Source organism: Anomaloglossus baeobatrachus, chromosome 5, assembly GCF_048569485.1.
Source record: "Anomaloglossus baeobatrachus isolate aAnoBae1 chromosome 5, aAnoBae1.hap1, whole genome shotgun sequence".
NCBI lineage: Eukaryota > Metazoa > Chordata > Amphibia > Anura > Aromobatidae > Anomaloglossus > Anomaloglossus baeobatrachus.
In genome coordinates, this window is record NC_134357.1 from 554,788,655 (window position 1) to 555,049,775 (window position 261,121).

The 261,121-nt window shown below is 45.4% G+C and overlaps 2 protein-coding genes across 2 annotated transcripts; one reads left to right on the plus strand and one right to left on the minus strand.

The window, feature by feature from the left end:
• Positions 1 to 30,883: 30,883 nt before the first annotated feature.
• LOC142312987 (uncharacterized) lies at positions 30,884 to 190,443 on the minus strand. The gene is given in 4 exon segments (XM_075351976.1): positions 30,884 to 31,729; positions 176,672 to 177,552; positions 190,070 to 190,160; positions 190,358 to 190,443. Coding segments are annotated over 2 exon segments (1,419 nt in total). The 5' UTR covers positions 177,245 to 177,552; positions 190,070 to 190,160; positions 190,358 to 190,443.
• Positions 78,862 to 152,710, plus strand: LOC142310567 (uncharacterized). The gene is made up of 4 exons (XM_075348087.1): positions 78,862 to 78,867; positions 79,271 to 79,361; positions 86,653 to 87,713; positions 148,839 to 152,710. Exons 1-4 carry the CDS (start codon positions 78,862 to 78,864, stop codon positions 149,898 to 149,900), a joined length of 2,220 nt encoding a protein of 739 aa, XP_075204202.1. The 3' UTR covers positions 149,901 to 152,710.
• Positions 190,444 to 261,121: the final 70,678 nt, after the last annotated feature.

Here is a 261,121-nt window from a genome sequence, read left to right on the forward strand (position 1 = left end):
GAGTGAGAAATGAGAGAGAAGAGAGAGAGTGAGAGAGAGAGATGAGAGAGAGTGAGAAATGAGAGAGAGAGGAAAGAGAGTGAGAGAGAGAGATGAGAGCGAGAGATAGAGAGAGAGAGAGATGAGAGAGACATGAGAGAGAGATGAGAGAGAGATGAGAGAGTGAGAGAGAGATGAGATGAGAGAGATAAGAGAGAGAGATGAGTGAGAGAGTTAGATGAGTGAGAGAGAAAGAGAGAGAGATGAGAGAGAGAGATGAGAAAGAGTGAGAAATGAGAGAGAGAGGAGAGAGATTAGAGAGAGATGAGAGAGTGAGAGAGAGTGAGAAATGAGAGAGGAGAGAGAGTGAGAGAGAGATGACAGAGAGAGATGAGAGAGATGAGTGAGAGAGTGAGAGAGAGAGATGAGATGAGAGAGATATGAGAGAGATGAGAGAGATAAGAGAGAGAGTGAGAGAGAGATGAGAGAGAGATGAGAGAGTGTGAGAGAGAGAGATGAGAGAGAGAGATGAGACAGAGAGTGAGAGATAGAGATGAGAGAGATGAGACAGAGAGTGAGAGAGATAGAGATGAGAGAGATGAGACAGAGAGTGAGAGAGATAGATATGAGAGAGAGAGATGAGAGAGATAGATAATGGATATATAGATAGATAAAAAAGGATAGATAGATAGAAAGACAGGCAGACTGATGTCACACACATATATAATGTCCCACCCCCCTGCATATTCTAAGCTGGCACTCTTTAGTGACTTTCATGTGGCACTAAAGGGTGCCTAGCCTTGTATTTAGCCCAAAAAAAAAATAAATAAAAAAAAGCGACGTGAGGTCTCCCCCATTTTTGATAGCCAGCTAGAGAGAGTGAGATGAGTTAGAAAGAAAGAGAGAGTGAGAGAGAGATGAGAGAGATGAGAGTGAGAGAGAGAGAGAGAGAGAGAGATGAGAGAGATGAGAGAGAGAGAGAGATGAGAGAGAGAGAGACGAAGAGATGAAACTCCGCTTCCTACTGGGGGAAGAGGAATCAATAGTGGAGTTCGCTGCCCAATATGTCACCATATGTCTTAAACTGAGAGGAACATAAGGCCCCTAAAAGGACGTTCAGAGCCCAAATTGTGCCCCTAACTCCCTATAACCCTGATCCCCTCCCACCACACTTACTGTATTTCTCTTGCTTTGGCAACACTAATTGTATTTTGGTCCTGCCAATAAAGCATATTTGAATTTGAATTTGAGATGAGAGAGATGGAGAGATGAGAGAGATGGAGAGATGAGAGAGATGAGAGAGATTAGAGAGAGAGAGATGAGAGAGATGAGAGAGAGAGATGAGAGAGAGAGATGAGAGAGAGAGATGAGAGAGAGAGAGATGAGAGAGAGAGATATGAGAGAGAGTTGAGAGATGAGAGAGAGATAGATAATGGATAGATAGATAGATAAAAAATGATATAGATAGATAGATAGATAGAAAGGCAGACTGATGTCACACACATATATAATGTCCCACCCCCCTGCATATTCTAAGCTGGCACTCTTTAGTGACTTTCATGTGGCACTAAAGGGTGCCTAGCCTTGTATTTAGCAAAAAAAAAAAATAATTAAAAAAAAAAAAAGCGACGTGGGGTTCCCCCCCCATTTTTGATAGCCAGCTAGGGTAAAGCAGACGGCTGTAGCCTGGAGACCACAGCTGGCAGCTTTACCTTGGTTGGTGATCCAATTTGGAGGGCCCCCAGGCTCTTTTTTATAATTCTTTATAAATAAATAATAAAAAAAAATGGGGTTCCCCCTGAATTGGTTCACCAGCCAAGGTAAAGCGGACAGCTGTGGTCTGGTATTCTCAGGGTGGGAAGGTCCATAATTATTGGCCCTTCCCAGTCTAAAAATATCAGGCCGCAGCCGCCCTAGTAGTGGCGCATCCATTAGATGCGCCAATCCTGGCGCTTCACCCCAGCTCATCCCGTTACCCTGATGCGGTGGCAAAGGGGTTAATAAATGGGGTTGATACCAGATGTGTAATGTCACCTGACATCAAGCCCAGCAGTTGATGATGTCATGGCGTCTATCAGATACCCGACATCACCAACTGTCAGTAATAAAAGAAAAGTAGAAAAAAAAATAGACGACAAAAAAAAAAATATTTGAAAAAACCCTCCCCAAAACATTTATTGTAAAGAAGAAAAAAATCTCCTGTAATCCATTTTGTAAGTCCCACGACGACTCTGGACCTTCTAGAATATGGGGGGCATGCTCAGGAACATGTCCCCCATTTTCTAGGAGTGCAGACCCTCCATGTGAGGAGTGTGGGTGCAAAGAATCTGCACCCACACTCCCCGAGTCACAGCAGCGGTGTGCGTGCAGCCAGCGCAGCTCCACAGCCGTTCTCAGTGAACACAGGAAGCTGAGCTGACAGCCGCGCTCTGCGCATGCGCATACCGTGTATTGTGAAAGAGGAGGGACGCGGGGGATCAGCGCTGCAAAAAAGGTAAAAACAGCGGGTGAACGCCGTTAAAGACCGGGAGGGTATGGGGGGGGACTTAGCTGGACCCGGGGAGTAGTTTTCTGTCGCATGTGTCATGGCACATGCGACAGAAATCAGAGGAAGAGGGTGAATGGGGGCGGCGCGTTAGTGTGCGTCCTGTCACCTTGGATGAATCAGGAGGGGGCAGAAATGCAGTGAGGCACCTTCTAGAGGCTGTGTCCATACTGTTTCTGCCTTTTCCCATCCATTTCAGCCTTTTCCTCAGTCACTACAGGTCACCCACGGGTCCAACATAAAATTATTCGAGTTTCCCATAGACTTGCATTGGGCGTCGGATATTCGCGAATACTCGAATAGCTGTGAGGTATTCGGCGGATATTCGGTGGAGCGAATAATAGGGTATTTGATCATCCCTAGTTACGATCCATCCTGCGTAGGTCGCAGCGGTGTAACCTGGGTTTGAAAACCGGCCCGGTATGTAGAAACAAAGGTTTAGAACCGATTAAATGTATACAATGCATCAACACCAGAAGAAAAAGACATTGCACATATCCACACAACCTGATTATACAATTCAACACCTTTATTTAGTACACTTATACACAGTAAAAACAATTAAAACGTGAATAAACTACAAAACCTGGCACCCACAGATATTGTAATAGAATAAACTTACAAACATGCAGTTTAAATATATGCTGCAGAAGTAAAAGAGGCCCGCAGCCACCTAAATACTCATTAAACAACTCCGTATATGCATTATAATGCGTGTAGAAGGTCACATATATAAACAACAACAGTACGGGTGTTGTAGATAATACAGGTTCTATATAACACAAGGGGCTGTAGCAATATGTATATGCTGTATGGCCTCTAGGGGCCTCTAGGGGTCTCTCTTCTTGTATGTGTTTACAAGCAAGTGGGAACTCGCTGGTACTGCAGACAGAGTGCAGGCAGCAGGGAGAGATGTAATGGCTGCCAATACCACCTAATAAATAGCCTGAAGATCTCCACTGAGTGTGATTACTGAGAGACACAACAGAACATGGTGGCAGCTGGGCACAGAACCTTCATGTGACACCTGCAAATCCTCAGAGCTTGTGTGAGACTGGGACTGTACAGAACATCATAGCAACTGTGAGTACAGATTTCCTGTCATTATACAAGATGGAGACTGGTCTGAAGCCCCCTCATAAACTGGATGTCTCATCATGTAATCTATCCCAGACATGGAGACACTGGAAAGAGGAGTTTACTCTGTATGTGGATCTGACAGTGGCCCCCAGTGATGACAAACGTAAAGTAAAGCCGTTTTATTACTTAATTGGGGAAAAAGGCAGAGAACTAGCTCAGACCTTACTGCCAGACACAGACCGCCTCGTCCTAGCAGACATTGTGGAGGCATTTGATAAGCACTGTGACCCCAAGAGAAATGAGACTGTGGAGAGATACAAGTTTTTCACAAGACAGCAGGCGGATGGTGAAAATGTGGACAGATATGTGACAGAGCTGAGGACACTGGCTGCAACATGTGGCTTTGGGGAAATCAGGGATAGCCTCATAAGAGACAGAATTGTATGTGGCATTATGGATACTCGCCTCAGAGAACGTTTACTCAGAGACGAAGAGCTGACCTTAGAGAGATCCATGCAAATCTGCAGGGCTGCAGAGCTGACAAAGCGCAGCCTGAAGATGATGGCAGGCACCAGTGATAATAATGATGATGATGAGGTATATGCAGTGTCTATGAAAGGAAAGACAAGACCAAGCTCCCCTATAAGCACGATCCACTGCAAATATTGTGGTAAGAGACATGAGAGAGACAAGACCAAGTGTGCAGCATATGGCGAAACCTGCAGGTTATGTGGCAAGAAGAATCATTTCTCAGCTGTCTGCAGGCTGGGAACAGGCAAACAGCATGGACAGGTCCACACTGTGACACCAGACACTGACCATGCAGAGGACATTACATGGCTACAGCTGCGACCTGCAACAGAGAATGTCAATGTAATCAGGCAGCCAGTAGTCAAGGATGCCAAGCAGCTCTATGCAACCTTCCTGTTGGATGAGAAGCCCATTAGATTTCAGCTGGATTGTGGAGCAAGCTGCAATGTAATTTCAAGTGCTCTGCTGAACAAACAGGTTTCCATTGAGCCAACGGACAAGGTACTGGTGATGTACAACAAAAGTGTTCTGAAACCTATGGGGACAGACATGTAAGCTCAAAATACGGAACCCATGTAACAGGAAAAGTTACAGAGCTGAATTTGCAGGGCAGGTCAGTGAGGCTGCACTGAATGCACCCTGACTGCCGAGCCCGGTATGTAAGAGGTTAAAATCCCACTCCCATGCCCGAACCCTGCCCCCTTTATGGTGTCCAATCCCACTATTCTCCTCACTATTGGATCCCCTATATAATCCCCCTTAGGCTATGTGCGCACTTACCGGATTTTGCCGCTGATTTTTCGCGGATTTGCTGCATGTTTCGCTGCAGAAAATGTTCATAACATCTCTGCAGTGAATCACCAGCAAATCCTATGGAGAAAAAAAATCCTGTGCGCACTGGGCGGAATTTGACAGCTGCATGTTTTGCTGCGGGAATCCCGCAGCAAAAACAAGTGCATGTCACTTCTTTTCCGCACATCGCTGCGGGATTTCACTCCATTGACTCCAATGTAATCGTGAAATCCCGCAGGGAATAACGCAGGCAGCAAATTCTGTGCGGTTCACTGCGTTTTCCTGCGTTATTCCCTGCGGTATTTCGCGGTTTACCTCCGGTAATGTACATCGCCTGTCTGCGGTTTTGCAGGGAAGTGATGTCATTACAGGAAGAGGAAGCCGTGCAGAGAGTAAACACACACATATCAGACACACACAGACATCACAGACATAGAACACAGACACAGACACATAGAACACACATAGAAAGAAAACGGAAATATAGAAAAAAAAGAACGTGGGCTCCGCTGCATATTTACCTTCCAGCCGAGGTAAGCACACAGCGGCGGCTCGGTATTCTCAGGCTGGGGAGGGAGAGGGGCAGGGGTAATGTCCCCCGCCTCACTCCCCCTCCGGCAGCCGAGAATATCAGCCGCAGCTGCCCCGGCACTGTCGCATACATTATGCGGCAGCACCGGCGTGTCCTCGGCTCTTCTTGCCACCGTGTAGCAGTGGCAGCAAGGTAATACAAGGGGTTAATGGTGATGGGGGACCACCGCCATTAACTCCAGGCTTGATCATGGCAGCGTCTATGTGACAGCTGACATGATCAACCCGTAAGTAAAGTGAAAAACACAGACACCAAAAAAATCCTTTATTTTAAATAAAACAAACAAGCCTCGTTCACCATTTTATTAACCCCTCCCAAACAAAGCTCCGACGTAATCCACAGGGTCCTGCATAATCCACAGCTCCGGCTCCGATGTCCTGCACTGCTTCCATCCAGCCGCGACTGTCACAGACACAGGCTGAATGCAGCAGACAGCAGAGGTAATTACCGGTCATTTCCCACGGCCGGTAATGTGAACTCACTGCCGACCGTGGGAAATGCAGCGATCTGTCAAATATCTATCTCTCTATCTATCCCTCTGTCTGTCTATCTATCTATCCCTCTATCTATCCTTCTGTCTATCTACTATCAGAATTAAATGACTTTTTTTTTTTTTTCAATGTGCTTTATTGCATTGAATGCAATAAAGCACATCCCAACCCGCACGCGGCAAAACCGCGGCAATACCGCGAATAATACCGCGGTAAAACCGCAGCAAACCGCGGCAAACCGCATGCGGTTTTCGGGTGCGGTTTCCCGCGGTTTTTTACCGCGGGTGCGGTAATCTTTGAGGGCATGCGGAATTTTCTCAAGGAAATTTCATTTCCCAGTGCGCACAGAGCCTAACTTCCTGGATTCGGCCTCTCCTCATCCTGAGACCTGGACACTGCTGTGCTGCTGGCAAACCGGACACAGTTTGCTGCTGTCCCACCCTCCCTCCCCTTTATTGTATGTTATATTGTTTTAAGTCACAGCGGTCAGTGGTTGAAAATGGTGGCTGTTAAGCGAAGGCTGATTGCACCGGGAGTCCGGCCTGGCATTACGCCTGGTTTGAAATGGTATATCCGGTTGGATAATTACAATTTAGGGCTCCGCCACACATCCGTGAAACACGTGCGTGTTTGGTCCGTTTCCGTGTATACTGGAGACACGGCCAAACGTGCACCAATGTTACTATATCTCAGCGGTTACACTTGCGTTTTTGGTTATGTCCGTTAGTCCGTCTCCGTGATGCGTTTTGTGGGCCGTGTCTCACGCCAGCATGTCCGTTTTATTCACGCAACACGCAGCACGGACCCAATGAAAGTCAATGGGTCTGTGCGCACGTCCGAGTGACACGGACGCATCTCTGTTTGTTCCCTGTATGTTTTGTGCTTTTTTCATGTGATGTCAGTCTTTTTTCTTTTTATGTTTCGTTCTCTCCCTCAGTCCGTCGGTCGGTCTCTATGTCTGTCGGTCGGTCTCTCTGTCTTATCTGTCCCTCTAGCTGTCTGTCGGTCAGTTCCCCCCCTCTCTCATACTTACCATTCCCCGATCTCCGGCGCGGCGCTGCACGGCTGTTATAAAAACTCCGGCGGCTTTTTCTCTTTTGAAAAAGCCGGCCGCCCATTAATCAATCTCGTATTCCCTGCTTTACCCGCCCACCGGCGGCTGTGATTGGTTGCAGTGAGACACGCCCACCACGCTGAGTGACAGGTGTCACACTGCACCCAATCACAGCAGCCGGTGGGCGTGTCTATACTGTGCAGTAAAATAAATAAATAAATAATTTAAAAAAACGGCGTGCGATCCCCCCCCATTTTAATACCAGCCAGATAAAGCCATACGGCTGAAGGCTGGTATTCTCAGGATGGGGAGCTCCACGTTATGGGGGGCCCCCCACCCTAACAATATCAGTCAGCAGCCGCCCAGAATTGCCGCATACATTATATGCGACAGTTCTGGGGCTGTACCCGGCTCTTCCCGATTTACCCTGGTGCGTTGGCAAATCGGGGTAATAAGGAGTTATTGGCAGCCCATAGCTGCCAATAAGTCCTAGATTAATCATGTCAGGCGTCTATGAGACACCCTCCATGATTAATCTGTAAATTACAGTAAATAAACACACACCCGAAAAATCCTTTATTAGAAATAAAAAACACAAACAAATTCCCTCATTACCAATTTATTAACCCCGACAAACCCTCCATGTCCGGCGGAATCCACGGTCCTCCAGCGTCGCATCCAGCTCTGCTGCATGGAGGTGACAGGAGCTGCAGAAGACACCGCCGCTCCGGTCACCTCCACGCAGCTAATGAGATGAGTAGCGCGATCAGCTGCTGTCACTGAGGTTACCCGCGGTGGCCGCGAGTTACCGGACTAACAGCAGCTGATCGCGCTACTCATCTCATTAGCTGCGTGGAGGTGACCGGAGCGGCGGTGTCTTCTGCTGCTCCTGTCACCTGCATGCAGCAGAGCTGGACGCGACGCTGGAGGACCGTGGATTCCGCTGGACATGGAGGGTTTGTCGGGGTTAATAAATTGGTAATGAGGGAATTTGTTTGTGTTTTTTATTTCTAATAAAGGATTTTTCGGGTGTGTGTTTATTTACTGTAATTTACAGATTAATCATGGAGGGTGTCTCATAGACGCCTGACATGATTAATCTAGGACTTATTGGCAGCTATGGGCTGCCAATAACTCCTTATTACCCCGATTTGCCAACGCACCAGGGTAAATCGGGAAGAGCCGGGTACAGCCCCAGAACTGTCGCATATAATGTATGCGGCAATTCTGGGCAGCTGCTGACTGATATTGTTAGGGTGGGGGGCCCCCCATAACGTGGAGCTCCCCATCCTGAGAATACCAGCCTTCAGCCGTATGGCTTTATCTGGCTGGTATTAAAATGGGGGGGGACCGCACGCCGTTTTTTTTAATTATTTATTTATTTATTTTACTGCACAGTATAGACACGCCCACCGGCTGCTGTGATTGGGTGCAGTGTGACACCTGTCACTCAGCGTGGTGGGCGTGTCTCACTGCAACCAATCACAGCCGCCGGTGGGCGGGTAAAGCAGGGAATACGAGATTGATTAATGGGCGGCCGGCTTTTTCAAAAGAGAAAAAGCCGCCGGAACAGTGTGAACGCCGTGCAGGGCCGGGGATCGGGGAACGGTGAGTATGAGAGAGGGGGGACACTTCAGTCACTCGGGGGATTAGTGGTCACTGGTGAATCCTTCACAGGTGACCGCTAATCAGTACACGGCACAAAGACAGAGCCGCGGCATGACTATGAAGTCGGGTGAAGTTCACCCGAGTTCATTCTCATCCCGCTACTCTGTCTTCCGACATGTAGTAACGACATTTTGCATCACACACGTACATTTCACACGGACAACACATACACATGTCAGTTATTTCACTCACGCACACACGGACATTCCACACGCACATACGGCTAGCATACGGGATACACACGCAGGCCACACATACCATAAAAACGGACATAAAAAACGGAAAACGGACCTGAAAAACGACCCGTTTTACACGGACGTGGTTTTCACGGATGTGTGGCGGAGCCCTTAAGCTGTGACCGACCCCAACCCAACAAAAGATGAGAGTTTGTATAAATATTTGATTATCTCTCCAATAAAGTTGATTTGGTTTACTACAATTGTGTGTTTTGTTTGGGCATGGGACATTGGTTCAGTGGTGGGGTCTCGGCAGTCTACCGTGCTGCATGGTGGGAACCATGTACCAATACTGGGAGTAAAAGCAGTGCAGGCAATGGACTTAATAAAAGTACAGTCTCAGAACATTATGTCTGTTGAGGTTTCCCAGGATATACCAAATCCCAAAGTTAATGCAGAGCGCAATTTGGACTTTCAAAAAATAAAAATGGAGTATGAGGATTTATTTGAAGGTGATGGATGTTTTGAAGGTAAATACAGGCTAGAAATTGATAAAACCGTGCAGCCTACCAGATTACCTACAAGAAGGGTGCCTGTAGCTTTAATGCAACCACTGAAAGTAGAGCTACAAGATTTACAGAAAAGAGGCACGATAGAACCAGTCCAGAAGAGTACAGATTGGATCAGCAGTTTGGTCATAGTGCAGAAACCATCAGGCAAGTTAAGAATATGCATTGATCCGAAGCCACTCAACAAGGCGCTGAAAAGAAATCATTACTTGATGCCAACATTGGACGATGTTCTCCCAGATCTATCAAAGGCTAAAATATTTTCTGTATGTGATGTCAAAAATGGATTCTGGCATGTGGAACTGACTGAAGAATCAAGTTTATTGACAACATTTTCTTCACCATTTGGACGCTATAAATGGCTGAGACTGCCCATGGGACTAAAACCTGCTCTGGAGATGTTCCAGCAGAAATTGATGCAGGCTTTGGAAGGACTTCCTGGTGTAAAAACAATAGCAAATGATATCCTTATAGTGGGAGAAGGCAAAGATATGGAATCTGCAACCTAGGCTGTCAGGTAGGACAGGTGACTTCAGGTACCTGGTCCACCAGAAAATCCGGCGACGCAGAAGCAATATAGAGCCTGGGCCACTGTTACTGAGGGGGCCCTAATACCGGTTCGCGATGCCCGCCACACGGAATAGAGACTGAGCAAACAAAAGAGGGACGCTGTGAAGGTCCAAGCCACAGTGACTTACACCTGCACATAGAAGGAGGCTGATACAACCATGCAGAGAGAAACCCCTGCTGCTTCCAGGCTGACCGGGCCACTGACTCTGGACTAATGCGGGCTTTACACGTTACAATCTATCGTGCGATTGCACGAGCGATCATACCCGCCCCAGTCGTTTGTGCGTCACGGGAAAATCGCTGCCCGTGTCGCACAAAGTCGTTATACCGCCATCACACGTACTTACCTGCTGAGCGACCTCGCTGTAGGCAGCGAACATCCTCTTCCTGAAAGGGGGAGGGACGTTCGGCGTCACAGCAACGTCACACAGCCGCCGGCCAATAGAAGCGGAGGGGCGGAGATGAGCGGGACATAAACATCCCGCCCACCTCCTTCCTTCCGCATAGCCGGCGGGTGCCGCGGGATGCAGGTAAGCTGTGTTCATCGTCCCCGGATTGTCACAAGGAGCGATGTGTGCTCTCCCGGGTACAATGAACAACTGGTGCCATGTTAAACAATTTTTTAAAACTTAGCGACGAGTACACGACTCACGATTTGTGAGCGATTCTGCGTTGCTCGGAGGTGTCACACGAGACGACGTCGTGAACGATGCCGGATGTGCGTCACAAAAACCGTGACCCCGACGATGCATCGCACGATAGCTCGTCTCGTGTAAAGTCCGCCTATCCCTGACACCGGTTAAAGGAAACTTCAACCTGTGTCGTCCAGTCCTTGTCGTCGCCCCCAGCCCTGCACCCCCAACGTTCTACCACGATTACAGCCCTGGGGTCTAGCTTCACCTGCGGGAAGCTATACTACCCTAGCTGCAATGACATCTGCCCCAGAGGACAGCAATAGCAGCGGCGGCCGTTACCTGGCTGCATACCGCAGGTGGCGTCACGACCACTTCATTCCCATCCCCTCCTGGAGGAGGAAAGTCAAAGGATGTGACTGCAGCGGAGGAGGCTAAGAATCCTGTCGCCACTGCAACCGGTGACACTCTCCAGGATCCATCCCCTATCCTTTCCCCTTTGCTGTACACCTTGGAACCGGGCCACACCACCAGTGACGTTGTAGACGATCTGCATCGCCGGCCCGGCAACGAGTGACAAAGGTATGGACTTAAACACTCCTATCCCTTTAAGCCCCGTGGGGTGCTACACATACAGCGAATCTGCCGGAAATGACGTACTCAGGCCGGAGGATCATGGGAACTGGGGTGTGAGCTGTCCTGGCACACAAATGCACTCCAAGAATCAAGAGAAACGGATGTGTTGTAAAGTGGAACGCAAACTGCATTCCAGAACGCACTCCAGGTTTCATAAACTCGGAAATATGATGAGATGGAATGCAAGTGCCCTCCAAAGCACTCCACTGACGTCAGTGAGAACACTGGCCGGGGATTACACTGTTGTATTTTTTACTTTAGGATATATGGGCATTATCCCTTCCATACATTAATTGGTATTCTTTTGCGCTCCCACAAGTTAATATATAAGGACAACCTGGAATTGTGGAATTATTCTTGAGGTACATATGTCTTTTATTATGAGTATACCTCCAATATATTCTGAAATTTTATGGTGGGTAATATTACCTATAATTTAATAATGCTTGGCCTTTCTATAAAATGGGATGTTTACCCTTGGGCATTGTTGTATTTTTTCACTCTAGGACATGTGGATATTATCCCTTCCATACAGCAATTGTATCCTTAGGGCGGCTTTGCACGTTGCGACATCGGTGGGGTCAAATCGAAAGTGACACACATCCGGCGTCACTTTCAACATCGTACTGTGTAAATGCTAGATGATACGATGAACGAGCGCAAAAACATCGTTATCGTATCATCGTTGCATTCACCGACATTTCCATAATGCCGGTGCCGCGACAGGTACGATGCAGTTCCTCGTTCCAGCAGGCAGCATACATCGCTGTGTATGAAGCCGTAGGAGCGAGGAACATCTCCTTACCTGCCGCCGGTGGCTATGCGAAAGGACGGAGGTGGGCGGGATGTTTACATCCTGCTCATCTCCGCCCCTCCGCCGCTATTGGCCGCCTGCCGTGTGACGTCGCTATGACGCCGCACAACCCGCCCCCTTAGGAAGGAGGCGGGTCGCTGGCCAGAGCGACGGTCGCAGGGCAGGTGAGTGCATGTGAAGCTGGCGTAGCGATAATTTTCGCTACGCCAGCTATCACACGATATCGTACCTGCGACGGGGGCGCGGACTATCGCGTGCGACATCGCAGCATCGGCTTGCGATGTCGCAACGTGCAAAGCCCGCCTTAGTGTGCCCCCACAATCCAGTAAATAGAGACAACTCGGCGTGAGAATATTTATTCCTGAGGTATATATACTTTTTATTATGAATACATCCTATATATATTTTGGCTCATTTTGAATGTTAAAATATATATATATATATATATATATATATATATATATATATATATACACACAAATGATCTATATTCTATCTAAGTTACTAGAATCTCCTCTTGCAGGTCCAATTTTGGAATCCTTTCTATTGGTCGTGTGAAGCCTTTATTTGCTGAGGTATATGTATTTATATTCTCTTACGGGTATATGTTATTGCTATTTTTTGGCTCATTTTTGAATGCCTATACAAATGGTTTGTTTCATTATTCTAGGCCTTCAGAGTCTTCCATTTACTGGTCCATTTTTTGAGCTCCCTTTGCTGATCCTCTTAAGCCTTTCTATTGGCTGTTCACTTTGAAAGTATAGTGACACATTATTTTTTGTTGTGAGTGGTAATTTACTTTTAATATAGTACTGTGTTAACCACTGCCTTAGTTCCATATGGACTGAAAAATATTCTTGTATGTATTTTACAGGTGACAAACAATGGGTCTACTTCCTAAAAAATTCCTCTGATGATCCCCCACTGTAATTGGTCTAGGATGGGGTGAAATGTGTCAGGATGGCGGAGAGGTTTCGGGATAATAGAACACTTCTCGGCTTTGACCTCTGAATTGATACAGGTATGAGTTAATTATGTATACAGTGGAACCTTGGTTAACGAGAACAATCCGTTCAGCAAAGCATGATTTCCCATAGGAAATCATTGGAATGCAGACAATTCCTTCCACAACTTGTTAAATGTCCCATTCATGTCCCCTATTGTGTCATTCCACACACGTACAAACACGTACAAACATGCACAAACACACACAAACACACACAAATACACACAAACACACACACAAGCATGCACGCACACGCACATATTATGCTCACCTTCTGTTATCTTCCGTTCCATCGCTGGTCTCCTGGGACTTGCTGTTCTCCGGTATGGGCTGTGTATCGGGTTACCATAACGACGAGGGAGGAACTTCCGCACCCAAAGCGCTGACGTCAAAGGCAGGAGACGCTTGCCTCTGATTGGCAGCGTACTGCCTTTGAGTAGCGTCTGACAGCGGAACTTCCTGCTTCGTTGCTATGGTTGCTGAATGCCGATACACAGCCTGGAGTGGACCGGCGAACTACAGGACCCAGGAGGCCGGCGATGGAACTGAAGGTACACATATTATGCTCACCTTACCTTCCGTTCCTTCGCCGGCCTCCTGGGTCTTGTAGTTCACGGCGAGGACGTCGCAATGAGCCGGCGGACTACAAGAACCATGAGGCCAGCGGTGGAACGGAAGGTAAGGTGAGCATAATACTGTATGTGCATGCGTGTGTTTTTGTGTGTGTTTGTGCGTGCTTGTGTGTGTTTGTGTGGACTGCACGAGCGGGTTAGAGCACGGTAGATGCACGGAACCGGAAGTGTGTGCGGTGAGGATTTTGCTCGTACAGCAAAGCTTTCTCGTAAACCGGGTTTCAAATTTACAGAAAGCGTTGCTTGTTAAGCGAAATTCTCGTTAAGTGGGTTACTCGTTAAGCGAGGTTCCACTGTAATTCTCTTTTCCTGCATGCCTCACCTGTCTGCTGCACCGATGCCCGTAACCACTGTGCCCAACTGGACCTTCAGCATGGAGAATCCACCTCAGCAGGTGAGCCTAACAATAATCATGCTGCCTGAACCACGGCCCCAATGACACAGAGCTTGGATGCACATTTGCAGCCAGGGAAGTTCTTCTCTAGAACATGGAGATGTTTAATAGTAAAGCGGGCTTTACACACTACGATATTGCTAGCAATTGCTAGCGATATTGAGCGTGTAAGCACCCGCCCCCATCGCACATGCGATATCGTGTGATTGCTGCCGCAGCGAACATTATCGCTACGGCAGCGTCACACGCACTTACCTGGTCGTCGTCGTCGCTGTGACTGCCGAACAATCCCTCCATCAAGGGGGAGGGACGTTCGGCATCACAGCGACATCACCACAACGTCACTAAGCGGCCAGCCAATCAAAGCGGAGGGGCGGAGATGAGCGGGACGTAAACATCCCGCCCACCTTCTTCCTTCCGCATTGCGGCCGGCGGCAGGTAAGGAGACGTTCCTCGCTCCTGCGGTGTCACACATAGCGATGTGTGCTGCCGCAGGAGCGACGAACCACATCGATAATCAACCATTACCGATTTTTGGTTTTGGGACGACCTCTCCATGGTGAACGATTTTCACCCTATTTGAGGTCGCTTAAGGTCGCTGGTAAGTGTCACACGCTGCGATATCGTTAATGACGACAGATGTGCGTCACTAACAACGTGACCCCGACGATAAAACATTAACGATATCGTAGCGTATAAAGGCCCTTTACTGTGATGCCCTGGACTAGCCAAGTAGTCACAGATAGCCCCATGCACTACACCCATCCCCAAATAAGGTGTCAGCAGCCAACCTAATAAACCCTGGTTACCTCCCTCTGGGTTTGATGTCCACACCATGGGGGCGGAGCCTGGTGGTTGGCCACGACCCCCCCCCAGGAGTTCGCATGCCCAGAGGCAGGAAAAACAGTTTGAAAGCAGATTAGTTCTGGAGGAGGAGAGGAGTAGTAGCGAGAAGGAGTTGTGAGGAGTAAAATCTGTCTGTGCCGTGGGTAGGAGCCCGGGCACTGTGACCAGGAGGCAGACGGTGGTGGCCGTCTACAGGAACCAGGAAGACAGTCCTGGTGGAACCGTAGGTAGCCGGGACAGGGTAGTGGCCCGCCAGTACCGAACAGGGGAACTAGCTGGAAACCGGAGCACAGTGGGGGTACTCAGACCCTGAAACGCGGTCCCGAATCTATCGGACCCCGTTAATTAACTGATTGAGGTCTGGACTTGAGGTCCTTTCCCACCCAAAGTCCCTAAAGAAGGCAACAGCCCACCGATTCCGGATAACGGCCACCGCCAAAGGCCAAGAGATCCAACGGGCCAGCGCCTGCGGGCAAAGGGCTCTCCCGACGTACACGCCGGGGAGCGGGACTTCCTTCGCTGAAGCGCGGTTGTCCAAAATCTACAAAAAGGTGCAGGAGAAGACGGACACCACCGACCGTTTGGGGACCGAAGCGACCGGCTGCGGGCACCGACTATCCACCGTTTGGTTTACCAGAGACTCCTATGTGTTTGTCCGAGTGAGTACTACTGGGCCCGTGGGCCGTTCACCCACACTGCACCACATCAACCGGGTCCCGGGGCCACAATCCCCTGCCCACGGAGGGATCAACATCCCAAGCTGACCCCCAACATCTTCCCCGGAGTGCACAGTAACCGGCAGCGGTGGTGCTACATTCACCACAACCCATGGGTGCGCGTCACGAACGCTAAATCTAATCCAAACACCCCACTCGACACGCCAGGCCCCTTTAAAGAGCGACGTGAACCCCGGTCCGGAGACGCTCGAGCCACCGACACACGAGCCCGGATCCGAGCGGCTCGGCAGCAGTCAAGCGCGGGGCGGTACATAACCATAGTTCGTATAGATGAAGAGGGATCATAGGGATAGAGGAGATTAGTCTGTTGCGGTCCCCATATATCTTACCGCCTCTCTCCAGACTTTCAGGTCTCCCAGTTTGGGATCTGTCAGCCAAAAAGAGAGGCATGTAGAAACCAGCCAGGGCAGCACAGAACTACTCGTGTCCCCCCTGTGGTCAAAGGCTCAATTCTTCAAACTCTATTTTTTTTTTCTCAGAGACAGTGGAGCATATACAGTTAGGTCCAGAAATATTTGGACAGTGACACAATTTTTGCGAGTTGGGCTCTGCATGCCACCACATTGGATTTGAAATGAAACCTCTACAACAGAATTCAAGTGCAGATTGTAATGTTTAATTTGAAGGTTTGAACAAAAATATCTGATAGAAATTGTAGGAATTGTACACATTTCTTTACAAACACTCCACATTTTAGGAGGTCAAAAGTAATTGGACAAATAAACCAAACCCAAACAAAATATTTTTATTTTCAATATTTTGTTGCGAATCCTTTGGAGGCAATCACTGCCTTAAGTCTGGAACCCATGGACATCACCAAACGCTGGGTTTCCTCCTTCTTAATGCTTTACCAGGCCTTTACAGCCGCAGCCTTCAGGTCTTGCTTGTTTGTGGGTCTTTCCGTCTTAAGTCTGGATTTGAGCAAGTGAAATGCATGCTCAATTGGGTTAAGATCTGGTGATTGACTTGGCCATTGCAGAATGTTCCATTTTTTAGCACTCATAAACTCCTGGGTAGCTTTGGCTGTATGCTTGGGGTCATTGTCCATCTGTACTATGAAGCGCCGTCCGATCAACTTTGCGGCATTTGGCTGAATCTGGGCTGAAAGTATATCCCGGTACACTTCAGAATTCATCCGGCTACTCTTGTCTGCTGTTATGTCATCAATAAACACAAGTGACCCAGTGCCATTGAAAGCCATGCATGCCCATGCCATCATGTTGCCTCCACCATGTTTTACAGAGGATGTGGTGTGCCTTGGATCATGTGCCGTTCCCTTTCTTCTCCAAACTTTTTTCTTCCCATCATTCTGGTACAGGTTGATCTTTGTCTCATCTGTCCATAGAATACTTTTCCAGAACTGAGCTGGCTTCATGAGGTGTTTTTCAGCAAATGTAACTCTGGCCTGTCTATTTTTGGAATTGATGAATGGTTTGCATCTAGATGTGAACCCTTTGTATTTACTTTCATGGAGTTTTCTCTTTACTGTTGACTTAGAGACAGATACACCTACTTCACTGAGAGTGTTCTAGACTTCAGTTGATGTTGTGAACGGGTTCTTCTTCACCAAAGAAAGTATGCGGCGATCATCCACCACTGTTGTCATCCGTGGACGCCCAGGCCTTTTTGAGTTCCCAAGCTCACCAGTCAATTCCTTTTTTCTCAGAATGTACCCGACTGTTGATTTTGCTACTCCAAGCATGTCTGCTATCTCTCTGATGGATTTTTTTTTTTTTTCAGCCTCAGGATGTTCTGCTTCACCTCAATTGAGAGTTCCTTAGACCGCATGTTGTCTGGTCACAGCAACAGCTTCCAAATGCAAAACCACACACCTGTAATAAACCCCAGACCTTTTAACTACTTCATTGATTACAGGTTAACGAGGGAGACGCCTTCAGAGTTAATTGCAGCCCTTAGAGTCCCTTGTCCAATTACTTTTGGTCCCTTGAAAAAGAGGAGGCTATGTATTACAGCTATGATTCCTAAACCCTTTCTCCGATTTGGATGTGAAAACTCTCATATTGCAGCTGGGAGTGTGCACTTTCAGCCCATATTATATATATAATTGTATTTCTGAACATGTTTTTGTAAACAGCTAAAATAACAAAACTTGTCACTGTCCAAATATTTCTGGCCCTGACTGTATGTGAAAGAAATAACTATCCACAATTGTGCAGCCAGACTCTGATTCACATTTCCCGGGGTTTGGGTAAAGCCGGCGTCACACGGTACGATATATCGGGCAATATGTCGACGGGGTCACGTCGTAAGTGACGCACATCCGGCATCGTTTGATATATCGTAGCGTGTGACATGTACGAGCAACGGTGAACGAGCAAAAATACTCACCTTATCGTTGTTCTTGACACGTCGCTCATTTTCAAAAAGTCGTTTCTTCTTCTATGCCTCGGTTGTTCATTGTTCCTGGGGCAGCACACATCGCTCCGTGTGACACCCCGGGAACGATGAACACAGCTTACCTGCGTCCCGCCGGCAATGCGACAGGAAGGAGGTGGGCGGGATGTTTACGTCCCTCTCATCTCCGCCCCTCCGCTTCTATTGGCCAGCCACTGTGTGACGTCGCTGTGATGCCGAATGTCCCTCCCACTTTAGGAAGTGGATGTTCGCCGCCCACAGCGAGGTCGTCCGGCAGGTAAGTACGTGTGACAGGGGTTTTAAACGACTTTGTGCACCACGGGCAACTAATTGCCCGTGACGCACAAACGACGGGGGCGATAAATTGTCCCGTGTGACGCCGGCTTATCATGTATGTCGGGACAGGTTACGTGTGACTTGTTCCAAACATCAATCCCTGAAAAAAAGAACCTATCAACATTATTATACTATCAATGAAAGTCAAATCAAATGAAAGTCAGTGTATTGATATAAATTGATTGATGCATTGGTAATAGTTATTCTGCCCACACTGCGTCTCGCAGGGATGTTGCCAGCACTTTGTCTACTATTCCAACAACTACATTGAGTATTTCTTCTCTTGCAAAAATTTGAAAAGAAATCATCCTATGTCAAGAAGTGTAAATTCTCTAGGCACGGGTCTGCATTATCCAAATCAGAGCAGTGTACACATTCTATATTGGTTGTTACTTCAACACATTTATGGCATTTACACCAATCTATCCTTCCAATTCCAGACTCTGCACCTTCAGGTGGTAAACACCACAAAACTCAAATATTCTCTTAATAGAGGGTTCAGAGAAAGTAAGGTTGACTCAACGAATTTGGGTTGTATTTTAAACATAACTGGGGTCAGTAGGGGCCAGAAAACTACCAGCCTGACCACCACCAGCATGCTTAGAAATACAGTGCCTACAAGTAGTATTCAACCCCCTGCAGATTTAGCAGGTTTACACATTCGGAATTAACTTGGCATTGTGACATTTGGACTGTAGATCAGCCTGGAAGTGTGAAATGCACTGCAGCAAAAAAGAATGTTATGTTGCTCAGTTAAATTTTAATAAATTTTCAACATAAAAGTGTGGGTCAATTATTATTCAACCCCTAGGTTTAATATTTTGTGGAATAACCCTTGTTTGCAATTACAGCTAATAATCGTCTTTTATAAGACCTGATCAGGCTGGCAAAGGTCTCTGGAGTTATCTTGGCCCACTCCTCCATGCAGATCTTCTCCAAGTTATCTAGGTTCTTTGGGTGTCTCATGTGGACTTTAATCTTGAGCTCCTTCCACAAGTTTTCAATTGGGTTAAGGTCAGGAGACTGACTAGGCCACTGCAACACCTTGATTTTTTCCCTCTTGAACCAGGCCTTGGTTTTCTTGGCTGTGTGCTTTGGGTCGTTGTCTTGTTGGAAGATGAAATGACAACCCATCTTAAGATCCTTGATGGAGGAGCGGAGGTTCTTGGCCAAAATCTCCAGGTAGGCCGTGCTATCCATCTTCCCATGGATGCGGACCAGATGGCCAGGCCCCTTGGCTGAGAAACAGCCCCACAGCATAATGCTGCCACCACCATGCTTGACTGTAGGGATGGTATTCTTGGGGTCGTATGCAGTGCCATCCAGTCTCCAAACGTCACGTGTGTGGTTGGCACCAAAGATCTCGATCTTGGTCTCATCAGACCAGAGAACCTTGAACCAGTCTGTCTCAGAGTCCTCCAAGTGATCATGAGCAAACTGTAGACGAGCCTTGACATGATGCTTTGAAAGTAAAGGTACCTTACGGGCTCGTCTGGAACGGAGACCATTGCGGTGGAGTACGTTACTTATGGTATTGACTGAAACCAATGTCCCCACTGCCATGAGATCTTCCCGGAGCTCCTTCCTTGTTGTCCTTGGGTTAGCCTTGACTCTTCGGACAAGCCTGGCCTCGGCACGGGTGGCAACTTTCAAAGGCTGTCCAGGCCGTGGAAGGCTAACAGTAGTTCCATAAGCCTTCTACTTCCGGATGATGCTCCCAACAGTGGAGACAGGTAGGCCCAACTCCTTGGAAAGGGTTTTGTACCCCTTGCCAGCCTTGTGACCCTCCACGATCTTGTCTCTGATGGCCTTGGAATGCTCCTTTGTCTTTCCCATGTTGACCAAGTATGAGTGCTGTTCACAAGTTTGGGGAGGGTCTTAATTAGTCAGAAAAGGCTGGAAAAAGAGATAATTAATCCATACCTGTGAAGCTCATTGTTCTTTGTGCCTGAAATACTTCTTAATACTTTAGGGGAACCAAACAGAATTCTTGTGGTTTGAGGGGTTGAATAATAAATGACCCTCTGAATAAACTTTTCACAATTTAAAAAAAAAAAAAAAAGAAATAACATTCTTTTTTGCTGCAGTGCATTTCACACTTCCAGGCTGATCTACAGTCCAAATGTCACAATGCCAAGTTAATTCCGAATGTGTAAACCTGCTAAATCTGCAGGGGGTTGAATACTTCTTGTAGGCACTGTATGTCACCACATGTCCTTGCGCTCCACTGCACTGCATCCCTGGTTCCCCTGCCGGCCAGAAGCAATCAGTATTACTGGATGTGGTGAGTGTGTGCGATCTGATATGTGTGGGTGTGCGTGATCTGATGCGTGCGTGTGTGACGCCCTGGCAAAACCAGGTAGTAATGCATAGGCCCCCGCATAACACCTTCCCTCACCTAGGTAATACACAGCTGACCTGAAACCCTAGTCGCCCCCCCCTTAGGGCAAAACAGGCACCCCAGTGGGTGGGACCAGGCGTTTAGAGAGCGCCCACCTAGGGGTCTAGACAGCTCGGGGCGGGAAAACAGAGAGATTAAGTCTGGAGTTCAAGTTGAGAGGAGTGGAGGCTGGGGGCTAGGTGTAGCCCCAGCAGGAGGAGAAGCTCAAGTTGAACAGTGCCAGTGTCGGAGCCCTGGTACTCTGGCTAGGTGGCAGACGGTGGTCTCCGTCAGCAGGAGACGGGAAGACGGCTCGGTAGATCCGAGGAGGACCGGAGCAGGGTTGGAGCCCGCCGGTACCAACACCGGAGACCCTTGACCGGAAACCGTGCACAGAGGGGGTACTCGGATCCTGAAGCCAAGACCGAAACCAGCGGCCTAGCTAATTTACCGATTGAGGGCAGGATTACAGGTCTTGTCCCAACAAAGTCCCTAAAGCAGACAACCACCCACCGAGAGGGATAGGGCAATCGCCAGGGCCAATAGATCCCATGGGTCAGCGTCAGCGGGCACCTGCTCCTTAGGCCCACAACCAGCCAGGAGCGGACTACTGAGTTCCAGACCAGGCAGTCCACAACACACAAAAACAGTGCAGAGGAAAGGACAGTGACCACCAGCCCGGGTGGGGGACCAGAGTACAACCGGCCGCGGCGGCCGACCACAAGCACCTTGGTTTACCAAAAGACTCGTGGGATTGATTGAATTGTGAGTAACCAACTATTCCCTGGTGCATCTGGGCATCCAAGCCCCTGCCATTGCCATACCCTGCACAGAGACACTGGGCTCCGGGGCAACCATCCCTACCCACAGAGGGGTTAACATCCGGCTGCCATTACACCTCGCCCGGGTATCCCACAACAGCAGCGGTGGTGTCCCACTTCACCACACACCGTGGGTGGCGTCACAGACATTCTACAATCAACCCCGTACAAATACGTCCCCCTTTTATTCGGAGTGTCCGCGCGACCCCCGGGTCCGGGGCATTCCTCGAGCCGTACCGTAGGCCCCGGATCCGAGCAGTGCTGGCTGCTGGTGCGGCACACGTGTGCGATCTGATGTGTGTGGGTATGCTTTCCACCGCAGGTCCTCCCGATTGGTATCTGGTGAGTATGATTGTGGGGTCTTATGTCTTTTGGGAGTGTCCGCTGTCTATAATGAAGTGTCCTGCAGTATTCTTTAACTTTTTTAGCTGCATGGACACTTCATTATTGAACTGCGACTAGGGCTTATTTTCATTATAGGGCTTATATTTAAGCCTTAGCCACAAAGGCTGAAACTTCCTGCTAGGGTTTATTTTTGGGGAAACACGATAATTATACATCTGACCCTTTTACATTAAATAGCCCATTACTTCTTATTATACACAGTGGCTTAGTGGTTAGCACTGCAGTCTTGCAGCGCTGGGGTCCTGGGTTCAAATCCCACCAAGGACAATATCTGCAAGAAGTTTATATGTTCTCCCCGTGTTTGCGTGGGTTTCCTCCAGGTAGTCCGGCTTCTTCTTAGCCACAGGCTGACGAGCCACAAAGGACACTTTAAAACTACTGTGCCAGGAGGCAGGTCACGGACCACCAGGCAGTGCTGCAGGGGACGGGACCCGGACGAGCTCCCTCCAGAGGGCAGCGGCACCCAGAGACTTGGTTTACCCTGTTGTCAGCGTTTGCTTTACTGCTGAGTGAGTACCAGATTAACCCCTGCAACCAGTGAACCTGCGCTCCCCTCTGCACCCCATACCACTATCCAGAGCCCCGGGGCCTTCCCCTACCCGTGGTAACATCATATTGCTGCCCCACTCCATCACCCTGGGTACTCACAATGGCAGCCGTGGTACTCACAATTACCGTACACCACGGGTGGCGTCACAAACTATTTCTTCCCTGTAAATACCCCCCTTCCTTATTCGGGTGTGACTCTAATGCAGGCTTTACACATTACAATCTATCGTGCACGATCACGAGCGATCGTAACCGCCCACGTCGTTTATGCGTCACGGGCAATTGATTGCCCGTGGTGCACAATGTCGTAAACCCCCTGTCACACGCACTTACCTCCCGTGCGACGTTGCTGAGGGTGGCGAACATCCACTTCCTGAAGTGGGAGGGATGTTCGGTGTCAGAGCGACGTCACATGGCGGCCGGCCAATAAAGGTGGAGGGGCGGAGATGAGTGGGATGTAAACATCCCGCCCACCTCCTTCCTTCCACATAGCCGGCGGGAGCCACAGGACGCAGGTAAGCGATGTTCATCGCTCCCGTGGTGTCACACGGAGCGACGTGTGCTGTCACGGGAACGATGAACAACCGGCGCCATGTTTCATAAACAATTTTATGAAACCTAGTGATGAGTAGACGACTCACGATTTGTGAGCGATACTGCATCGCTAAGAGGTGTCACACAGGCTGACGTCGCAAGCGATGCCGGATTTGCGTCACAAAAACTGTGACCCCGATGATCTATCGCACGATAGATCGTCTCGTGTAAAGCAGGCATTAGCCCCCGGGTCCGGAGACCCTCGAGCCACGAGTTGCGACGTCCGGATCCGAGCGGTTCGACCGCTGCTGGGGCGTTACAGATGTATGTAAAGCGCTGCGGAATATATTAGCCTACAGTGCTGGCCAAAAGTATTGGCACCCCTGCAATTCTGTCAGATAATACTCAGTTTCTTCTTGAAAATGATTGCAATCACAAATTCTTTGGTATTATTATCTTCATTTATTTTGCAATGAAAAAACACAGAAGAGAATGAAACAAAAATCTAATCATTGATCATTTCATACAAAACTCCAAAAATGGGCAAGACAAAAGTATTGGCACCCTTAGCCTAAGGGCGGCTTTGCACACTACGACATCGCAGGTGCGATGTCGGTGGGGTCAAATCGAAAGTGACGCACATCCGGCGTCACTTGCGATGTCGTAGTGTGTAAATCCTAGATGATACGATGAACGAGCGCAAAAGCGTCGTTATCGTATCATCGCTGCAGCCTCCGACATTTCCATAATGCCGGTGCAGCGACAGGTGCGATGTTGTTCCTCGCTCCTGCGGCAGCACACATCGCTGTGTGTGAAGCCGCAGGAGCGAGGAACTTCAACTTACCTGCCGCCGGCTGCAATGAGAAGGACGGAGGTGGGCGGGATGTTTACATCCTGCTCATCTCCGCCCCTCCGCTTCAATTGGCTGCCTGCCGTGTGACGTCACTGTGACGCCGCACGACCCGCCCCCTAAGGAAGGAGGCGGGTCGCCGGCCAGAGGGACGTCGCACGGCAGGTATGTGTGTGTAAAGCTGCCGTAGCGATAATAATCGCTACGGCAGCTTTCACTATATATCGAACGTGCGACGGGGGCGGGACTATCGCTGCAGCATCGGTAACACATTGTTACCGATGTTGCAACGTGCAAAGCCCGCCTAAGGCTGGCTTTGCACGTTGCGACATCGCAAGCCAATGCTGCGATGTCGCACGCGATAGTCCCCGCCCCCGTCGCAGGTGCGATATCATGTGATAGCTGGCATAGCGAAAATTATCGCTACGCCAGCTTCACATGCACCCACCCGCCCTGCGACCGTCGCTCTGGCCGGCGACCCGCCTCCTTCCTAAGGGGGCGGGTCGTGCGGCGTCATAGCGACGTCACACGGCAGGCGGCCAATAGCAGCGGAGGGGCGGAGATGAGCAGGATGTAAACATCCCGCCCACCTCCTTCCTTCCGCATATCCTACGGAAGCTGCAGTGACGCCGTCAGGAGATGTTCCTCGCTCCTGCGGCTTCACACACAGCGATGTGTGCTGCCGCAGGAACGAGGAACAACATCGGACCGTCGCGTCAGCGTAATTATGGATTACGCCGATGCTGCACCGATGATACGATTACGACGATTTTGCGCTCGTTAATCGTATCATCTAGGCTTTACACAGTACGATGTCGCATGCGATGCCGGATGTGCGTCACTTTCAATTTGACCCCACCGACATCGCACCTGCGATGTCGTAGTGTGCAAAGCCCGCCTAATACTTGGTTGCACAACCTTTAGCCAAAATAACTGCGAACAACCGCTTCCGGTAACCATCAATGAGTTTCTTACAATGCTCTGCAGGAATTTTAGACCATTCTTCTTTGGCAAACTGCTCCAGGTCCCTGAGATTTGAAGGGTGCCTTCTCTAAACTGCGATTTTGAGATCTCTCCACAGGTGTTCTATGGGATTCAGGTCTGGACTCATTGCTGGCCACTTTAGTAGTCTCCAGTGCTTTCTCTTAAACCATTTTCTAGTGCTTTTTGAAGTGTGCTTTGGGTCATTGTCCTGCTGGAAGACCCATGACCTCTGAGGGAGACCCAGCTTTCTCACACTGGGCCCTACATTATGCTGAAAAATTTGTTGGCAGTCTTTAGACTTCATAATGCCATGCACACGGTCAAGCAGTCCAGTGCCAGAGGCAGCAAAGCAACCCCAAAACATCAGGGAACCTCTGCCATGTTTGACTGTAGGGACCGTGTTCTTTTCTCTGAATGCCTCTTTTTTTTCCTGTAAACTCTATGTTGATGGATTTTCCCCAAAAGCTCTACTTTTGTCTCATCTGACCAAAGAACATTCTTCCAAAACGTTTTAGGCTTTCTCAGGTAAGTTTTGGCAAACTCCAGCTTGGCTTTTTTCTGTCTCGGGGTAAGAAGTGGGGTTTTCCTGGGTATCCTACAATACAGTCCTTTTTCATTCAGACACCGACAGATAGTACGGGTTGACACTGTTGTACCCTCGGACTGCAGGGCAGCTTGAACTTGTTTGGATGTTAGTCGAGGTTCTTTATCCACCATCCGCACAATCTTGCGTTGAAATCTCTTGTCAATTTTTCTTTTCCTTCCACATCTTGGGAGGTTAGCCACAGTGCCATGGGCTTTAAACTTCTTGATGACACTGCGCACCGTAGACACAGGAACTTTCAGGTCTTTGGAGATGGACTTGTAGCCTTGAGATTGCTCATGCTTCCTCACAATTTGGATTCTCAAGTCCTCAGACAGTTCTTTGGTCTTCTTTCTTTTCTCCATGCTCAATGTGGTACACACAAGGACACAGGACAGAGGTTGAGTCAACTTTAATCCATGTCAACTGGCTGCAAGTGTGATTTAGTTATTGCCAACACCTGTTAGGTGCCACAGGTAAGTTACAGGTGCTGTTAATTACACAAATTAGAGAAGCATCACATGATTTTTCAAACGATGCCAATACTTTTGTCCACCCCCTTTTTTATGTTTGGTGGGAAATTATATCCAATTTGGCTTTTTGACATATATTTTTTTTTTTTCATTGAAAACAAATTAAATGAAGATAATAACACCAAAGAATTTGTGATTGCAATCATTTTCAGGAAGAAACTGAGTATTATCTGACAGAATTGCAGGGGTGCCAATACTTTTGACTAGCACTGTATATAAAAATAAAGATTTTATTTATTTTTTACTGTAAACATGTGGATTGCTGCTAGGGTGCAGTTCACTTTCTAACACCAGATACTTTTTCACTGCAACCTTACCATTTAGCTGCTATCTACACTATATTCCTCATACTTGTACTATCTTCCTCACACATATAGTGAAATATTTATTATCTATACTGTGACAAGGTGACCGACCTGATTGTGAATGGTCGGTATGTACCACAGAAGTAGTGTGATTCTGGAACTCCATGCTGGTACTTGTAGTGCCACAGACATTTTCTATAGTTTTAAATGGGCCAGGATTACGGATGGCTAAGAGATGGGTGGGACTGGCCATCCACATACCCCTGCCTATGGGTGTGTCTGACACATGTGTTAATTAGCTTGTTTGGCACATAGAGTCAGAGCGTGTCTCAGAAGCAGATGAGTTGCCCACCGCAGCGGTTGCCTCCGGGACGCCACGGGGACGGCTCTTGGGGATACCTCTGGCATCAGGTATGTCAGATTGCTTACTTTTGGTGTCGTGACGCCACTCTCGGTTTTGCGGTCAGGGTGATGCGGGACCGCCACTGCAGTTTAACGAACGTCTGGGGCTGAAGGTATCTGCAGTTAGATGGTGCGACCTCCCGAGAGTGAGGCTGGCCCCAGGGGCTCGGGTGTAGGTGTCTGGAGCCACAGGTCGCAGAAATAACATAGTCTCAGGCAGGGATGTCTTTCAAGCTGTTTACTCACAGTTTCTGGTAGAGTGAGGCAACCCGGGCGACACTGTGATGGACTAGAGGGAACCAGGTATCCGTTAGGCTGAGGTAGGGGTGACTGCTGACTCTCCTTCCTAGCACTTCTGTTTGTTTCGGACAACCCCTGACATTTAAGTACCGTGGGATTCATCCAGGGAAGTCGCAGCTGCCTTTTCTCCCTTTTTGACCCGTCTGCTGGCAGCGTGGACCAAGGACAAGATGGCTCCAGGCTCTATCTTCCTTATGGGCCCCCTCGTTGCTGCTGATGCTCGGGTTCTTTGTTGGTTGGTGTGCAACCTCTGGTTCACCCCACCTGCAGGATTTAGCAGACCATTAAATGGATATCTGGCTCTAGGGACCTGTTCCCCGTGATTGTTTTCATCACCAGGAGTTCTTATACTCGACTCCGTACTTCTCTCTCTATTTGGGCATCTTTCAGAGCAACTGTGTTGTAATGCTCTTCCCCGCCAGCAGCCACTGCACGTGCAGGGTCTGACCAGTGCTCCGCTCCTCAGCGTCCACACTTCAGACTCGGCTGCTCCACTCCTACTCCTCTGACTGCCACTGCACTAACTGCTCCCAGCTTCACTACAACACCACACTGAGATCTAGGGGCCACACCCCCTCCTGGGTCTGCCCAGGGGTCCCCCTAATGTGTGTGCATGACCTGGTTAAAGTATGCCTGTGTGTACACACCCCACTCAGCCTTTGGGATTACCTGTTTGTACTGACCCAGCATGGGTGCAGTACTCAGTGTTGCCTGACCATGTCAGGGGCGCCACACAGCCAGTGTGGAGAGGCTGCTTATCTGCCAACAGAGGTATTGAAGCCTCTCTAAAGGAAACGCCCCCAGAGAGAGTGAGGGTTCGCTACAGCTGACTGGGGGTCAGTGGGAACCTCTTGTGAAAAGCCTTGATACTGGTCTGACCCTGAAGTGCCAAATTTGGAAATGTGAATGTTGCTTTCCTGCACTGAACTGCTGTTTGTTTCCTATACCTGTGGCATGCTTTATGAGGTGTGAATAAAGGAACCTGGACGTTTTTTTTTATATACAACTGTGCTCCTGTGTGCTACCTTGGAGACCAGCAAAGCGAGTGAGTAACCCCCTAATGATGCCGAGTGTGAACCGTGTGCAACATTTTAATGTTAGGGTGAACGCTTAACCAGAGATCACTTTTGCCTACTGCCTGGACTAATTGGTGTGGATCGAGTGCATGCTTGAAAAATATCAGACACAAAGTCGGATATTCTACTTTCCTCGGTCAGAGGTGGCTTAGAACTGCCTGATTTATTCAAGAGCATGCCTTTATATAACCTAGGAAAGGGGCATGGTCAGCTCTACAGTGAGCATACTTGGATGTGTCCATTGGTCAGTGGGTTGAACAGTGTGTTAGTCCATGAGCTGATTGGTGGGCGTCATCGTAGGCGGGTCTATGACGTCATTGGATGAATCCATGGTGATGGTGATGGGAGGGACGTCATCTGGTGGATCCATGCTGATGGTAGGGTCTGTGATGTCATCGGGGGCCATATTGGGTTCCTCTGAAGACTGACTGGCTTATGTATATGGAATTGATTTAATTGAACACACTTCTCACAGTGCTCTATGTCCAGAGGTTAATTAAGTATTTCATCTTATGGCTCTCCTCAACAACAATACCTACTATTTACATTGTATACGTGTGATATATTGAGCGGACAGGTTGAGTATCATTTATTGTTCCTTCACTATTGTTTCTAGTAGTTTCTCTTTAGGCCCCTTTCAGATTGCGTTTTGCCATACGTCCACAGGTCCCGTCGGAGCATCCATCCGGACCGCCCCTCCCCCACTCTGCTAAGCGTGCTCCGGACGCATGCGCCCCACAGGGCCATTCACTGCTATGGAGCGCACTGCGTTAGCGTGTGCTCTGTTTTGTGCCATTTTGTGCAAATATACGTTTCTGCAGACGGACACCCGAACGTAGACCATCTACATCACAAAACAGAGCACACGCTAACGCAGTGCGCTCCATAGCAGTGAATGGCCATGTCGGGCGCATGCGTCCGGAGCACGCTTAGCAGAGTGGGGGAGGGGCGGTCCGGAGGGGCGGATGCTCCGACGGGACCTGTGGACGTATGGCAAAACTCAATCTGAAAGGGGCCTTAGTGATTGGATGGTTTGGGACATTTATTTGTATACTGTGAATATTTATGGTGGTCGCTTCCTATCAGGAATCACTGTTTATATTTTATTATATGTTGGAAATAAAAGTTGTATATTATCACATAATTTGCCTATATCTCTTCTTAATTCCTTCATTCAGGCTGGTGGACTGTGTTTCAGTTTCTGCTCATGACGTTGCTCTACACAATATTTCTTGAAGACTTGTGAAGATAATAGAAAACAATGGGCAGAGAAGACTTTTTTTTTTTAAAACATATTTTATTTGATGAAAAAAATGCCAATGTAACATCTGACACTCACCATCAGAATAGTCTATGGTCCATAGTCATTCTTTCTCATATAATATAACCTCATTTTTCACAGCCGTTTTTTTTTTACAACAATTTTTAATAACCAGAACCAAACATTTTTCTACCCCTCCCCCACCCACAGCGCCAACAGATTCCTCTATCACCTCCTCAGAAGACATTGTAATGCTGCATCACCTCCCATATCAGCCCAACAAGGAATAACCGTGTGAGGTGGGACCACCGCCATCCTGCTCGCCTCAGAAGAGGAACTCCAAAAGGCCGACAGCTGAGGAGACCAAACTGTCCTTCACGTGAAGAGTTCCAGCTAAAAGGAAGAGAACTTCCAACAGACTCCACAAATGAAGAAACGTGTAAACTTAATAACAACAACAAGTACACTACACAGAAAATGATAAATTCACAGATCTGACCTACAACATTGACAAACATTGGTCCGAGTGTAGTGTGAGATTTGTTGGCATTGGACTCCTCTGGATAAGACGCCAGTGTGAGCAAGCCCTTAATAGTAAAACATTAATGAGCACTCTGCAGAGCACATATTTACACACAACACTGAGGCATGGACAGTATACAGACACTAGCTCTGCTACATAAGCACATTTACATACAGCTCTGCTACATATACATTTATATACACACACTGTGTACACATCGCCCCATTTTGAAGTTCCTTACAGGGTATGTGATTGACTCTATGACCTGAAAAGTCCTGGAGCTCGTGCGGTGGTAGGTTCTTCAGCTGCTCTCTCAGGACGTGCAGCCTCTGTGCGGGTACCGGCAGCTTCCTCGCCTGCTCTGCATCGATTACATCGATCAGTGTGGAGCAGGAGGAGAGAGTAGTTCTCTCAGTGATCGGGAAAGACACTGTCTCATCATTCTCCTCCATCACAGGAAGCTGCCTCCAGACTATAAGAGGCACTCACTTATTAGTAAGGGGATTTTCTTGTTAAAAGTGCGTCTTATAGTCCAAAAAATATTGCACGTTCCAAAGTAATTTCCCTTGCTCATTTAATTATACGACTGTCTATTATGTGATTTTTGTACAATCTGTCAATAAAATATATTTCTCCTCGTGTGAGTTATTATTGATGGTCAAGAAAATATGATTTTGTTGTTATTTATTTTTCACATTCTAGGTTTGATAATGGCTTTTCCCTGTGGGGGATTCTTTATGTTTAAGAAGGTTCCAGTTCTGTTTACAACATTTCCCACATTCTAAACATGAAAAAGGCTTCTACCCTGTGTGAGTTCTTTGGTGATAAAGAAGAGTTGATCTATGTGCAATACATTTACCACATTCTACACATAAAAAAAGGCTTCTCTCCTGTGTGAGTTCTTAAATATACAACAAGATTTTATTTCAGAGTATAATATTGTTCACATTCTGAACATGAATATGGTTTTTCCCAAGTATGAATTCTCTCGTGTTTTATAAGATCTGATTTCTGGCTAAAATATTTCTCACATTCTGAACATGAAAATGGCTTCTCTCCTGCGTGACTTCTTTGGTGTATAACAAAATGTGATTTATATACAAAGCACTTTTCACATTCTGAACATGAAAATGGCTTCTCCCCTGTATGAGTACTTTGATATGTAACAAGATGTGATTTCTGGTTAAAACATTTCTAACATTCTGAATATGAAAAAGGCTTCTACCCTGTGTGAGTTTTTTGGTGATAAAGAAGAGATGATCTATGTGCAAAACATTTTCCACATTCTACACATAAAAAAGGCTTAATTCCGGTGTGAGTTCTTAAGTGTGCAACAAGATTTGATTTCAGAGTATAACATTTTTCACATTCTGAACATGAATATGGTTTCTCCCCAGTATGAATTCTCTCATGTTTTATAAGATCTGATTTCTGGCTAAAACATTTCCCACATTCTGAACATGAACATGGCTTCTCTCCTGTGTGAAATCTTTGATGTCTAATAAGATTTGATTTGGTGTTAAAATATTTCCCACATTCTGAACATGAAAACGGCTTCTCCCCTGTGTGAGTTCTTTGGTGTATAACAAAATGTGATTTATATGCAAAGCGTTTCCCAAATTCTGAACATGAAAATGGCTTCTCCCCTGTATGAGTACTTTGATGTATAACAAGATGTGATTTCTGGTAAAAACATTTCCCACATTCTGAACATGAATACGGCTTCTTCCCTGTGTGAGTTCTCTGATGTTTTACAAGGTTTGATTTCTGATTAAAATATTTCTTACATTTGGAACAAGAAAATCTCTTCTCCTTTTTATTATTTTTTTATGTTTAACAAATGATGTTTTGAGGGGCAAACTATTTCCATTTTTTGATCGTGAAATTGGCTTCTTTCCTTTAAGAGCAGTTAGTTTTCTAGTGCCTCTTTTATTTCTCTTAGAAATCTGTAATGATTCAGAAGACAGGACCCGTTTCACAGGTTCAGATGATAGATCTTTGCTGTGAATGGATGGTGGTATATCTGGAATAATGGCATTCGCTTTAATTGTATCCTGTGTGATCTCAAGGTCAGTGGATTTATAAATTGAAGATGTCAGTTCTCCCTCTGATGTCATAGTATAGTCATCTGCTAAGAATAAAATCTGTTATTTTTTCATAAAAATGCTTAAAATTAATATTAATATTTTTTAACATTTCTACTTAAAATGTCCATAGAAACAGCAAGTTATGTAGTAAAATAGAATTATTCACTAAGACAATGACAGCTCACGGTCTATGGTGGAAGGTGGAAGGTCTCTAACATCTACCAGCTCTATGATGTCATCATGGAAGAGGATCCAGCAGCTTCTGTGATGTTCCAGTGAACTCCATGACCAAGAAAATTAAGGCAGTACTTGAAAATAATGGTGACCACACAAAATATTATCATTTTCAGCACAATGTGGCCATTTCACTTAGGGGTGTACTCACTTTTGTTGGCAGCAGTTTTGACTGTAATGGCTGTGTGTTGAGTTTATACAACACACCATATTTACTCTGTTATACAAGCTGTACACTGACTACTCTACATTGTATCAAAGTGTCAGATCTTCAGTGTTGTCCACTGAAAATATATAATGAACTATTTACGGGACTTTCTCCTGCTCTGCTTTTCTGCCGTTCTGTCACATTTAGGCTTCTGCAAATGTTGTGTCACGTCTCCTTTGGGATCTGCTCCAGCGACGTCTGCTTCTGTCACCAGACGCGGTCTTATTCATTCTGCCGGTCGAGCTGGTGATGGAGATGTTAGAACCTGAAGCTACAGGCGACGCAGGCTCTGTCCAGTCACTAAGATTAGGGTGGCTGGGATATGTAGTACAATCCATGGGTGTGTGTGCAGTCCAGCTGAGGTGCTCAGCTCTGGTATTATTGTGGTATGTATCCACCTTCACAAAAGATGCTCCGACATATGTTTTCACATTCTATTTATTTTTTACATCTGTCAGGAAAAACACAGGAGCAAACTCTGATCATATGTTTTCACATTCTATTTATTTTTTACATCTGTCAGGAAAAACACAGTAGCAAACTCTGAACACTACCTTAGGCCCGTTTCACACGTCAGTGAAAAACAGTGACGTTTTCACTGGCGTGTAAAACACGCACATGTCCCTGCGTGTGCCGTGATTCACGGCACACGTGGGTTGTCTAAGTGCAATCCGGGCTCCGTTCTCCGTGGCCCGTGATTGCTCTTAGAAAACAACTCACCTGTGCGTGCTCCCGCTGTCCATGGTGCTGATCCGCCGGCGGTGACTCCCGCAGCAGCTGCTTCCGGGTCGGCTGTGTCACGCATAATGAATATGCGTGGCAATAATGAGCCGGCTCAGAAGCAGCAGGGAGAACGGGCTGCAGAGGACATCGCTGGACGCCGGGTGAGTAAAAATGATTTTTATTTTAAAAGCACGTTTTTTTCTGGCACGTGTTTCACGGACCACACCACTGCGTGGTCCGTGGAACATCAGTGATGCCAGAAAAAAATGGACATGTCTCCGTGCGGCAATCACGCACACGCGGGTACGCCGCACGGAGACATGTGCAGTGAAAAATCACTGACGTGTGAGCAGACCCATTGATTAGAATGGGTCTGCATATGTCAGTGATTCTGGTACGTTTTAAAAAAAGCACAAACGTCCCAGAATCACTGACGTGTGAAAGGGGCCTTACACCAATGGAAACTGTCGAGAAATTTCTGCAATTATTTCACAAAATGGCGCGTTTAAATAAAGCTTCTTCCACCAGTACTCGGCCAAATGTCCTGACAACAAATTTTGGGATGTGCCACGCATCTTTCTCAGTATTTCCATCTTCACATGACCCCAATGCGCTTCAATGCGCTGAGTATTAGCACCAGTTATCGGATCAACGAAATTCTGCTCATGATTGACGGTTTGATGCGCATAATTGAACATGGGCCAGTTATTTATATTTCGATAAGCGGCCCACTGATCAGAGATGATCCTAGAACCAGGCACAATGTGACGCTGAATAACAGGTCTCAACGTTGCTTCGTTACGGCGAAGGACGTGAAACATGCGTAATTCTTGCTCGCCATTTGCATGCTTCCAGACCATACCGAAGATCCATGGACCAACGATGCGGTTTCCAAAATTCTGGCGAGATGGAGGAGCGCGATTTCCAAGTAGCAACCTTCCATGGTTATATTTTCTACGGCCTCTCATGAGATTTTCATCTATTCATCTATTTGAATAATTTCGCCAGGACCACCCATTGGCTGTGCGTCGTTCATCGCACGATGGCAAACTTCTTGGATGTAATTTCTCCAGTCGACAATGGTACCCGCCTGTAAAACGACTCCTTGAAGCATCGACTTTGTTTGTGCCAATGATAATTTTTTGGTCCAAAAATACAGAATTGCTAGCGCAACTTTAATCGAAATTTTGGTGTGCGACTTCCTATCCATAGCCAAAGTAGCAAAGAAAGAGCGCAATTCATTTGCTTGACAAGCGCCTCGTATTTCGCCACCAACCAATGCATTCTTTGCTGCTCTCCATTTCTTGCACTTGTTGCAACGAAATCCTTCGTAATCCTTTTGGCGCATGTGTCGCGGGCGGGGGGTGCGCTGCTTGACCGCGCTTGCGGCTCGGGTCCGGCTGCTGCTGGCTGCTTGGTGGCTTCAGCGGTGGGCCGGATCCGGGGACTCGAGCAGCGCTTCTCGCCCGTGAGTGAAAGGGGATGATTTGGTTTGGGGGATATAGTCCGTGACGCCACACACGGTTTGTGGTGAGGTTGGGACACCACCGCTGCTCTGGATGGGGATCCCGGGAGCGATGACGGGGGAGCAGCTGAGATGTTTCTCTTCCCTCCGTGGGTAGGGGGGTTGGTGGTCCCGGGGCCCGGTGATGTTGATTGGCGTGTGATTAGCGGGGCTTGGCGGGGTTCAGGGTCGCGGGGCAGCGCAGTGCCAGACGGCACGGAGGTACTCACTCAGCCAGTAACGTACACGGAGTCTCTGGTAAAACAAACGGCTGGATGGATGGGTCCCACAGGCGGCTGCGGTGTTTTTCCCCTGACCCCAGTTTGGTAGTGTAAGTCCTTTCCTGCACCTTCTTGTACGCTCCTCCTGTGCTCCGGTTTCCAGCTGGCTCCCCGGTTCGGTACCGGTGGGCCAGCGCCCAACCCCGGCTACCTATGGTTCCACCAAGACTGTCTTCCCGGCTCCCGCAGACGGCCACTACCGTCTGCCTGACTGCTACATGAGGGTCCTAGGCTCCAACCTAGGCCCCAGTCTGCGTCTGCCTCTCTGCAGACCTCCTCTCCCTTTCTCTGCCTGGACTTGTCTTCATTGTTTCCTGCCTCAGACCAGCTAGACTCCTCGGTAGGCGTGTCTATCTGCTTAACTCCGCCCACCTGGTGTGTCTGTCTGAACCCGAGGGAAGAAATCTGGTCTCACTGGGGAGGACTGCTGTGAACTGCTGGGGGTGGGGGTGTGTGTTGTTACCTGTGACGACCTGGCTAGTCCAGGGCGCCACACATGTATTTAGTTTTTTGGTTGATGTTTCCAGTGCAGCCAGGCATTCCGAGCATGCATTGTGGTTGTTGTTGTTGTTGTTGTTGTTGCTGCTGCCGTTGAAGCTGTTGCTGGGACAGAAGCAAACCATTTTGGCGCGCAAATTCTGAAGCCTGCTCTTCTGTCGAAATCAGAGCGCAAAATTCGAAAATATTCGGATCTTGTAGAGTCATATTTGGATCAAACTGACTGCTCTTAGGTTACTGGAGCATGTCAGAGTATCTTTTGTGGAGGTGGATACATGCCACAATAAGGCTCTGTGCGCACTGGGAAATGGAATTTTCTTGAGAAAATTCCGCATCCTCTCAAAGATTACCGCACCCGCGGTAAAAAACCACGGGAAACCGCACCCGAAAACCGCATGCGGTTTGCCGCGGTTTGCCGCGGCTTTACCGCGGTATTATTCACGGTATTGCCGCGGTTTTGCCGCGTGCGGGTTGGGATGTGCTTTATTGCATTCAATGCAATAAAGCACATTGAAGAAGAAAAAAAAAAATACATTTAATTCTGATAGTAGATAGACAGAAGAATAGATAGAGGGATAGATAGATAGATAGATAGACAGATAGAGGGATAGATAGATAGATAGATAGATAGAGGGATAGATAGACAGACAGAGGGATAGATAGATAGATGACAGATCGCTACATTTCCCACGATCGGCAGTGAGTTCACATTACCGGCCGTGGGAAATGACCGATAATTACCTCTGCTGTCTGCTGCATTCAGCCTGTGTCTGTGACAGTCGCGGCTGGATGTCAGCAGTGCAGGACGCCGGAGCCGGAGCTGTGGATGTCGGAGCGGTGGATTACGCCGGAGCTTTGGTGCGGGAGGGGTTAATAAAATGGTGAACGAGGCTTGTTGGTTTTATTTAAAATAAAGGATTTTTCGGTGTCTGTGTTTTTTTCACTTTACTTACGGGTTGATCATGTCAGCTGTCACATAGACGCTGCCATGATCAAGCCTGGGGTTAATGGCGGTGGTCCCCCATCACCATTAACCCCTTGTATTACCTTGTCACCACTGCTACACGGTGGCAAGAAGAGCCGAGGACACGCCGGCAGTGCCGCATAATGGATGCGACAGTGCCGGGGCAGCTGCGGCTGATATTCTCGGCTGCCGGAGGGGGAGTGAGGCGGGGGACATTACCCCTGCCCCTCTCCCTCCCCAGCCTGAGGATACCGGGCCGCCGCTGTGTGCTTACCTCGGCTGGAAGGTGAATATGCAGCGGAGCCCACGTTCTTTTTTTTCTATATTTCCGTTTTCTTTCTATGTGTGTTCTATGTGTCTGTGTCTATGTGTTCTATGTCTGTGATGTGTTCTATGTCTGTGATGTGTGTGTGTTTACTCTGCACGACTTCCTGTTCCTGTAATGACATCACTTCCCTGCAAAACCGCAAGCAAGTGATGTACATTACCGGAGGTAAACCGCAAAATACCGCAGGGAATAACGCAGGAAAACGCAGTGAACCGCACAGATTTTGCTGCCTGCGTTATTCCCTGCGGGATTTCATGATTAACATTGAGTCAATGGAGTGAAATCCCGCAGCGATGTGCGGAAAAGAAGTGACATGCACTTGTTTTTGCTGCGGGATTTCCGCAGCAAAACATGCAGCTGTCAAATTCCGCCCAGTGCGCACAGGATTTTTTTTCTCCATAGGATTTGCTGGTGATTCACTGCAGAGATGTTATGAACATTTTCTGCAGCGAAACATGCAGCAAATCCGCGGCAAAATCCGCGAAAAATCCGGTAAGTGCGCACATAGCCTAATACCCTCAGCTCTCTGCTTCAGCCAATTGGAAAGCACCACACACTACTAATCCTCGAAGTATATTGCTGGAAGCTGCCATATACAGCCTTGTTCTCCTCTGGTTCAGTCCTCTGTGCTCATCTCCTTTGTTTCCTATTCTCTTCCCAACCTGTTTACTGACTACTCTTGATTTCTATTTTCTCTGCCTCCTGGTTCTGACCCGGCTACCTGACTATTCTTCTTGCCATCTCGCACCACAGAACAGCAGCTAACTCTGTGGCCCCAGCCTAGGGGGCCCTGTGTAAGTCCAGACTCATGTATAGGGGTTAAAGGGTGAAGGGTAAGGCAACTACTGGGATCTGGAAAGCAGAATAGATAGTCCCAAGTCTGTTTGTGATTGCCATGTTTTGAGCTGCCAAGTGACCACAAACACTCCCTTCGTAACTATCTACCTGTAAACTAGCTTTTTACTACAACATCTGCGTTCCAATAACTAAATGCTGCTCCTTCCTTTCTGATCTTGGCCATGTGCCCAGACATTACTGTACAGCCGAATAACTGGTATTGTCAGATTCAGGAGAAATTGGAAAATAACTTGCAAGTTCTATTTGTTTCTCATTACCCTTTGTGAAAGTGAAAACATTGGGTTTAAATCAAAATTATATTGAAAAATATATATATTCTTTTTGCATTCCACTTTGTGTTAAGGGTGCTTTACACGCTACAATATATCTTACGATGTGTTGGCGGGGTCACGTCGTAAGTGACGCACATCCGGCATCATAAGTTACATTGTAGCATGTAACAGCTACTTGCGATTGAAAGGGAAAACGTTCATCGCATGCACGTCGTTCAATTCCTAAAAATTGAACGTCAGGTTGTTCATCGTACCCGGGGTAGCACACATCGCAGTGTGTGACACCCCGGGAACGATGAACAGATCTTATCTGCGTCCTGCGGCTCCCGCCGGCAATGCGCAAGGAAGGAGGTGGGCGGGATGTTTACATCCCGCTCATCTCCGCCCCTCCGCTTCTATTGGCCGGCTTCTGCGTGACGTCGATGTGACACCGAACGTCCCTCCCACTCCAGGAAGTGGATGTTCGCCGCCCACAACGAGGTCGTATGGACGGGTAAGTACGTGTGACGGGGGTTACTCGTTTGTGCGACACGTTCAACAAATTGAACGTGCCACACATACGATGGGGGCGGATACGATCGCATACGATATCGTATGCTAGATCGTATGGTGTAAAGCAGGCTTTAATTCCTGAATGGGGTTTTTGATACTATAAAGAGAGCAAATTCCTAAAATTTAGAATCAAAGAAAATTTAAATGTGATTTGTTATCCAAAAAATAGGTTTTGTAAATGTAATTGAACATACGCTTCAGTTCAAAAGTTTAAGGTCACTTTGATATTTCCTTATTTTTGAAAGAAAAGCACTTTTTTTTTTTTTCAATGAAGCTAACATTAAATTAAACAGAAATACACTATACATTGTTAATGTGGTAAGTGACTATTCTAGCTTCAAACATCTGTTTTTTAATGCAATATCTACATAGGTGTATAGAGTCCCATTTCCAACAACTACCACTCCAGTGTTCTAATGGTACATTGTGTTTGTGTTTGTGTTAGAAGGCTAATGAATGTTTAGAAATATCTTGAAAATCCTTGTGCAAGTATGTTAGCACAGCTGAAAATAGTTTTGCTAATTAGAGAAGCTATAAAACTGACCTTCCTTTGAGCTAGTTGAGAATCTGGAGCATTACATTTGTTGGTTCCATTAAACTCTCAAAATGGCCAGAAAAAGAAAATTTTCATGTGAATCTCGACAGTCTATTCTTGTTCTTAGAAATGAAGGATATTCCATGCGAGAAATTGCCAAGAAACTGAAGATTTCCTTCAACACTGTGTACTAATCCCTTCAGAGGAGAGCACAAACAGGCTCTAACCAGAATAGAAAGAGAAGTGGAAGGCACAACTGAGCAACAAGACAAGTACATTAGAGTCTCTAGTAACCGCAAAACACCAGTGTCAACATCTACAGTGAAGAGGCGACTCCGGGATGCTGGCCTCCAGAGCAGAGTGGCAAAGAAAAAGCCATATCTGAGACTAGCTAATAAAAAGAAAAGATTAATATGGGCAAAAGAACACAAACTTTGGACAGAGGAAGATTGGAAAAAAGTGTTATGGACAGACAAATCGAAGTTTGAAGTGTTTGGATCACACAAAAGAACATTTGTGAGATGCAGAACAACTGAAAAGATGCTGGAGGAGTGGCTGACGCCATCTGTCAAGCATGGTGGAGGTAATGTGATGGTCTGGGGTTGCTTTGGTGCTGGTAAACTGGAAGATTTGTACAAGGTAAAAGGGATTTTGAAGAAGGAAAGCTATCACTCCATTCTGCAACGCCATGCCATATCCTGTGGACAGCGCTTTATTGGAGCCAATTTCATCCTACAGCAGGACAATGACCAACAGCACACCTTCAAACTATGCATGAACTACTTAGGGAATAAGCTGGCAGCTGGTATTCTATCTGTAATGGAGTGGCCAGCTCAGTCACCAGATCGCAACCCTATTGAGCTGTTGTGGGAGCAGCTTGACCGTATGGTACGCAAAAAGTGCCCATCAAGCCAATCCAACTTGTGGAAGAGGCTTCTGGAAGCATGGGGTGAAATATCTCCAGATTACCGTAGCAAATTAACAGCTAGAATGCCAAAGGTCTGCAAAGCTGGAATTGCTGCAAAAGAGCATTCTGTGACGAAAGCAAAGTGTGAAGGAGAAAATTATTATTTCAAATAAAAATCATTATTTCTAACCTAGTCAATGTCTGAACTATATATTTTCTATTCATTATGCAACTCATTTGGTAAATAAAAGTATGATTTTTCATGGAAAAGACAAAATTGTCTGGGTGACCCCAAACTTTTGAACTGTAGTGTATATTTACTTGTTTCTAAAGCGGGCTTTACACGCAACTACATCGCTAACGAGATGTCAGTGGGGTCACGGAATTCGTGACGCACATCCGGCCTCATAAGCGATGTCGTTGCGTGTGAAACGCAGGAACGACTGTTAACGATCAAAATGACTCACCTAATCGTTGATCGTTGACACGTTGTTCCTTTACCGAATATCGTTGCTGTTAGAGGACGCAGGTTGTTTGTCGTTCCTGCGGCAGCACACATCGCTATGTGTGACACCGGAGAAACGAGGAACATCACCGTACCTGCGGCCGCCCGCAATGAGGAATGAAGGAGGTGGGCGGGATGTTCCGCCCGCTCATCTCCGCCCCTCCGCTTCTATTGGGCGGCCGCTTAGTGACGCCGCTGTGATGCCAAATGAACCGCCCCCTTAGAAAGGAGGCGGTTCGCCGGCCACAGCGACGTCGCTAGGCAGGTATGTGTGACGGGTCCTAGCGATGTTTTGCGCCACGGGCAGCGATTTGCCCGTGACGCACAACCGACCGGGGCGAGTGCTTTCACCAGCAACATCGCTAGCGATGTCGCTGTGTGTAAAGCCCGCTTAACGTTTAAGCCTTGTATCATCCAACAAAAAAAAAAATAAAATAAAAGGATATTGAAAAAAATAAAAGGGGATGTTGGAAAAATGCTGCCGACCTAAAGTAGGAATAATAATAATAATATTTATTCACTTATATAGCGCCATTAATTCCACAGCGCTTTACATATATCAGCAACCCATTGGGGTTCACAAACTAAATCCACCATCAGTCTTTGTGCGGGAGGAAACTGGAGAACCAGGAGGAAAGCCACAAAAACACAGGGAGAACATACAAACTCCTTGCAGTTGTTGTCCTTGGTGGGATTTGAAACCATGACCCCAGCGCAGCGAGCACTGAGCACCACATAGTGCTAACCACTGAGCCACTGTGCCCCCCTGTAAGGTAAATGTTATTTATTAACTATTTTGTGTGGTTTCTCTTTTAAGAACATAAAACTTTAAAGTTTGCAAAGTACAACCTAAAATTCCCAGGAACATAAAGTACAATGTGTCACAGAAAAAATATCTCAGAATCATTGGAATCAGAAGAAGCCTCCAAAGTTCTCATCTCATTAGGAATTGAAAAACTGGGTGCAGTAAGTGGTTAAATCAGAGCATTTTGGGCTCTAACTACTGTAATCAATAATTGTGAGTATAGACAATAACAAATCCACTGGACATTAAATATTGTCGATCATAAAAGCAAAGTTTCATCAAAAAGACTGGTCCTGGTGTTGTAGGGACCAATTTATCACATTCAGGAGCACAAAATACAGAGAAGGAAGATTGATCTTATATGATGCCAGGATTTTAGGAAGGAAACAGCGTCATCATCCTCCGATATCTATTACAGGCCATCATATTATTATTCTACAAGTGATTTTCTAACATCCGCACTTTCTACATACGTTGCCATATGACTTTGTAGTTTACAGACCTGGGCAGCTGTGAGTACGTGACTTCTAACTCCAACAGAAGGACCTCCAATGCCCAAAGTAATGGGGACAGATTCAGTGCATTGGTTTAGTGGCAGAATGGAGACCACTTGATTGTGATATGGCCGAACTACACCACCGATAAAGCAGCCACAGACAGTGAATGAGAAGAATCTGTGACTTCTCTGCATTTAGTGGTCACTACTCACCTGGGCGGTTATCTGTAGGAATCTCCTCTTTACTCCGCTCATCACCCCTCACATCTGTCTCTGTAGTATTAATATGGGGCAGATCTTCCCCCTGAAACAAATATAGTTAAAGACACAGACAGATGGAGAAGTCACATCTATGATCAGCTCTAATCCTGCCATCTTCACCGCTCTCATTACACAAGTGTAAAACATAAATAACAATATCCATATGGATTAGAATGCATAAGCCCCACTTAACAGTTGTGCAAAGGGAAGGGCGAAAAGTATACTCCGTACAAAACTACATGAACAGGAAAAATGGAGTAATGATGCTCAAAAAATATTTTTATTTAAAGTACTGTGGCAGATTAAAAACACATATGATCAGAAAAGTGCAAGGAAGAACAAAAAGAAATATCCTACTGACAAAAAATGTAATACACCAATGCATAAGTTCACTTAAACAGGGTATTGCAATAAACCCATATAGAAATATTATAGTGCATAGATGATATTGAAAAAATTCCAAAGGTGCCTATGTAAATCTATAGAATAAGAGTTAACTTATGTTTTGAATGGCCAAAGTGCCCATAATAAACATACCAGTATGATATAACAAAGGATCAACAGGCAGGATCAACAGGCACCAGTGTCAGCATGGATATAACCCAAAGGATTCCCCAACGTACGTTTCACATCAGTTTGGTGACAACCAGCTTCATCAGGGAGAAGTTCAAGACCGTGGTATCAGGATGTGCTGTGTGCTGCTTTTAAATCCGCCGGCGAACACGTGATGCAGACCACCTGATTGGTATTAGAGTGGCATATGATTGTCTAGCTACCGCATCCCTACACTGTTATAGCGGCGCATACCACTAGGCCATTTTCATTGTCCAATAATTGTGTAAAATGTCTCGACATCAGCCATGACAAAGTACAGATCATCCTCCACAATGACACCGTCAATCCTATTTAGGACGTCCGTTGTGTCCTTGACAAACGAGGGCAATGTTTCAACCAATGGTTTCAAGTGAAAGTCAATGAATTTACAGATGGGATCACAAAGATCCTCGATGCCAGACATGATAGGACACCCGGGTGGATTGAAGTCGTTTTTGTGGATTTTGGGAAGAAAGTAGAAAGTTGGAGTACCTGACAGTAAAACCTTCAACCATTTTTTTTTCATCATTCATGGCCTTATTAAGGATCCTTTCTAACTCAATAAATGGCTAGCGGATAATTTGGTATAGGTTAGGCTGCTGTTATTTCTTCTATAGTTACTTAATTTTTTATGTCACAATATATTTTTTAATATCGGCGCTGTTGGTAATTCCAATTTATGCATACTCACCTAAGTCTTTAGCTTTGCTGTGATCTTTTTGCTCTGCTGTTTGTGCGCATTCCCTGGCCACTGTCTCTGGCGTCCATAGGGTTCCTGTGCATGCGCGGGTGTCATGGATAATCCATGACGCCTGCGCATGCGTGGAGCACCCGGATCGCCGGATGTGTGGCACAGGACGGCGGTGACCGTGTACGCATTAGCCGCTATAACAGTGTGGGGGTGCGGTGGCTACACAATCATAAGCCGCTCTAATATCAATCAGGTGTTCTGCATCATGTGTTCGGCGGCGGATTTAAAAGCCGCACATAGCACATCCTGATACCATGGTCTTCCTCTTCCCCCTAAACAAATCCAGTCCTTTGGATATAACCCAAAGGACTGGATTCCCCATGTACGTTTCACCAAAACTGATGTGAAACGTACGTTGGGTTATAATAGCAAAAATATTATATCTTTGCAAACCCACAGAAGAATGGAGAATATTACTTAGCAACAAGGTTTGAAATACAAAAATCTCCTAGGAGACACTAATATAAAACTTCACCAGTGACCCTGTTCACTTTTATTAAGGTCTTAAATAAATGTTAAGTTTTATATTAGTGTCTCCTAGGAGATTTTTGTATTTCAAACCTTGCTGCTAATAGAAACGTACGTTGGGGAATCCAGTCCTCTGGGTTATATCCATGCTGACACTGATGCCTGTTGATCCTTTGTTATATCATACTGGTATGTTAATTATGGGCACTTTGCCTCTTCAAAACTATTAACTATTTATCTATTGATTTGCACAGGCACCTTTGAAATTTTTTCTATATCATCTATGCACTTTAATCTTTCTATATGGGCTTATTGCAATACCCTGTTTATGTGAACTAAAGCATTGGTGTATAACATGTTTTGTCAGTAGTATATTTCTCTTTGTTCTTCCTTGCTCTTTTCTAATCATGTGTTTTTAATCTGCCACAGTACTTTAAATAAAAATATTTTTTGAGCATCATTACTCTTTCTTTCCCGTTCATGTAAGTACAAAACATATAATATTGGTGGATAAAACAAGACTGAGCACAAGACCTTCACAGCCGTCTACACATCATAGGGAGATTTCATGTCACCTTCTCTCCATCTACCTGATGATCCTGAGGAACATTGGGAGTTTCTCCTAAACTATCCTGTGGAAGAAGAGGACCAGGATATCTCTCTGGTGTTGTCCTCTTACTGGATAGAACTGGAGGAAACACATAAAGGGACTGAATTCATTCCTTACATACAGATAATTATAGGCTGTGTATTTAGTCCTGTCTTTTACCTGGTGATGTGAGGGGCTGGGGAACCTCCTCCGTGGAGAAATAGACGGTGACGTCCTGACACCTTATAGGAACCTGACACATACAATGATACCGTCACCCTCGATCCCTTCATAGCATTACTGTATAATGTCCCAGCATTCCCAGCAGTGTCACCTCTTCAGTCAGCAGCTCAATCATCTTGTAGGTGAGTTGTTGGATCTTCTGGTCATTGATGTCCTGATGTATCAGGGGGTGAGGTGGCGGCCCTGTGATTGGGCTCAGGGGTTTTCCCCATCCCTCAGACACAGGGGTTTGACAGCGCTCACTAGAGGTCTTCTTCACTACTGTGTAATCCTGGTTATGGAGAGACACAGTGATAAATCTCACTCCAGACATTTCCAGAGTCCTCACCTCTCCAGTTCTGTCCATCTGTTATTACCATAGATAAGAATGATGTAATGTGACGTCATCAGAATCTCTCACCTCTCCAATAAGCTGGAAGAGGATTTCTAAGGTGAGGTGTAATATCCTCTCCGCCATCTTGTCCCTGTACATATCCATCCTTCACAGGGCAATCAGAATTCTCTTCTATAGAAGATATCCACTGAAAGGATCCGATATTGTAGGGATCTGAATGGGGAGAAGATGACGATGTAACATCATATAGAATCTGCTGTAATAATGAGGATAAAAACAGATGAGGAGAGAGAATTTGTAGATCAGAGGTCTCAACTCTCAAACACGTGGCCTGAGGGCCGCATGCAGCTTGCAGACACCTAAGCTGGGTTTACACACTGCAACATCTCAAACGACATCGCTGTAACGTCACCGGTTTTGTGACGTAACAGCGATGTTGTTTGCGATGTTGCAGTGTGTGAAACCTATCAGCGACCCGGCCCCTGGTGTGAAGTTGCTGGAAGTTGCTGATCACTACAAGTCGTTCAGGACCATTCCTAGGTCCTTTGTTTCCAGCTGTGCAGCATGCATCCGTGTGTTTGAACCCTTTACAACGACATCACTAGCAACTTCGAACCCGGCCCGTAGGCGTGCTATAGCGTTCCCTTTCCCGCCCCCTTACCTCCGATTGGTGGTCGCTGTAGCGTTATGATTGGTGGCTTTGCGTGAATAGAAGGCAACTTATTTCTGCTCTGTAGAACAACCTCGCTGGTCTTTGGGGACGTGCGGTGACTCCACACTGGTTTATCTATCAATACAGCTTCTCTACAATACTCAACTCCATCTACAAGGTACATCGTTACTGGGTCTCAAATATGTATGAATTTTTTTAGCGATTCCTTTTTTTCCCCCTTTCACATTTGAGGTCTCTGTAGCGATTCCGTTGTTGCTACTTAAACAGGCTGCCAAATCATTTGAGGTCTCTGTAGCGATTCCGTTGTTACTACTTTATAGGAATCTGCGATCAGGCTGCCAAATCATTTGAGGTCTCTGTAGCGATTCCGTTGTTACTACTTTATAGGAATCTGCGATCAGGCTGCCAAATCATTTGAGGTCTCTATAGCGATTCCGTTGTTACTACTTTATAGGAATCTGCGATCAGGCTGCCAAATCATTTGAGGTCTCTGTAGCGTTTCCTTTGTTACTACTTTATAGGAATCTGCGATCAGGCTGCCAAATCATTTGAGGTCTCTGTAGCGATTCCGTTGTTACTACTTAAAACTACTTAATTAACTTTGCGATTATGCTTAATTAACTGTACATTTAGTATGGTCGGCCATTTTCTGCCACGTCCTACAAACACTAGTGCGGTTTGACTTTTTTTTTTGGTACTATGAAAAGGAAATGGAGGCCTACTGTGCATTCCCTTTAGCGTGGGCGGACATTGTAGCATGGGCGGCCATTTTCTGCCTAGCATTTGAGCGTGCTGGTCTGCGATATTATACAGTCAATATATATTACGGTAAGCATCATTTTTTTAGCGATCACATTCAGATTTTTGTAGCGAACGCATTCTGATTTTTGTAGCAATCACATTCTCATTTTTATAGAGTTTCCATTTTATTTTAGGACATGTGCAATCCATAACTCCTATTCTGTATTGTTGTCATGCTTCTACACTGGCTACCAAATGGAGGGCTTGCCTTCTATCTGTGCAAACACCCATACTGGAGGTCCGTGCAGTATCTGATCTCAACATGGAATACAGTTGTCATTGACATTTAACATGTACATGTGTAATGATTTTGTTGCAACTTCTCTCATCTTTACATTGTATTTTTGCAGTTTGCACATCATGACCGATGCAGAGCGTGCTGTTGTTGCTGCATTGCTGATGGAAGAATCACGGCGACAAGATAATGCAAGGATGCTTGAGAGGCGTTCCAAACTAAAACGTCGCATGTGGACCAGAGAGTGGTTGCTGAAGAGGTCCGAAATATCCCACATCCAACTTCTGCGACAGCTTCATGGCAAGGATCCTCAAGATTTCCGAAACTATCTGCGGATGACAGAGGAGTCCTTCAAAATGTTGCTGGAAATGGTTACGCCACTCATTCAGCGGAAAGATACACTGATGCGTGCTGCTGTCCCTGTAAACGAAAGATTGGCAGTCACGCTGAGATTCCTAGCCACTGGCCGCTCACTGCAGGACCTGCATTTTTCAGCAGCAGTATCAAAATCCCTTCTGAGCGGTCTAATTCCAGAGACATGCAGAGCCATTGTTGAAAGTCTACGTTCCTACGTACGGTTTCCAAAAACACAGGATGAATGGAAAAAAATTGCTTCTGATTTTGAACAAACTTGGCAGTTCCTGAACTGCGGTGGGGCATTGGACGGGAAACATGTGCGCATCACCCAACCCCACAACTCCGGATCCTATTTCTATAACTATAAAGGATATTTTAGCATCATCCTGATGGCCCTTGTTAACGCCAACTACGAATTCATAAATGTTGATGTTGGCATGAACGGGAGGGTTTCCGATGGTGGTGTTTTGGAGCACACACGTTTTGGAGAGCGATTGCTGAACGGTGACCTGAACTTGCCTCCAAACTCTCATCTTACTGGCAACCTTAATTTTGTTTTTATCGGCGATGAAGCCTTCCCGCTTCTTCCAAATCTAATCAAACCATTCCCCCAGAAAACTCTTACGAATGAAAGACATATTTATAATTATCGTTTATCAAGGGCGCGACGTGTTGTAGAAAATGCCTTTGGTATTATGGCAAATCGCTTTAGAGTGTTCCACACGTCTATTAACTTGAAGCTAGAGTCAATAGACTCTGTTGTGCTGGCGTGTTGCACAACTTTCTACGCCAGCGCGATACTGTTGCGTACAGTCCACCTGGCTTTGGGGACTCTGTGAATACAGCCAATGGGGCAGTGGAGCCCGGTGAATGGCGTCAAGACACTGCTGCTATTGCAGACCTGCAAACATTTGCACACGGCAGAAACACGCATGATGCGAAGACCTGCCGTGAAAAGTACTGTGAATATTTTAACGGTCCAGGTGCTGTTACTTGGCAGCAGCAGATATTATAGTTTGCGAAGCAGATGTTAGAGTTGCCTACTGATACCCTACTTTTTATTTTCTGTATTGATACGTGCAATAAAAAATTTTTTTTATTTTACCACTGCTTTTTTGTCATTGTTTCTCTACTAAGCAGTTTGTAAATATGTATACACATGCGTGTTCAGCTCCATAAATATATATACACCGACACGCATATACATCCGTGTACTCTTATGTAAACATTCATTCATGTAAAAATACATATTTATATGAATATGTATATGCACACACAGAAACCAAAACAGATATATATTATACATTACATTACATTATATATCCCCTGGACAGTCAAGATCATTGAAAAAAAAAACAAACCTTGTTGCCACTCTACAGTCTTGATGTCCTCCCGTTTTAGTAGGGAGGGGGTGAGTGGGGTCTGATTGGCTGGTGTGTGTTTGTGTGTGGGAACCTCCCCAAGGGAGAGTGAAATCAGCATCAAAAACATGGATGCAGACCTCTGTGACACCCTGGTTTTGCCAGGGCGGCACAGTGTTCTTTGTGCTGCCAACTACTGCTCAGGGTGATGTATATACCCCATACTCTTATGGGATGTATATGACGCAGCCTCTCCTGGGATGTATATGCCTCAGTGTTTACTGTGATGTATGTGCCCCAGCTTCTCCTGTGATGTGTATGCCCCCAGCCTCTCCAGACCAAGACAAACATGGAAAAGTAGTTGTGAGAATCAAAATGATCAATATCACCGAACATCACAGTCTCTCCAGCCACCACTTTGGGGGTGAGTTTTTTAATTATTTTGCCAAATATAGCCTGGTCGTGTTCAAGTTGATAATTTGGTGTGGCCCTCGTTGGTTGGTAGAAAATTCCAAATGGCCCCCGGCAGTAAAAAGGTTCCCAAACCCTGTTTGAAAGTTTTGTCCAAAAATGTAAACAACAGCGAAAATAAACTAGAAAGATTTATGTGAAATACAAAACAAAAAAAAACATTTAAATCACAAACAGATTCACATTTAGTGGTGTTGTTGTTGGGCTGCCAAAAACTGCGTTAGCATCTCCCCATGACGCCGGACGGCTTCGGACAAACGCCGGTGGGAGTCCACCAGGTCCTGTACTGTGGGGATTTCTGTGGAGGGAATGGGAAAAGTTAACCATCCTTGTTCCAACATCGAACTGACAGGTATATGTTTTTTGTTGACCACTTACGGTTCTGGGGTTCATCACCTTCTTCCTCTGAGGCGCTGACGGCCCAACCCGATCCTGTGGCTAAGGAACACAAAACAATTATTAGTACACGACAGCCAACCATTATTTTAACATAACATCCATGTATCCTTTACAACTTGTAGGGACACCATGTTATGTGCATAAATTACAGGAAGGGTAGCCTGCACAAAACTCACCAACTGATGCGGGGGAGAAGTATGGGGAGACAGGGTACACGGTGGCGATGGGGTTGAAGGAAGAGATGGGGTTGCAGCAGGTGATGGGGTTGGAGAAGGAGAGGGTGTCCCAGCAGGTGCAGCAGGCGGAGGTGGTGGATCTGCAGCAGGAGATGGTGGAGCCGGCGGAGATGGTGGATCCGCAGCAGGAGATGGTGGAGCAGGCGGAGATGGTGGATCCGCAGCAGGAGATGGTGGAGATGGTGGAGCTGCCTGTGCAGCTGGAGGTGGTCCTAGGTATAGGAGAAAACTTTTATTGAGCGCATAACTCCAGGCCACCATGGCTTACGCCTACTTTACACCATACAATTCTGCATACGATATCGTATGTGATGTGACACGCCCCCATCTTATGTGCGACAACTGAAATTTGTTGACCGTGTCGCACCTATGCTTTGTTCCTGTCACAAGTACTTACCCTTCTATACGACCATCCATACGTAAGAAGCGGGACGCAGGTAAGTTGCAGTTCATCATTCCCGGGGTGTCACACACTGCGATGTGTGCTGCCTCGGGAACATTGAACAACCAGACGTTCAATTTTTAGTAATTGAACGACGTGTATGCGATGAACGGTTATTCGTTTAATCGTAATCGCATGTAGGTTTTACACACTACAATATCTCTAACGATGCCGGATGTGAATCACTTACAACGTGACCCCGCCGACACATCGGTAGATATATTGTAGCATGTAAAGCCCGTGTAAAGCCTGCTTTTTTACGTATGTTTGACAAACCTTTTTCTTGGGGTACCAGACACATGGGGACCACTTGCCTCAAAGCAGCAGACATGCTGCATTCATTGGAAAAACAAGGCACAAAAATCAATCACTTAAATTCTTCTATTTTATTCTGTTCTGTAAATAGTATAACATATGGCTTGTACTCAAGGCTTCTAATGTCACTCTGATATGCACCGAGATAACAATGATAATCAGGTCAATGGACAATACTCCAAACGCGATTACACAGCATGGTTTATTGTGAAATGGTTTTTGCAAAGACTGATCAAATGCTAATATATGCAAAGAGAAAATGATCCCATTATACCCCAGGAGCATTGAAATTTTTAGGTATCTGAAATTTACCTATGATCAAGTTTGCATACCATACCTTTTACAAAGGATAATTAGCTCTTTTTCGCCACCTTGACCCTCTGATATGCACGCTAGATATCTTGGTATAATGTTATTATTTTCTTTACTCAAGGCTACTAATGTCACTCTGATATGCACCGAGATAACAATGATAATCAGGTCTATGGACAATACTCCAAACGCGATTACACAGCATGGTTTATTGTGAAATGGTTTTTGCAAAGACTGATCAAATGCTAATATATGCAAAGAGATATTCAGCACCCATGTGTTCTATTTTTTTTGTTTTACTGATTTTTTTCAATACCTTTCATTTTTCCACCAGACAGAACTTTTCAGATTTTTCAGTCAATGTTCCCATATGTTTTCTGCGGGAACCTCACACCACTTTTTATTGCTGTAAGCTGCGTCCAACACCATTAAAGGGGGCTTTACACACTACGACATCGCAAATATAAGTCGATGGCATCACGGAATTCTTGACGCACATCCGGCCGCATTAGCGATGCCGTCTGTTGCGTGTGACTCCGATGAGCGATTTTGCATCGTTGCAAAAACGTGCAAAAACGCTAATCGGCGACATGGGGGTCCATTCTTAAAAATCGTTAATGCAGCAGTAACGAAGTTGTTCCTCGTTCCTGCGGCAGCACACATCGCTGCGTGTGACGCTACAGGAACGAGGAAGCTCCCCTTCCATGCCTCCCGGCCACATTGCGTAAGGAAGGAGGTGAGCGGGATGTTATGTCCCGCTCATCTCCGCCCCTCCGCTGCTATTGGGCGGCGGTTCAGTGACGTGGCTGTGACGCCGCACGGACCGCCCCCTTAGAAAGGAGGCGGTTCGCCGGTCACAGCGACGTCGCCGGACAGGTAAGTATAGGTGACGGCTCTGGGCGATGTTGTGCGGCACGGGCAGCGATTTGCCCGTGTCGCACAACAGATGGGGGCGGGTACCCACACTAGCGATATCGGGACCGATATCGCAGTGTGTAAAGTAACCTGTAGGCCAGGGGTGAGCAATTAATGTTCCCATGGGGCCGCATGAGAAATTGGTATGGTTTTAGAGGGCCGGACTAATATAATTAACTCAGTTTTACCCAATACTGTATATAGCATATATACTATCCCTTCATACACAAACAGTAAGTTACGGACTGTGTGACCCCTCGTGGCCCTGCACGCACACATATCCTTTTTTTTCTCTGGCAGCACAGGTGTCACACGGATCGCACACTGATGTGATCTGTGTGACATCAGTGTGACAAATACCAGAGAAAACACGGGTCTTTTTAATAAAAAGATTTTCTATATTTACCTCTCTCCAGCGCTGCTGTCTCTGGCTCTGCTGCCTCCCGCTCCTTATCGCTGGTAATTATACTCACTGAATATTCACTGCAGTGAGCAGCTGGAAGCAGGGACAGTGCTGGGGACCGCATCGCTGGGTGAGTATACAGGTGTGTGTGTATGTTGAGAACCTGGAAGCCGGAGCATCTCGGGGACTCGTCACAGTTCCCAATGAACTCTGATGAACCCATGAAGCTGTAGCGTGGGTGTCGCAGGATGGTCATCAAAGTTCATTGGAAACTCTGATGACCTCCTGGAGGCCACTGTGCTTGCAGAATACTCACCTGTCCCTGCGGTGATGCCCTCAACGGTGCTGTGCCCGGTGCTGTCATCGCGATGCTCTGGCTTCCAGGTCCTGAGTGCGGTGAATAATCAATGAATGAGCAGTGGTCAGGAGCGGGAGGCAGCAGAGCTGAAGAAAGCAGGTAAATATGGAAAATCTTTTTATTTCACAGACTCGTGTTTTCGCCGGTACCTGACACATGTATGCAAACAGGTACCGGAGAAACATAATCAGGCCCTGTAATGGCGGTATGGCGCTGCAGGGGGCGGGGAGAGAGCACGTGGTACCACTCGCAGTTACGGGCTTTTCTCTCTGCACGCACGCACACATACATACACACACGCTATAGACATATATACACAAACAATCCCCATATACTACATCCCTATACCCCCATATACACCTGTAATATACATAACTACACCCCTATATACACCTGTAATATACATCACTACACCCCTATATACACCTGTAATATACATCACTACACCCCTATATACACCTGTAATATACATCACTACACCCCTATATACACCTGTAATATACATCACTACACCCCTATATACACCTGTAATATACATCACTACACCCGGGCTCCCGCTGACATCCTTCTTCTCTTGTACGGCTCCCCGCTGAGCTGCCTCCTCTCTCCGTACGGGGTCCGGCTGCTGCATCTTCTTCTCCTGCCGGGGCGTGAACTTTTCAAATGACACACACGCGCGACGTACTGACGACATCAGGGCGCGTGCGTGTGTGTCACAGAGAAAGTGCCGGCAGGAAACAGAGGACAGATTCCTGCGTTCCGCTGCTGCACTGTGCGGTGCTGCAGTATCTGTCCTCTGTTCCCTGTCGGCACGCAGCGTGTGATGAGGGCAATCTGACCTCGGGCCGCCCGGAGCCTGGAGCTCTGGACAACAGGTCAGATTGCCCTCATCAGTGACCGGCCATCAAGGATGCCCGGAGCCAGGCGGGCCGGTCACAGAGAGTAGGCGGGCCGGATGTGGCCCGCGGGCCGCCCCTTGCCCAGGTCTGCTCTAGGCCATAAAAGGTGATCCTACAATATATTTTTGGGGATATTATATTTAACATGTTTACTAAATGGTAACACCGATGTTTCGATCCATGATCCATGAACCATAAAGTCATGGGTTGTTCATGGGTAAACTAAACTGAACTGGAGCAAAGCCACTAAACAACACTCACCATGACGCCTCTCGATGTCTGCGCGGATGCTGGCGATGAGATCACTGCACTTATAGCGCAGGTCCGCCAGTTTCTTCCTGATTTGGGTTGTGGATCGCTCCACCCCAAATCTACGGGCCAGGCCTCTGCTAATTTGCCTCAGCACAGCCTGCTTGTGAAGCATGGGATGTTCATGCTGTGCTTCACAAAAGTAATCTTTTTTGATCATCATCCTAATAACATAATTAACCTCCACAGGCCCCCATGGAGAACTGCGCCTCCTGGCCGCCATGTTCCCGCCTCTGACAGAACATGTACGCCGCCCAACAGACTTCAAAGGCGACGTGATAACGTCATCACGTCACGTTCTGAACAACGTCGCAGTAGCGATCCCGCTAGTGGTCTCGCTGTTAACGAGCCGCTCGAACCGCGTCACAGTAGCGTTCCTGTTCGTGAAACGAGCGGTCTGAATAAAGCTAGCACAGAGTCAAAGTAGCGTTCCCGTCTGCGATCCCGGCTGTAACCGAGTCAGACAGCAAAAGGCATATAATAGCACTTAAATCATTGATTTATGTTTGTGTTTTGGATTTTTGTGTTAGAAGGACTAGTCTTTTTCGGCCGGCGACGCTACTGCGTTCCCGGCAGACGGAGACGCGGCTAGCTGACAATGAGACCGCTAGCGTGATCGCTACTGAGACGCTGTTCATAATGTGACGTGATGACGTTTCTCCCGTCGTCTTTGAAGTCTGGTGGGCGGCGTGGATGTTTTGCTATTCTCAGAGGCGGGAACATGGCGGCAAGGAGGCGCTCTTCTCCCTGGGGGTCTGTGGAGGTTCACTATCTAGTGAAAATGGTGGTAAAACATGATTACCATTGTGAGGCCCCCCGTGAGCATCCCATACTGCATAAGCAGGCAGTGCTGGAGAAGATCAGCCGAGGCCTGTCCCGTCGATTTGGGCTGGAGCGGTCCACAACCCAAATCAGAAAGAAGGTGGCGGACCTGCGCTACAGGTCAAGTGATCTGTTTGCCAGCATCCGGGCAGACATCATGAGGCGTCGTGGTGAGTTTTGTTTTGCGGCTGTGGCCTGGTTTGGTTTTGTTAACCCCTAAACAACACCAGACTTTGTGGTTCATGGATCATGGTCATGGATCTGGTTTGCTTAATCGCCAACTCCTGCCGTGTGCATGACGTGTTGATCCATATAGATCTAATTTAGTTTCAACAATTAACATGTGTAGTCGCGGTTGTTTAGGGTGCTACCCACGACTATTAACCCCTTAAATTTCATTCAGACAAAATCTGGCAGCAAGAGCTATATGCGCCTCGCCATTACGGTAACTTCCCCCGGCCCAAAAAACAATTTATATAACATTTTTAAAAAACAATTTATATAACTTACCTTACGGTCGTGCTACGGTGGAATAGGGTCATGGAGGCGTGTACGTTGTTCAGGTCCGTCGGCGCCTCTTTCAGCCATCTTCGTCCTCCTATTCCACCGCAGCGCGACGGCTAGGACAGTTAGATAAAGTATTTTTTATGTTGTCACAGCGGCCAGGGCTCTTATATACAGCATGTTAGAATGCAGTATATAATGGCAGTATATAATGGCCTTAGGGGTACTTTGCACGCTGCGACATCGCAAGCTGATGCCGCGATGCCGAGCGCGATAGTCCACGCCCCCCTCGCAGCTGCGATATCCTTGTGATAGCTGCCGTAGCAAACATTATAGCTACGGCACCTTCACATGGACTCACCTGTCCTGGGACGTCGCTCAGGTCGGTTACCCGCCTCCTTATTAAGGGTGCGGGTCGTACGGCCTCACTGCGACGTCACATGGCAGGCTGCCAAGAGGACCGGAGGGGCGTAGATGAGCGGGATGTAAACATCCCGACGACCTTTTTCCTTCCGCATATCCTACGGGAGCCGCGGTGACGCCGATAGTAAATTTTCATCGCTCTTGCAGCTTCACACACAGCGATGTGTGCTGCCGCAGGAACGATGAACAACATCGGACCGTCGCGTCAGCGTAATTATGGATTACGCCAACGCTACAACGATGATACGATTACGATGCTTTATGCGCTCGTTAATCGTATCATCTAGGCTTCACACACTACCATGTCTTAAAATCTGAAAAGTTATGTCTGTTTAAAAAATGAAAGGGAAACTAATTTAACTTGTCGCACATACGATGGGGGCATGTCACATCGCATACGATATTGTATGCAGAATTGTATGGTGTAAAGCGGGCTTAAGCCGTGGAGGCCTGGAGTTATCCGCTCAATAGAAGTTTTCTCCTATACCTAGGACCACCCCCAGCTGCACCACCACCGCAACCGGCTCCACCATCTCCTGGTCCGGCATCTGCTGCGTCTACCCCACCTCCACCTGCTGCACCATCTCCTGCAGAGGCACCCTCTCCTTCTCCTCAACCATCCCCTGCTGCAAACCCATCTCCACAATCTACCCCATCGCCCAATGTGGCCTTCTCCCCCGCATCACTTGGTGAGTTTGATGCAGGCTACCCTTGCTGTAATTTAAGCACATAACATGATGTGCATACAAGTTGGAAAGGATACATGGGTGTTAAAATGATGGAGGGCTCTCATGTAATATTAATTGATGTGTGTTCCCTAGCCTCAGGATCTGGTTGGGTCGTCAGCCCCTCCGAGGATGAAGCGGATGAACCCCAAAACCGTAAGTGGTAAACAACAAACACTTACCGGTCAGTTCGATGTTTGAACAAGCCTGGTTAACTTTTACCATTCCCTCCACAGAAATCCCCACACTACAGGACCTGATGGAGTCACAAATGCAGTTGCTGGCATCACATCGGCGTTTGTCGCAAGCCATCCGCCAACATGGCGATTTGTTAAACAAGTTTGTGGCAACCCAACCACAGGGCCACTAAATTTCATATTATTTGTTCTAAACAGTTTTTGTTTTTTTTATTACACATAAATCTTTCAAGTTTATATTGGGTGTTGTGTCAATTTTTTGAAAAACCTTTCAAACAGGGGTGTCACAGAGGTCTGCATCCATGTTTTTGGTGCAGATCTCACTCTCCCTTTTGGCTCGAGCTGGGTTCGCCGAACGGAGCTCCCGTTCGAGTTCGGTTCGTCAAACGTTCAACGAACCGAACTCGAACTGCATAGGAAACAATGGCAGCAAACACAAACACAGAAAAACACCTAGAAAACACCCTGAAAGGTGTCCAAAAGGTGACAAACAACTCACAACACAACACAAACACATGGGAAAGCACTACCTACAACAAGACCCTCGGATTGTACGAATTCGAAGTAATGCTAACTACTGGGTTGCCACACTGTTAGATCCCCGGTACAAGACAAATTATGGCGAAATAATTCCTGCCATAGAAAGGGACGCACGTATACAGGAGTGTCTGCAGAAGGCGGTACGGATTCTTAGATCTGCTTTTCCAGTAAACACCAGTGCTGCACAGAGTGAATCTCAATGCTTTGTCATGGATAGAAGGAAATGGGCTTTTACTTGTCCACATCTGAGGGACCGAGGGCTGGCTGCTGTGCTGACCACGAACCGCGCTCAACTCTAGTGGGAAGAGGACCTTAGAAAGAGCAGAGTTTGAGCTGTAGTCAGTCTGCAGGAGGAGAGAAGTCTGGAAGCAGCCCTTGTGTGGGGCTGGGGAGAGTGGTAGTCAGAGCCTCAGGAATAGGCCAGCCGCTTGGGGTACCCGAAGTGGACTGGGAGAGGGGAGTGGCCACCCTGGTGCCAGCTGTCGGGACCGAGTCCGGACCAGTGTGCAAAGGAGACACAGACCTCGTGCAGGAAAAGAGCACCTGAATTACACAGCAGCCGTCCGTTGGCACCAGTTACCAGCAACTTGGTTAATTCCTGGACTCGTGTCAGTTATTGGTTTATACTGTGCGTATAGTGGATCAGTCCTATATACAGTATATAAGGCCTCAGTCCTATATACAGTATATAAGGCCTCAGTCCTATATACAGTATATAAGGCCTCAGTCCGATATACTGTATAGAAGGGCTCAGTCCTATATACAGTATATAAGGGCTTTTTGAAGGTATGTGAAATAACGTGTGAATTTATATACACTATTGTCTGAAGTCCTTATTCACCCCCAAAAAAACATCTTTCATCACTCTCAACCATTATTTAATTCATGCCCACAGGCCACAATTTTGAAACAAAATAAAATGTTTTATTTATAACAAAACACATATGGTAAAAATACAATCAATAAAGTAAAAAAACAAAACAAAAAAAAAAAAACAAAAAACAACAACATATCAAAAGAAGTATGAAAACCAGAAAATTTACAATACAGCTACAACTCTTGGTAGTAGCTGTCTGAGTTTCCATATTGTTGGCTGGGCGTTGAGCATAACAAGGAAGAGCTTGGAAAGTGTGGAAACTGTGGGGGGCCAGGATGCGAAGGTGGCGGAGGCTGCATTATATGCATGGGTGTGCTGTTGCTGTACTGTGGGTACTGAGAATACATATTTTGCGGAATGCTGTCAGTTACAATGGAAGTGTCTTTTAGTTTTCCTGCTGCTGCTTTTGCCAGTGCATCAAGGACGATCCTTTCCAGGTGGTTCCTTTGCGTCTCTTCGAGCTTGGACATTCTCTCGTCCATAAGTTTGGCAAAGCAGCCTACAGTGGGGCTGTTCGGCACACTTAATATTTTGTTGGCCAAACCTATGAGATCTGGAGATGGTGGCTGGCCAGCCTTTCGTTTACGCGATGCTATAAGGCGTTGAGGTAATGGACATGGTGGAGCTTGGTCAGGAGTGTCCTCGCTGGAAATTTGCGTGCTGGCTATGTCACTAATTTCAGAAGTACTTGTGGACAATTCCTCTACCGCATCTTGCATATGCTCCTGCGTGAACAGAAAATTCATGTTAACGCCAAACCAAAATATTACTTCACATCTTTCAACACCAACCCACCACAGAAATGTGTTTGCATTGGATATCATGAGCAGCATTCACAAGGGTACACGTGCACTGGAAATCAATGGTAGGCTGGGATTAGTTCTACGGGATTTGAAATTGTAGTATAACGGGATATGGAATACTACTCGTACGGGCTATGAAATGGCATTTAACGCTTTGATAACTGAGTGGGCAGAAACTAGTGAAGGGGTATACTTTTAGTAAGTGAAAGGGATAACTTTAGGAATATGCATAATTTATCATTGAAACCCATAGTTCAAAATCTTCTAGTAAAGTTAACCATATACCTACAAACTTTTTTTTGAATTAGTTTGAAATGCTGTTTCAAGGTCTAAAATAAGGTACTTACATCACCCGCAAGGGGCAAACTCCCCGTGTCAGGGTTTTCATCCATGAGGTCTTCCATTCTCCGTGGTAGCTCTTGGTCTCTGGTGAAGGAAAGGAGCTCATAGTACCACAACGTTGGTGTATAAACGTCCTCCGTTCCGGTACCAGACTTAATTGACTGCTCCACCCTTTTTAGCTCTCTCCTATAAACTGTACGTAGAGCTTGAATTTTTCGTTTCACCAAATTTTCATCAACGGGGGTATCAGGCTGGTGTAGCTTAAACAAGGCTACAAGCTTCTCATAGGCCTCTTTTTTTTTATCTCGATTTGTATAATCGGCCGATTTTATCCTCCAAAGACAAGGTAGTGAGCGATATAGCTCTATAAGTTCTCTGGTAAATTCCTGAGAAGAGGGCATCTGAAAAAAATAACAATAAACATTGAGAACGGAACATATTTATTACATTTTCCAAAAGTGCAGAAAATGCCCATGGCCGCCCACGCTAAAGGGAATGTACAGTAAAGTCAAGGCCTCCATTTCCTTTTCATAGTACCAAAAAAACAAGTCAAACCGCACTAGTGTTTGTAGGACGTGGCAGAAAATGGCCGCCCATGCTAAAATGGCCGCCCATGCTAAATGTACAGTAAATTAAGCATAATCGCAGAGTTAAGTAGAAACAACGGAATCGCTACAGAGACCTCAAATGATTTTGCAGCCTGATCGCAGATTCCTATAAAGTAGTAATAACGGAATCGCTACAGAGACCTCAAATGATTTGGCAGCATGATCACAGATTCCTATAAAGTAGTAATAACGGAATCGCTACAGAGACCTCAAATGATTTGGCAGCATGATCACAGATTCCTATAAAGTAGTAATAACGGAATCGCTACAGAGACCTCAAATGATTTGGCAGCCTGATCGCAGATTCCTATAAAGTAGTAATAATGGAATCGTTACAGAGACCTCAAATGATTTGGCAGCATGATCGCAGATTTCTATTAAGTAGCAACAACGGAATCGCTATAGAGACCTCAGATGAGAAAGGGGAAAAATAGGAATCGCTAAAAAAATTCATACATATTTGAGATCCTGTTGCTTACCTTGTAGATGGAGTTGAGTATTGTATAGAAGCTGTATTGATGCTATATAGATAAACCAGTGTGGAGTCACTGCATACAGAACTCTACAAAGATCCGCTTAGCAATGAGAAGCTCAGGACCAAGCTCAGGAGAACGCCCTAGCGTTAACCAATCGGAGCTGAGGGGGGCGTGTAAAAAGGACTCCACCACGCTGTTACGGGGGGCTGTCTGATAATAACCGAAAGGAGTATCAGACAGTCAGGGTCCACCGTGCAAAGACTTTGCTGCAGACTATGGCAGAGTGCAATACCTCTGTTAACTCACAGAAGGATATAATAAGAAAGTAAAGCAATTCCTCCCTTACTTGGAGGGTGTGTGGAATGATCTCTGTTAATAATCACAGAGACAAAGGCAATGTGTGCGAAATGGCACCTACCTAGGTCCGCTCTTCTAGTGGTGCAAAAGAGACGAACAGCAGCGTAAGCCGCACAAAGCTCCTACCTGCGTTCGCTCCACTAGTGTGCGAGGACACGAACCACTAGATATGGCACCTGCCTAGGTCCGCTCTTCTAGTGGTGCAAAAGAGACGAACAGCAGCGTAAGCCGCACAAAGCTCCTACCTCTGTTCGCTCCCCTAGTGTGCGAGGATACGAACAACTGCCAGACGCAGTATAAGGAACGTTACCCTAGCGGCAACGTCCACCTACGAGTACAATCACAAGGCCCAGCCAGACCATGTGCCTCAGGCACCTGCCTATGTCCGCTCCCCTAAGAGGTAAGGATACGGACAGCAGCCGAAGCTGTAAGGTATAAGAACGCTACCCTGCCGGTAGCGCTCACCTAGCATAGACAGAGGAATGCCTAGAGGAACGCGCACAGAGCGTCTACTCATATGCATGAACCAAGAGGACTGAGCACCATGCGGCGTGTGTCAGGGTCTTATATAGACTCTGTGCCTCATCCAAGATGGAGGACACCAGAGCCAATCCGCTTCCAGAACGACAGGAGTGACGTCATGCTGGCCTATCACCGAGCAAGACGTCACAAGCACATGACCAGCGACCAATCGGCATAGAAGGTGTCAGAGACATGTGACCTCGTGTCAGCGATGATGTCACCCGCACATGTGCAATGGCTCCAAGATTGGACTTAGTCTCCGGCGCTCGCACATGTGCAGTAGCAAGAAATCTGGACTTAGTCTCCAGCGCTCGCACATGTGCAGTAGCAAGAAATCTGGACTTAGTCTCCAGCGCTCGCACATGTGCAGTAGCAAGAAATCTGGACATAGTCTCCAGTGCTCGCAGCAACCGTAACACACGCCTACACATAGTTGGGAGTCGTCAAGTACCTGCTGTGTGACACGTCCCCTAACGACCAGCGAAGTTGCTCAGCAGGTCTGTATCGCTGCTAAGTTGTTGGCCAGGTTTGCCTGTTTGACAGCTCACCAGCGACTTAGCAGAGACTTAGGGAGGTCGCTGTTACGTCACCAAACCGGTGACGTTACAGCGATGTCCTTTGCGATGTTGCAGTGTGTAAACCCAGCTTTAGACCCCGTGAGGATTATTATTATTATTTATTTATAGAGCACCATTAATTCCATGGTGCTGTACATGAGAAGGGGTTACATACAGAATACATATACAAGTTACAGTAGACAGACTAGTACAGAGGGAAGAGGGCCCTGCCCTTGCGGGCTTACATTCTAAAGGATTTTGGGCAGGAGACAGTAGGTGGGGTGTAGGTGGGGAGGCAGATCCGCATGGTGGTGGGGCGGCAGCTCCGCACGGTGGTGGGGCAGCAGCTCCGCACGGTGGTCAGGCGGCAGCTCCGCACGGTGGTGAAGCAGTGAGGTCATTATAGGCTATAGGCAATTCTGAACAGATGAGTTTTTAGATTCCGTTTGAAGCTTGCAAGGGTAGCAGATAGTCTGACGTGTTGAGGCAGCGAGTTCCAGAAGACTAGGGATGCTCGGGTGAAGTCTTGGAGTCGGTTGCATGAGGAGCGAATGAGAGGGGAGGAGAAAAAGAGATCTTGGGAGGACCGGAGGTGACGTCTTGAAGTGTAGTGGAAGATTAGTTCAGAGATATACGAAGGAGACAGATTATGGACGGCTTTGTAGGTCAGTGTTAGTAGTTTGAATTGGGTACGGTGGAAGATTGGGAGCCAGTGGAGGGACTTGCAGAGAAGAGAAGCGGGGTGGTATTGAGGCGAGAGGTGGATCAGTCAGGCAGCAGAATTAAGAATGGACTGGAGAGGGGGCGAGCGTGTTAGCAGGGAGGCCACAGAGGAGGATGTTGCAGTAATCGAGACGGGAGATTATGAGGGCAAGCACTAGCATTGTTGTAGATTGCGAATTGAGGAAAGGATGGATTCTAGAAATATTTTTGAGTTGAAGATGGCAGTAGGTGGTTAATGATTGGATGTGTGGTATGATGGACAATGCAGAGTCAAAGGTCACTCCGAGGCACCGAACTTTGGGTACTGGCGAGAGTGCGGTGTTATTTATTGTAATAGATAGATCAGGTGGAGAGTGTAGGTGAGATGGAGGAAAGATGATTAGTTCAGTTTTGGCCACATTGAGCTTTAGGAAGCGAGAGGAGAAAAAGGAAGATATAGCAGATAGACACTCCGGGATTCTGGACAGCAGAGATGTGACATCTGGGCCAGAGAGGTAGATCCGAGTGTCATCGGCATATAGGTGGTACTGGAAGCCATGGGACTTTATGAGTTGTCCCAGGCCAAATGTATAGATAGAAAAAAGTAAGGGTCCCGGAACAGAGCCTTGAGGGATGCCAACAGAGAGAGGCTGGGATGAAGAGGTTGTGTGGAAGTGGGAGACACTAAAAGTGCGGTTGGAAAAGTATGAAGAGATCCAAGAGAGGGCAAGATCTCTGACACCAAGGGAACAGAGGATCTGTAATAGGAGGGAGTGGTTGACAGTGTCAAAGGCTGAGGACAGGTCTAGAAGTAGGAGTATGAAGAAGTACTTGCTAGCTTTGGTAGTAAGTCATTTGTGATTTTAGTCAGGGCAGTTTCAGTAGAATGATGTGGACGGAAGCCGGACTGTAGGTTGTCAAAGAGAGAGTTAGATGAGAGGTGGGAGGAAAATCCAGCATTGACATGCTGTTCTAGGAGTTTTGAGGTGAACGGGAGTAGTGATATGGGGCGATAGCTGATAGTAGAGGTTGGGTCGAGGGAAGGTTTCTTTAGCATAGATGTGAAGGGAAGAAGGAAAGGTACCAGTCGTTAAAGATAGGTTGAAAAGATAGGTTAAGGCAGGAATAAGGATAATGGTGAGGTTAAGGAGGAAGTGGGATGGGATGCGGTCAAGTGCGCAGGTACTGAGGTGCGCTTTTGAGAGAAGACGTGCAAGCTTCCTTCGGTGATGGTGGGGAGCAAGTTTATGGGGGAGGGGCAGTGGCCAGTTATATGAAGGGGTTGTGGTGGCTGAGCAGAGAAGACTTGCCTTATTTGGTGGATTTTTTCTTTGAAATAACTGGTAAAGTCTTCTGCAGAAATGAGGGAAGTTGGAGGGGGCAGTGGTGGGTGAAGGAGGGAGTTGAAAGTATTGAATAACTGTTTGGGGTTGTGTGTTTAAGAGGATATAAGATTTCTGAAGTATTCCTGTTTAGCGGAGGTGAGGGCTGAACGAAATGTGTGAATTGCATTTTTGAATGTGGTGAAGTCTTCCTGGGAGTGCGTTTTCTTCCACCACCGCTCTGCAGCCGTAGACACTTGCCGAAGTTTTTTAGTGAGGCTGTTGTGTCAGGGCTGTCTATTGATTCATCTCACAATGCCATGCAAAAGGGAAGCGACTGAATCAATAGCTGATGTGAGAGTGGTGTTGTAGAAAGTGGTGGCACTGTTTGTGTTGTGGAGTGACGATATGGAGGACAGCGGTAGGATACAGTCAAAGAGGGTGTGCATGTTGAGGTGTGCAAGGTTTCTGCGGGGGTGTGCTAGGTGCTAGACAAGGGGGGGGGGCAGGTGAGGAGGACAGGGCTGAAAAGGTCAGTAGATGGTGGTCAGATAGGGGGAGGGGGGAAGTTGTGAGGTTTAGGAGCACATGAGCAGATGAGGACAGAATCATGACAGATCTGCACCACCAAATTTATACATCTCTAAAGGCCTAGAGAATGACTCAGGTGTGAGTAGAAGGGAGGGTTCGTAGTAAGACAGAGCACAGAATCACACCAGGGGTAAATTAGCAGAAAGAAACTAAGAGAAGCATTTGGACTACTTCACAGCAAGATGGCTATGCACTTAAGATGGAGAAGATATAGACAGGTGTGAACTAGGATCAAAGATTTAGAAAAAATATCTAATTCAAAGAGAGGGCAGTTATTGTAGCAATATGACATACCAGTAGAAATATAAATACAGGACAGAATAGACTTCAATGAAGAGGGCAGTTGATTGCGGATTGCGGCCTGGTACATACATGGGGCCACCGCTATCAGCACTTTCCTTCTGGCAAGTATAATTTGCAGCACCGCGCAGAGAAGCATGCCTCTACACAGGTTTACTAATGGCAGCTGCTGCCGGCCAATCAGAGGCCGGCAGCTAACGTGGGTGTATTCTGATTGGCTGGCGCAGCTGCTATTAGTAAAGATGTGAGGAGAGCAGTGCAGCAGTTCCCCAGTAAAAAAACGCTGATGGCATCGGACCGTGTACCGGACAGCAATCGTCACGGCGTCCAGGTGCCTGCAGGTTGCAAAAAGCAGGTAAGGACTAAGGAGGACACCGAGGTAATGGAGAAAAGGTGAGGGTTTATTTTATGTGAACATCATCATAACGGAATATTACTACAGGATAGGACATTACTACAGGACACAATATTGGCACATTACTACAAGATGGGGACAATATGGGCACATTACCACAGGGGACAATATGGGCACATTACTACAGGATGGGGATATTACTAAAATATGAGGACCAGGATGGAAATATAACTACAAAAAGTTGGCAAAAATTACTATATGGTGGTAATTGTAAAACAATGTTACTTACAGTCCCTGACAGAAGTTCTGTCGCTTATCCATGTTATGTAAATAAAAGCTTATAATCTGACTTTAAATTCATCTATTGGTTTCATAAATTACTCTTTTGAAAGCTGAAACCCTCCCAAATTTGGTTTAGGTTATGAAATTAAAGTTGCTGGAAAGCTGAAATATTGATCATTTAATGAACACAGAAAGGTTAGATTTTGGCAAGACAAAAGTTTTGTTGCCTTGTCATCAAATGCACCCAATCCTAGTTTACATCCTCACCTGTGCTCACTAAATGATCGGTTAATTAGTGGGTGTGTTTAAAAAGAAACTCAGCACCCCAGACCTTCAGTTGAACTGCAACTTGACCTCTGACAACATGCCAAAAATCCACCCTGCGACTAAAGCCTTGATTATCAAGAGGCTGAAGACCAGATCCACTGCAGAGGTGGCTGGCACCTTTAATGTGTCTCAACGTAAAGTACAAAGAATTAAAAAAAGATTTAAAGAGACTGGAGATGTTTTTGATAAGCCCAGGTCCGGCAGACCCCGCAAGACAACTGCTCAGGAGGAAAGTTTGTTGGTTAGAAAATCCAAAGCCAGTCCCTCTTCCACTGCAGCAGAGCTCCAAAAGGCCTGGTCACCTCAAGTCCTTGTGTCAACTAGAACAGTTTATAGGATTCTGTCTCGAAATGGCCTCCATGGTCGAATCAGTGCCCAGAAGCCAGCACTAAACAAAAGGCAATTAAAAAACCGTGTGGCATTTGCCAAGTCCCACAGCCTGCTAAACAGATGGATGCTGGAAAAGTGGCAGAAGGTGGATTTCTCTGATGAATCTGATGAATTCAGTTGAATTACACCACAGCCACCACAAATACTGCAGGAGACCTACTGGAGCCCGTATGGATCCAGAAAACAGTTCAGTTTGGTGGTGGAAAGATCATGGTCTGGGGTTACATGCAGTATGGGGGTGTGCGAAACATTTGCAAGGTGTTAGGCAATATCAATGGCCTAAAATATCAAGAAGTATTAGCTACCTCTTATATTCCCAATCATAAAAGGGGTCAAATTCTGCAGCAGGATGGTACTCCATCTCATACATTCTTCTCTACAACAAAGTTCCTCCTGGCAAAGAAGATCAAGGTGCTCAAGGACTGGCCAGCCTAGTCACCAGACATGAACATCATTGAGTATGTTTGGGGTAGGATGAAAGAGGAAGCTTGGAAGACAAAACCAAAGAATCTAGACGAACTCTGGGAGGCATGTAAGACTGCATTCTTTGCTATTCCTGATGACTTCATCAATAAATTGTATGAATCATTATTGAACTGCATGGATGCAGCCCTTGAAGCTCATGGAAGTCACACAAATTATTAAATATGGCTCTAATAGCACCACAACTTCATTCACCAATGTTATGCAGCATATCATTGTATTAGAAGTTAATTATTTGTTTGAATTTCACATTACTTTCTGTGGGCGACAAAACTTTTGTCATGCCAAAATCTGACCTTTCTGTGTTCATTAAATGATCAATATTTCAGCTTTGCAGCAACTTTATTTTCATGACCTAAACCAAATTTGGGAGGGTTTCAGCTTTCAAAAGAGTAATTTATGAAACCAATGGATGAATTTAAAGTCAGGTTATAAGCTTTTATTTACATAACATAGATAAGTGAGAGAATTTCTGTCAGGGACTGTACAAGAAGACGATAAAATGGAAAAAAAAATAAAAATAAACATTTTTTTTTCCATTAAAAGCATTTTTAACCCCTTCAGCCCCCGGGCACTTTCCGTTTTTGTGTTTTTGTTTTTTGCTCCCCTTCTTCCGAGAGCTGTAACTTTTATATTTTTCTGTCAATCTTGCCATATGAGGGCTTGTTTTTTGCGGGACGAGTTGTACTTTTAAATGAAACCATAGGTTTTACCATATAGTATACTGGAAAATAGCAATTCCAAGTGTGGAAAAACTGCAAAAAAAGTGTGATCGCACAATAGTTTTTGGGATGTTTTATTCACCGTGTTCACTATATGGTAAAACTGATGTATGGGTGTGATGCCTCAAGTCGGTGCGAGTTTGTAGACACCAAACATGTATAGGTTTTCTTGTATCTAAGGGGTTAAAAAAATTCACAAGTTTGTCCAATAAAAGTGGCGCACGTTTTTTGCGCCATTTTCCAAAACACGTAGCGTTCTCATTGTTCTGGATCCATGGCTCAGTGACGGCTTATTTTTTGCGTCTTGAGCTGACATTTTTAATGGTACTATTTTTGCGCAGATGCTACGTTTTGATCACCTGTTATTGCATTTTGCGTAAAACATGCGGCGACCAAAACCGTAATTTTGGCGTTTGGAATTTTTTTGCCACTACGCCGTTTACCAATCAGATTAATTGATTTTATATTTTGATAGATCGGGCATTTCTGAACGCGGCGATGCCAAATATGTGTAAATTTATTCTTTTTTAACCCTTTAATTTTCAATGGTGTGAAGGGGGGGTGATTTGAACTTTTAGGTTTTTTTTTTATTTTTTAAAACTTTTTTTTTACTTTTTTTTATTTTACTAGTCCCCCCTAGGGGGGTATAAGGATCAGTAATCCGATCGCTCTGATCTATCTGCTGATCACAGCTACACAGCTGTAAACAGCAGATACGGTCACTTCCTGCTTCCCTGGCCTCCTGGCTGGGAGAAAACGACAGTGAAACGTCATAGCTGCAGGCGTCATCACATGACCCTGTGCTACTATGGCAATCACCAATTTTTTTTTCTATGTGCGGCCATTATACTCAGCCGAATTTGAGACCCCTGGTGTAGAAGATGTATTCTCTCTTGTCTTGTATGGACTGGAACATAGTTTGTTTGAGTTGACCAGGAAATTCAGAGACTGGCAGGGACCCAAACAGCGGGGGCACAGGAGTAATGGGGGATCATTATAGGTTACTTTTATTAGTATTTTACAGTAGTCAGTTTTTTCTATCTACTAATAAATCCTTTATATTTAGGCCACACACACAACAAGCAGTTTCCTCCTCGGAGTCGGCAGCTGAATACATTTCTCATAGACTCATCTTCCATATCACTAATTCTCCTCTCACTTACAGACACCGGAATCGGCATCAGCAAAACTGCAGGAGAAATTCATTACACGTGAGAGGAGAAATAACGGCTCCATGATGAGGACGACATCTTCATCCTCTACTGCGTTTCTATAAACATATTTGGCCGGAGTACTGACTCACCATCATTTCCCGTCTGGAGTTACTTGAAGACAAAATCTATTCTGTATGTCCAAGTGTTTTTTTTTCGGGATCTGAAGTTTTTTGTGGCATTGATATAGAAGGGATAATAGTTTCTCTATTTCTTGATTTTAAATATTTTATTGTTCCATTAGTAAGTATATCTGGTGTTAGTTCATAGTCATTATGGAGCCTTCGGAATAAGAAACAAGCTCACGGAATATTATTGTCTGCTAAATGTTCTTCTTATCTCATATGCATGACTCTACATTTTTGTTTTTCTAAAACTTAAAAGGTCATATAATCAACTTGTAAATTTCCAGCTAGAAGCCTTTTTTGCAATATCACATTGATCTGTAAATGGTATAAACTGTACCTTGGCTGAATAAACAGAAAACTGATCATGCTCACATGAATGAAGGTCTTTTCTCCGAGCGCTCGATCTTGATTAGGCCTGAAGAGGCCTAATTCAGAGGACCTCACTGGTGATCCCATAAGCTGACTTTTGAAACAAAACAGCTACAACAGTTTTTGGTGCCCAATGTGGAGCCGTGGCCAACCAGCCTATTCGGAAGAAGTTTTGGGGGCTCTTGAGACAGTGAAATTTCAGCTGCAGCAAGGTGAGAAGCTTTATTCTTACACTTTATTTCACTCTCTCTGATTTCACGAATATTTTGGGTAAGGCTGTACACACGGTTCAAGAACTCTGGCATCACCAGTGAGTATTGTTTTTTTTTTCCATGCATCTCTGAATGGGAGTTGAAATATAGAGTAATAAGATAATCTGTTGTCCGTCCATTAACTGATTGCATAGATTGCATAGCACGGAATTTGGGACAGTCTCTGTATAATTAGATTTGCTGTGTTGCTGTGTTTTGTGTTTTGCTTTGGCCATCTTTGCATCTTTGATGGGCAATACACTGGTCTAGGGATATGCGTTCATAAGTGGTTTCATACTAATGCCTAGATAAAGTAGGCAAGCAGTAAGTTGTATATTGATGAGAAGCCTCTGAATAACATAAAGTGACATAAGAGACTTGGTGAAATAATATGTATGTATAAGTTTAATGGTTATAGGTCATACTGTGGACTGTGAAAAAATGTTCTGGTTGTGAAATGTCACCGGGCATAGCCATATAGAGTATTTGAGTGGATACCTGACATATGTATTTTTTCCATCAGTGTCAAGAGCGGTTTAGATAATTTTATTTACATGTGAGGTTCACTGATCCTTGGAAGGTGTATTGTTACATATGTTTCTGGAATCAATGAATGAGTGGACAAGTGGTCCTGTGATCTGTCCTCATAGTGAGATATCGTGTGTTTCTTCCCCTCAAAATGGAGACGAAGGTTTTATAGAAAAGTAATTTTTTTTTTCCTCTCAGTAGAATATTAGTGCTGTGAAGGTATATAAGTAGTCTCAATTTTCTGCTGGGATTGTGTATACCAGTGGGTATTAGGAAAGTTGGATGTTTTGGAAAGCTGAATCTGGACGAAGAATTCTTTTGAGATAAGACCCTTGCTAAACAAACTGTGCGCTGTTGGGAGGGGGAAAGTGAGGTGCTGCGCGATTTTCTGTCTTCTGCCCTCTGTAAGAAGTCAGCTCTGAGGATTGTTTTGGCTTAACTCTAGTTTATGTTCGTTGCTGGAATACTTTGTAAAGGACCAGCATGGGGTACCCAACTGTACATCAGGTCTAAGTGGGTTAGAGAGCAGTGTGGCCTTCCCACTTACATGGAGGTGGTCTAGTAGGTGAGAGGACTATCACACCTGGTCCTTCCTGCTTTAGTCATCTGGTCTATTGGGTGAGAGAGGTGTTTTTAACCCTTCCCAATACACCCTGCAAGTGTAGCAGGTGAGAGTGCTGACTAAGCCTTCCAGCTTCAACTTGAGAACCCATTCTGACTTGCCGGAAAAGTGTAGCCTGTTTGACAAGGTCCAGGGACACTGAGAGGGCATTTTCAGAAAGGTGGGCTGTGTGGGAATAAGTTGAAGCCATGGCTAATTTGTTCAGTGTGCAGCGTGGGGCTCCAGCAGGATCCAAAACAGCCAAACAGTGCAAGAAAGGAAAGGCAAAGCAGTGAAAAATGTCAGACCGATACTCAAAAAGGCAGACATGCCAGAGTACGGATGTTTGGATGTTGAGAAATGGCACAGATTCAGGGAAGAAAAGAGAGGTTGGATAAAAGACAAGAGAGTAGAGCAACAAGTAAATAAATGGTGTCGTGTGGCTGAAGAGGTGCAGCATTGTGGATATAAAGAGACCACAGCGGGAGATAAGGTGTATTATGAATGTTTTAATGCACCAAAAGCAGGAATTGTGACTGCTACCGCCCCCCCTTCACATAAGCAGAAACCCAGACCAGATGAATGGACTTGTAAACATTGTAGTCAGAAAAACCCAGACTGGAGAGGTACTTGTGCTACGTGTAATGTGACTCGCCCTAAGCGGATTGCACTAAATCCTGTTCGAGCCAGATCACATGTGATGACAGAGGATGCTGACTCTGAGACAGAGGTAGTGAAAGTCCTGCAGCTTGGGGCTGGTATTCTCAGGCTGTGGTGACCCATGATTATTGGGCGCCCCCCAGCCTAAAAATATCAGCCTGCTGCCACCCGCAATTGCCACAGATGTGACAGTCCCGGGACTTTTCCTGATTGCCCTGTTGCAGTAGCAATCGGGGTAATAAGGAGTTAATGGCAGCACTCAGCTGCCACAAAGCCCTAGATTAGTAATGTGAGGCGTCTATAAAACACCCCATCAGTAATCTGTAAGTGAAAGAAATCAACACAAACACTGAAATAATCCTTTATTTGGAATAAAAGAGAAAAAAAACCCTCTTTCCTCACTTTATTGACCCCAACAACACCCCTGAAGGTCCGATGTAATCCACCCGTGGTCCCACGACGCTTCCAGCACTGCTACATCTGAAGCTTACAGCAAGTGCCATAGAACATGACTGCCCGCTGTACGGTTCAGAGACTGAGCCGCAATCAGCGGTGACGCAAATCACCCAAGTGACGTCACCGCTGATCGCACAGCTCACTACAGTCACCGCCTGAACCTCACAGCGACTGGATATGAGAAATGGGGGGGACCCCATGTCACTTTTTTACCAAAAAATAATGTAAAAATCAGCTGCTCAAGATAGCTATCGCTGTATAAAAGCTCTTCTGTTCTTTCTCTCTATTATGCTTTCATATTTTGTTTCTCCTTTAAAAAACGCATTAACAAAAACGTGGTGAAACGTCGTGCGTTTTTTGGGCCACAAACTGCGCTTCTGTGACCACAGGAAAAAAAGATGCAGCGTGCGGATGTAGCCGGAGGCTTCACTAGAGAAAAGACGTGTGAAAAGGCTGTAATATAAAACGGATATTAACCACATGTAACCATAGAAGAAATGTGAGACAGTACACACACGGCTCCGCTCCGCACACCTCTCACACACACGGCTCCGCTCCGCACACCTCTTACACTCACGGCTCCGCTCCGCACACCTCTTACACTCACGGCTCCGCTCCGCACACCTCTTACACACACGGCTCCGCTCCGCACACCTCTTACACACACGGCTCCGCTCCGCACACCTCTTACACAAAATTGCGTACACTGATAAAGTCTGCGGAGGAGGGAGGACTTAGCTTCCCAGACGTTCGGGGATATAATCTGGTGTGATTAATGAGGCATCTGTTTGATTGGATGAGAGGAACGAGTAGGCACTCAGACTATGGTATGGAAGCTAAGTATGCATCACCGTGGGATCTGACGTCCATTCTACACTCCCCATTGTCCAAGGCAGAAGGGCACATAAGGAACTCAATCATGTTCCGAGATACTATGTTAACCTGGAAATCGGTGAGAAAGAAACTGGGGCTGTCATGGAAAGTATCTAAGTACTTGAACCCCTGCGCATCTCCAAACTTCCCCTTGGGAAGAGAAAACAAGCTGTTTACTAGTTTGAAAGAGAAGGGCATTAGGAGAATGAAAGATGTTATGAATGTGGAGGAGAGAAGGTGGATGACAGGCAAAGAAGTGCTGGATAAGTATAACCTCAATTAAAATATGGGGTGCTTGGAGATCTGAGCGAGCTTGGAAGAGAATTGAACAGAAGTCTGATTGATGAACTTATGGAAGGTGATGCAGCAAGTGTCAATGTCTCTCATATCTACTGAATATTTCGGGGGGTGCTTATATCTAGGGAAGACAGCCGTACCCTAACAGCTTGGGGGAAACAATTGAAAGGAAAGGAAGTGGTAGGTGCCATACTGAAGGGTTGGGTACAAGTTCGGAAAGATGTCACCAATGAGAGATGAAGGGACACTGAATTTAGAATCTTACATAGGGCTATCTTGGGATTCAATATACCAGGAAGAGATATGCGATGTCCTAAGTGTCAAGAAGAAAACAGATATGTTACATGGGTTATGGGAATGTAAGAAAATTCAGGGGTTTTGGAACCAAGTTAGAGTATTTGTTCAGGAAACATGGGGAATTTCTAGCGATCTAGAGTTAATGGTGTGGATTTTTCACTCCTTTGAGAAAGGAGTAAGAGGGGGTCCGGACACGCAGGGACAGAAGAAATTTGCAATACTACATGACATAGCCATGATAGCCAAACAATGCATTTTAAAACACTGGATACACAGAGAGGGCCCATCTACAAAGGAGGTCATCGGCGAATTACATAACCTATTGAGACTAGAGAAGATGGCAGCGGAAAGGGACAAAGACAGGTTGACAGGCAAGTTTTTTGGGAGATGGAGAAACTTTATTGAACGCCAATTTACTCAGGGAGAAATAAATAATGTGATGACACCTTTTACACACTCAGAGTGGTATCTCCCGAAAGATATCCAAGACAACTTGGGTAAATTAAGAATCATCTAGTAATGGGTTGTGGAGAGAGGAGATGAGTAGATATTGGTATATCGAGGCACGTCAGTAACTTCGGAGACACCATGAATTCAAAAGATGCAGCGTGCGGCTATAGCCGGAGGCTTCACTAGGGAAAAGACGTGAGAAAAGGCTGTAATATAAAACGGATATTAACCACATGTAACCATAGAAAAATGTGAGACAGTACACACACTGCTCCGCTCCGTACACACACGGCTCCGCACACCTTATACACGCACGGCTCCGCTCTGCCCACCTCGTACACGTACGGCTCCACTCCGCGCAACTCGTACACACGGCTCCGCACATCTCGTACACACACAGCTCCGCTCCGCACACCTCATACACACACGGCTCCGCTCACCTCGTACATGTACGGCTCCACTCCGCACAACTCGTGCACACACGGCTCCGCACACCTCGTACACACACGGCTCCACTCTACACACCTCGTACACACACGGCTCCGCTCCGCACACCTCGTACATGTACGGCTCCACTCCGCACAACTCGTGCACACACGGCTCCGCACACCTCGTACACACTCTGCACACCTCGTACACACACGGCTCCGCTCCGCAGGGCCGACACTAGGAATTTCAGGGCCCCATACTGGCAAAATTATGGGGCCCCCTTGAGACTCCACCCAGGCTCTACCCCCGCTCCGCTTCCACCCCACAAACCTTCCACAGTCCGCCACCACTCTTGGTTAAACACACATATTATATATATATATATATACACACACACTATACAGCACCCCCCATGTTCTCCTCTTCACTCATCTGCTACAGCTACTCAAGTATCTTCTGGCACCTCCCACATGGGTCACATGGGCAAGACGTCATCGCAGGTCCTGCACAGGAGCAGATTAGAGCTTCCCTGCCTCTGCAGCGCTCAGGTATTAAATCCCCTCTCCCCTCGAAAAAAAATGCCGGATTTGCTAGATGGCAAAAGGAAATGGGAGTTTAAAATAAAACAAAAAAAACTGATTTAACATGGCCCTGGGAGGCAGCAGCTCAGGGCGACCGCCCCCTGCTCCCCCCCCTCGGTAGCTAAGCTACTACTACACCCCCAGTATTAGTCACCAGTAAGCCCCCCCACCACCTCCTCCTCATTGTCCCCTCCTCAGTTAATTAGTCACAACTCACCTCTCCCTCCTCAGGCACCTCTGTACGGGCCCCCTGCCGAGCTGTTTCTCTTGTATGGGCCCTGGCTGCGCCGGTGCTGTTCTCCTAGGGTACCCCGCCGCTGCTTCTCTCCGTGAAGGCCCCGGCTGTGCTGCTTCTTCTCCTGCCGGGCGGGAACTATTGAAATGACACACACGCACGCGCGCAGTACGGACGTCATCAGGGCGCGCCGCGTGTGTCACAGAGAAAGTGCTGGGCAGGGAACAGAGGAGAGATTCCTGCTTTCCGCTGCCTGCACTGTGCGGAGCTGAAGGATTGCTCCCTGCACGGCACACAGCGTGTAATGAGGGCGATCTGACCAGGGCCACCCGAAGCCTGGAACTTCGGACAACAGGTGAGATTGCCCTCATTACTGACTGGCGAGCAAGGGCCCCACTCAGGGAATTACCGGCTCCCACTACGGGGCCCAGACATTAACACTGCCGCATCAGGCAGCCCGACAGCGCCCACCTCACAGTTGCGCCCAGGGCAGATGCCCCGCCAGCCCCGCCTAGATACCGGGAATACAGTTGCATGCCCGATATATCCAGCATGCGATGCAAATTAGCCACGTGTATAGTGTCAAAAGCAATACTGCTGGGTCCTCTGCTGTGGCTGTGACTGGGAAGGGGGGGCGGTGAAGAGGGGTGGGGGCACGGCTGGCCTGGGGCTTAATAAAGCTAAGTAATTGTCCCTGGCTCAGCTGGCCCCCCCTCTTCACCGGGCCCTTTACACCAGTCTGAGTAGTAATGCCCTGATGGCGGCCCTGCCGCTCCGCACACCTCTTACATACACGGCTCCGCTCACCTCGTACACACACGGCTCCGCTCCGCACACCTCTTACACACACGGCTCCGCTCCGTACACCTCGTACACACACGGCTCTGCTCCGTACACCTCGTACACACACAGCTCCGCTCACCTCTTACACACACGGCTCCGCTCCGCACACCTCTTACACACACGGCTCCGCTCCGCACACCTCTTACACACACGGCTCCGCTCCGCACACCTCTTACGCACACGGCTCTGCTCCGTACACCTCGTACACACACAGCTCCGCTCCATACACGTCATACACACACGGCTCTGCTACATCCACACTATAAACCCCTCCTGACCCCACACATAACCTTCCCCTCATCCAGCACCATGACACCCAGCACAGCAGAGTCCTGCATACACTGAGGAGCTGATCATGTGACCCCTGACTCCTCCCCTCCATGTGACATCATCACAGGTCCTGGAAGCACAGAGCAGCCATATATCTAGTGTGCGGCTCTGCAGGAGGAGGTGTGTGGAGATTCCCCATTACTGGGGCAGGGGCATTAACCCCTTCAGCTCTGAGACTTTCTTGATGTTCTGCTCTTGCTGATTTCTATGAATCATGAGTTTTTTTTCCTTTTCTTCTGAGACTTTCTTGGGGTTTTTCTCTCGCTGATTTCTATGAATCGTGAGGTTTTTGTTCCTTTTCCTCTGATAGATACAGACGCCCCAACTATGAGAGGCCGGAAGTGAGGAAACCCGTCTGCCCTCAGTCCTCGGCCCCTTTCTGCCCTCGGTCCTCGGCCCCTTTCTGCCCTCGGTCCTCGGCCCCTTTTCTGCCCTCGGTCCTCGGCCCCTTTCTGCCCTCGGTCCCCGGCCCCTTTCTGCCCTCGGTCTTCGGCCCCTTTCTGCCCTCGGTCCTCTGCCCCTTTCTGCCCTCGGTCCTCGGCCCCTTTCTGCCCTCGGTCCTCGGCCCCTTTCTGCCCTCGGTCCTCGGCCCCTTTCTGCCCTCGGCCCCTTTCTGCCCTCAGTCTTCGGCCCCTTTCTGCCCTCAGTCTTCGGCCCCTTTCTGCTTTCGGTCCTCGGCCCCTTTCTGCTTTCGGTCCTCGGCCCCTTTCTGCCCTCGGTCCTCGGCCCCTTTCTGCCCTCGGTCCTCGGCCCCTTTCTGCCCTCGGTCCTCGGCCCCTTTCTGCCCTCGGTCCCTTTCTGCCCTCGGTCCTCGGTCCCTTTCTGCCCTCGGTCCTCGGCCCCTTTCTGCCCTCGGTCCTCGGCCCCTTTCTGCCCTCGGTCCTCGGCCCCTTTTTGCCCTCGGTCCTCGGCCCCTTTCTGCCCTCGGTCCTCGGCCCCTTTCTGCCCTCGGCCCCTTTCTGCCCTCAGTCTTCGGCCCCTTTCTGCCCTCAGTCTTCGGCCCCTTTCTGCTTTCGGTCCTCGGCCCCTTTCTGCTTTCGGTCCTCGGCCCCTTTCTGCCCTCGGTCCTCGGCCCCTTTCTGCCCTCGGTCCTCGGCCCCTTTCTGCCCTCGGTCCTCGGCCCCTTTCTGCCCTCGGTCCCTTTCTGCCCTCGGTCCTCGGTCCCTTTCTGCCCTCGGTCCTCGGCCCCTTTCTGCCCTCGGTCCTCGGCCCCTTTCTGCCCTCGGTCCTCGGCCCCTTTTTGCCCTCGGTCCTCGGCCCCTTTCTGCCCTCGGTCCTCTGCCCCTTTCTGCCCCCACACAGTATAATGTTTCCCCAGAATGTTCTCATTATACAGTGGGTACGGAAAGTATTCAGACCCTTTTAAATTTTTCACTCTTTTATTTCATTGCATCTATTTGATAAATTAAAAAAAGTTCATATTTTTCTCATTAATGTACACTCTGCACCCCATCTTGACAAAAAAACAGAAATGTAGACATTTTTGCAAATTTATTAAAGAAAAACTGAAACATCACATGGTCATAAGTATTCAGACCCTTTGCTCAGTATTGAGTAGAAGCTCCTTTAACCTAGTACAGCCATGAGTCTTCAAACAAGTTTTTCACACCTGGATTTGGGGATCCTCTGCCATTCTTACAGATCCTCTCCAGTTCCGTCAGGTTGGATGATGAACGTTGGTGGACGCCATTTTCAGGTCTCTCCAGAGATGCTCAATTGGGTTTAGGTCAGGGCTCTGTCTGGGCCAGTCAAGAATGGTCACAGAGTTGTTCTGAAGCTACACCTTTGTTATTTTAGCTGTGTGCTTATAGTAATTGTCTTGTTGGAAGGTGAACCTTCGGCCAAGTCTGAGGTCCAGAGCTCTCGAATAGGTTTTCTTTCAGGATATCTCTGTACTTTGCCGCATTCATCATTCCTTCAATTGCACCCAGTCGTCTTGTCCCTGCCCACATAGCATGATGCTGCCACCACCATGTTTCACTGTTGGGATTGTATTGGGCAGGTAATGAGCAGTGCCTGGTTTTCTCCACACATACCGCTTAGAATTATCACCAAAAAGTTCTATCTTCATCTCATCAGACCAGAAAATCTTATTTCTCATAGTCTGGGAGACCTTCATGTTTTGTTTTTTTTTGCAAACACTATGCGGGCTTTCATATGGCTTGCATTGAGGAGAGGCTTCCGTCGGGCCACTCTGCCATAAAGGCCCAACAGGTGGAGGGCTGCAGTGATAGTTGACTTTGTGGAACTTTCTCCCATCTCCTTACTGCATCTCTGGAGCTCAACCACAGTGATCTTGGGGTTCTTCATTACCTCTGTCACCATGGCTTTTCTCCCACGACTGCTCAGTTGGCTGGACGGCCAGATCTACGAAGAGTTCTGGTGGTCCAAAACTTCTTCCATGTAAGGATTATGGAGGCCACTCTGCTCTTGGGAACCTTGAGAACTGCAGAAATTGTTTTGTAACCTTGGCCAGATCTGTACTTTGCAACAATTCTGTCTCTGAGCTCCTTGGGCAGTTCCTTTGACCTCATGATTCTCCTTTGGTCTGACATGCACTGTGAGCTGTGAGATCTTATATAGACAGGTGTGCGCCTTTCCAAATCAAGTCCTATCAGTTTAATTAAACACAACTGGACTCCAATGAAGGAGTAGAACCATCTCAAGAAGGATCACAAGGAAATGGACAGCATGTGACTTAAATAAGAGTGTTTGAGCAAAGGGTCTGAATACTTATGACCATGTGATATTTCAGTTTTTCTTGTTTTAATAAATTTGCAAAAATGTCTACATTTTGGGGGGGGGGGGTTCTGTCAAGATGGGGGATGGGGTGCAGAGTGTAAATTAATGAGAAAAATAACTTTTTTGAATTATCAAATGGCTGCAACGAAAGAGTGAAAAATGTAAAGGGGTCTGAATACTTTCCGTAACCACTGTATGTTTCCCCTTATCTTCAGTAATTGTATCATTACAGCGGATTCTTTATGATGTTACATCGTCATCTTCTCCCCATTCAGGTCCCTACAATATCGGATCCTCTCAGTAGAGATCTTCTATAGAAGAGAATTCTCCTGATTGCCCCGTGAAGGATGGATATGGACAGGGACAAGATGGCGGAGAGGATATTACACCTCACCCTAGAGATCCTCTTCCGGATTACTGGAGAGGTGAGAGATTCTGATGACGTCACATTACATCATTCTTATCTATGGGAATAACAGATGGACAGAACTGGAGAGGTGAGGACTCTGGAAATGTCTGGAGTGAGATTTCTTACGGTGTCTCTCCATAACCAGGATTACACAGTAGTGAAGAAGACCTCTAGTGAGCGCTGTCAGGCCCCTGTGTCTGAGGGATGGGAAAGACCCCTGAGCCCAATCACGGGGCTTCCACCTCACCCCCCGATACATGAGGACATCAATGACCAGAAGATCCTAGAACTCACCTACAAGATGATTGAGCTGCTGACTGGAGAGGTGACACTGCTGGGAATGCTGGGACATTATACAGTAACGCTATGTAGGGATCGGGGGTGACGGTATCATTGTATGTGTCAGGTTCCTATAAGGTGTCAGGACGTCACTGTCTATTTCTCCATGGAGGAGTGGGAGTATTTAGAAGGACACAAAGATCTGTACAAGGACGTCATGATGGAAGTTCCCCAGCCCCTCACATCACCAGGTAATAGACAGGACTAAATACACACGGCCTATAATTATCTGTATGTAAGGAATGAATTCAGTCCCTGTATGTGTCTCCTCCAGTTCTATCCAGTAAGAGGACAACACCAGAGAGATGTCCCCGTCCTCTTCTCCCACAGGACTGTAAACAAGAAGATCCCGATGTTCCTCAGGATCATCAGGTAGATGGAGAGAAGGTGCCATGAAATCTCCCTATGATGTGTAGACGGCTGTGAAGGTCTTGTGCTCAGTCTTGTTTTATCCTCCAGTATTATATGTGTTATACTTGTGTAATGAGAGCGGTGGAGATGGCAGGATTAGAGCTGATCATAGATGGGACTTCTCCATCTGTCTGTGACTTTTACAATATTTGTTTCAGGGGGAAGATCTGACCCATATTAAAATTACAGAGACATATGTGAGGGGTGATGAGCGGAGTAAAGAGGAGATTCCTACAGATAACCGCCCAGGTGAGTAGTGACCACTAAATGCAGAGAAGTCACAGATTCTTCTCAGTCACCGGCTGTGGCTGCTTTATCAGGGTTGTAGTCCGGCCATATCAAATGGTCAATATTCTGCTGCTAGACCACCACATGCTCCTCCACCCAAAACTGTCAACATTATTTTGGGCATTGGATGCCCTTCTGTTGGAGTGAGATCTGTATCAGCCATATCTTAGGCCTGCGACACACATCCGTGCCGCCGGTACGTGTTTGTCATTTTTTACACGTACCAGCGGCACGGAGACACGTTAACCAATGCTACCCTATTGTAGCAGGCACACACACGTAAAACCACACGGAACGTGTGTCCGTGTGCGTTTGTACGTGTGTGCGTTTTTCAAAGCGCTGACATGTCAGTGATTTCTCCCGCAGCACGGGTGTCACACGGCCCGCACCCGTACCACACGGGTGTAGTGTGGATGCGGTCCCGTGTGACACGCGCCGGAGAAAACACACATGTCAGTGAAAAAAAACCAAAACATTAACTCACCTTCTCCAGCCCTCCTCTCTCTGCCGCTGCTGCCTCTTGCTGCCGACCGCCGCTCATTATTCTCATAGAATATTCACTTCACTGCCTGGCAGCAGCAGCAGCGGGGAGACGGGAGGGCTGGAGACCGAGGATCAGCACCACGGACAGCACCGCGGACATCAGGAAGGACCAGGTGAGTATGTTAATTACCGGTTCTACGTGTGCTATCGCGGATAGCACACGTAGAACACACGTGTCCCGCACGTACCAGAGACACGTACTTACCTGCACGCAACACGCAGGGAAAATACGTGTCTCTCGGCACGTGCGTGAATTTCACGTGAGTGTGGCAGAGGCCTTACAGGTAGGATCCATCCTATGCCCTGAAATTAGAAGATATTAACCCTTAGCTGCTCAGATCTCTAATCTGTAAAGCCAAATGACAGTGTACGTAGAATGTGGAGACAGCTTAGAAAATCATGGGAATAAAAATCTAATCTGTATGGTAATGGTAAGGGAGGGTAATTATGCTGATGATGTCCTAGATTCTTAGTTTGGTGCCGTGTTCTCCAGGTGAATAAAGATTGATTGCTCTCAGTGGGAGAAGCAAAATAATAATCTTGTAGTTGATGAAGAGACCTAAGTAGTCTGGAAAGCTTGCTTTCTACATCATGTACGTTATTCTTGTTCACCATTAAAAAGTAAAGGTCAGGGTCTGTATTGGACGTTGTAGGAGTGAGGGACAGTGATGAGTGCATGTACTTCAATATCAAATACAGCGCTGCATTATGTAGCTTTGCGTATCGCTCCAAAACAGCTGCATACAGGCTTTGTTATAATCATACTCTGTATACAGGCCGTGTAATTATCTGAACTTGTTCTTCTCATTCTTTGGCACACAAACATCTAATAGGGGACATGGCCGTGGTGGTGCTGATGGGGTTGTAGCTGCTTCAGGGCAACGTGGTAGATGTGTGCCTGCTACGCTCCAAACTGAAACACCTTCCTCTAGTGCACGCAGACCGCAGGCTGGTCTTCATCATTTCTTAGACCCAAGTTCCGCTTCATGAATGGTGAGGGCAGAGCATGTTATTAATAATAATAATCTTTATTTCTATAGTGCCACTATATTCCTCAGCTTTTTACAATTCAGACGTTCATATACAAACAAACATTGATAAGTAACAGTTAAAGGAAATACAATAATTAAAGAAAAAATAATGACACCCCCCTGCTCGTAAGATGTCCTACATAACTCACCACATTGGATACCACAACGATACAGCTTCAAGGTTAATTTGCTTTTCAGGGAATTAATTTGGGCAAGACGTAGCCCAAGAATTAAATTAGAGACATTACAAAGAGATAAATGGAAAGGGGGACTTTCGGTGCCTAATCCGTGGGAGTATTTTGCAGCGGCTCACTTGCAACACATTTGACGATGGGATGACCGGGGGGGTGGGAGGGGGGTTAGGTCCACATAGAGCTTTATTGCAGCAACATTTTAAGTCGTCCTGTCTTTATGAGGTCCTAGAATCAGGCTGATTTCGATCATCACCGGAAACTGCGCCTACTCTTTTACTGATACCTAAGTTATGGGAAAAGATTAAAAGAATGCAGGATATTCAAGAGGCTTCACAGTTTACCTCTATCTGTAAGACCCCGCGGCTCCCCAACCTAAATAAATTAGAAGGGTTTGAGGGCTGGAGAAAGAGAGGGCTGACCAGACTCGTACAACTGTCAGATGGAGATGGTTTCAAAGAATTTTCTAAATTACAATCTGAGTTTGGATTCCTAAATTGTGAATTTTACAATTAAGACATGCATATCTAGCGGAAGGTAATATTGCGGGTCAGGCGATTAAACACAACAGGATTGTACAGAGAATAGCACTTTCGAGTGGTTCATCTGGTTTAATATCAGCACTGTATAATGACATACTACCGTGTTTCCCCCAGAAATAAGACATCCACCGAAAATAAGACCTAGTCGCGCTTCAATAATGAAGTGTTCATGCAGATAAAAAAGTTAAAGAATCCTGCAGGACACTTTATTATAGAAAACAGACACCCCCAGAAGACCCCGCGATAACACTCACCAGACGCCGACCGGGAGCAGTGGAACGTATCAGGGACCTGCGGCGGAATACATACCCACACACATCAGATCACCCACACAAATCAGATCACCCACACATTAGATCACAAACACAATCACACATCATATTGCACACACACACTCATCATATCCAGCTATATTGATTGCTTCTCGGCAGCTTAAGGACATGTGTGACACTGTGCAGTGGAGCTTCCAGGACTTGCGGGTGGAAGCATCATGTGACTGTGCTGTGGAGCTTCCAGGACCTGCGGGTGAAACTCCTCATAGAGACGAGAGCAGAGAGTCCCTTGCTTGGCCGCAAGCAATTGGTATCGCCAGATGTGGTGAGTGTGTGCGCTTGCGATTGTATGTGCAATATGTGGTGTGTGTGTATGCGATCTGATGTGTGAGTGTATGCAATCTAATATGTGTTTGTTGGCGAGACGCAGGGGAGGACGGCGTGCAGCATACCTGCTGGGAGCACCCGCCAAGGATCATAGGAGGACCTGGAATACATGCAGATGCCCGGGGTCTACTAAGTATAACGATCCTGGGAGGGGGGGGGGGGGGGGATGTGCATTTTTTTGGTGGGTAAATTTACCCCAAACAATGTCTCCCCGAAAATAAGCCCTCCCAAAAATAAGACCTAGTGCTTTTTTGGGGGCAAAAAATGATGATGAGAATTACACCGATTTCTTTCCTCCTATTTTCATCTGGATATTGTAACCTCTAAAAGGAGCTGCAGCCTCTTGTTTTATGACATGATTGATTTATTGTGTCTCTTTTGGGTGGGTAATGGGTGTTTCGGAGTTTGACAGCCCCGTTTCTGTTTGTTGCTTGTATTATGAAAAATCTTTAATAAAAACATTCTGGTTTTAAAAAAAAAATGCATAAACCATGTGGAACAACTAAGGAAAGTTCATCTAAGATGGTACCTTACGCCGGCTAATTTAATTCACTATGTTCCAAACTACTCACTGCTTTGCTGGAGGAGCTGCCTCTAAGAGGTACATTAGGACATTGTTAGTAGTTTTGTTCAAAAAAATCAGGCCGTTTTTGATGGAAGTTTTTAGATTTATCAGCAAACTGACTGGCATACATGTTACGAGGGGGACCCGGGGAAGTGTGCCAAGATGGGAAATGGACAGCTTCCGCCGCTCAAGGTCCACTGTGCGGTGTAAGGGACCCCTGCTATGGTGGGTGAAGAGTGAGCGGGTTGCTGCTAGCAATCGTCTGGAATGTCACAGACGATCTATGTACACCGGTCCGCCCTAACCCGTGAGGGTTGTATGGCACGGATCTCACAGCTCGGTGTACCTGTTGAACGGGGAAGCACAGAGGTGCCCAAGCACGTGTGCCAGTGGAAGTCACGAGAATATGGCACGAGGGTAGCACAGAGGTGCCCGCGCACGTATGCTTTCAATAACCAGGTGAGTCCGGTGGAGACTCGAGGAGCTCACCTGGGACAGGAACACGGCCTGTTGAAGGAGATACTGCCGGAGCAGCAAGGCAAGAACACGGCCTGCAAACCAGGTGCTGCCTAAGCAGCAAGGGCAAAGCCCACACAAGACAATAATGCCTGAGCAGTGGCGTGGCAGCATGCTGCCAGACATCCAAACATAGAAGGACGGTCGCGCGCCGCCATGAAGGCAGGGGGAGCTTTTAAGGAGGCGTAGCTCCACCCAAGGGCGGGCGCGAGATGGGCGTGACCCAATCAGGATTCGTGACGTCTTGGCCCGGCCAGTCAGGATTCAGCACATCACCAGCCTCGTTATCGGGCCGTGTGATATCAGTGAGCGAATCAGAAGACGTCACGTGGGGCACATGCTCTTCTTCCTGCCTCTGGGTCATAAAGGCGGGATCCTCGGTTTCACAATGTGCAGAGATAAGGGAAGTCTTGCTGCTTCCCTGACCATCAATCCTTTGCACACTGCGCAACCTCTCAGACCCTCTGTGATGCTGAGCAGGAGGGCTCGTGGCAGGCAAGGTATGGGAGACTGCTCCATTCCTTGCCATGGGTGAACCACTAGGTGTCACCCTTCTGCTGCGTCTCTGAGGAGGCAACTCCTGCAGACTGCGCAGTCTCCCAGACCTTTGGTGCTGCTGAGCAGGAGGGCTCGTGGCAGACAAGGAATGGGGGACCACCTCATTCCTTGCAACAGGAGAGCCACGAGGTGTAACATCACCCTCCCTGCCTGCGCTCGAAGGCCACCACCAAACCTGGGGCGTGGACATGATCCTCCAATTCCCAGGACCTATGCTTCGGGCCACGACCGACCCACTCCACGAGGAAGTACCTCTTGCCCTGTACGATTTTTGTTTTTACTAGCTTCGCTACTTCTGGGTCGTCAGACGAGAAGTCGGCCTGGGACAGCAGAGACCCCGAGGTTTTAGGTCGTACGGGTTTCAGAAGAGATACATGAAAGGTATTAGAAATAGCCCAGCGTGGAGGGAGCTGGAGTCGATATGCTACCGGGGTTACCCGCTCTATTACTGTAAACGGGCCAAGGTACCTAGGAGCAAACTCGGCTATCTACCGGAAGGTTAATATGTTTAGAAGACAGCCACACTAGGTCACCAGGTGCGAAAGATGGTGCAGGGTGTAGAAGACCCGCAGGCCTCTGCCTGAACGGTTTATTATACGCACACGACGTACAGACTCCCATATTCTTCTGTACATCCTGGGCTACCGCTGGCCCCCAATAATGCCTGACCCCTAGGTCTCTGGTCCTGTCGACCCTGAAGTGGGCCCCAACTTTGGAGGCATGATCCCATGACAGCACACCGCTCCGTGGGTCAGAGGAAGTGAGGGTCTTACCAGGTGGCACCTGGTCTTGGGAAGTGGAAATGACCCTCCTCATGCTGACCGGAGGTGAAACAAGACACTGTCTTTCTTCCGATGGTTTCGAACATCGGGTAGCAGACCCTTTGTGATACTGAACAGGAGGGCTCGTGGCAGGCAAGGTATGGGAGACTGCTCCATTCCTTGCCAGGGGAGAACCACTAGGTGTCACCCTTATGCTGCGTCTCTGAGGAGGCAACTCCTGCAGACTGCGCAGTCTCTCAGACCTTTGGTGCTGCTGAGCAGGAGGGCTCGTGGCAGACAAGGAATGGGGGACCACCTCATTCCTTGCAACAGGAGAGCCACGAGGTGTAACACATACATATCAACCCTAACCCAGGCCTGGCAATTTTGAGTTTGAGAATAGATAAGTATCCCCAAGACTTCAGAGGAATAATCTTACATATCTTAATAACAGCCAGACAATGCTTGAGCAGCTCTTGGAAAACTATAGAATCGCCCTCAAGAGCGGAACTGCACAGAAGGATTAATCTTCAGTGTCAGTATGAATATTGTCTTGCCCATTCACTGCGAGCTAAAAACAGGATCCTTAAAATGTGACCCCTGGCTTGGGGTCTGTATATGCAACCCCTATCTCACATCTAGCCCCCAGACAGAGATGCACTCTATGCGTGGTTTAAGGGTAACTACACTACAGTGTCTCTTTTTCCATGAGAGAGCCAAGACATCACTAAACCCACTCTAAGGTATATTGGTTCTGAGAAAGGCTAATAATAATTTTTGGTCCCAGCCGATGGGTTGGGGTTGATATTCTGGGCAGCCATCCTTAACCCCTTCTTCCCTCCCCCCCTCCTCCTCCCTCTGACAGAGGATGGAATTGTAATTCCTTGGTACTCTCAGCTAGTTAGTTGTATTGTTAAACTTTCTTAATAAAAACTGAATAGATTATAAAAAAATTGGTTGATTTTTGCCTAGAAAATATTATTTGATGGCTAACTATTCCAATATGCGAGAGGCAAAATGAACATACAGGGTTCAACATCATGGTTTACTGGTTCCTGCCCTGAGATCTACTGTTAGACTGTAAACATTTTTTCTTTTAGTACAGTATATAATCACAATTTATATATCCTGCAATTTCTTTAGCTATGTTATGCTTTGCTGGTGTTTGTGGCAGTGGACATACTGGGTCACAGCACTGGTTCATCCAGGAGGGGCATAACTAAGTGACTACATCGTCTTCACTAGAGCCACTAATGGTGAGGATAGGCTTGTGCTAGAAGGTACCCACCTGGTGCTACATAAGGGAGTCCCGGTATTGCGATAGCTGGCCCTAGGTGTCGGGGATAGGAGATTGATAGGATACTGGCAGTCACTGCAGGTCTGGCTGGCACAGCTGGTATAAATAAATGCAGCAGGTATGGAAGGCGCAGCTGGTATAAATAGATACAGCAGGTCTGCTGGGCACAGTGGATACTTGGATACAGAAACGTGTTCGCACACACAGCATAACACTCAGGAAATGGATCTAACACTTAGCAATACGTTGCCCAGGAACCTCCCATAGGGAAGGATGCCTTAACTACCTAGTGCCGCTCAGCCATAGGTTGAGAGGCACATCATGGTTAGGCCACGCTGCCCTTTTAAGAATAGGTGTGAGCGCACTCCCAGACATTTTGCATATTGTGTGCAGGCCCTGGGAGATGGCGACAGGGACCATGAACAGTGAAGACACCGTTGAGTGACTGGAAAGGTAAGTATGCTGGAGTCCCCGCCTGGGAAAGGGTTCAGGACAGTACAGGGACACCGGTAAAGGCGTTACAAGGTATTTTATAAATTATATTCTTAAATTTGAATATATTATTAAAAATAATTTTTATTCTTGGCAGATGACTGTACCAGGAGATTACAGATACAACTGACATCTTCAGTTTTAAAATCGGATAACCTTGATATCACGCAGGATATAGCTGAAGTGAATGTCACTATTGCCGATATACCATCATCCCTTCACAGCAAAAATCTATCATCTGATTCTATTAAACAAGTCATACCCTCTGGTTCATCACAGACTATTAAGAAAAATAAATGTCACAAAAGAGGCAATAAAAATCAAAGTTTTATTACAGGAAAGAAGCCATTTTCAATCCCCCAAAAAATTAACACAGGGGAGAAAATATTTTTTTCAGAGTCTGTTAGATACCAGAGAACTCACATGGGTGAGAAGCCTTATTCATGTTCAGAGTGCGGGAAATATTTTGCTTGTAAATCATATTTTGTTACACATCAGAGAACTCACACAGGGCAGAAGCCATATTCATGTTCAGAATGTGGGAAATGTTTTAATCAAAAATCAAATCTTGTTACACATCAGAAAACTCACACAGGGGAGAAGACTTTTTCATGTTTAGAATGTGGGAAATGTTTTGCATTTCAATCCCATTTTGTTACACATCAGAGAACTCACACAGGGCAGAAGCCATATACATGTTCAGAATGTGGGAAATGTTTTAACCACAAACCACATCTTGTTAGACATCAGAAAACTCATACAGGGGAGAAGACTTTTTCATGTTCAGAATGTGGGAAATGTTTTAATCACAAAACAAATCTTGTTACACATCAGAGAACTCACACAGGGCATAAGCCATATTCATGTTCACAATGTGGGAAATGTTTTAACCAAAAATCAAATCTTGTTAGACATCAGAAAATTCACACAGGGGAGAAGGCTTTTTCATGTTCAGAATGTGGGAAATGTTTTACTTGTAAATCAGATTTTGTTACACATCATAGAACTCACACAGGGCAGAAGCCATATTCATGTTCAGAATGTGGGAAATGTTTTAACCAAAAATCACATCTTGTTAGACATCAGAGAAATCATACAGGGGAGAAGCCTTTTTCATGTTCAGAATGTGGGAAATGTTTTGCAGCTCAATCAAATCTTGTTACACATCTGAGAAATCACACACGGGAGAAACCCTTGTCATGTTTAGAATGAGGGAAATATTGTACACACAAATGGGATCTTTTTAAGCGTAAACCAAATTCACAAGGATAGTAGGCATTATTATACCTAGAAGATGAGAAATGTTTTACTTGAAAATTATAATTTGTTAACCATAAAGAAAAATTCACATGGGGAAAAAATATAGATTTGACAAACTTAACAAGAGAGACAGTCAAAGTAAGGAACAAAGGGAAGCACATTAGAAGTTACATTAGAATTATAATATATATAGTTACTAATAGACGTCTGTTTTCTGAAAATCAAATAAAAAGCAATATTCCATGTGCATTGAACATTTCGCATTGTTATATATTTATATATTCACTATATGGACAGGAGTATTACAACCCTTCCCCCAAAATACCCAACATTCCTCTACTCTCTTCTTCCTAAGGGCTCATTCACATGACCATTCTGTGTGTCCTGTTCAGTTCCTGTTTTTTGTGGTCCTACTGACAGGAGCATCTTTTCTATGTCTTTTGTGTAGGATCAAATGGCACATGGAAGCACTTCCGTGTGCATCTGATCCTACAAAAAATACATTGGATCTCGTATGTCCGCTCCGTTATTATGGAACATGTCCTATTCTGTTCCGTAATAACGGACCGTCACTCAATACAAGTCAATGGGTCCGCAAAATCCCTCAAAGCCGCATGGAAGGAATTCCATGTGACTTCCGTCGGGTGCCTCTGCAGTCTGTGTCCCGCTCCCGCGCCAGTCTCGAGTCTGCTCGCACTGTCATGTATCACCACCTGCCGACACAGCGGATGGTGAACGTTGGCGTCAGGAGATAAGTAAAGTTCATTACCTCCGGTGATTAACTCCTGCACTCCTGATGTCAGCGTTCTCACATCACCTCTCGCTGGCGGCCCGAGACTGCAACTAGTGGTGACGTCACGGGCCGCTCGCGATATCTCGCTTGTGAACGTGGCGGTCATTGAACTCAGTGACCAGTGCTGACGTCAGGAGTACAGCGGCTTCCATCACCGCAGGTAATGCACCTAGCTAACCTCCTGAAGGCAGCCCTGATCATGCCCTGTAGTAACCTGGGCTGACCTATTGATGTTAGCTCAGGTCACTGCACTGCTCTCCCAGCCAATGGGGAACATTTTGTTCTTCATTGACTGGGACAGTGAGTATGGATTGTTGTGGGATCCCCTTATTGGATTACGCCGGACCTGGATTTGTTTTTTCTTTCCAATAAATTGGTGATAGAGGGAACGTGTTGGGGAGTGTTTTTTCAAATAAAAATTTGTTTGTCATTTTTTTTTTTTTTTATTACTGACTGGGTGTTCTGATTCAGTGACCGAGCAGGATCAGAAAAAGGACAAAAATGCGGAAACCCAAGAAATAACCAGAGTGGCTGGAAACTTAATGGACTGCAGACCTAATACTGATACACAACTAGAAGTAGCCGTGGGGGCGTGCCTACGATGACCTAGTCGCCACGACACAGACGGAGAACTAAATATTCTTACAGAGAAAAATATAAGAAAAGCTAATCTGCATCGGAGCAATCCCCAAAGATATACAGTTAGGTCCAGAAATATTTGGACAGTGACACAATTTTCGCGAGTTGGGCTCTGCATGCCATCACATTGGATTTGAAATGAAATCTCGACAACAGAATTCAAGTGCAGATTGTAACGTTTAATTTGAAGGTTTGAACAAAAATATCTGATAGAAATTGTAGGAATTGTACACATTTCTTTACAAACACTCCACATTTTAGGAGGTCAAAAGTAATTGGACAAATAAACCAAACCCAAACAAAATATTTTTATTTTCAATATTTTGTTGCGAATCCTTTGGAGGCAATCACTGCCTTAAGTCTGGAACCCATGGACATCACCAAACGCTGGGTTTCCTCCTTCTTAATGCTTTGCCAGGCCTTTACAGCCGCAGCCTTCAGGTCTTGCTTGTTTGTGGGTCTTTCCGTCTTAAGTCTGGATTTGAGCAAGTGAAATGCATGCTCAATTGGGTTAAGATCTGGTGATTGACTTGGCCATTGCAGAATGTTCCACTTTTTTGCACTCATGAACTCCTGGGTAGCTTTGGCTGTATGCTTGGGGTCATTGTCCATCTGTACTATGAAGCGCCGTCCGATCAACTTTGCGGCATTTGGCTGAATCTGGGCTGAAAGTATATCCCGGTACACTTCAGAATTCATCCGGCTACTCTTGTCTGCTGTTAGGTCATCAATAAACACAAGTGACCCAGTGCCATTGAAAGCCATGCATGCCCATGCCATCACGTTGCCTCCACCATGTTTTACAGAGGATGTGGTGTGCCTTGGATCATGTGCCGTTCCCTTTCTTCTCCAAACTTTTTTCTTCCCATCATTCTGGTACAGGTTGATCTTTGTCTCATCTGTCCATAGAATACTTTTCCAGAACTGAGCTGGCTTCATGAGGTGTTTTTCAGCAAATTTAACTCTGGCCTGTCTGTTTTTGGAATTGATGAATGGTTTGCATCTAGATGTGAACCCTTTGTATTTACTTTCATGGAGTCTTCTCTTTACTGTTGACTTAGAGACAGATACACCTACTTCACTGAGAGTGTTCTGGACTTCAGTTGATGTTGTGAACGGGTTCTTCTTCACCAAAGAAAGTATGCGGCGATCATCCACCACTGTTGTCATCCGTGGACGCCCAGGCCTTTTTGAGTTCCCAAGTTCACCAGTCAATTCCTTTTTTCTCAGAATGTACCCGACTGTTGATTTTGCTACTCCAAGCATGTCTGCTATCTCTCTGATGGATTTTTTCTTTTTTTTCAGCCTCAGGATGTTCTGCTTCACCTCAATTGAGAGTTCCTTAGACCGCATGTTGTCTGGTCACAGCAACAGCTTCCAAATGCAAAACCACACACCTGTAAGCAACCCCAGACCTTTTAACTACTTCATTGATTACAGGTTAACGAGGGAGACGCCTTCAGAGTTAATTGCAGCCCTTAGAGTCCCTTGTCCAATTACTTTTGGTCCCTTGAAAAAGAGGAGGCTATGCATTACAGAGCTATGATTCCTAAACCCTTTCTCCGAATTGGATGTGAAAACTCTCATATTGCAGCTGGGAGTGTGCACTTTCAGCCCATATTATATATATAATTGTATTTCTAAACATGTTTTTGTAAACAGCTAAAATAACAAAACTTGTGTCACTGTCCAAATATTTCTGGACCTAACTGTAGATAGCCCCCCCCACATGTAAAGACTAAGGTGATATACAAAAACACAATACATAGCTAGAAAACAGATTCAGCAAAGATGAGGCACACACTATCTGTATAGGAAAGGATAGGAAAGAACACTGCAGCCGTAAAAACCCTAATAAATCTCGGCACGCTTGATATGGAAAAGCCCTGAGCCCACACAGGCTCTTCCCCACTATATCAGTACTCTGGTGTTGCTGGGATCCAAAAAACACTAATATAGATGAGGGACTGAATGTAATACCAAGAATGACAAAACATAATACATAGCAGAACATGGAACACTCCCAGTAGTGAATGATCCAATTCCACCAACCAAGAACTCCACACAGGCAAAATCAGGAATCCAGCATTAGTATCAAAACAGAAAAAACTACAATAAAGTGGAAACAATAAGCAGATGTACAAAGGCCAACTTATCTGAGAGGAGTTCTGGTAGAGAGAAGGGCTGGTTTCAGAATGTCCTTAGCACACAGGAGATACATTGAGCACCGGCAAGGAAATGAAAAAAACTACTCAGTTATATAGGTCCAATCTGAATGACCTGATTGCCAGTCCTCCACAGGTGTCTGGCTCAGATTCAACAAGTAAACTGCACCACCAGCACTGACCACATGAGGGAGCCCCAAACTGGAAAATGTATTCACAACAGTACCCCCCTTTGAGGAGGGGTCACCGAACCCTCACCGGAACCCCCGTGTTTGTCAGGATGGGCTCAATGAAAAGCATGGATCAAGCGATCAGCATGTATGTTGAAAGCAACCATCCAAGAATTATCCTCCTGACCATAACCTTTCCACTTGACCAGATACTGAAGCTTCTGTCTAGCAATACGGGAATCCAACATTTTTTCCACTACATATTCCAGATCCCCTTCTACCAACACAGGATCAGGAGGCGCAGCCATGGGCACTACCGGTTCAACATATTTTTTCAACAAAGACTTATGAAAGACATTGGGAATCTTGAAAGTCTCTGGAAGAGCCAAATGGAAAGAAACAGGATTAAGTACGCTTAAAATTCTATAAGGTCCAATAAACCTTGGCTTAAATTTCGGAGAAGAAACTTTCATAGGAACATGTCTGGAAGACAACTAGACCAAGTCCCCTACCTTAAACCGGGGACCCACAGTCCTACGTCGGTTGGCAAACCGTTGGGCATTTTCCTGGGAGTGGGACAATTTATCCACCACTTAAATCCAAAATATGCTGCATTTTCTCCACTGCCGAATCAACACCCGGGCAGGCGGAAGCCTCCATCTGAACCGAAGAAAACCAAGGATGAAACCCGAAATTGCAAAAAAATGAGACATCAAAGTGGCCGAACTAGCTCTATTATTAAGAGCAAACTCAGCTAAGGACAAAAAAGAAACCCAGTCCTGATCACCTGACACAAAACATCGCAGATAGGTTTCCAAAGTCTGATTTGTCCTCTCAGTCTGTCCATTGGTCTGAGGATGAAATGCAGAGAAGGACAACTCAACTCCCAGCCTAGAACAAAAAGCTCTCCAGAATCTAGACACAAACTGGACTCCTCTGTCGGTCGCAACATTCTCAGGAATACCATGCAAATGAACCACCTGACGAAGAAACAAAAGTACCAACTCCGAAGCTGCCACTTAGGCAGTGGCACCAAATGAATCATTTTGGAAAATCTATCACATATTACCCAAAAAACCGTCATCCCCTGAGAAACAGGGAGATCAGAAATGAAATCCATAGAGATGTGAGTCCATGGTCTCTTAGTTACCGGCAATGGCAATAATAGTCCACTAGAACGAGAACAAGAAGACTTGGATCTAGAACAGATCTCACAGGACTGCACAAAACTCACATCACGAGACAGAGAAGGCCACCAAAAGGACCTACTTACCAAATCTCTGGTGCCAAAAATCCCAGGATGACCAGTCAACACAGAACAATGAACTTCAGACATCACTTCACTCCTCCATTCCAGTCAGGAACATACAATCCCCCCCCCCAGGACATCTTTCAGGTTTGTGCTCCTGAAATTCCTCAAAAGCAAGTCTCAAATCGGGTGAAATCGCAGAGAGAATCACTCCCTCATGCAGGATGGTAGCAGGCTCAGTCACATCCAGAGAATCAGCAAAGACACTCCTAGAAAGGGCATCCGCCTTCATATTCTTAGTACCCGGAATATAAGAGGTCACAAAATTAAAGCGTGTGAAAAACAAGGCCCATCTAGCCTGCCTAGGATTCAACCTCCTGGCAGATTCAAGATAGATCAAATTCTTATGATCAGTAAGTACTACAATTTGATGTCTCTGCTCCTCCAGCCAATGTCGCCATTCGTCAAAAGCCCACTTCATAGCCAATAATTCCCGATTCCCCACATCATAATTTTGCTCCGGTGATGAAAATGTCTGGGGAAAAAAAGCACAGGATCTAATTTTAAAAGTCACCGGGTCTCTTTGAGACAAGACAGCCGCAGCTCCGATCTCCGAGGCATCGATCTCCACCTGAAAAGGAATAGACACATAAGGCTGCCACTAGACCGGAGCAGAAGTAAACCTCCTTTTCAGATCCTGAAAAGCCAAGACTGCCTCTGAAGACCAATTCACAACATCAGCTCCCTTCTTGGTCAAATCAGTCAATGGCTTGAAAATACTTGAAAAATTGCCTATGAATTTACGATAGAAATTAGCAAAACCCAAAGATTTCTGAAGGCTTTTCAAAGAAGTAGGCTGTACCCAATCATGAATGGCCTGGACCTTGACCGGATCCATCTCAATAGAAGATGGGGACAAAATAAACTCCAAAAAAGAGACCTTTTGTACGCCAAACAGACATATTTCGATCCCTTGACATATAATGCATTGTCCCTGAGAACCTGAAATACTGTCCGAACCTGTTCAACATGAGAATCCCAGTCGTGAGAAAAAATCAAAATGTCATCCAAATAGACAATCAAAAACATGTCCACAAAGTCCCGGAAAATATCATTCATGAAAGATTGAAAGACGGAAGGGGCATTAGTGAGCCCAAAGGGCATCACTAGGTACTCAAAATGCCCTCAGGGGTATTAAACGCCGTCTTCCATTCATCACCCTGCTTAATACGAATGAGATGATATGCTCACTGAAGATCGAGTTTAGTAAACCAACTAGCACCCTTCACTCTAGAAAACAGGTCGGAAATCAGAGGCAATGGAAACTGATATTTAACCATGATTTTATTAAGGAAACGATAATAGAGGGCCGCAATGAGACATCCTTCTTAGCCACAAAAAGAAACCAGCGCCCATTGGGGAAGATGATGGTCTAATGTGACTCCTCTCCAAAGACTCCTTACTGTAAGTCCGCATAACAACATATTAAGGTACAGATAAATTGAAAAGCCATCGCTTAGGAAATTTACAACCAGGCACCAATTCAATAGCGCAATCACAGTCCCAATACAGAGGAAAAGACTCAGCCTCGGTCTCATTATACACATCCATGAAATCCGCCAAATAGTCAAGGACCTCCCATGTCTGAGATGAAATAGACAAAACAGGAGTATCACTATGCACACATTGGCAGCCCCAACTAGTCACAGATAAAGAAGTCCAATCAAGAACTGGATTATGGGCTTGCAACCAAGGAAATCCCAGTACCAAAATGTCATGCAAATTATGCAAGACCAAAAACTTACAAACCTCCTGATGGTCAGGCACGACCTGCATCGTCACCTTGGTCCAAAACTGGGGCTTATTTTCAGCTAAAGGAGTAGCATCAATACCCCTCAAAGGCATAGGAGCATGCAAAGGCACCATAGGAAAACCACAATGCTCAGCAAACCCAAAATCCATCAAGTTCAGGGCAGCTCCTGAATCAATAAAAGCCATAGCCGAAAATTGTGATAGGGAACAGATCAAAGAAACTGACAAAAGAAACTTAGATTGTAAACCGCCCAAAGTAAATGAACGGGAAAATCGTCTCTCACACTTAGAGCAGACAGAAATAGTATGAGAGGCGTCTCCACAGAAGAAACATAGCTTATTACACCGTCTAAAATCCTGCCGTTCCACCCTAGAACGGACCCTTTCACACTACAAAGGCTCCGGACACCTCTCTGAAAGCGTCACCTCTGCACGCATTGTTATACGTTCACGTAAATGTCTATCAATCTGAATGGCCAATTACATAGAGGCATCGAGACCAGAGGGGACAGGAAAGCCCAAGATAACATCCTTTACAGGCTCTGCCAACCCTTTCCGAAAGAGAGCCGCAAGAGCCGCATCATTCCACTCAGTAAGGACCGCCCACTTACGAAATTTCTGACAGTAAATCTCTGCAGGTTTCTGACCCTGGATCAAAGCCAATAAAGTTTTCTCGGCTTGATCAATAGCATAAGGTTCATCATATAACAACCCTAGAGCCTGAAAAAAAAATCCAGCAAGAGCAGGATCTTCAGGCGCCGGGGAAAGGCCCAATCCTGGGCGTCACCACGTAGCAGAGAGATAACAATCTGAAATCGCTGCCTGGAAGACCCTGAGGACTTCGGTTTCAAGGCAAAGAATAACTTACAATTGTTCTTAAAGTTCAAAAATTTAGACTGATCCCCCAGAAAACAAATCAGGGACAGGGATCTTAGGTTCTACAGTAGGTGTCTGAGCCAGATAATCGAATATATCCTTAACTTGAGAAGTAAGCTGATCAACTCGCCCAGCTAATTGTGTGACATCCATAACAGCACAAGATCCTCCACAGCACCCAGAGATAAAGAGGAAAAAAAACACACAAGAAATAAAAATTCTGACACTTCGTTGTTTTTTTTTCCTTCTTTTGAGTACCCTGGAATCTAGGTGAGGCCGGTGCTACTGTTATGATTCAGGGACCGAGGAGGATCAAAAAATGCGGAATCCCAGATGGTAACAGAGTGGCTGGAACCTTAACGGACTGCAGACCTAATCCTGACACACAACTAGAAGTAGCCGTGGGACGAGCCTATGATGACCTAGTCATCTCGACACATCCAGAGAACTAAATATTCTCACAGATAGAGATATAAGAAAGCTAATCTGCCTCGGAGCAGTCCCCAAAGATAGAGAGCCCCCCCACATCTAAAAGGCTACGGTGATATAGAAAAACAAAATACAATGCTAGAAAAGACAGATTCAGCAAAGGTGAGACCCAAACTATATAGGAAAGGATAGGAATGAGCACTGTCTGCAACCGTAAAAAACCCTGATATATACCAGCACTTCTGATATGGAAAAATCCTGAGGTCACATAAACTCTCCCCCTACTGTATCAGCACTCTGATGTTACTGGGATCCAAAAACACTAATACAGATGAGGGACTGAATTAATACCAAGCATGACAAACACAATACCTTGCAGAATCATGGAGCTAAGTATACAGACAATTCTAGCAGGGAATGATCCCATTCCACCAAGAACTCCACACAGACAAAATAGGAATAAACTATTAGTATCAAAGCAGAAAAAACAACAAGAAAGTAGAAAACAAACAGCAGAGGTACAAAGACCACTTATCTGAGAGGAGTTGTGGTAGTGAGCAGAGCTGGTTACAGAATGTCCTTAACGCACAGGCTTCCATTGAGCAACGGCAAGTAACAAGAGAAAACTACTCAGTTAAATAGCCCAATCTGACCCTGATTGACAATCCTCCACAGTTGTGTGGCTTTCATTCCACAAATCAACTGCACTGCCAGCACTGACCACAAGAGGGAGCCCCAAACTGGAAAACATTCACAACATATAGCTGCGGATTCCGGGGAGTTGCTGCGGGAATCCTGCGATCGTATCTGCGGATATATCCGCAGGTGCGAACTCCCGTGGGCACATAGCCTAACTGTTGTGTTAGCTTCTGACTTCCTCTGTTGGCTGCACCTCCCCCCTCCCAGATCCTAAGTTGGGACTGGGGCCCCTGTGTGAGGGCATCCTGTAAATGCCACTCTGCAGGCAACCCCTTTATTACCCTACCTTAGCCCAGTCCCCAGTTGGGACAGGGGCAACGTAGTGTGTATTTGAGTGTATAAGTGGTGAAACCGGGACTGACCTCCTCAGGATCTGGGTTTAGCATTACACCCAAATTTGGGTGCAATACTCTGTTGCGACTTAAGCCTTAGGGGCGCCACATGTGTACGATATGTACGGTACGGACCTGTGTATGTATGACGTGGATGTAGTGGAACCATGTGTGTATGTAGTGGAGTTATTTGTGCATAACGTGTACTGAGTGGAGCCATACACTGTGTGCAGAATTATTAGGCAAATGAGTATTTTGATCACATGATACTTTTTATACATGTTGTCCTACTCCAAGCTGTATAGGCTTGAAAACCAACTACCAATTAAGTAAATCAGGTGATGTGCATCTCTGTAATGAGGAGGGGTGTGGTGTAATGACATCAACACCCTATATAAGGTGTGCTTAATTATTAGTCAACTTCCTTTCCTTTGGCAAAATGGGTCAGAAGAGAGATTTGACGGGCTCTGAAAATTCCAAAATTGTGAGATGTCTTGCAGAGGGATGCAGCAGTCTTGAAATTGCCAAACTTTTGAAATGTGATCAGCGAACAATCAAGCGTTTCATGGCAAATAGCCAACAGGGTTGCTAGAAGCGTGTTGGGCAAAAAAGGCGCAAAATAACTGTCCAGGAATTGAGGAAAATCAAGCATGAAGCTGCCAACATGCCATTTGCCACCAGTTTGGCCACATTTCAGAGCTGCAACGTTACTGGAGTATCAAAAGCACAAGGTGTGCCATACTCAGGGACATGGCCAAGGTAAGGAAGGCTGAAAACGACCACCTTTGAACAAGAAACATAAGATAAAACATCAAGACTGGGCCAAGAAATATCTTAAGACTGATTTTTCAAAGGTTTTATGGACTGATGAAATGAGAGTGACTCTTGATGGGCCAGATGGATGGGCCAGAGGCTGAAGCAGTAAAGGGCAGAGAGCTCCACTCCGACTCAGACGCCAGCAAGGTGGAGGTGGTGTACTGGTATGGGCTGGCATGATCAAAGATGAACTTGTGGGACCTTTTTAGGTTGAGGATGGAGTGAAGCTCAACTCCCACACCTACTGCCAGTTTCTGGAAGACAATTTCTTCAAGCAGTGGTACAGGAAGAAGTTGGTATCCTTCAAGAAAAACATAATTTTCATACAGGACAATGCTCCATCACATGAATCCAACTACTCCACAGCGTGGCTGGCCAGTAATGGTCTAAAAGATGAAAAAATAATGACATGGCCCCCGTGTTCACCTGATCCGAACCCCATAGAGAACCTGTGGTCCCTCATAAAATGTGAGATCTACAGGGAGGGAAAACAGTACACCTCTCGGAACAGTGTCTGGGAGCCTGGGGTGGCTGCTGCACGCAATGTTGATCGTAATCAGATCAAGCAGCTGACAGAATCTATGGATGGTAGGCTGTTGAGTGTCATCATAAAGAAAGGTGGCTATATTGGTCGCTAAATTTTTGGATTTGGATTTTGCACGTCAGAAATGTTTATTTCTAAATTTTGTGCGGTTATATTGGTTTACCTGGTGAAAATAAACAAGTGATATGGGAATATATTTGGTTTTTATTAAGTTGCCTAATAATTCTGCACAGTAATAGTTACCTACACAAACAGATATCCTCCTAAGATAGCCAAATCTAAAAAAAAAACATCTCCAACTTCCAAAAATATTAAGCTTTGATATTTATGAGTCTTTTGGGTGGATTGAGAACATAGTTGTTGATCAATAATAAAAAAAATCCTCTAAAATATAACTTGTCTAATAATTCTGCACACGGTGTATATGTACAGAGTCCAGCCAAGTGTGTGTGACCCGTATGGAACGGAGCAGTGTGTGTACACGACGTGTACGGAGTGGATTAGAGGGTCTGTGACGTGTACGGAGTGGAGCATTGTGTGTACAATATGTGCGGGGCGGAGCCGCGCACGTGAGATGTGTACAATGTTTACAGTTTGGAGCCATGTATGTATAATGTGGATGGAACGGAGCAATTTGTGTATGGAGCGGAGCCGTACGTGTGCGGTGTGAAGCCATGTATGTATCACGTGGATGGAGCGGAGCAGTGTATGTATGCATACCTCCCAACCGTCCCGGAAACAGCGGGACTATCACGCTTTGCAGAGTTTGTCCCGTTGCCACGGGCGGGAGGTCCGTATCCCATGGCTCCGCCCACCCACTCTCTCCCCGCCTCGCTGCTTTTCCCTCCTCCAATCCTAACACGTGTCTTGAGCATTACAGAGCAGAGCGCGCTAGTCTCTGTGCTGCTGCTGCTGCTAAGGTAATGAATGTCCCCAGCGCTGACTCCCTCCCTCCCCCCTTCTCCCCCCTCCCCTCCGGCCCGGAGACTGTGCTCCTCCAGCTGTTTGACTCCCGTGTGTTTGTGTCCTGATCTATCGTGTGTGCAGTGTTTGCTTCTCAATGCTGCAGGCACACCACGGTAGATCAGGACATTGGGGAGAAGACAGTGTGTACTTACCACTTGTGTCCTCTCCTGCAGGTGCACAGCACTGGCCGGTAATATGCACAGATAGAAGCATTGCCAATGCTTCTATCAGCTACCGACCACATGATCTCCTGCCTGGCAGAACTGCTGCATCTTAGGCTAAGTTCACACCTCCGGTTTTGCAGAGCCGGCCAATCCGGCTCTAAAATCTATGCAACGGATGCGGCGACAAAACCGCATCCTTTGCATAAGTTTTTTACATGCGGCCCGTCCGGTTTTTGCCGCTTGCGTCAGGCTACTGAGCATGCGCAGTGGAAAAAACCGCATGCGGAGTCCATAGGCATGCATTGCAAATCGCGCCGCATCGGCCGGATACGGCGCGATGCGTTTTTTTTTTGTTGGACAAAAAAACATGCCAGGCACCGTTCCATCCGGCCACCGCATTGGCTAAATCTGCCGCATGCGGCAAAAACCGGACCGAACGCAAGCCCATACGGCACAATACGGCACTAATGTAAGTCTATGCAGGAAAAACCGCAACCGGCGGCAAAAAAACGGTTGCGTTTTTCCTGCAGAGCGCCGTATTGTGCCGCACGGCAAAAAACAGATGTGTGAAAGTAGCATTAATCTAAGTTCACACATCAGTTTTTTCCAATCAGGCACAATCCAGTTTGTGCCTGATGCAACGGATCCGTCTCAGATTGTGAAAAAACTGATGCGACAGATCCCTTTTTTGTTTTTTTTTTTGTTTTTTTGTTATGCTGAGAGAGAGACAGAGACCCCACCATCACTGCACAAACACCGGCACTACCTCACACGCATCATCACCGCACACGCCAGCACTACCCAGCACGCATCATCACCGCACAGGCAGGCACTACCTCACACGCATCATCACCGCACACGCCGGCACTACCCAGCACGCATCATCACCGCACAGGCAGGCACTACCTCACACGCATCATCACCGCACACGCCAGCATTACCCAACATGCATCATCACCGCACAGGCAGGCACTACCTCACACGCATCATCACCGCACACCCCTGCACTACCGCACGCATTATCACCGCACACGCCGGCACTACCCTGCACGCATCTTCACCGCACACAACCCGGCATTACCTCAGTGACGTCACCACTGACAGCGCGACTCCCTTCAGTTGCTGCGTGGAGCTGATAGAGAGGCGGTGTTCTACTGCCGCTCCTGTCAGCTTCATGTAGTAGAGCTGAGAGCGTCGCGGGACCTCTGTGGATTACGTCGTACCTGGAGGGGTATTTGGGGATTTTAATAAAATGGTGAAAGAGGGTGTTTTTTTGTCTTTTATTCCAAATAAAGGATTTTTTTGGGTGTATGTGTTTATTTACTTTCACTTACAGGTTAATCATTGGGGGTGTCTCATAGACGCCTGCCATGATTAACCCCTTATTACCCCGATTGCCACCGCACCAGGGCAATTTGGGAAGAGCCGGGTAGAGTCCCGGGACTGTCGCATCTAATGGATGCGGCAATTCCGGGCGGCTGCTGGCTGATATTTTTAGGCTGGGGGGCTCCCTATAACGTAGAGCTCCCCATCCTGAGAATACCAGCCTTCAGCCGTGTGGCTTTATCTTGGCTGGTGTCAAAATTGGGGGGGAACCGCACGCCGTTTTTCTTTTAATTATTATTTTACTGCACAATATAGACCCGCCCACTGGCGGCTGTGATTGGTTGCAGTGAGACAGCTGTCACTCAGCGTGGGGGCGTGTCTGCCTGCAACTAATCATAGGCGCTGGTGTGCGGGGAAAGCAGGGAATACGAGATTGAATAATGAGCGGCCGGCATTTTCAAATCAGGAGAAGCCGCCGGAGCAGTGTGACAGCCGTGCAGCGCCGCGCCCGTGATCGGTGAGTGGGTGAGAGTGAGTGAATGAATCAGTGAGTCAGTCAGTGAGTGAGAGAGTTTGAGAGTGAGTGATTGATTGATTTTCTGAGAAGCAATGAATTTATATCACTTCTGGGCATGCTCAGAAGTAAAAACCGGATACGGTACATGCTTCCGGCATTTGACGCATGACACCGAATCCGGCTCGCATAGACTTTAATTATGCACCATGCCGCACAGTGCCGCACCCGGAGCTATGCATTTTTTTGCCGCTGGCAAAAAACGTTCCTCTCTGCGTCCTGTGCGGCCGCCGGAGTGACGATTTTTGCCGCATCAGGCAAAAACTGGATCAAACGCAAGTACATGCGGCACAATCCGGCACTAATAAAAGTCTATGAGGAAAAACCGCACCCGGTGGCAAAAAAAACCCCAGATGCGTTTTTCCCGCAAGGCGCCGGATTGTGCCGCACAGCAAAAACCTGATGTGTGAACATACCCTTAGCTGCACACCCTGTTCAGCTCTCCTAGGTCCTAGCTGCCTGCACACCCTGTTCAGCCCTCCTCCTGGGTCTTAGCTGCCTGCACACCCTGTTCAGCTCTCCTCCTGGGTCCTAGCTGCCTGCACACCCTGTTCAGCCCGCCTCCTGGGTCCTAGCTGCCTGCACACCCTGTTCAGCTCTCCTCCTGGGTCCTAGCTGCCTGCACACCCTGTTCAGCTCTTCTCCTGGGTCCTAGCTGCCTGCACACCCTGTTCAGCTCTTCTCCTAGGTCCTAGCTGCCTGCACACCCTGTTCAGCTCTCTTCCTGGGTCCTAGCTGCCTGCACACCCTGTTCAGCTCTCTTCATGGGTCCTAGCTGCCTGCACACCCTGTTCAGCTCTTCTCCTGGGTCCTAGCTGCCTGCACACCCTGTTCAGCTCTCCTCCTGGGTCCTAGCTGCCTGCACACCCTGTTCAGCTCTCCTCCTGGGTCCTAGCTGCCTGCACACCCTGTTCAGCCCTCCTCCTGGGTCCTAGCTGCCTGCACACCCTGTTCAGCTCTCCTCCTGGGTCCTAGCTGCCTGCACACCCTGTTCAGCTCTTCTCCTGGGTCCTAGCTGCCTGCACACCCTGTTCAGCTCTTCTCCTAGGTCCTAGCTGCCTGCACACCCTGTTCAGCTCTCCTCCTGGGTCCTAGCCGCCTACACACCCTGTTCAGCTCTTCTCCTGGGTCCTAGCTGCCTGCACACCCTGTTCACCTCTCCTCCTGGGTCCTAGCCGCCTGCACACCCTGTTCAGCTTTCCTCCTGGGTCCTAGCTGCCTGCACACCCTGTTCAGCTCTCCTCCTGGGTCCTAGCCGCCTGCACACCCTGTAGTTAACTCCCTGCCTGTTCTGCACATTGCTGATCTGTGGTGGCTTAGAGCGATCACGGACAGCTTCTGCAGTTTCAGTTTGCTCGATGGGTGTAGATGGGGAGTGGATATGGGTGTGACCGTTTGTAAAATAGGTGTGGTTAGGGGCGTGGCCTAAAAATTGCCGCGACGCGTTGCGCGCCGCAAACTTTCTCCCTCTTTCCCTTCTTTAAAAGTTGGGAGGTATGTGTATGGAGTGGAGTCATTTGTGTACAACGTTTATGGAGTGAAGCCATATGTGTACTATGTGTATGGAGTGGAGCCGAGTGTGTGCGAGGCATACAGAGCAGAGCCGTGTGTGTACGACGTTTACGAAGTGGATTACAGTGTTTGCGACGTGTACAGATTGGAGCCGTTTGTGTACGGAGCGGAGCCGTGTGTGTTCAATGTGTACAGTGCAGAGTCGTGTGTGTACAACGTGTACGGAGCGGAGCCAATGTGTATAATGTGTATGGGGTAGAGCAGTTTGTGTACGGATTGGAGTCATCTGTGTATGATGTGTACAGAATAGAGCCGAGTGTGTGCAACATGTACGGAGCATAGCCATGTGTGAACTGAGTGGAGCTGTTTGCGTATGTACGACATGTACAGAGCAGAGCAGTGTGTGTACGGGTTGGAACCATTTTAGTACAATGTGTATGGAGTGGAGCTGTACGTGTACGATGTGTATAGTGCAGAGCTGTGTATGTATGTAATAGATGAAGCAGAGCCGTATATGTAAGACGTGTATAGAGTTTAGCCCTAAGTGTATGATGTTTACGGAGTGAAGCCTTTTGTGTACGGAGTGGAGCCATATGTGTGCGACGTGTACGAAGCGCAGCCATGTGTGTATGACATATACAGAGTGGAGCTATTGTCTACAATGTGTATGGAGCAGAGCCATGTGTGTACAAGGCGTATGAAGGGGAGCCATGTGTGCAGATCGTAGCAGTGTGTGTACGATGTGCTGAGCAAAGCCGCATGTGTGTCTATGACATCTGCTGAGCAGAGCCGTTTGTGTTCGACTTGGACGGAGCCAAGCCACGTGTGTTCGATGTGTACAGAGTCCTGCGATGTTTGTACGACTGCCATACTGTGTTTGGCTCTAAACTCGCTGAGTGTCATGGCAGCATCAGATGCTGTTCACACTACAGACTCTGATACTCCACACTATGGTTTCTCTGGTATTTCTGAGTTGCACAGGCAGGCTCGGGAATCAGCCAGCTGTGTGCTGATTAGGCTGTAGTCACATTTGCAAGTAACTTGCGAATGACTTGAGCGATTCTCGCATTGCATCACCTGACATGGCCTGTTACTCTCTAGACAGGAGCAGGTTGGCTGCATAGAAATGCATGCAGCTGATCCACTCTTGTCCGGAAAGCGTCAGGCCATGCCGTGTGATGCAATGCGAGACTTGCTCAAGTCACTCGCAAGTGAGTCCGGTCTTAGTGTTAATCTCTACTAGCCTGTTTGTTAACTCTTATAGCAAATGTTGAGTGAAACCTGTCACAGTCACTCCCTGCCTTTTTAAGCTGGTGGAACCTGTCTTCCAATGCCAAATATAGCTTTTGCTAATCCAGTCCGTGTGCTGTTGTGTTCCTGTTGCTGTTGATTTATCGTGTGCTGCTTGGTGTGCTGGGGAAATCTTCTCGTAGTCTGGTTATTTCCTCCCTGCTCTTTATTTCCTTCTTATCACATATTGTTTTATATCTCTGTGTGTGCTAGCTGAGTGCCAGTCTAGGACCCCCAATCCCCTGTTATCCCCTCACACCCTGTGACATTATAGTTGCCCATGCTTAAATTTCTCCATTGACCCTGTTGCTGCACTTTCAGGGCAGTTGCAGGCCTTAAAGGGGGCGGTTCAGCAATAAATGCAGTCCACTACTCCGGCGCAATCCGGGTTGGTTGCCGGAGCGCCTGAACCCAACCTGCCCCTCCTAGAGAGATTTTCAGGGGAGCGCAGCCAGTTTGTCACCTTCAGGGAAGAATACAAATTGTTTTTTCGTCTTCATCCCCATTTCTCTGGTAGGCAGGCACAGTGAATGAGGAGAGAGATCTCGCTGAGTGGAGACCCACAAGCATGGGCTTTTTCCCTGCCACCTGAGTCACCTGTGTTTTTCTCAATTGACAGGTTTTTCTCTGCACTTGGTTTTATCTATGATGATCCAGATAAGGTGTCATTAGCCAAGTCTAAAGGCCCCGTCACACTAAGCAACATCGCTAGCAACATCGCTGGTAACGAACAACTTTTGTGACGTTGCTAGCGATGTTGCTGTGTGTGACATCCAGCAACAACCTGGCCCCTGCTGTGAGGTCGTTGGTTGTTGCTGAATGTCCTGGGCCATTTTTTAGTTGTTGCTGTCCTGCTGTGAAGCACAGATCGCTGTGTGTGACAGCGAGACAGCAACAACTAATGTGCAGTGAGCAGGAGCCGGCTTCTGCTGAGGCTGGTAACTAATGTAAACATCGGGTAACCAAGAAGCCCTGTCCTTGGTTACCCGATATTTACCTTTGATACCAGACTCCTCCGCTCTCACTGCCTGTGCTGCCGGCTCCTGCTCTGTGCACATGTAGCTGCAGCACACATCAGGCAATTAACCCGATGTGTGCTGTAACTAGGAGAGCAAGGAGCCAGCACTAAGCAGTGTGCGCTGCTCCCTGCTCTGTGCACATTTAGCTGCAGCACACATCGGGTTAATTAACCTGATGTGTGCTGTAACTAGGAGACTGGGGGCTGGTCACTGGTTGCTGGTGAGCTCACCAGCAACTCGTGTAGCCACGCTCCAGCGATCCCTGCCAGGTCAGGTTGCTGGTGGGATCGCTGGAGCGTCGCAGTGTGACAGCTCACCAGCAACCTCCTAGCAACTTACCAGCGATCCCTATCGTTGTTGGGATCGCTGGTAAGTTGCTTAGTGTGACTGGACCTTTAAGCTGGGTTTACACACTGCAACATCTCAAACGACATCGCTGTAACGTCACCGGTTTTGTGACGCAATAGCGATGTTGTTTGCGATGTTGCAGTGTGTGAATCCTATCAGCGACCTGGCCCCTGCTGTGAAGTTGCTGGAAGTTGCTGATCACTACACGTCGTTCAGGACCATTCCTAGGTCCTTTGTTTCCAGCTGTGCAGCATGAAGTTTCAGTGTGTGAATCCTTTTCAGCGACTTTGTTAGCAACTTCCCTTTCAAAAGGCTGCTTATCAACGTCCCCAACAACCAGCTAGGTCGCTCTGCAGGTCCGGATCGCTGGTAAGTTGTTGGCCAGGTTTGCCGGTTTGAACGCTCACCAGCGACTTAGCAGAGACTTAGGGAGGTCGCTATTGCGTCACCAAACCGGTGACGTTACAGCGATGTCCTTTGCGATGTTGCAGCGTGTAAACCCAGCTTAAAGCTGGGTTTACACACTGCAACATCGCAAAGGACATCGCTGTAACGTCACCGGTTTGGTGACGCAATAGCAACCTCCCTAAGTCTCTGCAAGTTGCTAACAAAGTCACTGCAAAGTCTTCACACACTGAAACTTCATGCTGCACAGCGGGAAACAAAGGACCTAGGAATGGTCCTGAACGATTTGTAACGATTACAACTTCACAGCAGGGGCCGGGTCGCTGATAGGTTTCACACACTGCAACATCGCAAACAACATCGCTATTGCGTCACAAAACCGGTGACGTTACAGCGATGTCGTTTGAGATGTTGCAGTGTGTAAACCCAGCTTAAGAGCCGTTGCCTGCACCAGGGTAATCCGCCGGCAAAGGATTACTGCGCTAAATACCAGCGCTAGTCCATGAACACTCAGTGGAAAGAACCATTTTTTTAGGGCATGTTCGAGAAGGTAAAGGATGCGTTGGTCATGTATATGTACTCCTCCCTCTCTTGAGTGTACCATGTCTATTGTAATCCGTATTGATTGCCGGTTCCATCAGAGGTCTCATAATGCCAAGACTATCTGGGAGGGGGTTGCTGTACCTGCATTGCCTCCTAAGGCCTCTCTCGAGCCCATGCAACTTGGAGGGACGTCCCATGTAAGGAGAAATTCCCCTGCTCTCAAAAGGGGAGGTGTTTGCTTTTATTGTGGCAAAAAGGGACACTTTTAGTGCCTGTCCCTTGTTTCCCATGAGAGATCGGCAGTCGGAAAGCGGTCAGACCCAGGGGGTTGAGGGATTCCAACCTTGGTCTATGTATTTCCACCACCATGGTGTTTCAGTGTTTATTACCTGTCAAGTTTAAACTAAGGGGCCAGGACATCCCTATTAAGGTTTTTCTAGATAGTGGTTCTAAGGTCAGCATAATCGACCAAAAGTGTGCTCACTCCTCCGGGTTAAGGGTGAATGAGTTATTTAGTCCTGCCTGGATTTTTGCTATTGACTCATCACCTCTCTCCCAAAGGGTCTTTAAGGCGTGTGTACAGGGGTTTGAACTTCACATAGTGGTACTCCATTGATAAATTGACAGTGCATTACATGCTATGTGCTCAAAGACCTTCCTGCACATAGTGTGTTAGGCTTCCCTTGGTTTTCATTACATAACCCTGTTGTTGACTGGAATACCCAGGACATAATTAAATGAAGCTCTTATTGTAATAAACACTGTCTAGGGACCTGGATCTCGACAATAACCACTAGTGTCCCTGATCTTTTCTCAGGGTTTGGTTGTGTTCTCTGAAAAGGGATGTCAGGAGCTCCTGCTACACAGACCTTATGATTGCATCATAGGGTTGAAGCTAGGGCCCAATTGCGCACTGTTAATTCTATCCAGTCTTGAGAGACAAGTTCTCTAGGAGTATATAACTGAGAGTTTGACTAAAGGGGGCTTTACACACAACGACATCGCTAACGAGATGTCGTTGGGGTCACAGAATTCGTGATGCACATCCGGCCTCGTTAGCGAAGTCGTTGCGTGTGAAACGTACGAGCGACCGCTAACGATCAAAATTACTCACCTAATCGTTGATCGTTGACACGTCGTTCTAATCACAAATCTCGTTGCTGGTGCAGGACGCAGGTTGTTCGTCGTTCCTGAGGCAGCACACATCGTTACATGTGACACCCCAGGAACGACGAAGAGCACCTTACCTGCGTCCTCCGGTAACAAGGTGGGCATGTCTTTCCTGCGGCTGCTCTCCACCTCTCCGCTTCTATTGGACGCCTGCTGTGGGACGTTGCTGTGACGCCGCACGAACCACCCCCTTAAAAAGAGGCTGTTCGCCGGCCACAGCGACGTCGCAGGGAAGGTAAGTCCGTGTGATGGGGCCTAGCGATTTTGTGCGCCACGGGCAGCGATTTGCCCGTGACGCACAAACGACGGGGGCGGGTGCGATCGGCAGCGACATCGCTAGCGATGTTGCAGCGTGTAAAGTGGGCTTAATGATGCGCTCACACAAGCGTTGAAATCGGACAAGTGAAATGCGAGAAAATCTCATATTGCACTCTGACCAATGCTAGTCAATGAGGGTGAGCAGTTAGTCAGCTTTTCTCGCATCCAGATTCTGGATGCGAGAAAAGTAGCAGCATGCAGCAATTTTCTGCAAGAGCCGTATCACTCGCACTCAGATGTTATCCCAGTACAGTGCAATATATACGCACAGCCTGACAATGGAGGAGATGGGGGATTAACTCCTCCCTCTCCTCCACAGCGCCCGTCCTCCGCTTCGCAGCTGTGACCCGATCGCAAGATTGGACCACAGTCGCATGACACTCGGCTCACGCTCGCAGCAGAGCCTGAGCTGGGGGTCATTAGCATATCGTATCCGATGCTCTCGAATCGGATGCCATACACTCGTGTTAGTCCAGCCTCAGGCTAAGGACACACGGGCATTAGCATCCAATGCGAGAGCATCGGATGCGTTGTGTTAATGACCAGGGCCGGCGTCAGCATGCGGCACACCCGGGCAAATGCCGGGGCCCTGGACAGCCGGGGGGGCCCATTCGCGAGTTCTGGGGAGCGCAGTCCTCTGCAGGAAACTGCGGCTGCCGTCCCTTTAAGGCACGCTGTCCACAGCATTCGCTGTGAACTCCTTGTTTGAACTTCATCTGTGGGACGAGCTATCGCGCGGCGTCCAGCTCCAGTCACTGTCCCACAGATGAAGATGAGGAGCAGTGCCAGCCAGCGACCCCCAGCACAACGCTGCCCTCCAGTGCTGTGTGGGCCCCCTGTCCACCTTAATTTGAGCGGTATGTTCTACAGCCCCCCGCCCCCTGATTTATGGGCTCCAGTGAGCTGTATGGACTCCCCCCGCCCCCTCTGAGATGTTTGTCCTGGCTCCCCCCCACCCCCCGGAGCTGTATGTGCTGGCTCCCAGAGCTAAGTGTTCGGGCCCTCCAGAGCCGTGTGTGAGGGCCCCCAGAGCAGAGTTTGGGGCCCCCAGAGCCATGTGTGTGGGGCCCCTAGACCCACGTGTGCACATTTCCCAGATGTCCCATTATAAGCTAAAACCCCCTGCATTACAGGGAGATAACTACCACAGTGTGTCTGTGTCTGGGTGCAGCAGAGCCGAGTGTGTGTTTGAATGCAGCAGGGCCAATTAGGTGTATGGGTGCAGCAGAGCCGAGTGTGTGCCTGGGTGCAGCAGAGCCGAGTAGGTGTCTGGGTGCAGCAGAGCCGAGTAGGTGTCTGGGTGCAGCAGAGCCAAGTGTGTGCCTGGGTTCAGCAGAGCTGAGTGTGTCCCTGGGTGCAACAGAGCCGAGTATGTGCCTGGGTGCAACAGAGCCGAGTGTGTGTTTTGGGTGCAGCAGAGCCGAGTGTGTGTCTGGGTGCAGCAGTGCCGAGTGTGTGTCTGGGTGCAGCAGAGCCGAGTGTGTGTTTGGGTGCAGCAGAGCTGAGTGTGTCTGGGTTCAGCAGAGCCCAGTGTGTGTCTGGGTGTAGCAGTGCCGAGCGTGTGTCTGGGTGCAGCAGAGCCGAGTGTGTGCCTGGGTGCAGCAGAGCCGAGTATGTGTCTGGGTGAAACAGAGCCGAGTATGTGTCTGGGTGCAGCAGAGCCAAGTGTGTGTCTGGGTGCAGCAGTGCCGAGTGTGTTTCTGGGTGCAGAAGAGCCGAGTGTGTGTTTGGGTGCAGCAGAGCTGAGTATGTGTCTGGGTGCAGCAGAGCAGGGTGTGTGTCTGGGTGCAGCAGTGCCGAGTGTGTATCTGGGTGCAGCAGAGCCGAGTGTGTGTTTGGGTGCAGCAGAGCTGAGTATGTGTCTGGGTGCAGCAGAGCCGAGTGTGTGTCTGGGTGCAGTGTGTGTCTGTTTACAGCAGAGCAGTTTGTGTATGTGTGCAGTAGAGCTGCGTGTATATATACTCTTTGGGCAGCAGAGTGTGTATTTACTCTGGGCAGCAGAGCTTTGTGAATATGTGCTGTTTGGGCAGCTTAGCAGAAATGTGTGCAGCAAAGCTGTGTGTATATATAGTCTTCGGACAGCAGAGATGTGTATATGTGCAGCAGAGCTGTGTGTGTGTTTGTGTCTGTACATATGCAGCAGAGATGTGTGCAACAGTGCTATCAAGGGGTGTGTGTGTGTAGCAGAGCTGTGTGAGTATGTATGTATGGATCAGAGCTGTGCGTGTGCCCCACCCCCATAACCATCTGTGCAGCCCCCTGGAGCCGTATGTGCAGCCCCTCAGAGCACTATGAAACCCATCCCAGTAATGTGTATACCCCCAGAGCTGTTTGCTAATCCAGTAACATCTATGCCCTCCAGTAATGTCTATGCCCCCTGCCCCTCCTGTGATGTATATATTGTAGCCCCCAGCCCCTCCTGTGATGTATATACAGCAGTGTCAGTGTGCACTTGCCGCGGCTATGTCTGTTAGTGATGACCATCATGCAGCACAGCCACAAGCCCAAGAGGAGCTGGATGCAGACAAGCGGGAATGTGTCTGTATGCATGTATGATGTGTATCTATGTATGTCACTGTATATGACTGTATAGATTTGTCTGTTTATAAGTATTTTTGTGAGTTTGTCTTCAAATATGTATATGTATGTATGTATGCCTGTATGAGTATGTATCTGTGTATATGCGTGTCTGCATGTAGATGGGGCCCAGAGATTGATCTCCCCATCTCCTCCATTATCAGCTGATGCATATATCACACTCCACTTCAGTGTAATGTAAGTGCAGTGCGATGTTTCTCTTGCACCCATAGACGGGTGCAAGTGAAAATGAATCAGATTCCATCTTCAGCATGCTGCGATTGTTTTCTTAGGGCACATTAGGACTCATAGAGTATCATTGGTCCGAGTGGAATGTGATTTTTTTTTTTATTGCATTCCACTCCCTGTTTTACTTGCCATGTGTCCTTAGCCTAATGGTCAAATTAGGCCATCTTCGTGCCCTGTAGCTGCGGGTTTCTTCTCCATCAAAAAAAAGGATGGTTGATTGCCTCTGTGTCTGGATTTCCGTGAGCTAAACCAGATTACGGTTCATGACCCATATCCGATGCCACTCATACCGGACCTATTTAACCAGATTTTTGCTGCTAAATGGTTCTCCAAAGTTGATCTCAGGGGGGCCTTTGTGAATGATGTTTTTGCTCACCTGATGGGGAAATTTGTTTTCATTTACTTGGTTGACTTTCTCATTTATTCACAGGATTTGGGGTCACATTTGAAACATATTAAACAGGTTTTACAGATACTCCGAGAGAACTAATTGTACGCAAAATTAGAGAAATGTGTATTTGCCGTTTAGGAACTTCTGTTTCTGGGTTACATAATTTCCGTTCCTGGTTTTAGGATGGTTTTGGGATGGATCCCTCTAAGTTACAGGCTATATTAAAATGGGACCATCCTGAGAACCTTAAGGCACTGCGACATTTCTTGAGGTTTGCAAATTATTATTATAGAAAGTTTATTAAAATTTTCTGCCATAGAAAGACTTTTTACTGACATGACAAAAAAGGTATGGACTTTTCTAACAGGCCTGAGGGTGCTTTATATGCATTTGTCTAAGGCTATGTTCACACACTGCAGCTTTTACTGCGTTTATGGTGTATTTTTGAGGTCACAAAGCTGAATGCATGCATTTCCTTCTCCAAGCAAGGTCTATGAGATTTCTATTTTGCTGTCTACACAGTGCGTCTTTTTTGGCTGCATCTTGGCTGCATTTTTGAAGATGAAGCCAAGATGCAGCATGTCAATTCTTTTTGCATTATTGCCAGTGTTTTTGAGCCTTTCAAGTCAATAGATTTGACTTAAAAAAAAAATACTTTGGACAAACTGCGGTAAAAACGCGTAAACCACATGCATTTTTGATGCGTTTTTATCGTGGGTGCATTTTTTTGGGGCCAAAAATGCTGCATCTTTGTGGTTAAGAAAAGATGCAGTGTGTGAACATAACTCAAAAATTTTGCCGAATTTAATTATATATACTTCCCGACCTAAGTGGTAAAGCTTCTATAACAGAACTAATCACACAAAATCTGATGTTGGTATTCAGATTAAAGAAGCTCAAGAAATCCAAATAGTAAAAAAATACTTTTTATTGAGAATATTTTAAAAATCAATTATAATTCCACAGTATACTACCCAATGACATGGAGAAAAGGTCATACAATTGCTATCCCATCATGATATTTAGTCTCAGATCACTTCATAAAATATATATGGTACATATCATAGCGGCTATGAATTACTAGTATAAAACAGGTGTTATATCTCCTCTATACAGTTTTTCAAATTATATTTGTGATGTTAATATAAACATTTATCATAGTTGCTAGCCATACAATATGTTAGTAGTGCATATTTCATCATAGGAGCAAATCGCTAATTAGAATACTTATATTGCAGAGTAATGTGGGACTTGTAGTTCCTCACCTAATTCTGCATAACAATTCACATATCTGGAGATTCCTACATCTGTTTTTTGGTACATGTTGTATGATGCATAAAAAAGGACATTTAAAGTACTATATATTATAAGCTATGTGCTAATATGGGACTTGTGGTTCTTCAGTTATATCTATTGTATTATAAACATGTGGCAGGACATTCCTGCATTTGTTCATTAAGTATAGCAAAATAGTTGCTTAAGTAATTAAAAACTAACATGTCTACCACGATAGATAAACCACTAGCATATTACTTACTAGAGACCTTGCATCCACGTCCTGCAACCCCAACACGTGTTTCGCCACTTCTTCGGGGGGCATGTATTAGGGTGAAGGGCCATGGTCATTAAATAGCACGCTGCCTAATTAGGTGAATTGCACTCACCCGTGCTATACGGCGCATCGTCGGGAAGCTGGAACTGCCAAGAGTAAAAGTGACTTCCGTCTTCCGACCGGGGGCTATGAGATGCACACTGCGCTCCACTTGTCACATGACAACGGAAACAGCGCACAGTCAATTTCTGCCACCAGGTGGAAGTCGCAGCCCACACCTCTCCTGACATGCGCACAACACTGTGAGGGGAATGCACATAAGAACAGCGAATTAAGCACTAATTTTAACAAAAAAACAGTCATCTTCTGTTTTATATATATATATATATATATATATATATATATATATTTATTTTTATATATATATATATATATATATATATATATATATATATATATATATAAAAATCTCATCATGGAGGTATATAAGTATTTTCACATTTACAATGGCATATACAGTTCATGGTTGTAAAAAATAAAAAAAATATAATTCTGTGTACAATATAATGTGCAACATGAATGATAAATATATAATCAGATAACACTAAATATAATAATAGTGATTACAATCAAAATGTGATCTCCCTGCTTTATGCAAAATCAATTTGCGTGATAAATATATGATGTGTGGAATAATTTAAATAAAAATGTATTATATGTAAATATAATAATGTGATGTAACATATGCTCATATCATATTAAGCAGAATAAATAATGGTGCCCAAATTGATGGTATAATATTATTCAACAGTAAATATGTATAAATTAAGTGAAGGAATAAATATAATATTTCCATGGATTTTATTATTGATCTTCCTCCTTCTGCTGGTAAAACAGTCTGGTCCATTCAAAATTACTCATTAGCATATCATAAAGGATCTTTAGAAATACTTTTTCTAAAGATCCCTATGTATATTAGTAGATGTAAGGACAGTTAGGTAAGAATTAGCAATATGCACCCAAAACTGCCTGTGGTTCTGGGTGCATATTGCACCTGACAGGTTCCCTTTAATACGCAGCCACCCACCCAAAGACCAAAACTATAAAGAGACATATTTCCAGACGGCTTTCCCTGCAAATGTTGGCATTTAGGTTTGTGGATATAGATGATTTCCGCAACCTGATGATGGCAGCCGTCCATTGGTACCTGATCCTCAGCCATCTCTATTTGTGGCGTTCCAGCCTTAATCAACCTCTTGGCCCATAACATTACCCATGCTTCATAGTCATTTTGGCTAGGCCTCACACTGACTGCAGATCCTTTGCCAGGTTACCTATTAATACCGGTATTATCTGCTTCCATAATTTATTATGCGGCTGCTGTGCGGTAAGGGACGGACGTTCCATGCGTTTTTTAAAACGGACGTGTGATAGGGCCTAAATGTGTATGTTTCTTTGTGTGGACATATGTGTGTTTGGATAGCCACGGATGTGTTTTTATTTTGGATTTCTTTTTATTCTGTCTGTCACAGTTGAAGGTACTTATACATACATACATACATACATACAGATCTTTCCATTCTTTCTAGGTGGGAAACCTTGCAAAATCGGTTGTGTACCAAAAAATTATTTTCCCCACTGTATATACACACACATATGCGACTGGTCTGTGAATTTATTACTTTATAGGACTATTGAGCAGAAGCTGCATCGCACCGTACCTCACCACTAACTCAGAGCGCCTGAACGGAGTTAGACAGTGGAGAGCCGAGTGTCAACCAAGATGACGTCAGCTGTGATGCCTGTCAGCAAAGTGGAAGGTAAGCGCCTGCTCTGACATCACGGGAAGTAGGAAAATACCGGTAGAATCGGTCACATGACCTCTGTGCAAAGAGAGACGAGCTCCCAGCAGAGCAGGTAAGTAGTTGGTATCCACCTACATGTATCTATGTAGCCTAATACTTATTATTATATAGTTATTTTTTAATTTATTAATAGTTAAAAAAAAAAGCCGGATAAACCTTTAATCTCTCCATCTTCTCCGCACCTATCATCAGATTCTTGACTGCGACAGTATCGAATTATAGTGAATGACACTCGGATCCACACTCGCAGCAGAGTCTGATGCATGAGGGAATATACAACAGTGTGAGCACGGCCTGGAGAAACGTCTACCGAGATGCCCCAAATCTATAACAGAGAGCGCCAGACCCTCGGGACTGAGAGCAGGTCAGAGAAATGGGGCTGTAAGACCAAAAATGCAATAATATGAGGGTTGAATGAAATGTAATTCCTCCACCTCCATAACTCCTCAGCAGATGGCAGCACTGGTATGGGGCAGGAACTGGACTGTTCCGTAGACTCTCCTCTACAGCTCCAGTTGGCAGGAAACTTAGCAATGAACGGTTGTGTTGTTATAGTGTAAAGAATGGATCCCTGCACAGCAGATCGGTCAATGTGTGCCGCCCCCACGCCTGTAGCAGCTGGGCTGCTTGGATCCGGACCCACTGTGTGGCTCGAGGGATCCTCCGGACCTGGGGGTTGTACGGCTTTGGCCGTATTTAGTTCGTGACGTCACCCACGGTGTGTGGTGAAGTGGGACACCACCGCTGCTGTTGTGGGACACCCGGGGGGAGATATAGTGGCAGCTGGATGTTAACCCCTCCGTGGGTAGGGATGGTTGCCCCGGGACCCAGTGTTTCTGTGCAGGGTATGCCGACGGCAAGGGCTTGCGCGCCTGGACATACCAGGGGATGTTTGCTTACTCACAATTAAAGGAACATGAGTCTTTTGGTAAACCAAGGTGCTGGTGGCCGGCCGCCACGGCCGGTTGTACTCTGGTCCCCCACCCGGGCTGGTGGTCGCCGTCTTTCCCTCTGCACTGTGTTTGTGTCGCGGGCGGGGAGGAGGGTGTCAGCACACCGCGCTCACCCCTTCTGCTCGGGTCCGGCTGCTCAGTGGTGGCTCGAGCCGTGGGCCGGATCCCGGGGGTTTCCCTCGAGCGGCACTCCTCGCCCGTGAGTGAAAAGGGGGGTTGTTTGGGGTGTTGGGATAATGTCCGTGACGCCACCCACGGTTGTGGTGATGTGTGGCACCACCGCTGCTCGATGCGGGGATCCCGGGGATGGTGATGTGGAGCAGCCAGGTGTTGTGTTGCCCCTCCGTGGGTAGGGGTTGGTGATCCCGGGGCCCGGTGATGGCTTGTGAGGTGCAGGGCCTGGTGGGCGCAGGGACGCGGGGGCAGCGCTGTGCCTTGCGGCACGGTGGTACTCACTCAGCCTGAGACACGGACACAGTTTGTACGGTAAACCAACGGCTGGTAGGACGGTCCCACGGACGGTTCACGGTGCTGCGGTTCCCTGCAGTTGACGGTGATGGTCACTCTTCCCTGCACCTATGTTAAGTCTATTGGTAGCGATGGATTCCCACCGGTTACCCGCTCCCCGACTACAATCTGGGCCGGAGGAGCTCCACACTTTGCCCGCAGGCGCCGGCCCTGGGAAACTGGTGCCTTGGCGGTGGCGGTGTTTCCCCGTTGTGGTTGGACCTTTGCCGTCAATCAGGACTTGCTTGTTGGGAGATCTACGTCCCCTTCACTAACGGATTTAGCAATTTACAGCGACTCCAAGCCTTGCTGGGATCCGAAAAGCCCCTGCTCTGGTGCTGACTGCCCTTTGTATCCGCTCCAGACCACCGGGCACACAGCCAACGGGGTCCTTCCAGTAACCTCCAGACAGTCCCACTCCAGACCTTCACCGCCGTCTGCTGACCTTGCTGATTCCGTCTGGGCACACAGCCACAGACCAACTTCAGGCTTTCTGTCACTTCTCTTACTTCCCTAGTTGTCCACTCCTCACTCAAGCTCTCCCTGAGCTGAACTGCACTTCACTCCAGCTCTTCCCTGAGCTGACTCTTTCACGTCCCTCACTGGACTTCACTCTTGCCCTCCCTGGGCTAATCTGCCTGGTACTTCCTGCCTCCAGAACTGTGATCTCCTTGGTGGGCGGAGCCAACCGCCTGGCCCACCCCCTGGTGTGAATCATCAGCCTCTGGAGGAAGGCAACAAGGATTTCTGGTTAGCTGTTGTGCCTGCAGGGAATGTGGGGTGTGTGTGGTGTGTGACCTGTGTCCCCTGGCTTGCCCAGGGCGACACATTCCCCCTTAGCAAAACGCAGACCGTCCGCGGGCTGCCGTCCTACACCGGTTTTATTTTTCTGTAAAAAGGGGATAACAGAGTTAAACATAACATTTTCAATACATCTTCCCAAGACGGGAGGCACATTTCACTTTAACGTTGCAACGGTGTACGGTTACGGTTTCCGCTCTCTCCCACCCAAGTAACCTGGCCCTGATGCTGCCCCTAAAACCCAGGCAGCACCCCTTGACCCACAGTCCAGTACACGGTACCCGAGCGGGATCTGTCCTTGCCCTCCAGAGGGTAGCCACCGGTTCTTTTGGTGGCTGGGCCCTGGCCTGCTCTGCTCAGGGCCCTCCCTCCAACCTGCCTCTCCGGAGGCGGCCTTGCGGAACCGGTAACGGTACCCAACATATTTACAAGCCACTAACGTTTGTGGTTGCCCTGCAAGTTCACGGGCTTGTCCATGGATAGTTCCCATGCATTTTTAAACGGTCCCCACGGGGACAACGGTTCCGGCTCCAGCCGGTTGCAAATCAACAAACAAATCAGGTGACTTCTTCGGTATCATCATTTTTCCTTATCATTCTTTTCCAAACAAACAAACAAGTAACTCAGTGGTGGTCCCAATGGGGACGGTGCGGCGGGCATCCATTGCCCTACTCCGGTTCCTCTAGTGCTAAGGCGGACCCATCCTCTGCCACCAACATCTCAAACATGCACTGACATGCCTGCGGTGACAGAGGTACCCGGTACCCATTTCCACCGGTACGCGGGGTATGATAAACCACAGGGCCCCCCACATAGCGGGAACGCTCAATTGCTCCTTCAGCCGCAACAGCGGGCCCGGAGCTGGGGCAGGAGTCGTCATTTCTTGTTTCTGCGTCAGGCGGGTTGCCGCCAGCTGCCGCAGCCTCCTGGCCTCCAGCATCCAACACTTCAGATCCTTCGGCAGTAGCACGGAATAGCAGACCAGGCGAGTCTACACTGAGGCGCCCCATAAGTAGCGGCAAGGGTGATGCATAGGCCGAGACTAGGCCGGGCCCCTCAGCCGCAGCGGCCGGTCCTGGGAGGACATAGGGACGTGGGTCACCAGTCGACTCTGCTACATCGGTTCCCTCTCCGTACATCGGGACAGCTGCAATCAACATCTCCACCTCGTTGGTCCACTGTTCCATCATCCGGAGGAGTTGTCCCTGCTGACGCCGGTGGAACTGAATCACCCGGGCCTTCATCCAGGCCACGGTTCCGGGCTCAGGGTCTGGCACAGTCTCTACTGGGACTTCAGGCACCACGCTGTTAAGGGGCCGTGGTTCTAGCGGTTCCCCTTGGTGCATTTCAGGGCCGTCCTGGACGTCTGCAGCCGGCTGGTCCGCCGGAGCGGCCGGGCAGGGTATCGCTACCGGTTGGGCAGGTAGCGGGCCTAATGGCGGGGCGGCAGCAGCTATTACGGATAGCGGGGAGAGAGGCAGGGTGAGCGGAAGCCGGCCGGGCCCCTCAGCCGCAGCGGCCGATCCTTCAGGAATACAGGGGCGTGGGTCGCTTACCCGCTCCTCCAAATCCTCTTCTGCCTCGCGTCTCCACATAGCAGCCACCACGTCCGCCATGTCGGTCTCCCACTCCTCCAGGAGGAGTTGCATATGGGCCTGCAGACGGTTACTCAGCGGGACGGTCCGGTCCCTCAACCACGTCGCCGTGCCGGGCGCGGGGGCTTCCTCGTTGGGAGTAGGGTGGTACATCTCGGCAATCGTGCCTTCCAGGAACCCAATACTGCTGCAGAGTCCTGGCGTCCCTGCTTCTATAGCCGCAGCGACATGTGGCCAGCCGCCATCGCGTCCCCCTTAGCTCTTTCCGGCCCCTCCTCTCTCGGGGCGGGGTTTTGGCCTTCGCGCCTCTACTGCTCGAGAAGACGCTCGAGCGGGAACTTTTCGCGCCAAAGATGGCGGCTTCTGAAATTTTTCTGCCGGATACCTCCGGCGGTAACAAGGCGCACCTCTACCAGACGGCAGAGCGGTAAGATCCTGTTCGTGACGCCAAGTTGTCGCGGGCGGGGAGGAGGGTGTCAGCACACCGCGCTCACCCCTTCTGCTCGGGTCCGGCTGCTCAGTGGTGGCTCGAGCCGTGGGCCGGATCCCGGGGGTTTCCCTCGAGCGGCACTCCTCGCCCGTGAGTGAAAAGGGGGGTTGTTTGGGGTGTTGGGATAATGTCCGTGACGCCACCCACGGTTGTGGTGATGTGTGGCACCACCGCTGCTCGATGCGGGGATCCCGGGGATGGTGATGTGGAGCAGCCAGGTGTTGTGTTGCCCCTCCGTGGGTAGGGGTTGGTGATCCCGGGGCCCGGTGATGGCTTGTGAGGTGCAGGGCCTGGTGGGCGCAGGGACAGCGCTGTGCCTTGCGGCACGGTGGTACTCACTCAGCCTGAGACACGGACACAGTTTGTACGGTAAACCAACGGCTGGTAGGACGGTCCCACGGACGGTTCACGGTGCTGCGGTTCCCTGCAGTTGACGGTGATGGTCACTCTTCCCTGCACCTATGTTAAGTCTATTGGTAGCGATGGATTCCCACCGGTTACCCGCTCCCCGACTACAATCTGGGCCGAAGGAGCTCCACACTTTGCCCGCAGGCGCCGGCCCTGGGAAACTGGTGCCTTGGCGGTGGCGGTGTTTCCCCGTTGTGGTTGGACCTTTGCCGTCAATCAGGACTTGCTTGTTGGGAGATCTACGTCCCCTTCACTAACGGATTTAGCAATTTACAGCAACTCCAAGCCTTGCTGGGATCCGAAAAGCCCCTGCTCTGGTGCTGACTGCCCTTTGTATCCGCTCCAGACCACCGGGCACACAGCCAACGGGGTCCTTCCAGTAACCTCCAGACAGTCCCACTCCAGACCTTCACCGCCGTCTGCTGACCTTGCTGATTCCGTCTGGGCACACAGCCACAGACCAACTTCAGGCTTTCTGTCACTTCTCTTACTTCCCTAGTTGTCCACTCCTCACTCTAGCTCTCCCTGAGCTGAACTGCACTTCACTCCAGCTCTTCCCTGAGCTGACTCTTTCACGTCCCTCACTGGACTTCACTCTTGCCCTCCCTGGGCTAATCTGCCTGGTACTTCCTGCCTCCAGAACTGTGATCTCCTTGGTGGGCGGAGCCAACCGCATGGCCCACCCCCTGGTGTGAATCATCAGCCTCTGGAGGAAGGCAACAAGGATTTCTGGTTAGCTGTTGTGCCTGCAGGGAATGTGGGGTGTGTGTGGTGTGTGACCTGTGTCCCCTGGCTTGCCCAGGGCGACACATTTGCTTGTGTTGGACTTCCTGGTATGGAACACGGGAGTCCGATCCCGGCTTGTGTATCTGAGGAGCCGTGCCCGCTGACCCGTGGGATCTGGCGGTTGCCCTATCCCTCTCTGTGGGTGGTTGTCTGCTTTTGAGACTTTGGTTGGGACAGGACCTATAATCTTGCCCTCAATCGGTTGATTAGCTATGCCGTTGGTTCTGGTCCTGGCTAGAGGGTCCGAGTACCCCCTCTGTGCATGGTTTCCGGGTCGGGTCTCTGGTGTCGGTACCAGTGGGCTCCAACCCTGTCCTGGTCCACCTCGGATCTCCGGCTGCCGTCTTCCCATCGCCTGCCGACGGAGACCACCGCCTGCCACCTAGCCAAGGTACCAGGGCTCCAATTCTGGCACCGTTCAACTTGAGCTACTCCTCTGCTGGAGCTACACTTAGCTCCAGCCTCCACTCCTCTCAACTTGAACTTCCACTTCAACTACTAGACTTTAACTGCTTGTTTTCCCGCCCCAGGCTGTCTAGACCCCTAGGTGGGCGTTCCCTAACCGCCTGGTCCCACCCACTGGTGTGCCTGTCTTGCCCTGAGGGGGGTGACTAGGGTTTCAGGTCGGCTGTATGTGACCCTGTGGGGGATGGTGTTGTGCAGGTGCCTATTGTGTGACTACCTGGTTTTGCCAGGGCGTCACAAATGCGATTTAGGCAACATGCTGTCATTAAATTCTTGACAGCAGAAGATGTCACCCCAAAGGAGATTCATCAGAGAATATAAGCCGTGTATGGTGATTGTGCTGATGTGTGCACTGTGCGTCGTTGGGCCAGTAGTAAGATTAAAGATGGTGAGACGGGAACGTCTGACTTGTGTGACAAAGAAAGAGTTGGACGTCCTGTGACAGCAACCACGGAGTTACACATGGAAAACGTAGACAGATTCAGGATAATGGTCGTATCACTCAGAGAGAAATTGTAAGGATAATCGGCATTTCACAGGAACGTGTAGTCACATTATTGCTCTGCTTGGTTATGGGAAGATCTGTGCACGATGGCTGCCCCGGATGCTGACGTCTGACATGAAAGCCACAGACTGGACATTTACCAGGAAATCCTCTCACGTTACGAGAATGAAGGTGACGCCTTTCTGCCTTCAATTGTGACCGGAGATGAAGCTTGTGTACACCACTACGGACCGGAGCCGCAACGTCAGTCCATGGAATATCAGCACAAAGGCTCGCCCCAAAAAAAGACATTCAAGACCCCGTCCTCAGCTGGGAAATCCTGGCCTCAGTGTTTGGGGCGCAGATGACGTTATCCATGGGGATTTCCTACAACGTGGAGAAACAATCAATTCAGAGCGTTACATCACAACACCGCCAACTGTGAAACAGCGACTAACATACACTGAGGAGCTGATCATGTGACCCCTGACTCCTCCCCTCCATGTGACATCATCACAGGTCCTGGAAGCACAGAGCAGCCATATATCTAGTGTGCGGCTCTGCAGGTGGAGGTGTGTGGAGATTCCCCATTACTGGGGCATTGTTATAGTCTGTGTAACAGCTTATTGGACACCGCCTCTTGCAAAGCCATCACTGAGGCCGTTCTTTTTATATTTCACTCCACACACAATCTACACGTTCTGTCTCCTCATATGTTTCTCCTTATTATCTCCAGTAATTGTATTATTACAGCGGATTCTTTATGATGTTACATCGTCATCTTCTCCCCATTCAGGTCTCTACAATATCGGATCCTCTCAGTGGAGATCTTCTATAGAAGAGAATTCTCCTGATTGCCCCGTGAAGGATGGATATGGACAGGGACAAGATGGCGGAGAGGATATTACACCTCACCCTAGAGATCCTCTTCCGGCTTACTGGAGAGGTGAGAGATTCTGATGACGTCACATTACACCATTCTTATCTATGGGAATAACAGATGGACAGAACTGGAGAGGTGAGGACTCTGGAAATGTCTGGAGTGAGATTTCTTACTGTGTCTCTCCATAACCAGGATTACACAGTAGTGAAGAAGACCTCTAGTGAGCGCTGTCAGGCCCCTGTGTCTGAGGGAAGACCCCTGAGCCCAATCACGGAGCCTCCACCTCACCCCCCGATACATGAGGACATCAATGACCAGAAGATCCTAGAACTCACCTACAAGATGATTGAGCTGCTGACTGGAGAGGTGACACTGCTGGGAATGCTGGGACATTATACAGTAACGCTATGAAGGGATCGGGGGTGACGGTATCATTGTATGTGTCAGGTTCCTATAAGGTGTCAGGACGTCACCGTCTATTTCTCCATGGAGGAGTGGGAGTATTTAGAAGGACACAAAGATCTGTACAAGGACGTCGTGATGGAGGTTCCCCAGCCCCTCACATCACCAGGTAATAATAGACAGGACTAAATACACACGGCCTATAATTATCTGTATGTAAGGAATTAATTCTTCCCTGTCTGTGTCTCCTCCAGTTCTATCCAGTAAGAGGACAACACCAGAGAGATGTCCCCGTCCTCTTCTCCCACAGGACTGTAAACAAGAAGATCCCGATGTTCCTCAGGATCATCAGGTAGATGGAGAGAAGGTGCCATGAAATCTCCCTATGATGTGTAGACGGCTGTGAAGGTCTTGTGCTCAGTCTTGTTTTATCCACCAGTATTATATGTGTTATACTTGTGTAATGAGAGCGGTGGAGATGGCAGGATTAGAGCTGATCATAGATGGGACTTCTCCATCTGTCTGTGACTTTTACAATATTTGTTTCAGGGTAAAGATCTGCCCCATATTAATACTACAGAGACATATGTGAGGGGTGATGAGCGGTGTAAAGAGGAGATTCCTACATATGGCTACCCAGGTGAGTAGTGACCACTAAATGCAGGGAAGTCACAGATTCTTCAGTCACCGGCTGTGGCTGCTTTATCAGGGTTGTAGTCCGGCCATAACAAATGGTCACCATTCTGCTGCTAGACCACCACATTCTCCGCCACCCAATACTGTCCCCATTATTTTGAATATTGGACGACCTTCTGTTGGAGTGAGATCTGTATCAGCCAGATGTTACAGGTAGGATCCACCCTATCCCCTGAAATTAGAAGATGTTGACCCTTAGTTGCCCAGATCTCTAATCTGCAAAGCCGAATGGCAGCGTACGTAGAGTGTGCAGACAACTTAGAAAATCATGGGAAGAAAAATCTAATCTGTATGGTGGACCCCCTAAGAGAAAGCGGAGGGTAATGATGCTGGTGACGTCCTAGATTCTTAGTTAGGTGCCGGGTTCACCAGGTGACTAAAGATTGATTGCTCTCAGTGGGAGAAACAAAATAATAGTCTTGTAGTTGATGAAGAGACCTAAGTAGTCTGGAAAGCTTTCTTTGTAACATCATTTATTTTATGTTTATTCTCCATTAATAAGTATCATAACTACAAGATTCTTATTGTTTCTCCCACTGAGAGCAATGGATCCATCTTCCTAGAATCTCGGCATCTTATTGATGGATCTTCCTTCTCTCCCTTCTGCTGAATGTGCTGATAGGGGCGTTTTTATCCAAAGTTTGGCACAGGGTAAAAGTAACATATGAGGGAGGTTAGAATTATACCACAGTGGGTACATGGAGGCCGGGCAGCCCACCCACATGATTTCCAAAAGTTAATTAGAAAACAAAGGAAAGTAATTAACACATAAAGTTCTGATATTTTTACCTTCAAGACCCTGAAAGATATTTTCTCTGAATTCTACAAATGTCCATTATATAAGAACTTGTACTGGAGCCGTCCATTGTTGAGTCCGAAAGGCAGAAAATAAATGTCTAATATTTCTTCTAGAAACTCATCTGATAGAAAATATTGGCCCCTACAATAGTTTGGATTGCCGAGAGCCCCCGAGCCACATACTGTAATTACTCCAGATGTGTCGCCTCTAGTTAATAAATCACTGGTGGTGAAGGCTGTCGGGGTGGAGGGCGGTCATTTTAGTAGATGTGTTATTGTCTATAGTCACAGCTTTCTCTATAGTAGTTAGTACCAAAGCCGCTCTTATTTCATGGCTTTCCACTGCAGCCAGTTTTCTGCTCCAATCCAGGCCCCATTTCTTCAATCTGACATCAGTCACTTTACATGATAACACCTTTGTAATGCTTCATCTGATCCCAGGTTTCTGAGATTTTTTTTCTGTGTCATATTATACTTTATCTTAACTGTAATGTGAGGTTGATTTGTTTTGCATTTATTTAAACAAAAAAAACCCCTGAAATTCGCCAATTTGTTTTAAAGAATTAGAAGTGATCAAACATTGCATTTGGATGATCTTAAAACAAATAGTGATACCACAACATATAGTCAGTAAATAGCATTTACCGTATTCTGCTTTAGTCTAAATGACTATTTTGACTCTACAGAAGCCATATCTCTTTATAATCAAGAGTCTTTCAGCTACAACCATTGTGGAAACCCTCCATTTTTCCACTGACGGAGAAGCAGTTTGGTGTAATTTTGTCGTACAAAATATTATTTGATGGCTTATTATTCAAATAAATGGGAGGCAAAATGAACAAAGAGAGTTGCACATCATGGTATACTGGTCCCCTGCTCTGATTTCTATTGTTAGATTGTAATGGTTTTTGTTTTAGTAAATAATTACAATTTTTATAACTTGCAATTTTTTTAGCTATGTTATGCGAGCGAGTGCTAGCAGGAGTTGACCCACAGGGCCTCAGCACTGGATCAATATTTCACAGAAAAAAGTCACTTTCTAAAATATCAATTCTTTATTATACATGAAAAAATATTTAAAATTAACATACAAATCCTTAAGGATATACATAGACAAGAAACACACAAACAGCCAAATACAGTAGACTTCAACTAATAATATAGCAGAGAGACCAGTGATATACCCCAGAAAAGGGGGTCAGTATATCACTGTGCCAACCAACTTATTGATATATGTGATTGGAACAATCACATATATCAATAAGTTGTATATTATATCCTTAAGGATTTGTATGTTAATTTTAAATATTTTTTCATGTATAATAAAGAATTGATATTTTAGAAAGTGACTTTTTTCTGTGAAATATTGGGTAGTTAGTTCACTTTGAACCATTTTTTTTCTGTGAATACTCAGCACTGGATCAACCAGAAGGGGCGTAACTAAGCGACTACCTCGTCTTCACTAGAGCCTCTGATGGTGAGGATAGGCTTGTGCTGTACAGAAGCCGCCAGCTGCTACTCCAGGGAGTCCCTGTACTGCAACAGCTGGCCCCAGGGGTCAGGGATGGGATACTGACAGTTACTAGAGGTTCAGCTGGTATAGATAGACGTAGCAAACATGACAGATTCGGTAGGCATAGGCTGAGAGGCACTTCTGGGTAAGGGCATTCTGACCCTTTAAGAAGAGGTGTGTCCACACCCTAAGTGCAATCCCAAGAGACCTGCGTGGCGTGTGCAGGCCCAGTGCAGGAATGTCTGTAATAGCTTTACAGTATCCCCCTTATTCGCTCTCCTTTTTCAGGCCTGGAAGGAATTTCTTTAGGAGAAGATGGGCATTAATGTGCTCTTTGGGCTCCCATGACCTTTCCTTGGGATCAAACCCCATCCACTGAACCAAAAAGAGAGTTTTACCTTTCACCTTTTTCATGGCAAAGATGCATTTTGCCTCAATGACATCTTGTGCACTGACCAGTAAAGGTAGGCTACCAGGATTTCTAAAGTAGCGGTTAAGGATGACAGTCTTGAGGAGAAACACATGAAAGGAATTGGGGTTACGCAAGGAGGCCAAAAGCTTAATCTTATAGCACACATCGTTTACTTATTGAAGCACCTCGAAGGGACCAATAAAGCAGGGAACTAACTTGAAGTAAGGTATTTTGAGACAGACCTATTTAGAAGAGAGCTCACCTTTGTTTCTGGGACAGAATGAATGAGGATCAAGGCATCTCATCCGCATGCCTTTTCTTCCTGATGGAGGACTCCTCCAGGGAGGCCTTGGTCTCCACAAAGACCTCAGTGAAGCCCTTGACAAGAACTTCGTACGCAGGGTTGCCGAAGGTGCTAACCACAGGGATAGTGTTTTGGAGCTGCTGTCCATAGTATATGATGAGGAATGGAGTGTTAACGGAGGACTCGCATAATAAGTATAGGAGAACTCTACCCGTGGTAGAAGCTTGAGCCAATCATTGTGGTGTCCATTGACGAAGTGCCACAGGACGTTTGTCAGAACCGAAATGTGAATTGGACACCTCTATTGAACACAATATGGAGAGTAAGGCGGGCTTTGCACACTACGACATCGCAGGTGCGATGTCGGTGGGGTCAAATTGAAAATGACGCACATCCGGCATCGCATGCGACGTCGTAGTGTGTAAAGCCTAGATGATACGATTAACGAGCGCAAAAGCGTCGTAATCGTATCATCGGTGCAGCGTCGGCGTAATTCATAATTACACTGACGCGACGGTCCGATGTTGTTCCTCGCTCCTGCGGCAGCACACATCGCTGTGTGTGAAGCCGCAGGAGCGAGGAACATCTCCTACCGGCGTCACTGCGGCTTCCGTAGGATATGCGGAAGGAAGGAGGTGGGCAGGATGTTTACATCCTGCTCATCTCCGCCCCTCCGCTCCGATTGGCCGCCTGCCGTGTGACGTCGCTATGACGCCGCACGGCCCGCCCCCTAACAAGGAGGCGGGTCGCCGGCCACAGGGACGTCGCACGGCAGGTGAGTGTGTGTGTGAAGCTGGCGTAGCGATAATTTTCGCTACGCCAGCTATCACCACATATCGCTGCTGCGACTGGGGCGGGGACTATCGCACTCGGCATCGCAGCATCGGCCTGCGATGTCGCAGTGTGCAAAGTGCCCCTAAGGCTGTGCATGCAGATGTGCTCAATCAAGTGCTCGGCAAGCACAAATGCAGAAGGATTATAATGAAATTCACCTTTATTGGTAATTTCTTTAAAATCATCTAAGAAAATATTGCATGATTCATGAGTAATATAGCAGGTCAATAGGAGTCGTAAGGCTCACACCAGATGCGTTTGAGTGTAACGCTCTTAAGGCCCCGTTACACACAACGACATATCTAACGATATGTCATCTGGGTCATGGAATTCGTGACGCACATCCGGCGTCATTAGCGACGTCGTTGCGTGTAACAGCTCTGAGTGTCTGTTAACGATCCAAAATACTCACCTTATCGTTGATCGTTGACACGGCGTTCATTTTCATAATGTCGGTCCTCCTTCTGGCCGCAGGTTGTTCGTCGTTCCTGAGGCAGCACACATCGCTACGTGTGACACCACGGGAACGACGAACAAGAACTTACCTGCGTCCTCCGTCAACGAGGTGGGCGTGTCTTTTCTTCGGCTGTTCTCCGCCCCTCCGCTTCTATTGGCCGCCTACCGTGTGACGTCGCTGTGACGCTGCACGAACTGCCCCTTTAGAAAGGAGGCGGTTCGCTGGCCACAGCGACATCGCTAGGCAGGTACGTACGTGTGACAGGGAATAACGATTTTGTGCGCCACGGGCAGCAATTTGCCCGTGACGCACAAACGAGAGCGGCGGGGACGATCGCTAGCGATATATCACAGCGTGTAACGGGGCCTTTAGACTATTGGACTCTCCATTCTCCAATTTAAACGATTCTCCCTTAGTCTCTGTAGAAACTGGCCAGCATTCCTCCTGTATGTTGGCATTTGGGAGAGAATACAAGATTGTCACCCAGGTGCACCACTACACATGAGTAGAGCAGATCTTGAAAGACATGGTTCACGAATTCCTGGAAAACTGCTGGAGCATTGCTGAGCCCGAATGGTATTACCCAATAATCATAGTGGCTGTCATGGGTATTAAAGGCAAGGATCAATACAAAGAGTAGCAGATAGAGTGCAGCCTCTTGTGTGAAAAAGCAAGGTTTTTCAGGGTATTAAAGGCAGTCTTCCCTTTGTCTCCTGATGATATATGGACAAGGTTGTGTACCCCATGGATGTCAAGCTTGGAGAAGATCCTGGAACTTTGGAGATGGTTGAACAATTTCGGTATAAGCAGCAGTGGATACTTATTTTTGACATTGATTTGATTGTGACCTCTATAATCTATATAGGGGTGCAGGGACCCATCCTTTTTCTTTACAAAAAAGAACCCGGCTCTGGCCGATGAAGAGGACTTCAGGATGTATTCTCTTGCCAGATTCTCCTTGATTTACTCTGGCATTGCTTGGTTTTCCACCTGGAAAAGAGGGTAGACATGACCGTAGGGAGGTGAGAAACCAGATAGTAGGTCGATGGGGCAATCGAATGGCCTACATGGAGGTAGAGTCCCAGCCTCCTCCTTGTTGAAGACATCCGCATAGGCTCAGCAGGTGGATGGCAGACCTGGAAAATTTAAGGGCATCACTGGTGGTTGGGCAGCACAGAGATATTCTTTGTGACAGGGCTGACCCCATCTTAGCACATCTACAGATCTTCTGTCCAAGACAGGCTCATTAATCTGAAGCCACGGCAGACCCAGTAGAAGTGGGTGCAACGGCCTTGCAAACATATAGAAGGCCATCTTCTGAGTGTAGCATTCCCACCCAAAGATCAACTTGCTCAGTGACAAACAGGATAGCCTCAGACAGAAGTTTTCCATCCATGGATGAAACTGCTGTGGGAGCTTGAAGTTGTTGGATTGGAATCTATTTCTGATCCACAATGTCCTGTTGTATGAAGTTCCCGGCAGAAGCAGAGTCCAGATAGGCTGAATCAGTGAATTGGGTGCTGCCACAGGATATGGACACGGATATAGATAAAGATGAAGAGTACTTGCGCTCACCTAGGTTAGCCTGTCCTAAGGACCCTAGGCTTGGAGATTTTCCAATTTCAAGGGCCAGATATGGATGTGACTGTGGTGCAATGGTTCACCAGCTGAGACTTTGTCAGGTTCACATGATTTACCTCCATACACTCAGGGAAAGTGGCAGGAACTACGGATCAAAGCATAATGGGTCTCTGGAAGGTAGGGGCCAGGCGCAACGATCTTTCACGGTTCACCTCTCTGGAGTGTTCTTGGAACCTGAGATCAATGCAGATAGCCAGAGATACCAAGTTGTCCATGGAACATGGCACATTATGGCCGGACAGTTCGTCCTTGATTCTTCCAGACAGCCCCATTCAGAATGAAGCTACCAGCGCCTCATTATTCCAGCCTAGTTTGGAGGAAAGGTGTGGAAATGGATGGCATAGTGGCCTATGGTGAGAATTCCATAGCAAAGTCTAAGGAGCAAAGATGCTGCAGTGAAAACCTGGGTCTTCGATATTTTGCGGATCGCACCCCCAAAAGGTTTGCAGGTCCAATATGACAGGCTAACTTCTCTCCTATAATGGATTGATCTAAGCAAGGGACTCGCCAGTCATTTGTGACATCATAAAGGACACTTTTGACCAGTTTGAAACAAATAAAAGTTCAAAGTGCCAGAAGCACTGATTTCTGAATCTCCTGCCTTGCTTAGGGTTGCAGTCAAACCACAGAGGAGCAGACAGATGAGGGCTGAAGCTTGGAGCTGGATATGTGGCGCCCCTGACCTGGTTAGGCACCACTGAGTACTGCACCCATGCTGGGACAGTACTTCCAGGTAATCCTAAGGGCCAGAAAGAGGTGTGTACACACAAACACATAGCAACCAGTTCTCCCACACCATTAGATGGGACCCTTGGGTAGTCTCTGGAGGGGTCCGGTCGTCAATTCTTATCAATGGGTGTAGCAGAGGGGCTGGGAGCTAAAGTGCAGAGGTTGTAGGGAAAGGAGTGGAGCGAGCCAGTCTGGTAGTGGTGAGCGGCAGTTGCTAGGAGACGCATACGCGCATGGCCACTAGTCAGGCCCTGCGCGTGTGTAGTGACAGTGGGGGAGAATGGTTACCTGAGGAGACAGAGAAGATGCTCCTGGTGACTAGGCACGTATGGGGAACAGGTCCCTAGAGCAGACTCCAGTTTAACTATCTGCTAAACCTGCAGGTGAGGGGAACTACAAGTACCACACCAACTTCTTAGAGTCCGAGCCTCAGCAGCAACGCAGGGACCCATAAGGAGACAGAGCCTGTAGCCATCTCACCTGGTCCACACTGCCGGCAAACGGGCCAAACACAAGGGAGAAAAGGCAGTTGCGACTCCCTGGATAGACCCCCATGGTACATCAAGTCAGGGGGTTATCCGAACACAGAGTGCTAGGAAGACGAGCTAACAGTTACCCTCAGACTAGCCCAAAGGAACCCTGGTCCTACCTGGTTAAGCACAGCAACGCCCGGGTCAGCTCACCATAACAACATCTGAGTGAGCAAAAAAAACGGTTAAAAGACTTTTGGACTCAGCCTGTGTTATTTCGGGACCTGCAACCCAGCTCACCCGAACCCCTGTAGCCTGCCTCACTCACGGGATGCTTTATTATCTGGCTGCAGACCTCACCAGCCCCAGAAGCTCGTAAAACCTGCAGCGGCGGTCATTCCCATCCCTGACTGTAGTCGTGAGTGGCGTCACGATACATATAAAAACTGACATTACCTGTTGCCAAACCGAACAAGACCTGTGGCGTCCCTGAATAGGATCAACGTGCGTCACATCTTCTTTTTTGCGTCACGAACAGGATCGTGGACTACACCCGTTCAGATGGGTGACAGTGTGCCTTGGCGGTCCGACTGAAAAATTTGAACTGCTTCCATTTTCTTTGCTACCGTTGAAAAGTGTGTCATCAAAAAGCTGCAGCTTGCAGAGACGAAGTAACCGCCCACGGAGAGGAGTGACCATCCCAGAATCCCCGGAGCGCTCTGACCTGCCCATGAAGGAGGAGATGGGGGCTGATCTGTTCCCGGACTGCCGGGACGCCCCAGCCCTGTGGGAGGAGAAACGGAACTAGGGTCAGAACCTGATGATCGAGGGAAGGAGCAAGATGGCGTCGGCAGGAGATGATCACAGGGAGCAGGGCTGGTCAGGGCCCATGATGGCGGAGGAGCTGGAAGCGGAGGTCAATAGAATTGCTGACCGCATGGAGAAGCAGCGGAAACGGGAAGTAGCCGCCTGGAGAAGCAGGATGCTGATGATGATCCGAAACCTGCGGCTGTTCGTGCAGCGGGGCCCGCCTGTAGGCGACGCCCCTGCTCAGCCTAAACCACTGCCAGCAACAGAGACCCCGCCAATGCATGTGTCCGGTCCAACTCTGGGTGAGTCCAATGCCACCCCTTCTCTACCTGGTGTGCTGATCCCGCCGGCGTTAACCATCAGAACCCGGTGCGACGCCCACGCTGTCTCGACCTGAAGCGGTCGCAGCACCCTCTCCTCTGGAGAGGGGTCCGGGTACCCTGTCCTCGGTTCACCTGGTTACTAAAGGCCCAGTCATCGAGCTGCTGCTTACCCGACCTGAAGCGGTCGCAGCACCCTCTCCGCTGGAGAGGGGTCCAGGTGCCCTGCCCTCAGCTCACTTGGTTGCTAAAGACCTAGTTACCGAGCTGCCGTTTACCAGACCTGAAGTGGTCGCAGCACCTTCTCCGCTGGAGAGGGATCCTGAAAACCCACCACCGTCCTGCCCGGCTGTCGAAGGCTCAACCCCAGAGCTGCCACTTACCCAACCGGAGGAGATCGCAGCACCCTCTGTAAGAGAGGGAGACCATGAGGCCGCGCTGCTGTCCCCCCACCGACCGGAAGAGGTCGCAGCACCCTCCACCAGGGAGGGAGAACAGGTCCTGCAGCCAGTGGCAACCGCCACCCCATCGTCTACTTGACCTAACCAGGACACAGTAAGCCTCAGCCAGGAAGAAGAAATGCAGAGCGCTTCACTCACCTGGTGGCCCGCTGATGACCAGGTGATGTCGCTGTGGAGGCTGGCCCGCAGAGAGCGACGACGGGTGAGAGCCAGCCACCCACACCCCCTTGTGAAGCTCATCCCGCAGAGTGAGCAATTGGAGGCCCGGGAGCTGCGAGAAAAGCAGTCCCTGCGGCGGACCAGATACCAGTCTCGAGGTCCCCTCCACTTGGGAGTAGTGGAGAAATTCAATCGCAGTACGGGGTGGAGTTTCATAGTGGAGGTAGGAGTAAAAGAGGGGATTTTTGTGTCCCGACGGGACGTTCGATCCCATTTACAGCGGGGTCATCCTGGCCGTGACCTGTACATGGGGGACGTGGGGGAGTTTACGCGGCATAAAGGGGAGAGAGGCTGGTATGCTTTGGATGTGGTACCATGTCCAAGGGGGACCTCAGTGAGCCCAGGTTCCACTCCCATCGCTTCGACCAGGTCCCCATTGTCACCACTGGCAGGGGACGCCCATGACACGACCTCCAAGGGTCAATGCACCAAAGTACCCAGCACTAAGCTTGGAAGGTGGAAGTCAGTTTAAATTGTTCAGAATATAGAAAAAAAAAGTTTAGTTTAAAATGTTTTTATGACCAGTTAATGCAACGTTTAAGAAAATGTGCCCGCAAGGACTTTTGCGTGTAATTTTTAAATATTTTTTTTTTTAGCACCAGGTTATGTGCACTTTATATGGACCATAGGTTATGAACTGGCTATAACCACAAACTCTCGCAGTGTACATAGTTACCCCAGTGGTACCAACCCCAGAGCCTGCCTGTTGAGGGGCATGGCTCTGCACCACCAAGGGGGCACGCCTGTTTATGGGGCCTGCTCTCCAACACAAAGGAACGAAGCAGGTAGACCTGTTTATGGGGCCAACCCTACGCCACCAGGATAAGGAGGACTGTCGCCGAAATGGTTTACGGCAGACCAGGCCGAGACCAGGTCACCAAAAGGACTGGTGATTACTTCTTATTTGGGTCTTTGGGTTAAAGACTCATGGGTGGTGTGTGGTGGTGGTATGGTACCTGGTATGTTGATATGTAAGTATCTCCCCTGTGTGGGAAATACTTGTGTTATGTTTTTTCTTGTCTTTGCAGCCCGAGGACGTGCTGTTGATAACCAAGGGGGATTTGTGGCGCCCCTGACCTGGTCAGGCACCACTGAATACTGCACCCATGCTGGGACAGTACTTCCAGGTAATCCTAAGGGCCAGAGAGAGGTGTGTAAGCACAGACACATAGCAACCAGTTCTCCCACACCATTAGATGGGACCCTTGGGCAGTCTCTGGAGGGGTCCGGCCTTCAATTCTTATCAATGGGTGTAGCAGAGGGGCTGGGAGCTAAAGTGCAGAGGTTGTAGGGAAAGGAGTGGAGCGAGCCAGTCTGGTAGTGGTGAGCGGCGGTTGCTAGGAGATGCATACGCGCGTGGCCACTAGTCAGACCCTGCGCGTGTGTAGTGACAGTTAGTGGGGGAGAACGGTTACCTGAGGAGACAGAGAAGGTGCTCCTGGTGACTAGGCACGTACGGGGAACAGGTCCCTAGAGCAGACTCCAGTTTAACTATCTGCTAAAAATGCCGGTGAGGGGAACTACAAGTACCACACCAACTTCTCAGATTCCGAGCCTCAGCAGCAACGCAGGGACCCATAAGGAGACAGAGCCTGGAGCCATCTCACCTGGTCCACACTGCTGGCAAATGGGCCAAACACAGGGGACAAAACGCAGTTGCGACTCCCTGGATAGACTTCAAGTCAGGGAGTTATCCGAACACAGAATGCTAGGAAGGCGAGCTAACAGTTACCCTCAGACTAGCCCGAAGGAACCCTGGTCCTACCTGGTTAATCACAGCAACGCCTGGGTCAGCTCACCATAACAACATCTGAGTGAGTAAAAAAACAGTTAAAAGACTTTTGGACTCAGCCTGTATTATTTTGGGACCTGCAACCCAGCTCACCCGAACCCCTGTAGCCTGCCTCACTCACGGGATGCTTTATCATCTGGCTGCAGACCTCACCAGCCCCAGAAGCTCGTAAAACCTGCAGCGGCGGTCATTCCCATTCCTGACCGTAGCCGTGAGTGGCGTCACGATGCATATAAAAACTGACATTACCTGTTGCCAAACCGAACAAGACCTGTGGCGTCCCTGAATAGGATCAACAGGCCCTGGGGCGTCACATCTTCTTTTTTGCGTCACGAACAGGATCGTGGACTAGACCCGTTCAGACGGGTGACAGTGTGCCTTGGCGGTCCGACTGAAAAATTTGAACTGCCGCCATTTTCTTTGCCACCGTTGAAAAGTGTGTCATCAAAAAGCTGCAGCTCGCGGAGACGAAGTAACCACCCACGGAGAGGAGTGACCATCCCTGAATCCCCGGAGCGCTCTGACCTGCCCATGAAGGAGGAGATGGCGGCTGATCTGTTTCCGGACTGCTGGGACGCCCCAGCCCTGTGGGAGGAGAAACGGAACTAGGGTCAGAACCTGATGATCGAGGGAAGGAGCAAGATGGCGTCGGCAGGAGATGATCACAGGGAGCAGGGTTGGTCAGGGCCCATGACGGCGGAGGAGCTGGAAGCGGAGGTCAATAGAATTGCTGACCGCATGGAGGAGCAGCGGAAACGGGAAGTAGCCGCCTGGAGAAGCAGGATGCTGATGATGATCCGAAACCTGCGGCTGTTTGTGCAGCGGGGCCCGCCTGTAGGCGACGCCCCTGCTCAGCCTAAATCACTGCCAGCAACAGAGACCCCGCCACTGCATGTGTCCGGTCCAACTCTGGGTGAGTCCAATGCCACCCCTACACAGAGTGCTAAGAAGGCGAGCTAACAGTTACCCTTAGACTGGCCCGAAGGAACCCTGGTCTTACCTGGTTAATCACAGCAACGCCCGGGTCAGTTCACCATAACATCTGAGTGAGTAAAAAAAAAACAGTTAAAAGACTGGACTCAGCCTGTATTATTTTGGGACCTGCTACCCTGCTCACCCGAGCCCCTGGGGCCTGCCTCACTCACGGGAGGCTTTATCATCTGGCTGCAGACCTCACCAGCCCCAGAAGCTCGTAAAACCTGCAGCGGCGGTCATTCACATCCCTGACCAAAGCCGTGAGTGGCGTCACGATACATATATAAATTGACATTACCTGTTGCCAAACTGAACAAGACCTGTGGCGTCCCTGAATAGGATCAACATGCCCTGGGGCGTCACAGATATGCTGCCGTGGTGGCGACAACAGCCGGGACAGGAACGGATGGAGACGTTGGTGTCAAGGCTTGCAAGCGGGTGTCCACTGACTGCAAGTAGATCAGGATCTGGTCTTCTTGTTTTCATTGACAGACAATCTCTTTCTGCATGCCTGCAAGATGATGAGTTCTGGAGCCAGCAAGATCTATGGCCTGGGCAAACTGTTATACTCGAAGATGTAAGCGGGAGTGGGCTCACTGGGCCGCAGCACCGTCTCAACCAGAAGTGTAACTAAGTGACTACCTAGGCTTCACTTGAGCCTTTGATGGTGAGGATAGGCTTGTGCTGGGAGGTAGATGCCAGGTGCTACTCCAGGGAATCCCTGTACTGCAACAGCTGATCCCAAGGGTCGGGGATTGGATACTGACAGTCACTGATGTGGTCCGGTGAAGACATGATTGGCGGTGTAAGCAGGTGCAGCGGATACAGTTGATACGACAGGTGGAGCATATACGGCAGACACAGCTGGTATGTATAGCTACAGTTGAAACCAGAAGTTTACATACTCATTCTAAAAAGACACATATGCATGTTTTTCTCACTATCTCAAATTAGATCAGAATAAACCTTTCCCATTTTAGGTCATTTAGGATTACCAAAATCATTTATATTTGCCAAATGCCAGAATAATGAGCGAGAAAGAATGTTTTAAGGCATTTTTATTACTTTCTGTAAAGTCAACAGATTACATACACTAAAGGCTGCTTTAAACGCAGCGACATTGCTAGCGTTGTCACCCGCCCACGTCGTTTGTGCGTCACAGGCAAATCGCTGCCCGTGGCGAACAATATCACTAGGACACGTCAAACGGACTTACCTTCCTAACGACGTCACTGTGGCTGACGAACAACCACTTTTTTAAGGGAAGGTTCGTGCGGCGTCACAGCGACGTCACACAACGGGCCACCAATAGAAGTGGAGGGGCGGAGAGCGGCCGCATTAACGTCACGCCCACCTCGTTGCCGGAGGACGCAGGAACGCTGTTGTTCATCATTCCCGGGGTGTCACACGTAGCGATGTGTGCTGCCTCAGGAACGACGAACAACCTGCGTCCAGAACGAGCAACGATATTTGGAAAATGAACGACATGTCAACGATCAACGATTTTTGGTGAGTATTTCTGATCGTTAGCGGTCACTCGTAGGTGTCACACGCAACGACATCGCTAACGACGCCGGATGTGCGTCACGAATTCCGTGACCCCCGACGACATATAGTTAGATACGTCGTTGCGTGTAAAGCGGCCTTAAGAGTACTATGCCTTTAAACAATATGGGACAGCCCATATGATGATGTCATGTCTTTGGAAGCTTCTGATAGGTTTATTGGCAACATCTGAGTTAATGAGAGACACACCTGTGGATGTGTTTTAATGCACATCTGAAACAAACTGCTTCTTTGTGTAGCATCAGTCAAACAGCAGTCCTCAAAGTAGAGGGAAGCCACTTATATAAATAGATACAAAATCAATCAATTGCTAAGAGGCTAAAATGTAACTTTTATTCCTAATGCTCATAAAAACCTAGATTAGGTAGGGAGTAACCCAAAGCTCTTCGGTTTGCAGAAAAGAAATTCGGACAATAACCATATGATGTTAGTTATGGTAGCTGAGCCAGCCTATAGAAATATATAACAAAATTAACAAACAAAATAAAACAAACAAATATATTGAGTATGATTATTTGGCCCAGAATTGAACAGTGGTCCAACATGTGAGCACACAAAAAAAAACAATCAGAAAAACTCAATATAAACAACCAAAATACTATATCATGGTCCTATACATAGAACCCACAGTATTCACAGGTACTATAGATTAGAAAATGGGAACGATCTCACCCATTCTTTGAAGCTTGGGGTACATCAAAGTCTCCTCTGTATGGGCCTTTTCGTTTTCAAACTGTCACCGACCCTATAAAACCCTACGAGAACTAACTTCATCTGTTACCCAATAGCTTCCGCCTTGACAAGGGCAGACGACATCTAACCCTCTCTTGGAACCCTTATAACATTCCTAGCCTCGTCCCGACGCGTTTCATCACATTAGAATTATCAGGGGACTCTGGTGTTTTAATAGAGGTAAGGGGTCCTGTGCCCAAGTTCCCAGAATACACTATGTCCATACACATGTTCGCACACACAGCATAAGACTGAGCAAATGGAACAGGACCTGACAACTAGCAATGCAACTCTAAGGATAAACCACATTGTCCAAGCACCTCCCATGGAGGCAGGATGCCTTAAATACCTAGCTCCTCTTAGCCATAGGTTGAGAAGCACTGCCGTGTCAGAGCACGCTGGCCTTTTAAGAATAGGTGCACAGGTGCCCTAAGCACACTTCCAGGAGACATGCGTACATGCATAGGTGTTGGGAGACGGCAGCAGGGATCAGGGACACAGAAGCCACCTTTTGGCAGAGGTGTATCTAGGCTTTACAGCACCCATGGCAAAAATTCAGTTTGGTGCCGCCCCCCCGCCTACCAAGCAGTTTGAGTAGTCGTCATGTGATCAATCATTCATAGATGATTTTTACACTTACAGTCACGTGATGACGAGCTGCTCTTAATAATTATCTCAATGTTCAATGAGAAACATATGAAGAAAAGCTAACTCTCACATCCAAGTATGAAAATCACATGAGTGGAGTGGCAATGTGATGACTGCTGGAACCAGCAAGCAGAGCCGAATCCTGACAGTGAGCATATTACACGCTGGTAGAACTGGGGATGCTACACTGCTTAATTTTGTAATTAAAGGGCTGAAGGCCGCTTTACACACTGCGATATCGGTACCGATATCGCCATCGTGTGTACCCGCCCCCATCGCTTGTGCGACACGGGCAAATCTCTGCCCGTGTCGCACAACATCGCCCGGACCCGTCACACTACTTACCTTCCCTGCGACGTCGCTGTGACCGGCGAACCACCTCCTTTCTAAGGGGGCGGTTCGTTCAGCGTCACAGCGACGTCACAGCAGCGTCACTGAACCGCCGCCCAATAGAAGCGGAGGGGCGGAGATGAGCGGGACGAACATCCCGCCTACCTCCTTCCTTCCGCATTGGGGCCGGGAGGCAGGTAAGGAGAGGTTCCTCGTTCCTGCGGTGTCACACGGAGCGATGTGTGCTGCCGCAGGAACGAGGAACAACTTCGTTACTGCTGCAGTAACGATATTTGAGAATGGACCCCCATGTCGCCGATGAGCGAATTTGCACGTTTTTGCGACGATGCAAAATCGCTCATAGGTGTCACACGCAACGGCATCGCTACAGCGGCCGGATGTGCGTCACAAAATCCGTGACCCCAACGAGACCGCTGTAGCGATCTCGTAGCGTGTAAAGCCCGCTTTATCCAGGTTTGAGATGAAAATCTGCAGTGACTATGTGACTGCAGGCTTCTGAATTCTCATCACATTCTGCACACTTTTAGGATTCTCCGGTGCCAGTGACGACAGTGGACGGTCATGTGAGCACAAATATGAGATTGTATATTTCTGGCCACATTCTGTTTTGACGTGTCCGGCTTTACTCAATTTATTTTCAGTGAGCGAGGCCATGCAGTCTAGTTGGCATGTGACCACAGGTATGTAAATAGTATACCTGCAGTTTTGGAATCCCCCACTTTCACTGCCAGCATCAGAGAATCCTGACAGCGTGCAGTGTGCACACTGTGAGAATTCAGAAGTGGAGTGACTGCAGACTTATCACAAACTTGGACAACTCCTTTAATGCTCCTAACATACTGTAAATAAAAACATAGTAACTCTTAATTTGTCAGACAACACAATACTTTTTTAAAGAGGTTGTCCACTACTTTAACATTCATGGTCTATTCTTAGGATAGGTCACCAATGTATGACCAGCCAGGGTCCAGCATCTGGCACCCTTGCCAATCACCTGTTTTAGCTACCATCAGCGGCAGGTGGTCGGAAGTGCTCAGTTCCAGATCTGCTTTGTCTTCTGATAGTGGCAGCAGCCTCCTATTCAAATCAAGGAGGAGGATCTGCAGTACCTGCCCATGGACAGTATCAGAGGACAAAGCAGATTTGGATATAAGCATTTCCGGCCACCTGCACAGAGTGTAGCTGATCAGCGGGGGTCCCGGACCTCAGCAGATCAGACACTGATGACCTATTCTAAGGATAAGTCATCAATGTTAAAGTAATCTTACAATTTATAAATTGTTACTTGTGTACAGGATGAGAACTAATAACAGCACCAGAGGTACAGAAATACATAATTAGAACCCCCAGCAGTACAGAAACGCAGCATCACAACCACCAACAGTACAGAAATTAATCATCACGACCACTAGCAGTATAGAAATTCATCATCAGAAATACAGAAGTTAATCACCAGAACCACAAGTAGTAAAGAAATTCACCATCAGAACCACTAGCAGTACAGGAATACATCCATATAAGCCCATCAGTTCAGAAACACAGCATCAATACATAAATACATCATCAGAACCACAAGCAGTACATGGTACATCAATTGTAATGTCAGGTCAGACCCATATAATGTACATTTGTATTGCATGAACCTACAACTTCCAGTACAGCCTTAAAGGGAATCTGTCACTAGGTTTTTAACACCTAATCTGAGAGCAGCATAACTTATTGGCAGAGATCCTCATCCATCAATATGTCACTTACTAGGCTGCTTAGTGTAGTTTTGATACAATCACAGTTTAATCACCAGTAAATTATATTTTGAGGACTACTTGCGTGCTGCAGGTAGTTCAGCATATTCATGAGCTCTGTATAAATGCTAGATCTGCAGCAGAGAAAATATTGATTGTATCAAAATGACAGCAAACAGCTTTGTAAGTGACACATCTCTGGAATCAGGTTCTCTGTCTCTACATTATGCTGCTCTCAGTTGAGGGAGAAAAAAACCTCGTGAAAGATTCCCTTTATCAATGGTAAGGAGCTATTTGTGAGTTTTCAGTCATCATCAGACTGCAGACCATACAGGAACCACAGTAAGGCCTTGGTTCCACTTGCGTTTTGCACTGCGATAAAATCCGGATAGTGCAATCCGATAACACATCGGACTGCACTCACACCAGTGTAAACTTATAGGGCAGTGTCTATCTGTGATTGATTTTTCATGCAATATCGGCATGAGAAAAGACTCGCCGCATGCTGATTTTGGCTGTCTTGGCTCCCACGCACCCATACAAGTCTATGTGTGCATGTGAAATATCGCACTGCACTCGGATGTCATTACAGTGTACTGCGTTGTACTCAGAGATAGGCAGTGGAGAAGAGGCGGAAAGTGCTCCCTCTGCTCTGCAACTGTGATCCGATCGAAAGTCACATGGCACTCGGCTCACACTTGCAGCAGAGCGTGAGCCAAGGGTAATTAGCATATAGAACAAGTGGGGCCGATGCTTAATGATGCTAATTTCACCCCTTACCCTCACTCCCCATACTATGTCTATATAAATCACCCCTCATTCTCTCTCCTCATACTATGTTCATAGATACCTCCCCATCCTCTCTCCCACCATACTATGTAAACAGACATTTCCCCCTCCCCTTCCTCTTCAACACCATACTGTGTAAACAGACCTTTCACCCTCCCCATCCTCTCTCCCACCATGCTGTGTAAACAGACATTTTCCCCTCCCCATCCTCTCTCCCACCATGCTGTGTAAACATACATTTTCCACCCTCCCCATTCTCTCTCCCACCATGCTGTGTAAACAGACATTTTCCATCCTCCCCATTCTCTCTCCCACCATGCTGTGTAAACAGACATTTTCCCCCTCCCCATCCTGTCTCCCACCATGCTGTGTAAACAGACATTTTCCCCCTCCCCATCCTCTTTCCCACCTTGCTGTGTAAACAGACATTTTCCCCTTCCCCATCTTCTCTCCCACCATGCTGTGTAAACACACATTTTCCCCTTCCCCATCTTCTCTCCCACCATGCTGTGTAAACAGACATTTTCCCCCTCCCCATCCTCTCTCCCACCATGCTGTGTAAACAGACATTTTCCCCCTCCCCATATTCTCTTAGGCTGGGGTCACACGTTGCGACGCACCAATGATCCCACCAGCAATACGACCTGGAAGGGATCGTTGATGCGTCGCTCCATGGTCGCTGGTGAGCTGTCAATCAGGCAGATCTCACCAGCGATCAGCCACCAGCGACTCTTGTAACGATGCTGCACTTGGTAACCAGGGTAAATATCAGGTAACTAAGCAAAGCGCTTTGCTTAGTAACCCGATGTGTACCCTAGCTTGGTTTTTACCCTAGTTACCAGCGTACACCGCAGCACTGGCTCCCTGTATACGTAGCTAGGGTACACATCAGGTTACTAAGCAAAGCACTTTGCTTAGTTACCCGATATTTACCCTGGTTACCAGCATACGCTGCTTACACGGAGTCGGTGCTCATTGGTCTCCCGCAGTCAAACACAGCGATGCGTGCTGCACAGCGGGAGACAAAGACCAAAAAATGAACCAGAACAGTGTGTAATGGACAGTGATTTCACAGCAGGGGCCAGGTCGCTGCTTAGTGTCACACATAGCGAGATCGCTGATGAGGTCACTGGTACGTCACAAAACCTGTGACTCAGCAGCGATCTCGCTATGTAAGAAGTACCCCTTACCACCATGCTGTGTAAACAGATTTCTCCCTCCCCACCCTCATACTTTGTCCATAGATACTTCTCCCTCCCCATCTTCTCTCCCAAATACTGTGCCATAGTTACTGTCTCCTCACCCCATACTGTTCCCCTTCGGTGTCTTCAGCTCCACTGGAACACTTATAACCAGCGTTCTCTGCCACCACTGTTTCAGCTCTGACTTCCAGGTCAGCAGTGTGATTAGCTGACTTGATCACTAGAGTTGAGCGATGTTCGAGGTTCGCCAAATTCATATTCGAGCGATTTTGGGGGGTGCTCGAGATTGAACTCGAGCTTTTTGCTAAAAGCTCGACAGTTCAAGTTACGTTCGAGAATGGTTTGATCACCAAAAGCGTGGCTTTTTACAGCTACAGTGTGCAGGGAGCCATCGCTGGCCGCCTGCGGTAAGCTGGTAACCAAGGTAAATATCGGGTATCCAAGCAAAGCGCTTTGCTTAATAACCCGATATTTACCCTGGCTACGTGTGCAGGGAGCCAACACTTCCCTGCTCGGCTCCGCCCCCTCCTGCACTCGGCATGTACACACACACACTCACCTGTCCCCAGCCATGCAGTCCCCAACACTGACGTCCTCAGCGCCACATGGCCCCGCTCGGCTCCACCCACCTTGCACTCCGCCACCCGCACACATGGACCTGCTCGGCTCCACCCACCTCGCACTCCACCGCCCGCACACATGGCCCCGCTCGGCTCCACCCACTTTGCACTCCGCCGCCCGCACACATGGCCCCGCTCGGCTCCACCCACCCCGCCGCCCGCACACATGGCCCCGCTCGGCTCTACCCACCCCGCACTCCGCCGTCCGCACACATTCTCGGCGGCCGACTGCTGTGAGCGATCAGCTGATCGCTCTCATTAGCCGGCCGCCGGGAGATCATCTGTTCGTTCTCAAAAGCCGGCCGGCTAATGAGAGCGATCAGCTGATCGTTGTCTCTTTTACAATGGAGTCCGACAATGAATTCTATTCTTGTCACCCGTTGTACAACGCATCAGTCACAAGCGTCAAGCAATGCATGTAACTGATGAAAAACAACGGAAATGTGAACCTAGCCTTACCTGCGGTGATGAAGTCCTGCCCTCCCGACGTCAGCGCTGTCACTGTCCTCCATGGCTGCCGCTTGTCACATCTCCTCTCGCTGCCGACCCGAGACTGTGACTAGCGGTGACGTCACAGGCTCCCGCGATACTTGGTTTGTGAAGGCGGCGGTCATTGAACTCAGTGACAGCTCTGCTATCAGGAGTGCAGTGATCACCGCAGGTAATGTACCTCGCTATCCTCCTGACAGCAGCACTTGTCATGCCCTGCAGTGACCTGGGCTGACCTATTGATGTTATCTCAGGTCACTGCACTGCTCTCCCAGCCAATATGGAACATTCTGTTCTTCATTGACTGGGACGTTGACTATGGTATGGATCGTCATGGGAACCCCTTGGATTACACCAGACCTGGATTTGTTTTTCTTTCTAATAAATTGGTGAAAGAGGGAATGTTTTGGGGAGTGTTTTTTCAAATAAAAATGTTTGTCGTCTTTTTTTTTTTTTTATTACTGACTGGGTTAGTAATGTCACGTTTCTAATAGACGCCTGACATCACGAACCCCAGGGCTTGATGCCAGGTGACATTACACATCTGGTATTAACCCCATATATTACCCCGTTTGCCACTGCACCAGGGCAACAGGATGAGCTGAAGGGAAGCACCAGGATTGGCGCATCTAATGGATGCGCCACTTCTGGGGCAGCTGCGGCCTGCTATTTTTAGGCTGGGGAGAGTCCAATAACCATGGACCTCCCTAGTCTGAGAATATCAGACCCCAGCTGTCTGCTTTACCTTGGCTGGTGATCCAATTTTGGGGGGACCCCACAAGGTTTTTTTTTAAATTATTTATTTAATTTAAAATAACAGCGTGGGGTGCCCTCAGTTTTGGCTTGCCAGCCAAGGTGAAGCTGCCAGCTGTGGTCTGCAGGCTGCAGCCATCTGCTTTACCCTAGCTGGCTATCAAAAATAGGGGAAACCCCACGTCATTTTTTTTTTAAATTTTTTTTTTTTTTTTTTGGCTAAATACAAGGCTAAGCACCCGTTAGTGCCACATGAAAGGCACCAAAGGGTGCAAAATTACAAAATGCACGAGAGTGGGACATTATGTGTCTTTCTGCCATTATAATGACAGAAAAGACTGATATGAAGTGTACAAGCACAACAAAATCACCAGAGCGCTCTACGCTGTGAAAAGCAGTAGAAAATGGCACTGGAGTGAACTTGTGACCGCCTCATGTAGGTTGAAGCCATGGATCCTGGGTAAATTTATGTATTGTCCCTCCTTCAGTTTTTTTGCAGTACGCAAAAAAACGGAAGGCACACGGATGACAAACGAATGACATACGAACCGTATACGGAACGGAAACGGATGCCACACGGATGCACCCGTGAAAAAAAGGAGCGTTTTTTGCGGACCGCAAAAACGGATTGCTCGTGTGAATGTAGCCTCATTCTGATCTACCGTTTATAAACAGCAGGCAGAAATAAGTGAATAGCGCCACCCAGCATCAGAAAATCTCCGGTGTTTCAGGGGGTAGCTGAGACCCTGGAGATCATGATTCAGGACGTTTTTTCCGGTCCCCGCTCACCGTATACCATTGATCACGTTACAGTAAATGACAGCGCCGGTAAAAAATTATTTATCTCCCATCTGGCATGATAAAACAAGTCAGATGGGAGATAAATCTCCTCCCCGGTCCCCTGGTGTCGCCATATTGCCCCCTCCCGGAAATCCAAGATGGCCGCGCGCACAGCAGCGCGTCAGCCACATTCACCCTACTCCTCTGATTTCTGTCGCATGTGCCATGACACATGCGACAGAAAACTCCTCCCCAGGCCCTGCCCCACCGGTGTTCCCCGGTGTCCCACGGTACCTGTGCAGCGTTGATCCCCCACGGCCCCCTCCTTCACAATAGACGCTGCCGCATGCACAGAGCGGCTGTCAGCTCAACTTCCTGTGTTCAGTCACAGTGATTGGTGGTAACCATGCATCTGTAAGCTACTGCAATGCCCTGCTCATGAGGTAAGGAACATAGTTGATCAGGAGAGCTATACTACATTTCTAAATGGAGGTATTTGATTTTATAGTTGACCTGCTGAACAACTACCAAACATGAGAGTCTGTTATACGCCACAAGAAAACATATCTAAATAGCGAGCTCTGTTGTTTAGTATTCATTCAGCTGGATAACTAAACTTAAATGGGTATTCCATCTCCAAGATCCTATCCCCTAATATATAGTAGGTGGAATAGCAATAATATCAGCAAATACCAATATTTGGAAATGTAGAATAGTTCTCCTGATTAGGCATGCCCTTACCTTATGAGCAGGGCATTGCAGCTTTGGTAGCAACAGTTACGACATGGACTCTGCTGCTGTGGATCCGGGGAGAATGGGTGCAGATTCATTGCACCCACACTCCTCACCTGGACGGTCTGCACTACTAGAAAATGGGGGATAGGTTCCCTGAGCGTGTCCCCCCATATTATAGACAGTCCAGAGTCGTCGTGGGACCCCCTTATTTTTTTTTCCTTACAATAAATTGGTGAAAGAGGAAATGTTTTGGGGAGTGTTTTTTCAAATACATTTTTTTGTCTATTTGTTTTGTTAGTACTGACAGTTTGTGATGTCGGGTATCTGATAGATGCCATGACATTACAAACTGCTGGGCTTGATGTCTGGTGACCTGACAGCTAGTATCAGCCCCATTGATTACCTCGTTTGCCACCGCACCAAGGCACGGGATGAGCTGGGGTGAAGCGCCAGGATTGGCACATCTAGTGGATGCGCCACTTCTGGGTCGCCTGCGGCCTGCTATTTTTAGGCTGTGAAGGGCCAATAACTATGGACCTTCCCACCCTGAGAATACCAGACCACAGCTTTCTGCTTTACCTTGGCTGGTGATCCAATTTGGGGGGGTACCCTACTTTTTTTTGTAATTATTAATATTTATAAAATAATTATAAAAAAAGAGCCTGGGGTGACCTCCACATTGGATCACCAACCACGCTAAAGCTGCCAGCTATTGTTTTCAGGCTACAGCCGTCTGCTTTACCCTAGCTGGCTATCAAAAATGGGGGTACCCCACGTCATTTTTTTTTTAACTATTTTTTTAAATAAAAAAAATTAATGGGCTTCCCTGTATTTTGATTGCCAGCCAAGGTAACGCCAGGCAGATAGGGGTGGCAACCCATAGCTGTCTGCTTTATCTGCGCTGAGAATCAAAAATACCGCGGAGCGCTACGTCATTTTTTTTAATGATTTATTTTTACAGCACGGTGATGTCAGGCAATCAAAATACAGGGAAGCCCATTTTTTTTAGTTATTTAAATAAATAATTAAAAAAATATATATGGGCTCCCGCTGCATTTTTTGTATTGCTAGCTAAGGGTAATTCAAGCAGCTACTGGCTACTAACCCCCACTGCTTCGTGTTCCTTTCACTGGCAATGGAAAATCCAGGGAAGCATTTTTTATTTTTTTTGCCAACAAACTACAAAAAAAATGACGTGAGCTTCGCCATATTTTTGTATGCTAGCCAGGTACAGCAGACAGGTACGGCTGCCCCCAACCCCCAGCTGCCTATTTGTACCCATCTGGAAACTAAAAATATAGGGAAGCCCTTTTTTTAATTATTTCATGAATTTCATGAAATACTTAAACGACGTAGGCTTTGCCCCATTTTTGTGTCCAGCCAGGTACAACTAGGCAGCTGGGGAATGGAATCCGCAGCACAGGTTAGCCCGAGGTTTCTGGGCCCCTCTGCTGCGAATTGCAGTCCGCAGCCACCCTGGAAAATGGCGCTTTCATAGAAGCGCCATCATCTGGCGCTGTATCCAACTCTTCCAGCTGCCCTGGTGACGGTGGTTCGCTGGGTAATAATGAGTTAATATCTGCTTTGTTTTACTAGCTAGTATTAAGCCAGAGATTCTTAATGTCAGGCAAGTTTGACCCGGCCATTAAGAATCTCCAATAAAGGGATAAAAAAGACACCACACAGAGAAAAAATACTTTAATAGAAATAAATACACAGACACACTTAGAGACTCCATGTTTATTACTCCCTGTCAGCCCTCCATGATCCTGGTCTTCTGTCTTCTTTCTCCTTCAACCCATGCAGCTCTGCTCCATCAGACAGCACATCATGGGAGGAAGACGCTGTTGCTTCCCGTGCAGTCTTTTCACTACGTGAGTGATCAGAGGCTGCTGGCTGTAAGCGGTGACGTCACCACTGACAGATGGGTTACCATAGCAACGGTGCTCCGATCACGTGATTCCCGATGCCGCTGCGTGCTGTAAGCGTTGATGTCACCGCTGACAGACGGGTTACCATAGCAACGATGCTCCGATCACGTGATTCCCGATGCCGCTATTTACCGGCTGTGACAGCTAGTCCCTGCATGTGGCTGACTCTGTAAAGAGTGTCCACATGCAGGAACGGGGAGTCGACCATGTACCAGAGCATTTCGCCGGTACACGGACATGCTCAAACGAGCACCGCGTACTGGAGAGATGCACTAACAGGACCTAGCATGACGTCATAGCCATGTGACCAGTCTGTAGCCAATGAGACAATAGACACGTGACTGGTCACATGCTATTTTGACGTCACGATAGGTCCTATCATCAGTGTTGGTTACCGGGAGAACGCAGCGATTATCGGAAGGAAAAGCGGCAAGAGACAGAGTGCAAGACGTGTCACGGGGACAGGTAAGTGTTATGGAAATGTTTATTAACTGTATGTGTACATTTAGAATGTGTTTTTATCTGTTTGTGTTTGCCTCCCATTATTTTCAATGGGAATCGAGAGGTTCGTCGAACGGCTCACCGAAACCGAACTCGAACGCGGCCTCCGTTCGACGAACCGAACTCGAGCCTCTAGAGGCTCGCTCATCTCTACTGATCACACTATAATATCCAAAATAGCAGTTGCACTCAAGTAAAGGGAAGAAGAAAAAACAAGCACGTAGATGGTGAAGAAAATTTTTTTTTTCATGTTTTCTTGGCAGTAATTCAATTCATGTTCCAATGTTCACATCTACATGCTTGTTTTTTCCACTTCCCTTTACTTGAGTGCAACTACTATTTTGGATATTGTATGTCATGTTCAGTATGCACCAGTTCAGACTATGAGATTAGAAAGTGACGGCAATTTTTTTAGCTTGGAGTCATGTCCTTTGTATGTGCTCTCCTCCCAGTTATTTCAAGTGTTTTTAATTAGGAAGTGCCGGCAATTTTTCTAGTCTGATCACACAACAGACGTCGCTCTGACCTAGAAGTCATCGCCGGCGGTCACCACTTCAGTTGTCCTCGCATCTGAAAGATAAGAGGACAATTAAGCAGTGGAACCTACTGTGCCACACTTCCTCTGAGACCCGGCTGTCAGCTTGACAGCCGGGACTCAGACTAGCCTGCAACCATTACGGGGCGGCAAACGCAGCAGCTGGGGAGACTCTGAGACCGCCGCATCAGCCGTCTTGCCAGCCTGACCCAGATACGCCTCTGCCTTTGGGCAGCTGGGAGGGCAAGTGTGACGGGACGTTACAAGCTATTTTATAAATGATATTGTTAAAATTGTATATATTACTAAAAATAATTTTTATTCTTGGCAGATGACTGTACCAGGAGATTAGAGGCACAACTGACATCTTCAATTTTTAAATCAGATGATCTTGATATCACACAAGATATAACTGAAGTGCATACCTCTATTCCAGATATACAATCATCCCTTTACAGCAAAGATCTACCATCTAATTCTTTTAAACAAGTCCAATCTTCTGATTTATCACAGACTATTAAGAAAAATAAAAGTCACAAAAGAGGCATTACAAATCAAAGTGTTTTTACAGCAAATAAGTCATTTTCAACTTCAGAATATGAAAAAATCCATAAAAAAATTCACACAGGAGAGAAAAGGTTTTCTTCAGAGTCTGTCATGTACCAGAGAACTCACACAGGGAAGAAACCTTTTTCATGTTCAGAATGTGGGACATGTTTTGCATATAAATCACGTTATGTTACACATCAGAGAACTCACACAGGGGAGAAGCCATATTCATGTTTTGAATGTGGGAAATGTTTTACCCAAAAATCACATCTTGTTAGACACCAGAAAACTCACTCAGGGGAGAAGCCTTTTTCATGTTCAGAATGTGGGAGATTTTGTATAGATAAATCAAGTCTTGTTATACATCTGAGAACTCACACAGGGGAGAAACCTTTTTCATGTTCAGAATGTGGAATATGTTTTGCACATAAATCACAATATGTTACACATCAGAGAACTCACACAGGAGAGACGCCATATTCATGCTCCGAATGTGGGAAAAGTTTTAGCAAAAAATCAATTCTTGTTAGACACCAGAAAACTCACACAGGGGAAAAGCCTTTTTCATGTTCAGAATGTGGTAGATTTTTTGTAGATAAATCAAGTCTTGTTATACATCAGAGAACTCACACAGGGGAGAAACCTTTTTCTTGTTCAGAATGTGGAATATGTTTTGCACATAAATCACAATATGTTACACATCAGAGAACTCACACAGGAGAGACGCCATATTCATGTTCCAATTGTGGGAAATGGTTTAGCAAAAAATCAATTCTTGTTAGACACCAGAAAACTCACACAGGGGAAAAGCCTTTTTCGTGTTTAGAATGTGGTAGATGTTTTATAGGTAAATTCTCTCTTGTTATACATCAAAGAACTCACACAGGGGTGAAACCTTTTTCATGTTCAGAATGTGGGAAACGTTTTGGAAATCAATCAATTCTTGCTAAACACGAAAGAATTCACACAGGGCATAAACCCTTTTCATGTTCAGAATGTGGGAAATATTTTGCAAATAAATCAAGTCTTGTTATACATCATAGAAATCACACACAGGTGAAGCCATTTTCATGTTCAGAATGTAGTAAATGTTTTGCAGATCAATCAAATCTTACTAAACACCATAGAAATCATACAGGGGAGAAACCCTTGTGTTTAGAATGAAGGAAATATTTTACACACAAATGCATCATTTTAAACATCAAAAATAACTCACAAAGCTTGAAGCCATTATCATACCTAGAAGATGAGAAATGTTTTACTTGAAATTTATAATTTGTTGACCACTAAATTAAATTCACTTCGGAAGACACCATATACAGTCCTGCTCATCGTTATTGACACCCATGAACTTTAGGTACATAATGTGGAATATCTCCTGAAAAAAATTAATCAAGTGAAACAGTTTTTTGTATAGAACCCTCGTGTATCATGTTAAATACAAAAGAGCAAATGATAAACAACAATTTAAAACAAAAAAAATATATGAGGGAAAAATCAATAAACCTAAAGCTTGCTGTGACACTGGTATCAGCACCCTTTACATTAAATTAGTATGGAAACACATTTTGACTCGCTTGTGGAAAATCACAAATGAGAATCACCTGTGATAAATAGTTGGTGCCCATGTGACATGAATTAGCCAATGAATGATGACTTCAGTGTTTTAAAAAGTCATATTAGGCCCTGTTCCTGTTGTTTTGTTACAATGGTGAAGACAAAGGAGCTGTTTGAGGACATCAGAACTGCTATTATTAGCAAACACAATTTCCAAAGTCTTTAAGGCCATCTCTAAACAACTTGGTATCCAAGTTTCAACAGTGCACAATGTTATTAAGAAGTTTGCAAGCATGGAACCGTGAAGAACCTCACTGGGTGTGGGGGAAAGAGGAAGATTTACACGACATGCCTTTGAAGGCAAATGGTGGAAAAAAAACACCACGTCAACCATCCACAGACCTGAAGGCCAACCTGGAACAGTCTGGGTTAATGGTTTTAACAAGAACCATACGCCGCACAGTAAATTGAGCAGAGCTTTATGGGAAAAGTCCAAGGAAGACACCATTGCTAAAGTAAAAACATGAAAAGGAATGACTGATCTTTGGCACAGAGTATATTCACAAACTACACTTCTTCTGGAAAAATGTTCTGTGGACAGATGATATAAAAATACACTTTTTGGCAATGCAAAGCAACAGTTTGTTTACCGATGGACAATGAATTTTATAAGGAAATTAACACCCTACCAACAGTTAAGTGTGGTGGAGGATCCATAATGCTGTGGGGTTGCTTTTCTGTATTTGGTACTGGATGCCTTTATCGTATCACATGAAAGGATGTGCAACCAAATATTCTTAGGGGGGCCTTTATTGCTGCACATGCTTTTTATTCTTTCTTATTTGAAATTGCAACATTTAAATGACAATGTTTTATTGTTATATTACTTTGGATCACTATTTAAGAAATCCTGAGGATATAACTTTGATACATTTGCATTTATTTCTGAAAATATTGTACAGCTTGTGAAAAAAATGAAGGGATGCCAATAATGGTGACAAACATCTGTCTGTATTTGACAAACTGAACAAGAGAACACAAAAGAGAAAAGGCAAGAAATTTAAGAAGAAATAGAAAGTACGTTAGAAGTTACATTAGAATTATAAAATATTCAGTTACTAATTGACATCTGTTTTCTAAACATCAAATAAAAAGCAATATTCCATGTGCATTGAACATTTCACATTGTTATATAGTTATATATTCACTGTATGGAAGACAGTTACAACCTTTCTCCTAAAAATACCCAACATTCCTCTTCCCTCGTCTTCCTTACTCCCAATCTCAGCGATCTGCCATTAATTACAGTTAGGGGTACTTTGCACGTTGCGACATCGCTACTGCGATATTGTCGGGGTCAAATCGAAAGTGACGTACATCCTGCGCCGGTAACGACTTCGCAACGTGTAAAGCCTAGCAGAGAAGATGAACGAGCGTGAAACAGTCAAAAATCGCTGATCTGTGTCACGTCGTTCATTTTCATAATGTCGATGTGTCCGCAGGTACGATGTTGTTTGTCGCTCCTGCAGCTCCACACATCGCTGTGTGTGAAGCCGCAGGACCGACAAACATCTCCTTACCTGCGCCCGCTGTCCACCGGCAATGCGGAAGGGAGAAGGTGGGCGGGATGTTTACATCCCGCTCATCTCCGCCCCTCCGCTTCTATTGGCCGGCCGCTTAGTGACGTTGCGGTGACGTCACTGGGATGCCGAACACACCGCCTCCTTGAAGGAGGGATTCTTCGGCAGTCACAACGATGTCGCCGACCAGGTATGTGCGTGTGAAGCTGCCGTAGCGATAATGTTCGCTACAGCAGCTCGCACTACATATCGCATGTGTGACGGGGTGGAGGCTATCACGCTCGGCATCGCTAGCATTTGCTAGCAATGTCGCAACGTGCAAAGTACTCCTTACTTTCAACGCAAAATCTCCATTTCTGAACATGCCCTCACCCCACTTCCACATTTTCCCAATCTGGAATGCTGGGGTAAGATTAACTATACAGAGGCGTCATGTACAGAAATATTAGGGCTACAGCAACAGTACATGTTTTATACGGAAGAATAGCGCTATCTCCATAGCTCTTTATACAATGACTTATAGGTCAGACAAGCTCCTCATATTTAGGCAGTTTCTATTCTCCTCAGACACTTTTTATATAAATAAGATCAGTGAGTCTCATTATACCGAGTAGAGAAGCTCCAGGGACAAAGGCCCCGTCTCGTACTGACACGCTGGAAGCCTGAAGTCTCCAGCCCCGGGGCCCAGATTCTCTCATTTTAGGCTTTAGCGTTTCTTTTAGAATAAATCCCCTTCTCATACCGTCCTGTAGTAATGACTTTGTTAATCAGGTTTTGTCGGAGGATCGTCTGAATCCATCTATATGTTATCAATTTATGTGTAAGAAACAATAAACGTCCTACCGCAGTTTTCCCACGTGTGTCCAGTGTCAGTTCTTCTATATTCCCTTTATGTAAAACCTTGTGTCTCCGACCAAACCTGCTGATTATGATTTTACCTTTACTCCAATAGAGTATTTATAATCCGCAGCCTGTGTATAAGATCAGCAGCTTCCGCCTAGCACTGCCGACCTTTGTCCTTTGTACGTATGCCGACCTTGTGGAGGAACAGAAGGTCATATATCCCCTATGGATGATGTATAGTTCTGACAGTCTACAATGTCCACTAGGGATATAGATCTGACCCCTTCAAGGATCCTTGTCCATTGATCGTCAGTAACGGCCCAATGTCCCTTCCCATTTACACATAATAACAAGAGGATAATTTCACACATATTTGGACAGCGGCATTTTATAAGGTCCAGAAATATCACCAGACAGACGTTCTCCGTGAATTAGATATTGTGCTCAGCATCGTGTCTGACCACAGTCCAAGTTTCTTAATTCTATTTTGTGTAATAAAAGCTTTTACTGGATCAGATCTGAATATATTGATAATGAAATCTATGAGGAGGTTAAATTCTTCTAATTACTGAAACGAGCAGAAATCATTATTGGACAATAGGCGGCTAAGTCTCGTAATACCTGATGAAATCCATTTCTCACACCCATCTAGATGTAGGAATTCAGGAAGGGTATGATTGTTCCCCACAGATGTATAAAAAGTTCGGCCTTTATCTCCTAAGGGTTTTATTGTAGATCACAATTACACACAATTTCTATCACACAATGATTTTTTCTTTAAACTTTTGTAACAATCGTTGCATGTTCAAGTCCTCCAAGGGGAAAGGAGACAGAAGAAATATCTCAGAAGGTATAAATATATGAAATACAAACATAACATACAAAGGTTAGCGTGTAAGACAAGGTCTGTATGAAGAAGAGACGGGAACAGGCAAACATCAGAGTAAATATGTCTACCATGGGAAAAAGCTATATAGACTCATCATAATATGCACATATATACACCCACAATAAATGATGTAAAGGTAGAATGACATAAAAGAAGCAGAGTGGAATATATACAGCAGTAATAGGATGCAAGTTATATATAGATATATGTGTATAAGTATCCACTAAGTATTATACCAGGAGTCTGAAACTCAGCTGGGTGTATGGGACGGACATAGAAAAAAATAATTGAGAGGTTCCGCATTCCTTGCAGGACAAAGTGACATTTTTAGTGATTCCATAGTTTCTTCTATACACCTTGGGATCACTGTTTTTTTTTTTTTTACTTTTTTTGCTTGTTTATTATAACAACCCTGCACTTTTTTGTTTAGTTAAGTTTATATATAAAAAAGCATTTTTAATAACAAAAAAATCATGCTTTATTTAGATTTTTTTTTACATTTTATCATCTTCTTGTAATATTGTTTTAAAATTAGCAGTATCATATAGTAATCTTAGCTAACATCTTGTAGTAATGTCCCCATGCTGCAGTAATGTCCCCCATCCGTGTGCCCTGTATTAATATGCTCATCCTTTTAGTATTGTGCCAATTCTTGTGCCCTGTAGTATCGTGCCCATCCTTGTAGTATTGTGCCCATCTTTGTAGTATTGTGTCCATCTTTGTGCCCCGTAGTATTGTGCCCATCCTTGTAGGATTGTGCCCATCTTTGTAGTATTGTGCCCATCTTTGTGCCCAGTAGTATTGTGCCCATTCTTGTAGTATTGTGCCCATCCTTGTGCCCAGTAGTATTGTGCTCATCCTTGTGCCCTTAACGCAATCAGAAACAAAGTTTCAAAAAATGAGTATAAAAGCTCTTTATTGTATATTAATTAAAATACAAAACAATGCAATACAATATTATATCAAAAGCAAGATTGCCAATCCATCAAGTCTGTAAACCGTAATATACCTGCACTAATAAAAATCAGTAAATGTTTAGAAACACTAAAATATTTATTTTATTCCAAAGTTGAACTCTAAAGGGTGCTTTACACGCTGCGACATTGCTAACGATATATTGTCAGGGTCACAGTGTTTGTGACGCACATCCGGCGTCGTTAACAACGTCGCAGCGTGTGACAGGCTGGAGCAACCTAAAACGATAGCAAAAAAGACAAAAATCGTTTGTTTTGGAGAGGTCGTTTAATTACAAAAAATTGTCAGGTAAGTAGCGATGTTGTTCCTCGTTCCTGCGTCAACACACATCGCTATGTGTGACACCACAGGAGCGACGAACATCTCCTTACCTCCGTCCCACCGGCAATGAGGAAGGAAGGAGGTGGGCGGGATGTTCGTCCCGCTCATCTCCGCCCCTCCTCTGCTATTGGGCGGCCACTTAGTGACGTCGCTATGACGCCGAACAAACCGCCATCTTAGAAAGGAGGCAGTTCGCCGGTCACAGCGACGTCGCTAGGCAGGTAAGTGCATGTAACGGGTGTAAGCGAGGTTGTGCGACACGGGCAGCGATTTGCCCATGACGCACAACCAACAGGGGCGGGTACGCTCGCTAGTGATATCGATACCGATATCGCAGCGTGTAAAGTACCCTTTAGACCATCCAGCGGTAGAATGATTTATCTACACGTAAATATATTCAAAATGTCACATTAATTATAAGAAAAAATTGTAGAAAAAAACTTGCTAAGTGCACAAGGATGTTTGGTAAAACGTAATATACCTGCACTAATGAAAAAAATCAGCACGCGTTTAGTATTTATATTTAGCGACACTGAAATTATATATTATTCCAAAATTTAATTCAAACATCAACTAGTGGTATAATAAATTATCAACTAATAAATATGTTTAAAACAATACATTTAAATATAATGAAAATTAACTTACTTAGTGCAAAATTGGTATTCGGTCAGGCCCTGTTGCCTCATCCTTGTGCCCTGTAGTCTTGTGCCCATCCTTTAGTAATACTCAAAAAAAAAATTCTCCTCAGTTCTCTGTGTGCCCATGATCAGTGTTTGCAGAGTTTTGGAGGCAGCATGTTTCAGCTGCGTCCAAAACGCTGTGATGTACAGTACAAGCATAGTGGATGGGATTTCTAGAAATCCCATGCCACTGTGCCTGTGCGGCCCGCAGACAACACTGATCTGCAGTGCGGCTTTCAGAGGGCGCAGCATGTGAGTTATTTGCTATGGAGTCGCATGCGTCCTCTGCAGGGAGAACACAGCGAGGAGACTGCAGCGTACTGAACCCTGATCGTGGGCACGGGCCACTGCGGTCTCCTGTGATCTCCTGCAGAGGAGACTTGCGGCCCCACAGGTCATGCCCCGCAGGTCAGGATTCACTGCGTCCAGGACGCAACGGGTCTGATCGTGGGCACGTATCTTACCTACTTGTTGTGGCCAGCAGACCCCGTGAAGATCGCGGCCCTATGCCGGGGATCGGCGCCGGCAAAGCTTTACTACAGTTGAATTATTTGCAGTGCTGCGCAGCGCATCTTTTTGCACTATCCCAATGGCTGTTCTCTGCCAATCAGATGCAAGGAGGTGACGTTATACAGCGACGTCACCTCCTTTCATCTGATTGGCGGGCAGCAGCCATTGGTATAGTGCAGAAAACTCCTCTGCGCAGCACTGCAAAGAATTCAACTGTGCTCTGCTGGCAACGACCCCCGGCATACGACCGCAATCGTCAAGGGGTCTGCGGGCCGCAACAAGCAGCCTAAGGGGGCGCATGCGGCCCGCAGGCCGTGTGTTTGAGACCTCTTTTTTAGAGTATGTATAGAGTATCCAGGAGAACTAGAGGGGAGCGTACAATATACTAATGTAAAGAGTCCATAGCAGAAGATATAACCGTAAATTGCACCAAAGAAAATGGAAAGATCACTGAACTATATGGAGCCATAGAAGTAATCCCTATAATAACACTCACATGTAAAGCAGAGTAATAGATGTGCATCCCGCACCTTAACGAGCGTTTCACTGTGTCTTTGTTAGGGGTTGTGTAAAAAAAAAAAGGGAAAGGGTTTGGTATATATAGACCTGCCAGTGGCCGGGCGCCGATCAGTGGAAGCATCATAAGGGTAAGTCAGAACGCCAGTCACATGGCCGGACGCCAATTATTAATGGGAGTATTAAAAGTGTAACATTTTCAAAAATGATAATAGGAAATAAGGTCCATAAAAACAAAAAAAAATGTAAAGGGATCTCAATGACTGTGAAACTCATACGGTCTTCAGATGGCAACAACAAAAACATTGATGACCGGTTATCTAGACGTTCATTCAAAACGTCACTTACTTTCTGTTACGAATCGGCGCCGCCATAGCCGCAAGCAGCCTGCTGCGATTCCAGTTGCGCCCAGGCGCTGGCTGCCATTTTTGGCCGTGCCTCGGGTCATCCAGCTGGCTGCTTCCTCCTCTAGATCTAAGTTTGGAGATGCGGCTAGTGCGCATGTGTGTGCCGATTTACCCCAGCCAGAGCCAAAGTCCAGTGTTTCGCCTAGTGAGCATGCTCAGCCTGACTGTGCCATTCCTGAGGCTGTGCGCTCAGTTCAGGCTACTGAGCATGCTCCTACGCTTAGTGCGAAAAGCTTCATTGCACAGGTAGTTGGACATCGTGCCATGTCTAAGTGCTGTTATGTGCCTATGGAGCATACTCGGGCAGATACACCGTGTGCAGAATTATTAGGCAAGTAGTATTTTAGAGGATTTTTTGCATTATTGATCAACAACTACCGTATTTTTTGGACTATAAGACGCACCTGACCATAACACGCACCCTGGTTTTAGAGGAGGAAAATAGGAAAATAAAATTTTAACCAAAAAATATGGTCATGACACACTGTTATGGGGCGAGGATCTGCTGCTGACACTGTTATGGGGGTAATGTCCCCAAATTCTCTACTAAGGTACCCCATTCTGATAAGGATCCTCCTGCCTTGTATATGATCCTGCTCATATACCCCCCATCCTGCTAATAATATACCCCCCATCCATCCTGCTCATGATATACCCCCATCCATCCTGCTCATGATATACCCCCATCCATCCTGCTCATGATATGCCCCCATCCATCCTGCTCATGATATGCCCCCATCCATCCTGCTCATGATATGCCCCCATCCATCCTGCTCATGATATGCCCCCATCCATCCTGCTCATGATATGCCCCCATCCATCATGCTCAAGATATGCCCCCATCCATCCTGCTCATGAAATGCCCCCATCCATCCTGCTCATGAAATGCCCCCATCCATCCTGCTCATGAAATGCCCCCATCCATCCTGCTCAAGATATGCCCCCATCCATCCTGCTCATGAAATGCCCCCATCCATCCTGCTCATGAAATGCCCCCATCCATCCTGCTCATGAAATGCCCCCATCCATCCTGCTCATGAAATGCCCCCATCCATCCTGCTCATGAAATGCCCCCATCCATCCTGCTCATGAAATGCCCCCATTCATCCTGCTCATGAAATGCCCCCATCCATCCTGCTCATGATATGCCCCCATCCATCCTGCTCATGAAATGCCCCCATCCATCCTGCTCATGAAATGCCCCCATCCATCCTGCTCATGAAATACCCCCATCCATCCTGCTCATGATATGCCCCCATCCATCCTGCTCATGAAATGCCCCCATCCATCCTGCTCATGAAATGCCCCCATCCATCCTGCTCATGAAATGCCCCCATCCATCCTGCTCATGAAATGCCCCCATCCATCCTGCTCATGAAATGCCCCCATCCATCCTGCTCATGAAATACCCCCATCCATCCTGCTCATGAAATGCCCCCATCCATCCTGCTCATGAAATGCCCCCATCCATCCTGCTCATGAAATGCCCCCATCCATCCTGCTCATGAAATACCCCCATCCATCCTGCTCATGAAATGCCCCCATCCATCCTGCTCATGAAATACCCCCATCCATCCTGCTCATGAAATACCCCCATCCATCCTGCTCATGAAATGCCCCCATCCATCCTGCTCATGAAATGCCCCCATCCATCCTGCTCATGAAATGCCCCCATCCATCCTGCTCATGAAATACCCCCATCCATCCTGCTCATGATATGCCCCCATCCATCCTGCTCATGAAATGCCCCCATCCATCCTGCTCATGAAATGCCCCCATCCATCCTGCTCATGAAATGCCCCCATCCATCCTGCTCATGAAATGCCCCCATCCATCCTGCTCATGAAATGCCCCCATCCATCCTGCTCATGAAATGCCCCCATCCATCCTGCTCATGAAATACCCCCATCCATCCTGCTCATGAAATGCCCCCATCCATCCTGCTCATGAAATGCCCCCATCCATCCTGCTCATGAAATGCCCCCATCCATCCTGCTCATGAAATACCCCCATCCATCCTGCTCATGAAATGCCCCCATCCATCCTGCTCATGAAATACCCCCATCCATCCTGCTCATGAAATGCCCCCATCCTGGTAAATGGCGTGTATCCTGTGGCACAGGAAAAAAAAAAAATAAACGTTTATACTTACCTTCCTCACTCCCTGAAGCACCGATCTCTGTCTCAGCTGCAGCGCCGCTGTGTGGAGCCGTCACCGTTGTCTGCAGCATCGCGTCTTCCTGTCTGTGCCGGCGGTAAGCTGATCGATTCTGGTGGATACTAGCGGCGCGCACAGCGATGACGTCATCGCGGTGCGCGCCGCTAGTGTCCAGATCAGCTGACCGCCGGCACAGACAGGAAGACGCGATGCTGCAGGGGGGCGGCTCCACACACGGTGACGGGTGAGTACACTGATTCACTGCACCCCGCGCTGATAATGATGCACGGGGGGCAGTGAATACAGCCGCACATGATCACTCCAGGCTGTAGTTGCCAGGGGTGATCACGGCCGGCTGCTAATTATGCACGCACCCCCCCCCGCCCATCTGTCAGCGCCGGTTTCGCTGAGAGATGATGGGCGGGAGGATGGGCGTGCATATGTAATGAGCGGGCCCACGTGGTCACGGCAGGCTGTTACAGCCTGCTCGTGCCGCCGATGACCCGCTGCACCGCGGCACCCTCATTCCCCGCAGCCTTATAGTCAGACCATAAGACGCACCCCCCACTTTCCCCCAACATTTGGGGGGAAAAAAGTGTGTCTTATGGTCCGAAAAATACGGTATGTTCTCAATCAACCCAAAAGACTCATAAATATCAAAGCTTAATATTTTTGGAAGTTGGAGTGGTTTTTTTTTTTTAGATTTGGCTATCTTAGGAGGATATCTGTTTGTGAAGGTAACTATTACTGTGCAGAATTATTAGGCAGCTTAATAAATACCAAATATATTCCCATTTCACTTGTTTATTTTCACCAGGTAAACCAATATAACTGCACAAAATTTAGAAATAAACATTTCTGACATGCAAAAACAAAACCCCAAAAAATTAGTGACCAATATAGCCAGCTTTCTTTATCATGACACTCAACAGCCTACCATCCATAGATTCTGTCTGTTGCTTGATCTGTTTACGATCAACATTGCGTGCAACAGCCACCCCAGCCTCCCAGACACTGTTCCGAGAGGTGTACTGTTTTCCCTCTCTGTAGATCTCACATTTTATGAGGATCCACAGGTTCTCTATGGGGTTCAGATCAGGTGAACAAGGGGGCCATGTCATTATTTTTTAGACCTTTACTGGCCAGCCACGCTGTGGAGTATTTGGATGCATGTGATGGAGCATTGTCCTGCATGAAAATCATGTTTTTCTTGAACAATACCGACTTCTTCCTGTACCACTGCTTGAAGAAGTTGTTTTCCAGAAACTGGCAGTAGGTCTGGGAGTTGAGCTTCACTACATCCTCAACCCGAAAAGGTCCCACAAGTTTATCTTTGATGATACCAGCCCATACCAGTACCCCACCTCCACCTTGCTGGCATCTGGGTCAGAGTGGAGCTCTCTGCCCTTTACTGATCCAACCTCTGGCCCATCCATCTGGCCCATCAAGAGTCACTCTCATTTCATCAGTTTATAAAACCTTTGAAAAATCAGTTTTAAGATATTTCTTGGCCCAGTCTTGACATTTTATCTTATGTTTCTTGTTCAAAGGTGGTCATTTTTCAGCCTTCCTTACCTTGTCCATGTCCCTGAGTATGGCACACCTTGTGCTTTTTGATACTCCAGTAACGTTGCAGCTCTGAAATATGGCCAAACTGGTGGCAAATGGCATCTTGGCAGCTTCACGCTTGATTTTCCTCAATTCTTGGGCAGTTATTTTGCGCCTTTTTTTGCCCAACACGCTTCTAGCGACCCTGTTGGCTATTTGCCATGAAATGCTTGATTGTTCGGTGATCACGCTTCAAAAGTTTGGCAATTTCAAGACTGCTGCATCCCTCTGCAAGATATCTCACAATTTTTAACTTTTCAGAGCTCGTGAAATCTCTCTTCTGACCCATTTTTCCAGAGGAAAGGAAGTTGTCTAATAATTAAGCACACCTTATATAGGGTGTTGATGTCATTACACCACACCCCTCCTTATTACAGAGATGCACATCACCTGATTAACCTAATTGGTAGTTGGCTCTCAAGCTTATACAGATTGGAGTAGGACAACATGTATAAAAAGAATCATGTGATCAAAATACTCATTTGCCTAATAATTCTGCACACAGTGTAGTTTGATTTCTGAGACTGTTGTTCAAGCTACTGAGCATGCTCAGGAACTTCGTGCATCACAGGCTAGGTCCGGTAAGGACCTCACTGGGCATGTCCGTGAGGTGGCAGGCTCTGATAGGCCGACATACATCAGGTGCCCTGATGATGTGGCCACTCCGGACTGGCTCGTGGAGGCCCGCCCCTATGACACGGCATCTCATCATTGGTCGTCAGACGATGACTGGTGAGGTGTTTGGGGAGTGGCAGCCATGAGGTCATCAGTTACGTGGTGGTTCCGGATAGGTCGCTGGTGATGTCGCTGATGACGTGGCACTCCGCTATTGGACCTTAGAGGTGCCATTGGGGTCCACTCTGGGTTTGGGGTGGACCCAGGTTATAAAAGGGGCTGGAGAGAACATGGAGGTGCGCAGTCTTCACATTTGCTCAGACAGAGCACACCTCCATGTTAGAGCCTCATTACGGCATAAGCCATAGATTGAAAACGGTAGGCAGGGTTAGGCCTCCGGTGTTTGTCATGCCAAGACACCCGTGGCTCAGCACATTAGGGTCAGGCGCCAGGCTTCCACCTCCTACCATCCAGTTCTGCTAGTGCAGCCCAGTGGAGTCAACTGGGCTGCGGCTGCTGCGCCACATGCACTCAGTGTGCCCCCTTCACAGTAGGATTGGAAGCAGTAGGACATAGCTTAATCAGGGTTAGGTGCCGGGTACTCGTATCTGTGCACACCTGTACCTCGGTATGGTGAGGGACGGACTCTGTCCTGGCAGACTGGCTCCTCGGTGTGCCCCCTACGCACACGGGCAGCGTACCCCAGGACCTCTGTTAGGTTAACAGGGTGTTCCTGAGCTGGACGTGTGGATCCTGTGATGCCAACAGGGTTCACAGTCTCCTGATCCGAGTGACGTTTAACTCGGTCAGGCTCCTATTAGTTTCAGAGCCACCCAGCTCTGTATCCTCCGCCTAACCTCCGAGTTCCCAGCAGCTCTTTTGTCATCTGGAGCACAGTGGGCCCTGACTGGCGATTGCGATATATACCACCTCATACTAATCTGCCAGTCCCCCGTAACACTTTCTCTCTTGAAAGTGGATCATCTAAAATTGTTAGACATCAGAATGAGGACAGAAGAACCGATGTGATGTGATTATGACGAGATCAGTTGGGAGATGTAAACACCACGATGGAGCGACATGTCTTAGAAGACTATTGTAAACAAGGAGAAAAAGAAGAAAATGGCACAGGAATAATTGTAAAAAAGTAGATTTTATTAAATATTAATAAAAATATTTCACATCAACGCAAAATATATATTTTTACAACAAATATTATAGAGAAGAATGAGGTCAAAGTGGTGCGAGTGGACTGATAATTGAATGTCAAAAAGAACACAATTGGAATGACAAAAACCTTGCCATATCTCGCATAACCCTGCCAAAATGAAGAAAGATGTGTAAACCAGGTAAGTCGTCCCAATATGTAGAACCCATACAAAATGTAGGTCTGAGATTTTGGAAAGTACCCAAGAAGTCACCACAAAAGCCACAAAAGACCCATAGGACTATGATGGGTGTAGGAGTACCAAAGGGAACCTCTGAATCGATGTAATTAGTTAGACCAGGAAAGATAACATACAAAATCAGCAGAGGTCCCTGGTACTCGTGTGGAGGTAGTCAGTGAGAAAAATAGATGCACCAATGAAAATTAAAAAGGAAAAAGAAAAAGAATTGCACCCAGATACATAAGCCTGTGTTAAACAGGGAATGCCAAAGGGAAGATGGAGTAGAAAAAAGAAAAATAATGAACACTGGTGCATCTATGATTCTGCTAGTGCCCGGTAAAGGGCGACTAGTCATGGGTCAAAGAGGTGGGGCACAGAGGATGTAAAGGCCACGTGTGTGGATGAAAAAGACTCTACCAAAAGGGGTACACATAAGAATTATCACATAAAGTCCCAATGGGGGGAGAGATGCACCAGTGAAGATCATAAAAGAACAGAAGGTGAGCCCAGATACATAAACCTGTATAAAACAAGGAATGCCAAAGGGTAGATGGTAAACAAAAGATTAAATGATGAACACTGGTGCATCTGCTGCCCTGCCTGTAAGGCAACTGTAGTCGTGGAAGTGAGAGGTCTGCAGAATATAAGGTGAAGAACTCACTGATCACTACAGGCGGGTATCAGGGATATAAACTAGTGCGTCTGCAACCCAACCTGTAAAAATGTTATAGTCGTGGAGGTAAGAGGTCTGCAGGATATAAAATAACGGACTCACTAGTTACCACAGGCAGCTGGCAGAAGTTGTGACACCAGTGTGTCTGCAGCCCTGCCTGTGGGACAATTATAGCCGTGGGGGTGAGAGGTCTACAAAGTATAGGACAACAAACTCACTGGTCACCACAGGCGGTAATCAGGGATTAAAGGGAACAAAAGGTGGTGGGAAAGCCGGCGGCAGCGGAGGTCAGTAAAAGCACGTGCAAAAAATATACCGCTATCACAGGCAGTCAGAGTAAATGGGAAGCCAAAATAACCCGGTGGAATGGCTGGGCGTGGTGGCAGGTAGAAGGCCCTGACGTCCGTTTCGCTAGGCGCTTTTTAGCCATGTATTTATTGTTTACAATGTCTTAGAAGACTAGTCTGGAAGGTCAATTCCAGGTAGTAACCCTTTCAATGTAAATATTACCTGCACCTCAGATCAGCTTTTTGTCTAAAGATCTGACATTTCCTTCTTTCAAAACCATAAACACACTCACAACCATGAAACATGGCCATCTCTTCCCCAGAAAATTGCTTGTAAAGAGGAGTCATTACAAGTCTGAGAGGATTGAAATCATCAATACAACTCAAGAAAAAAAATGATTAAAGATTTTGGAGTTTCTCCTTTTACAACAATAGGGTAAATATTTTTCCTAATCACCTATGTAAAAAATCTAAAAGTCTTCCATCTCGTTCCTTCTGTCCAGCTATTTACATCTTTTTAGAATGGTTTCTGCTAACGATGAAGAAATGAGTAAACAACTTAAATTGTGCCTAAATATTTCCAGATCAGAGAGGTTAGCTCTAAAAGATCTTCAATCTTGGTAGGATGTCGTCTTTAAGACCCTGACAAAGGGGCAAAGATTGTTCTGTGGCCTACAGAAATGTATGAGGAACAAGCGTTCAAACTACTTAATGACACAAAATGTCACAAAGTGCTATTATGCAGCTCATTTTGGAAACAAATTGGAAAATGATGACCATAGAAGCCTTAAGGCCCCGTCACACGCAGAGATAAATCTTTGGCAGATCTGTGGTTGCAGTGAAATCATGGACATATTGTTCCATTTGTACACAGCCACAAACCTGGCACTGATTGTCCACAATTTCACTGCAATCACAGATCTGCCGCAGATTTATCTCTGTGTGTGACAGGGCCTTTACTTGAGAAAAATCCTAGGCTGCTGACATTATCTTCTTTCAAAATTACATAAGGACATTTTAAATTTTCGAGGGAGACCAATGCTATTGTGCAACGAAAGTATATGTGGATCTATTTGTTCATTTGTTAACAACCATCTTAAACCTTTGGTGTCATCTTTACCCTCTTTGATTTCAGATACTACAGCAGTCTTAAATATGTTCATTAACCTCCTTTTAGAAGACCATATGATGATTGTAACGACTCAATATCTGGCTACTTTTTCTTCCTTTGTTCAATAAATCAAGATAAATTTTCACTTGTTTCATCTCAGACTGACCGGATCCCTCGTCTGTTAAATGTGGATTGACTGCTAAATGTATATTGCCTCAGCACCTTTGACTGCATCAATCAGAAAAAATTATGCAGTCTGATTGAACTAGCAACCAATGAGAGAGCAGCTATCTCCCACTAACCTGTAAGACACAGTATCTTGAAATGAGAACTGAGGGGTATAAGAAGGGCCTTGCTCCTCTCACTTCATTTATTCTATAGCACATTAGCCTAGGATCTACGTTTCTAGCGAGAGGATCACTGAACTGCTTCACCTCATTCATTCTGCAGGACTTCAGCCTAGGATGCTCAGTTCCAGCTGGAGGATCACAGATCTGCTTCACTGCTCCACACTGAGCCCACAAATACGCTAGGAGAACCCAGGTTGAGAAAAGTCAATCACCTGGCTACATATTTTTCTGTGCTTGGGCAGCTTTCTAAGCTTACCTCAAAATTAGGATGCTGTTGGCTAGGATAGTTGGCCCTGGAAGCCTCAAAGTAACAAAGATTGTAATCCCTGGTGAATCAGCAGAAGGGTGAGACTCTTGCTTGTCCCATCTTGTGTTCCTGCTGGGAATTTACAATATGTTTTTGCCTGTTGGTGACCAATAAAGTCTTCCTCATACTGTGTTGTATGATGTGTATACTGCCCACAGGGAAGGAATGCGGGTGTGGCTTCAACCTAGGGACTTCGATTCCGATTGGAGACCATATCTGTAGTCTAGAGATTTCGACTCCGGCTGCCAGGATTATATCATCATACCAGAGACTACTTAAGGAGGAAACCCAGGTTGGGACAATTTGGTCACCTGGCTACAGACTTTGCGGACCTCAGCCAGCTTCCTAAATCTGGCGTTATTCCATTCTCGGTGGGTGCCCGCCGAAAGCGGGGTGCTGCTGGATTGGAGTAAGTAGCCCTGGAAGCTCTGAGGCAAGGACATTCTAATCCCTGGTGAGCCAGCGGAAGGGTGAGGCTCTATTGCCTGTTACATGTGTGTTTTGCTGGTTATGTGCTATGTGCCGTTAATTGTTTGGGGATCCAATAAAGTCTTAATATTGTGATTCCCTCATCCTGTGTTGTCTGAGTAGTGTTCCACCCACGGTTAAGGAGGTCAGCGTTCAGTTGGGATGAGCCCTGGGCTGTTACGAGGGGGACCCGGGGAAGCGTGCCAAGATGGGAAATGGACTGCTTCCGCCGGTCAAGGTCCACTGTGCGGTGTAAGGGACCGCCGCTATGGTGGGTGAAGAGTGAGCGGGTTGCTGCTAGCGATCGTCTGGAATGTCACAGACGATCTATGTACACCGATCTGCCCTAACCCGTGAGGGTTGTATGGCACAGATCTCACGGCTCGGTGTACCTGTTGCACGGGGAAGCACAGAGGTGCCCACGCACGTGTGCCAGTGGAAGTCACGAGAATATGGCACGAGGGTAGCACAGAGGTGCCCACGCACGTGTGCTTTCAATAACCAGGTGAGTCCAATGGAGACTTGAAGAGCTCACCTGGGACAGGAACACGGCCTGTTGACGGGGGTACTGCCGGAGCAGCAAGGCAGGAACACGGCCTGCAAACGAGGTACTGCCGGAGCAGCAAGGGCCAAGCCCACAAGAGACAGTAATGCCTGAGCAGTGGCGTGGCAGCACGCTGCCAGACATCCAAACATAGAAGGACGGTCGCGCGCCGCCATGATGGCAGGGGGAGCTTTTAAGGAGGTGCAGCTCCACCCGAGGGCGGGCGCGAGGCGGAGATGACGGACTTGACCCAATCAGGGTCCACGACGTCCCAGCCTGGCCAGTCAGGATTCACCACGTCACCAGCCTTGTCATCAAGCCGTGTGACGTCAGTGAGCGAATCAGGACCCACCACGCATTGCACATGCTCACCCTCCTGCCTCTGGGAAATAGAGGCGGGATCCTCGGTCTCACAATGTGCAGAGATAACGGGAATCTCACTGCTTCCCTGAGCAGTAAACCTCTGCACATTGCGCAGCCTCGCAGACCTTCGGGGCCGCTGAGCAGGAGAGTCTGCGGCAGGCCAGGAATGGGAGACCGCTTCACTCCTTGTAACAGGAGAACCACTAGGGGTCACCCTTCTGCTGCCTCTCTGAGAAGGTATCTCCTGCACACTGCGCAGTCTGGCAGACCTTCGGCGCTGCTGAGCAGGAGTGCTCGTGGCAGGCAAGGAATGGGAGACTGCCTCAGTCCTTGCCTCAGGAGAGCCACGAGATGTAACACTGGGCCATGCTGTCTTTCTAAAGGCGGCCGGTTCAGCGGATGAGAGCACCCACTGATCCCCGAGTCTCCACACTGACCACCTCTTTACTCCTTTCACTTCCACTGTCTACTCCGTTCTCTGTCTGACTCCGACTTCAACTGACTTGTTCCCTCCCTGAACACCTCAGAACCCCTAGGTGGGCATCACCACCTGCCTGGTCCTGCCCACTGGTGTGTCCCTATTGTCCTGGGGGGGTGACTAGGGTTTGATGGCTGGTGTTAGTACCTGTGTGGAGTTTATGTTGGAAGGCCCAAGAGGAGGGGATCCTGCATCTGGAGAGGGATGCAGTCTCCTGTGACAACCTGGCTCTGCCAGGGCGTCATATTTGCGACCCCTCCACCAACATTGCAGGATCTACGACGATGTATTACAGATGCTTATGCAAACGTGTCACCTACCATATTGCACAACGTGCAGCAAGATACAGTATGCTGTCCAGAGTCCAGATGTGCTTTGCAGCTGACGGTGGCCAGTTTGAGCATCAAAGTTACATGAGCGATGTGATGACCTGGACTCTGTCAATGCTTAGCAGGGGTTACATTTCTTAAAATTTAGCCAGACATGAAGATAGTTTGTTTATAGACGGGGGATAAGTCCCTCATTGTTTTTACAAGACTCTTGTTGACTCATGTAATGGCCTTGGCTAAGGAAGGCCAGACACCCAGATAAATCAATTATGCAAACTTCCCATTGTATTACGAAGTGAATTGCTAGATGTGATGTAACTTACATGTCTCACCCTTGTCTCTGGATATTTGAATATGGCTTGAAATCTAGCCAATAAGAGCCCAGTTTTTTCCACCAATCGTGAAGACCCCAGGGGTATAAGGAGGACTGTCCATTGCTCAGAGAGACTCTTGCTACATGCTACCAATCTAGGACCTGCGGATCTGATTGGCAAGCCATAACCAAACCTGGATTATAACACTAGATGGACTTCAGCATTGAATGCAAGGATTCAGCTGTGATACCAAGGACTACCTAAGGAAGGAATCCAGCTTGGGACAATCCAGTCATCTGACTACAGACTTTGCAGTCCTCAGCAAGCTTCCTAAATCTGGCGTTATTCCATTCTTGGTGGGTGCCCGCCGAAAGCGGGGTGCTGCTGGATTGGAATAAGTAGCCCTGGAAGCTCTGTGGCACGGAGATTCTAAATTCCTGGTGGGCCAGCGGAAGGGTGAGACTCTGTTGCCGGTTACATTCTGTGGTTTTGCTGGTTATCTGCTATGTGCCATTAATATTTTGGGGATCCAATAAAGTCTTAATATTGTGATTCCCTCATCCTGTGTTGTCTGAGTAGTGTTCCGCCCACGGTTAAGGAGGTCAGCGTTCAGTTGGGATGAGCCCTGGACCATGCTGTCTTTCTAAAGGCTGCCGGGCCAGCGGACGAGAGCACCCACTGACCCCGTGTCTCCACAAGCTCCATATGCGTGACCAGCATTCAATGTTTTTGGGGGAGGGGGGGGTTCATGGGTTTCATATCATAGCAATTCTGTATGCAAGGTGTCGATTCGTATTGAATTGATGATGCTCTACAATTTTTTAATTCACTTTTTTTCTCTCTCTTGCTCCGTTTTCGAGCTAAAAATGCTAACTCCGTTGTTTTCCATCAGGTGGTGCTATAGGTGGTTTCATTGTGTAGCGCATGGCTACTTTACTATACCTAGACACCACTTCTATGCCTATAGCTGCCGCCGTTCTCAAGTTAATGGCGGTGGACAGGATATGGGTGGACACACTGTATATAGCAAATAACCCAAACGGTAAATATGGGTGTCCCCTAGAGCTGATAGTAAAGAGAACAACCCAAATATAGCAGACACCCCGACGGGTTTTTCTTCCCACAGAGGTTCATTAGGGGTATTTATAGTTGCCATTGTCCAAATTCAAACAATAAAGAATATATATACACAGATCATTCTAGATATCAATTTCAATTTATAAGCAAAATAGCCACAATATTTGATTCATTCCTGAAGGCAACACATTTCAAATTAGGCAGAATATTTTAGCAAATTAGCCATCCATATCCAGATCATTCTTGGAGGGAATATCCACTTCATAAATGCCAGATAAGCTCTCATATATGATTAAATATTTCTTTATTCCAGATATTCTCCTGTTACCGCATGCTCTTCCACTACTATGGGGTTGATAGTGGGTCACACAATAGGATAAGATAATCACCCATCAAGTCAAATTCTGGATATCTATATTCATTGATGACCAACCATATTTCAAACAGGGGATGGGCTTCAGACAGAGCAAACGTAGGTCAAGTTGACGCGCCCTCGGGGTCGGGGGCTTACTCCATATCAGGGAATATAGAAGAACTGACCCTGGACACACGTGGGAAAACTGCAGTAGGATGTTTATTGTTTCTTACACATAAATTGATAACATTTAGATGATACAGACGATCCTCGACAAAACGTGATTAACAAAGTCATTACTACAGGACGGTATGAGAAGGGGATTTATTCTAAAGAAACGCTAGAGCCTAAAATGAGAGAATCTGGGCCCCGGGGCTGGAGACTTCGGGCTTCCAGCGTGTCAGTACGAGATGGGGTCTTTGTCCCTGGATCTTCTCTACTCGGTATAATGAAACTCACTGATCTTATTCATATAAAAAGCATCTGATTAAAATAGAAACTGCCTAAATATGAGGAGCTTGTCTGATCTATAAGTCATTGTATGTAGGGCTATGGGGATAGCGCTATTCTTCTGTATAAAATATGTGATGTTGCCGTAGCCCTAATATTTCTGTACATGACGTCTCTGTATAGATAACTTTATAAATAAAGTGGAAGTGGAAAGGGGGGGGGGGGGGTTGGAGTTTTATTGTCATTTCTCTTAAAAAAAAAATAGAATTATCTGAATAGAAGAAAAAAAAAAGATTCTTCTTCCCACCATTTTCTATATATGCACTCAAATCTAACTTTAGATTTTAAAAAGGTATTTCGAATCATAGAAAATATAATCAAAGACCTCGTGCGGAGACGTAAACAACCGAGGAAAGGAAGGAAAAGAACGAGGAGGTCATATTGTCTTAAATAACAAAGGCCAAGAGCATAAGCTTAACCCCTTAACGACCGCTGATACGCCTTTTAATGGCGACAAATTAGGGTACTTCTTCCAAACCGCCGCTTTTTAACGCTTTTTAACGGCGGTCGGAAAAAAAGAGTCTAGCGCCCCTAGAGTCGGAAAATTTCCGGGGTCTCAGCTGCCGGCGGTAGCTGAGACCCTGGAGATCATGATTCTGGCCGGTTTTTCCGGTCCCCGCTCACGTGATCACCGGTACACACTGTTTACCGATGATCACCTTACAGTAAATGACCGCGCCGGTAAAAAATCATTTATCTCCCATCTGGCATAAACAAACATGTCAGATGGGAGATAAATCTCATCCCCCGGTCCTCTCCGGTCCCCCGGTGCCGCCAAAGTGTCCCCCCACCCCCACCTTCCTCCCAAAAATCTAACATGGCGCTGCGCACACCGGCGCGCACAGCAGCACACCTGCAGCATTTACCCTGTTCCTCTGGTTTCTGTCGCATGTGCTATGACACATACGACAGAAAACTGCTCCCCAGGCCCTGCCAGGTCACCCCCTATTCCCCCCAGTGTACCCCGGTGTCCCCCGTACCTGTCGGAGCGCTGATCCCCCGCGGTCCCCTCCTCCATCACAGTGAACGCCGGTCACACGTGCAGAGCGCGGCTGACAGCTCAGCTTCCTGGTTTGCTTTCAGAGACGCTGGCTGCTGCTCGCACTCTGCAGCTGTGACTCAGGGAGGGTGGGTGCAAATTCTTTGCACCCACTCTCCTCAAATGGAGGGTCTGCACTCCTAGAAAATGGGAGATACGTTCCCTGAACGTGCCCCCCATATTCTAGAAGGTCCAGAATCGCCGCGGAACTTTCACAATGGATTACAGCAGGGACCCGATTTTTTTTTTCTTTTCAATAAATTGGTCAAAGAGGGAATGTTTTTGGGGAGTGTTTTTTCAAATAAATTTTTTTTTTGTTGTCAATTTTTTTTTTTATTACTGTCAATTAGTTATGTCTGGTATCAAATAGACGCCGTGACATAACTAATTGCTGGGCTTGATACCAGGTGACATTACACATCTGGTATCAACCCCATTTATTACCCCGTTTGCCACCGCACCAGGGCAACGGGATGAGTTGGGGCGAAGCGCCAGGATTGGCACGTCTAATGGATGCGCCACTTCTGGGGCGGCTGCGGCCTGCTATTTTTAGGCTGGGAAGAGTCCAATAACCATGGCTCTTCCCACCCTGAGAATACCAGACCCCAACTGTCAGCTTCACCTTGGCTGGTGATCTAATTTGGGGGGACCCTATGTTTGTTTTTTTTTTAATTATTTATTTATAAATAATTAAAAAAAAAAAAAACAGCTTGGGGCGCCCCTCCAAATTGATCACCAGCCAAGGTGAAGCTGTCAGCTGTGGTTTGCAGGCTACAGCTGTCTGCTTTACCCTAGCTGGCTATCAAAAATAGGGGGGACCCCACGTCATTTATTTTAATTATTTTTTTTCTTTTTGGGCTAAATACAAGGCTAGGCACCCTTTAGTGCCACATGAAAGGCACTAAAGGGCGCCAGCTTAGAATATGCAGGGGGTGGGACGTTATATATGTTTGACATCTATCCATTCATCCATTGTAGCATTTTACGCTGTGTGCCCACAATCAGGGTTTGCAGCGTTTTGGGCGCAGAGTGTTTTCCCTGCATCCATAACGCTGCGTTGTGCAGTAGAAGCACAGTGGAAGGATTTTTAGAAATCCCATGCCCACTGTGCTTCTTTTCTCCGCAGCATAAACCGACCTGTGGTGCAGCTTCCCGAGCCTCAGCATGTCAATTTATGCTGTGGAGATGAGTGTTCTCTGCAGGTAGAATAGAACTAAAGTCCACAGCAGCCTGAACCCAAATCCTGGGCATGGGCAGCTGCGTTCTCCCGTGGACAACACTCACATCTTTGCAGGAAGGCTGACACTGTGTACTAGACGCCGTGTCGCTGGATCATGGCCACATAGCCTAACAGTGAGAATATTGTTGCTACAGCAACATTTTTGTGAAGTACCTGTAGATTCAAAAGGCTTACTATACTCCTGAATAAAATCCTTGAGGGGTCCAGTTTCCAAAATGGGGTCACTTGTGGGGGGTTTCTAATGTATAGGTACCCAAGAGGCCCTGCTAATGTGACATGGTGCGCGCAATTTATTTCAACTTTTCCAAAATTCAAATGGTGCTCCTTCCATTCCAAGCCCTCCCATTTATCCAAACAGAGGTTTTTGGCCACATATGGGGTATCCCTGTGCTCACAAGAAATTGGATAACAACCTGTGGGGTCCACGTTTTGTTGTTACCTCTTGAAAAAGTGAGAAATGTGATGTTAAAGAAACATTTTTGTGAAAAAAATGAAAATTTTCAATATGGCAACCTAAGCTTATCAAATTCTGTGAAGTATTCGTGGATTCAAAATGCTCAATATACACCTAGATAAAAGCCTTGAGATGTCTTGTTTCCAGAATGGGGTCACTTGTGGGGGACCTCCAGTGTTTAGGCACTTTAGGGGCTTTCCAAATGCGACATAGCGTCCACTAATTATTCCAGCCAAATGTTCAGTCAAATGGCACTTTTTCCCTTCCGAGCCCTGCTGTGCACCCAAACAGTTGATTTCCACCACACATAAGGTATCAGCATACTCAGGAGAAATTGCACAATAAATTTTATGCTGCTTTTTTTCCTTTTACTCTTGTTAAAAAAAAAAGCTATGTGGTTGAAGTAACAATTTTGTGGTAAAAATGTATTTTTTTTATTTTCACAGCTCAACATTATAAACTTCTGTGAAGCACCTGGGGGTTCAGGGTACTCACCAAACATCTAGATAAATTCCATGAGGGGTCTATTTTCCAGAATGGGGTCACTTGTGGGGGACCTCCACTGCTTAGGCACCTCAGGGGCTCTCCTAATGCAACATGGTGTCCGCTATTGATTCCAGCCAATTTTGCAGTCAAATTGCACTCCTTCCCTTCCAAGACATGCCGTGTGCCCAAACAGTTGATTTCCACCACATATAAGATATCACCAAACTCAGGAGAAATTGCACAATAAATTTCATGGTGATTTTTTTCCTGTTACCCTTGTTAAAAAAAAGCTACCTGGTTGAAGTAACAATTTTGTGGTAAAATTGTATTTTTTTATTTTCATGGCTCAACGTTATAAACTTCTGTGAAGCACCTGGGGGTTCGGGGTACTCACCAAACATCTAGATAAATTCCTTGAGAGGCCTAGTTTCCAATATGGGGTCACTTGTGGTGTTTTTTTGCTGTTTACGTACCTTAGGGTTCCTCCAAATGCGACATGGTGACATGGTGCCCGCAATCTTTTTCAGCCAAATTTCCTTTCCAAAATTCAAATTTTGCTCCTTTCGTTCCAAGCCCTCCCATTTGTCCATACAAAGGTTTCAGACCACATGTGAGGTATCACCGTGCTCATAAAAAAGTGGGTAACAAACATTTGGGTCAAATTTTTGGAATTACCTCTTGAAAAAGTGAGAGAATTGATGCTAAAGCAACATTTTTGAGAAAAAAATGACAATTTTCAATATGACAACGCAACGTAACGTTATCAAAATCTTTGAAGTACCTGTGGGTCCAAAGTGCTAACTATACCCCTCGATAGAAGCCTTAAGGGGTCTAGTTTCCAAAATGGGGTCACTTGAGGGGGGTTCCTGCTTTTTAGGTACCTTAAGGGATCTGTAAACGCAACATGGTGCCCGCAATCTGTTTCAGCCAACTTTGCTTTCCAAAATTCAAATATTGCTCCTTTCGTTCCAAGCTCTCCCATTTACCCAAACAAAGGTTTCTGACCACATGTGGGGTATCGGTGCGCTCATAAGAAAGTGGGTAACAAAGTGTTAGGTCAAATTTTTGGTGTTACCTCTTGAAAAAGTAAGAAAATTAGTGCTAAAGCAACATTTTTAGGTAAAATGTTAAATTTTTATTTTTTTTCATTCCACATTACTTTAGTTCCTGTGAAGCACCTGAAGGGTTAATAAACTTCTTGGATGAGATTTCAGTACCTTGAGGGGTGCAGGTTTTAGAATGGTGTCACTTTTGGGTATTTTCTGTCACCTAGGCCTCTCAAAGTCACTTCAAATGGGATGTGGTCCCTAAAAAAATGGTTTTGTAAATTTTGTTGAAAAAATGGGAAATTGCTGATGAACTTTGAACCCTTCTAACTTCCTAACCCCAAAAAATGTTGCTTCAAAAATTGCGCTGATCTAAAGTAGACAAGTGGGAAATGTTATTTATTAATTATTTTGTGTGACATAACTCTGTGGTTTATGGGCATAAAAATTAAAAGTTTGAAAATTGCAAAATTTCTTTTTTGTCAAATTTCAGATTTTTTCACAAATAAAATAAAAAAATATCATCCTAACTTTACCTCTAACATGAAGCCCAATATGTCACGAAAAAACAGTCTCAGAATCACCGGGATCCATTTAAACGTTCCAGAGTTATAACCTTATAAAGTGACACTGGTCAAAATGGCCTGGGCATTAAGTACAAAACTGGCTTCGTCCTTAAGGGGTTAAATAATATCAGGTCTTACAGAGGAAAAATGGATATACTTTTAGAAAAATGAACAAACAGTTAAACCTTTGTTAGTGAGAAATTGCAGTAATAAGAGTATTGTATCCAAGATATTTAATCCCATAATGAGTGAAGAGGTTGGGCGACCTCTGCTCCAGCAAAAAGGAAATGGAGGAAGAAGAAATGAAGAACATTAGTTTAGATACTCAGACTTTATTGGGAAAAAATTTTTTTTGGTGTCAGGTTAATGGGACAATTTAGTAAGAATTTTCAATCAGAGTCCCCTTAGACCGTATAATATGTGTATTGGGGAATAGAGAAGGGGGTCAGTTCCCAATGATGATGAAAAACATACTACTAAACTTAGCGGAAAGTGATGACACTCAATCACACCAGATGTTTCCACAAAGAAGGAATGGATCGTAGATGGAAATAGTAAGTTGTAATAATAACATGTTTATTATTGTAGTATAGAGAATTTACAGACATTGCTCAGACATGGAGATTGTGCGCTGAAAGTAAAACGAGCTTTACACGCTGCGACATCGCTAACAATTACTAGTGATGTCGAGCACGATAACACCCGCCCCCCGCGTATGTGCGATATGATGTAATTGCTGCCGTAGCGAACATTATCGCTACGGCAGCGTCACATGGACTTAACTGTCCTGCGACGTCGCTCTGGCCGGCGATCCGCCTCCTTTCTAAGGTGGCAGTTCGTGTGGCGTCACAGCGACGTCAAATGGCAGGCGTCCAATGGAAGCAGAGGGGCGGAGATGAGCGGGACGTAACATCACGCCCACCTCCTTCCTTCCGCATTGCCAGTGGAGGCAGGTAAGGAGATGTTCCTCACTCCTGCGGTGTCACACACAGCAATGTGTGCTGCCGCAGGAACGAGGAACAACATCGTTAATAAGAAGAAAACGATTTTATGTTTCAGGACGACCTCTCTGCGGCAAACGATTTTGGCCGCTTTTGCGATCGTTTAAGGTCGCACATAAGTGTCACACACTGCGATATCGTTAATGACGCCGGATATGCGTCACAAACAACGTGACCCCCGACGATAATTCATTAACAATATCGTAGAGTGTAAAGAATGAACTAATGAATGGCAGATCGCTGAGATTGGGAGTTAGGAAGAAGAGGGAGGAGGAATGTTGGGTATTTTGGGGGGAGGATTACAATATTCTTCTCCACATAGTGAATATATAAATGAAATTTTCAATACACATGGAATATTGCTTTTAATTGATTTTTAGAAAACAAACGTCTATTAGTAATTTTATATATTATAATTCTAATGTAAGTTCTAATGTGCTTCCCTTTCTTGTTTACTTTCCTTTACTTTTATTGTCTTTGTGTTTTCCTCTTTGGTTTGTTAAATCTATATTTTCTTCTTAGAGGTCAACAAATTATAAATTAAGTAAAACATTTCTCACCTTCTAGGTATGATAATGGCATCTAAACTTGTGAGTTTTGTGATGCTTTAAAATATGTCATTTGTGTGTAAAAGCAAGATTTGATTGATCTGCAAAACATTTCCCACATTCTGAACAAGAAAAAGGTTTCTCTCCTGTGTGAGTTCTCTGATGTATAACAAGACTTGTTTTATCTGCAAAATATTTCCCTCATTCTGAATATCAATATGGCCTCTCCGCTGTGTGAATGCTTTCATGTTTAGCAAGATCTAAATTTTGTTTAAAATATTTCCCACATTCTGAACATGACTATGGCTTCTCCCTTGTGTGAGTTCTCTGATGTGTAACAAAATAGGATTGATCTGCAAAACATTTCCCACATTCTGAACATGAATATGGCTTCTGCCCTGTGTGAGTTTGCTGATGTGCAACAAGAGATGATTTAAAAGCAAAATATTTCCCGCATTCTGAACATGAAAATGGTTTCTTCCCTGTGTGAGTTCTTTGATGCATAACAAGACCTGAATTACGTGTAAAACATTTTCCGCATTCTGAACATGAATAGGGTTTGTCCCCTGTGTGCATTCTTTCATGTTTAGCAAAACTTGATTGATGTGCAAAACATCTCCCACATTCTGAACATGAAAAAGGCTTCTCCCCTGTGTGAGTTCTCAGATGTATAACAAGACCTGAATTACGTGTAAAACATTTCCCGCATTCTAAACATGAATAGGGTTTCTCCCTTTTGTGCATTCTTTCATGTGTAGCAATACTTGATTTATACGCAAAACATCTCCCACATTCTGAACAGAAATATGGCTTCTCCCCTGTGTGAGTTCTCTGGTGTCTAACAAGATGTGACCCTCGGGTAAAACATTTCCCACATTCTGAACATGAAAAGGATGTCTCCCCTGTGTGCATTCTCTGGTAATTAACAGATTCTGAAGAAAACCTTTTCTTCCCTGTGTGAATTTTTTGGGGGATTTTTTGATATTCTGAAGTTGAAAATGGCTTCTTTCCTGTAATAACACTTCTATTTTTAATGCCTCTTTTATGATATTTATTTTTCTTAATAGTCTGTGATGAGTCAGATGATAGATCTTTGCTGTGAAGGGATGATGGTTTATCTGCAATACTGGTATTCACTTCAGTTATATCTTGTGTGATGTCAAGATCATCTGATTTTAAAACTGATGACAGCTGTGCCTCTGATCTCCTGATACAGTCATCTGCCAGGAATAAAAATACATTTTAATTTTAAAATTTAAGGATATAATTCATAAAATAACTTGTAACGCTTTTATCGGTGTCCCCGCACGGTCCTGCACCCCTTCCCTAGCGGGGACTCCAGCAGACTTACCCTCCCAGCCATCCATTGGTGTATTCAGTGTCCCCAATATTTGCCATCTCCGAGTGGTTGCGCACACCGCGCAGAACTCCTGGGAGTGTGCGCAGAGCGCTCGCACCTATTGTGAAAAGGTCAGCGTGCCCTAACCAGGAAGTGCCTCTCAACCTATGGCTAAAAAGAACTAGGTATTTAACGTATCCTCCCGCTATGCGTGGTGCCTGGGAAACGTTATCTATTCTTAGAGACATGTTGCTAGTTGTCAGGCCCATTTCCTGAGTGTTATGCTGTGTGTTCAAAGGCTTGTCTTTATCCTAGTATCTGCTGTGCCTGGCAGACCTGGTGCATCTATCTATACCAGCTGTACCTGCCAGGCATTCAGTGACTGTCAGTATCCTATCCCCGACTCCTGGGGCCAGCTGTCGTAGTAGCAAGACTCCCTAGGGTAGCACCAGGCACCTACCTTCCAGCACAAGCCTATCCTCATCATCAGAGACTCTAATACGACTAGGTAGTCACTTATGCAAAACAAGGAAGCCGCCGAGACACTATTACATGTTTCTCAACGCTGGCAGGTAAGTAGCTAGGTCTTTCACCGGGAAGGAAAAACCACGGGAAGGGCAGTCTCCAATCAAGGAAACCACTTATGCCAAAACATGGTATCCATCTACAGACAGCTGTTTCGGGGTATTTGCCCCTCATTAGTGTGGAGTAGGAAACTGGCTAGTATGAGCAATGCCTAGTAGAAGACTATATAGGTAAGGATGGTTGACCTTAGGGAGATCAACATCCAGCACCGCGGAGCACCATCACGTGGATTTCTCAATGCAGTGATTCTAGAGCAATGCCCCCTGGGAAATATGCAAAACAAGGAAGCCGCGGAGACACCATCCCATGTTTCTAAACACTGGCAGGTAACTAGCCAGGTCTTTCACCAGGAAGGAAAAACCACGGGCAGGGCAGTCTCCAGTCAAGGAAACCACTTATGCCAAAACATGGTATTCATCTACAGTCAGCTGTTTTGGGGTATTTGCCCCTCATTAGTGTGGAGTATGAAACTGGCTAGTGGGAGCAATGCCTAGTAGAAGTAGTAGTAGTAGCCTCCACACTTCTTTGGACTGTATTGGAAAAGTCCTATCCCATCGATGCGCTAGTACCCCAATTTTGGAGCGGGTTGGGGATGAATCTTGAAGTCTTCATCCCCGTCGGGTAAATTACTGGGACGCGTGAAGCTACTTCTTGGCCTAGGGTCCACGTACCTCGTTGTGCCGTGGCACCTGCCCGGTGATGACTCAAGGCCGCCGGCTGGCCTCCTCGGCAGTCCGTGCCCCTTGACACGATCCCCTGCGACCGGGGTTCCAGCTCCTACCACGCCCAGACCAACGTCAGAGTCACCTTCACCTCCTTCTCCAGTGTAAAGTGTTCCTAGGATTTTGATTGGCTAAGCTGTTAGCAACACCAAAGGACCAGGATCCATAGCAAGGAGGAGTGGATATTGTGCAGAAGGGCAGGTTGCACAATACCCTGTGACGGCCTGATAGGCCAGGGCGTCACATGAGTGAATCACATCACATAAAGAAGGATATAGAAAAGAAAACTGAAGGAAAATAGACCAATCTATTAGGGGTGAATATTATAGATATAGATAGTGTTGTATCATGGTAGTTGGGAATTCATGGGGAAATAAAGGAGCAGAAGGATTGCTGTGTAAAAGGTAGTGGTAAATTGTAGAGGATAAACAGAGGGGTATGGACATCTGATAAGGATTGCTGTAAGGTGTTAAAGGGATTACTGCAGGAGTTCCTATCTTAAGGCCCCGTCACACTAAGCAACATCGCTAGCAACATCGCTGCTAACGAACAACTTTTGTGACGTAGCAGCGATGTTGCTAGTGATGTTGCTGTGTGTGACATCCAGCAACAACCTGGCCCCTGCTGTGAGGTCGTTGGTTGTTGCTGAATGTCCTGGGCCATTTTTTAGTTGTTGCTGTCCCGCTGTGAAGCACAGATCGCTGTGTGTGACAGCGAGACAGCAACAACTAAATGTGCAGGCAGCAGGAGCCGGCTTCTGCGGAGGCTGGTAACCAATGTAAACATCGGGTAACCAAGAAGCCCTGTCCTTGGTTACCCGATATTTACCTTTGATACCAGCCTCCCCCGCTCTCACTGTCAGTGCCGGCTCCTGCTCTGTGCACATGTAGCTGCAGGACACATCGGGTTAATTAACCCGATGTGTGCTGTAGCTAGGAGAGAAGGGAGCCAGCGCTCAGTGTGCACTGCTCCCTGCTCTGTGCACATTTAGCTGCAGCACACATCGGGTAATTAACCCGATGTGTGCTGTAACTAGGAGAGCAAGGAGCCAGCGCTAAGCATTGTGCGCTGCTCCCTGCTCTGTGCACATTTAGCTGCAGCACACATCGGGTAATTAACCCGATGTGTGCTGTAACTAGGAGAGCAAGGAGCCAGCGCTCAGTGTGCGCTGCTCCCTGCTCTCTGCACGTGTAGCTGCGTGAGCTGGTAACCAAGGTAAATATCGGGTTGGTTTCCCGATATTTACCTTAGTTACCAAGCGCAGCATCTTCCACGCAGCGCTGGGGGCTGGTCACTGGTTGCTGGTGAGCTCACCAGCAACTCGTGTAGCCACGCTCCAGCGATCCCTGCCAGGTCAGGTTGCTGGTGGGATCGCTGGAGCGTTGCAGTGTGACAGCTCACCAGCAACCTCCTAGCAACTTACCAGCGATCCCTATCGTTGTTGGGATCGCTGGTAAGTTGCTTAGTGTGACTGGACCTTTACCTAGCACATGAAATTAACAATGCAAGGATAGCTGACTCTGGCTTCACAAGTCAGGGATAGCTGTAGGTATGCTAAATATAATGAAAGGAATGTTAAAATTGGACTAATCATGTGGAGAAGGGATAAACTATTGTCCCCTGAGGCTTAGCTAATGATTAAGCCTCATTTCTGGCCATTAGTGATAAGCGGTATCCACCACTGTGTGGTAGAAAGAACTGTGTGAAGTGTCAGGCTTAAGAACTGACGTGAGCCAATCAGAAGCAGGGGGCGGGGCCAGCCACCTGGCATACTAGTGACATTTGTGAGGGCTCCCTTAGATCCAGCTAATCAGCTATGAATGGGCGTATTGAGCCTTCCTAGGTGCTCTGTCAGAGCTCAGTATTGTAAAGCAGCATAAACGCATGCATGGTAATCCTATAGAAGAAGCTTAAGGAGAGGACATAGGATGGGCAGGCGTTTGTGCATAGGTTAGAAAGGAGCACTTAGGTTCTAACAAAGGAGTAGGTGAAAACCTGTATAAAACAGATCTATTTTACTATTATATGGAAAAGGTGAACCATGCAGACCCCAAAAATTGGGGTTTGGTATTTACACTAATGTTACGATTAAGATCATCAGATGGAAACGCATCAACATGGATTGCCTTCCCTGACCTGTAAAGATGTTTTTAGGAATTTGAAATAAATGGGATCTTAAGAAATACTGGAAAATATTTGCAGGTGTATTGCAGTATAAAATTTACAGATTCCCCTCTCCTCTAGAAAACCTGTTTTAAAAAAGGTCCTTAAACAGCCTTTTTGCCCGGTTGACCCTCACGGCCAAAATTGCCCGAGAGCCAACACTCTGGCACAGAGCTGTAATACGGATGGTTTTCATAGCTCCACAACACTGTGCCTGCTGCAGCACAGTTACAGATTTGTGACAGATTACCGCAATACCTGCTGCACAGGGACTACTCTTTATTATTATTTTTTTCAACTGAAGCTATAGACCCGGCTGCACACTGGCAACAAGTAAAATTTTCTTAAAAACTAAGGCCACAAATCCATGTAAGAAATGGTGACAGCTATTTTTTTCCAAGCATTCAAAGTATTCAAAGCAGTGCAACACGGCACACAGGTCCTGCATGTAGGCACACTCGTTGGTAGTAAAGTGGTTTTGGTCCACAAAGTGATTCTGCCGTGCGTGCTTCAGCTGAAACTCTACTATTACCTGCAGCTGCTCGCACTCTCTCCACCATATACAGGGTGAAGTTCCACCTTGTTGGTACGTCACATATGAGGTGGTGAGTGGGAAGGCAGACGTGACTCTGCAATGCGGACAAGTGAGCAGCATCAGGGTGAAAACACCAAAAGTGTGCACATACTGCCCACAGCTTCAACAGAAGCTCTGACATATGTGGGTAATTTTTGAGGAAGCTCTGCACCACCAAATTCAGCACATGCGGCCAGCCAGGTATATGTGTCAGTTTATGTAGGAACTCCGGCACACTGACTATTACACATAGAGACTTAGAAAAGCAGAGGACACAATGGTTGATGTCAAAATCCTTTTCTTTTTATTTTGTGAGTGAAAAAACGTGCAATGAGTGCTGTACAAAAGTCCGCCAAATAACATTTCGGCCTATTTGGCCTTCTTCAGGTCGGACAGGCTTAAGAATGACAGGACACGAAGTAGGTAGATGTGTGCAGGGCACTGTTGCTCGACCATATGTTGGATTGCTGCGTGGGTCAAAATATGTGGAATGTCAAGTTTTGGGTTCCACTATGAGTGGCGAGTGGTACTGTTATAAGAAAACGCATCCAATCCAATATTTAAATGCACATGATAGTGTGATGAGTCAAGGGCATATAGGGAGGGTCAGGATTTCATCAGAGTCAATCGTGTCCTCAATGATATTCAGCATATGGATGAACCTCTGGCGTGGTTAAGGATCAAGGAGTCCCTGAAGACATGCAATAATGCCTGGAATGATGTGTAGAAGCCAGGGGCTAGGAGCCAAAAATATGGTCAGGAGCATAGAGGATAATGGAGCAAACAGGTGCTGGTCCACAGGACATGCGTTTCACCTCCACAATCACGCAGGCATATGCTCCCTGGACTCCTATCATCATACTCTATGGACCCCCATCCAGATTAAAACCAGTGGAGTCTCAGTCAGGTAGTTACCTGGACCAGCACCTGTTTGCTCCATTATCCTCTATGCTCCTGACCATATTTTTGTGTCCTCTGCTTTTCTAAGTCTTTATGGGTAATAGTCAGTGTGCCGGAGTTCCTACATAAACTGTTAAAAATATTTTTCTCCTGAGCACCTACGCGAGGTGACGCAAGGTCTTCTTCAATTCTACAGGTATATGTGTCAAACCGCTTAGTCCAAGAGCTCTGACGAGATTTCTGCCATTGTTGCACAACACCAGGCCGATCTGTTGGTCCACAGTCACCAGCCACTCATCTGTTTGTTCTTTTATGCCAGTCCACAGATCCTGCGTGGTGTGAGGTTTGTCCCCCAGGCAGGTGATCTTAAAAACGACCTGCTGTCGTTTACTCTTGGCTGAGCTGAACTTGGTGGTGCAGGACTAAAGGGTACTTTACACGCTGCGATCTCGCTAGCGAGCGTACCCGCCACCGTCGGTTGTGCGTCACGGGCACATTGCTGCCCATGGCGCACAACATCTCTAGGAACAGTCACACATACTTACCTGCCTAGCGATGTCGCTGTGACCGGGAAACCGCCTCCTTTCTATGGGGGTGGTTCCTTCGGCATCATAGCGACGTCACTAAGTGGCCGCCCAATAGAAGCGGAGGGGCGGAGATGAGCGGGCTGAACATCCCGCCCTCCTCCTTCCTTCCTTATTGCCGGCAGTCACAGGTAAGGAGATGTTCCTCTTTCCTGCGGTGTCACACATAGCGATGTGTGCTGCCGCAGGAACGACAAACAACCTCGTTACTGCACATACAACGATTTTTGGTAAATGAACGACCTCTCCAAAACCAACGATTTTTACCTCTTTTGCGATTGTTGAAGGTCATCTGGAAAAATATTCACGGCTGGGAACAACATACTGTGGCACAGTCACAGATATCATTTGTTGGAAACTGTCCGTCTCCAACAGCCTGAATGACAGCATTTCAAAGGCAAGCATTTTGTAAATGCGGTCATTGAAGGCCAGGGCTCATGGGTGGCTAGAGGGGGATTTCCTCTGTCTATTGAGGGTTCGAGGATGGAGAGCTGCAGACTTCTATGGGACAATGTCGATATAGTAGGTGATACTAGTGCTGTTGCCACTACATCATGTGCTTGCGGGGAGGAAGGTGGCCCTGGTGATCGTGAACGGATGCAAGATGCTGACACCACAGCTGAAGAGGAAAACACCGCAGCAGAAGAGGGAGCAGGAGGAGCCAGAGTTCTATCCTGATTTCTCAGGAAACTTCTCCACTGCACCTCGTGCTTTGAAGTCAGATGACGCATCATGCAGGTAGTGTTCAGGTTGAGAAAAATTTTCCCGACACTTCAGGGTCTGATGGCACATCTTGCAAACCACCACTTTCTCGTCATCAGTACATTCCCAGAAGAAATATCATGCCAGGGTGCTCTTTTGAGCTGTCATTGCTGGGAGGTTTTCACCGGCATGATGGGTGGTAGCAGCCGACGTACTGGCTGTGGGCCATCCACAGGACTTTTGCCCATTCTCCCTCTTTTGCTTTGCTGCCATTTCATAAGCCTGAACACATCTTCTCCATCATAACTGCGCATGGGTTTGTAACTAATAAGTCATGTCAGACTAACTTAATTTCATTCTATGACAAAATCACTGACTGGGTAGATCAGGGAAATGCAGTAGATATAATATATCTTGACTTCAGTAAAGCATTTGACAAAGTATCTCATACAATCCTTATTGAAAAAATGACCAAGTATGGAATGGACAAGGCAACTGTTAGATGGATTTGTAACTGGCTTAGTGATCGGAGTCAAAGAGTGGTCATAAATGGCTGCACATCCAGTTGGAAGGCTGTCTCAAGTGGGGTACCACAGGGCTCTGTCCTGGGCCCCGTGTTGTTCAACATCTTTATCAATGATTTAGATGAAGGTATTAAGGGTAAACTGATTAAATTTGCTGATGACACAAAGCTAGGAGGAAAAGCTAATACTAGAGAAGAGAGAGAGAGGAATCAACAAGGTCTAAACAAGCTGGAACAATGGGCAGCAACTAATAGAATGGTTTTTAATAGGGAGAAATACAAAGTCATACATCTTGGCAAGAATAATGAAAAGAGCATATACAGCATGGGTGGAATAGAGCTATCCAACAGCATGTGTGAAAAAGACTTAGGTATACTAATAGATCACAGAGTGAACATGAGTCAACAGCGTGATGCAGCAGCAAAAAAGGCAAACACCATTCTAGGATGTATTAACAGAAGCATACAGTCTAGATCACGTGAAGTCATTATCCCCCTTTACTCCTCTTTGGTCAGACCTCATCTGGAATATTGTGTCCAGCCCTGGGCACCACATTTTAAAAAAAGACATCAACAAACTGGAGCAAGTTCAGAGAAGAGTGACCAGAATGGTGACTGGTCTGCAAACCATATCCTATGAGGAACGGTTACAGGATTTAGGATTGTTTAGCTTGCAAAAGAGAAGACTGAGAGGAGACCTAATAGTGGTCTACAAATATCTTAAAGGCTGTCACACTGTAGAGGGATCAGTTTTATTCTCATTTTCACAAGGAAAGACTAGAAGCAATGGGATGAAACTGATGGGGAGGAGACACAGATTAGATATTAGAAAAATCTTTTTGACAGTGAGGGTGATCAATGAGTGGAACAGGCTGCCACGAGAGGTTGTGAGTTCTCCTTCAATGGAAGTCTTTAAAAAGAGGTTGGACGGACATCTGTCTGGGATGATTTAGTGAATCCTGCTTTGAGCAGGGGGTTGGACTAGATGACCCAGGAGGTCCCTTCCAACTCTAATATTCTATGATTCTATGTACCTATCATGGTCTCACTCCAGGTGGGGTCAAGCTCCTCGTTGGCAGCCCTCGTGTCGTCTTCCACCCACTCCTCAGCCCTGCCCTCTTTCTCAGTCTGAACACTGATGAAAGCCACAGCCAGGGCCGGCTCCAGGTTTTTGTGGGCCCTCGGCGAAAGAGTCTCAGTGGTCCCCATCCACACATAGACATGCACAGATACATACAGGCATACATACACATACATATTTAAAGAGAAATTCACAAAAACACATAAATAGTCATAAATCTAGACAGTCATATACACTGACATACATAGATATACACATCATACATGCACACACAGACACATTAGAGATATTTCTAATATTGGGAAGTCAGCAACAGCCTCATTCACATTCCCCACTTGTCTCCATCCAGCTTCTCCTGAACATGTGTCAGTGCCACGCTAATTGGTGGCCGTCACTAACAGACGTGGCCGCACATAGAGCACACTGACACTGCTGTATGTACATCACAAGAGAGGCTGGGGACATACACATTACTGGGGGGCATACAAATTACTGAGGAAAGAAGTATACAGCAATGGGGGGCATACAGCTCCAGAGGGGGGCATACATCTCTAGAGGGGGGCAGTGGCTCTGGGTTGGGGGGACAAACAGCTCTGAGGTGGGGGGTGACATGTAGCTCTGGGAGTATACAGCTCTGGTGTGGGGGGTGACATACAACTGTGGGGGGGTATACAGCACTAGGGTGGGGGGACATACAGCTCTGAGGGGTTATAGAGCACTGGGGGTATAGTGGTATGCAGCCCCCATATTCCTCCATATAGTATTATGGAGTCCCCATAGTCCTCCATATAGTATTATGTAGCCCCCATGTAGTATTATCAACCCCCATATGGCACTAGAATTAGGCACCTTCATGTAGTATACAGTCTGTATATAGCACAGTGCAGACCCAGATAGCATTAGGCATCCCCACATAATATACAGCCCCCTTAGTTGTCTGGCCACAGTGATTAATACATAATCACTTTTCCTCGTTCCCTGCTGCTCCGGTCTCCTCAGCGCGTCCACTGCTCTGTCGCTCTGACCTCTCATCAGGTGCGCAGTGTTGACATCACCGCGCTCTGCTGCTGAGCTGTCAAAGGCTCAGAGCACTGACGGACACAGAGGGAGAATGATAAGAGAGGGAGCGCGCCACTGCATCTCATCATTCAGTGCTTTCAATTGCATCGGCAACTGCGATGCCGATACAATTGAAAGTGCGATCCTCAGCGGAGGGGGGGGGGGGATGGGGGGGTTGGCGGTGACAGCGCAGGCACTGGGCCCCCTGAGTAGCGGTGACTTGTCCTGCCACTGCTAGTGGGCCCCCCGGCAGCCCAGGGCCCCGGCATTTGACAGAGTTTGCCAGGTGCTGATGCCGGCCCTGGCTGCAGCATTTGGCACCTGTGTTTCCTCATCCTCTGAGTTGTTGTGCGGTGATCCGCAGACCATGTCTACCAGCCTTCCCATGGATTCATCCTCCGAAACAAGTGGTTGGGCATCAGTGCCTTTTGTCTTTTCCACCTCTGAGGCAAGGCTAGGTGGATGGGCTGCTGGACCCCAGCCAGCAGTCATCAAAAAGCATAAGTGATTGCTGCATGACTTGTGGGTCACACTGCTTGGCTGATTTTGAATGAGTTGAGATGGTAGAAAGATGACCATGGAACTTAGAAGACTCTGAGCTTTCAGGTGTGGACTAGGTGGAAGACAATGCAAAGGAACTACAATAATTGGTAGCCAAATAACGCCTGTGTGCATCAAAGGAAGGTGTTTCAGTTTGGAGTGTAGCAGGCACACATCTACCATGTCCTTGCCTGAAACAGCTACTACACCAGCAGCAGCACCACCAGCAGCACCACAGCCACGTCGCTTATTAGACGTTTGTGTGTCAAAGAATGAGAAAAACAAGTTCAGATTATTACACGGCCTGTATACAGAGAATAATTATAACAAAGCCTGTATGCAGCTGTTTTGGAGCGATACGCTGAGCAACGTGATGCAACGCAGTATGAGGTGTCAGAGATATTCACACAGCACGGCACGCTGTACACACTCTGGTTTTTGATAGATTGAGCTAATAGATTACACCGCCTATAGGCTGCTGTGTTTGACCGCTACGCAAAGCTGCGTGATGCAGCGCTGTATTTGATTTTGAATTACATGCACCCATCACTGTCCCTCACTCCTACAGAGTCATATCCCTACAATGTGTTTGTTTGGGTTTTTTTTTAGTAACTGCACCTATCACTGTCCCTCATTACAATAGCGTACAGTCATGGCCAAAAGTTTTGAGAATTACACCAAAAAATTATATTTTCACATGATCTGTTGCCCTCTGGTTTTTAATTGTGTTTGTCTGATGTTTACATCACATACAGAAATATAATTGCAATCATATTATACCAAAAGGTTATATTGACAGTTAGAATGCGTTAATGCAGCAAGTCAATATTTGCAGTGTTGACCCTTCTTCTTCAGGACCTCTGCAATTCTCCCTGGCATGCTCTCAATCAACTTCTGAATCAAATCCTGACTGATAGCTGTCCATTCTTACATAAGCAATGCTTGCATTTTGCCAAAATTTGTTGGTTTTTGTTTGTCCACCCGTCTCTTGATGATTGCCCACAAGTTCTCAATGGGATTAAGATCTGGGGAGTTTCCAGGCCATGGACCCAAAATCTCTGTTTTGTTCCATGAGCCATTTAGTGAAAACCTTTGCTTTATGGCAAGGTGCTCCATCATGCTGGAAAAGGCATTGTTGGGCGCCAAACTGCTCTTGGACAGCTGGGAGAAGTTGCTCTTAGAGGACATTCTGGTACCATTCTTTATTCATGGCTGTGTTTTTAGGCAAGACTGTGAGTGAGCCGATTCCCTTGGCTGAAAAAGCAACCCCACACATGAATCTTTTCAGGATGCTTAACAGTTGGCATGAGACAAGACTGGTGGTAGCGCTCACCTCTTCTTCTCCTAATAAGCTGTTTTCCAGATGTCCCAGACAATCGAAAAGGGGATTCATCTGAGAAAATGACTTTACCCCAGTCCTCAGCAGTCCACTCCCTGTACCTTTTGCAGAATATCAGTCGGTCCATGATGTTTTTTTTCTGGAGAGAAGTGGCTTCTTTGCTGCCCTCCTTGAAACCAGGCCTTGCTCAAGCAGTCTCTGCCTCACAGTGCGTGCAGAAGCACTCACACCAGCCTGCTGCCATTGCTGAGCTAGCTCGGCACTGCTGGTAGTCCGATCCCGCAGCTAAAACAGTTTTAAGATACGGTCCTGGCGTTTGCTGGTCCTTCTTGGGCGCCCTTTTTGGCAACAATGGAAGCTCTATCCTTGAAGTTCTTGATGATACGATAGATTGTTGACTGAGGTGCAATCTTTGTAGCTGCGATACTCTTCCCTGTTAGGCTATTTTTGTGCAGAGCAATGATGGCTGCACGTGTTTCTTTAGAGATAACCATGGTAAACCGAAGAGAAACAATGATACCAAGCACCAGCCTCCTTTTAAAGTGTCCAGTGGTGTCATTCTTATTTAATCATGACTGATTGATCGCCAGCCCTGTCCTCATCAACACCCACACCTGTGTTAATGGAACAATCACTAAAACAATGTTAGCTGCTCCTTTTAAGGCAGGAATGCAATGATGTTGAAATATGTTTTGGGGGGTTAAAGTTCATTTTCTTAGCCAGTATTGACTTTGCAAGAAATTGCTGTTAAGCTGATCACTCTTTATGACATTCTGGAGTATATGCAAATTGCCAGCAGTAGACTTTGTAAAAATTAATACTTGTAGCATTCTCAAAACTTTTGGCCATGACCGTACTCTCCCTATTCTAGTGAAGGCAAAATGGCGACACGGCCTGTGACCCGGCCTTTATATACGCTGACTCACAAAGTGAGCATTGGCCAATCACAGCCATGCCAATAATTAACACAGCTGCAATGGCTCCGAAAGTGCTCACAGAAAAAAAAGCCTACTTATTGGCTGCTCTGCAACCTGTGAACAAGCTTTATTCGGTGACTTACCCAAATAGGAACTGGACGTACAGTAGAAATTCTATGTTTGGGGATCAGAACTGGACACAAGGTGTCCAATATGGACCCTTAACTTTACAGTTCGGGTTCGCTCATTTCCCACTAAGAGCAATCAATCTTTTTTTGAAATGGCGAACACGACACCAAACTAAGAATCTAGGACGTCACCAGCATCATTACCCTCCGCTTTCTCTTAGGGGTCCACCATACAGATTAGATTTTTCTTCCCATGATTTTCTAAGTTGTCTGCACATTCTACATACACTGTCATTTGGTTTTGCAGATTAGAGATCTTGGCAGCTAAGGGTTAACATCTTCTAATTTCAGGGGATAGGATGGATCCTACCTGTAAGATCTGGCTGATACAGATCTCACTCCAACAGAAGGGCGTCCAATGCCAGAAATAATGGGGACAGTTTTGGGTGGAGGAGCATGTGGTGGTCTAGCAGCAGAATAGTGACCATTTGATATGGCCGGACTACAACCCTGATAAAGCAGCCACAGCCGGTGACTGAGAAGAATCTGTGACTTCTCTGCATTTAGTGGTCACTACTCACCTGGGCGGTTATCTGTAGGAATCTCCTCTTTACTCCGCTCATCACCCCTCACATATGTCTCTGTAGTGTTAATATGGGGCAGATCTTCACCCTGAAACAAATATTGTAAAAGTCACAGACAGATGGAGAAGTCCCATCTATGATCAGCTCTAATCCTGCCATCTCCACCGCTCTCATTACACAAGTATAACACATATAATACTGGAGGATAAAACAAGACTGAGCACAAGACCTTCACAGCCGTCTACACATCATAGGGAGATTTCATGGCTCCTTCTCTCCATCTACCTGATGATCCTGAGGAACATCGGGATCTTCTTGTTTACAGTCCTGTGGGAGAAGAGGACGGGGACATCTCTCTGGTGTTGTCCTCTTACTGGATAGAACTGGAGGAGACACATACAGGGACTGAATTCATTCCTCACATACAGATAATTATAGGCCGTGTGTATTTAGTCCTGTCTATTACCTGGTGATGTGAGGGGCTGGGGAACCTCCATCATGACGTCCTTGTACAGATCTTTGTGTCCTTCTAAATACTCCCACTCCTCCATGGAGAAATAGACGGTGACGTCCTGACACCTTATAGGAACCTGACACATACAATGATACCGTCACCCCCGATCCCTTCATAGCGTTACTGTATAATGTCCCAGCATTCCCAGCAGTGTCACCTCTCCAGTCAGCAGCTCAATCATCTTGTAGGTGAGTTCTAGGATCTTCTGGTCATTGATGTCCTCATGTATCGGGGGGTGAGGTGGAGGCCCCGTGATTGGGCTCAGGGGTCTTCCCCATCCCTCAGACACAGGGTCCTGACAGCGCTCACTAGAGGTTTTCTTCACTACTGTGTAATCCTGGATATGGAGAGACACAGTAAGAAATCTCACTCCAGACATTTCCAGAGTCCTCACCTCTCCAGTTCTGTCCATCTGTTATTCCCATAGATAAGAATGGTGTAATGTGACGTCATCAGAATCTCTCACCTCTCCAGTAAGCCGGAAGAGGATCTCTAGGGTGAGGTGTAATATCCTCTCCGCCATCTTGTCCCTGTCCATATCCATCCTTCACGGGGCAATCAGGAGAATTCTCTTCTATAGAAGATCTCCACTGAGAGGATCCGATATTGTAGGGACCTGAATGGGGAGAAGATGACGATGTAACATCATAAAGCATCCGCTGTAATAATACAATTACTGGAGATACAAGAAATCCCCTTCACTATAGGGAAAACCCTGAGAATAGAACAACATGGAGACGACATTTCCCAGTACACAGGCCGGAATATCAGCAGAATGTATGTGACCGAGACAGACAGAGCCGCCACCATTATATCTGAGGAGAAAAGAGAGGAACCTCCCCCGCCCCAAATAGTCTCAGAGCCGAAGGGGTTAATGCCCCCTGCCCCAGTAATGGGGAATCTCCACACACCTCCACCTGCAGAGCCGCACACTAGATATATGGCTGCTCTGTGCTTCCAGGACCTGTGATGATGTCACATGGAGGGGAGGAGTCAGGGGTCACATGATCAGCTCCTCAGTGTAGTCCTTTATTGGCGCACACACTGGAGGAGACGCGGTGTCAGAGGACGGTTATAGTAAACCCCTGTTGCATATGTATGTGTAACGGTGACGCCCCTGGACTATCAGGTCGTCACAGGGTATTGCACAATCTACCCTCCCGTGCAGTATCCACCTCCCTCTTGGTTATGGGTCCCTAACCAAATGGTGTTGCCTACATCAGCTAATGAAATCCTAGATACACCCTGCACCACACCCACCAGGCACAACAGTGGACGGCTTGAGTGGGGTGTCAGGGAGGGGAGGTGAGAAGTGTAGTCAGGGAGAGTTGGAGTGTAGTCAGTGGTAGAGCGAGAAGAGTAACCCTCGAGCTGTGAGGAGCTCTGAGGAGGTTGGGAGCGGCGACTCCTAGAAGGAAACTGTCTAGATAGCAGGCGGTGGTCTGGGCCTAGAGGAGTCGGACCCTCGGTCGCAGGGGATCATGGCAAGGGGCTTGAATCTGTCAAGCAGGACAGCCGGAGGCCTTGCACCATCACCATATATAAGAATAAGGCTGCACATCAAACTTAGATAATGGTATAATGCCTCAAGCATATGGAAAAATATTGGAATATACAATGAAAAATGCTACTTGCTAATTTGAACATGTGAATAATGAATTGCATACCTGCTATGAATATTAGGAAAAAGGAGATATTTAGCAATCGCATTGATCAATGTAACTGAGCCCCAAAACCTCGTCAAGGTATATCTCTATATTGGGGTCCCTAGCTCTGTGACCCTAACTGTGTGTCATCTCATTGCAATTAAAAACTGCTATGGGTGGAGAGGGGTAACTAAGGACTTTCTTATATAGGAGATGGAAAAAACATGGCCGAAAGGGGCGGAGCTGTGTTCACATTCAGAAAAAAAACTACATATAACTGAATAGGATAACTGAAGTGAGCACTAATATATATATATGAGTGCAAGCCAAAAATACATACTATATATAAGAATAAGGCTGCACATCAAACTTAGATAATGGTATAATGCCTCAAGCATATGGAAAAATATTGGAATATACAATGAAAAATGCTACTTGCTAATTTGAACATGTGAATAATGAATTGCATACCTGCTATGAATATTAGGAAAAAGGAGATATTTAGCAATCGCATTGATCAATGTGACTGAGCCCCAAAACCTCGTCAAGGTATATCTCTATATTGGGGTCCCTAGCTCTGTGACCCTAACTGTGTGTCATCTCATTGCAATTAAAAACTGCTATGGGTGGAGAGGGGTAACTAAGGACTTTCTTATATAGGAGATGAAAAAAACATGGCCGAAAGGGGCGGAGCTGTGTTCACATTCAGAAAAAAAACTACATATAACTGAATAGGATAACTGAAGTGAGCACTAATATATATATATGAGTGCAAGCCAAAAATACATACTATATTTAAGAATAAGGCTGCACATCAAACTTAGATAATGGTATAATGCCTCAAGCATATGGAAAAATATTGGAATATACAATGAAAAATGCTACTTGCTAATTTGAACATGTGAATAATGAATTGCATACCTGCTATGAATATTAGGAAAAAGGAGATATTTAGCAATCGCATTGATCAATGTAACTGAGCCCCAAAACCTCGTCAAGGTATATCTCTATATTGGGGTCCCTAGCTCTGTGACCCTAACTGTGTGTCATCTCATTGCAATTAAAAACTGCTATGGGTGGAGAGGGGTAACTAAGGACTTAATTATATAGGAGATGGAAAAAACATGGCCGAAAGGGGCGGAGCTGTGTTCACATTCAGAAAAAAAACTACATATAACTGAATAGGATAACTGAAGTGAGCACTAATATATATATATGAGTGCAAGCCAAAAATACATACTATATATAAGAATAAGGCTGCACATCAAACTTAGATAATGGTATAATGCCTCAAGCATATGGAAAAATATTGGAATATACAATGAAAAATGCTACTTGCTAATTTGAACATGTGAATAATGAATTGCATACCTGCTATGAATATTAGGAAAAAGGAGATATTTAGCAATCGCATTGATCAATGTAACTGAGCCCCAAAACCTCGTCAAGGTATATCTCTATATTGGGGTCCCTAGCTCTGTGACCCTAACTGTGTGTCATCTCATTGCAATTAAAAACTGCTATGGGTGGAGAGGGGTAACTAAGGACTTTCTTATATAGGAGATGGAAAAAAGGGGCGGAGCTGTGTTCACATTCAGAAAAAAAACTACATATAACTGAATAGGATAACTGAAGTGAGCACTAATATATATATATGAGTGCAAGCCAAAAATACATACTATATATAAGAATAAGGCTGCACATCAAACTTAGATAATGGTATAATGCCTCAAGCATATGGAAAAATATTGGAATATACAATGAAAAATGCTACTTGCTAATTTGAACATGTGAATAATGAATTGCATACCTGCTATGAATATTAGGAAAAAGGAGATATTTAGCAATCGCATTGATCAATGTAACTGAGCCCCAAAACCTCGTCAAGGTATATCTCTATATTGGGGTCCCTAGCTCTGTGACCCTAACTGTGTGTCATCTCATTGCAATTAAAAACTGCTATGGGTGGAGAGGGGTAACTAAGGACTTTCTTATATAGGAGATGGAAAAAACATGGCCGAAAGGGGCGGAGCTGTGTTCACATTCAGAAAAAAAACTACATATAACTGAATAGGATAACTGAAGTGAGCACTAATATATATATATGAGTGCAAGCCAAAAATACATACTATATATAAGAATAAGGCTGCACATCAGCCATATTTTTCCATATGCTTGAGGCATTATACCATTATCTAAGTTTGATGTGCAGCCTTATTCTTATATATAGTATGTATTTTTGGCTTGCACTCATATATATATATTAGTGCTCACTTCAGTTATCCTATTCAGTTATATGTAGTTTTTTTTCTTAATGTGAACACAGCTCCGCCCCTTTCGGCCATGTTTTTTCCATCTCCTATATAAGAAAGTCCTTAGTTACCCCTCTCCATTCAGAAAAAAAACTACATATATATATATGAGTGCAAGCCAAAAATACATACTATATATAAGAATAAGGCTGCACATCAAACTTAGATAATGGTATAATGCCTCAAGCATATGGAAAAATATGGCTGATGTGCAGCCTTATTCTTATATATAGTATGTATTTTTGGCTTGCACTCATATATATATATTAGTGCTCACTTCAGTTATCCTATTCAGTTATATGTAGTTTTTTTTCTGAATGTGAACACAGCTCCGCCCCTTTCGGCCATGTTTTTTCCATCTCCTATATAAGAAAGTCCTTAGTTACCCCTCTCCACCCATAGCAGTTTTTAATTGCAATGAGATGACACACAGTTAGGGTCACAGAGCTAGGGACCCCAATATAGAGATATACCTTGACGAGGTTTTGGGGCTCAGTTACATTGATCAATGCGATTGCTAAATATCTCCTTTTTCCTAATATTCATAGCAGGTATGCAATTCATTATTCACATGTTCAAATTAGCAAGTAGCATTTTTCATTGTATATTCCAATATTTTTCCATATGCTTGAGGCATTATACCATTATCTAAGTTTGATGTGCAGCCTTATTCTTATATATAGTATGTATTTTTGGCTTGCACTCATATATATATATTAGTGCTCACTTCAGTTATCCTATTCAGTTATATGTAGTTTTTTTTCTGAATGTGAACACAGCTCCGCCCCTTTCGGCCATGTTTTTTCCATCTCCTATATAAGAAAGTCCTTAGTTACCCCTCTCCACCCATAGCAGTTTTTAATTGCAATGAGATGACACACAGTTAGGGTCACAGAGCTAGGGACCCCAATATAGAGATATACCTTGACGAGGTTTTGGGGCTCAGTTACATTGATCAATGCGATTGCTAAATATCTCCTTTTTCCTAATATTCATAGCAGGTATGCAATTCATTATTCACATGTTCAAATTAGCAAGTAGCATTTTTCATTGTATATTCCAATATTTTTCCATATGCTTGAGGCATTATACCATTATCTAAGTTTGATGTGCAGCCTTATTCTTATATATAGTATGTATTTTTGGCTTGCACTCATATATATATATTAGTGCTCACTTCAGTTATCCTATTCAGTTATATGTAGTTTTTTTTCTGAATGTGAACACAGCTCCGCCCCTTTCGGCCATGTTTTTTCCATCTCCTATATAAGAAAGTCCTTAGTTACCCCTCTCCACCCATAGCAGTTTTTAATTGCAATGAGATGACATACAGTTAGGGTCACAGAGCTAGGGACCCCAATATAGAGATATACCTTGACGAGGTTTTGGGGCTCAGTTACATTGATCAATGCGATTGCTAAATATCTCCTTTTTCCTAATATTCATAGCAGGTATGCAATTCATTATTCACATGTTCAAATTAGCAAGTAGCATTTTTCATTGTATATTCCAATATTTTTCCATATGCTTGAGGCATTATACCATTATCTAAGTTTGATGTGCAGCCTTATTCTTATATATAGTATGTATTTTTGGCTTGCACTCATATATATATATTAGTGCTCACTTCAGTTATCCTATTCAGTTATATGTAGTTTTTTTTCTGAATGTGAACACAGCTCCGCCCCTTTCGGCCATGTTTTTTCCATCTCCTATATAAGAAAGTCCTTAGTTACCCCTCTCCACCCATAGCAGTTTTTAATTGCAATGAGATGACACACAGTTAGTGTCATAGAGCTAGGGACCCCAATATAGAGATATACCTTGACGAGGTTTTGGGGCTCAGTTACATTGATCAATGCGATTGCTAAATATCTCCTTTTTCCTAATATTCATAGCAGGTATGCAATTCATTATTCACATGTTCAAATTAGCAAGTAGCATTTTTCATTGTATATTCCAATATTTTTCCATATGCTTGAGGCATTATACCATTATCTAAGTTTGATGTGCAGCCTTATTCTTATATATAGTATGTATTTTTGGCTTGCACTCATATATATATATTAGTGCTCACTTCAGTTATCCTATTCAGTTATATGTAGTTTTTTTTCTGAATGTGAACACAGCTCCGCCCCTTTCGGCCATGTTTTTTCCATCTCCTATATAAGAAAGTCCTTAGTTACCCCTCTCCACCCATAGCAGTTTTTAATTGCAATGAGATGACACACAGTTAGGGTCACAGAGCTAGGGACCCCAATATAGAGATATACCTTGACGAGGTTTTGGGGCTCAGTTACATTGATCAATGCGATTGCTAAATATCTCCTTTTTCCTAATATTCATAGCAGGTATGCAATTCATTATTCACATGTTCAAATTAGCAAGTAGCATTTTTCATTGTATATTCCAATATTTTTCCATATGCTTGAGGCATTATACCATTATCTAAGTTTGATGTGCAGCCTTATTCTTATATATAGTATGTATTTTTGGCTTGCACTCATATATATATATTAGTGCTCACTTCAGTTATCCTATTCAGTTATATGTAGTTTTTTTTCTGAATGTGAACACAGCTCCGCCCCTTTCGGCCATGTTTTTTCCATCTCCTATATAAGAAAGTCCTTAGTTACCCCTCTCCACCCATAGCAGTTTTTAATTGCAATGAGATGACACACAGTTAGGGTCACAGAGCTAGGGACCCCAATATAGAGATATACCTTGACGAGGTTTTGGGGCTCAGTTACATTGATCAATGCGATTGCTAAATATCTCCTTTTTCCTAATATTCATAGCAGGTATGCAATTCATTATTCACATGTTCAAATTAGCAAGTAGCATTTTTCATTGTATATTCCAATATTTTTCCATATGCTTGAGGCATTATACCATTATCTAAGTTTGATGTGCAGCCTTATTCTTATATATAGTATGTATTTTTGGCTTGCACTCATATATATATATTAGTGCTCACTTCAGTTATCCTATTCAGTTATATGTAGTTTTTTTTCTGAATGTGAACACAGCTCCGCCCCTTTCGGCCATGTTTTTTCCATCTCCTATATAAGAAAGTCCTTAGTTACCCCTCTCCACCCATAGCAGTTTTTAATTGCAATGAGATGACACACAGTTAGGGTCACAGAGCTAGGGACCCCAATATAGAGATATACCTTGACGAGGTTTTGGGGCTCAGTTACATTGATCAATGCGATTGCTAAATATCTCCTTTTTCCTAATATTCATAGCAGGTATGCAATTCATTATTCACATGTTCAAATTAGCAAGTAGCATTTTTCATTGTATATTCCAATATTTTTCCATATGCTTGAGGCATTATACCATTATCTAAGTTTGATGTGCAGCCTTATTCTTATATATAGTATGTATTTTTGGCTTGCACTCATATATATATATATTAGTGCTCACTTCAGTTATCCTATTCAGTTATATGTAGTTTTTTTTTCTGAATGTGAACACAGCTCCGCCCCTTTCGGCCATGTTTTTTCCATCTCCTATATAAGAAAGTCCTTAGTTACCCCTCTCCACCCATAGCAGTTTTTAATTGCAATGAGATGACACACAGTTAGGGTCACAGAGCTAGGGACCCCAATATAGAGATATACCTTGACGAGGTTTTGGGGCTCAGTTACATTGATCAATGCGATTGCTAAATATCTCCTTTTTCCTAATATTCATAGCAGGTATGCAATTCATTATTCACATGTTCAAATTAGCAAGTAGCATTTTTCATTGTATATTCCAATATTTTTCCATATGCTTGAGGCATTATACCATTATCTAAGTTTGATGTGCAGCCTTATTCTTATATATAGTATGTATTTTTGGCTTGCACTCATATATATATATTAGTGCTCACTTCAGTTATCCTATTCAGTTATATGTAGTTTTTTTTCTGAATGTGAACACAGCTCCGCCCCTTTCGGCCATGTTTTTTCCATCTCCTATATAAGAAAGTCCTTAGTTACCCCTCTCCACCCATAGCAGTTTTTAATTGCAATGAGATGACACACAGTTAGGGTCACAGAGCTAGGGACCCCAATATAGAGATATACCTTGACGAGGTTTTGGGGCTCAGTTACATTGATCAATGCGATTGCTAAATATCTCCTTTTTCCTAATATTCATAGCAGGTATGCAATTCATTATGCACATGTTCAAATTAGCAAGTAGCATTTTTCATTGTATATTCCAATATTTTTCCATATGCTTGAGGCATTATACCATTATCTAAGTTTGATGTGCAGCCTTATTCTTATATATAGTATGTATTTTTGGCTTGCACTCATATATATATATATTAGTGCTCACTTCAGTTATCCTATTCAGTTATATGTAGTTTTTTTTCTGAATGTGAACACAGCTCCGCCCCTTTCGGCCATGTTTTTTCCATCTCCTATATAAGAAAGTCCTTAGTTACCCCTCTCCACCCATAGCAGTTTTTAATTGCAATGAGATGACACACAGTTAGGGTCACAGAGCTAGGGACCCCAATATAGAGATATACCTTGACGAGGTTTTGGGGCTCAGTTACATTGATCAATGCGATTGCTAAATATCTCCTTTTTCCTAATATTCATAGCAGGTATGCAATTCATTATTCACATGTTCAAATTAGCAAGTAGCATTTTTCATTGTATATTCCAATATTTTTCCATATGCTTGAGGCATTATACCATTATCTAAGTTTGATGTGCAGCCTTATTCTTATATATAGTATGTATTTTTGGCTTGCACTCATATATATATATTAGTGCTCACTTCAGTTATCCTATTCAGTTATTTGCACCATCACCAGGCTGGGACCAAGGCACGATATTTTTTATTTTTTTTAACCCTTTAATTTTCAATGGGGCGAATGGGGGGTGATTTGAACTTTTAGGTTTTTTTGTTTTTTTTTTTTAATTTTTTAAAACTTTTTTTTTAACTTTTTTTTTTTATTTTACTAGTCCCCCTAGGGGGCTATTGCGATCAGCATTCCGATCGCTCTGCAGTATCTGCTGATCACAGCTACAAGGCTGTAAACAGCAGATACGCTCTCTTTCTCTTTTGCTGTGCCGCTGGCCACAGTCATGTGTAGTACAGGAGTCATCACATGACCCTGTGCTACGATGACAACAACTATCGGAAGTCACGTGATCGCGTCACATGACTTCCGGTATCAGGCGGTAAGTAAAACTTTACCGCGATCGCGCTTATAATGGCGCTGTCACGTATTGACAGCGCCATTTAAGGGGTTAATCGGCACGAGCAGATAACGATTCTGCTCGTGCCTAGCAGGCACACATCTCAGCTGTGAAAATCAGCTGAGATGTGTGCCGATCGCGGCATGCTGCCGCCGGAGGACCGCGGGCAGTAACATTATGACATTTAGGACGTAATTTTACTGCCCGCGGTCATTAAGGGGTTAATAACCTGTAGGTCGCAGCTCCATTCACTTTAATGCAGGCAGGGTTTTTGGAAAGTATCCGTAAAGTGCGGGGTTATTATTATTATTACTTTATTTATTTATAGAGCACCATTAATTCCATGGTGCTGTACATAAGAAGGGGTTACATACAGAATACATACACGAGTTACAGTAGACATAGTACAGAGGGAAGAGGACCCTGACCTTGCGGGCTTACATTCTATAGGATTTTTGGGAGGACGATGGTCGGGCAGCAGCTCTGCACGGTGGTGGGGCGGCGGCTCTGCACGGTGGTCGGGTGGCAGCTCTGCACGGTGGTCAGGTGGTGGCTGCGCACGGTGGTCAGGCGGCGGCTCCGCACGGTGGTCAGGCGGCGGCTCCGCACGGTGGTCAGGTGGCGGGTCCGCACGGTGGTCAGGCGGCGGCTCCGCAGGGTGGTCAGGCGGCGGCTCCGCACGGTGGTCAGGTGGCGGCTCAGCACGGTGGTCAGGTGGCGGCTCCGCACGGTGGTCAGGTGGCGGCTCAGCACGGTGGTCAGGTGGCGGCTCAGCACGGTGGTCAGGTGGCGGCTCAGCACGGTGGTCAGGTGGCGGCTCAGCACGGTGGTGAAGCAGTGAGGTCATTGTAGATTATAGGCATTTCTGAACAGATGAGTTTTCAGGTTCCGTTTGAAGCTTGCAAGGGTAGCAAATAGTCTGACGTGTTGAGGCAGTAAGTTCCAGGGGATGCTCGGGAGAAGTCTTGGAGTCGGTTGCATGAGGAGCAAATGGGGTTAAATTTTCTTGTCAAAACATAGTCTATGACGTTCCCTGAGTCACATGGGGTGTGTGTGCAACATTTCGTGATTTGAAATGCGACAGTGCAGATTTCTATAGCGTACACACACACACACACACACACACACACACACACACACACACACATACATACACTCAGCTTTATATATTAAGCAAATGGAGAAAAAAGGAACAGCACTCACCGGTAATTGCTGTGAAGTATTCAGGTTTATTTCATGGTCGGAGGATACATGGTTCGGCGTTACAGGGAGGGAATGAGGATGGTTAGCACAAAAAGACTACGACCGTTTCGCCCCTGTAGGTGGGGCTTCGACGGGTCTTACCAATTGTATTCAGTATAGTCCGACCTGGAAGTTTTCTCTTGTCACAGCAGAGATCAATAGCACCGTGTGTGCTTTCTGCAACTAGCCGCTGGTTGTTTGATGTGGACAGTCCTCAGTGGAAGTAGTGCCCCACAAATCCTTCTTGTTATTAGCTTTATATATTAGATTTTCCGCTGAGTTTAGTTATTTTTTCATTATCATTGAAAACTGACCCCCTTCTCTATCCCCCAATACATATATTATAGGTTCTAAGGGGACTTTGTAAATACTTACTAAATTGTCCCGATAACCTGACACTTAATACATTTTTTTCCAATAAATTCTGAGTATCTAAACTCATGTTCTTCACTTCTTCTTCCTCCATTTCGGTCACATGATACATACCGCGGCTTTCTTAAACTGCGATTTGACACAGTTACTTACACAACGCAGCAACTACAGTGCGAGAGTGTCAGCACAGTCACCAGATATATAAGGTAATTCTTCACATCTTGTGTCCGGATGGCGTCACCTGTTCTATGTTCTTACTGTTTCCAGACACCAGCCCCTTCATCATGATTTAATGGTAACAATAAATCTTCTTTTACAGGGTTCTTTATATGACTGCATTAATAGAAGCGCTTATCCCAGCACTTTACATAGGAGATTCAGCGGCTTCTCCCTGTTGGGAATAGCAGCACCATCATTGTAGGAACTGATTTGCTGTCAGACTCTGCAATGTGAACACTGTCAGACGCCGTTGCTGTAATCCGCGAGTGCAGATCTGGACAGCGCATGACAGTCTTTGGGAATAATTCCACAATATCTGTGGATGATGATGAAATCTCGGTAATTGTCTGATTTGTCTTCTCTGTAGTCACTGCAGGCTCTCAGTATATAGTGACTATGCAGCAATATATGGGGAATGTCACTGCAGGCTCTCAGTATATAGTGACTATGCAGCAATATATGGGGAATGTCACTGCAGGCTCTCAGTATATAGTGACTATGCAGCAATATATGGGGAATGTCACTGCAGGCTCTCAGTATATAGTGACTATGCAGCAATATATGGGGAATGTCACTGCAGGATCTCAGTATATAGTGACTATGCAGCAATATATGGAGAATGTCACTGCAGGCTCTCAGTATATAGTGACTATGCAGCAATATATGCAGAATGTCACTGCAGGCTCTCAGTATATAGTGACTATGCAGCAATATATGGGGAATGTCACTGCAGGCTCTCAGTATATAGTGACTATACAGCAATATATGGGGAATGTCACTGCAGGCTCTCAGTATATAGTGACTATACAGCAATATATGGAGAATGTCACTGCAGGCTCTCAGTATATAGTGACTATGCAGCAATATATGGGGAATGTCACTGCAGGCTCTCAGTATATAGTGACTATGCAGCAATATATGGGGAATGTCACTGCAGGCTCTCAGTATATAGTGACTATGCAGTAATATATGGGGAATGTCACTGCAGCCTCTCAGTATATAGTGACTATGCAGCAATATATGGAGAATGTCACTGCAGGCTCTCAGTATATAGTGACTATGCAGCAATATATGGAGAATGTCACTGCAGACTCTCAGTATATAGTGACTATGCAGCAATATATGGAGAATGTCACTGCAGGATCTCAGGATATAGTGACTATTCAGCAATATATGGAGAATGTCACTGCAGGATCTCAGTATATAGTGACTATGCAGCAATATATGGAGAATGTCACTGCAGGCTCTCAGTATATAGTGACTATGCAGCAATATATGGGGAATGTCACTGCAGGCTCTCAGTATATAGTGACTATACAGCAATATATGGGGAATGTCACTGCAGGCTCTCAGTATATAATGACTATGCAGCAATATATGGGGAATGTCACTGCAGGCTCTCAGTATATAGTGACTATGCAGCAATATATGGGGAATGTCACTGCAGGCTCTCAGTATATAGTGACTATGCAGCAATATATGGGGAATGTCTCGGCAGGATCTCAGTATATAGTGACTATGCAGCAATATATGGAGAATGTCACTGCAGGCTCTCAGTATATAGTGACTATGCAGCAATATATGGGGAATGTCACTGCAGGCTCTCAGTATATAGTGACTATGCAGCAATATATGGGGAATGTCACTGCAGGCTCTCAGTATATAGTGACTATGCAGCAATATATGGGGAATGTCACTGCAGGCTCTCAGTATATAGTGACTATGCAGCAATATATGGGGAATGTCACTGCAGGATCTCAGTATATAGTGACTATGCAGCAATATATGGAGAATGTCACTGCAGGCTCTCAGTATATAGTGACTATGCAGCAATATATGCAGAATGTCACTGCAGGCTCTCAGTATATAGTGACTATGCAGCAATATATGGGGAATGTCACTGCAGGCTCTCAGTATATAGTGACTATACAGCAATATATGGGGAATGTCACTGCAGGCTCTCAGTATATAGTGACTATACAGCAATATATGGAGAATGTCACTGCAGGCTCTCAGTATATAGTGACTATGCAGCAATATATGGGGAATGTCACTGCAGGCTCTCAGTATATAGTGACTATGCAGCAATATATGGGGAATGTCACTGCAGGCTCTCAGTATATAGTGACTATGCAGTAATATATGGGGAATGTCACTGCAGCCTCTCAGTATATAGTGACTATGCAGCAATATATGGAGAATGTCACTGCAGGCTCTCAGTATATAGTGACTATGCAGCAATATATGGAGAATGTCACTGCAGACTCTCAGTATATAGTGACTATGCAGCAATATATGGAGAATGTCACTGCAGGATCTCAGGATATAGTGACTATTCAGCAATATATGGAGAATGTCACTGCAGGATCTCAGTATATAGTGACTATGCAGCAATATATGGAGAATGTCACTGCAGGCTCTCAGTATATAGTGACTATGCAGCAATATATGGGGAATGTCACTGCAGGCTCTCAGTATATAGTGACTATACAGCAATATATGGGGAATGTCACTGCAGGCTCTCAGTATATAATGACTATGCAGCAATATATGGGGAATGTCACTGCAGGCTCTCAGTATATAGTGACTATGCAGCAATATATGGGGAATGTCACTGCAGGCTCTCAGTATATAGTGACTATGCAGCAATATATGGGGAATGTCTCGGCAGGATCTCAGTATATAGTGACTATGCAGCAATATATGGAGAATGTCACTGCAGGCTCTCAGTATATAGTGACTATGCAGCAATATATGGGGAATGTCACTGCAGGCTCTCAGTATATAGTGACTATGCAGCAATATATGGAGAATGTCACTGCAGGCTCTCAGTATATAGTGACTATGCAGCAATATATGGGGAATGTCACTGCAGGCTCTCAGTATATAGTGACTGTGCAGCAATATATGGAGAATGTCACTGCAGGCTCTCAGTATATAGTGACTATGCAGCAATATATGGGGAATGTAACTGCAGGCTCTCAGTATATAGTGACTATGCAGCAATATATGGAGAATGTCACTGCAGGATCTCAGTATATAGTGACTATGCAGCAATATATGGGGAATGTCACTGCAGGCTCTCAGTATATAGTGACTATGCAGCAATATATGGAGAATGTCACTGCAGGCTCTCAGTATATAGTGACTATGCAGCAATATATGGGGAATGTCACTGCAGGCTCTCAGTATATAGTGACTATGCAGCAATATATGGGGAATGTCACTGCAGGCTCTCAGTATATAGTGACTATGCAGCAATATATGGGGAATGTCACTGCAGGCTCTCAGTATATAGTGACTATGCAGCAATATATGGAGAATGTCACTGCAGGCTCTCAGTATATAGTGACTATGCAGCAATATATGGGGAATGTCACTGCAGGCTCTCAGTATATAGTGACTATGCAGCAATATATGGAGAATGTCACTGCAGGCTCTCAGTATATAGTGACTATGCAGCAATATATGGGGAATGTCACTGCAGGCTCTCAGTATATAGTGACTGTGCAGCAATATATGGAGAATGTCACTGCAGGCTCTCAGTATATAGTGACTATGCAGCAATATATGGGGAATGTCACTGCAGGCTCTCAGTATATAGTGATTATGCAGCAATATATGGGGAATGTCACTGCAGGCTCTCAGTATATAGTGACTATGCAGCAATATATGGGGAATGTCACTGCAGGCTCTCAGTATATAGTGACTATACAGCAATATATGGAGAATGTCACTGCAGGCTCTCAGTATATAGTGACTATGCAGCAATATATGGAGAATGTCACTGCAGGCTCTCAGTATATAGTGACTATGCAGCAATATATGGGGAATGTCACTGCAGGCTCTCAGTATATAGTGACTATACAGCAATATATGAGGAATGTCACTGCAGGCTCTCAGTATATAATGACTATGCAGCAATATATGGGGAATGTCACTGCAGGCTCTCAGTATATAGTGACTATGCAGCAATATATGGGGAATGTCACTGCAGGCTCTCAGTATATAGTGACTATGCAGCAATATATGGGGAATGTCTCTGCAGGATCTCAGTATATAGTGACTATGCAGCAATATATGGAGAATGTCACTGCAGGCTCTCAGTATATAGTGACTATGCAGCAATATATGGGGAATGTCACTGCAGGCTCTCAGTATATAGTGACTATGCAGCAATATATGGAGAATGTCACTGCAGGCTCTCAGTATATAGTGACTATGCAGCAATATATGGGGAATGTCACTGCAGGCTCTCAGTATATAGTGACTGTGCAGCAATATATGGAGAATGTCACTGCAGGCTCTCAGTATATAGTGACTATGCAGCAATATATGGGGAATGTCACTGCAGGCTCTCAGTATATAGTGACTGTGCAGCAATATATGGGGAATGTCACTGCAGGCTCTCAGTATATAGTGGCTATGCAGCAATATATGGAGAATGTCACTGCAGGCTCTCAGTATATAGTGACTATGCAGCAATATATGGAGAATGTCACTGCAGGCTCTCAGTATATAGTGGCTATGCAGCAATATATGGAGAATGTCACTGCAGGCTCTCAGTATATAGTGACTATGCAGCAATATATGGAGAATGTCACTGCAGGCTCTCAGTATATAGTGACTATGCAGCAATATATGGGGAATGTCACTGCAGGCTCTCAGTATATAGTGACTATACAGCAATATATAGGGAATGTCACTGCAGGCTCTCAGTATATAGTGACTGTGCAGCAATATATGGAGAATGTCACTGCAGGCTCTCAGTATATAGTGACTATGCAGCAATATATGGGGAATGTCACTGCAGGCTCTCAGTATATAGTGACTATACAGCAATATATGGGGAATGTCACTGCAGGCTCTCAGTATATAGTGACTGTGCAGCAATATATGGGGAATGTCACTGCAGGATCTCAGTATATAGTGACTATGCAGCAATATATGGGGAATGTCACTGCAGGCTCTCAGTATATAGTGACTATGCAGCAATATATGGGGAATGTTACTGCAGGCTCTCAGTATATAGTGACTATGCAGCAATATATGGAGAATTTCACTACAGGCTCTCAGTATATAGTGACTATGCAGCAATATATGGAGAATGTCTGCAGGATCTCAGTATATAGTGACTATGCAGCAATATATGGAGAATGTCACTGCAGTATCTCAGTATATAGTGACTATGCAGCAATATATGGGGAATGTCACTGCAGGCTCTCAGTATATAGTGACTATGCAGCAATATATGGGGAATGTCACTGCAGGCTCTCAGTATATAGTGACTATGCAGCAATATATGGGGAATGTCACTGCAGGCTCTCAGTATATAGTGACTATGCAGCAATATATGGAGAATGTCACTGCAGTATCTCAGTATATAGTGACTATGCAGCAATATATGGGGAATGTCACTGCAGGCTCTCAGTATATAGTGACTATGCAGCAATATATGGGGAATGTCACTGCAGGCTCTCAGTATATAGTGACTATGCAGCAATATATGGAGAATGTCACTGCAGGCTCTCAGTATATAGTGACTATGCAGCAATATATGGAGAATGTCACTGCAGGATCTCAGTATATAGTGACTATGCAGCAATATATGGAGAATGTCACTGCAGTATCTCAGTATATAGTGACTATGCAGCAATATATGGGGAATGTCACTGCAGGCTCTCAGTATATAGTGACTATGCAGCAATATATGGGGAATGTCACTGCAGGCTCTCAGTATATAGTGACTATGCAGCAATATATGGGGAATGTCACTGCAGGATCTCAGTATATAGTGACTATGCAGCAATATATGGAGAATGTCACTGCAGGATCTCAGTATATAGTGACTATGCAGCAATATATGGAGAATGTCACTGCAGTATCTCAGTATATAGTGACTATGCAGCAATATATGGGGAATGTCACTGCAGGCTCTCAGTATATAGTGACTATGCAGCAATATATGGGGAATGTCACTGCAGGCTCTCAGTATATAGTGACTATGCAGCAATATATGGAGTATGTCACTGCAGGCTCTCAGTGTATAGTGACTATGCAGCAATATATGGAGAATGTCACTGCAGGCTCTCAGTATATAGTGACTATGCAGCAATATATGGGGAATGTCACTGCAGGCTCTCAGTATATAGTGACTATGCAGCAATATATGGAGTATGTCACTGCAGGCTCTCAGTATATAGTGACTATACAGCAATATATGGAGAATGTCACTGCAGGCTCTCAGTATATAGTGACTATGCAGCAATATATGGGGAATGTCACTGCAGGCTCTCAGTATATAGTGACTATGCAGCAATATATGGGGAATGTCACTGCAGTATCTCAGTATATAGTGACTATGCAGCAATATATGGGGAATGTCACTGCAGTATCTCAGTATATAGTGACTATGCAGCAATATATGGGGAATGTCACTGCAGGCTCTCAGTATATAGTGACTATGCAGCAATATATGGGGAATGTCACTGCAGTATCTCAGTATATAGTGACTATGCAGCAATATATGGGGAATGTCACTGCAGGCTCTCAGTATATAGTGACTATGCAGCAATATATGGGGAATGTCACTGCAGGCTCTCAGGATATAGTGACTATGCAGCAATATATGGGGAATGTCACTGCAGGCTCTCAGTATATAGTGACTATGCAGCAATATATGGGGAATGTCACTGCAGGCTCTCAGGATATAGTGACTATGCAGCAATATATGGAGAATGTCACTGCAGGCTCTCAGTATATAGTGACTATGCAGCAATATATGGGGAATGTCACTGCAGGCTCTCAGTGTATAGTGACTATGCAGCAATATATGGAGAATGTCACTGCAGGCTCTCAGTATATAGTGACTATGCAGCAATATATGGGGAATGTCACTGCAGGCTCTCAGTATATAGTGACTATGCAGCAATATATGGAGTATGTCACTGCAGGCTCTCAGTATATAGTGACTATACAGCAATATATGGAGAATGTCACTGCAGGCTCTCAGTATATAGTGACTATGCAGCAATATATGGGGAATGTCACTGCAGGCTCTCAGTATATAGTGACTATGCAGCAATATATGGGGAATGTCACTGCAGGCTCTCAGTATATAGTGACTATGCAGCAATATATGGGGAATGTCACTGCAGGCTCTCAGTATATAGTGACTATGCAGCAATATATGGGGAATGTCACTGCAGGCTCTCAGTATATAGTGACTATACAGCAATATATGGAGAATGTCACTGCAGGATCTCAGTATATAGTGACTATGCAGCAATATATGGAGAATGTCACTGCAGTATCTCAGTATATAGTGACTATGCAGCAATATATGGGGAATGTCACTGCAGGCTCTCAGTATATAGTGACTATGCAGCAATATATGGGGAATGTCACTGCAGGCTCTCAGTATATAGTGACTATGCAGCAATATATGGGGAATGTCACTGCAGTATCTCAGTATATAGTGACTATGCAGCAATATATGGGGAATGTCACTGCAGGCTCTCAGTATATAGTGACTATGCAGCAATATATGGGGAATGTCACAGCAGGCTCTCAGTATATAGTGACTATGCAGCAATATATGGGGAATGTCACTGCAGGCTCTCAGTATATAGTGACTATGCAGCAATATATGGGGAATGTCACTGCAGGCTCTCAGTATATAGTGACTATGCAGCAATATATGGGGAATGTCACTGCAGGCTCTCAGTATATAGTGACTATGCAGCAATATATGGAGAATGTCACTGCAGGCTCTCAGTATATAGTGACTATGCAGCAATATATGGGGAATGTCACTGCAGGCTCTCAGTATATAGTGACTATGCAGCAATATATGGAGTATGTCACTGCAGGCTCTCAGTATATAGTGACTATACAGCAATATATGGAGAATGTCACTGCAGGCTCTCAGTATATAGTGACTATGCAGCAATATATGGGGAATGTCACTGCAGGCTCTCAGTATATAGTGACTATGCAGCAATATATGGGGAATGTCACTGCAGGCTCTCAGTATATAGTGACTATGCAGCAATATATGGGGAATGTCACTGCAGGCTCTCAGTATATAGTGACTATGCAGCAATATATGGGGAATGTCACTGCAGGCTCTCAGTATATAGTGACTATGCAGCAATATATGGGGAATGTCACTGCAGGCTCTCAGTATATAGTGACTATACAGCAATATATGGAGAATGTCACTGCAGGATCTCAGTATATAGTGACTATGCAGCAATATATGGGGAATGTCACTGCAGGCTCTCAGTATATAGTGACTATGCAGCAATATATGGAGTATGTCACTGCAGGCTCTCAGTATATAGTGACTATACAGCAATATATGGAGAATGTCACTGCAGGCTCTCAGTATATAGTGACTATGCAGCAATATATGGGGAATGTCACTGCAGGCTCTCAGTATAAAGTGACTATGCAGCAATATATGGGGAATGTCACTGCAGGCTCTCAGTATATAGTGACTATGCAGCAATATATGGGGAATGTCACTGCAGGCTCTCAGTATATAGTGACTATGCAGCAATATATGGGGAATGTCACTGCAGGCTCTCAGTATATAGTGACTATGCAGCAATATATGGAGAATGTCACTGCAGGATCTCAGTATATAGTGACTATGCAGCAATATATGGAGAATGTCACTGCAGTATCTCAGTATATAGTGACTATGCAGCAATATATGGGGAATGTCACTGCAGGCTCTCAGTATATAGTGACTATGCAGCAATATATGGGGAATGTCACTGCAGGCTCTCAGTATATAGTGACTATGCAGCAATATATGGGGAATGTCACTGCAGGATCTCAGTATATAGTGACTATGCAGCAATATATGGGGAATGTCACTGCAGGATCTCAGTATATAGTGACTATGCAGCAATATATGGGGAATGTCACTGCAGGCTCTCAGTATATAGTGACTATGCAGCAATATATGGATAATGTCACTGCAGGCTCTCAGTATATAGTGACTATGCAGCAATATATGGGGAATGTCACTGCAGGCTCTCAGTATATAGTGACTATGCAGCAATATATGGAGTATGTCACTGCAGGCTCTCAGTATATAGTGACTATGCAGCAATATATGGAGAATGTCACTGCAGGCTCTCAGTATATAGTGACTATGCAGCAATATATGGGGAATGTCACTGCAGGCTCTCAGTATATAGTGACTATGCAGCAATATATGGGGAATGTCACTGCAGGCTCTCAGTATATAGTGACTATACAGCAATATATGGAGAATGTCACTGCAGGCTCTCAGTATATAGTGACTATGCAGCAATATATGGAGAATGTCACTGCAGCCTCTCAGTATATAGTGATTATGCAGCAATATATGGGGAATGTCACTGCAGGCTCTCAGTATATAGTGATTATGCAGCAATATATGGGGAATGTCACTGCAGGCTCTCAGTATATAGTGACTATGCAGCAATATATGGAGAATGTCACTGCAGGCTCTCAGTATATAGTGGCTATGCAGCAATATATGGGGAATGTCACTACAGGATCTCAGTATATAGTGACTATGCAGCAATATATGGAGAATGTCACTGCAGGCTCTCAGTATATAGTGACTATACAGCAATATATGGAGAATGTCACTGCAGACTCTCAGTATATAGTGACTATGCAGCAATATATGGGGAATGTCACTGCAGGCTCTCAGTATATAGTGACTATGCAGCAATATATGGGGAATGTCACTGCAGGCTCTCAGTATATAGTGACTATGCAGCAATATATGGGGAATGTCACTGCAGGCTCTCAGTATATAGTGACTATGCAGCAATATATGGAGAATGTCACTACAGGCTCTCAGTATATAGTGACTATGCAGCAATATATGGAGAATGTCACTGCAGGATCTCAGTATATAGTGACTATGCAGCAATATATGGAGAATGTCACTGCAGGATCTCAGTATATAGTGACTATGCAGCAATATATGGGGAATGTCACTGCAGGCTCTCAGTATATAGTGACTATGCAGCAATATATGGAGTATGTCACTGCAGGCTCTCAGTGTATAGTGACTATGCAGCAATATATGGAGAATGTCACTGCAGGCTCTCAGTATATAGTGACTATGCAACAATATATGGGGAATGTCACTGCAGGCTCTCAGTATATAGTGACTATGCAGCAATATATGGGGAATGTCACTGCAGGCTCTCAGTATATAGTGACTATGCAGCAATATATGGGGAATGTCACTGCAGGCTCTCAGTATATAGTGACTATGCAGCAATATATGGGGAATGTCACTGCAGGCTCTCAGTATATAGTGACTATGCAGCAATATATGGGGAATGTCACTGCAGGCTCTCAGTATATAGTGACTATGCAGCAATATATGGGGAATGTCACTGCAGGATCTCAGTATATAGTGACTATGCAGCAATATATGGAGAATGTCACTGCAGTATCTCAGTATATAGTGACTATGCAGCAATATATGGAGAATGTCACTGCAGGCTCTCAGTATATAGTGACTATGCAGCAATATATGGAGAATGTCACTGCAGGCTCTCAGTATATAGTGACTATGCAGCAATATATGGGGAATATCACTGCAGTATCTCAGTATATAGTGACCATGCAGCAATATATGGGGAATGTCACTGCAGGCTCTCAGTATATAGTGACTATGCAGCAATATATGGGGAATGTCACTGCAGGCTCTCAGTATATAGTGACTATGCAGCAATATATGGGGAATGTCACTGCAGGATCTCAGTATATAGTGACTATGCAGCAATATATGGGGAATGTCACTGCAGGATCTCAGTATATAGTGACTATGCAGCAATATATGGGGAATGTCACTGCAGGCTCTCAGTATATAGTGACTATGCAGCAATATATGGAGAATGTCACTGCAGGCTCTCAGTGTATAGTGACTATGCAGCAATATATGGAGAATGTCACTGCAGGCTCTCAGTATATAGTGACTATGCAGCAATATATGGAGAATGTCACTGCAGGCTCTCAGTGTATAGTGACTATGCAGCAATATATGGAGAATGTCACTGCAGGCTCTCAGTATATAGTGACTATGCAGCAATATATGGAGAATGTCACTGCATGCTCTCAGTATATAGTGACTATGCAGCAATACATGGAGAATGTCACTGCAGGCTCTCAGTATATAGTGACTATGCAGCAATATATGGAGAATGTCACTGCAGGCTCTCAGTGTATAGTGACTATGCAGCAATATATGGAGAATGTCACTGCAGGCTCTCAGTATATAGTGACTATGCAGCAATATATGGAGAATGTCACTGCAGGCTCTCAGTATATAGTGACTATGCAGCAATATATGGAGAATGTCACTGCAGGCTCTCAGTATATAGTGACTATACAGCAATAATGGGGAATGTCACTGCAGGCTCTCAGTATATAGTGACTATGCAGCAATATATGGGGAATGTCACTGCAGGCTCTCAGTATATAGTGACTATACAGCAATATATGGAGAATGTCACTGCAGGCTCTCAGTATATAGCGACTATGCAGCAATATATGGGGAATGTCACTGCAGACTCTCAGTATATAGCGACTATGCAGCAATATATGGGGAATGTCACTGCAGTCTCTCAGTATATAGTGACTATGCAGCAATATATGGGGAATGTCACTGCAGGCTCTCAGTATATAGTGGCTATGCAGCAATATATGGGGAATGTTACTCCAGGCTCTCAGTATATAGTGACTATGCAGCAATATATGGAGAATGTCACTGCAGGCTCTCAGTATATAGTGACTATGCAGCAATATATGGGGAATGTCACTGCAGGATCTCAGTATATAGTGACTATGTAGCAATATATGGGGAATGTCACTGCAGGATCTCAGTATATAGTGACTATGCAGCAATATATGGGGAATGTCACTGCAGGCTCTCAGTATATAGTGACTATGCAGCAATATATGGAGAATGTCACTGCAGGATCTCAGTATATAGTGACTATGCAGCAATATATGGGGAATGTCACTGCAGGCTCTCAGTATATAGTGACTATGCAGCAATATATGGAGAATGTCACTGCAGGCTCTCAGTATATAGTGACTATGCAGCAATATATGGGGAATGTCACTGCAGGCTCTCAGTATATAGTGACTATACAGCAATATATGGGGAATGTCACTGCAGGCTCTCAGTATATAGTGACTATGCAGCAATATATGGAGAATGTCACTGCAGGCTCTCAGTATATAGTGACTATGCAGCAATATATGGAGAATGTCACTGCAGGATCTCAGTATATAGTGACTATGCAGCAATATATGGAGAATGTCACTGCAGTATCTCAGTATATAGTGACTATGCAGCAATATATGGGGAATGTCACTGCAGGCTCTCAGTATATAGTGACTATGCAGCAATATATGGGGAATGTCACTGCAGGCTCTCAGTATATAGTGACTATGCAGCAATATATGGGGAATGTCACTGCAGGCTCTCAGTATATAGTGACTATGCAGCAATATATGGGGAATGTCACTGCAGGCTCTCAGTATATAGTGACTATGCAGCAATATATGGGGAATGTCACTGCAGGCTCTCAGTATATAGTGACTATGCAGCAATATATGGGGAATGTCACTGCAGGCTCTCAGTATATAGTGACTATGCAGCAATATATGGGGAATGTCACTGCAGGCTCTCAGTATATAGTGACTATGCAGCAATATATGGAGAATGTCACTGCAGGCTCTCAGTATATAGTGACTATACAGCAATATATGGAGAATGTCACTGCAGGATCTCAGTATATAGTGACTATGCAGCAATATATGGAGAATGTCACTGCAGTATCTCAGTATATAGTGACTATGCAGCAATATATGGGGAATGTCACTGCAGGCTCTCAGTATATAGTGACTATGCAGCAATATATGGGGAATGTCACTGCAGGATCTCAGTATATAGTGACTATGCAGCAATATATGGAGTATGTCACTGCAGGCTCTCAGTGTATAGTGACTATGCAGCAATATATGGAGAATGTCACTGCAGGCTCTCAGTATATAGTGACTATGCAGCAATATATGGGGAATGTCACTGCAGGCTCTCAGTATATAGTGACTATGCAGCAATATATGGGGAATGTCACTGCAGGCTCTCAGTATATAGTGACTATGCAGCAATATATGGAGTATGTCACTGCAGGCTCTCAGTATATAGTGACTATACAGCAATATATGGAGAATGTCACCGCAGGCTCTCAGTATATAGTGACTATGCAGCAATATATGGGGAATGTCACTGCAGGCTCTCAGTATATAGTGACGATGCAGCAATATATGGGGAATGTCACTGCAGTATCTCAGTATATAGTGACTATGCAGCAATATATGGGGAATGTCACTGCAGTATCTCAGTATATAGTGACTATGCAGCAATATATGGGGAATGTCACTGCAGGCTCTCAGTATATAGTGACTATGCAGCAATATATGGGGAATGTCACTGCAGTATCTCAGTATATAGTGACTATGCAGCAATATATGGGGAATGTCACTGCAGGCTCTCAGTATATAGTGACTATGCAGCAATATATGGGGAATGTCACTGCAGGCTCTCAGTATATAGTGACTATGCAGCAATATATGGAGTATGTCACTGCAGGCTCTCAGTGTATAGTGACTATGCAGCAATATATGGAGAATGTCACTGCAGGCTCTCAGTATATAGTGACTATGCAGCAATATATGGGGAATGTCACTGCAGGCTCTCAGTATATAGTGACTATGCAGCAATATATGGAGTATGTCACTGCAGGCTCTCAGTATATAGTGACTATACAGCAATATATGGAGAATGTCACTGCAGGCTCTCAGTATATAGTGACTATGCAGCAATATATGGGGAATGTCACTGCAGGCTCTCAGTATATAGTGACTATGCAGCAATATATGGGGAATGTCACTGCAGGCTCTCAGTATATAGTGACTATGCAGCAATATATGGGGAATGTCACTGCAGGCTCTCAGTATATAGTGACTATACAGCAATATATGGAGAATGTCACTGCAGGATCTCAGTATATAGTGACTATGCAGCAATATATGGAGAATGTCACTGCAGTATCTCAGTATATAGTGACTATGCAGCAATATATGGGGAATGTCACTGCAGGCTCTCAGTATATAGTGACTATGCAGCAATATATGGGGAATGTCACTGCAGGCTCTCAGTATATAGTGACTATGCAGCAATATATGGGGAATGTCACTGCAGGATCTCAGTATATAGTGACTATGCAGCAATATATGGAGTATGTCACTGCAGGCTCTCAGTGTATAGTGACTATGCAGCAATATATGGAGAATGTCACTGCAGGCTCTCAGTATATAGTGACTATGCAGCAATATATGGGGAATGTCACTGCAGGCTCTCAGTATATAGTGACTATGCAGCAATATATGGAGTATGTCACTGCAGGCTCTCAGTATATAGTGACTATACAGCAATATATGGAGAATGTCACTGCAGGCTCTCAGTATATAGTGACTATGCAGCAATATATGGGGAATGTCACTGCAGGCTCTCAGTATATAGTGATTATGCAGCAATATATGGATAATGTCACTGCAGGCTCTCAGTATATAGTGATTATGCAGCAATATATGGGGAATGTCACTGCAGGCTCTCAGTATATAGTGATTATGCAGCAATATATGGGGAATGTCACTGCAGGCTCTCAGTATATAGTGACTATGCAGCAATATATGGGGAATGTCACTGCAGGCTCTCAGTATATAGTGACTATACAGCAATATATGGAGAATGTCACTGCAGGATCTCAGTATATAGTGACTATGCAGCAATATATGGGGAATGTCACTGCAGGCTCTCAGTATATAGTGACTATGCAGCAATATATGGAGTATGTCACTGCAGGCTCTCAGTATATAGTGACTATACAGCAATATATGGAGAATGTCACTGCAGGCTCTCAGTATATAGTGACTATGCAGCAATATATGGGGAATGTCACTGCAGGCTCTCAGTATATAGTGACTATGCAGCAATATATGGGGAATGTCACTGCAGGCTCTCAGTATATAGTGACTATGCAGCAATATATGGGGAATGTCACTGCAGGCTCTCAGTATATAGTGACTATGCAGCAATATATGGGGAATGTCACTGCAGGCTCTCAGTATATAGTGACTATGCAGCAATATATGGAGAATGTCACTGCAGGATCTCAGTATATAGTGACTATGCAGCAATATATGGAGAATGTCACTGCAGTATCTCAGTATATAGTGACTATGCAGCAATATATGGGGAATGTCACTGCAGGCTCTCAGTATATAGTGACTATGCAGCAATATATGGGGAATGTCACTGCAGGCTCTCAGTATATAGTGACTATGCAGCAATATATGGGGAATGTCACTGCAGGATCTCAGTATATAGTGACTATGCAGCAATATATGGGGAATGTCACTGCAGGATCTCAGTATATAGTGACTATGCAGCAATATATGGGGAATGTCACTGCAGGCTCTCAGTATATAGTGACTATGCAGCAATATATGGATAATGTCACTGCAGGCTCTCAGTATATAGTGACTATGCAGCAATATATGGGGAATGTCACTGCAGGCTCTCAGTATATAGTGACTATGCAGCAATATATGGAGTATGTCACTGCAGGCTCTCAGTATATAGTGACTATGCAGCAATATATGGAGAATGTCACTGCAGGCTCTCAGTATATAGTGACTATGCAGCAATATATGGGGAATGTCACTGCAGGCTCTCAGTATATAGTGACTATGCAGCAATATATGGGGAATGTCACTGCAGGCTCTCAGTATATAGTGACTATACAGCAATATATGGAGAATGTCACTGCAGGCTCTCAGTATATAGTGACTATGCAGCAATATATGGAGAATGTCACTGCAGCCTCTCAGTATATAGTGATTATGCAGCAATATATGGGGAATGTCACTGCAGGCTCTCAGTATATAGTGATTATGCAGCAATATATGGGGAATGTCACTGCAGGCTCTCAGTATATAGTGACTATGCAGCAATATATGGAGAATGTCACTGCAGGCTCTCAGTATATAGTGGCTATGCAGCAATATATGGGGAATGTCACTACAGGATCTCAGTATATAGTGACTATGCAGCAATATATGGAGAATGTCACTGCAGGCTCTCAGTATATAGTGACTATACAGCAATATATGGAGAATGTCACTGCAGACTCTCAGTATATAGTGACTATGCAGCAATATATGGAGAATGTCACTGCAGGCTCTCAGTATATAGTGACTATGCAGCAATATATGGGGAATGTCACTGGAGGCTCTCAGTATATAGTGACTATGCAGCAATATATGGAGAATGTCACTACAGGCTCTCAGTATATAGTGACTATGCAGCAATATATGGAGAATGTCACTGCAGGATCTCAGTATATAGTGACTATGCAGCAATATATGGAGAATGTCACTGCAGGATCTCAGTATATAGTGACTATGCAGCAATATATGGGGAATGTCACTGCAGGCTCTCAGTATATAGTGACTATGCAGCAATATATGGAGTATGTCACTGCAGGCTCTCAGTGTATAGTGACTATGCAGCAATATATGGAGAATGTCACTGCAGGCTCTCAGTATATAGTGACTATGCAACAATATATGGGGAATGTCACTGCAGGCTCTCAGTATATAGTGACTATGCAGCAATATATGGAGAATGTCTCTGCAGGCTCTCAGTATATAGTGACTATGCAGCAATATATGGAGAATGTCTCTGCAGGCTCTCAGTATATAGTGACTATGCAGCAATATATGGGGAATGTCACTGCAGGCTCTCAGTATATAGTGACTATACAGCAATATATGGGGAATGTCACTGCAGGCTCTCAGTATATAGTGACTATGCAGCAATATATGGGGAATGTCACTGCAGGCTCTCAGTATATAGTGACTATGCAGCAATATATGGGGAATGTCACTGCAGGCTCTCAGTATATAGTGACTATGCAGCAATATATGGGGAATGTCACTGCAGGCTCTCAGTATATAGTGACTATGCAGCAATATATGGGGAATGTCACTGCAGGCTCTCAGTATATAGTGACTATACAGCAATATATGGAGAATGTCACTGCAGTATCTCAGTATATAGTGACTATGCAGCAATATATGGAGAATGTCACTGCAGGCTCTCAGTATATAGTGACTATGCAGCAATATATGGAGAATGTCACTGCAGGCTCTCAGTATATAGTGACTATGCAGCAATATATGGGGAATATCACTGCAGTATCTCAGTATATAGTGACTATGCAGCAATATATGGGGAATGTCACTGCAGGCTCTCAGTATATAGTGACTATGCAGCAATATATGGGGAATGTCACTGCAGGATCTCAGTATATAGTGACTATGCAGCAATATATGGGGAATGTCACTGCAGGCTCTCAGTATATAGTGACTATGCAGCAATATATGGGGAATGTCACTGCAGACTCTCAGTATATAGTGACTATGCAGCAATATATGGGGAATGTCACTGCAGGCTCTCAGTATATAGTGACTATGCAGCAATATATGGGGAATGTCACTGCAGGATCTCAGTATATAGTGACTATGCAGCAATATATGGGGAATGTCACTGCAGGCTCTCAGTATATAGTGACTATGCAGCAATATATGGAGAATGTCACTGCAGGCTCTCAGTGTATAGTGACTATGCAGCAATATATGGAGAATGTCACTGCAGGCTCTCAGTATATAGTGACTATGCAGCAATATATGGAGAATGTCACTGCAGGCTCTCAGTGTATAGTGACTATGCAGCAATATATGGAGAATGTCACTGCAGGCTCTCAGTATATAGTGACTATGCAGCAATATATGGAGAATGTCACTGCAGGCTCTCAGTGTATAGTGACTATGCAGCAATATATGGAGAATGTCACTGCAGGCTCTCAGTATATAGTGACTATGCAGCAATATATGGAGAATGTCACTGCAGGCTCTCAGTATATAGTGACTATGCAGCAATACATGGAGAATGTCACTGCAGGCTCTCAGTATATAGTGACTATGCAGCAATATATGGAGAATGTCACTGCAGGCTCTCAGTATATAGTGACTATGCAGCAATATATGGGGAATGTCACTGCAGGCTCTCAGTGTATAGTGACTATGCAGCAATATATGGAGAATGTCACTGCAGGCTCTCAGTATATAGTGACTATGCAGCAATATATGGAGAATGTCACTGCAGGCTCTCAGTATATAGTGACTATGCAGCAATATATGGAGAATGTCACTGCAGGCTCTCAGTATATAGTGACTATACAGCAATAATGGGGAATGTCACTGCAGGCTCTCAGTATATAGTGACTATGCAGCAATATATGGGGAATGTCACTGCAGGCTCTCAGTATATAGTGACTATACAGCAATATATGGAGAATGTCACTGCAGGCTCTCAGTATATAGCGACTATGCAGCAATATATGGGGAATGTCACTGCAGACTCTCAGTATATAGCGACTATGCAGCAATATATGGGGAATGTCACTGCAGTCTCTCAGTATATAGTGACTATGCAGCAATATATGGGGAATGTCACTGCAGGCTCTCAGTATATAGTGGCTATGCAGCAATATATGGGGAATGTCACTCCAGGCTCTCAGTATATAGTGACTATGCAGCAATATATGGAGAATGTCACTGCAGGCTCTCAGTATATAGTGACTATGCAGCAATATATGGGGAATGTCACTGCAGGATCTCAGTATATAGTGACTATGTAGCAATATATGGGGAATGTCACTGCAGGATCTCAGTATATAGTGACTATGCAGCAATATATGGGGAATGTCACTGCAGGCTCTCAGTATATAGTGACTATGCAGCAATATATGGAGAATGTCACTGCAGGATCTCAGTATATAGAGACTATGCAGCAATATATGGGGAATGTCACTGCAGGCTCTCAGTATATAGTGACTATGCAGCAATATATGGAGAATGTCACTGCAGGCTCTCAGTATATAGTGACTATGCAGCAATATATGGAGAATGTCACTGCAGGCTTTCAGTATATAGTGACTATGCAGCAATATATGGAGAATGTCACTGCAGGCTCTCAGTATATAGTGACTATGCAGCAATATATGGGGAATGTCACTGCAGGCTCTCAGTATATAGTGACTATGCAGCAATATATGGAGAATGTCTCTGCAGGATCTCAGTATATAGTGACTATGCAGCAATATATGGATAATGTCACTGCAGGCTCTCAGTATATAGTGACTATGCAGCAATATATGGAGAATGTCACTGCAGGCTCTCAGTATATTGTGACTATGCAGCAATATATGGAGAATGTCACGGCAGGCTCTCAGTATATAGTGACTATGCAGTAATATATGGAGAATGTCACTGCAGACTCTCAGTATATAGTGACTATGCAGCAATATATGGGGAATGTCACTGCAGGCTCTCAGTATATAGTGACTATGCAGCAATATATGGGGAATGTCACTGCAGGCTCTCAGTATATAGTGACTATACAGCAATATATGGGGAATGTCACTGCAGGATCTCAGTATATAGTGACTATGCAGCAATATATGGAGAATGTCACTGCAGGCTCTCAGTATATAGTGACTATGCAGCAATATATGGAGAATGTCACTGCAGGATCTCAGTATATAGTGACTATGCAGCAATATATGGGGAATGTCACTGCAGGATCTCAGTATATAGTGACTATGCAGCAATATATGGAGAATGTCACTGCAGGCTCTCAGTATATAGTGACTATGCAGCAATATATGGAGAATGTCACTGCAGGCTCTCAGTATATAGTGACTATGCAGCAATATATGGGGAATGTCACTGCAAGCTCTCAGTATATAGTGACTATGCAGCAATATATGGAGAATGTCACTGCAGGCTCTCAGTATATAGTGACTATGCAGCAATATATGGAGAATGTCACTGCAGGCTCTCAGTATATAGTGACTATGCAGCAATATATGGAGAATGTCACTGCAGGCTCTCAGTATATAGTGACTATGCAGCAATATATGGGGAATGTCACTGCAGACACTCAGTATATAGTGACTATACAGCAATATATGGGAAATGTCACTGCAGGATCTCAGTATATAGTGACTATGCAGCAATATATGGAGAATGTCACTGCAGACTCTCAGTATATAGTGACTATGCAGCAATATATGGGGAATGTCACTGCAGGCTCTCAGTATATAGTGACTGTGCAGCAATATATGGGGAATGTCACTGCAGGCTCTCAGTATATAGTGACTATGCAGCAATATATGGAGAATGTCACTGCAGGATCTCAGTATATAGTGACTATGCAGCAATATATGGAGAATGTCACTGCAGGCTCTCAGTATATAGTGACTATACAGCAATATATGGAGAATGTCACTGCAGGCTCTCAGTATATAGTGACTATGCAGCAATATATGGGGAATGTCACTGCAGGCTCTCAGTATATAGTGACTATGCAGCAATATATGGAGAATGTCACTGCAGGCTCTCAGTATATAGTGACTATGCAGCAATATATGGAGAATGTCACTGCAGGATCTCAGTATATAGTGACTATGCAGCAATATATGGGGAATGTCACTGCAGACTCTCAGTATATAGTGACTATGCAGCAATATATGGGGAATGTCACTGCAGGCTCTCAGTATATAGTGACTATGCAGCAATATATGGAGAATGTCACTGCAGGCTCTCAGTATATAGTGACTATGCAGTAATATATGGGGAATGTCACTGCAGGCTCTCAGTATATAGTGACTATGCAGCAATATATGGAGAATGTCACTGCAGGATCTCAGTATATAGTGACTATGCCGCAATATATGGGGAATGTCACTGCAGACTCTCAGTATATAGTGACTATGCAGCAATATATGGGGAATGTCATTGCAGGCTCCCAGTATATAGTGACTATGCAGCAATATATGGGGAATGTCACTGCAGGCTCTCAGTATATAGTGACTATGCAGCAATATATGGGGAATGTCACTGCAGGCTCTCAGTATATAGTGACTATGCAGCAATATATGGGGAATGTCACTGCAGGCTCTCAGTATATAGTGACTATGCAGCAATATATGGGGAATGTCACTGCAGGCTCTCAGTATATAGTGACTATGCAGCAATATATGGGGAATGTCACTGCAGGCTCTCAGTATATAGTGACTATGCAGCAATATATGGGGAATGTCACTGCAGGATCTCAGTATATAGTGACTGTGCAGCAATATATGGGGAATGTCACTGCAGACTCTCCGTATATAGCGACTATGCAGCAATATATGGGAAATGTCACTGCAGGCTCTCAGTATATAGTGACTATACAGCAATATATTGGGAATGTCACTGCAGGCTCTCAGTATATAGCGACTATGCAGCAATATATGGGAAATGTCACTGCAGGATCTCAGTATATATTGACTATACAGCAATATATGGGGAATGTCACTGCAGGCTCTCAGTATATAGTGACTATGCAGCAATATATGGAGAATGTCACTGCAGACTCTCAGTATATAGTGACTATGCAGCAATATATGGAGAATGTCACTGCAGGATCTCAGTATATAGTGACTATGCAGCAATATATGGGGAATATCACTGCAGGCTCTCAGTATATAGTGACTATGCAGCAATATATGGGGAATGTCACTGCAGACTCTCAGTATATAGTGACTATGCAGCAATATATGGGGAATGTCACTGCAGGCTCTCAGTATATACTGACTATGCAGCAATATATGGAGAATGTCACTGCAGGCTCTCAGTATATAGTGACTATGTAGCAATATATGGAGAATGTCACTGCAGGCTCTCAGTATATAGTGACTATGCAGCAATATATGGAGAATGTCACTGCAGGATCTCAGTATATAGTGACTATGCCGCAATATATGGGGAATGTCACTGCAGACTCTCAGTATATAGTGACTATGCAGCAATATATGGGGAATGTCACTGCAGGCTCCCAGTATATAGTGACTATGCAGCAATATATGGGGAATGTCACTGCAGGCTCTCAGTATATAGTGACTATGCAGCAATATATGGGGAATGTCACTGCAGGCTCTCAGTATATAGTGACTATGCAGCAATATATGGGGAATGTCACTGCAGGCTCTCAGTATATAGCGACTATGCAGCAATATATGGGGAATGTCACTGCAGGATCTCAGTATATATTGACTATACAGCAATATATTGGGAATGTCACTGCAGGCTCTCAGTATATAGCGACTATGCAGCAATATATGGGAAATGTCACTGCAGGATCTCAGTATATATTGACTATACAGCAATATATGGGGAATGTCACTGCAGGCTCTCAGTATATAGTGACTATGCAGCAATATATGGGGAATATCACTGCAGGCTCTCAGTATATAGTGACTATGCAGCAATATATGGAGAATGTCACTGCAGGATCTCAGTATATAGTGACTATGCAGCAATATATGGGGAATGTCACTGCAGGATCTCAGTATATAGTGACTATGCAGCAATATATGGAGAATGTCACTGCAGGCTCTCAGTATATAGTGACTATGCAGCAATTTATGGGGAATGTCACTGCAGGATCTCAGTATATAGTGACTATGCAGCAATATATGGGGAATGTCACTGCAGGCTCTCAGTATATAGTGACTATGCAGCAATATATGGGGAATGTCACTGCAGCCTCTCAGTATATAGTGACTATGCAGCAATATATGGCGAATGTCACTGCAGGCTCTCAGTATATAGTGACTATGCAGCAATATATGGAGAATGTCACTGCAGGATCTCAGTATATAGTGACTATGCAGCAATATATGGGGAATGTCACTGCAGGATCTCAGTATATAGTGACTATGCAGCAATATATGGAGAATGTCACTGCAGGCTCTCAGTATATAGTGACTATGCAGCAATATATGGGGAATGTCACTGCAGGATCTCAGTATATAGTGACTATGCAGCAATATATGGGGAATGTCACTGCAGGCTCTCAGTATATAGTGACTATGCAGCAATATATGGGGAATGTCACTGCAGGCTCTCAGTATATAGTGACTATGCAGCAATATATGGGGAATGTCACTGCAGGCTCTCAGTATATAGTGACTATGCAGTAATATATGGGGAATGTCACTGCAGGATCTCAGTATATAGTGACTATGCAGCAATATATGGGGAATGTCACTGCAGCCTCTCAGTATATAGTGACTATGCAGCAATATATGGGGAATGTCACTGCAGGCTCTCAGTATATAGTGACTATGCAGCAATATATTGAGAATGTCACTGCAGGATCTCAGTATATAGTGACTATGCAGCAATATATGGGGAATGTCACTGCAGGATCTCAGTATATAGTGACTATGCAGCAATATATGGAGAATGTCACTGCAGGCTCTCAGTATATAGTGACTATGCAGCAATATATGGGGAATGTCACTGCAGGCTCTCAGTATATAGTGACTATGCAGCAATATATGGGGAATGTCACTGCAGGCTCTCAGTATATAGTGACTATGCAGCAATATATGGGGAATGTCACTGCAGGCTCTCAGTATATAGTGACTATGCAGCAATATATGGAGAATGTCACTGCAGGCTCTCAGTATATAGTGACTATGCAGCAATATATGGGGAATGTCACTGCAGGCTCTCAGTATATAGTGACTATGCAGCAATATATGGAGAATGTCACTGCAGGCTCTCAGTATATAGTGACTATGCAGCAATATATGGAGAATGTCACTGCAGGATCTCAGTATATAGTGACTATGCAGCAATATATGGAGAATTTCACTGCAGGATCTCAGTATATAGTGACTATGCAGCAATATATGGAGAATTTCACTGCAGGATCTCAGTATATAGTGACTATGCAGCAATATATGGGGAATGTCACTGCAGGCTCTCAGTATATAGTGACTATGCAGCAATATATGGGGAATGTCACTGCAGGATCTCAGTATATAGTGACTATGCAGCAATATATGGAGAATGTCACTGCATGATCTCAGTATATAGTGACTATGCAGTAATATATGGGAAATGTCACTGCAGGCTCTCAGTATATAGTGACTATGCAGCAATATATGGAGAATGTCACTGCAGGATCTCAGTATATAGTGACTATGCAGCAATATATGGAGAATGTCACTGCAGTATCTCAGTATATAGTGACTATGCAGCAATATATGGGGAATGTCACTGCAGGCTCTCAGTATATAGTGACTATGCAGCAATATATGGGGAATGTCACTGCAGGCTCTCAGTATATAGTGACTATGCAGCAATATATGGGGAATGTCACTGCAGGCTCTCAGTATATAGTGACTATGCAGCAATATATGGGGAATGTCACTGCAGGCTCTCAGTATATAGTGACTATGCAGCAATATATGGGGAATGTCACTGCAGGCTCTCAGTATATAGTGACTATACAGCAATATATGGAGAATGTCACTGCAGGATCTCAGTATATAGTGAATATGCAGCAATATATGGAGAATGTCACTGCAGTATCTCAGTATATAGTGACTATGCAGCAATATATGGGGAATGTCACTGCAGGCTCTCAGTATATAGTGACTATGCAGCAATATATGGGGAATGTCACTGCAGGCTCTCAGTATATAGTGACTATGCAGCAATATATGGGGAATGTCACTGCAGGCTCTCAGTATATAGTGACTATGCAGCAATATATGGGGAATGTCACTGCAGACTCTCAGTATATAGTGACTATGCAGCAATATATGGGGAATGTCACTGCAGGCTCTCAGTATATAGTGACTATGCAGCAATATATGGAGAATGTCACTGCAGGATCTCAGTATATAGTGACTATGCAGCAATATATGGAGTATGTCACTGCAGGCTCTCAGTGTATAGTGACTATGCAGCAATATATGGAGAATGTCACTGCAGGCTCTCAGTATATAGTGACTATACAGCAATATATGGGGAATGTCACTGCAGACTCTCAGTATATAGTGACTATGCAGCAATATATGGGGAATGTCACTGCAGGCTCTCAGTATATAGTGACTATGCAGCAATATATGGAGAATGTCACTGCAGGATCTCAGTATATAGTGACTATGCAGCAATATATGGAGTATGTCACTGCAGGCTCTCAGTGTATAGTGACTATGCAGCAATATATGGAGAATGTCACTGCAGGCTCTCAGTATATAGTGACTATACAGCAATATATGGAGAATGTCACTGCAGGCTCTCAGTATATAGTGACTATGCAGCAATATATGGGGAATGTCACTGCAGGCTCTCAGTATATAGTGACTATGCAGCAATATATGGGGAATGTCACTGCAGGATCTCAGTATATAGTGACTATGCAGCAATATATGGAGAATGTCACTGCATGATCTCAGTATATAGTGACTATGCAGTAATATATGGGAAATGTCACTGCAGGCTCTCAGTATATAGTGACTATGCAGCAATATATGGAGAATGTCACTGCAGGATCTCAGTATATAGTGACTATGCAGCAATATATGGAGAATGTCACTGCAGTATCTCAGTATATAGTGACTATGCAGCAATATATGGGGAATGTCACTGCAGGCTCTCAGTATATAGTGACTATGCAGCAATATATGGGGAATGTCACTGCAGGCTCTCAGTATATAGTGACTATGCAGCAATATATGGGGAATGTCACTGCAGGCTCTCAGTATATAGTGACTATGCAGCAATATATGGGGAATGTCACTGCAGGCTCTCAGTATATAGTGACTATGCAGCAATATATGGGGAATGTCACTGCAGGCTCTCAGTATATAGTGACTATGCAGCAATATATGGGGAATGTCACTGCAGGCTCTCAGTATATAGTGACTATGCAGCAATATATGGGGAATGTCACTGCAGACTCTCAGTATATAGTGACTATGCAGCAATATATGGGGAATGTCACTGCAGGCTCTCAGTATATAGTGACTATGCAGCAATATATGGAGAATGTCACTGCAGGATCTCAGTATATAGTGACTATGCAGCAATATATGGAGTATGTCACTGCAGGCTCTCAGTGTATAGTGACTATGCAGCAATATATGGAGAATGTCACTGCAGGCTCTCAGTATATAGTGACTATACAGCAATATATGGGGAATGTCACTGCAGACTCTCAGTATATAGTGACTATGCAGCAATATATGGGGAATGTCACTGCAGGCTCTCAGTATATAGTGACTATGCAGCAATATATGGAGTATGTCACTGCAGGCTCTCAGTGTATAGTGACTATGCAGCAATATATGGAGAATGTCACTGCAGGCTCTCAGTATATAGTGACTATACAGCAATATATGGAGAATGTCACTGCAGGCTCTCAGTATATAGTGACTATGCAGCAATATATGGGGAATGTCACTGCAGGCTCTCAGTATATAGTGACTATGCAGCAATATATGGAGAATGTCACTGCAGGCTCTCAGTATATAGTGACTATGCAGCAATATATGGGGAATGTCACTGCAGGCTCTCAGTATATAGTGACTATACAGCAATATATGGAGAATGTCACTGCAGGCTCTCAGTATATAGTGACTATGCAGCAATATATGGGGAATGTCACTGCAGGCTCTCAGTATATAGTGACTATGCAGCAATATATGGGGAATGTCACTGCAGGCTCTCAGTATATAGTGACTATGCAGCAATATATGGGGAATGTCACTGCAGTATCTCAGTATATAGTGACTATGCAGCAATATATGGGGAATGTCACTGCAGTATCTCAGTATATAGTGACTATGCAGCAATATATGGGGAATGTCACTGCAGGCTCTCAGTATATAGTGACTATGCAGCAATATATGGGGAATGTCACTGCAGTATCTCAGTATATAGTGACTATGCAGCAATATATGGGGAATGTCACTGCAGGCTCTCAGTATATAGTGACTATGCAGCAATATATGGGGAATGTCACTGCAGGCTCTCAGTATATAGTGACTATGCAGCAATATATGGAGTATGTCACTGCAGGCTCTCAGTGTATAGTGATTATGCAGCAATATATGGGGAATGTCACTGCAGGCTCTCAGTATATAGTGACTATGCAGCAATATATGGAGAATGTCACTGCAGGTTCTCAGTATATAGTGGCTATGCAGCAATATATGGAGAATGTCACTGCAGGCTCTCAGTATATAGTGACTATGCAGCAATATATGGAGAATGTCACTGCAGGCTCTCAGTATATAGTGGCTATGCAGCAATATATGGAGAATGTCACTGCAGGCTCTCAGTATATAGTGACTATGCAGCAATATATGGAGAATGTCACTGCAGGATCTCAGTATATAGTGACTATGCAGCAATATATGGGGAATGTCACTGCAGACTCTCAGTATATAGTGACTATACAGCAATATATAGGGAATGTCACTGCAGGCTCTCAGTATATAGTGACTGTGCAGCAATATATGGGGAATGTCACTGCAGGATCTCAGTATATAGTGACTATAAAAAAAAAGCAACAATAAGAGGATAATGTCCTCCAAAAATCAAGTATTACTCACAGCAAGTTGGGCTGCAGTGTGTACATCGCCCTGGCCAAAAACTGATGCTCTAGCAGGATACAGCTAAACCCCCACTAAGTGGAGGCACCACAGGTGCAGGAGAAGCAGATCACACACACACCTTCATGGAATGGAGGGGAGGTGACTGCTAGATGATAAAACTGCACACAAGTGGCTTGCATAGAGCGCTGTTCACATGCAGATGACACAGTCACAAACCCGCAGCCTATTAGGTAACGCCCTTCTATTAGATCAGGCGGGCTGCCAAGCCGTACTCCACTGTATATCATGCACGGACAGACACTCTACAATGCAAGGCCCAACAGAAAGGGGCCTGGCTGTATCCTGTACAAACAAAAAAATATGAGGTTTTTGTTGGTATTTATGGCCATAAAACGTAAGCCTACACCCTCGTCAAGGGACCTCATGTCTGTAGGTCCCTACACTAAATATAAAAAAAAAGCAACAATAAGAGGATAATGTCCTCCAAAAATCAAGTATATAGTGACTATACAGCAATATATGGAGAATGTCACTGCAGGATCTCAGTATATAGTGACTATGCAGCAATATATGGGGAATGTCACTGCAGGCTCTCAGTATATAGTGACTATGCAGCAATATATGGAGAATGTCACTGCAGTATCTCAGTATATAGTGACTATGCAGCAATATATGGGGAATGTCACTGCAGGCTCTCAGTATATAGTGACTATGCAGCAATATATGGAGAATGTCACTGCAGGCTCTCAGTATATAGTGACTATGCAGCAATATATGGAGAATGTCACTGCAGCCTCTCAGTATATAGTGATTATGCAGCAATATATGGGGAATGTCACTGCAGGCTCTCAGTGTATAGTGACTATGCAGCAATATATGGAGAATGTCACTGCAGGCTCTCAGTATATAGTGACTATGCAGCAATATATGGGGAATGTCACTGCAGGATCTCAGTATATAGTGACTATGCAGCAATATATGGAGAATGTCACTGCAGGCTCTCAGTATATAGTGACTATGCAGCAATATATGGGGAATGTCACTGCAGGATCTCAGTATATAGTGACTATGCAGCAATATATGGGGAATGTCACTGCAGACTCTCAGTATATAGTGACTATGCAGCAATATATGGGGAATGTCACTGCAGACTCTCAGTATATAGTGACTATGCAGCAATATATGGGGAATGTCACTGCAGGATCTCAGTATATAGTGACTATGCAGCAATATATGGGGAATGTCACTGCAGGATCTCAGTATATAGTGAATATGCAGCAATATATGGAGAATGTCACTGCAGGATCTCAGTATCTAGTGACTATGCAGCAATATATGGGGAATGTCACTGCAGGATCTCAGTATATAGTGACTATGCAGCAATATATGGAGAATGTCACTGCAGGATCTCAGTATATAGTGACTATGCAGCAATATATGGGGAATGTCACTGCAGGCTCTCAGTATATAGTGACTATGCAGCAATATATGGAGAATGTCACTGCAGGCTCTCAGTATATAGTGACTATGCAGCAATATATGGGGAATGTCACTGCAGGCTCTCAGTATATAGTGACTATGCAGCAATATATGGAGAATGTCACTGCAGGCTCTCAGTATATAGTGACTATGCAGCAATATATGGAGAATGTCACTGCAGGCTCTCAGTATATAGTGACTATGCAGCAATATATGGGGAATGTCACTGCAGGATCTCAGTATATAGTGACTATGCAGCAATATATGGGGAATGTCACTGCAGACTCTCAGTATATAGTGACTATGCAGCAATATATGGGGAATGTCACTGCAGACTCTCAGTATATAGTGACTATGCAGCAATATATGGGGAATGTCACTGCAGGATCTCAGTATATAGTGACTATGCAGCAATATATGGGGAATGTCACTGCAGGATCTCAGTATATAGTGAATATGCAGCAATATATGGAGAATGTCACTGCAGGATCTCAGTATCTAGTGACTATGCAGCAATATATGGGGAATGTCACTGCAGGATCTCAGTATATAGTGACTATGCAGCAATATATGGAGAATGTCACTGCAGGATCTCAGTATATAGTGACTATGCAGCAATATATGGGGAATGTCACTGCAGGCTCTCAGTATATAGTGACTATGCAGCAATATATGGAGAATGTCACTGCAGGCTCTCAGTATATAGTGACTATGCAGCAATATATGGGGAATGTCACTGCAGGCTCTCAGTATATAGTGACTATGCAGCAATATATGGAGTATGTCACTGCAGGCTCTCAGTATATAGTGACTATGCAGCAATATATGGAGTATGTCACTGCAGGCTCTCAGTATATAGTGACTATGCAGCAATATATGGGGAATGTCACTGCAGTATCTCAGTATATAGTGACTATGCAGCAATATATGGGGAATGTCACTGCAGTATCTCAGTATATAGTGACTATGCAGCAATATATGGGGAATGTCACTGCAGGCTCTCAGTATATAGTGACTATGCAGCAATATATGGGGAATGTCACTGCAGGCTCTCAGTATATAGTGACTATACAGCAATATATGGAGAATGTCACTGCAGGATCTCAGTATATAGTGACTATGCAGCAATATATGGGGAATGTCACTGCAGGCTCTCAGTATATAGTGACTATGCAGCAATATATGGAGTATGTCACTGCAGGCTCTCAGTATATAGTGACTATACAGCAATATATGGAGAATGTCACTGCAGGCTCTCAGTATATAGTGACTATGCAGCAATATATGGGGAATGTCACTGCAGGCCCTCAGTATATAGTGACTATGCAGCAATATATGGGGAATGTCACTGCAGGCTCTCAGTATATAGTGACTATGCAGCAATATATGGGGAATGTCACTGCAGGCTCTCAGTATATAGTGACTATGCAGCAATATATGGGGAATGTCACTGCAGGCTCTCAGTATATAGTGACTATGCAGCAATATATGGGGAATGTCACTGCAGTATCTCAGTATATAGTGACTATGCAGCAATATATGGGGAATGTCACTGCAGGCTCTCAGTATATAGTGACTATGCAGCAATATATGGGGAATGTCACTGCAGGCTCTCAGTATATAGTGACTATACAGCAATATATGGAGAATGTCACTGCAGGATCTCAGTATATAGTGACTATGCAGCAATATATGGGGAATGTCACTGCAGGCTCTCAGTATATAGTGACTATGCAGCAATATATGGAGAATGTCACTGCAGATTCTCAGTATATAGTGACTATGCAGCAATATATGGGGAATGTCACTGCAGGCTCTCAGTATATAGTGACTATGCAGCAATATATGGGGAATGTCACTGCAGGCTCTCAGTATATAGTGACTATGCAGCAATATATGGGGAATGTCACTGCAGGCTCTCAGTATATAGTGACTATGCAGCAATATATGGGGAATGTCACTGCAGGCTCTCAGTATATAGTGACTATGCAGCAATATATGGAGAATGTCACTGCAGGATCTCAGTATATAGTGACTATGCAGCAATATATGGAGAATGTCACTGCAGTATCTCAGTATATAGTGACTATGCAGCAATATATGGGGAATGTCACTGCAGGCTCTCAGTATATAGTGACTATGCAGCAATATATGGGGAATGTCACTGCAGGCTCTCAGTATATAGTGACTATGCAGCAATATATGGGGAATGTCACTGCAGGATCTCAGTATATAGTGACTATGCAGCAATATATGGGGAATGTCACTGCAGGATCTCAGTATATAGTGACTATGCAGCAATATATGGGGAATGTCACTGCAGGCTCTCAGTATATAGTGACTATGCAGCAATATATGGGGAATGTCACTGCAGGCTCTCAGTATATAGTGACTATGCAGCAATATATGGGGAATGTCACTGCAGGATCTCAGTATATAGTGACTATGCAGCAATATATGGGGAATGTCACTGCAGGCTCTCAGTATATAGTGACTATGCAGCAATATATGGAGAATGTCACTGCAGGCTCTCAGTATATAGTGACTATGCAGCAATATATGGGGAATGTCACTGCAGGCTCTCAGTATATAGTGACTATGCAGCAATATATGGAGTATGTCACTGCAGGCTCTCAGTATATAGTGACTATGCAGCAATATATGGAGAATGTCACTGCAGGCTCTCAGTATATAGTGACTATGCAGCAATATATGGGGAATGTCACTGCAGGCTCTCAGTATATAGTGACTATGCAGCAATATATGGGGAATGTCACTGCAGGCTCTCAGTATATAGTGACTATACAGCAATATATGGAGAATGTCACTGCAGGCTCTCAGTATATAGTGACTATGCAGCAATATATGGAGAATGTCACTGCAGCCTCTCAGTATATAGTGATTATGCAGCAATATATGGGGAATGTCACTGCAGGCTCTCAGTATATAGTGACTATGCAGCAATATATGGAGAATGTCACTGCAGGCTCTCAGTATATAGTGGCTATGCAGCAATATATGGGGAATGTCACTACAGGATCTCAGTATATAGTGACTATGCAGCAATATATGGAGAATGTCACTGCAGGCTCTCAGTATATAGTGACTATACAGCAATATATGGAGAATGTCACTGCAGACTCTCAGTATATAGTGACTATGCAGCAATATATGGAGAATGTCACTGCAGGCTCTCAGTATATAGTGACTATGCAGCAATATATGGGGAATGTCACTGGAGGCTCTCAGTATATAGTGACTATGCAGCAATATATGGAGAATGTCACTACAGGCTCTCAGTATATAGTGACTATGCAGCAATATATGGAGAATGTCACTGCAGGATCTCAGTATATAGTGACTATGCAGCAATATATGGAGAATGTCACTGCAGGATCTCAGTATATAGTGACTATGCAGCAATATATGGGGAATGTCACTGCAGGATCTCAGTATATAGTGACTATGCAGCAATATATGGAGTATGTCACTGCAGGCTCTCAGTGTATAGTGACTATGCAGCAATATATGGAGAATGTCACTGCAGGCTCTCAGTATATAGTGACTATGCAACAATATATGGGGAATGTCACTGCAGGCTCTCAGTATATAGTGACTATGCAGCAATATATGGGGAATGTCACTGCAGGCTCTCAGTATATAGTGACTATGCAGCAATATATGGGGAATGTCACTGCAGGCTCTCAGTATATAGTGACTATGCAGCAATATATGGGGAATGTCACTGCAGGCTCTCAGTATATAGTGACTATGCAGCAATATATGGGGAATGTCACTGCAGGCTCTCAGTATATAGTGACTATGCAGCAATATATGGGGAATGTCACTGCAGGCTCTCAGTATATAGTGACTATGCAGCAATATATGGAGAATGTCACTGCAGGCTCTCAGTATATAGTGACTATGCAGCAATATATGGAGAATGTCACTGCAGGATCTCAGTATATAGTGACTATACAGCAATATATGGAGAATGTCACTGCAGTATCTCAGTATATAGTGACTATGCAGCAATATATGGAGAATGTCACTGCAGGCTCTCAGTATATAGTGACTATGCAGCAATATATGGAGAATGTCACTGCAGGCTCTCAGTATATAGTGACTATGCAGCAATATATGGGGAATATCACTGCAGTATCTCAGTATATAGTGACTATGCAGCAATATATGGGGAATGTCACTGCAGGCTCTCAGTATATAGTGACTATGCAGCAATATATGGGGAATGTCACTGCAGGCTCTCAGTATATAGTGACTATGCAGCAATATATGGGGAATGTCACTGCAGGATCTCAGTATATAGTGACTATGCAGCAATATATGGGGAATGTCACTGCAGGCTCTCAGTATATAGTGACTATGCAGCAATATATGGGGAATGTCACTGCAGGCTCTCAGTATATAGTGACTATGCAGCAATATATGGAGAATGTCACTGCAGGCTCTCAGTGTATAGTGACTATGCAGCAATATATGGAGAATGTCACTGCAGGCTCTCAGTATATAGTGACTATGCAGCAATATATGGAGAATGTCACTGCAGGCTCTCAGTGTATAGTGACTATGCAGCAATATATGGAGAATGTCACTGCAGGCTCTCAGTATATAGTGACTATGCAGCAATATATGGAGAATGTCACTGCAGGCTCTCAGTGTATAGTGACTATGCAGCAATATATGGAGAATGTCACTGCAGGCTCTCAGTATATAGTGACTATACAGCAATATATGGAGAATGTCACTGCAGGATCTCAGTATATAGTGACTATGCAGCAATATATGGGGAATGTCACTGCAGGCTCTCAGTATATAGTGACTATGCAGCAATATATGGGGAATGTCACTGCAGGCTCTCAGTATATAGTGACTATACAGCAATATATGGGGAATGTCACTGCAGGCTCTCAGTATATAGTGACTATGCAGCAATATATGGAGAATGTCACTGCAGGCTCTCAGTATATAGTGACTATGCAGCAATATATGGGGAATGTCACTGCAGACTCTCAGTATATAGTGACTATGCAGCAATATATGGAGAATGTCACTGCAGGCTCTCAGTATATAGTGACTATGCAGCAATATATGGAGAATGTCACTGCAGGCTCTCAGTATATAGTGACTATGCAGCAATATATGGGGAATGTCACTGCAGGCTCTCAGTATATAGTGACCATGCAGCAATATATGGGGAATGTCACTGCAGGCTCTCAGTATATAGTGACTATGCAGCAATATATGGAGAATGTCACTGCAGGCTCTCAGTATACAGTGACTGTGCAGCAATATATGGGGAATGTCACTGCAGGCTCTCAGTATATAGTGACTATGCAGCAATATATGGAGAATGTCACTGCAGGCTCTCAGTATATAGTGACTATGCAGCAATATATGGGGAATGTCACTGCAGGCTCTCAGTATATAGTGACTATGCAGCAATATATGGGGAATGTTACTGCAGGATCTCAGTATATAGTGACTATGTAGCAATATATGGGGAATGTCACTGCAGGATCTCAGTATATAGTGACTATGCAGCAATATATGGAGAATGTCACTGCAGGCTCTCAGTATATAGTGACTATGCAGCAATATATGGAGAATGTCACTGCAGGCTCTCAGTATATAGTGACTATGCAGCAATATATGGAGTATGTCACTGCAGGCTCTCAGTGTATAGTGACTATGCAGCAATATATGGAGAATGTCACTGCAGGCTCTCAGTATATAGTGACTATACAGCAATATATGGAGAATGTCACTGCAGGCTCTCAGTATATAGTGACTATGCAGCAATATATGGGGAATGTCACTGCAGGCTCTCAGTATATAGTGACTATGCAGCAATATATGGGGAATGTTACTGCAGGATCTCAGTATATAGTGACTATGTAGCAATATATGGGGAATGTCACTGCAGGATCTCAGTATATAGTGACTATGCAGCAATATATGGAGAATGTCACTGCAGGCTCTCAGTATATAGTGACTATGCAGCAATATATGGAGAATGTCACTGCAGGCTCTCAGTATATAGTGACTATGCAGCAATATATGGAGTATGTCACTGCAGGCTCTCAGTGTATAGTGACTATGCAGCAATATATGGAGAATGTCACTGCAGGCTCTCAGTATATAATGACTATGCAGCAATATATGGGGAATGTCACTGCAGGATCTCAGTATATAGTGACTATGCAGCAATATATGGAGAATGTCACTGCAGGCTCTCAGTATATAGTGACTATGCAGCAATATATGGAGAATGTCACTGCAGGCTTTCAGTATATAGTGACTATGCATCAATATATGGAGAATGTCACTGCAGGCTCTCAGTGTATAGTGACTATGCAGCAATATATGGAGAATGTCACTGCAGGCTCTCAGTATATAGTGACTATGCAGCAATATATGGAGAATGTCACTGCAGGCTCTCAGTATATAGTGACTATGCAGCAATATATGGAGAATGTCACTGCAGGCTCTCAGTATATAGTGACTATACAGCAATAATGGGGAATGTCACTGCAGGCTCTCAGTATATAGTGACTATGCAGCAATATATGGGGAATGTCACTGCAGGCTCTCAGTATATAGTGACTATACAGCAATATATGGAGAATGTCACTGCAGGCTCTCAGTATATAGTGACTATGCAGCAATATATGGGGAATGTCACTGCAGACTCTCAGTATATAGTGACTATGCAGCAATATATGGAGAATGTCACTGCAGACACTCAGTATATAGTGACTATACAGCAATATATGGGGAATGTCACTGCAGGCTCTCAGTATATAGCGACTATGCAGCAATATATGGGGAATGTCACTGCAGTCTCTCAGTATATAGTGACTATGCAGCAATATATGGGGAATGTCACTGCAGGCTCTCAGTATATAGTGGCTATGCAGCAATATATGGGGAATGTCACTGCAGGCTCTCAGTATATAGTGGCTATGCAGCAATATATGGGGAATGTCACTCCAGGCTCTCAGTATATAGTGACTATGCAGCAATATATGGAGAATGTCACTGCAGGCTCTCAGTATATAGTGACTATGCAGCAATATATGGGGAATGTCACTGCAGGCTCTCAGTATATAGTGACTATACAGCAATATATGGGGAATGTCACTGCAGGCTCTCAGTATATAGTGACTATGCAGCAATATATGGAGAATGTCACTGCAGGCTCTCAGTATATAGTGACTATGCAGCAATATATGGGGAATGTCACTGCAGACTCTCAGTATATAGTGACTATGCAGCAATATATGGAGAATGTCACTGCAGGCTCTCAGTATATAGTGACTATGCAGCAATATATGGAGAATGTCACTGCAGGCTCTCAGTATATAGTGACTATGCAGCAATATATGGGGAATGTCACTGCAGGCTCTCAGTATATAGTGACCATGCAGCAATATATGGGGAATGTCACTGCAGGCTCTCAGTATATAGTGACTATGCAGCAATATATGGAGAATGTCACTGCAGGCTCTCAGTATACAGTGACTGTGCAGCAATATATGGGGAATGTCACTGCAGGCTCTCAGTATATAGTGACTATGCAGCAATATATGGAGAATGTCACTGCAGGCTCTCAGTATATAGTGACTATGCAGCAATATATGGGGAATGTCACTGCAGGCTCTCAGTATATAGTGACTATGCAGCAATATATGGGGAATGTTACTGCAGGATCTCAGTATATAGTGACTATGTAGCAATATATGGGGAATGTCACTGCAGGATCTCAGTATATAGTGACTATGCAGCAATATATGGAGAATGTCACTGCAGGCTCTCAGTATATAGTGACTATGCAGCAATATATGGAGAATGTCACTGCAGGCTCTCAGTATATAGTGACTATGCAGCAATATATGGAGTATGTCACTGCAGGCTCTCAGTGTATAGTGACTATGCAGCAATATATGGAGAATGTCACTGCAGGCTCTCAGTATATAGTGACTATACAGCAATATATGGAGAATGTCACTGCAGGCTCTCAGTATATAGTGACTATGCAGCAATATATGGGGAATGTCACTGCAGGCTCTCAGTATATAGTGACTATGCAGCAATATATGGAGAATGTCACTGCAGGCTCTCAGTATATAGTGACTATGCAGCAATATATGGGGAATGTCACTGCAGGCTCTCAGTATATAGTGACTATACAGCAATATATGGAGAATGTCACTGCAGGCTCTCAGTATATAGTGACTATGCAGCAATATATGGGGAATGTCACTGCAGGCTCTCAGTATATAGTGACTATGCAGCAATATATGGGGAATGTCACTGCAGGCTCTCAGTATATAGTGACTATGCAGCAATATATGGGGAATGTCACTGCAGTATCTCAGTATATAGTGACTATGCAGCAATATATGGGGAATGTCACTGCAGTATCTCAGTATATAGTGACTATGCAGCAATATATGGGGAATGTCACTGCAGGCTCTCAGTATATAGTGACTATGCAGCAATATATGGGGAATGTCACTGCAGTATCTCAGTATATAGTGACTATGCAGCAATATATGGGGAATGTCACTGCAGGCTCTCAGTATATAGTGACTATGCAGCAATATATGGGGAATGTCACTGCAGGCTCTCAGTATATAGTGACTATGCAGCAATATATGGAGTATGTCACTGCAGGCTCTCAGTGTATAGTGATTATGCAGCAATATATGGGGAATGTCACTGCAGGCTCTCAGTATATAGTGACTATGCAGCAATATATGGAGAATGTCACTGCAGGTTCTCAGTATATAGTGGCTATGCAGCAATATATGGAGAATGTCACTGCAGGCTCTCAGTATATAGTGACTATGCAGCAATATATGGAGAATGTCACTGCAGGCTCTCAGTATATAGTGGCTATGCAGCAATATATGGAGAATGTCACTGCAGGCTCTCAGTATATAGTGACTATGCAGCAATATATGGAGAATGTCACTGCAGGATCTCAGTATATAGTGACTATGCAGCAATATATGGGGAATGTCACTGCAGGCTCTCAGTATATAGTGACTATACAGCAATATATAGGGAATGTCACTGCAGGCTCTCAGTATATAGTGACTGTGCAGCAATATATGGGGAATGTCACTGCAGGATCTCAGTATATAGTGACTATAAAAAAAAAGCAACAATAAGAGGATAATGTCCTCCAAAAATCAAGTATTACTCACAGCAAGTTGGGCTGCAGTGTGTACATCGCCCTGGCCAAAAACTGATGCTCTAGCAGGATACAGCTAAACCCCCACTAAGTGGAGGCACCACAGGTGCAGGAGAAGCAGATCACACACACACCTTCATGGAATGGAGGGGAGGTGACTGCTAGATGATAAAACTGCACACAAGTGGCTTGCATAGAGCGCTGTTCACATGCAGATGACACAGTCACAAACCCGCAGCCTATTAGGTAACGCCCTTCTATTAGATCAGGCGGGCTGCCAAGCCGTACTCCACTGTATATCATGCACGGACAGACACTCTACAATGCAAGGCCCAACAGAAAGGGGCCTGGCTGTATCCTGTACAAACAAAAAAATATGAGGTTTTTGTTGGTATTTATGGCCATAAAACGTAAGCCTACACCCTCGTCAAGGGACCTCATGTCTGTAGGTCCCTACACTAAATATAAAAAAAAAGCAACAATAAGAGGATAATGTCCTCCAAAAATCAAGTATATAGTGACTATACAGCAATATATGGAGAATGTCACTGCAGGATCTCAGTATATAGTGACTATGCAGCAATATATGGGGAATGTCACTGCAGGCTCTCAGTATATAGTGACTATGCAGCAATATATGGAGAATGTCACTGCAGTATCTCAGTATATAGTGACTATGCAGCAATATATGGGGAATGTCACTGCAGGCTCTCAGTATATAGTGACTATGCAGCAATATATGGAGAATGTCACTGCAGGCTCTCAGTATATAGTGACTATGCAGCAATATATGGAGAATGTCACTGCAGCCTCTCAGTATATAGTGATTATGCAGCAATATATGGGGAATGTCACTGCAGGCTCTCAGTATATAGTGACTATGCAGCAATATATGGAGAATGTCACTGCAGGCTCTCAGTATATAGTGACTATGCAGCAATATATGGAGAATGTCACTGCAGGATCTCAGTATATAGTGACTATGCAGCAATATATGGGGAATGTCACTGCAGGATCTCAGTATATAGTGACTATGCAGCAATATATGGAGAATGTCACTGCAGGATCTCAGTATATAGTGACTATGCAGCAATATATGGGGAATGTCACTGCAGGCTCTCAGTATATAGTGACTATGCAGCAATATATGGAGAATGTCACTGCAGGCTCTCAGTATATAGTGACTATGCAGCAATATATGGGGAATGTCACTGCAGGCTCTCAGTATATAGTGACTATGCAGCAATATATGGAGTATGTCACTGCAGGCTCTCAGTATATAGTGACTATGCAGCAATATATGGAGTATGTCACTGCAGGCTCTCAGTATATAGTGACTATGCAGCAATATATGGGGAATGTCACTGCAGTATCTCAGTATATAGTGACTATGCAGCAATATATGGGGAATGTCACTGCAGTATCTCAGTATATAGTGACTATGCAGCAATATATGGGGAATGTCACTGCAGGCTCTCAGTATATAGTGACTATGCAGCAATATATGGGGAATGTCACTGCAGGCTCTCAGTATATAGTGACTATACAGCAATATATGGAGAATGTCACTGCAGGATCTCAGTATATAGTGACTATGCAGCAATATATGGGGAATGTCACTGCAGGCTCTCAGTATATAGTGACTATGCAGCAATATATGGAGTATGTCACTGCAGGCTCTCAGTATATAGTGACTATACAGCAATATATGGAGAATGTCACTGCAGGCTCTCAGTATATAGTGACTATGCAGCAATATATGGGGAATGTCACTGCAGGCCCTCAGTATATAGTGACTATGCAGCAATATATGGGGAATGTCACTGCAGGCTCTCAGTATATAGTGACTATGCAGCAATATATGGGGAATGTCACTGCAGGCTCTCAGTATATAGTGACTATGCAGCAATATATGGGGAATGTCACTGCAGGCTCTCAGTATATAGTGACTATGCAGCAATATATGGGGAATGTCACTGCAGTATCTCAGTATATAGTGACTATGCAGCAATATATGGGGAATGTCACTGCAGGCTCTCAGTATATAGTGACTATGCAGCAATATATGGGGAATGTCACTGCAGGCTCTCAGTATATAGTGACTATACAGCAATATATGGAGAATGTCACTGCAGGATCTCAGTATATAGTGACTATGCAGCAATATATGGGGAATGTCACTGCAGGCTCTCAGTATATAGTGACTATGCAGCAATATATGGAGAATGTCACTGCAGATTCTCAGTATATAGTGACTATGCAGCAATATATGGGGAATGTCACTGCAGGCTCTCAGTATATAGTGACTATGCAGCAATATATGGGGAATGTCACTGCAGGCTCTCAGTATATAGTGACTATGCAGCAATATATGGGGAATGTCACTGCAGGCTCTCAGTATATAGTGACTATGCAGCAATATATGGGGAATGTCACTGCAGGCTCTCAGTATATAGTGACTATGCAGCAATATATGGAGAATGTCACTGCAGGATCTCAGTATATAGTGACTATGCAGCAATATATGGAGAATGTCACTGCAGTATCTCAGTATATAGTGACTATGCAGCAATATATGGGGAATGTCACTGCAGGCTCTCAGTATATAGTGACTATGCAGCAATATATGGGGAATGTCACTGCAGGCTCTCAGTATATAGTGACTATGCAGCAATATATGGGGAATGTCACTGCAGGATCTCAGTATATAGTGACTATGCAGCAATATATGGGGAATGTCACTGCAGGATCTCAGTATATAGTGACTATGCAGCAATATATGGGGAATGTCACTGCAGGCTCTCAGTATATAGTGACTATGCAGCAATATATGGGGAATGTCACTGCAGGCTCTCAGTATATAGTGACTATGCAGCAATATATGGGGAATGTCACTGCAGGATCTCAGTATATAGTGACTATGCAGCAATATATGGGGAATGTCACTGCAGGCTCTCAGTATATAGTGACTATGCAGCAATATATGGAGAATGTCACTGCAGGCTCTCAGTATATAGTGACTATGCAGCAATATATGGGGAATGTCACTGCAGGCTCTCAGTATATAGTGACTATGCAGCAATATATGGAGTATGTCACTGCAGGCTCTCAGTATATAGTGACTATGCAGCAATATATGGAGAATGTCACTGCAGGCTCTCAGTATATAGTGACTATGCAGCAATATATGGGGAATGTCACTGCAGGCTCTCAGTATATAGTGACTATGCAGCAATATATGGGGAATGTCACTGCAGGCTCTCAGTATATAGTGACTATACAGCAATATATGGAGAATGTCACTGCAGGCTCTCAGTATATAGTGACTATGCAGCAATATATGGAGAATGTCACTGCAGCCTCTCAGTATATAGTGATTATGCAGCAATATATGGGGAATGTCACTGCAGGATCTCAGTATATAGTGACTATGCAGCAATATATGGGGAATGTCACTGCAGGATCTCAGTATATAGTGACTATGCAGCAATATATGGGGAATGTCACTGCAGGCTCTCAGTATATAGTGACTATGCAGCAATATATGGAGAATGTCACTGCAGGCTCTCAGTATATAGTGACTATGCAGCAATATATGGGGAATGTCACTGCAGGCTCTCAGTATATAGTGACTATGCAGCAATATATGGAGTATGTCACTGCAGGCTCTCAGTATATAGTGACTATGCAGCAATATATGGAGTATGTCACTGCAGGCTCTCAGTATATAGTGACTATGCAGCAATATATGGGGAATGTCACTGCAGTATCTCAGTATATAGTGACTATGCAGCAATATATGGGGAATGTCACTGCAGTATCTCAGTATATAGTGACTATGCAGCAATATATGGGGAATGTCACTGCAGGCTCTCAGTATATAGTGACTATGCAGCAATATATGGGGAATGTCACTGCAGGCTCTCAGTATATAGTGACTATACAGCAATATATGGAGAATGTCACTGCAGGATCTCAGTATATAGTGACTATGCAGCAATATATGGGGAATGTCACTGCAGGCTCTCAGTATATAGTGACTATGCAGCAATATATGGAGTATGTCACTGCAGGCTCTCAGTATATAGTGACTATACAGCAATATATGGAGAATGTCACTGCAGGCTCTCAGTATATAGTGACTATGCAGCAATATATGGGGAATGTCACTGCAGGCCCTCAGTATATAGTGACTATGCAGCAATATATGGGGAATGTCACTGCAGGCTCTCAGTATATAGTGACTATGCAGCAATATATGGGGAATGTCACTGCAGGCTCTCAGTATATAGTGACTATGCAGCAATATATGGGGAATGTCACTGCAGGCTCTCAGTATATAGTGACTATGCAGCAATATATGGGGAATGTCACTGCAGTATCTCAGTATATAGTGACTATGCAGCAATATATGGGGAATGTCACTGCAGGCTCTCAGTATATAGTGACTATGCAGCAATATATGGGGAATGTCACTGCAGGCTCTCAGTATATAGTGACTATACAGCAATATATGGAGAATGTCACTGCAGGATCTCAGTATATAGTGACTATGCAGCAATATATGGGGAATGTCACTGCAGGCTCTCAGTATATAGTGACTATGCAGCAATATATGGAGAATGTCACTGCAGATTCTCAGTATATAGTGACTATGCAGCAATATATGGGGAATGTCACTGCAGGCTCTCAGTACATAGTGACTATGCAGCAATATATGGGGAATGTCACTGCAGGCTCTCAGTATATAGTGACTATGCAGCAATATATGGGGAATGTCACTGCAGGCTCTCAGTATATAGTGACTATGCAGCAATATATGGGGAATGTCACTGCAGGCTCTCAGTATATAGTGACTATGCAGCAATATATGGAGAATGTCACTGCAGGATCTCAGTATATAGTGACTATGCAGCAATATATGGAGAATGTCACTGCAGTATCTCAGTATATAGTGACTATGCAGCAATATATGGGGAATGTCACTGCAGGCTCTCAGTATATAGTGACTATGCAGCAATATATGGGGAATGTCACTGCAGGCTCTCAGTATATAGTGACTATGCAGCAATATATGGGGAATGTCACTGCAGGATCTCAGTATATAGTGACTATGCAGCAATATATGGGGAATGTCACTGCAGGATCTCAGTATATAGTGACTATGCAGCAATATATGGGGAATGTCACTGCAGGCTCTCAGTATATAGTGACTATGCAGCAATATATGGGGAATGTCACTGCAGGCTCTCAGTATATAGTGACTATGCAGCAATATATGGGGAATGTCACTGCAGGATCTCAGTATATAGTGACTATGCAGCAATATATGGGGAATGTCACTGCAGGCTCTCAGTATATAGTGACTATGCAGCAATATATGGAGAATGTCACTGCAGGCTCTCAGTATATAGTGACTATGCAGCAATATATGGGGAATGTCACTGCAGGCTCTCAGTATATAGTGACTATGCAGCAATATATGGAGTATGTCACTGCAGGCTCTCAGTATATAGTGACTATGCAGCAATATATGGAGAATGTCACTGCAGGCTCTCAGTATATAGTGACTATGCAGCAATATATGGGGAATGTCACTGCAGGCTCTCAGTATATAGTGACTATGCAGCAATATATGGGGAATGTCACTGCAGGCTCTCAGTATATAGTGACTATACAGCAATATATGGAGAATGTCACTGCAGGCTCTCAGTATATAGTGACTATGCAGCAATATATGGAGAATGTCACTGCAGCCTCTCAGTATATAGTGATTATGCAGCAATATATGGGGAATGTCACTGCAGGCTCTCAGTATATAGTGACTATGCAGCAATATATGGAGAATGTCACTGCAGGCTCTCAGTATATAGTGGCTATGCAGCAATATATGGGGAATGTCACTACAGGATCTCAGTATATAGTGACTATGCAGCAATATATGGAGAATGTCACTGCAGGCTCTCAGTATATAGTGACTATACAGCAATATATGGAGAATGTCACTGCAGACTCTCAGTATATAGTGACTATGCAGCAATATATGGAGAATGTCACTGCAGGCTCTCAGTATATAGTGACTATGCAGCAATATATGGGGAATGTCACTGGAGGCTCTCAGTATATAGTGACTATGCAGCAATATATGGAGAATGTCACTACAGGCTCTCAGTATATAGTGACTATGCAGCAATATATGGAGAATGTCACTGCAGGATCTCAGTATATAGTGACTATGCAGCAATATATGGAGAATGTCACTGCAGGATCTCAGTATATAGTGACTATGCAGCAATATATGGGGAATGTCACTGCAGGATCTCAGTATATAGTGACTATGCAGCAATATATGGAGTATGTCACTGCAGGCTCTCAGTGTATAGTGACTATGCAGCAATATATGGAGAATGTCACTGCAGGCTCTCAGTATATAGTGACTATGCAACAATATATGGGGAATGTCACTGCAGGCTCTCAGTATATAGTGACTATGCAGCAATATATGGGGAATGTCACTGCAGGCTCTCAGTATATAGTGACTATGCAGCAATATATGGGGAATGTCACTGCAGGCTCTCAGTATATAGTGACTATGCAGCAATATATGGGGAATGTCACTGCAGGCTCTCAGTATATAGTGACTATGCAGCAATATATGGGGAATGTCACTGCAGGCTCTCAGTATATAGTGACTATGCAGCAATATATGGGGAATGTCACTGCAGGCTCTCAGTATATAGTGACTATGCAGCAATATATGGAGAATGTCACTGCAGGCTCTCAGTATATAGTGACTATGCAGCAATATATGGAGAATGTCACTGCAGGATCTCAGTATATAGTGACTATACAGCAATATATGGAGAATGTCACTGCAGTATCTCAGTATATAGTGACTATGCAGCAATATATGGAGAATGTCACTGCAGGCTCTCAGTATATAGTGACTATGCAGCAATATATGGAGAATGTCACTGCAGGCTCTCAGTATATAGTGACTATGCAGCAATATATGGGGAATATCACTGCAGTATCTCAGTATATAGTGACTATGCAGCAATATATGGGGAATGTCACTGCAGGCTCTCAGTATATAGTGACTATGCAGCAATATATGGGGAATGTCACTGCAGGCTCTCAGTATATAGTGACTATGCAGCAATATATGGGGAATGTCACTGCAGGATCTCAGTATATAGTGACTATGCAGCAATATATGGGGAATGTCACTGCAGGCTCTCAGTATATAGTGACTATGCAGCAATATATGGGGAATGTCACTGCAGGCTCTCAGTATATAGTGACTATGCAGCAATATATGGAGAATGTCACTGCAGGCTCTCAGTGTATAGTGACTATGCAGCAATATATGGAGAATGTCACTGCAGGCTCTCAGTATATAGTGACTATGCAGCAATATATGGAGAATGTCACTGCAGGCTCTCAGTGTATAGTGACTATGCAGCAATATATGGAGAATGTCACTGCAGGCTCTCAGTATATAGTGACTATGCAGCAATATATGGAGAATGTCACTGCAGGCTCTCAGTGTATAGTGACTATGCAGCAATATATGGAGAATGTCACTGCAGGCTCTCAGTATATAGTGACTATACAGCAATATATGGAGAATGTCACTGCAGGATCTCAGTATATAGTGACTATGCAGCAATATATGGGGAATGTCACTGCAGGCTCTCAGTATATAGTGACTATGCAGCAATATATGGGGAATGTCACTGCAGGCTCTCAGTATATAGTGACTATACAGCAATATATGGGGAATGTCACTGCAGGCTCTCAGTATATAGTGACTATGCAGCAATATATGGAGAATGTCACTGCAGGCTCTCAGTATATAGTGACTATGCAGCAATATATGGGGAATGTCACTGCAGACTCTCAGTATATAGTGACTATGCAGCAATATATGGAGAATGTCACTGCAGGCTCTCAGTATATAGTGACTATGCAGCAATATATGGAGAATGTCACTGCAGGCTCTCAGTATATAGTGACTATGCAGCAATATATGGGGAATGTCACTGCAGGCTCTCAGTATATAGTGACCATGCAGCAATATATGGGGAATGTCACTGCAGGCTCTCAGTATATAGTGACTATGCAGCAATATATGGAGAATGTCACTGCAGGCTCTCAGTATACAGTGACTGTGCAGCAATATATGGGGAATGTCACTGCAGGCTCTCAGTATATAGTGACTATGCAGCAATATATGGAGAATGTCACTGCAGGCTCTCAGTATATAGTGACTATGCAGCAATATATGGGGAATGTCACTGCAGGCTCTCAGTATATAGTGACTATGCAGCAATATATGGGGAATGTTACTGCAGGATCTCAGTATATAGTGACTATGTAGCAATATATGGGGAATGTCACTGCAGGATCTCAGTATATAGTGACTATGCAGCAATATATGGAGAATGTCACTGCAGGCTCTCAGTATATAGTGACTATGCAGCAATATATGGAGAATGTCACTGCAGGCTCTCAGTATATAGTGACTATGCAGCAATATATGGAGTATGTCACTGCAGGCTCTCAGTGTATAGTGACTATGCAGCAATATATGGAGAATGTCACTGCAGGCTCTCAGTATATAGTGACTATACAGCAATATATGGAGAATGTCACTGCAGGCTCTCAGTATATAGTGACTATGCAGCAATATATGGGGAATGTCACTGCAGGCTCTCAGTATATAGTGACTATGCAGCAATATATGGGGAATGTTACTGCAGGATCTCAGTATATAGTGACTATGTAGCAATATATGGGGAATGTCACTGCAGGATCTCAGTATATAGTGACTATGCAGCAATATATGGAGAATGTCACTGCAGGCTCTCAGTATATAGTGACTATGCAGCAATATATGGAGAATGTCACTGCAGGCTCTCAGTATATAGTGACTATGCAGCAATATATGGAGTATGTCACTGCAGGCTCTCAGTGTATAGTGACTATGCAGCAATATATGGAGAATGTCACTGCAGGCTCTCAGTATATAATGACTATGCAGCAATATATGGGGAATGTCACTGCAGGATCTCAGTATATAGTGACTATGCAGCAATATATGGAGAATGTCACTGCAGGCTCTCAGTATATAGTGACTATGCAGCAATATATGGAGAATGTCACTGCAGGCTTTCAGTATATAGTGACTATGCATCAATATATGGAGAATGTCACTGCAGGCTCTCAGTGTATAGTGACTATGCAGCAATATATGGAGAATGTCACTGCAGGCTCTCAGTATATAGTGACTATGCAGCAATATATGGAGAATGTCACTGCAGGCTCTCAGTATATAGTGACTATGCAGCAATATATGGAGAATGTCACTGCAGGCTCTCAGTATATAGTGACTATACAGCAATAATGGGGAATGTCACTGCAGGCTCTCAGTATATAGTGACTATGCAGCAATATATGGGGAATGTCACTGCAGGCTCTCAGTATATAGTGACTATACAGCAATATATGGAGAATGTCACTGCAGGCTCTCAGTATATAGTGACTATGCAGCAATATATGGGGAATGTCACTGCAGACTCTCAGTATATAGTGACTATGCAGCAATATATGGAGAATGTCACTGCAGACACTCAGTATATAGTGACTATACAGCAATATATGGGGAATGTCACTGCAGGCTCTCAGTATATAGCGACTATGCAGCAATATATGGGGAATGTCACTGCAGTCTCTCAGTATATAGTGACTATGCAGCAATATATGGGGAATGTCACTGCAGGCTCTCAGTATATAGTGGCTATGCAGCAATATATGGGGAATGTCACTGCAGGCTCTCAGTATATAGTGGCTATGCAGCAATATATGGGGAATGTCACTCCAGGCTCTCAGTATATAGTGACTATGCAGCAATATATGGAGAATGTCACTGCAGGCTCTCAGTATATAGTGACTATGCAGCAATATATGGGGAATGTCACTGCAGGCTCTCAGTATATAGTGACTATACAGCAATATATGGGGAATGTCACTGCAGGCTCTCAGTATATAGTGACTATGCAGCAATATATGGAGAATGTCACTGCAGGCTCTCAGTATATAGTGACTATGCAGCAATATATGGGGAATGTCACTGCAGACTCTCAGTATATAGTGACTATGCAGCAATATATGGAGAATGTCACTGCAGGCTCTCAGTATATAGTGACTATGCAGCAATATATGGAGAATGTCACTGCAGGCTCTCAGTATATAGTGACTATGCAGCAATATATGGGGAATGTCACTGCAGGCTCTCAGTATATAGTGACCATGCAGCAATATATGGGGAATGTCACTGCAGGCTCTCAGTATATAGTGACTATGCAGCAATATATGGAGAATGTCACTGCAGGCTCTCAGTATACAGTGACTGTGCAGCAATATATGGGGAATGTCACTGCAGGCTCTCAGTATATAGTGACTATGCAGCAATATATGGAGAATGTCACTGCAGGCTCTCAGTATATAGTGACTATGCAGCAATATATGGGGAATGTCACTGCAGGCTCTCAGTATATAGTGACTATGCAGCAATATATGGGGAATGTTACTGCAGGATCTCAGTATATAGTGACTATGTAGCAATATATGGGGAATGTCACTGCAGGATCTCAGTATATAGTGACTATGCAGCAATATATGGAGAATGTCACTGCAGGCTCTCAGTATATAGTGACTATGCAGCAATATATGGAGAATGTCACTGCAGGCTCTCAGTATATAGTGACTATGCAGCAATATATGGAGTATGTCACTGCAGGCTCTCAGTGTATAGTGACTATGCAGCAATATATGGAGAATGTCACTGCAGGCTCTCAGTATATAGTGACTATACAGCAATATATGGAGAATGTCACTGCAGGCTCTCAGTATATAGTGACTATGCAGCAATATATGGGGAATGTCACTGCAGGCTCTCAGTATATAGTGACTATGCAGCAATATATGGAGAATGTCACTGCAGGCTCTCAGTATATAGTGACTATGCAGCAATATATGGGGAATGTCACTGCAGGCTCTCAGTATATAGTGACTATACAGCAATATATGGAGAATGTCACTGCAGGCTCTCAGTATATAGTGACTATGCAGCAATATATGGGGAATGTCACTGCAGGCTCTCAGTATATAGTGACTATGCAGCAATATATGGGGAATGTCACTGCAGGCTCTCAGTATATAGTGACTATGCAGCAATATATGGGGAATGTCACTGCAGTATCTCAGTATATAGTGACTATGCAGCAATATATGGGGAATGTCACTGCAGTATCTCAGTATATAGTGACTATGCAGCAATATATGGGGAATGTCACTGCAGGCTCTCAGTATATAGTGACTATGCAGCAATATATGGGGAATGTCACTGCAGTATCTCAGTATATAGTGACTATGCAGCAATATATGGGGAATGTCACTGCAGGCTCTCAGTATATAGTGACTATGCAGCAATATATGGGGAATGTCACTGCAGGCTCTCAGTATATAGTGACTATGCAGCAATATATGGAGTATGTCACTGCAGGCTCTCAGTGTATAGTGATTATGCAGCAATATATGGGGAATGTCACTGCAGGCTCTCAGTATATAGTGACTATGCAGCAATATATGGAGAATGTCACTGCAGGTTCTCAGTATATAGTGGCTATGCAGCAATATATGGAGAATGTCACTGCAGGCTCTCAGTATATAGTGACTATGCAGCAATATATGGAGAATGTCACTGCAGGCTCTCAGTATATAGTGGCTATGCAGCAATATATGGAGAATGTCACTGCAGGCTCTCAGTATATAGTGACTATGCAGCAATATATGGAGAATGTCACTGCAGGATCTCAGTATATAGTGACTATGCAGCAATATATGGGGAATGTCACTGCAGGCTCTCAGTATATAGTGACTATACAGCAATATATAGGGAATGTCACTGCAGGCTCTCAGTATATAGTGACTGTGCAGCAATATATGGGGAATGTCACTGCAGGATCTCAGTATATAGTGACTATAAAAAAAAAGCAACAATAAGAGGATAATGTCCTCCAAAAATCAAGTATTACTCACAGCAAGTTGGGCTGCAGTGTGTACATCGCCCTGGCCAAAAACTGATGCTCTAGCAGGATACAGCTAAACCCCCACTAAGTGGAGGCACCACAGGTGCAGGAGAAGCAGATCACACACACACCTTCATGGAATGGAGGGGAGGTGACTGCTAGATGATAAAACTGCACACAAGTGGCTTGCATAGAGCGCTGTTCACATGCAGATGACACAGTCACAAACCCGCAGCCTATTAGGTAACGCCCTTCTATTAGATCAGGCGGGCTGCCAAGCCGTACTCCACTGTATATCATGCACGGACAGACACTCTACAATGCAAGGCCCAACAGAAAGGGGCCTGGCTGTATCCTGTACAAACAAAAAAATATGAGGTTTTTGTTGGTATTTATGGCCATAAAACGTAAGCCTACACCCTCGTCAAGGGACCTCATGTCTGTAGGTCCCTACACTAAATATAAAAAAAAAGCAACAATAAGAGGATAATGTCCTCCAAAAATCAAGTATATAGTGACTATACAGCAATATATGGAGAATGTCACTGCAGGATCTCAGTATATAGTGACTATGCAGCAATATATGGGGAATGTCACTGCAGGCTCTCAGTATATAGTGACTATGCAGCAATATATGGAGAATGTCACTGCAGTATCTCAGTATATAGTGACTATGCAGCAATATATGGGGAATGTCACTGCAGGCTCTCAGTATATAGTGACTATGCAGCAATATATGGAGAATGTCACTGCAGGCTCTCAGTATATAGTGACTATGCAGCAATATATGGAGAATGTCACTGCAGCCTCTCAGTATATAGTGATTATGCAGCAATATATGGGGAATGTCACTGCAGGCTCTCAGTATATAGTGACTATGCAGCAATATATGGAGAATGTCACTGCAGGCTCTCAGTATATAGTGACTATGCAGCAATATATGGAGAATGTCACTGCAGGATCTCAGTATATAGTGACTATGCAGCAATATATGGGGAATGTCACTGCAGGATCTCAGTATATAGTGACTATGCAGCAATATATGGAGAATGTCACTGCAGGATCTCAGTATATAGTGACTATGCAGCAATATATGGGGAATGTCACTGCAGGCTCTCAGTATATAGTGACTATGCAGCAATATATGGAGAATGTCACTGCAGGCTCTCAGTATATAGTGACTATGCAGCAATATATGGGGAATGTCACTGCAGGCTCTCAGTATATAGTGACTATGCAGCAATATATGGAGTATGTCACTGCAGGCTCTCAGTATATAGTGACTATGCAGCAATATATGGAGTATGTCACTGCAGGCTCTCAGTATATAGTGACTATGCAGCAATATATGGGGAATGTCACTGCAGTATCTCAGTATATAGTGACTATGCAGCAATATATGGGGAATGTCACTGCAGTATCTCAGTATATAGTGACTATGCAGCAATATATGGGGAATGTCACTGCAGGCTCTCAGTATATAGTGACTATGCAGCAATATATGGGGAATGTCACTGCAGGCTCTCAGTATATAGTGACTATACAGCAATATATGGAGAATGTCACTGCAGGATCTCAGTATATAGTGACTATGCAGCAATATATGGGGAATGTCACTGCAGGCTCTCAGTATATAGTGACTATGCAGCAATATATGGAGTATGTCACTGCAGGCTCTCAGTATATAGTGACTATACAGCAATATATGGAGAATGTCACTGCAGGCTCTCAGTATATAGTGACTATGCAGCAATATATGGGGAATGTCACTGCAGGCCCTCAGTATATAGTGACTATGCAGCAATATATGGGGAATGTCACTGCAGGCTCTCAGTATATAGTGACTATGCAGCAATATATGGGGAATGTCACTGCAGGCTCTCAGTATATAGTGACTATGCAGCAATATATGGGGAATGTCACTGCAGGCTCTCAGTATATAGTGACTATGCAGCAATATATGGGGAATGTCACTGCAGTATCTCAGTATATAGTGACTATGCAGCAATATATGGGGAATGTCACTGCAGGCTCTCAGTATATAGTGACTATGCAGCAATATATGGGGAATGTCACTGCAGGCTCTCAGTATATAGTGACTATACAGCAATATATGGAGAATGTCACTGCAGGATCTCAGTATATAGTGACTATGCAGCAATATATGGGGAATGTCACTGCAGGCTCTCAGTATATAGAGACTATGCAGCAATATATGGGGAATGTCACTGCAGGCTCTCAGTATATAGTGACTATGCAGCAATATATGGGGAATGTCACTGCAGGCTCTCAGTATATAGTGACCATGCAGCAATATATGGGGAATGTCACTGCAGGCTCTCAGTATATAGTGACTATGCAGCAATATATGGGGAATGTCACTGCAGGCTCTCAGTATATAGTGACTATGCAGCAATATATGGGGAATGTCACTGCAGGCTCTCAGTATATAGTGACTATGCAGCAATATATGGAGAATGTCACTGCAGATTCTCAGTATATAGTGACTATGCAGCAATATATGGGGAATGTCACTGCAGGCTCTCAGTATATAGTGACTATGCAGCAATATATGGGGAATGTCACTGCAGGCTCTCAGTATATAGTGACTATGCAGCAATATATGGGGAATGTCACTGCAGGCTCTCAGTATATAGTGACTATGCAGCAATATATGGGGAATGTCACTGCAGGCTCTCAGTATATAGTGACTATGCAGCAATATATGGAGAATGTCACTGCAGGATCTCAGTATATAGTGACTATGCAGCAATATATGGAGAATGTCACTGCAGTATCTCAGTATATAGTGACTATGCAGCAATATATGGGGAATGTCACTGCAGGCTCTCAGTATATAGTGACTATGCAGCAATATATGGGGAATGTCACTGCAGGCTCTCAGTATATAGTGACTATGCAGCAATATATGGGGAATGTCACTGCAGGATCTCAGTATATAGTGACTATGCAGCAATATATGGGGAATGTCACTGCAGGATCTCAGTATATAGTGACTATGCAGCAATATATGGGGAATGTCACTGCAGGCTCTCAGTATATAGTGACTATGCAGCAATATATGGGGAATGTCACTGCAGGCTCTCAGTATATAGTGACTATGCAGCAATATATGGGGAATGTCACTGCAGGATCTCAGTATATAGTGACTATGCAGCAATATATGGGGAATGTCACTGCAGGCTCTCAGTATATAGTGACTATGCAGCAATATATGGAGAATGTCACTGCAGGCTCTCAGTATATAGTGACTATGCAGCAATATATGGGGAATGTCACTGCAGGCTCTCAGTATATAGTGACTATGCAGCAATATATGGAGTATGTCACTGCAGGCTCTCAGTATATAGTGACTATGCAGCAATATATGGAGAATGTCACTGCAGGCTCTCAGTATATAGTGACTATGCAGCAATATATGGGGAATGTCACTGCAGGCTCTCAGTATATAGTGACTATGCAGCAATATATGGGGAATGTCACTGCAGGCTCTCAGTATATAGTGACTATACAGCAATATATGGAGAATGTCACTGCAGGCTCTCAGTATATAGTGACTATGCAGCAATATATGGAGAATGTCACTGCAGCCTCTCAGTATATAGTGATTATGCAGCAATATATGGGGAATGTCACTGCAGGCTCTCAGTATATAGTGACTATGCAGCAATATATGGAGAATGTCACTGCAGGCTCTCAGTATATAGTGGCTATGCAGCAATATATGGGGAATGTCACTACAGGATCTCAGTATATAGTGACTATGCAGCAATATATGGAGAATGTCACTGCAGGCTCTCAGTATATAGTGACTATACAGCAATATATGGAGAATGTCACTGCAGACTCTCAGTATATAGTGACTATGCAGCAATATATGGAGAATGTCACTGCAGGCTCTCAGTATATAGTGACTATGCAGCAATATATGGGGAATGTCACTGGAGGCTCTCAGTATATAGTGACTATGCAGCAATATATGGAGAATGTCACTACAGGCTCTCAGTATATAGTGACTATGCAGCAATATATGGAGAATGTCACTGCAGGATCTCAGTATATAGTGACTATGCAGCAATATATGGAGAATGTCACTGCAGGATCTCAGTATATAGTGACTATGCAGCAATATATGGAGAATGTCACTGCAGGCTCTCAGTATATAGTGACTATGCAGCAATATATGCAGAATGTCACTGCAGCCTCTCAGTATATAGTGACTATGCAGCAATATATGGAGAATGTCACTGCAGGCTCTCAGTATATAGTGATTATGCAGCAATATATGGGGAATGTCACTGCAGTATCTCAGTATATAGTGACTATGCAGCAATATATGGGGAATGTCACTGCAGGATCTCAGTATATAGTGACTATGCAGCAATATATGGAGTATGTCACTGCAGGCTCTCAGTGTATAGTGACTATGCAGCAATATATGGAGAATGTCACTGCAGGCTCTCAGTATATAGTGACTATGCAACAATATATGGGGAATGTCACTGCAGGCTCTCAGTATATAGTGACTATGCAGCAATATATGGGGAATGTCACTGCAGGCTCTCAGTATATAGTGACTATGCAGCAATATATGGGGAATGTCACTGCAGGCTCTCAGTATATAGTGACTATGCAGCAATATATGGGGAATGTCACTGCAGGCTCTCAGTATATAGTGACTATGCAGCAATATATGGGGAATGTCACTGCAGGCTCTCAGTATATAGTGACTATGCAGCAATATATGGGGAATGTCACTGCAGGCTCTCAGTATATAGTGACTATGCAGCAATATATGGAGAATGTCACTGCAGGCTCTCAGTATATAGTGACTATGCAGCAATATATGGAGAATGTCACTGCAGGATCTCAGTATATAGTGACTATACAGCAATATATGGAGAATGTCACTGCAGTATCTCAGTATATAGTGACTATGCAGCAATATATGGAGAATGTCACTGCAGGCTCTCAGTATATAGTGACTATGCAGCAATATATGGAGAATGTCACTGCAGGCTCTCAGTATATAGTGACTATGCAGCAATATATGGGGAATATCACTGCAGTATCTCAGTATATAGTGACTATGCAGCAATATATGGGGAATGTCACTGCAGGCACTCAGTATATAGTGACTATGCAGCAATATATGGGGAATGTCACTGCAGGCTCTCAGTATATAGTGACTATGCAGCAATATATGGGGAATGTCACTGCAGGATCTCAGTATATAGTGACTATGCAGCAATATATGGGGAATGTCACTGCAGGCTCTCAGTATATAGTGACTATGCAGCAATATATGGGGAATGTCACTGCAGGCTCTCAGTATATAGTGACTATGCAGCAATATATGGAGAATGTCACTGCAGGCTCTCAGTGTATAGTGACTATGCAGCAATATATGGAGAATGTCACTGCAGGCTCTCAGTATATAGTGACTATGCAGCAATATATGGAGAATGTCACTGCAGGCTCTCAGTGTATAGTGACTATGCAGCAATATATGGAGAATGTCACTGCAGGCTCTCAGTATATAGTGACTATGCAGCAATATATGGAGAATGTCACTGCAGGCTCTCAGTGTATAGTGACTATGCAGCAATATATGGAGAATGTCACTGCAGGCTCTCAGTATATAGTGACTATGCAGCAATATATGGAGAATGTCACTGCAGGCTCTCAGTATATAGTGACTATGCAGCAATATATGGAGAATGTCACTGCAGGCTTTCAGTATATAGTGACTATGCATCAATATATGGAGAATGTCACTGCAGGCTCTCAGTGTATAGTGACTATGCAGCAATATATGGAGAATGTCACTGCAGGCTCTCAGTATATAGTGACTATGCAGCAATATATGGAGAATGTCACTGCAGGCTCTCAGTATATAGTGACTATGCAGCAATATATGGAGAATGTCACTGCAGGCTCTCAGTATATAGTGACTATACAGCAATAATGGGGAATGTCACTGCAGGCTCTCAGTATATAGTGACTATGCAGCAATATATGGGGAATGTCACTGCAGGCTCTCAGTATATAGTGACTATACAGCAATATATGGAGAATGTCACTGCAGGCTCTCAGTATATAGTGACTATGCAGCAATATATGGGGAATGTCACTGCAGACTCTCAGTATATAGTGACTATGCAGCAATATATGGAGAATGTCACTGCAGACACTCAGTATATAGTGACTATACAGCAATATATGGGGAATGTCACTGCAGGCTCTCAGTATATAGCGACTATGCAGCAATATATGGGGAATGTCACTGCAGTCTCTCAGTATATAGTGACTATGCAGCAATATATGGGGAATGTCACTGCAGGCTCTCAGTATATAGTGGCTATGCAGCAATATATGGGGAATGTCACTGCAGGCTCTCAGTATATAGTGGCTATGCAGCAATATATGGGGAATGTCACTCCAGGCTCTCAGTATATAGTGACTATGCAGCAATATATGGAGAATGTCACTGCAGGCTCTCAGTATATAGTGACTATGCAGCAATATATGGGGAATGTCACTGCAGGCTCTCAGTATATAGTGACTATGCAGCAATATATGGGGAATGTCACTGCAGGCTCTCAGTATATAGTGACTATGCAGCAATATATGGGGAATGTCACTGCAGGCTCTCAGTATATAGTGACTATGCAGCAATATATGGAGAATGTCACTGCAGGCTCTCAGTATATAGTGACTATACAGCAATATATGGGGAATGTCACTGCAGGCTCTCAGTATATAGTGACTATGCAGCAATATATGGAGAATGTCACTGCAGGCTCTCAGTATATAGTGACTATGCAGCAATATATGGGGAATGTCACTGCAGACTCTCAGTATATAGTGACTATGCAGCAATATATGGAGAATGTCACTGCAGGCTCTCAGTATATAGTGACTATGCAGCAATATATGGAGAATGTCACTGCAGGCTCTCAGTATATAGTGACTATGCAGCAATATATGGGGAATGTCACTGCAGGCTCTCAGTATATAGTGACCATGCAGCAATATATGGGGAATGTCACTGCAGGCTCTCAGTATATAGTGACTATGCAGCAATATATGGAGAATGTCACTGCAGGCTCTCAGTATACAGTGACTGTGCAGCAATATATGGGGAATGTCACTGCAGGCTCTCAGTATATAGTGACTATGCAGCAATATATGGAGAATGTCACTGCAGGCTCTCAGTATATAGTGACTATGCAGCAATATATGGGGAATGTCACTGCAGGCTCTCAGTATATAGTGACTATGCAGCAATATATGGGGAATGTTACTGCAGGATCTCAGTATATAGTGACTATGTAGCAATATATGGGGAATGTCACTGCAGGATCTCAGTATATAGTGACTATGCAGCAATATATGGAGAATGTCACTGCAGGCTCTCAGTATATAGTGACTATGCAGCAATATATGGAGAATGTCACTGCAGGCTCTCAGTATATAGTGACTATGCAGCAATATATGGGGAATGTCACTGCAGGATCTCAGTATATAGTGACTATGCAGCAATATATGGGGAATGTCACTGCAGGATATCCTTCGTGATGAATTCTGCTGGGCGTTTCCTATGGACAGATTCTACTCTGCAGCTTTATCAGTTTATTCCCACATGTTATGACAATGACATTTTGTGTAATAGTGTAAATAGTGTTAATAGTGTATATATTGTACACAACATTTATGGATTGTTTATTGCTTATTTTCAGCGACTTGTGATCAAGATCAGGTGGAAACGTCTTTCTTTTTTAAAGTCGCTCAATAAATCTTCTTCTCACCTGAACTTATCAATAAAGAACTCATTATAGCAAAGACTGAAATAAGAGTGTGCAGGGGTCACCTACATACGCAACAGGGGTCACATACATACGCAACAGGGGTCACATACATATGCAACAGTGGATTACTATAAACATCCACTGGCACCGCACCTCATCACTGGATCAGTGTAAGGCTATCTGCGCACGTTGCGTACTGGCCCTGTAGAGCTTTCTGCAGCGATTTGAACAGTACACGTGCGCTTCAAATCGCTGCAGAAACAAAAGCCGATTTCATGCGCTCTGCATGTAGCCCCTCCCAGCCCTTCCCATAGACAGAGCAGGGACTGCATGCAGAGCGCACGAAAGAAGTGACATGTCACTTCTTAGAACGTGCGCTTTGGGCAGCAGCTGAAGCGCTGCGCTCTAATACGCCACGTGCGCACGTCTCCTGCACAATCTCCATAGATTATGCAGGGGATGCAGGACACATGCAGTTACGCAACGTGCGCACATAGCCTATCACTGCATCAGTGTATGTGCGCCAATATACACTGAGAAGCTGATCATGTGACCCCTGACTCCTCCCCTCCATGTGACATCATCACAGGTCCTGGAAGCACAGAGCAGCCATATATCTAGTGTGCGGCTCTGCAGGAGGAGGTGTGTGGAGATTCCCCATTACTGGGGCAGGGGGCATTAACCCATTCAGCACTGAGAGTTTCTTGGGGTTTTTCTCTCGCTGATTTCTATGAATCGTGAGGTTTTTGTTCCTTTTTCTCTGACAGATACAAACGCCACAACTATGAGAGGCCGGAAGTGAGGAAACCCGTCTGCCCTCAGTCCTCGGCCCCTTTCTGCCCTCAGTCCTCGGCCCCTTTCTGCCCTCAGTCCTCGGCCCCTTTCTGCCCTCAGTCCTCGGCCCCTTTCTGCCCTCAGTCCTCGGCCCCTTTCTGCCCTCAGTCCTCGGCCCCTTTCTGCCCTCTGTCCTCGGCCCCTTTCTGCCCTCAGTCCTCGGCCCCTTTCTGCCCTCAGTCCTCGGCCCCTTTCCTGCCCTCAGTCCTCGGCCGCTTTCTGCCCTCAGTCCTCGGCCCCTTTCTGCCCTTAGTCCTTGGCCCCTTTCTGCCCTCAGTCTTCGGCCCCTTTCTGCCCTCGGTCCTCGGCCCCTTTCTGCCCTCGATCCTCGGCCCCTTTCTGCCCTCGATCCTCAGCCCCTTTCTGCCCTCGGTCTTCGGCCCCTTTCTGC

What these genes read in the sequence shown, in the direction of transcription:
- LOC142310567 (XM_075348087.1), top strand. An exon ending in TCCTACAGATAACCGCCCAG is followed by an intron (nt 79,362 to 86,652) that starts GTGAGTAGTGAC and finishes TATTCTTGGCAG; the next exon opens with ATGACTGTACCAGGAGATTA. An exon ending in TTGCAGCTCAATCAAATCTT is followed by an intron (nt 87,714 to 148,838) that starts GTTACACATCTG and finishes TTTTCTTCAGAG; the next exon opens with TCTGTCATGTACCAGAGAAC.